Source organism: Ctenopharyngodon idella, chromosome 13 (assembly GCF_019924925.1).
Source record: "Ctenopharyngodon idella isolate HZGC_01 chromosome 13, HZGC01, whole genome shotgun sequence".
NCBI lineage: Eukaryota > Metazoa > Chordata > Actinopteri > Cypriniformes > Xenocyprididae > Ctenopharyngodon > Ctenopharyngodon idella.
In genome coordinates this window covers 26,546,579-26,815,274 of record NC_067232.1, presented here as the reverse complement: position 1 = coordinate 26,815,274, position 268,696 = coordinate 26,546,579, and the positions used below count along the sequence as shown (strand labels likewise).

At 36.1% G+C, this 268,696-nt stretch overlaps 6 protein-coding genes, 1 long non-coding RNA gene and 1 other non-coding gene across 17 annotated transcripts in view; 1 reads left to right on the top strand and 7 right to left on the bottom strand.

Moving 5' to 3' along the window:
• Window positions 1-4,144, bottom strand: part of LOC127524546 (uncharacterized) — a 136,993-nt gene extending 132,849 nt beyond the window's left edge. Inside the window, exon 1 of the long non-coding RNA XR_007933078.1 lies at window positions 3,667-4,144. This is a non-coding gene — a long non-coding RNA (uncharacterized LOC127524546). The remainder of the gene's footprint in view (window positions 1-3,666) is intronic.
• A 218-nt stretch (window positions 4,145-4,362) lies between these two features.
• Window positions 4,363-7,350, bottom strand: tomm20a (translocase of outer mitochondrial membrane 20). Its single transcript, XM_051916135.1, has 5 exons — window positions 7,109-7,350; window positions 6,640-6,686; window positions 5,331-5,412; window positions 5,100-5,242; window positions 4,363-4,854 (listed from the first exon to the last, which is right to left on the bottom strand). The coding sequence occupies exons 1-5, from the start codon at window positions 7,230-7,232 to the stop codon at window positions 4,810-4,812; spliced, it is 441 nt and encodes a 146-aa protein (XP_051772095.1). The 5' UTR covers window positions 7,233-7,350; the 3' UTR covers window positions 4,363-4,809.
• On the bottom strand, window positions 4,926-5,060 carry LOC127525603 (small nucleolar RNA SNORA14). Its single transcript, XR_007933386.1, has one exon. It is a non-coding gene; the product is annotated as a small nucleolar RNA SNORA14 (small nucleolar RNA).
• A 4,017-nt stretch (window positions 7,351-11,367) lies between the features above and the next one.
• On the bottom strand, window positions 11,368-98,593 carry arid4b (AT-rich interaction domain 4B). 3 transcript variants are annotated; one of them, XM_051917134.1, is made up of 24 exons: window positions 98,299-98,593; window positions 89,933-89,992; window positions 67,930-68,040; window positions 61,910-61,975; window positions 60,228-60,318; window positions 57,295-57,374; window positions 56,175-56,269; window positions 51,907-52,048; window positions 45,973-46,052; window positions 43,441-43,517; window positions 41,135-41,283; window positions 40,024-40,096; window positions 37,972-38,066; window positions 37,761-37,858; window positions 36,972-37,191; window positions 34,847-35,055; window positions 29,541-29,723; window positions 24,062-24,146; window positions 23,677-23,881; window positions 21,982-23,142; window positions 18,919-19,029; window positions 15,662-15,850; window positions 15,424-15,570; window positions 11,368-13,864 (listed from the first exon to the last, which is right to left on the bottom strand). In XM_051917134.1, the coding sequence occupies exons 2-24, from the start codon at window positions 89,936-89,938 to the stop codon at window positions 13,728-13,730; spliced, it is 3,810 nt and encodes a 1,269-aa protein (XP_051773094.1). In that variant the 5' UTR covers window positions 89,939-89,992; window positions 98,299-98,593; the 3' UTR covers window positions 11,368-13,727. The 3 variants fall into 3 exon arrangements, with proteins under 3 accessions (XP_051773094.1, XP_051773095.1, XP_051773093.1); XM_051917133.1 differs by having other exon boundaries at window positions 11,369-13,867; window positions 98,299-98,592; XM_051917135.1 differs by lacking the exon at window positions 29,541-29,723 and having other exon boundaries at window positions 11,368-13,867.
• A 1,494-nt stretch (window positions 98,594-100,087) lies between these two features.
• On the top strand, window positions 100,088-129,221 carry ggps1 (geranylgeranyl diphosphate synthase 1). Of its 5 annotated transcripts, none has more exons than XM_051918052.1 (4): window positions 100,090-100,425; window positions 103,136-103,230; window positions 107,990-108,060; window positions 127,461-129,221. In XM_051918052.1, exons 2-4 carry the CDS (start codon window positions 103,158-103,160, stop codon window positions 128,283-128,285), a joined length of 969 nt encoding a protein of 322 aa, XP_051774012.1. In that variant the 5' UTR covers window positions 100,090-100,425; window positions 103,136-103,157; the 3' UTR covers window positions 128,286-129,221. The 5 variants fall into 5 exon arrangements, with proteins under 5 accessions (XP_051774014.1, XP_051774015.1, XP_051774012.1 ...); XM_051918053.1 differs by having other exon boundaries at window positions 103,133-103,230; XM_051918056.1 differs by lacking the exon at window positions 100,090-100,425 and adding an exon at window positions 105,670-105,842 and having other exon boundaries at window positions 103,134-103,230.
• A 6,968-nt stretch (window positions 129,222-136,189) lies between these two features.
• Window positions 136,190-155,866, bottom strand: b3galnt2 (beta-1,3-N-acetylgalactosaminyltransferase 2). Its single transcript, XM_051918051.1, has 12 exons — window positions 155,573-155,866; window positions 154,018-154,144; window positions 151,472-151,572; window positions 147,912-148,105; window positions 143,982-144,077; window positions 142,371-142,481; window positions 142,094-142,172; window positions 139,026-139,209; window positions 138,755-138,880; window positions 138,236-138,395; window positions 137,747-137,803; window positions 136,190-136,713 (listed from the first exon to the last, which is right to left on the bottom strand). The coding sequence occupies exons 1-12, from the start codon at window positions 155,676-155,678 to the stop codon at window positions 136,573-136,575; spliced, it is 1,482 nt and encodes a 493-aa protein (XP_051774011.1). The 5' UTR covers window positions 155,679-155,866; the 3' UTR covers window positions 136,190-136,572.
• Window positions 155,867-156,650: 784 nt separating this feature from the next.
• Window positions 156,651-172,247, bottom strand: LOC127525480 (guanine nucleotide-binding protein G(I)/G(S)/G(O) subunit gamma-4). Its single transcript, XM_051918057.1, has 3 exons — window positions 171,874-172,247; window positions 167,817-167,924; window positions 156,651-160,979 (listed from the first exon to the last, which is right to left on the bottom strand). The coding sequence occupies exons 2-3, from the start codon at window positions 167,913-167,915 to the stop codon at window positions 160,851-160,853; spliced, it is 228 nt and encodes a 75-aa protein (XP_051774017.1). The 5' UTR covers window positions 167,916-167,924; window positions 171,874-172,247; the 3' UTR covers window positions 156,651-160,850.
• A 1,300-nt stretch (window positions 172,248-173,547) lies between these two features.
• Window positions 173,548-267,708, bottom strand: lyst (lysosomal trafficking regulator). Of its 4 annotated transcripts, none has more exons than XM_051918046.1 (55): window positions 267,575-267,708; window positions 266,833-267,071; window positions 246,269-246,360; window positions 238,399-238,585; window positions 235,296-235,386; window positions 232,629-234,714; window positions 231,496-232,492; window positions 231,049-231,210; window positions 228,383-228,539; window positions 226,329-226,555; window positions 225,733-225,799; window positions 225,499-225,608; window positions 222,572-222,938; window positions 221,408-221,561; window positions 220,703-220,876; window positions 220,401-220,561; window positions 217,434-217,624; window positions 215,832-216,080; window positions 213,606-213,779; window positions 211,182-211,331; window positions 210,952-211,089; window positions 210,373-210,571; window positions 209,915-210,043; window positions 208,667-209,276; window positions 206,229-206,409; window positions 204,106-204,275; window positions 202,752-202,982; window positions 201,468-201,634; window positions 201,219-201,371; window positions 199,427-199,588; window positions 198,687-198,878; window positions 198,363-198,556; window positions 197,215-197,424; window positions 195,632-195,808; window positions 195,318-195,394; window positions 195,045-195,233; window positions 194,793-194,938; window positions 193,246-193,339; window positions 193,081-193,142; window positions 192,921-192,976; window positions 192,373-192,525; window positions 189,979-190,223; window positions 189,233-189,299; window positions 188,727-188,883; window positions 187,609-187,749; window positions 187,184-187,401; window positions 186,436-186,666; window positions 185,869-186,058; window positions 185,142-185,278; window positions 182,786-182,884; window positions 179,936-180,075; window positions 178,220-178,317; window positions 177,904-178,060; window positions 177,487-177,558; window positions 173,548-175,546 (listed from the first exon to the last, which is right to left on the bottom strand). In XM_051918046.1, exons 2-55 carry the CDS (start codon window positions 266,911-266,913, stop codon window positions 175,408-175,410), a joined length of 11,658 nt encoding a protein of 3,885 aa, XP_051774006.1. In that variant the 5' UTR covers window positions 266,914-267,071; window positions 267,575-267,708; the 3' UTR covers window positions 173,548-175,407. The 4 variants fall into 4 exon arrangements, with proteins under 4 accessions (XP_051774006.1, XP_051774008.1, XP_051774007.1 ...); XM_051918048.1 differs by lacking the exon at window positions 267,575-267,708 and adding an exon at window positions 250,704-250,776 and having other exon boundaries at window positions 266,833-266,971; XM_051918047.1 differs by lacking the exon at window positions 199,427-199,588.
• Window positions 267,709-268,696: the final 988 nt, after the last annotated feature.

Below are 268,696 nucleotides of genomic sequence, written 5' to 3'. Positions count from 1 at the left end.
CGCTGGGTTAAAACAACCCAATTGCTGGGTTTGTCCATTTTTAACCCAGCGAAGGTACATTTCTCACGTTTCACTAGAAAATATTCAGAAATTAATTCTGATTATAATTCTTGCCGCTATTCATTTGTATACAGACACAGACTAAATAGTGCAAATGACAGAATCAGGATCAGAAAGGGATCAAAAACACCAAATCAAGAATAAATAATCTATTATACCACATTACAACCCAACAAGGAAAAAGGCAGAATTTATTTAACTTTATGGAATTTTTACAAGATGGTGTAAAATTTACAGAAATACGCAAAACCTGTGATTTCAGTCAACTCAATTTAAAAGGTGTTAGTTCACCCAAAAATGAAATTTCTGTCATTAATTACTCACCCTCATGTCGTTCCACACCCTTAAGACCTTCGTTCATCTTCAGAACACAAATGAAGATATTTTTGATGAAATCCGAGAGGTATATGACTCAACAATATCAACACTTTCAAGGTCCAGAAAGGTACTAAAGACATCGTTAAAACAGTCATGTGACTGCAGTGGCTCAACCGTAATGTTATGAAGCGATGAGAATACTTTTTGTGCGCAAAAACAAAACAAAAATAACGACTTTGTTCAACAATATCTTCTTTTCTGTGTCATTCTCGTATGTTGTTTATGTCCAGAGCTTCCAGGTTCTACGTCAGAACGCCGACTCATTGACATGCTCCTGCGTCAGCACCACACGCATGCGTCGTGCTGATCATGTGACCAATACTGAACCCGCGTTCTTATGTAGAACCTGGAAGTACGAAGAACGTAAACAGTGCTTTTGTGGACAAAAAGTATTCTCATCACTTCATAACATTAATGTTGAACCACTGCAGTCACGTCGACTGTTTTAACGATGTCTTTAGTACCTTTATATTGCCGTCTATGGACGAGTCATATACCTCTCGGATTTCATCAAAAATATCTTAATTTGTGTTCCGAAGATGAACGAAGGTCTTACAGGTGTGGAACGACATGAAGGTGAGTAATTAATGACAGAAGTTTCATTTTTGGGTGAACTAAACCTAACCCTTTAATAGACTAATCCCTGGAGTGTTTTGCTTTTGTATGGTAGAAGAACAAAAGACATGGAAGGAAATCCATTCCTTAAACTAGGCTATATTTTACATGCATTAGTCAAAACAAATTGAAATATACAGTTCTGAATGTGTATTTCTAGTTCGTTTGTTACTACAAGCTTTAAAACAAAGAACCGATGCCACTAACCTGATCAACTTCGGCAAATCCAGTAATTATATCCTCTATACGCGCTTATTGTATCATCCGAGTAAACATAATTTTGTTGCTCGATAATATTAGCCTACACCTGCTGATCAAATCCTAGCATATGCAGATTCATTATATTTTACTATTTGAGCATTTTACATGTGCAGCGCACCTGACTCGCTTTATACTTGACGCGTCCGAGAGTTCGCTTGGGTGTGCGCGGCAAAAATGAAGTCATCAAGGCTTCGGCGGAAGCGTTTTTGCGTTCCATTGCACTGCTTTTCCATTGTTTTCCTGTGTAAACAGGCGCTAGACGTACGTGTTCGAACATTGCGCTCGAGCGTTGCATCTTTTGCGCGGGGTTTTAGAAACACGGACCTCAAGCTAAAAGAAGTTAGGCTATTGAAAAATTAAGTAGTAGTAATAATAAGAATAATAATCACATAGAACAAAGAAACTTTTTAATTTAGCAATGTTAAACACCGTCAAATACTGGTAAGGCAAGTATTTGACGGTGGTAAGGCAAAGTACAATTTCAAAATGGTTTTGAAGTTTGAGTGCTTAAGCTTTCGAAATTCTAATACCTAATTTATGATGATGACTAAAATCAGGGAAAAAAGCCAGTAAAAAAAGTTTTTCAGAGACTATTTTGCGGTTTTACAAAGCTCACTCCAGTAAATAGCCTATGTAGACTGACCCAGTTACAAACATCACTTGTGGCATATGCTTACATCACTCAAGGGCGGCATTTGGGATAGAGCCAATGAGTCATTTGTACACAGACAATTTTTTAAGCGCCAATTATGCAAGCAAACAATCACAGTGATGATACAGTACAGATAAATCTGTTTAATCATGCATCAGTCTGAAGGTCCATTTCCTTGACTCAGAGATCTTCCTGCATTTTTGTTGATTTCAATCATTCCCACATGCACTTAATCTCCTTGCTCGGTTCCCTGTATTGATAATGGTATTAATAATGATTTTACGTTTGATGTTGAATGAGTGTGATAAATGCTCACTAAATAGTCAGTCTTCTTCCAGCAGAGCTGAAGCCACTGGCAGTCTCCATTTATAAATCTGACGACCACGTAATTCCTGGAAAATCTGAGCTGAGTTGGATGGAAAGGGCAGAAGGTGGATTTATTTCCAGCGAACAGTTCAGTTATCCACGAGTGCCAGATTCCACGTTGTAGTAATGGCGGTTTCAAACCCAAAACACATAGATCAGCTCACTGGCAGAGAGAAAACACAAACTCCAGCCCATCATAACTTCCACCGGAGCGGAGCTTCTCACCACAGACACGGTGTCGGATTTATGTTCAGTATTTCAGCTGGGAATTAACATGTCCAACCAATTGTGCTTAGAGTAAACCACACAAGAAGTTTACAGTGAGAGAGAATCTACCACATTTCTATTGTATCGTTTTCAAAGCAACTGCATGCATTTAAAAGTTAAAATCTGTGTTTTTTCACATTTATGATTTTACATTTTAATTGCTATAACTGCACTTTTTATCCAAACTGGTATAAGAAAGTCAAACTCCTAGTAAAACAACAGTCAAATAGTAAATCAAGAAAAACATCTGCTTATATTACTTTCGATTCATTAATTTCAAACTGAAATAGGAGTCTAGCGCATTGCATTGTGGGATACTGTATGCTGTTTTATACTGCAACAGTTTGGATAATGTAGTAGTTTATTTGGGTATTCATACAAACATAGCAAACTATGCACATAATGCAGAAATTGCAAGAGTAGTATTACAGTATGCCTTGACAAACAGAGCCTGTGTTGACCAGGTACACTATGTTACTTTTGGCCAAAATCCCTAAGGAAAATCTGTTGACTCGGCGGCCATATTTGCAACGCCTCCGGGCAGCCATTTCGGACATTCGAGACCAATTCCTATCCTACTGAATGGGTAAATCCTGAAATCTCAAAAACTGCTAGGCGAACTCACATTTAAATAACATATTTCAAATCAGCAACAAAATCTGACATGACCCATAAATGTTGTTTCTTATGCTCAAATAGCGTTAAAAAAAGCCTATTTTTCTCAAGCTAGACGAGCCATAATGCGCATGTGCAGTCCTAGGCACGAGTCTCGAACCGGAGCTTCTAACGGCTGCTGCATTGACGTAATTACTTTATCAATCAGCGATTGGCTCTTTTAAGAAAGCGGGACGTATTCCGCCATTTTGCGCGTTGCAGTTTCTCCCACTCATAGCTAATAGAACTGAACCTTCTTTCTTTATCCATACTAGTGTTTGTTTTGGCCCTCTAGTGGTTAAAAAACAAAACTGGATGCATTTTGCGGAAGAACATTTCGGTTGTGCTTCGGCTGTGCGGATGAATATGACCCATAAACTTTACAATGAACTCTGTTCAATAAAACACCTTACCTGTTGAGTAATAAAAACACCATCATCTCCGTGTCGCTTATACAACATTTAAAATCCATCAGTTCTCGCCATCTCCGAAAAGCTAAACCAGTGTTGATTCTGGGTTTATTATGAGTTTTGTCGAGCTCTCTTCGTGCCAACAGACTCTCCTCAGTTCGGTGTTTGTTTGAAACGGGTGATTCCCCGGATGTTGAAGATTTAGCGGCTCAATGTCAGCTTTTCTCGCTCGTTATGACAACTAACCTCTGCCACCCCTGCAACCGGAGCAACTTTCCTCTATTTATGGATATGACGAGACACGCAGAAGCGAGTGACGTATGTACGCAAATTCCCGCGAAAACCATCCCGACAGGTCTAAAATATAAACGCTCATAATAGGCTTACCATAGTGAATCAGGGTAAGACAAAAACACGTTTTGGAATTAAGATTAATTATTTGACTCATTTAAATGTTAATTTTGAACAAAAAAAAGAAGTTATAGTCTACTGTATTTGCCTATTAAACCAGGATAGATGTTTTAAAAATCCTCCTCATGTCTCATCAATTCCCCTCAACTAAAGTTAGTTTATATTGCACTGCCTCCTAGAGGAAGAGCACTGCAATCTTGAACTAATCAGCAGCATTGGAGTGAATGTGCATCAGAAATACAGCAAACACACAAGAATAAATGCATAAATAACGTGAGCGAAAAGACATTCTTGATTAAATTATTTAATGAATACAAAGAAGAATCTATTATTTAAAGTTCAGTGCATACAAATATGCCAAAAAACAACATTCATAAACAAAAACATCTGATTAACATTGCAAATAGATTCATCCTTAATATATGATCAACCACTAAACATAAGAAATATCTAAATGACACGTTAAAGGAACTGAGTGCTTATGAACTTAGCTTGTAATTAAAATAGTATATTCTTAACCTGACGTTTTCATTTGCATTCAAATACGTGATTACGGTAGATCATGTTTAGAATAAAAATACATCCATTTTATATGAACAATGTCAATGCAAACACCAGGAACACACAGTGAGTGCAGTGGTCAGGACAGATGTGCAACAGGAAAAACAAAAGACGAGAGAGATGAAGATCAGAAGGTCCGTTGCTGGTTCGTCACACAGAAAGGAATGTCACGTTTCACTCGACATCATCTTCCTCCAGACTCTGAGAACTTACTATCCGCTGTGAAAAGGTTAACACAAGGTCAGCTCTACTCACAGCATGTGTCGCATAAATGTCAATGACAGATATTTGAATGTTCAAGAGGTGAAATAGCTAAGAGTCACTGCACAGACATTTAGCTTTGGATAGTTCTTGGTTTTTCTCTCGCATTCTTTCTTGTCCCAAAAAGCGACAGGCAGCTTGTGGGGGGTTTTTAAAGAATGCACAGGACGGCACACCTGAGTGCAGAGACGTGTCGCGCTCACCTGGCTGATCGACGGTAGTTTGGTGAGCAGCATCTGGAAGACAGGCTGCGGTAACGTCTGCTGTAGCACCTGCAGGAGCTGCTGTGGTTGGCCGCACACAGCGATGGCGTTGGTCAGGTGATCCACACCCTTCTCGTAGTCTCCTGAGGAAAACATTTGGGCATTTAGTACTTCATGGCAGGCAGTGTATTTAGAAACCCAGTACAGATGATACTGAGACGGACGCCTCACCCTGAGCCAGCAGCTCCTCGCCCAGCTGAATCTCATCCAGGAAAAACTTCTGCACGGCTGCGGCATCTTTAAGATCTGGCAGCTGAAAGATAAAGATGGACAATCTCATGCATATGACCAAACTTTCACCTTCATAAAGCGTTTTCAAACTGGGGTCTGCGACTCTGAGTATGGGGGTCCATGGAAAAATGTAGAGTGAGAGAGAAAAAAATAAATAATAAATAAGACCTAACTACAAAATTTGATTAAATACATAAAAAAATAAAAAAAAAAAAGAATTGAATGAAAAAAATATGATAAATTAAAATAATTAAATAAGATTAAAATAAATTAAAAATAAAATAAAAAAATGCAATAATAAATTAATTAATACCTAACTACAAAATTTGATTAAATAAAAGATTAAATGAAAAAAATTAATTGAATAAAAAAAAATTAAATAAATGAAAATTAAAATAAAAATTGATTAAAATAAATTAAAAAATAATCTGAATAAATAAAAATGAATTTAAAAAAAAGGTAATAAAAATAAGATCTAACTAAATTGGATTACAATAAAGACGGTTAAAATAAAAACCTAAAATAAAATAAAAAAAAATGTAAAAAATAATAAATCTAATAAAATAATTGATTAAAATAAATTAAAAAGATCTGAATAAATTAATAAAAAATAAGAACTAAATTGGATTGCAATAAATAAGACAGTTAAAATAGAATCCTACAATAATAAAAATGATTTAAATAATAAATAACATGCATACATAACTATTATAGTAAAGAGGTCCACTGAAAAACTCAGAGAAAAATAATAAATTAAGACCTAACTACAAAATTTGATTAAAAAAAAAAAAAAAAGATTAAGTGGAAAGATTAAATTGAAAAAGTTATTAAAATAAATGAAAAAGATTATTAAAATAAAAATCGAATAAAACTTTTTTTTAATGATTTAAATAATAAAAAAATAAAAAATAAAATCTAAATAAATTGATTACAATAAATAAAGACGGTTTAAATAGAAACCTAAAATAACATGCATACATAACTATTATAGTTATAGAAAAAATAATAATGATATATATATATATATATATATATATATATATATATATATATATATTTTTATAAGACATTATAACATTTACAAGACAAATAATATTTGTCTTATAAATGTTAGGATGTGGTCCCTCACACATGGATGATCAAAATTTGGGGTCCGAGGCATTTAAAAACCGACTGAAAACTCCTGCTCTAGAGGAACGACAGGATTCACCCTCATAAACATCTAAATGGGATCAGATTTTTGACTTACTTGAGCGAGTCCAGATTTATCTTGAGCGGTTCTTTGCTTCTTCCTCCCTAAAAAAAAAGAAGAAAACAGCACATGAAACTACAGATTTTTACATATAACTGTATTAAGTTGTATTCAGTATATAATTATTATACGACTCTTCCTCATCTGTAACTACACTTACAAAAGGCGATATTTACTCTTGGTAACGCCATTCAATGTTTAAACAGATCGGACAGCATGGAATCACTTTATGACTCACAGGTGAAGCGTTCATACGAGTCATTCAAAGGAACCGACTCAATGAAGCATTACTAAGTGCATCGTGGGTCAAAATAAGTCCATTATCTGAACGTGACTGACCTGCTATTTAAGATCAAGACATGGTGCTATAGTCTAAACACCAGCTTACTGCATAAAAAGTAAAACTAACCAGTTTTACGCAAACAGCGTTCTAGTGTTAACTAGTCTCGTCGATCTCGTGACTCACGTTCACGCAGTTTGGTTTTGAAGTTCGGATCGCTGCGTCGTTTTCTGTCGAAATAGATACAGTACCCGATGAAGAGCGCGCCACAGACGCCTGCGGCGATCGCGCTCGGTTTGCCGCCTATCATCGCGGCGCCGTTAACGGACAGCTTCTGCAGCTACTGCTCCTGGTGCACGTGCTCACAGAGAGCGGCGGAAGGACCCCTCTGAGTGACGGAATCACTGTGGAGGTGTTCGCTGCAAACGCCTGAAAGATTAATATGCACTTTGTGGCTTCGTTGAATATTATAAAGAGGATAAATAAACGTTTATTTTATTAATTTACTTCACCTGATTTCAAATTCATAAATGCAAGTATACTAATAAAAAAAGCATAGACAGTGCTTTTTCAGTTTGTTTAATATTTGCATTTGAACGAAAGTGCATGTATAATGTTAATATCCGAATAAAATAAAAAAACATTCACCACAGTGACCACATTTATTTACAAAAATCATATTTATAGAACTTTTTTAACTAATATAGACTGGAATTGTATATAAAAGCATTTTGTCAGTAACCCTTTAAATTTAACTACTAGCATCAGTAACAACATTACTACATTATTTAATGCTTCTTATTAGTGTAATAATTCAGTCTTCATAAGACTCTCGGCTATAGCTTGTTTTGTTTTTTTTAATCGAAGAACCTATGAACTAAAGAGTTGGGTTCGATTGGGTTCAGATCAGGAGCCACTGAATCACTTTCACCCTGTTCTTCTTCAGAAATGTGTTTAGGATCATTGTCTTGTTGGAAAAGTGCACGACGACCAAGGGCACGGAGTGATGGTAGCAGCTTCTCTTTCAGTATAGAGCAGTACATCTGTGAATTCATGATGCCATCAATGAAATGCAGCCCCACATGAGGACACTGTCAACACCATGTTTCACTGTAGGCATTTTTCTTTGTGTTCCTCACCTTTGTGACGACATACAGTTTTGAAGCCATCAGTTCCAAAAACATTTATCTTGGTCTCATCACTCCAGAGTATAGAGTCCCAGTAGTCTTCATCTTTGTCAGCATGGGCCCTGGCAAACTCTAGACGGGCTTTTTTGTGCCTGGGCTTTAGGAGAGGCTTCTTTCGTGGACGGCACCCATGCACGCCATTCCTCTGCAGTGTACGCCGTATTGTGTCACGGGAAATAGTCACCCCAGTTTGTCTTTCTACTTCTTTAGATAACTGCAGTGAACTTGCATGCCGATTTTCTTCAACCCTTCTCCTCAGAAGACGCTCCTGTCGAGGTGTTAACTTCCGTGGACGACCCGGACGTCTCTGTGAGATGCAGCAGTTCCTTTTTTTAAATTTTTGTACCACTTTTGCTACAGTATTCTGACTGATAAGTAAAGCTTTGCTGATCTTCTTGTAGCCTTCACCTTTCTGGTGTAAAGAAATTATTTTCATTTCTCTTCCATGTGGTGCCATTGCTGACAGCATGAAATGGGAAGGGGTTTTAACACCCTTTTATAGTCAACTGTCTGCTGGACACCTGTGTGATGAATAATTAGACTCACCTGTGGTTGAATCCTTGTTAAATTAGACATTTGTAGTCTAAAATTTAGCTTTGCTCCAGAGACTTTCAGTGGGGTGTACTCATTTTTGCATCACCCTAATTTGAGTAAAACTGAAAATGTTGTTCTCTAAGTTATATTATTAACCTTACTTTCTTTCATGTTATAAGTTAAACAGATGTTATATTAAACATTTTGGAAATTGTTTGTGTTCATTGAGATATTGTTTAAAATGTTACTTTTCAAAGGGGGTGTACTCATTTACACTGAGCACTGTATATGTGTGTGTGTGTAGGGTGTAAAAATACGTATATACCCTTTATAAATATATAAATGGATATTCTTCAGAAGATATTTTACATCACAAACAGGCAAAAATACTATGGAAACTTGTTTCCACCACAGAATAAAAAAGATAATTGTGACTCTTTTGCTATAAACTCAGAATTTTGAGGAAAAAAAAGTCAGAATTGCAATATATAAACCAGTAGTTCTGACTTATTCCTCACAAATCCGAGTTTATAACTGTATTCGCAATTACTGTACTTTTTTTTCCTCACAATTGTGAGATGAGCCTCTTTTACCTTTTTTATTTCGTGGCCGAAACACTAAAAAAATGCTGGGTTGTTTCAACCAAATATGGACAAACCCATAAAATGTTTAAACCCAACAGTTGTGTTTGTCCAAAATTGCATTTAGCATCAATCATCTGTGATACACAGTCAAGTGGACATTAGAGGTCACAAACTATGGCATTTATTTCAAAGGCTTTTCTGCTTACATTTGTACAATAAATTACACACTGTCCATCTTCTGATGAGCTTAATAAATATGATAGAACTTTCCGTTAAGCTTTGTCACTTTCTCTCTCTTTCTCGCGTTACAAACAGTCTGAACATTTTTGTAAAGATCCATAAAACTTTACATTTCATGTACAGATTGGAAAATACCACATTATAAAAAAAAAAAAAAGCCAAGTACAAGCACAGTTGAACAGAAACGCACAGACAAGAAGGAAACGGAAAAGTGAGAAACTGAATCGTAACAAACTCCTACCGAAGTGAAAGAACGAAAAAGAAAATGGACATGCTTTTACCTTCCGAACGCACACAGACGCTACAGTTAAAACAGTAAAACTGTACAGAAAACGTACATGGTATTAACAGTGCAAGATATTAAATAGCTCGACTCAAAACACACTTCTCAATATACAAATGTATAACAAAGGCATACAATTACATACAAGTGCTAAACGGTACAGTCCTTCAGGTTATGATACAACAGGGAGTCTATACAAAGGAAAGATGTCTTCAGCATTGTACACACACACACATGACTTCTCGGTATAAACGCACGTCTTCACCGTCGTAACCCTTTGCCTGGTCAGATGAAGGATGCAGGATGAAAGCACAAATGTTTTGAGAAGTAAAGAGAGCGACGCGCCACCTTTAAACCGAGTCAGTGATGATGATCAGACTACAGATGAAGTCAAATGATGATGTTCCTTGGTTCTCCTTATACTTCACCCAGAAATGAACATTCACTCATCCTCAGGTTATTTTCCCGTGCATCACATGACAAATGTGCTTCTGAATCATATAGATCTGTGTGTGGAACAAGACTGAAATTAATGTCATATGGACGACTATTATTGGTGCTTTTGGAGATGAACTGCTGTTGTATGAAAAAGAAGCGTCTGCTTTTGTGTTGCACAGGAAAATAACATCAAATGAGTTTGGAACGACATGAACGGACTTTCATTTTTATTTTCATTTTATCGCTTTAAAGGATTAGTTCACTTCAGAATTTAAATTCAGATTTACTCACACCCACGTCATCCATGATGTTCATGTCCTTCCTTCTTCAGTTGAAAAGAAATTAAAGCGATAGTTCACCCAAAAATGAAAATTTTGTCATCATTTCCTCATTCTCAAGTTGTTCCAAACCTGTATGAATTTATTTCTTCTGCTGAACACAAAAGAAGACATTTTGGTAACCAAACAGTTGATGGACCCCATTGACTTCTATAGTATTTTTTTCCTACTATGGAAGTTAATGGGGTCCATCAACTGTTTGGTTATCCATATTCTTCAGCAGAAGAAATAAATTCATACAGGGTTGGAACAACTTGAGAAAGAGTAAATGATGACAGAATTTTCATTTTTGGGTGAACTATCACTTTAAGGTTTTTGAGGAAAACATTTCAGGATTTTTCTCCATATAGTGGACTTCAATGGGGACCAACAGGTTGAAGGTCCAAATGTCAGTTTCAAAGAGCTCTACACGATCCCAGACGAGGAATAAGGGTCTTATCTAGAGAAACCATCGGACATTTTCTAAAAAACAAAAAATTGTATATACTTTTTAACCACAAATGCTCATCTTGCACTGCTCTGTGATGCGCCACACATTACGTAATCACGTTGGAAAGGTCACGCGTGACCTTTCCTTTCTCCTCCAACTTCAAAATTGTCCGACATCGTTGTTTTACCCTTTTTGTAAAAGCCGACGGCGTCTGACTTAGTCTTTGCACGTTCGCTTTGTAGACACGCATGACCTTTCCGACATGATTACATAATGCGTGGCGCATCGCAGAGCAGTGCAAGATGAGCATTTGTGGTTAAAAAGTATATACAATTTTTTGTTTTTTAGAAAATGTCCGATGGTTTCTCTAGATAAGACTCTTATTCCTCGTCTGGGATCATGTAGAGCTCTTTGAAGCTGCACTGAAACTGACATTTGGACCTTCAACCCGTTGAACCCCAGTGAAGTCCACTATATGGAGAAAAATCCTGAAATGTTTTCCTCAAAAACCTTCATTTCTTTTCACCTGAAGAAAGAAAGACATGAACATCTCGGATGACATGGGGGTGAGTAAATTATCAGGAAGTTTTAATTCTGAAGTGAACTAATCCTTTAAACTCAACCCAATTAATTCACCTTTCACTACTTAGTATAAGCAACCAAACCAGTGGACTGTTTTCCCACAGTGCTTTATAACTCGACATCCTACATGTATGGCATTGCAAAAGGAGGTGGGAAATGGAAAAAAAGGAAGACACAAACACACAAAGGCTACGTACAGAACAGATGGGCATCTGTCATTGCACACGATTCCAGATGAATCTGCCATTGCACTTCTGAATACTGCCACATTAACCATTAAAACCCCACCCACAGGGTCTGGATAGATTTCAGTAGTAAAATACATTTAGAATCCTGGCTGCCAGAAAAAGTCATCAATTCTCAAATTGTCAACAATCATAATACATTTCACCTCCAGAGATACTGAACGCAAATTCTCCATCGTGAGCGCGCGGCTCGATAGCCCTTGGCCCGACCGGCTCGTGCCTCCTTCGGCTTTCTGTGACGAGACGAACACACTGAATGGATCGAGTGGGTAACGGTGAAGATGAAGGGCTGATATACCTTTCATAAGGCTTTCTGAGATCATAAAAATAAAAAAAAACACTGGACAAATCGGGGGTTTAACATTCATAAGGCGTCATCCGCACCGACACTGTGGGGTAAAACTCAAAACAAGTCGCATTTCACCCCAAAACTTTGTTTTTCAATTGATTTATATATAATTATTTATTAAATACACATTTCTCATTCTCAATGGTGTTTTAATTATATATTTAATAAAATACCTGCTAAAAATAGGTTTCATGATGCAAGATTTTTTTGTGAACTGTTTCATAAGATTTTTTTCACATTGTGAAATTGATTTATATATAATTATTTATTAAATATACAATTCTCTTTATTCTTAATGGTGATTCTCATTACTGTAATACAGTTTTAAAATTATATATTTAATTAAAAACTACTAAATATTTCATATATAATTATATATCAAAAATTCACAATGAAAAAATATCTTGTCATTTTGAAATATTTTTAAAAAAATATATAATTATTATTACCTACTGTAATACAGTATTTGTATTATATAGTTAATACATAATTATATATAAATTACATGGAAAAATATTGTGGGGCCATTAGGATTTTTTTCATTGTGAAATTATTAATATATAATTATTTATTAAATATATAATTCTCATTATTCTCAATGGTGATTATCATTACTGTAATACAGTATTTTTTTAAATTATATATATTTTTTCCTATTCTTAGCGCCATTAATATTTTTTTGCAGTTGTTGTGAAATTATTAAATAAATAATTCTCATTTTCAACAGTGATTCTGAATCTCATTACTGTAATACCGTTTTTTAATTACATATTTAATACATATTTTAATCTTGCATAATGAAACCTATATTTAGGACCATTAAGACTTTTTCATTGTGAAATTTTATAATTATTTATTTAAAAAATAATTCTCATTATTCTCAATGGTGATTCTCATTACCGTAATACAGTAATATATATATATATATTTTTTTCCTCTTTTGATTTTAGGGTGAAATGTGACCTAAGTCATGTTATGATTAAAAATAAATGAGACATTCGGTTTCCTGTGAGTTTGAATCTCACAGCTGAACCCTTCTGGAGGTGTTATGAGACAAGCATCTACCCAGCACTGACCGTTTCCCAGCATTCCTCACGAGTGCCCCGAACGTTAAGGCACTGCAGCGTCGACTGACCGTCACCAGCTGAACGTCTGTCAGTGACTTTCCTTGTTTAACCTCTGCCGCCCATCTCAAACTGCTCCAAATGATCTTCTACGGGTGGAACTGAATGTGTTTTACAGTGACATCACTGTACTGAAATTCATATTCAAAGACAGGATGTCGTCATGGACATCGTGGGGTTGGTTTGTAAAACAAACAAACAGTAAAAGTCTTTGTCCTATCGTCAAACCCGACCCAACTTTCAGAAAAAAGTGCACTTGAGTGCAATTAGCTTGCCAAGGAAACAGTTGTCGATATAAAATAGTGCTTGTTGCTGTATCTGGTGGCTATTGTTTCGTCATATTTGTGCCCCGTTGTTGTGTTTGTCAGTGTCTTTCCGTCCAGTAGTGCAGGGGCAGGAGGCCGGAGCCGGACCGAGGCGGGCCGGGTGCTGGTTAAGTGCTCTGTGCTGCTCGCCGCCGTCCCATTCCTGTCACCTGCACTCCACCGACACCCCAGAGGTTTGTGAAGTGCCTGAAACCGTCGGCTCGGCCAGCGTTAGCATGACAGCCGCTGTCAGAGAGCTCGAGGACGGCGAGGATGAGGACGAGGACGAGGCCGCTGCTGCGCCTGCTGGGACAGAAGAGATTCATGGGTGAGCTGTTTGAGCTGGAAACACGTTAGGGAATCAGATGACTTTTTTAAAGTAAGGTTGTCTTTTCAAACTAGTCTCAAACCTGCAAACTCCAGACTGGAAATAAAGGTGATTCTAAGAAGTTGATAAATAAATTCTTTGAATCAAGACTTCAAATCATTTTGGAATATTAGAATAGAACTACGTTTAATTTTGCAACAACACCAATGTCTATGGTGACATCCTACACGTAAAATGACCATAAAAATGATGATTTAAAGAACTTTAGTTTCAACCAATTAATAATAAATAAATAAATAAAAGATTTTATAAAATAATAAACTCCACATTTTAGCGTAATAAATGATTATATAATTGTTCTGAATTGGTCAGAAAGGCGATGAGTTTGCAGGTATGTAGTCTATTTCTATTGTTTTTCTATTTATTTCATTTATTTACAACAGATGGTGCATTACTTTCCATATAAATTAAAAATGCAACTTGCTACTTTTTGTAATGAATAATGTTTTTCTTAACTATTCCATTGTTTTCAGTGTCTGAAATAAAATAAAATATCTAATATAAATATTAGATAATAAAAAACCTTGAACTTAAAAATCTAACTGAAATAAGTTTGTTATGAATGTAAAAAATTTATAGAATTACTAAAACTGTATTTTTTGCTGTTATTCTTGTTTTGTAATTCATTATAATTATCTCAAATAAAAACTAGAATCACAAAAAATAATTACTACAACTGAAATAAAAAATAGAAATAATTAAAAAATTACAAAAGCTTTACTAAACATTTCTAAAACTTACACTATTTAAAATATTAAATTATAACTAAATTAAATATGAAATACTTATACATAATACATAATTATATATAAAACATTTCACAATGAAAAATATTGTGGGGCCATTAATATTTTTTTCGTTGTGAAAATATTAATATAGATTTATTTACTAAATATATAAGGTGATTATCATTACTGTAATACCGTATTTTTTAAAATTATATTTTAAAAAAATTCACAATTTAAAAAATGTTTGCATAATGAAACATATATTTAGGGCCATTAAAAATTTTGTTGTTGTTGTTGTGAAATTATTAAATAATTCTCATTCTCAACAGTGATTCTCAATCTCATTACTGTAATACAGCTGTTTAATTACATATTTAATACATATTCATAAAAAAAACAAAAAACAATCTTGCATAATGAAACATGTTAGGACCATTAAGACTTTTTCACTGTGAAATTATATAATTACTTATTTAAAAACTATTTCTCATTATTCTCAATGGTGATTCTCATTAACGTAATACAGTAATTATATATATATATATATATATTTTAAGTTCTAAAATCACTAAAATACTGAATTATTTTTTAAAATTAAACAATAATAAAAATGACAAAAGCACATAACAAAATATTCTATAAAATAAAAAGCTAAGCAAAAATATTAATACTATAAAAATATATATAAATAATACTAGAATAACACGTGCTCCCACAAATTCACACATGACCACTAAAGCACTTACTCTCCCTCTCCTTCTTCTTCATGCGCTTCCGTCTCCTGTCGATGGAGGCCACCTCAGATTTGAGCAAGAGGTAGTGATTCCTGATGTCCTGCAGCTTCTCCTGAAGGAATGCTATCCGCTCTAGACTGCTCATCTTTTCCAGGTCCGCTGGATGAACAGGAGCGAAAGAAAGGGAAAACACGTCAGACATTCAAGGCTTATTAAACAGAGCACAAATCCTGCCGCTTCGATCACTTACACATCTGGAACGTCCACTTGGTCCTGCCGTGCTGGTCTCGGCTGTGGGAATGCTCGGGCTCGCCGTGCTTCTGGTACCTGTGGCCTGAGGGGGGCGTCCGGCTGGACTTCAGGTCGCTGCTGCTCTTGGACGAGGGGGATTTGGCAGTGCTGTCGCCGATGGACTGGTCCTCACTGTCACTGCTGTGAGCTGCACACAAACACTGAGCGTTACTGGATTATACGTTTCATACTGGCATTATTAATGAATGATTGAGTCTGATTTAAATAAGTCGTCTTCAGTTTGTCTGTGTGAAAGAAAAGCACTTAAGCTTTCTAAAAACTGGGATTTGTGCTTGTAAGTAGTGTTAATTTCGTTGACGAATAATTTGTGTCATAATTTTCGTCAACAACATTTTTTCACGGACAAAAACGAGACGATGGCTAAATAAAAATGTGTTTTGAATGACTAAAACTATGACTAAAATCTACTCTAATTTTTGTCAACGAATAAAAACGAGATGAAAATGATAGAGAGGGACGATTTGGGAAGATATCCAGTCAGGACTGCTGTCCTGTGTGGAAGATGCGCACGTTTGAAGTGTAACGTGCTGATCTAACCACGGGAAACACGGCGCTGTTGCGCACTCATCCAGCAGCACTTCAGACTGCTTCGCAATTAATGAATAGCTCACATTTATGCCAAGCGAATGCTTATGAGCTAATGTTGATGAATTATGACAATGTTTACTACACAATGTTTATATGGTAGTATGTTTTAGACGGTTGTAAGAATGCATATTTTATCTCCCTCATCTGAACTTAAATGAGCAGCCTGCAGACATTTCAGAATAAGAGTCTGGTTTATAATTATTATTTTTTCCTGGTCGTTATTGTTATTTTGTTTACACAACAAACTGTATTTAATTTAATTGAATTTCTATTTAATTCATAGTAAACTACTGTATCTTCTGTCACAGGAAGGAAAGACTAAGAACATTATTTGACACATTATTCAATATATTTTACAAGTATAAGGGTTATTATATAAAAAAAATCTTCTTTACTTGAAATAAACGTTATTTTATTTCATCTAGTTTCCAAGCTTTGGCTCAACCTGATGTACTAAAATAACTAAAACAGAAATAAAAAACTATAATGACATTTAAAAGCAAAAACTAAAAGACACAAACACAAAAAATTACTAAAACTTTTAACTAAAATTACAATGAAAGCAGAAAAACTAAAAATCAAATCTAATCAAATTTTTAAACAAAAACTATAATAGTACCTCAACGATAAGTGTGTCAATCCCTGACAAGTACTGAATTGAGCTCTCTTTCGTGTCTTTTTGCACTTGAACGGTCAAAAACCGTCTGTTTTGGCAAGTAAAGTACAGCTGGTTGTCTTCAGTGAACATAAACAGTTTGGAGAATATCAGATCAGTGTATTGGATCTGCGTATTCTTAGAGAAATGCTTAATGCATTACAATTTAACTAAATTAGATTTTAGTTGACTAAATCTACTGTAGATTTAGTCGACTAAAACTAGACTAAAACTAAAACAATTTCCGATGACTAAAATATGACTAAAACTAAATCAAAATTTGCTGTCAAAATTAACACTGCTAGCAATTAATTAGTAATTAAAACTATAATAAAAACTCATTAATAGTTAATTTTACATTTTTATGCTTTAAAGAAAGTAAATAATTTTAAAATAAAAACAGTCAAAATTAAACAATGATTCAATATTTTATTCAGTATTTAATATTTTAAAGATTAAATATTTTATTTTATTTTAAAAAAGATTAAATATTTTATTTTACTTTAAAAAAGATTAAATATTTTATTTGTTGTTTTATTTATTGTTAAAATATTGAAATACTAAGTTAAAACCTCAGACCTTCTACCAGTGCAGTGAAAGTGGGAAAAAAAACATCAATTGTACTAATAGTTAATTAATAATTAAAGCTTTAAATAAAGTAATAATAATAAAGTTTTAAATAAAGTAATAATAATAATAATAATAACGTTTTAAATAAAGTAATAATAATAATAATAGCAGCAATAACAACAACAACCATAATTGTGTTAATAATAATAATTTCATTACAACAGATACTTTTAAAATAAAAAGCTAAACTAAACTAAAAACAAAATTAAATATTTTATTTGTTGTAAAATTACTGGAATACTAATTGCTTAATATTAAGGTGGTACTTCAAGTAAATATTTTTGGTCAAACTCAGTGTTCTTCCTTCAGTTTTCAGCCACACCAGACATTATTATTATTACTTAAATTATTTAAAAATATTTAAAATTAATTATTAGCTTCAATTATTCATTAACTATTAGCACAATTGATGTTATTATAATTATATTCTGAATTTTTTTTCTTTTTACAATAGTAATATATTTCTGCAAAAAATTTATGTCTACTGTATACAAATCTTCATAATAACAATAATAATACAATTAACATTATATTACATTACAATAATCTAACCAAGAAAAAAATGCTCAGAATTCACTTTCAGATTCAAAGAAAACTCGACTCTTTTTGGTAACACTTTATATTGACAATCCACTTTAGACATTCAGTTATCTGTAAGTAACTTTGTAACTCCATGTCAACTAGCAGTCATTAGAGTATCAGTAGACTGTCTGCTTAATATCTGCTAACTCTTTATTTTGATGCTCCCAACAGACATTCTGCTGACTATAAGTAACTTTACAACTTCATGTCAACTTACTCTACTAACCTGAACCCTATAACAATCTACTAATACTCTAATGACTGCTAGTTGATTGTAGTTAGCAGAATGTCTAAAGTGGACTATTGAAATAAAGTGTAATCCTCTTCCACACAGTTTATATTTTTCATATCAACTGAAAGTGGTTCTAGTTCATTTCTTTTAAAGAGGACTTAAGTGTAAAAAAACTTGAAGCAGCATCTGTTGTTATTGGCAGAAGAGTGTTAGCAAACCATAACTTCATTCTGGAGACAAAAGCATCACTTAAAGTGAGATAGTGAAGTCACCGAACTCCTACAGCTGTTCATCACAGAAGATTACCACACTGTCTCAATGATAAACACACTCAAGAAATGGATGTGCAGAGACACTTGAGCACGTTCACATCCCTGCAGGAATACAGGACTGACCATCTGAAAGCACTTTCTGTAGAAATCTCGCTGAAGTGCTTGTGCTGAAGCTTAGCAGCGCTCCGTTGACCTCTCTAAAAACATAAAAAGCATGAGATGTTGATTTCTGGTACCTGGTTTGCGGTTCTTCTTGGGATGTAAGCTCAGGTTTTTATGAGTCCGCTTGTGTTTCTTTGATGCTCCGCCGCCTTGGGACTCTTTGTGCCGCTTCTGACTGGATGAGGCTGTGAGACGGGAGAGATCCATTTCTAAATCATTTCTTGGTGCCTTTGACGATATCAAGACGATAATGGGTCGTTTTCACATTAATCTATATTATTATTAGTATTGCTATTATAGTGCTATATTATTATTAAATTAACATTAGGACCTACAATTCATTTTAAATTTTATAACGACATCACCACATAACCTTGCGACTCCGACACGAGCATATGAGGATTGAAGACTCCTCAATGAAAACGTTTTTAAAACATACTACAAAACTACATTCCACATCAAAGTTGAATTGCAAGGCGATCTATTCACAAATTGTCAATAGTGCTTGTTATAAAAGAGACGCATCTTTCTTACACAGTTGTTTAAGCCAAGATGAAAACGGCATTGCTGTTTGCCAGCATTTTTTGTTTCAATAGCATATTCACAAAATATTTAATGACACTAATAACAATACAATTACAAATTATTATTAGTATTAATTATATTATCACTAAAATTATATAGGCTTAGCTAACAGTCTTTAGGTCCGAACACAGCAAATCAGTCATCTGTGAAAATCAAAAGCAGCTTCAAACAACGCATAAAAAACGTATGTTCAGCGAGAAATATCCTATTAAGCCAGTAAACTAAGATATATAATACCGTTATCAGCACTGAGGTGGATTCATCTCATGCGCCTTTAATGCAGCGACAGATGCCAAAAGTTTTGCTTTCACTTTCACTATCCGTTTAAAAGCTAGATTTTTTGCCCCTTACCCCAATTTCTCCCATGTAAACACATTAACTTTCGTTCTTTGGGATCATTGAAGTGCACATGTGATAGACTGTATGACAGTAAAAGCGCATCTCCGCAAACTCTGACTCTTTCTTGAAATGTACAGTTAAAATGCGCGCTGCATAGCCTACGTAACGGCATGACGCATGATTAGTAAATATTAAAATTAACATTAAATTAGACAAATAAATGCTTTAGAAGTATATTTCATTGTTAGTTTATGATAACAAATATAGTTAACTAATGTTAACAAACTATTGTAAAGTGTTACTGGAGTATTTTAGAACTAATGTAATAGAAAATAATTTTTATATTTAAATGTAAAAGAAAATTATTTTTGTGGAAACCGTGACACTTTTTTTCAGGATTCTTTGATTAAAAGAAAGTTCAAAAGCATTAAAGGGTTAGTTCACCCAAAAATGAAAATAATGTCATTAATTACTCACCCTCATGTCGTTCCACACCCGTAAGACCTTCGTTAATCTTCGGAACATAAATTAAGATATTTTTGTTGAAATCCGATGGATCAGTGAGGCCTGCATTGACAGCAATGACATTTCCTCTCTCAAGATCCATTAATGTACTAAAAACATATTTAAATCAGGTCATGTGAGTACAGTGGTGGGACCGTATGAATCTTTTGTGTCGAATCAGCGGTTCGGAGCGCCAAAGTCACGTGATTTCAGCAGTTTGACACGCGATCCGAATCATGATTCGACACGCTGATTCATAACACTCCGAAGTTTAATGAAGCAGTGTTTTGAAATCGGCCATCACTATATAAGTCGTTATTTTGTTTTTTTGGCGCACCAAAAATATTCTCGTTGCTTTATAATATTAATATTGAACCACTGTACTCACATGAACTGATTTAAATATGTTTTTAGTACATTAATGGATCTTGAGAGAGGAAATGTCATTGCTGGCTATGGAGGCCTCACTGAGCCATCGGATTTCATCAAAAATATCTTAATTTGCGTTCTGAAGCTGAACAAAGGTCTTACGGGTGTGGAACGACATGAGGGTGAGTAATAAATGACATTATTTTCATTTTTGGGTGAACTAACCCTTTAATTTGAAATAGAAATCTTGGTTACACTTTATTTTAAGTTACATTGTATTTAAATAGGTATTGAGTAATGTTAATTAACTACATGCACTTACTATAGAGTTACAGTTAGGTTTAGGGTTCCTTGTAATTATGCATAATTTGCTGTTATTACGTACATGTAGTAATGTGTAACTATGTCACCTTAAAGAGTTAGTTCACCCAAAAATGAAATTTCTGTCATTTATTACTCACCCTCATGTCGTTCCACACCTGTAAGACCTTTGTTCAACTTCAGAACACAAATTAAAGATATTTTTGATGAAATCCAAATATCTTATCCCCCATAGAAAGCAATGAAATTACCACATTCAAGGTCCAGAAAAGTATTAAAGACATTAATGTGACTGCAGTGGTTCAACCTTAATGTTATGAAGCGGCGAGAATACTTTTTGTGTGCCAAAACGAAACAAAATAATGACTTTATTCAACAATCTCTTCTCTTCTGTGCCATTCTCATACGTTGTTTACATTCAGAGCTTCCAGGTTCTACATCTGAACGCCGGCTCCTGCGTCAGCATCACAAATGTGCGTTGTGCTGATCACGTGAACAGCGTCAGCCAATTGTGAGCCGGCATTCGGATGTAAGCACGGAAGTGCTGCACTCAGTAAACAGCATAGGAGAAAGACGGAAGAGACGAATTTGTTGAATAAAGTCGTTATTTTTGTTTTGTTTGTGCGCATAAAAAGTATTCTCGTCACTTCATAACATTAAGATTGAACCACTGCAGTCACATGACTGTTTTACCAATGTTTTTAATACCTTTCTGGACCTCAAAAGGTGCAATGATGTTACTGCCTATGTGTAGTTCAGAAACCCTCATTTCATGATTTCATCAAAAATATCTTAATTTGTGTTCTGAAGGTCTTACGGATGTGGAACAACATGAGGTTGAGTAATTAATGACAGAAATTTCATTTTTGGATGAACTAACCCTTTAATTTAAAGTGTTATCGAAATCTTTTGTATTATAAATGTCACTTTTGATCAATTTAATGCATCCTTGCTGAATAGAAGTATTGATTTCTTTCAAACATGTTTTCAATATAATTTCTACAAGGACGCTCTGGTACCTTTGGCTTTCTGCTCGCTCTCCTGCTGGCTGCTGTTGCTGAGCGTCAGGCTGCAGTTGCTGTTACTGTTGCAGGACAGGTTGCCGTCGAAGGCTTTGGAAGGGGAACCTGCCCCCTCCTCCTGATGCATCTCCTGGATCTCTCCACCTAAGCTCTCCACCTCCACTGTGCTGCTGTCGGACTCGCTGCGCCCCCCTGCCCGCTCCTCAATCAGAGGTCCTTCAGGTAAAGAGACGGCTGGAGGACTGGCGGGCAGCTCGGCGGGCGGCGAGGGCGCGCGGATCTCGGCCAGAACCTCGGCGGGTCCTTCGGCCACGGCGGGCGACTCGGGAGTAGTCGGAGGCGTGTTGAGGACTGAGTTGGTGCCGCTGCTGGGATGCTCCTGCAGCTTCTCCTCTGCGATCTCCTCCTCGTCCCGCGCGGGTTCGGTGCATGCGTCGTCCGGAGCGGTTACCGCGGGTGGAGGAGAGTTGGCCGCCTCTGTGTCAGAGTCTGAAAACAACTCTTTCAAAGTCTTCTTGGGCCACTGAACTTGGATGCTGGACCAAACGTCCTTCTGGCCTTTGGTACGACAGCTGGGCGACCTTTCCTCAATCCCTACAGATATTTTGGCTCTTTTCTCTGGGATTTCCCAGAATCCTGAATGTCCGCTTTTATTTTTCTCCTTGACGCCGTTGTATTTCTTCGAAGGCGAGCTCTTGGATTTCGAATGCCCTTTTGGGTCTTCCTTGGGTTGAAGTTCTGTTGCTTCGTCTTCAGAACTGCTTTCGCCTCGATCCTCCACCGGGCTTCGTTCTTCCAACTTTTTCGGCGAACTAGTTGGTAGCCAATCGCCGCCTCTACTGCTTCTAGTTTTGCCTTTCGCTGGGCTTTTCAAGCTGCGTTCGCCTAGAACTTCTGCTTTTTTTCTTCTGCCGCTGGACCCTTCCACGTCCACCTCAAACTGGCCCTTCCTCTTGCCCGATTCTGGGCCGTCCTGAACGGTGGGTTCCTCGTCCACTACTGTGGGAGCTTTGAAGCCTTCAGACGGGCTTCCGCTCTCCCAGTGCTCTGGAGGACCTCCTTTCCGAAGTCTCACTCGTCCTCCTGGATGATCGTCTTCATCATGATCAGCGTCACCATCTTCTTCTCGTTCACTGTCATCTGATGAGCTTTCTGAGCCTATGGGAAACAGAGGTATGGACATCAAACATTAACTCAATGGTAAATTAGACCATAACAACATCCTTGTGGGAACCCTGTTAGAAACAAGTAAGCTTAAAGGTGAAGTGTGCAATTTCCCAGGCACTAGTGCAGGGCTCAACAATGAGGACTGCCCGATGACCCTCTCTTTCCAGAAGAGGGCGGAGCTTTAACAGCTCACGCTTCGGTTGCTCAACAACAACAAAGCTGGAGAACCTCACGCAGCCAAAATGAGGATTGTCAGTAACGGTGTTCAGCCTTACATTGTTCAAACCGGAGTCGACACTGATGGAGAGACTCAGGAAGAAGTTACAACTTTTAGGACGTTTCTGAATGGTTAGTGGATAAATTTATGTAGTTGCTGTGGAGTTGATTCAACTCATCGACTAGCATGACCATAATTTTGGCAGGGCAAGTAAAAATTTTAAAACAAAGCTTTTTTGTATTAAAAAATTGCACACTTCACCTTCAAAAAAATATGACATATTATAAGACTCAAGAATATAAAGGTACCTGGGAGGCCGTTGAGAATGGATGTGATTTCTATGGGCTTGACGGGCGCCTGCTGGTTTCCCTTATCACCACACTCATCCATCTTTGAGAAAACATCACTGCCGGAGTTCGGTTTGGACAATCGATTGATGCGATTTCTGGATGAAGGAAGATCCTCTCTGTCGGTCAGTCTCTCTATTCGGTCTCTTTCTCGCTCTGCTTTATTCTGTCATTAAACAAAGTGGACAAATTAACAGTGTAGCCCCTCTAAATAAGAATATACATGAAGAATACACTATTAAAATGTACATGAAGAATACATGAAGAATACATTCAATTAAAACTGTGATAAATGTGCTGAACTCATTTTCATAAGGGAAAAAACCAGAAAAACTTCAGACTGTACCTTTATTTTTTTGCGGTGCTTTATTTTGGGGACATTCTTATTGGCTGGCCTGACAATCTTATCAGCTTTGATCCACTCGTCATACCTGTTGAGAGAGACAGACGGGTCAACATTTACTAATTAATGTGTCTCCAAAACGAATAAAACTCTGCGTCTTGTTGCAATTATGAAATGCAATGTTCAAATATTGAGAAATTACCTTGTACAAGTCACAATTGCAAGATATAAAGAAGAAACACACTTTGCACAAAAAACAACAGCTGCGTTTACATGGACCCTAATAATCCATTTGTAATTGGACTAGTAGCACAGTCGGAAAAATAAAAAAAAAGTGTCACATGTAACCACGCCAATTGGAATGAATTGTAAGGGGTGGTTTAAACCTTTCCTAATCCGTTCGATAGGACATTTAAACACTTGATCGGATTGAAAACTGTAACTGGAAAGTGCTCCGCATGTGCAGTGATGTAGAAATGGCGTAATGATGTATGACGTGTGGAACAAGCTGTTGTTGTTGTTGAATATTGTGTCATCAATGACTGTCATGTCATTCTAAAATTCTCATTCCACTCATCATCTGTGAAGTGCTGCAGGAGAATGTCGTCCCAGCAGTCTTTTCTTCAGACTCTCATCGTTTTTGCTACTTGATACATGTAAGCAGCACGGCACAAATCTTCATGTGCTCATCGCTTCCTAATCAGGACCCGAAATAGATAAATATTAAGCCCGCTTTTTAAAACAAAGAAAAAAAAGATGACAGGATGATGGTTAGTATGAGCCAACAGCGGGAAACTCTGTATATTCGTGCAGTGTGTGCATGTCAAAACATCAATTTCGATTTCAAGCTTGTGACATAAACGCGAACATCAACCCGATCACTTTATTAAGCGTTCATGTAAACATGTAAAATGTTCAGATTCATCACCTGAAACAAAAAGTGTCCATGTAAATGTAGCTACTGCAAAAGAGAGACAATATACTGACTAGTCTAAGACATCAAAGCTGCGGCAAGATGTTCAGAAGATCCTGCTCTATTTTGTCAGCAACATAGAAATTAGTTTTAATCTCAGCGCTTGTACAAATCGGAAATATCCACACAACACAAATAAACATCTGAGAAGTAAAACTTGAGCATGTCATGATAACAACTGATAACTGATCTCTGTCCTAGCCCTAAGGGTTATTCATACCGACAGCAATTTGCAATGGCAAAACACCCAGAAATCATTCACTTTCAATGAGAGCTGGAAGGAAAAACATATATGGAATTGAGCAAAGATGGCAACATGCAAATTGTGTAGTTTGGTTTCAGATGGCGGCTGAAGAACTGAGATGAACAGATCGACCTCTTGAGATACAACTCCTGATACGGGTCGCTGTAGTCAAGTAAATGGCAGCGTGTATGCACTTTCATGCCTTATTAGTCTCTGATAAACTATCAGGCACAGAAAAGTAGCCAAAATGCGTTAAATATTAAAAAAAGCACACCTGACTTCTTTCTATCAACCAACGTTCTTCCTCTGCCTCATATATACATGATAATAAGGGTCTGTTTTAGTCAATCACTAATCTGAACCGTTTCCACAGGACGATAAGTCTCAGACACACACAACAGATCGCACACAGTCCACCTGATGCATGTTGCACACAAAACTAGAAAGCACTCTGTCAATCTGGCAAGTTCACAAAGTACCAGTTTCATATTACAAGCACTAACTGCTTAAACTACCAAAGTTTCCCAGATTAGTGCATCAAATCCCTGAAAGGTACTCAAAGTTTTGAGGCACTTATTGGTAAACTAGACATCCATGAGCAGAACTGCATCAATTACACGGGGTGTGACGAGACAGTTAGCTCACGAGACAAGACACGAGACTGAGTTCATGAGAACAAGATGAGACGAGATTTTTACAGTATTTTTAAGAAATCCTCAATGATGAAATATGAATTATCATATGCAGTAAAAGACAATACTCAAGCACTGTAAAAGGTTTTGCCACAAACTCAACTGTCTTCTCTCCTTTATGATTTTATATGAGTCTTTTCAGACCTAAGAACTGTACATGAATTATGAGCTTCTACAACTTTTGACCTCCTAACTGAACTCCTTTCCACAAATTGATCATAGAAATAAAAACAGGATAAATAAAAATGAAAAACAGTTTTCTCTTACGGGGCGTTCACACCAGACGTGACTTGAGCGAATAAATCGCGCTACTCGCGCGTAGTTAGACGCTTGAACATTTTGAGTTTACTTGCTTCATTCGTGGTGAAATTCACTTCACAACAGACGTGAATTCTGCCAGGCGGCTCCAGTCTCGTTGCGAAATGGCTGACATGGATTTTGTTGAGAGGGTAGCTGCACTTTATGTGCTATGGAAGTTTGAAATATGGCGAATAAGCTCAATTTGCCGCTTTGGCTAGCTTGTAGTCTCAATATGTATATATATAGCTCAAATTGAGTAAAGACCTCCTCACTCACTTTCTATCGCGTCTTTGTATTGACTTATCATGTAAATCACTTGCGCTTAACGCTTCATTCGCGTCTGGTGTGAACACACCATTAGTCTTAAGTGCAAACAATAAGTGCAACCATAATCAAAGTACTCTTTCAATATTCAAAGTGCAAAAAGAGACGAAATTTCTCTTCAAGCATGAGATACAGAGCTAAGAGATGGTTACAACTACACAGCCCAGCCTAAGACAGCTTTCATATTGGGAGATATTTGCATAAATCAGGGAGCTGCTTTCAAAAAGCAGGGTATTGAAATCGCGTTTGAATGCACGTTCGCGTTTTACTTTCGCTTTCGTGATCATGCGTACTCTGTGAATAGTGAGCGGCGGTGCTGAGAGTGAATTCTACAAGATAAGATATTTATCAGACTCTTAGGCTCTGTTGTGCAACGAATCCTCCGCCATGGTCTTGTCAGTCATCTCGTCACTTGCTCTCATCACGTGATCAGTGAACTCTGATTCCTTCTGCAATATGCAAGACTCTGCTGCTCGTGAGCTGGATAAGATAATTCCGTTATCCAACTGAATTAAATGGTTTTTATTTCTTTAAAAAGCAAAACGACAGTGGACAGCTTTTCATTTCGATGAGAAATCTCATCAGATTTTAATTTCATAAGATCTCGTGGCACGAGATCTCGTCACACCCCTAGGGCAGAAATTTGGATCTACTAATTTGCATCCACTGCATTGTTATTTAAACACATTTCCACATATTAAGTCCAAAAAAGCTGTGGTTGGTCACTTGATGTGTGTGTCAAACTGCTATAGAGAGCTGCAGTGCTACTGTATTTTTGTAGGCCAACCCGTACGTTTGCATCACCCTGGTTCCCTCGACAAATCCCAATAGATTCTGGGTTTTGGATTATAAGAACTGTGACCAACAAAAGTTTATGATTCTTACACATTTTATTCATCATGATAATCTTCACAAATGAAGCCTAAAACAATCAGCAGAAATAAAAAGCTAAACGTAGGCTATGAACGAACTACACCACAGTGACCAACAGTAAAGTGCCCCATTATACTTTTTCGAATATTACCTTTCATGCAATGTGTAATGTAGCCGTCTGTGAATGTAAATGATATGCAAAGTTGTGAAACCAAAAGTGCACCATAAATAAAGTTATTGTCTCTCAAAAGAAAGAATCGACTCTGAACCGCCTAAACAAGTTGTCAGGAATTCAAATCCCACTTCTGTGACGGCCACACGTCACTGGGTAACACATTTGCCTAATGCCCACCTACGCTCTACGTTGTCCGCCCACGAATAACTTGACCCACCCTCAAATGCTGTAGCTGGTTCGTGTTGTTTATATGTTGATAAGACGCTATTTTCTGCTCTGCAAGAGCAAATTCTCTTTGTAAACACTTCCAAATGATGAGGATGTGAAGAGTCAGTGGTTAAAATTACCACAGCAATACAACAGCAGAATAACCTTTTAATGATTGCTTCTCAAATCTCCGTGAGGTCTAAATGGGATTTACAAAATGCTTATGCATTAAAGATGGGACAGTACTCAGAATCACAACCTGTAAGTATGATTAATTATTGATGTACATATTTTCCGGCTAAACTCACATTATTACCCTCTTACTGAAATACTTCTGCTAATCATCTGTGTCCCACTATTACCTAAAACTGTGTCCATTAATGCAGACTGTCTGTTGTTCTTTCTACTCTGAGTCATGATAAAGGATGGAGCAAGATATGTTTAACTTCACTGTTAATGATACAGTTGATAATACAGTTCTCACATGTGCACCGCAATAAATTAGAAATGCACACATCGGTTTGTTGATGGATGTACACTTGTTAATGCTGATGGTGAGAAATTACAGTTGAAACATCTCATAATGTATGTGTATCACTGAGAAATGTCCTGCTCAAGTCGTTCTTGTGATGGAGGATCTGGTTGAATAACTAGTTCTTCCAATATTTCATCATCGGACTCATGCTCGGATTGATATGGTATATGATATGATATGGTGTGTCCAATCGCTGAGCTTTAGGAAGCCTCCAGAGCTGAAGTTAACGAGCGTTTCGTTTCCGACTTGCGCTGTAAGCGGCAGACCAATCACAACAGAACTACAAGATAAGACATTTATCAGACGCTTAGGCTCTGTTGTACAATGAATCCTCCGCCATGGTCTTGTCAGTCATCTCATCACGTGATCAGTGAACTCTGATTCCTGCTGCACTACTTACGACTCTGCAGCTCGTGTTAAATGAGCTGGATGGAATTGAAGTGACTGTTATCCAGCTGAATTAAATGTTTTTTATTTCTATAAAAAGCAAAACGAATGTAAATGTAAATGAAACATCACAACTTGGAAAGCAGGGATTTAGAGAGACTGATTCACCCGACAAATCGTTTGAGAATCACTGAAAAATGTGGTGATGTGCAATGTATATTATGAGAAAATGAAAGTGTTTTTTGACCTTTGATGCATGTAATCCTGTTGGAGACCTCCAAAACAAAATTAAGAACCTTTAAAATAGCATAACAGGGGCACTTTATGCTTCAACAACTCCTTCAGTCTTCATTTAAAAAACATTTATAATAGTTTGCAAGAGTGTGATTATAAACAACGTGTAGTTGAGTCTTTCTGTTCAGCATGATGACGTTTAATGTCCCTGACAGCATCTGTAGTCTCATGTTCGCCTTTTTCAAGACATGTAAAAGCTTAAAACAAAAATTCACAAGTGGGTATGTACTTTATGTCGTGAAAAACCTAGAGCTTGTGTTCACCACAGACCTTATTTCAGGCATTTAACCCATTCAAAAACCCACTGACTTCAGGACGATGGAACGGGAAGTGCGAAAATGCTCGTTTCCAGGTTTTGGCCTACAAAAACTCTATATGCACCAGACTTTCTGACTCCAGGACTATAATCAGCTTGGCGCTACCAAATTGTTGGTAAATGCAAACAAATGAGGCATGAGTTCCCAGGGTCCTGCCTTACCTGTGGTTCCAGCCACAGTAGTGCACCAGGTAGAGCACCTCTCCCCCCTCCAGGTCTGACTCTTTCACAGTGGCATCGTACGTCTTCTGATTGCGGCCTCGCCCATACCTCACCTGCACCTTCATCCCAGGAGGGTAACACTCACACTCCTCCCCTTCCTCCCACTCCTGACTGCTGACATCCCTGCAAGAAAGACAATTCAGTACTTCCTGTTTGCTGACCCTAGGCTTCCCCACAACAGCCCTCCCCAAAAAACCCACGCTGAAAGCTCGCTGTCTCAGCCTAGTGCTTCTGAAATCTAATTATCCTCATCTTTCCCTGTCGGATAAGTCTAACAATCCTCCTTCATTGGAGGAAGACATTATGGGGTCATCAGCCGGCTGTCTGAACCTCAACCTGGAATATATTAAAAAGCTGGTCTAAAACATCTTCCTGATTCGTTTAAAAGGAACATTTTCACCCATAAATGAATCTGTGTCTTCATTTACTCACCCTCACGCTGTTGCACATGAAACCTGTATTTCTTCCATTTGAAGAATCTCAAGCTGTTCTTTCCATATAATGAAAGCATTGGCTGTCAAGCTCCAAAAGGACTGAAATAAATAAACATGCTCTATACGAGTATTCTGAAGCCATACTGTTTTGTATACCAAGTTGTAATCTCTTCACTGCACTCCAACTTGGATGATTCATGATATACGCAAAACTAGTTTCAGAAAACTTGGAATATCAAATACATCTATAATATCTGGATAAAGATAGCTATCCGTCTGCATTGCCATTCAGGTCTGCTGGAAACATGTGACAAATCACTCTAGAGCTTGAGGAAAATGACATCAGTGATTGGACAACGCTGAGCGGACAGCTGATGGCAGTCTCAAACTCTTCACTGCTAACTATCATGAGCTGTAATGTCAAAAACAGCAGACAGAGAAAAATACAGGTCCATTGTAAGGTCTATCAAAAATAATCATGTAATTTATTATATATATATATATATATATATATATACACACATATTTTATATAATGAAATCTGTTAAAAATTATGATAAATTATGTTCATTAAAAAAATATGTACATGTTTTACGAGTATAAAACTATTCACATTTTAAATTATTTTTATCATGTTTTATCATGTATAATATATGAATAATATACAGTATATATTAAAAATAGAAATAAAACGTTAAAAATAAGAAAAAATAATTAACTGAATACTAGTTTATTTTAAATGTATTATATATATATATATATATATATATATATATATATATATATATATATATATATATATATATATATATATGTGTGTGTAAAAATAAATATTTTAGTGAATATATGTTAAAAAAATATGTTAAAAAGTACAAAAATATGTTAAAAATGATGATAACAAATTATGTTAATTAAAAAAACTACATAATGTACATGTTTTACAAGTATAAAACTTATAAATCATTGAATTCTAGTGAATCTACAATAATTTTAAATGTATTATATATATATATATATATATATGTGTAAGAATAATAAATATTTTAGTGAATGTTAAAAATATGTTAAAAATTATAATAAATTGTTAATTATAGTGAATATATGTTAATATGATAAAAAATAAAAAAATATACTAAAAATGATAACAAATTATGTTAAATAAAAAACTACATGTTTTACAAGTATAAAACTTGTAAATCACTGAATACTAGTAAATCTACAATAATTTTAAACGTATTTTATATATATATATATATATATGTATGTATGTATGTATGTATGAATAATATTTTAGTGAATGTTAAAAATGTTAAAAATTATAATTGTTAATTTAAAAAATATATAATGTACATGTCATGTACATGTACATTATCATGCATAATGTGAATAATATACAGTATATATTAAATAGAAATAAAAAGTAAAAAATATAATAAAAAATAAATCATTGAATACTAGTGAATCTATGATCATTTTAAATTTATTATATACAAATATGCAAAAATAGTAAATATTTTAATGAATATATTTGAAAAAATATGTTAAAAAGTACAAAAATATCTTAAATTATGATAAATTATGTTAATTAAAAATATATAATTTTACAAGTATAAAACTTATAAATCATTGAATACTAGTGAATCTACAATAATTTTAAATGTGTATATATATATATATATATATATATATATATGTAAAAATAATATATATATGTATGTAAAAATAATATATATTTTTAGTGAAACATCTACAATAATATAACAAAATATTAGTGACTTGTACGTTGCTTGCAAAACGTTATTTTCACAGAATACACAACCATGTTTAAATGGCAGTGAATGGAGAAAGATGCATTTTGCCTCATTATGGTGTGGTTACGCATTTACCACTGGGGACTAAGCACCAAAGCTAATTAACAAAAACCCGTCCAAAATAGCTACCTTCATGGTCATTTTAATGTTGTTTTTTCATTCTTTTTTGGAGCTTGACAGCCTGTGGTCATTATATGAACATGTATCATGAACATTCTGCTAAACATCTCCTTTAGCGTTTCACTGAAGACATAAAGTCATACAGGTTTAGACCAACATGAGGGCGAGTAATGATTTTTCTCACTTGAGGAAATTTCAAATGTGACTTTGAACATGAGTTCAAGATGTGTGTGTGACAGGGAAAGGGTCAAAGTGCAGCAAGAGGGCACAGCGAAGCTCAGCAAAGGGGCAAATCACAATCACGTTAGAGAGCAGAGAGGAAGCCACGTTAGACAGTTAGCACACTGAACTCTACCGCTCCGCCGAATACTGCTGAAATCACTTCACAGAGTGGATAGTTCAACCGAGAAACAACCCTGGTTAGTTAGCAGCAGACAACTCTCAACTAGTGATGCAACAACTGAGCTGGTACAAGGCAGGACCCTGGTTCCACATAGTTATTTGATTCAATACAGAAAATGAAGGGGAAAAGCATCATTGGAAAACCACCACTGTTGAGCATAAAGAGTCTATAAAAACCAGCTAAATAATCGGATCACAGCTACGTGAGGGAGATTAGTTAGTCAAAAGTTACATGTGCATCCAAATGCTTCAAATTAGAGTCAATGCAACCAGATTTAGAGTAGAGGTGGGAATCGTTTGAAATGTAACAATTCTGATTCCGTTTTAGTTCCGTTCCGTTCCTTGTTGACTTTTAGAATTTTGAGTTGGTTCATTTAGAGTTCAACACCTGTGAGTAAAGTGAGCAATTCCTGAAACAATTCCATAGTTTATAACCAATTATGAACCATTAATAAAGCCAAAGTCATGAAAATTTTTGCTGAACAGAACGGCTTCTCGATTCCCACCCCTAACCAGACACAAAGCTCGACACGATCTCAGCATCGGGGTCTGTTATCATCCACACAACATCTCACAACATCACAGCAGAACACTAGAGGCATGATATGAGAGAGCAGAAAGCGTCGGGAAACACTCTGTACAGCAGTGGTAGAGCTTCACGAGTCAGTCCATCGCTCTACTGTGATTCAAAGTCACACCTGAAGAGTCAAAAACAAAACTTGACACCCAGAAATCACATGTTGGAAGAAAAACGGTGCCGGAATAATTCAAAATTGACTCAGTTGCAGGATGCATTAAATTGTTCAAAAAAATGTATAATGTTACAAAAGATGTCAAATAAATGCTGTTCTTTTAAACTTTCTATTCATTAAAGAATCCTGTACAAAAATATGAAGCAGCGCAACTGTTTTCAACATTGATAATAATTCAAATCAGCATATTAGAATGATTTCTGAAGCATCATGTGACACTGGAGACTGGAGTAATGATGCTGATCACAGGAATAAATTACATTTTAAAACATCACATAGAAAACAGCTATTTTGAATTGTAATATTTCAAAATATTTAATGGTATTTTTTATCAAATAAACTGACCCCAAACTTTTAAACGCTAGCGTATGATGACATAATTGTAAGCTGCTCACAAATATTGTGGCATTTTTATTTACTGTAATTTTAAAGATATCAAAAGAAATGTAACTTAAGCTGCATTCACACGGGGCGTTGGCGTCAACGCTTGACGGAGGGCGTGTCTGAAGCTTGTCATAGTGACAACAGCCAATCACATTACTTTCCGCTGTTGCATGAACGCAAATGACCCTTCGCAAAGACCCGCCCACCATAGTTACTGTTGCTTCGTCTGACAAGCCATGGCGCTGTCATGCTACACGCAGTGTAAAATACATCGCGGAGCAAAGAGGACACTGACAACACGTCGACAGACAAGACAGAGCAGGTTACTTATGATATTAAACAAAGTCCCAACTTTTAAATTTAAAGAAATTTGAACAATAAAAACCGTTTTGTGGCTCTTTAATGTGTCGCGACAGATCGCTGTAGTGCCTCATCTCTTCCTACTAGTTAATTTATAGCATCAAATAAACATGAAGGAACATGAGAAGGAATGTTGTTTCAAACGCGGAAAGACGTAAATACACACCATTTTTCAAGTTCAAGTCCACCGAGGTTAATCTTCTAACTCCTGACTGCTTTGTCGGACAAAATGGCGGATTTGGCATTATGACTGGTTAGTTCGCTTGTCAATCATACTCCCGGCGAAGGGTCTAAGCGAGGGTATTTGCATAAGGCGATCTGACACCTGCGTTGGCACTTGAAAAGTTGAGAAATTTTCAACTTTTGCCACGAGCAATGTGACTAAAGCGACGCAACAGAACCCACAATTCAGTTCGGCAACACATGTCCCATTCAAAGTAAATGAGAAGAGTTAACGCTGACGCCCAGTGTGAATGCACCGTTAGCTTTATTCCATCTCAAGCCTGGCTGTGACAAAACAGTTACTCTCAAATAAAATCCACAGTAATTCACGCATGATATTGACGGAAAAAACAAAAAGTGCAACAAAAATAAGAGCGAATGCCTTTTTTCCTGGAGACACGGGATGGTTCAAGATAAGATGGAAAAAGGGTGAGAGAGAGAGAGAGAGAGAGAGAGAGAGAAAGCAAGCTAAAAACAGCGCACGCTTCGGCCAACATGCAGTTTCAATAAGCGGGTGACTGACATGAGACGCGACCAGAGAGGAACTACTGCAGCATCCGCCATCAAAATCAGTCAGATGTTTCCACAAACATGATCTCACTTTTGACTGTTTCTCATTCAGTCTATTTTTTCTCCATCTCCCAAATTCAATCTCTAAGCACATCTCATTTTTGTCTCTGTTTCTCTCTCTCTCTCCCATGAGAATCTCCTTCAGATCCACAGAGCCATGCACTGAAGCTCAGAGAGGAAGTTGCACCTACCCTGACAGATCTTTGCTGTCGGGTTCCTCGCACGGTTCCTCCTTCACGTTCTCTGTGACGTTACTCTCCGCTGTCGCTCCGCACTCTTTGGCCTCTTCATTTGTGTCATTCTCCTCTTCATCAGCATGGTTATCCTCCTCCTCCTCCTCATTTACGCTGCTGATATCCGCTTTATCTTCACATGGTGCTGTGGTCTCGGTCTTCTCCTCCTGAGAAGAAATAACAAGTCACCTTCACCTTCCAATTAATATGATTTGACCCTAATTAAACTATGATTTAGCTATGGTTGTAAATGCATCATTATTTTCGATTCAGCAGCTTGTGTTCGGGAAAAAAAGCCTGACTTATAAATATACATGAGGTCAGATGATCCTGCTGAGAGACAAAATACACAAAGACAAACAAGATAAAGCTGTTTGTCTGAAGTCTTTCAAATTCAACACTAGTTTACTGCACAGTGTGTGCTGTACACTGCCGAACTGCAGCTTGTGAAAAAGTATTTGGTTACACTATAAATGTTGCTAACAACATGGAGACAATGTTTTAGATAATTATCAAATTAACATACACTACCAGTCAAAAGTTTGGAAACATTACTATTTTTAATGTTTTTGAGCGAAGTCTCTTATGCTCATTAAGGCTGCATTTATTTCATAATAAATACAGAAAAAACAATAATATTGTGAAATATTATTACAATTTAAAATTATGGTTTTCTATTTTAATATACTTTAAAATATAATTTATTTCTGTGATGCAAAGCTGAATTGTCAGCATCATTACTGCAGTCTTCAGTGTCACATGATCCTTCAGAAATCATTCTAATATGATGATTTGATACTCAGTTATTATCAATGTTGAAAACAGTTGTGTTGCTTAATATTATTATATTTATATATTATATTATAATATATAATTTTTTGGAAACTGTGATACTTTTTTCAGGATTCATTGATGAATAAAAGGTTAAAAAGAACAGCATTTATTCAAAATATAAATCTTTTCTAACATTATATATCTTTACTATCACTTTGTATCAATTTAACACATCCGTGCTGAATAAAATTATTAATTTCTTTCAAAAAAAAGAAAGAAAAAAAATTACTGACCCCAAACTTTTGAATGGTAGTGTATATTGTTACAAAAGATTTCTATTTTAAATAAATGCTGATATTTTTTTAACTTTTTATTCATCAATAAATCCTGAAAAAGTATCACAGGTTATAAAATAATATTAAGCAGCACAACTGTTTCCAACATTGATAATAAATCAGCATATTAGAATGATTTCTGAAGGATCATGTGACACTGAAGACTGAGGTAATGATGCTGACAATTCAGCTTTGCATCACAGGAATAAATTATATTTTAAAATATATTAAAATAGAAAACCATAATTTTAAATTGTAATAATATTTCACAATATTACTGTTTTTTCTGTATTTATTATGAAATAAATGCAGCCTTAATGAGCATAAGAGACTTCGTTCAAAAACATTAAAAATAGTAATGTTTCCAAACTTTTGACCAGTAGTGTATATTATAAAAAACAGGAGAATTGATCAGTCAAAAGTTGGGAATGATTACGTTTTTTTATATCTTTGTAAGAAGTCTCTTCTGCTCACCAAGGCTGCATTTATTTGATCAAAAATGCAGTAGAAATTGTAAAATATTATTACAATTTAAAATGGCTGTTTTCTATGTGAATATATAGTAAAATATAATTTATTCCTGTGATCAAAGCTGAATTGTCAGCATCATTACTCCAGTCTTCAGTGTCACATGATCCTTCAGAAATAATTCTAATATGATGATTTGATGCTCAAGAAACATTTATGATTACTTTTGTAACATTATAAATGTCTTTACTGTCACTTTTAATCAGTTTAATGCATCCTTGCTGAATAAAAGTATTAATTTCTTTTTTTTAAAATCTTCCTGACCCCAAACTTTTGGCAGTCTAAACAGCTTAGTTAAGGTGTTAAAATCACAGCTGTTTGAAAATGAAAAGTTGAGATGTGTTGTATATTGTCTACACTTGGTTTAGTAACTGATCTGGGTATTCTGGGTGCATAGTATGAGTAGAATGCCATAGCAGACAAACCCTGAGATGATGCTTTAGTACCTTGACCACATGCTGTGTGTTGGAGGGCTCTGGTTCTTTAAGGACTTTCTGTTCTTCTTCTGTGCTGGATGTGCTTAAAGAGACACTGTTTCCACCGCTGGCTGTTTCCTCAGTGTTCACCTCACTCTTGGAGCCCGTCTTCTCACCCGTCTTATACGGCAGATCCATGCGGAACGTGATTCCCGTGGAAGTGCAGAAGTCCTCAAAGCCATACAGGTACCTGCAGGAGGTTCAGCAACACGACATGTTAGCACTACACAGTTTACAGAACACTACAGCCAATGATCAAAAAGCAAATATTTATGTTTCTTGAGCAGTAATGATGCTGAAAATTCAGCTTTGATCACATGATATAAATGACACTTTACTATATATTTACATAGAAAACAGATATTTTAGATTATAATAATATTTCACAATTTTTGCTGTATTTATGGTCAAATAAATGCAGCCTTGCTGAGCAGAAGAGACTAAAAAACATTTAAAAGTCTTAATTATTCCAAACTTTTGGCCATTAGAGCATTTCAATAATAACTTTTGACCAGCATGGTATTCAGATGATCTGATCCAAACTGAGCAATCTGGTTAAAAAAATTGCCAAAATGAGTATGAACTGCTGGTGGCACTATAGGTTTAGAGATAGGAAGTTTTCAACTGTTCGCCATACGGTTCTGTCATCAACTTGAAAGAATAAGAGAGCTAACAGACAGAACCGGTGCATACAGAGCTTGCTTGTTTGCTGTCACTGTCATCCTGTCACTGTCATCCTGAAAGGAAAGATGCACGTACTTTCTGTAGGCACATTTGACGTTGTAACCGGCTGCGGAGTTGAGCACGGGGATACCCAGATCCTGATACACCTGCTTCCAGACAGATCCGCTCTCAATCTAAAACACAGGGAGGGAACATGTCCTACTCAGTGAGTGAAAGCTAATGTAGACGGAAAAGCAGATTGTGGCAGTGTTTTGCTCCACAGGGAGGGATCAGAAGTAAAACTCACATTGTCAAATCCTCCGAGCTTGTGCACCAGCCGATAGAGTTTGAAAAGATTCAGATTCCTGTATCCCAGCACGGGTCGTTTATTGATAGGCGTTCCTGGAAAACGACAAGAAGCTAGTCAGTGTGAGTTTCAAAGTAAAATATGAACATTAAAGGGGACCTATAATGCCCATTTCACAAGATGTAATATACGTCTCTGGTGTCTCCAGAATGTGTCTGTGAAGTTTCAGCTCAAAATACCCCACAGATCATTTATTATAAATTTGCCCCTATTTGGGAGTGAGCAAAAACACGCCGTTTTTGTGTGTGTCCCTTTAAATGCAAATAAGCTGCTGCTCCCGGCCCCCTTTCCAGAAGAGGGCGGAGCTTTAACAGCTCGTGCTTCGGTTGCTCAACAACAACAAAGCTGGAGAATCTCACGCAGACAAAATGACGACGGTGTTCAGCGTTACATTGTTCAAACCGGAGTCGGACACTGATGGAGAGACTCAGGAAGAAGTTACAACTTTTAGAATGAAACTGGACGTTTCTGAATGGTTAGTGGATAAATTTATGTAGTTGCTGTGGAGTTGATTCAACTCATCGACTAGCATGTGCCGTCATGTTAATCTTTTGTTCAAATCCAGTTGAATTGACCCTCGTTTGTGAAGCAGTCCGGTGTAAAATGACAGCATGTCAACAACACTCTCCTACAACAACTCTTCCTCTTCTCTAAAGCAGCCCAACATGGCCTCACCCCCTTTGTTGTCGTGTTCTCAGGGGCGGGGTTTATGTAAATTTTAGGGTTTGTGATGTCACCAACCCAGGAATAAGCTTGTTGTAGTCCCTACCAGCCGTTTGTTGTAGTCCTTAAAAAGTGATTTCTGTAAAAGAAAATATCTCTCTTTGCATTGAACTTTGAGCGTCGTAACTTTGCAGATGTTGTTTATGCTCAAACAGCAACATTACACACTAACTAAAGTTAAAAAAGTGAAATCATAATCAAGGACCCCTTTAATGGGGAAGGAAATGCTTTCCACATATTTGTTAGACCTTGAGAATGATTGTAAACTTGTTTGTTCACAATTAAACTACACGAAGTAGCTACCTTTTAATTTAGGGCCGCATGAAATCCATTTTATTTTTCCATAAATTCTGTTTTTTTTTTTTTTTTTTTCATTATATTTTTTGGGATTCATTGTTTTATGATTTAATACAAATTTATATAAACTTTAACAATTTTATCAAGCTTTAAATGAAAATTTAAGGATTAATTTACAACAAAACATTGCATTTTTATTTGATATATAAGATGCTGCACAACAGAACTGTATAAATTTAAAACATGGATAAAAAAATATCTTGGTTGTATGATTTTTTTCCTTAGAAATAATAATAATAATATTACTATTATTACTTTGAGAAGTACATTTTAGTATACAGTAGTGATATATTTCTGTCAAAATTTCTTGAAGTTAAACAGAACTTTTATTTTGACAGTTGTGAAAAAAGTTAAACTTTTGTTTTGACAGTCGTGAAGATCCTTCAGTTTTAGTTTCAGTTTCAGTGTGTACTTGACTAGTTTTTCTCAAATAAAATGGTGAAAGGTTTGTGAAGTGACTGTGGAGATGAAGTTCATGTGTTCATATATTGAGCGTTGTGTGTGTGTGTGTTTGTCTATCGGATGAAACCGTGTCGTTCATTCACACAGAGACATGCAGAAATCACTTATTAGCGACATTCACTGACTGGCTGTTGTCGCGTTTATTTCTGCTGTGTGATAGGCTGTTATTTACATAAATTTTAACTCGATCTCAATATGATTTAGTTTATCACCCAGCTCTATATTAGGTTAAAAACCTAAACAAAAACATTGCCTTGGAAGCTAACTGAAATACTTAAGCTTAAAGTTGAAATAATAAATTTACTAAAAAAAAAAAAAATTAAAAAAATTAAAACTATACAGAAATATAAAAATAACAAGAATAAAATATAAAAATGAAAACTGAAAATATAATAATAAAAGCAAAATATTAATAGTATATAAACCACAAAAAACACTAACACTGCTCACCTCTATCCTCCATAAATTTGTAAAGCTGCTGTAGGAAGTTGTCCTTCTCTTCTGGGAACGGCTCCACTTCCTCCTGCATACAGGAAACACAAAACACACACAGAGCTTGGTGTCATTCAGAGGCTTTTGAGAACAACAGCTACACTACAAGCTACTATTTTTATTTTTCAGGATTCATTGATAAATAGAAAGTCATTATATTTATAAATCATTATATTACTTTTTATCAATTGCATGCATCCTTGCTGAATAAAAGTATTAATTTCTGAATAAGAAAAATCCTACAAACACCAGATATTTTGAATGGCAGTGTATAACCAGACATGTGACATTATTCACACAGAAAATTACACTGAATAAAACATCTAAATGTAACTTGACAACAGTGATAAATAACAGAATTTGACAAATTATTTTGATGCACAAAGAAAACATAAAATGGTGAGCATGAGCTCGAATGATTCAGTGTGTCTTTCTTTGAAAAGGTTCACTGAACCGATTCACTAAAACAAATCAGAGCAAGAACGAGGTCAGTTTAGCAAGCATAGATGATTTTTGTTCGTTAAAGAGTTTGAACGTAAAACTGTGCACAATATGAGAAAAAAGTAGACAGTTTGGTCGCTTGTTAGTTTGGGAAAGCCACACTATTATGAAAACAGATCCGAAACGGTCACACTACTGAAAGATGTGGTTAAGTTAGTATTGTCAACTCATGCTTTCTATGGCAGTCTTGTCTGGCTGGGATGTGGTTTTCCTCTGTAATCTGAGTTTATGTAACTCTGACAGACACGTCAGCTGCGGCTCTGACATGGCTTTAATACAGGTCGTAGTTTTCATTCCACACTCACAGTTAAACCTGTCATCATCTCCCACGTTAAAGCCACGCTGCTTTAACTCCAAAGGTGATATTTAGTGGTCAATAAATTAAGGTAAAGGAACCACAGATGACAGCAGCTCGTGCTGTTAGAGTGAAAGCAGCACTATATCACATCGACACAAACATTAGGGCTACGATCAGCGCAGATTCACTGATTCGACACTGATTCAGTGTGAATCTTTGAGTGATGTTTCTCCCCAACACATGGTTTATGATCATGAACGCTGTTGTCACCTCTTCCTCCTCGCCGCTGGCCTCTTCCTCTTGTTCCTCCTCCTCTTCCTCGTCATCATCCTCACTGCTCGAGCTTTCATCCTTCACCTCCGTCCTCCACGTGTTGGGCACAGAGCCGTTACGCTGAAACTCCCACGCTGCATCTAAAGCTGTGAAACACACAAACAGCGACAATTACAATGTGCTCAATGGGAAAATTCGTATTTTTTCACTTTTATAAAACTTTCTCCAGCAGAGTGCAACAGTTGTGATCCACTCGTCCAGCTCCCTAGTATTTTTCCCATAGGGATTATAAAAAAAAAATTCTTCATTTAAAGAGTTATAAGTCATGAACCAAACTAACCAGCTATGAGATGATTCAGAACATTACAAACTTTGATTTGAAGCAAGAAAGTATTTGAAAATGGGACAAATTCTTTTTAGATTTTCTGTTTTGATTTTAGTTAAAGTTTTACTAATTGTGTTGTGTTTTTGTCATTTGTATTCATTTTTTAAAGTCTACATCAGTGGTTCCCAAACTAGGGTATGCGAACAAAATGCTGAGTAGTTCATTTAATTCTACCTTAAAATAATATTAAAACCGAGCATGTTTTTTTTAACTGGCAAAATGCCGTAAATCCAGTACATTTAATCAAATTACCTCATCATTTGCAGTCAAAAATGACTGTATCCACACAAGCAGCATGCATATGATCGATTGTGTGCAGTCTGCTGCCTTAAATCGCGTTAAATCACTGCCGTTCTCGACAATGCACCTTTGTTAAACTGGGGATTTAGCACTTACCTCGCATGAAGAACAAATATAGACACAGATAGTGGATCGATATCGATTTAAGACTCAAACTTTCTCCGATACAAAAACATACCTTGTGTGAGTTCTTGTATTTAATGTTTGTTCCCAAATATCCACATGACTGCAAACGTGACATTATTATACAACAGGTCAAAAAACAAAACATAAATTTTAAACACAGTACTGTCAGTATTTACTCTATTTTGCAATGAAATAATAGTTCTAACGAAAACCACAGCAGAACTACAACACACGTCTTGTGTTTCGCGAAGAATTCTGCGGCTTTGAACGAATCGTGAGAGTCAATGATTCAGTGATTCATTCACAGCCACTTGCTTCATTACTGAATGAATGACTCAATGACTCACTCATAAAAACAGTGACTTGCTGCCACCTACTGGCGGTTTTAGTTTAATATTTAAAAGTTTTACTTAGTTTTACCATCATTGCATATTTCTCTATTGAACATTTTTATTTAAAACATTTTATAAAGTTATTCATAAAGGTAAAACTCCACGCTAAACAGTTTGGGAACCACTGGTCTACATAGTAATTACTGAGTTTTAGTTAAACTAAAATCATAAACTAAACATTTTATCATTTTAGTGAAAACCAGTCATTTTAATTTTAGTTAAAGTTTTACAAATTGTATTGTTTGTTTTTGTCATTTTTATTAGTATTTTTTTTTTGTGTCTACATAGATTTAGTTTACTTCAAGTTAAACTAAATGAAAGCAAGCAATTAGTCTTAGTAATGTTATTTTTAATGTTTATTTTATTTCAAGTAATGAAAATTTTGGTAACCCTTCACAATAGGGTTCCACTTGTTAATATTAGTTAACATGAACTAACAATGAAAAATAGTGACTGTTGATTTCAATATATCCTAATATATTATTAAAATCAAAAGTTGTATTGATTAATAGATAACCTGAATAACTAATGTTAACAAAGATTAATAAATACTGTATCAAATGTATTGCTCATTGTTTGTTAATGCATTAACTAAGGTTAAGTAATGAGATTTAGGGCCCTATCACACACCCGACGTAATGCGATGCCAGGCGTGACGCAAGTGTTTTTTGCTAGTTTCAGCCCGACGCAGTTATCATTTTCACGTCCTGCGCCACATTGTTTAAATAGCAAATGCACTCGCGCCCATCTGTTCGCCCATGGGTGTGCTGGTCTAAAAACGAGGTGTGTTCAGGTGCATTGTTGGCGCGTTACTATTTTAAGGCATATATGAAATAGACTGTGCCGTTGAACAACAAAAACCTGCTCTAAAGTCAATGCCGCAGTATTTTGACTCATTAAGAGACTGGGTACAACCCTTTTGGACCATGCGGTCATTAAACTAGCAAAAGTGGATTGGGACACGCCTAAGTGCACCTGCGCCATGTGCTTCAGACCATGAGCTTAGATCGTTAAAATAGGGCCCCCTAGTGTTACTAATGTTCTTTTAGTTTTAGTTAATGATAATAACCCTGCCCTAAATACATGGCTCTTGCTCTCACCTGGTTTGAGTCCTGCGTCTGCTTTGGGAGCTTTTTCTTCATCCAGCTCTCGAATGTCTTTCCGTAAAACTGTGTAACTGTAAGATAAAATAAAACTTTAAATATGAGAGAAAACATAAAATCTGCATCATTAACACTGGACTTCCATAAGGGTTCGTTAAACTGCACCAAATTTGATGATAAAAGCTTTATCCTGGGAAAAAGGTGAATATGTAATCACACAACATTTCTCAATACCAGAATATTGTGCAGACATGAGGTTTGTGAAACATACTCTCAAAATCTTTTTATTTTTCATTTTACAGTGTAGGAACATGAACCAGGCATGTCCTTTTAAAAGTATTTAGACACCTAAAATGTCTGAGTGTCACTATTGCTCAAATCCTGCAGGATCTTCTCTCAGAACTTTGAATCAGCTGGTGTTTTGGTGATTTTTAGAGGATGTGTGAAGTCAGTTCTCCTCACGTTCACACTGGAGTGTTCAAATACCTTCTGAAGCTGCTTATATTGAGGGAATTAAGAGGTCATTAACGGTTAGAAGACTCGCTTTGTTCATCAATATTTATAAATCTACATGTGGCAGTGATGTCATTACTATCCCAAAGCAGACACTAGAGGGAGCAGTGAAGATGTGCAACACAAGCGCAGACAGAAATCAAGCTCTAATCTTGAATCAGAATAACTTCCCCTCCCTCTTGCAGCGACATCTCTTCTCTTCTCTGATGACGAGGGCGGGGCAACCTGTCACTCACATGAGATCCACCAATAGCAAACCACAACGATCCAATCAACTCCCTATTGACAAAATCAAGCCCCGCCTTCTTGTTCCAGAAGAAGTTAAACTCAGATAGACGTCATAAAAGGGTCAGGACTAAAATAACATTACCTTTCAAAGGATCCTAATGCAGGAATATGGTTATTTATTTTCAACAATGTGAATGTCTCAGTTGAGCTCTATTTATTTGTATTCAGTACATTAAACTGTGGATTCTTTGGTAAATCAGTTGCATTTCGGACTTTTCCGATATGCAACAACATGTCAGTAATTGTGTTAATTCTAATGCCTGATCTGATATTAATGATTCATGTACAGTCAGATGTTCTTTTTCTGTGTGTCAGTAAATCAAACCAGTGACTAAACGCTCAACTTCACATTGTTTCTCTTAGTAGGATGAAAATAATCTGTTATTTAAATGGTGATTAAATCATATATAGAAAGCGATCCAAGAACGCTCCCTTTACAATCGCTGGAGCTGTCAATCAAGTTTATCAGTGACTGAGTTCTGGACTCACACCAAAACTCCTGTTTTATTCAACGAATCTCTTAGCTACATCACATTTGCACTGTTAGTTACGATGAAAGCATTCGTTAGTGTGCAGAAACTGAGTTGCAATGACGAGATCACTGCTTTCATGAGCTCAACAACATGTCTGTGATTGACTACAATGTTCATCACTGCAACCTTTCATGCCACAATTTAAATATAATGCCATAGATCTAAATATAATGCTATAAACAACACTTTTCACGATTAGACAACCTTGAGAGCTGTAATAGTAAAAACGAGCTAAAAATTTTCCAGAGAGTAATACTGAGCTATTTCATATACAAAGACGTCAGCCAATCACAGCAGTGGGCGTTTACACTCACAGCAGACACGCCCCTTAAAATTATTTTCTAAATAATAATTGTAATTTCTAAATTATGACCATTTCTGATGTAAAATGCATACTAACATTATAAGTGCACCTCAGGAAACATTAAATCTTTTTTAATCATTAATTATTTAATTCCTTTAAATAAAAAGATCAATAACCCAATAACATCCTCCCCCGCCCCACGCAAAAACAAACAAACAAAAATCCTTCGGTCCTTCCCAATGTCCAAGACATGGTTACGGCCTTGAGTCATAATAGGTAAGAAAAGACTATCGCAACTTCAGTTTCATGTCGACTTTAAACTTTGGCATGCAACAGAGTCACAGAGACCAGAATATCACAGAGACAGTAACCACCCGAAAAACCAATCAAAACACTTTAGCAACATCCAGGCAATTTAGAGTTTGTTGTCTGTTTACAGAAGCATAACATCAGAAAAAGACAAAAAGAGTTTTGCTCCGGTCTGTATAATCGCGGCACTCACAGGTTTCATTTCCCTGAGGTTTAACACAAATATCTCCATAACCAGACTTTTCTCAGCACAGTGCTTGAATAAGACCAATTCTGTCGTTCCACCTTCAGCAGCGGCAGTATAAATTGGTTTCGGAAGGTTAATCCGAGACGGGCATTTAACTACAATATTCTCCGTCTACCTCACGGAAATATCATTGGCTCCTCCATTACACGATGCCCAGCGGTGGCGTCTTCCCTCATTTTCAGTATTTCTGCCACGTTTAAAGGATGTTTTATAAAATCACAGCTATAAACAGAAACAACAGCACACGTGACGCTTTCATAGCTTGACTTTTTCTGCACTTCGAGAGCTAAAAGTAGAAGCACGGACTGAAATAACTTCATTTGAAAGCTACTCACAATTTCCCATCTTTGAAGGAGCGGACAAAAACGTTGTCTTTTTTCAGCGTCACATCTTCATGGCAGTCTGGAGAGATGACCTTTAGAAAATAAAGAGAAACAGAAGACAGATGAGCACAATGAGAGTTTGGCACAGGAAGCATCACTTGATGTCGTTTTAGTCTTTAAAGCTGCAGCAAGATTTTTTTTCTAAACCTGCAAAAAAGGTTTTACACCTAAGGAAATGACTAGGCAAACAGATTTATTTTTAACTTCAAAATATTTCATGCAATCAAAGTCTACTAATGATTACATGTAAATGCATTACCTTTCCAGTTGTTTGTAATAATTATGTTTGGAAGAATTCATTAATTAATCTACTGCCCACCTTTATTTGATCAAAAAATATAGTAACAAATTTAAAATAACTGTTTTCTGTGTAAATATATAGTAAATGTAATTTATTCCTGTGATCAAATCTGAATTTTTAGCATCATTACTCCAGTCTTCAGTGTCACATGATCCTTTAGAAATCATTCTTACATGCTGATTTGTTGCTCAAGAAACATTTCTGATTATTATCAATGTTGAAAACAGTATTTTTGTGGAAACCGTGATACACAATCGTTCAAAATATTTTCAAATAGTTCTTTTAAATTGTAAAAATACTCACAATATTACGGTTTTACTGTATTTTTGATCAAATACATGCAGCCTTGGTGAGCAGAAGAGACTTTTTAAAAAACATTCATCTTAATTATTCCAAACTTTTGACCTGTATTTTAAAGAGATTGAATCTGAGATTGATAGAAGCTTAATTTGAATATTTTAGAGCTGTGCATTTTATATTTATATATATATATATATATATATATATATATATATATATATATATATATACACACACACACACACACACACAGAGTGCACAGCATAAATGAGTACACCCCCTCTGAACAAATACAAAAGATGTATTTTCTTTGTGATCACTAATACAATTCATGAAAAGATGGCAAAACTAAAATGTATTAAACATATACATTATAAAAACTGAGAAATATATGTCATTAATAGCCATAAAATAAGTAAATTAGCCAATTTTGTTTAAATTAAGGATTGCAAAAATGAGTACACCCTAGATTTAATTCAACAAATGTATAATATTCTAGTACTTAGTATGCCCTCTATTATTTTGAATATACTGCTCTGACCCTTCTTGGCACGGAGTGTACAAATTCATCACATCTGTCCTGTTTAACTCCTGGATGATGAGCTCCTTAAATGTCCTGATCTTTAATGGGGAGTGTTGCTCAACTCGTCTCTACAGAATCCCCCACAGGTGCTCAAGAGTGTTAAGATTGAGTGCAATACATGTCCACAGAAGCTTTTTCACCTTGGGAGAATGCATATCCTCATTGTCATGTTGAAAAAATGCCCAACAATGCAGGGAATAAGGAAAGGGTAACATCTTCTGTTTCAAGTTTGTGCATTAAATTACGCAGTGGTGTGGGAATTCATGACAGCATTGATAAAGCACAACTCCCTCACACCTTCAGCACTCATACATCCCTATATAAGAGCTTTACTACCACTGAACTTTACTGTGGGAACCAGGCACTTCTCACTGTACTCCTCCTCTAGCAACACCATAACATTTTGGATGCTGCTAGATCCAAAATGATTGATTTGGTCTCATGAGACCAGAGTATTGATTCCCAGAATCTATATTTTGTAAATATGGGCTTTGGAAATGGCTAACTGACTTTATTGTGCTTTGGCTACAGTAGGTAGTTCCAGTGAGAACAACAACCATGCATGTCATTTCTGCAGGCTGCATCTTACTCTGTGAGATAAACAGTCACTCTTTTCATAGCTTTTGCTGGCTCTGAGACACTCGCTTGGTATTTCTCCTGCTCTTTGTCTAGCAAAAAAATCCCTCATCACTAAATGAAAGCTTAAAATGAAGGCCTGATTATTTCAGGGGCCTTGTCACAGGTCCATTGTTTTTGAATTTCTGTGTTACTTTTAAAACATTGATTTGGTAATCCTCTTGTACCACTGTCCTCTTTTGTGCTAAGAAATAAGTCTCCTGACAGTTCTCTCCCAAGTGCTTCCATTGTTGTCAGCATTGAGTTTGAGAATGATTCAGTGGGCTATATAACACTTTTAATTGTCAAAAAAATTACTTCTCTTTAAATGTTTTGGTTCAACATACTTACCTGTTGATCAAACACTGCCTTAAACTTACACCAGAAAAAAATTATTGAATAACTTTTAGGAGGGTGTACTAATTTTTGCTACACAACATTTTATCACCTTGATAAGAAAATCTTATTTTCCTGAATAATCATGCTTCTTTGGTAATTGATTAAGCAGACTTGCTGGGACATTATATTTCTAAAGAGCCCTAACATGTCTTCTAAGTAATTGAGTAATTGCTGACTTTCAGAAGTTTCAGAGGGTGTACTCATTTATGCTGTGCACTGTGTATGTGTATATATATATATATATATATATATATATATATATATATATATATATATATATATATATATATACACACACACACACAGGTGCTGGTCATATAATTAGAATATCATCAAAAAGTTCATTTTTTTTATTATAAATTATTTTTAAAAATGAAACTTTCATATATTCTAGATTCCCTACATGTAAAGTAAAACATTTCAAAAGTTTTTTTTTTAAATTTTGATGATTAGAGTGTACAGCTCATGAAAGTCCAAAATCCAGTATTTCAAAATATTAGAATATTTACTAAGATCAATCAAAAAATGGATTTGCAAAACAGAAAAGTTCAAGTTCTTTAAAGTATGTTCTTTTGTGCACTCAATACTTGATCGGCAGGACATATTACAGCAAATGACTTGCTCCTAGCACAAATTACTGCATCAGTGAAGTGTGGCATGGAAGTGATCAGCCTGTGGCACTGCTGAGGCACTACTGAGCCTTCAGATCATCTGTATATTGTTGGATCGACTGTTTCTCATCTTTCTCTTGAAAATATCCCATAGATTCAGGTCAGGCATATTGGCTGGCCAATAAAGCACAGTAATATCATGGTCAGCAAACCACTTGGAAGTGGTTTTTGCACTGTGGGCAGGTGCTAAAGTCCTGCTGGAAAAGGAAATCAGCATCTCCATAAAGCTTGTCAGCAGATGGAAGCATAAAGTGCTCCAAAATCTCCTGGAAGATGGCTGCATTGACTTTGCACTTGATAAAACACAATGGACCAACACCAGCAGACGTCACGGCCCCCCAAATCATTATTGACTTCAGAAACTTCACACTAGACTTCAAGCAGCTTGGATTCTGTGCCTCTCCAGTCTTCCTTCAGACTCTGGGACCATGATTTCAACATGAAATGCATAATTTACTTTTATCTGAAAAGAGGACTTTCGACCACTGTTCACTGTCCAGTTCTTTTTCTCCTTAGCTCAGGTAAGATGCTTCTGACGTTGTCTCTGGTTCAGAAGTGGCTTGGTAGTCCTTTTCCTGAAGATGTCTGAGTGTGGTGACTCTTGATGCGCTGACTCCGGCTTCATTCTACTCATTGTGAAGCTCTCCCAAGTGTTTGAATCGGCTTTACTTGACAGTATTCTCAAGCTTGCGGTCATCCCTGTTGCTTGTGCACCTTTGCCTACCCAATTTCTTCCTTCCAGTCAACTTTGCATTTAATATGCTTTGATACATCACTCTGTAAACAGCCACCCCATTCAGTAATGACCTTCTGTGACTTACTCTCTTTGTGGAGGGTGTCAATGATTGTCTCCTGGACCACTGCCAAGTCAGCAGTCTTCCCCATTAGTGTGGTTTCAAAGAACAAAAGATACCCGGAATTTATACTGTAGGGATGGTCATTTAATGAAACTCAAATGTAAATATTCTAATATTTTGAGATACTGGATTTTGGACTTTCATTAGCTGTACGCTCTAATCAACAAATTTAAAAAAAAAACCTTTTGAAATGTTTTACTTTACATGTAGGGAATCTAGAATATATGAAAGTTTCATTTTTTAAAATAATTTACAATAAAAAAATGAACTTTTTTACGATATTCTAATTATATGACCAGCACCTGTATATATATGTGTGTGTGTGTGTGTGTGTGTGTGTGCGCGTGTGTGTGACCCTGGATCACAAAACCAGTCAGAAGGGTAATTTTTTTTTTTAAATAAATAAGCTTTCCATTAATATATGGTTTGTTAGGATAGGACAATATTTGGCCGAGATACAACTATTTGAAGATCTGGAATCTGAGGGTGCAAAAAAATCAAAATATTGAGAAAATCGCCTTTAAAGTTGTCCAAATGAAGTCCTTAGCAATGCATATCCACTCACAAAAATACATTTTTGATATATTTACGGTAGGAAATTTACAAAATATCCTCATGGAACATGATCTTTACTTAATATCCTAATGATTTTTAGCATAAAAGAAAAATCGATAATTTTGACCCATACAAGGTATTGTTGGCTATTGCTATAAATATACCCGTGCGACTTTATGACTTTATGGTTTTGTTTTTCAGGGTCACATATATATGTAATTTTTAAAATTGTATCTCTTTCCATGACTATGTTGTGAAACAAACAAAAAACGACTTGAACATCCATTAACACAGACAAAATACACATTTTAAGAAAGCCTAAAAGCCTAATTGATACACCCTTTATTTCAAACATGTAACCTCCGACCTGAGGTTACTGTACAACAGAGATCAGATGATCAGCAGGAGCATGTCATGGCTTCAGCCCTTCACGGCTACAAGAAACACCACAGACATTCACTGGCTTTGTTTTCCTCTCTCAATGCTGTCATTCTGCCGAGAGCCGTGAGGAGGGGACAGAGAGCGACGAGACAATACGGCAAGAACAACATCTCCGGCGGAACCAGGAATATTTAAAGGGACAGTGCCTGGTTTGCTGTGACTCTGTGAATCATCAACTACTGCGTGTAAACGAGGGACAGATGTATAAGAAATGAGAGAACGACAGCCTATATCAATGATGTCGCTCAATATATGCAACTTCAGAAAGAAACAAGTGCATTAATACTGGAGGAATACTTTCTTCTGAAACCTGCACCGCATCATGTTTAAAGCTGAAGTGTGTCATTTTCTGGATGTTAAAATAGTGTCTGGTGTGTCAGGTTAGTGTGACTTCCTGAAAAGGGAAACACAGTGACTTAGTGACACTTTCAAAACATTGATCTGTTTGTTTGAGTGGCCTGACATGACAATTACTGCCACTATTAATGCAGTGAGATTTGAGAATTGAGTTTTTAGTTGAAATCTCATTGATACAACAACATTCCTATATATTTATAATATATTTTATTCTAATATACATATATGTAAAAAATTTATATATATTTATATTTATATATATATATATATATATAAAATTTATTTAAATAAAAAATAATAATTATATTCTTTTTAACCACAAATGCTCGTCTTGCACTGCTCTGTGATGCACCACACATTACATAATCATGTTTGAAAGGTCACGCGTGACGTAGGTGGAAGTACTGACCCAGTGTTTACAGAGCAAACGTGCAAAGACTAAGTCAAAAGGCCTTTACAAAAAAAAAAAAAAAGGAAAAACAACAATGTCGGACGATTTTGAAGTTGGAGGAGATGAGATGGAGTTTTTCGCCCTACCACTGTACTTCCGCCTACATGCCTCCACCTACGTTGAATATATGGAGAAAAATCCTGGAATGTTTTCCTCAAAAAGCTTAATTTCTTTTCGACTGAAGAAAGAAAGACATGAACATCTTGGATGACATGGGGGTGAGTAAATCATCAGGAAATTTTAATTCTGACGTGAACTAATCCTTTAAATTAATTTTTTTTTACTTGCACATAATGTAGAATTTTACTTTAGATATTGGCTTAATTTTAGTGCTGTGTCCTGCAGTCGAGACTCACCAGGGCAGGATACCATGTGGTTTTCTTTTTGTCGCTGGTGACGACCCCATCCACACACACCACTTTGCCGTAAAGCTCTTCATTTTGTTGCTGATCGCCCTCCTCTTCCTCACTAGATGATGAAGATGACTCCTCTTCTTGACTGTGGAATGAGATTACGTAAATAAACAACAGACACTGAAAGGTATTCGAGTAACATTAATATCCCAGATTACACAACAATACGTTTAAAATTCAGAGTGACAAATCATAAGCACAATGCAGAGTCTGTTCTTTAAAAGCAATTAAGCAATTAACTAATTAAAAGTATTTTTTAAAAGTGAATTATTCTAACCAAGAGTAGGGACGGATATCGCAAAGAAATCAACCATTTCAGATTCAGATAAACATGATTAAACTGATTCACTTTTTGAAAGATAAGCATCACCTGTATCACAACGGCATACAAGCACAATAGAAGATGCTTTTTCTGGCTTGTTCTGATGAAGATAACAGGTAATTAGGCTCCGTGAGCTGACGAGCTTCTCACTTGCCAATATTCGATATGCAGCGTGACTCAACGGCCGCTCTCAATTAAGAACCGACACTCCAGCTCACCGCCAAGGAGAGCCAATCTTGTTAGTGTTAAATGAGCCAATCAACAGCCTGCATCACGAATAAACATGACCTGATAAGCCACAGGGACTCCTACTCACTCAAACAACAAAACAAGAGTGCTGGAAGAGTGTGGGAACCAGAGACAGAACGACGGGGAAAACTTACTACAGTGCGCAGAGCCGTCCACAAAAGATCACTGTTTGTAGTAGTAGTTTTTCTTACACCATTGGTAACAATGTTTTTTTTTAGTATTTATGTGTTAACCTAAAAAAGGTTAGATTTATAAAAATACATAGTTTATAGTTTCATAAAAAAGCAACATTTTGAGCAAAAAGCTGAGAAAATTGTATTTTTTTTCCCCCAAAGATTACAACATGCATAAGCAATGCTTTTATCGCTTGCTTCTGCTTCTTCGCCTGTGTTTTGATCTGGAGATTCTGTACTCTTTCAGAAGATGCATAATAGCACCCCCTACAGTATAACAGTGAAAACACAGATTGCTGGAGAATTAAGTAAATGGCAGAGAAAGAGGGAAAACAGGAAAAATAAACTTTTACTGCTTCAAGCTGTGTTGTTAACTAAATTTAAAACTATTAAAAATAATTTTCTATGATTGAAAGCTGAAATAAAATAAAACAATTATTACATGAAAACTGAAACATAAACTGAAATAAATCAGTTTAAGTTGAATGACTAAAATTACTAAAACTAAAATAAATTAAAGCATTATGAAAATATTAATAAAATACTATAATAGTATATAAATAATACTAAAAACATTGGCTTTAAGTCAATTTATCTTGATAAAATAATTAGATTTATGCTTCAAATAAATTGACAATTAAGTAGGAAAAATAAAATGTATGCAAATAATACATTTTGCAATTTTGCTTCAAGCTGTGTTGTTATTGTTAACTATTAAAAATAATTTTCAGTAACTGAAATAAGGCTGAAATAAAATAAATTATTACATGAAAAACTTAAACCTAAAAAAATATTAGAACTGAAATAAATAAGTTGAATTATTAAATTACTTACTTAAGTGAAGCTGAAAAAAAATACATTAAAGCATTATGGAAATAAAATCATACTAAAATAACACTGGCATCAAGTCAATTTATCTTCCTTATCTTGATATTTTTACAGAAAAAAAGACAATTATGATAAAAAATATATTTTTGCATCAGTTTACGGCTGAATTGCTAAAATTACTAAAAAACTTTTTTTTTAATTTTTAAAATAAAATAGACAAAAGCACATAACAAAATTACTAAAACTAAAATTAAAAATTAAAAATAAACAATCTTGCTTATCTTGATTATTTCTACTGGAATAAAACTAATATGATAAAAATTATTTTTTTGCATCATGTTCCACAAGCATTTGATGTGCAGAACTAATCCACTAGTTGTCTAGTCAATGCAACCCCTAACATCACGATCAGTTCTGATCCCTCAAATCGACTGTGGTTTAAGTTCGCGCATGGCCAGCCGTGACTGACGGAGTTAACTGTGAGGTCACGCCTCTCACCGAGACACTCAAGAGTCCTATTTGTCATAGCGCCGGCGAGACGCTTCCGGTTCGGGACTGGAGGAAGAACACTGGCTTTTCTCTGATTTGTGTCTAGGGATTGAGAATTCAGGGCAGCGTTCGTCCCAATTGTGCGACTGCTAAAAGAAGAGGTGTAATTTAAAACAGCAAACACTGTGTAATCGGTATTCCCAAAAGGATCCGCCACGTCCCTGGAGCATCAGGACTAAGACCCACACATGCTTCATCCTTCAGGTGAGGATTAGACTTTGAATCAATGTTGATTTTCAGTTTGGTGTCAGACTCGTGGACCCTCCTGTACATCACATGGGTTGTAAATAGTGTTTCATGTTGATGACTTTAAAGTGGCCCAATTATGCTACATTAAAGGTCCCTAATTTTGTTTTGGCGTGTCCTACAATACGTTGACATGCATCCAAGGTCAAAAAACACTTTAATTTTCTCATACACTGCAGCATCAGCTCTTTTCAATAACTTCATTTATCTATACTTTGATCTTTGAAACTTTGCAGAGCTTTTACATTCACAAACAGCTATACTGCACACTACATGAAAAAATAATATAAAAGTGGCACTTTAAGAACTTTTTTGAATGGTCAACTGCCCATCTTTTTAGCTAAAAAAATATGCAACCGACCAATCAAAAAAGTTCTTAAAGTCAAAATAAAAAAGGCCATTTGTAATCCAATTCACTTCTGAAATGTGACAGACGGGAGAGTCCACAGATCTCACATCAACCTGATTGATTTAAAGTCTAATTTAAATGAGGAAATAAAGGACGTGGAGCAAGTTATTTTTTCTTTTAGAATAGCAAAGAAACACACCTTAAAGGATTAGTTCACTTCTGAATTAAAATTTCCTGATAATTTACTCACCCCCATGTCATCCAAGATGTTCATGTCTTTCTTTCTTCAGTCAAAAAGAAATTAATGTTTTTGAGGAAAACATTCCAGGATTTTTCTCCATATAGTGGACTTCACTGGGGTTCAACGGGTTGAAGGTCCAAATGTCAGTTTCAGTGCAGCTTCAAAGAGCTCTACATGATCCCAGACGAGGAATAAGAGTCTTATCTAGAGAAACCATCGGACATTTTCTAAAAAACAAAACATTTTATATACTTTTTAACCACAAATGCTCATCTTGCACTGTTCTGTGATGCGCCACGCATTACGTAATCATGTTGGAAAGGTCACGCGTGACATAGGCGGAAGTACCGCAGTAGGGCGAAAAACTCCATCTCATTTTCTTCTCCAAAATCGCCCCACATCATTGTTTTACCCTTTTTTTTGTAAAGGGCGTTTGATTTAGTCTTTGCACATTCGCTTTGTAAACACTGGATTGGTACTTCCGCCTACGCCTACCTTTCCAACGTGATTACGTAATGTGTGGCACAGAGCAGTGCAAGATGAGCATTTGTGGTTAAAAAGTATATACATTTTTATTTTTTATTTTTATTAGAAAATGTCCAATGGTTTCTCTAGATAAGACTCTTATTCCTCGTCTGGGATCATGTAGAGCTCTTTGAAGCTGCACTGAAACTGACATTTGGACCTTCAACCCGTTGAACCCCAGTGAAGTCCACTATATGGAGAAAAATCCTGGAATGTTTTCCTCAAAAACCTTCATTTCTTTTCGACTGAAGAAAGAAAGACATGAACATCTTGGATGACATGGGGGTGAGTAAATTATCAGGACATTTTAATTCTGAAGTGAACTAAAAGAAAGTGGATAGAGTTGAATTTGATTTCATAATGACGAGATTTAAAATGGACTTAAAAGACAATTCACATTTGAATGCACTGGCACTATCGGAATCTTGAACTGAATTGAGCTGAATAATGACACTATTGTCTTTGGTAGAGCTTTTGAAGTGGTTTCATAATTGATGAACTGCAAAATTGACACTGTTAATGAACTAAAGTGAATCAACATTAAACTAAATATTGACACTATTGTCTTCTGTAGAGCTGGAATTTAAGTAATTTCCTTTTAATTTCCTTTTAATTACTGTAAAGCTACAAAAACAATCCGTATTGCATAAAGGCGTATAGAAATAAAGGCAAATCGACTTTCAACACGCCTCTTCAATTTTTCATGTAACTTCAAGTAATCAAACTCACATGGGATTGGACCGTCGGCCTCCGCGGTTTCCTTTTTTGCCGATGACAGGAGTGCCGAAGTGTTCGGGGTTGGTAAGAGGAAGCCTGTCGAGTGTCTGGAAGAGAATCAGAGATGAGATTTACCAGTTAGCGGCGCAAAGAAGCGTTTCTGAGCGTTATCAGCCCAGAAACAAACTCTACACAAGTATGCTGAGGCGGATGTTTCATTTTAGCTTACAATTCATGATTTTGAATTGTAACAAACCTTAAGAGTTAAAGCTGCAGGATTAATCAAAAAACCAAAATCGTGATATAGCTTAGCGCAATTATCCAGCCACCAACTGTGCAGCCTTACAAACAACCACAACAAACCTGGAGCTTGTTTTAAAATCACAATCGCAGGTATCTGCTATAAACATGCTGACTAACTTTAACTACACAAGAAGATTCTCTTTAAACATGACAATAGTTGACCTGAAACACAAAAGTGACTGTAGAAGATGACATTCTGGAAGACAATGACATATAAACTCTCACTTGTGTACCTAGAAGTGTTTGCTTTCACATACTTGCATAGAATATATGTTTCAGGTCTTAAACAACTGACAGTCTATTTGAAATCATTTACTAGCAAACACTGAGACGTGACACAGTTTCTAATAATCACCTGGGAATTAAACACCTCAGACTCGACACAGTTCTGGATCATTTCTACTACGCAGAAGACTTTCATGTACCCATTATGTCTTAAAATATTGCATTAAATGATAAACTCACGATTTTTAACACAGGAGTTAATTTTATGACTTTAGTTTTGCAATGAAAAACTGGCACTTTATGAAGATTTTTTTTCCCTTTTTTTTTTATCAGAACATTTCAAACAAAACATGTTTTCATTGGAATATTGTTTTAATTTATAATCAATTCATAGTTTTTTCAACATGTTCTCAAGTTCTCTTTCAAAACACTGGATCTGAGTATAAAGTCAGTAGAACTACCCCTCTAAATTACAACAAAAGCAAATTCATTTATAAAATTACAGTGTCCACAACAGGATGTGATGTGAAAGGCAGCGAGTGTCATGACGTAAAGGACTTTACCAGTCATTTAAAACCAACTCAAAAGGAGAAAGAGGACTTGCCTCACTCTCAGCAAAGTGGCGCGCTCCTTTCAGGCAGAGAGACGAGCGCCTGAGGGTCTTCTCATCACCGTCATCAAACACTGCACAGAGAGAGAGATAGAGAGACGAGTTATCAGACACACACACTTAGAACGGTTTTAAACAGGACCTATTATGCCCTCTGTTTTTGGATCTACTAGAACAGGTTTTCATGCTTGAATGTTCACTATTTTCCCCATATTCTCCATTGTTCAGCTCCTCTCTTCCCAGTCTGTCAGTAACGCTCTGTTTAGTTCCTGTCTCTATGAAGCCCCTCCTTCTGAAAAGCACAATGTGCTCTGATTGGTCGGCTGGAGCAATGTGTTGTGATTGGTCAAGCGCTTTGAGCGTGTTTGGGAAATAATAGGTCAGTGTCTGTGCTGCCTTTGTATAAATGGCTAGAGGATCAGGCGAAGTGATTCCATATCATGTGTTTATGAACGCCAAATGAGAATAAAACTTATCACCAGTTGGCTTGAAACTTCATTTAGGAGCTGCAACATATAGTGCAATATGGTTAAAATTAAATTGAAAGAACAACAGTGTCAAATTAGAGACAAACAAACCATCTGCTGGAGAAAACATCTGCTGTGACTCACAGGTCTTCTGCAAAATTTACCATCAGAACTTTATCTAAGACGCACCAAGTTTTTCTCTCCATGTGGCAACACATATGTCGACTAAATTCGCGTTAAACCATCAAAATGAGAAAAAAAACACAATATTTCATGTTTTTGTTAGAGACTCATCTCTTATATGGGGCTGTAAGTGACAAAAACCTGCACTGCTTCTCACCAACATGCAAGAAAAAAAGCTAAACAATTCAATTGTCACTGGTACAGAAATATCACAGTGCTTCCCACACATAGACTTTACTTGGGCGGGCCGACCAGGTATATTAACGGCCGCCCAAGTATATTTGGAGACACATTTTTGCTTTTATTATTTTTATCATCTTATACTTTTTTTATCCGCCCGAGTTAATGAAACCATCCGCGATCGATTAACTAGAGAAAAAAATCTCCCCTCGCCCTACGTGTTACGAAAATTTTTTTTCTTCTGGGCATTTGGTTACACAATAAATTGTATTTATTTTGATATCCATTTAATTCATAGTAAACTATTGTAGTCTCTGGCTGGGATGCTCCACCACAGGAAGAAAAGCCTAAGAACATTATTTGACACATTATTCAATAATATTAGTATTTAATTAAATGTAATAGTAGCCTATGTAATTAAAATGAATTTCAATAAATAAAAATATTGTTAAAAATCACAAATTATTTGTTTGTCACATGTAGTAGACCATTTTTGTGCCGTGGGTAATAGGAGGATTTTTCACCTGGCTACCACCGCAAGTATATTTCAAACCTGTGGGAAGCACTGTATCACTATGTCTTTCTGTGGGTTTTGCAAATATTTAACAAATGAAAAGCATTAAAAAGAGCTAGTGACTAAACCTTGGAACTCCATTGGATCCTCAAACTGTCAGTCAAACCTCATAACTCCACCTACTATTACAGTTTGGACCATCTCTGCTTGTTTGCAATGCAATGGTAAATAAAGAACTGGTTGTTTGAATAAGTACAGTGTTTCTCTTTTCAATAAACCCTATATATTATATATATATATGTGTCTTTTTGTAGCATTTGTCATTGAGTCATAGCCAATACTGTCTTAAAGGGGTCATATCATGAAAATCTGACTTTTTCCGTGTTTAAGTGCTATAATCGGGTCCTCTGTGCATCTACCAACCCAGAAAACATTAAAAAGGACAACCCAGTAACTTTGTTTTGGCAAGTCTTTCTCTGCAAGCATGTGAAAAAATGAGCCGCACAGATTTCACTCCCCTAGTGACGTAGGAAGGGGATCTTATTATAATATTACCGCCCCTTAATCTGCACGTTTCCACCCAAGGCACGGCCATTTTGTTTTCGCAATCGACAACGGTGTACCATTTCTAACGCTATGGCAAAAGTTTGAGCAAAGCATGCTAACTGTTCTGTCATTGGCTGCACAGACGAGCACAGAACACTATTTAGAGTCTCGTTAGCTTGGATAGCCTGAAGTTGACCCTGACAAGCTCGATTGCTAAAAAAGGAGCGTTTCTGTCCAAGCAATATTTTGGAAAAAATATTAGACCATTCACAGCATTTGATAGCAATCATAAACATTAGCCTGGTGTGTATGACTCTGTTTGGCAAACAGGTACACTATGTATAGTGGGCGTCCATATGGGTTTTGCACAAAAGATTAACATGACGGCACATGCTAGTGGATGAGTTGAATCAACTCCACAGCAACTACATAAATTTATCCACTAACCATTCAGAAACATCTAAAAGTTGTAACTTCTTCCTGAGTCTCTCCATCAGTGTCGACTCTGGTTTGAACAATGTAAGGCTGAACACCGTTACTGACAATCCTCATTTTGGCTGCGTGAGATTCTCCAGCTTTGTTGTTTTTGAGCAATCGAAGCACGAGCTGTTAAAGCTCCGCCCTCTTCTGGAAAGGGGGCCGGGGAGCAGCAGCTCATTTGCATTTAAAGGGACACACACAAAAACTGTGTGTTTTTGCTCACACCCAAATAGGGGCGAATTTGACAAGCTATAATAAATGATCTGTGGGGTATTTTGAGCTGAAACTTCACAGACACATTCTGGGGACACCAGAGAAAAGGGGCAGAATAGGTCCCCTTTAAATAGCCTTTATATTTAATGACACATGCAAGTGTCTGACCATACATAAAGCCACAGTTTCAACTTTGACATAATTTCAACTTTTGCTATAAACTAAAGCAAACCATAAAACAAGGACAGAAGCAGCATTTCCATCTCAGTCTCATAGCCAACTATTTGAAAGGATGTGCAGCACTAAACTGCAGTATAGGAAGATAAGAAATGTAATCGACTTACCAACGGTGTACAAACTAGCGTCAGTGAGTTTGTTGATGATGGCCTCCTGGTAGATCCCATCTTGGTTCCTGGCTTCAACCACAGCACCCACCTAACACCCAGAGAAAACACAAACACTCATTCACAGGGTTTCACTGTGTTGCACCACTCACTGGAATTGGATTCGCCGGTCCACAGGGTGTTAAAAGACTGAAGCTGGAGATAAGCAACCGGAATTTATTGCTTTTTCCCATAATCACTGACATTAGTCATGGAGAAACGCCTGTGAGGGTTTATCATGTTCTGTGAGGTAGGAATGTTACCTTTACAATAAAGTACCATGGTAAAATTATGGTATCAGATGTTTCTGAATGATTAACATATTCAAAAAGGGGCAAATTTCACAAAACCTATCAAGAACATGCCAACAAGATAAATAATAATAATAATAATAATAATAATAATTATGATCATGAGAAATTAAAATTAAAATTAAAAAAGGCCATTTTAAGATGATATTTTGTGACATTTTCAGGACAAATTAAATTCGTTATCATTACTGTAATGCAAAAAATATATAATATTATTATATAATAATTATAATACAAATTTATATATTATATACATTTCTATAATATTTACTTATGGTAGTGTCTGTTGTACTGCATTTATGCTGAATCAAATAAAAACTTCTTTTTTTTTTTAAACTGACACAAGAAAATTGCACAATAATTTTATTGTATTTTAAAATATTTGCATTATAATTAATGAAAACACTCAATAACAAGAACTGAATAATAACCAATGAGAAATACAAAGCAATTTATCTTATTTTAACGCAAAATAATCTTAATGTCTTCCATTTTCCAAAATGTGCACATGGTTTTTCTGAGATTCAGTCTCAAAATATATATTAACATTGACACATGTGGAAAAAAAAACAAAGTATGCCATTTTGGGGGGCATTTTATTTCTAGTATACTTCAAGTGTAATGAATCTGACCTGTAAATAACCAATTAATAACTAGCTCTGAGAGTTTAGCTAGTCTGGGCATCAATCCATTCTCGTCCTCAGTGGTTTTCACCTATTCCAGCCCGTCGTGTTCGTGTTTAAGCTGTTAAGACTGCTGCTTGTATTTGTCACTTATTCTCTCTGAAAAAGAATTACTAAGTGCTCAAAGCAAACACTTCTGCCAGACATAAGCGAGATGTTTTCTGATGAGCTGATGGCAGCCGGCGGAGAATAATTACTGCCATATTCATAATCACAGCTACAGATGCAATGGCTGGTTTGCCAGGAGATTTTTAAACAAATGATTGAGCAAAAAAAAAGGAAAGAAAAGGAAAAACAAACAAAGATTTCAATGCAATATAAATATGAAATAGAGGATTGTATGGATGACTGGCATCATCAAACATGAACTCCAGACTGTTTCACTGTGTCCAAATCAGTGTGTCATTATGATGCATTTTGGAAGCGTGACAGATGTGATCACTGCATACTTTCATTGTACGTAAAGAGCAGACTCTTTATTTGATATTTGATATCAAAATGATTAAATTGAAATATGTTCTAAATGGATTTGATTTTGTTGCATCATGCAGGATTTTCGCTTTCAGCATGGACAGACACATCCTCATAAAGCCCAGGATGTGATGAAACACGGCCTGTATTTGTGCTGAGGAGGCAGATTCGCTCTTACCTTCAGAAGTCCTCTGATGTGTTCATCGTGCACCTCCGCAGTGGACGCGTCGGGTTTGAAGGTGACCTGGAAAGAGCCACACACAGTCAGTGAGGATAGTAAACAAGGAAGGGCTTTCCCTAAAGGCCAAGAAGCATTGATCGCTCATATCAGGAAGCCAGATCCTCACCAGAGAGACCCGAACGTCCCTGTGTTGATATCAAACCAAACGCACAGTGTAACCGAATCACTGAGTGTCACAGAACAGAAGATAATTATACTGAAAGTGGGGCGGATAAAACATGCTGTGCGAGAGGATGGGATAAAAATGGAGGAACAAGATGTCATATTTCCACAAATACCCACAACACTGCAAGACGGCACGCATAAGAATTAAGATTTCTCCTTTTCATTTCACGAGCTGAAATTTGAATTAAATGGACCACATTAAGCAGGATGTTGAATTTGAATTAAAGGATTGCGACTTGAAAAAATTCAACAACAATACAGTCCAACACAAGTTTTGTGACTAAACATAAATAATGCATTTCCGAGTGACGCCAAGGTTACAGGTTCGATTCCCAGGAAATGCATGAACTGAACTATATAATTTAATTTCATTGTGGATAAAAACATCTGCCGAATTGCATAAATATATATGAGCAATATCACACTCGTAGCCATGCAATACGGCTGTATATCAGCACGGCTGTGATTTGGACGTAGGTAATCTCGGCGTGCTGATATACAGCCATATCACACGGCTCTACTAGTGTGATATTGTGTTTATACAACAGTTCGACGGCACAAGTGTGTAAATAAATAAGAACAACAGAGTGCCTTTAAAAACGCTCTTTTCAATACCAAATACGGCATATTATTTATATAAAACAATATTTATTGAACAATATTTAAATGAACAACAATAGCCATTATAAAAGACATAAAAACAATCAAATAAATAAAAAATACAAGCAAACAATTCAGTCAGACGTACAAAAGTAGCACTCTGGTACAATTTTAAGTTTTTTAAGGATTTAAGTTAAATATAGCCTAAATATAAAGTTATGAAACTTACTTTTCCACTTAACCCAAATTATTTTGCTCTGGAACAAGTAATAGATTAATAAGACCAAAGATTGACCATTTGATATACCCCAAATTAATTATATCTCATTTAACCACTATCTACATAAGAGTAAGCGGCAAATACGCAAAGGACTGGCCAAGATGAAGCCATTCTCGGCGGGTACACGAGCACTGAGCAGTCGCTGATGGCCTGGAGTTCACATTTGTAGTAAAACAGGTGCTATGAGTCACATATTTAAGGTCTTAACAACTACATTCTCACCTAAAAAACTCTTAAAACTACATTTTGTGACATAACAGTTACATTTATAAAAAATATGGTGGATCAGATTCGAGAACCAGAAATAACTGTTGTATAAGTAAATAAATATTAATTGAAATATTGGCAAAATTTAAATGTATTTATTGTATAATATACATAAGCATACTAATAATAAACAATATAAGAAAGTCCATAGTTGACTCCATTCATTCTCACACTGCCATGACTGTGTTTTATGGTTACACGTGTACTACTCCAGCTGTGTTGTGACCAGTGAGTATCATCAGCGAGACGTGTGTGTGCGTGTCTCGTTGTCACAGGAGATAATAAGTCTGACACTTCAGCATCTCGCCACAGTCACGTCTGATGGAGCTCTGATCGCTCCGCAGCAGGTCACGCAGCCAAAACCTTTAATTACACTCACTGTCAAAACACACGGAGTAGTCCGCAGGCAGAAAACAAGCAAACTTACTTTAAACATCAACTGAATTATATACATGTATATATACACACACACACACACACAGACACACCCACCTACAAACACACACACACACACACACACACACATACAGAAGGAGGCGAACTCTCAGTTTCTCACTTATTCACAGCCACATCACTACGTTTTTATTTTTCACCTTAGTTTGTAATTTTATTTTGGAGTGGGGAGTCCCAGCTTGACTTTATTAGTTGATTTATTTTTTTCCCTTTGTTGCTGGGATCCTCGTCTCTCAATTTGGTTACTTTTGTGAGTAATTTGTGTTGGAATAAATAATTTATTTGGAATACTTAAGCTGTTGTCCATCTATTATGCAGGGTTTTTCCTGGGTCAAAAATGATATTCGGTGGTGGCTGACAGACATGGTCATCGACACAAACAGTAAAAAGTACCCTACCCACGTGATCTGCGAGCCCAGTACTGACAATAATGTACCCGCCACTCTCACTGTCATCCTTTCTTGCCCTCTTTGCAAAAAAAAAATCTGTGATTTTATAGAAGATGCTTCTTTGCTAGACCTGAAAATTATTTTGGTATATATAATAATAATAATAATAATAATAATAATAATAATAATAATTATTATTATTATTATTATTATTATTATTAATAATCAGTATTAAAAAGAAGCATTAAAAAGTTAATTTAATTAATAATCTAATTTTCTACCATATACAACTGAATGCACCTAGCTTTGTTCTGGTTTCACCTCACTCCAGTCTAAACTAACTGATTTTATAGCTAGGCTTAATTACTACACATTGTCATATAAATAACCTGAAAATACTGTGGATAATTAAGGCTAAATCTTACTAAACACTCTTGGGGTAAGCACACTTACGTTCTCATTTCAGAGTTGTTCTGAGTAAATGATTTGTTATAACTGTTACACAGATTCAGACAGTGAGTTCAGTATTGGACAGATCAGTTGTTTTCACGATTTATTAAAATGAATTTGTTCAAATGAGTCATTAGGTCGCGAATCAGACATTAGTGGACGTGGATGCGTTGCGTGCGAATCGCAGCTGTTAGGACATCATAAAAAGATTTGTCAACACATTTTTTTTTTCTTAGTTTATTGAAAGTGTGGTTTATGTCAGCTGCCTGTCAGAGAGGTAATGTTCTTTTGAGCACTATTCACACCCAGCGGTTATACAGGAAAAAAAAATTCTGAATGCGCCACGTGAAACATGGATTCAGTCTTCCGAACTTTTAGCATCGTGCCCGTTTATTTAGATTATTATGTGCGAGGGAGAGAGAGCAAATACAGCGCTTAGTTTGAAGACCGAGAGAGTTCGCGCGTACAAGGGAGGAGCTCTCTGCTCGTTCTCTCCGCCAGTTAACATGCGCCCTATCACAAGCGCAGCAGTCATCTGCATCACTAATAAACATCTCTCAATAACTGATCAAATAAGGCTTTGGCGAGACAAAAATTCGTTTTGTGTCCCTCCTGACTCCTAGACATTTACATCAGGGAGCGTAACATAATTGGGGGCTCGTCCGGGATTTGAATCCGGGACCTCTCGCACCTGAAGCGAGAATCATACCACTAATATATTATATATATATATATATATATATATATTATATATATATATATATATTTATTATACACACACTATTACAGCAAAACTACTTTTGCATCTTTGAAGAAGAGTGCATCACAAGCATTACTAAACGTAAAAATGACAGTTTGCGAAAATTAATAAGAAAAATAGTTTTTTATGACCAGTACTGATACTGATCATTTAAGTTTACATCTCTGATAACCGATATGTAAATGCAATTATTGTTTTACACATTATTTATGCCTTTTGAAAGTGATAAAGTGAATAATCCTTAGACTTAATCAAATATTTTAAATATATAAATAAAACATAATTAATTATTATTGTCATTATCATTAATAATAATAATAATAATAATAATAATAAAATGAAAATTTTATAAAATAACTATAATAATACTAATTTAAAATTAATAATTAAAACCTTATTGTCAGACAGCTAAATAAAGTTATTGTGATGAGATACTTTTATTTATTTTTCATTATTTATATTTATTTGTAAAACATCAATGTTCAAAACATCACATTATTTATCCATTTGGCAGATGCTTTATACTTAATATAAATCAAGGTATACTGTATATTTTGTCAGTTCATGCATGTGATGTTGCTAGTGCCATGCACTACCGTTTCTGAGCTACAGGAAGACAAAAACACAAATGTTTAAATCTGCAAGTCATAAAAACACATGCACATGATCAATGAATAAGATTGTAGAAACGCGAGAACGGAAAAATAGATCCAACACATCAGACAATGCAGAAACCAAAAGACGCCTTAATCACAGAACTAAGATAACTATATACACATCAGGAAGCGTATATAAATCAGATAACATTACATGTGTCACTGTTCAGCCGATGAGATCTGATGCCCTGCTCTTATTTCTCTTAATGTAAAGACTGTTCTTTGACTAATGCATAAAAACCATTCGAGAAAGAGAGAGAGACAGAACAAACAGACACTGCTGTGAAAAGCCTGGGGAGAGAGAGGCAGACACAATGATGTCATCAGTAGTACAACAGCAGGAATATGATTACAACCTTGAACAAGGTCTCTGGTTTGCGAGGAGCAGCTAATCACATTTCAGCGCTATGAGAGAGGAATTATAAAACATCAGAGAGCCATCAGGAGAAAAACATGAGGGGAGAGACAGGACGAGACAGAAAGAGAAAGTCTGATGAGAGAAAGGAGGAAAAGGACCAGAACATTTCATTAGGAATGAGGACGAGCCCTCGGAAGTGACAGCAATGAAAACTCAATTTGCTTTACAACTTCAAAACATTTCACAACAATTGAAGTCCAATAACAACAAATCAAAAATGCACCAAAATGAGGCTCGATTAATTCTTGGTGGTTTGAGCAGATATACTGTTTTCAACATTGATAATAATCAGAAATGTTTCTTGAGCAGCAAATCAGCATATTAGAATGATTTCTGAAGGATCATGTGACACTGAAGACTGGAGTAATGATGCTGAAAATTCAGCTTTGATCACAGGAATACATTACATTTTAAGACATATTCACATAGAAAAAAGTTATTTTAAATTGTAAAAATTTTTGATTGAATAAATGCGGCCTTGGTGAGCAGAAGAGGCTTCTTTCAAGAACATTAAAAACTGAATTAAACTTTTGAACGGTAGTGTACACCATCATAGACCAGCTCAGATATGAAAATTAAGGCAAACTATTGATTCATTGTACTTTAGACGTTCTCAAATTGACTAAACACTAGAGCTGCACGATTCTGGATCAATTGAGAATCAAGATTTTATAGACGATTCTGAGTAGACAACTAAACAAAATAACATGTAATTTACTAAAGGTTCTGACAAAATTATAAAAATTGATGCAATGTATTTTAAAGCGTTTAATTCATTTAAATGAATCATTAAAAAAAAAAAATTTGGTTTGAGTGAATGATTCAATGACTCACTTATAAAGACTTGCAGTGTTTTTGAACAAATCTCCTAAATGAATGATTCAATGACACATACAATACTTTTTTTTTTTTTTTAACACAAATACAACACTCAATTGTCGCCACCTACTGGTATTAAAGATGTAATTGATACAGTCTATATTTGAAGCATCAAATTACTTTCAAAAGATGATTCGCTACTGTAGACATCAGTGTTTATATCTGAACTATAAACGTTTACACCAGTACTTCTGTGATCATTTGAATGATTGTAACACAGAAATAATGATACTGTGTGGTTTAAAAGACTGTTTGTGAAGCTGTTTCATATCTATACATGACAACGGCTCTCTCTGGCTCAGAATGCAGATTTAAATGTTTGCTGTCATCATATGATTTAATAGATATAGCCGAATCATTGTCACTTAAGAATAAGATTGCGCGAGTGTTTTGTGATCATTTAACGATTAATCACGCAGCTCTACTAAACACTTAAGTCTGTTTCAACATTAGACCAGCATTATTCATTGATGAACAATACATCAATTAACCAACAAAATACAGATCTCTCTTATTATCTTTATTTACTCTATGTTCATTTTTTTGATGATCGTACGATCAAACTCAACACCTCAAATTTGCATAATAGTATTTTCTAATCAATGAAATGCAATGATGCATTTCAAATTTAGGGGCTCACCTTTGCCTTGACGAGTCTCTTGGCGGTCTTGATCTTGGCCTCACAGAACGCCCCTCTGTATTTGGCACTCACGTCAGTACCAACGGTCAGGTAAGGGGGCTCCTCCAGTGTCTGAACAACAACAAACATAAAACACACGTCAGTTTCATTGTTGACTAATAGTAAAGTTTTTGGTGTTGTAAGGGAGGATTTTATGGATTTACTAACCCTTTATTAATTAAAAAGCCCGTAAACATTAACATTAGAAAACATTTAAACAACCTGTTAAAAATAAAAGTATTATGCAATCATTTTTGGCAAGAAAGGGTTCTTTAAAAATTAAGTCCATATAGAACATTTTTTTCCTAGTGTTTATTCTAAAGCATGAAACATCAGGCATATGTACTTGAGAAATGAATGAAATGTGTGTTCAGGCCACTAAAACCCAGTTAAATCACCCTCATACCAGCCAACAAACTGAAAGAGCGAAAAACAGGTGCATGACTCCATTCACTTTACATAATAGAACAACGTGTGTTGGATACAAAACATGATAATGTATACTGCTGTAAACCTCGTTTAAATTGAAATGCTTCTAGGAAACAAACGACTACAACTGGTAAATTGAGACAAGTAAGAAAAATTAAGCTTTAAGCAAGTACTAAATATGGAAACTGGCATTAAAATGCATCACTATCAGAGGATTACAGTCAAGTTATCTAAAACGATCAAAGCTATCTGAATACAGATATGGAAAGAATTCTTAAAAATGATCCTAGATTTTTTACAATATTTTTGAAAACACACACACACACATTTAATTTATAAACAATTTAAAGGGGTCATGAATTGAGAAATCAACTTTTCCTTGAGCTTTTGATATATAAGAGGTCGTCGTACTATAAGAATATCCTGTATGTTTCAGAACTGAAATCTTTCTTGTTAGTCCAATAAAAGCTTTTATTGACACCAGGCCCATCGAACAATCCTGGAATGTGCCTATAGATAGGTGAAACTCCGCCTCCGCAGAAGAAATCAACGCCTACTTCATCATTGCAACGTTAGCCCCGCCCACTGGTGTGTTAGTGAGATGAGGAGGAGAGAAGAGCGATACAGGACTAAAATAACATTACCTTCCAAAGGATCCTAATGCAGGAATATGGTTATTTATTTTCAACAATGTGAATGTCTCAGTTGAGCTTTATTTATTTGTATTCGGTACATTTCACTGTGGATTCTTTGGTAAATCAATTGCATTTCGGCGCAGGCTTTGCAAACAGACTTTTACGATATGGACTCGACAGTAATGCAACAACATGCAAGTAACTGTGTTCATTCTAACGCCTGATCTGATATTAATGATTCATGTACAGTCAGATGTTCTTTATGTGTCAGTAAATCAAACCAGTGACTAAACGCTCAACATCACATTGTTTCTCTTAGTAGGATGAAAATAATCTGTTATTTAAATGGTGATTAAATCATATATAGAAAGCGATCCAAGAACGCTCCCTTTACAATCGCTGGAGCTGTCAATCAAACAGTGTGAGTTTATCAGTGACTGAGTTCTGGACTCGCGGCAAAACTCCCGTTTTATTCAACAAATCTCTTAGTTACATCACGTTTGCACTGTTAGTTATGATGAAAGCATTCGTTAGTGTGCAGAAATTGAGTTGCAATGACGAGATCACTGCTTTCATGAGCTCAACAACATGTCTGTGATTGACTACAATGTTCATCACTGCAACCTTTCATGCCACGATCTAAATATAATACTATAATCAACACGTTTCACGATTAGTTAACCTTGAGAGCTGTAATAGTAAAAATGTGCTAAAAGTTTGAGAGAGTAATACTGAGCTATTTCATATGCAAAGATGTCAGCCAATCACAGCAGTGGGCGTTTACACTGAAGTCTCACAGCAGACACGCCCCTTAAAACAGAGAGTTCAAATCAGAGGGTTCAAATCAGGGTAGGAAAAATGTCTTTTATTTCTAAATTATGACAATTTTTGATGTAAAAAGCATATTAATATTATAAGTGCACCCCAGGAAACATTATAAAACAATAAAACAATGCAGTTCATGACCCCTTTAAATATTACATTAATAGGTTCCATTTGTAAACATTAGTTAACTACATTAGTTAACATGAACTAAAGCATATTAATCCTAGTTAATGTTAATTTCAACATTATCTAATATATTAAAATTAAAAGTTGTATATGATGCATTCAGGTATTTAGGCAAACATTCAGAAAGTAAAACAAAAAACAAACAGATATAGAAGACATTTTATAGTAGATTTTGACATCCATTTGAATCACCAAATCACCTTTAATTAATTTCATTTACCTGAGTAAGTTACACTGAACCATCTCACAGATTGTACCATGAGGTTAAGGCCACATATATTCTGTTATACTGAGAAAAATAATTGAAGAGCACGTTAATAATGCAGCAGCGTTCATCTCCATGTGAACACACCATTAACGCTCCAGTTATGGCGGTATCTCTCTCATAATCTGTGATTAAAGTATAATTGCACCTTACATATACTGCACTGACAGCTCTGAGCATACATCACACTTCATTTTTTATTTATCTTAAGATGACAGTAAGAGCAGGAATAGCATGTGTAGGTGGACTGGCTCTGTGTACCTGACCCTGATGACCCATCTCTCTTGTTTGAAGAGTCTGTGCTTTACCAGTGAACGGGCCGAGAGATAACCGACCCACCCACCCACTCACATAACATCTTAACGAACACAGAGACAAGGTTCCCAAGGCTACTGATTGTGTCATTAGACATCTAGACACCCACAAGAACATGAAGACTTCACAGCTTCACAAGCAGGTCGGACCACGTCCCCTAAACGCTCTTTTCAGTCCAGGTTTCCTCATATCCTGAAGCATCAGTGATTGGGACTTTGGGATGATTGGTTTCTGCAAACAACAGCCAGTTGTTCCCTCAAAATCTGGGCTTTTCTTGAGAGCCTAGATTAAATTTTTAACCAAAGAGTCAAAAAACCTTCACCAAGGACAAACACGGGAATATTCATCTTAATGATCTACACTTTTTTTTTTTTTTTATACAGTGTATTATTTTAAATTTCAGCAAATGTGAGTGCATTTTATTTTACCATAGTGCGGTTTTCCCATTAACCCCTCAATAATTGGTTGGTAATGCATTCAATTTCAAGGTTTACAAGATTCCATTAGTTACAACATGAACTAACAATGAAAAATACTTAATATTTATTAATGATGAGTATGTATTTTTGTTAATGTCAACATTTACCAACTTTACTTCCAAAACGTTTTTGTCTTACCCTGATTCACCATGGTAAGCCTATTATAAGTGTTTATTTTAGACCTGCCATCCGTTACTCGCCTTATATACCTCTCGGATTTAATCAAAAATATCTTAATTTGTGTTCTGAAGATGAATGAAGGTCTTACAAGTGTGGAAAGCCATGAGGGTGACTAATAGATGTGCCGATATTCGGTAATACGATATATCATGATAATGAATATGCACAATATTGTTATCGCAAAATACAGTGAATAATTATTTATCACAAATTATTCAAATTTTTATAATCAATTTTAAGAATACTTTCCCTATCAACCGTATAAAATGCACAACACTGCTGTATTCTGTGTCAAAGGGACACGCACTCAGATGTAAACAAGCCCAACACTTTCACTCTCTGACAGCAGAGGGCGCTGATGGAACAGCAGAAATGGAGCGGTTACCCCAGAAACCCAGTAAACAAAGCAGCTGCGCTACTGAACAGTTTTTAAAATGCTTCAAACAGCCATTCATTTTTTTGTATTCGCAATGTTGTTCATCGCAGAACCAAATACTAAATACTTAAAGACTTAATAGGCTATTTATTTTCAAACTTAAACATTTTTATATTTTAATCTGGACTACAACATGCCCTAATGATTAGAAATGTTCTGATTATTTGTTATAGCTCAGTAAAAGTTTGAGACATAAGGCTTCATTAGTTAACATGTTAATTCATTATTACTAAACTGACAATGAAAAATACTTATAAAGCATTTATTAATCTTAGTTCATGTTAATTTCTTAGTTAATGTTTAATAACATTACTAAAATCAAAAGAACTTATTTAATGGACCTGAGATAAGAAACACAACTGATCATTGTTAGTTTTAACTAACATTGACAAAAAAATAATACCTTCTGTAAAAAAATTTAACTATTGCTCAATCTTAGTTAATGCATTAACTAACGTTAAATAATGAGACCTTATTATAAAGTGTTACTAGTTGTTCTTTATTCTTTTGCACTTTAATCTGAAATTTTACTTAAATTTTACTTTATATATATTTTTTTGTTTATTGTCTTATCGTATTTAAACATTCAGAGTTTTTGTTATAAGAAAAAGAGTTCTTAAACCTGTTATACTATGACAACACTTTTTTTGCAACTTATTTCAATATCGTGATAATACGTATATCGTGATAAAAGCTTCAGCAATTATCGCAACATGAAAATTTGATACCGTCACATGCCTAGTTACTAATTAATGACAGAATTTACATTTTTGAGTGAACTAACCCTTTAATGCATTAAATAATGTTAACTAATAGGACCTTATTGTGAAGTGTTGCTAATTAGTTTATTAAATCATTGCTAAAAAAGACTGAGATGCATTGAGAAATGTTTTGCAATCACATTCTGACTCCCTGAACTTTTTTCCTAACTGCGACAAAATGCTCTCAGTCTTTTTGTGCAACTGTTGCACTAACCTTCAGCAGAGAAAGTGAACACCGAAACAGAAAACCCCATCATACTAGCTCTAAAGCGTCAGTAAATTAAACACAGCTGCTACATTTAAATTCCCAGCTTAAACAAACCACCGACTGCCAGATGACAAGTGCCTTAACCAACAGCCAACCACAATAGAGCTGATGTTTCTGATGATCACATGATGAACATTATGATTAAGTACAGGAAAGCATGTGTTTTGTGCTGTTTAACAGATGTAAGAACACTTAGTCAACGACTGCTGCACTAAATGCTCTGGAATGGTCATGGAAGAAAAGAAAGGAAAATCAAAATGGACATTGGTCAAGCTCTTCAATTCTAGTCAACAAAAAGTTTTCCTCAACATAAAATTGGGCAAAGAAAAGTGTAATGGAGAGGTCTGATTCACAGTCTTATCACAGTCGACTAAAACAAGAGAAGCTTCATTGAATACCGATTACAACAAACAGAAGTGTGATGTAGTAATCGTTGGCACTATAAAAAGAACTTAATCAATATGTAAAAGAACAGCATCAGTACACATTATAAGGGCCCCAATGATAGCATTTCGCCATATTGCTGTATAATTTCTGTAAAATTCAGTTTAAAACAGTTTGTAACTTCTTCCTGAGTCTCTCCATCAGTGTCGACTCCGGTTTGAACAATGTAAGGCTGAACACCGTTACTGACAATCCTCATTTTGTCTGCGTGAGATTCTCCAGCTTTGTTGTTGTTGAGCAACCGAAGCGTGAGCCGTTAAAGTTCCGCCCTCTTCTGGAAAGGGGTCTGGGAGCAGCAGCTCATTTGCATTTAAAGGGACACACACAAAAACTGCATGTTTTTGCTCACACCCAAATAGGGGCAAATTTGACAAGCTATAATAAATGATCTGTGGGGTATTTTGAGCTGAAACTTCACAGACACATTCTGGGGACACCAGAGACTTATATTACATCTTGTGAAAGGGGCATTATAGGTCCCCTTTAATGAGATTCACCCACTTAAATGTGAGTTAATGACCTACTGGCAGACTTTCTCAATCCCAATTCTTCATTTGCATATTCAAAATGGCATTAGATGAGAACAAATCTTTGACATTATGGCCCAACAGCTGTGAAGGTAAGATTGGCCAGCAATGTTTTAAAAACTTAATGACTGGTCATTTGGCCACTCTAAAGGCTTCAACACACTGCTGAACTCTGGTGTGGATCCATCTATAAGTCACGCTCACTTTGTGGCGTCTTGATGAGTCCTTTCTGCTATAATCAATACTCGAGTCATGTCCACCCAGGAGCCGAGCATTCATGGGGGAACATCAACGGTCTGGCAGGATCTCTTTGGGGAAGAACAAACCCTGTCGTACTATCGGCCCATGAGCAACGTCAAACTCATCTTCTTTAACTTTACAAATGTTAGCCCTGTGACCAAAGCAGCTCAGTGAAATATGCAAACTTTTAGCACTTCTCCAAAAGCCAAAAATGACTGACCAAAATATGGACCAGAATTATGAATAGAGATGGAAATTGCAAGTTTAATAGTTCTCTTTTTTTTTTTTACAAAAGATGTTAAATGTTAAACTTTTAATGACTTTTCACAGACATGAATGTACAAAGTACCTTTTGATTGGTGTAATTTATATAAACTACATAATACAAAAACAACAAATGTGACATATTTCATTCATAAATTGTGAATTTTAACAACCAGTAAGTAAAGACAGTGATGTTAGTGACATAAGCTTTAAATACAACATAACACAGTAACAGTAACAGTTTTTGGTTCATTTGGATGGCGAAAAGAATAACATAATAATCAGTCAGAATAATTCATTTGGGGTTCGGTCTAGACTTATCACTATACGCTTCACGTTACAGATTCAGTAGCAGTGTTCAATTGAGTATTTTACTCTTTTAGTATGGTGTTTGGAACTAAAATGAACAATTTTGTGCAATAAATGGAACTGAACGGCATAAATATTGGAAACAGTTCTGACTAAGAATAATTCAGTAACTGTTCTGAGTGAGTCAAGTGTTTTTGATTCACTAAACAGAAGTAAATGACTCATAAGAATCATTCATTTGGGGTTCGGTCTACACTGATCGCTAGGCCTATATGTTTCATGTTATAGATCCAGTAGCAGTGTTGGAATGAATAGTATTTTAGTATGGTTTTTGGTAGTAAAATTAACAATTGAGGACCATAGATGTAACTGAATGGCATGAAAGTCACTTAGTTCTGTGTATTGTTTAAAAAAAGTTGGAAGATTTAGCCCTTTTGCCCATTTACAAACAATTTTCTTCTGTAAAATTGAATATTTTTCAATGAATTTTCAGTGAACATGCGTAAAACAGCTGATATTAAGTTATACACACAATTTCCTTAACATTTCTGGCACATATCACTTCTGTTAAGGTTCCCAGCTAGATGGTCACAAACTCTCTCAGTCTCCAATAGAAACAGTGGCGCTGCCAAAGAGTGAAGTACCCAGCCTGCTCTGCTCCGCTGCTCCATCCTGTGGCTCTCAGCCTGACGGGGCATCAGCAGACACGGCACAGATGTTCATTAACATCACACAAACAGCCCTGACAATCTGCTCTTAGATGACTGCCATCAGTCCTCACGCGGTCCAGAGAAACAGAGAAACAACAGTCAGCGGCAACGTGCAGCTCTACGGACGCCGTCACTCTCCAATGAAGCAAGAGATACTGACAGAAAACAACAACAAAACACTTTGAGAACAGGAATTCCTCCTACATTTAAAGATGAAGTGTGTCATTTCCATACTGTGCACAGAATGTGAATTATCTATATGCATGAAATACCCAGATGACCTTCTAACAAGTGCGAAAATGTGCAACCTGAGCACACTGTGCGTAATAGTGCATCCCACAATCCAATGTGTTCAACATGACTTTTTTCATTTTTAAACAATGAAGCTACTTTAATGATACTTGGTTATGTTTATCCTTGCATAATGCATACTACATATGAAGCAAACTAGTACTATTACTATAGCACTAAAAGTACATTAATATTTCATTTCAAACTGTAAAAAAAAATGTTTTGCAAATAAAACAAAGATTATTAGAGCATGTTTTACATGCTTTTCAGTTTTTCTACTTTAAAATTTCAAGTTAAATTCAATTTTATTTTGAGTTTCTTTGAAATGTTTGTGAAATTTACTAGCGATTTCTGAATGAAAATTGTTTCTGCACTCAATTTTTTGCAGTGTTCCGTTTATAAATGGTACAGTTGTCTCAGCATAATAAACTAGCACATGACAATTTAATAATTTAAAATAGGAAAGTGTCAGACCAGGAGCGTTTGATTTAATTTTTGATTTTTTGTTCTTAATAAAGGATGGTGAGAGATACCCAGCTTTAAAAGCCCATTCCAGAAAATTCGGACACAGATGGTGACCAACTGGAGATGTGCGAGATCTGAAGGTCAGGAGGCCTTGAGCAAACATGCTTATTACTTCAGCTTTTGGCTTCGTATATTCAGAGACCTTAAGGTGTTTTCAGCTCATGCGTGATCAGAGCAACCCTCAATTTCATGAAGAGTTTATTTCAGCAGTTTAACTTTCAAAAATCCTTTGAATCCCCTTTAGCGAGGCGTGCAGATAAAATGCATGGGGCTGAGCATCCAAATCTGTGTTTCTATGGACATTATAATCTGCTGAGTTAATGAGCGTTACATAGGCTTTTAGTTTACAGCTTATTATCACTTCAAAAGGGGAACATGAAGATAAATGGATAGTTCACCCAAAAATGAACACCTTCATCCTCATGTCATTACAAACTTGTATGACTTTCGTTACTTTTACTTTCTTTAAACACAAAACAAGAAAAACACCATGAAAGTACTTGATAAGACTTGTGGGCTATATTCTTCTGAAGCCATATGGCCATACAATAGATTTGTGCGAGGAATATTGTGCACAAGTCATATGGATTCCTTTTATTTTGTCCTTTTTGAGGCTTAACAGATCAGTCACTGTATGGAAAACAGCTGCATGAAGTTTTTTCAAAAACAGCATTTGGGATGACTATGTAAAGAAAATGAGGACAATTGTAATTTTTGAATTGACTGTTCCTGCAATATTTTAACAAGGGTAACAAAAAAGTTTGGGAACCCCTGGTCTAGTGCATGTTTACATAGAAAGACAATTGAAAAGCAGCAGTGAATGCACTTATACAGGGCTCCAGACTAACATTTGAGAGCAGTAGCACCAGTGCCACTAAGTTCTACAGATGGTGGCACCAGCACCTGATTTTGTAGCACACAGTGAACTGACCGACAGTTTCAGTGATTATAAAAGGAGGCATTCTTTACTTTACTTTTTTAATTCAGTTGCAATTTGAAAAAAAAAAAAAAAAAAAAAAAAGAGAAAGTTTTTGTTTTTCATGAGATTGTCTCTTTTCCTACTTGAAACTTCAGTACAAAATATGACAATTTTTGACAAAGACTGATTTCTTGATGGTTTGATTTTTAGGGAGTGAAAAAGGCAATGAGTGCTCCTCTGCCGCCATCTACTGGTTATATTGGTTTTTCATGTCTTTTTCTTTTTAAATAAAAGTGTTTGTTTTATGGCCCTATTTTAACAATCTAAGCGCATAAAGCACATGGCGCAGGTGCACTTAGGGCTTGTCCAAATCCTCTTTTGCTAGTTTAACGACGGAAAAAAAAGATCGGTGCGCCAGGCGCATGGTCCAAAAGGGTTGTACCTAGTCTCTTAATGAGTCATGGGTGTGTTTTGGGCGTAACATGCAAAAAACCAATCAGAGTCTCATCTCCCAGTGCTTGCACCATGACGGATTCGCTATTTACATGGCAGAATTTGCAAGCGGAAAGACTGAATGCTTCTCCAGAGAGAAATCCTTTGATTTTTAATATTTAAAAATGTTTGTGTGCTGCTGCACGTCCCTGTGTGTGTACACGCATTGTGTACCCGCCTATAGGCGCATATTACTAACGCACGCTTTAAATAACAAAAAATACTGTGCCATTGACTTTAGACCAGGATTTTGTTGGTCAATGGCAAAATCATTTTCAGTTGCCTCAAAACAGCAATCTGCCAACAATGCGCCTGAACACACCTCGTTTTCAGACTAGCACACCCATGGGCGCGAGTGCTTTTGCTATTTAAACAACATGCCGCTGGATGTGAAAATGATAACTATGTTGGGTTAAAACTAGCAAAAAACATTTGCACCACGCCTGCCGTTGCATTGCGCAGAGTGTACAATAGGGCCCCAAATGTTAGATTTCCTACATCTTGAAACTTTTAAGGTTCACAAATGGGTACAATCTTTGAAGGATGAACAAATAATGTTTTTGGGCATCACATTAAAAACATTTAAACTGGATAATATTTAGAGCTTTGAGGTGCTGGAAAAAACGTGAAGCACTTAAAAAACCTTGAGAAGTGCTTGAATTTCACTTTCAAAAGGTTGTAGGAACCCTGAAAATGAATAATGTTAAAACATTTGACTATTTCTGCCACAATACCATGGTTACAGTTAGCGTTTATACATTAAATCCATGGTGAATGTTGGTGATTTGTGGACTGAAAAGCCTTCTATAACTTGTTTGTCCATCAGCGCTGTTTGTTCTGACATGGATTTAAACAGAATTCTACAGCAGATTTGAATGCTTCTCACCAGATGTCGCGTGAATGAGACTAACCCGCGAGTACCTGTTCTGAGCTCACGCTGCTCTGTCTATTATTGGTCTGAGCTGATAAACATCCATGCTGTGCAGCTCAAATGAGTAGCGCAGTTTCGTATCACTTTTGTTTCAACTGCCATTTCCCATATGCAACAGAAATGGCAGTTGAGCAACATGGAGGTCACACCAATGTGAATCTAACAAAATTTAGTCACACCAGCAGGAAAAAAAAGGTGCTATGCATCCATTTGGTCGCAGTCTGGAGCCTAATATCGTTTTGTGTAAGCCAATTGGTGAAAGCAAAAGACAGAGTATCACATTCAAACTATATTGCATATTGACGTCTTTCCTACAAAGAAGACTGCTGAAACCAACATTAACCAATTGGGTACATGCATTAGGTCATTTCCTACCACACCAACACGTCTGGCTGTGAAACATAAACCCTTCAAAGGAGGCTACTGCAGTGGTGGAAATGTGTCAATCAGTAGTAATTAATGTAACCTGGACTGCAACAGAGTAATAATAATAATTAAAAAAAAAAAAAAAAAGAGACGCGTCCCAAACAAAATGAGGAAGAACTTCTGTTAAGCAATTTGTTAGGCAAAGTGTGAAGTGGAGTTTAGTTGTTTACAACTTGCCATATTAACAGAGAATTTATGTGCCCTCATGGCGATTTCAGAACTAATGTTCCAATCAGAATTTCATGTCAGAACTATCTGTAGCGTTACTTTTCAATGGAGACGCATGAATACTGTAGCTTTGAAGGATTGCATTCAACGTGACACGTCTAAAACAATGAGAGTCATGGAAGAAGCTCTTTAGGTAAGATATGTGGCTTTATTCATGGCAATTAGTCAATACTGGCAGAACAAGTCAGTGGAAGAGGGAGTCGCAGGCACTTCATTCCAACATAAACACCTCATTAGCTCGCAGAGCCGCCTCGCCTGGGAACCGAAGCGGCTGCATAATGTTTACATGATCATCCCTTGGCAATACGAGGCTGTGTTGGAATCTATTCGGCTGTGGTTTCCCGAATCCCTCCCTTGCCTTTTCACACTGCAAAACTGAGGGTAGATATTAAGACATGAGGAAAAGTTTGGGTTTGGCAAGATCTTCAAGACCGGAGTGGCCCAAAAGAGTGATGGATCTATTCTGTTCTGCTACAACAGGGTTGGATTGGTCTGGAACAGAATGTAAGACGACACACAACCTCAAAAACCCTTCTCCTATCCTGATTTAATGAACTCGACTTGTTTTCCTCAATGCCTTGATGTTTTTGAGTGCTTTGGCAAGATATAACTGTAATGTCTTGCCATAACCCATCAAAAAATAAACTATAACAAAGAGTTACTGACTCATTTCCTTCAATTCAATTCTGATGAAACAGAAATACAAAAGAAAGAATGGCACTCGAAAGTACTGTGACGTGAAACCGCTTCTCTGAACCTTCAAATAAACTGACCTCTCAAAATGAAAATCAGATTAGGATGTTGATAATGACAGACTGATATATCCAGCGATTCTGGTCTCTAGACATGATTCAGCATTGCTTCTTTGAATTGCGTCTATGGGCTTTTTTCACCTCTTTGAGCATCTGCCATGCAAAAAGTCTGATGGCTTAACTCTTTCCCCACCAGTGTTTTTTGTAAAAAAAAAAAAAGTTGCCAGCCAGCGCAAGCATTTTAGATCATTTTCACAAAAGTTTAATGGCCTCAGAATATTTTGTTGTATGAATATCTGAACATGCAATACATCAAAAGAAAGAACAAAACGTCTGCTTAAAAATATATTCTAGCTAACATTTTGAACAAAAAGCTGAGAAAAAAAATGTCCGGATTGGATTCAGAGCGACGATCAAAACACAGATGGAGTAGATCGAGTCCATCAACACCCCCAAAGCTTCACAGTCATTTCCCCTTCATGTGTCATTTCATTCAGTAACGTTAGGCAGTTTTGATTTATATGCTGTTTAATGTTTGATGATCGTGTTAGAAACTTTGCTTGCACACATGTAAGCTATTGTTGTTTCTGCTTCTTCGCTTGTTTTTGGATCTGGAAATTCTGTACTCTTTTAGAAGATGCGTAATAGCGCCCCCTACTGTGTAAGAATGAAAACACGGATTGCTGGAAAATTCAGCCAATGGCAGGAAAAGAGTTAAAGGACTAGTTTACTTTAAAATGAAAATTACCCCAAGATTTACTCACCCTCAAGCCATCCTAAGTGTATATGACTTTCTTCCTTCTGATGAACACAATCTGAGTTATATTAATAAATATCCTGACGCATCCAAGCTTTATAATGGCAGTGAACGGGGCCAACGAGTTTGAAACTCAAGAAAGTGCATCCATCCATCATAAACGTACTTCACACGGCTCCAGGGGGTTAATAAAGTCCTTCTGAAGTGAAGCGATGTGTTTGTGTAAGAAACATATCCATATTTAACACGTTATAAAGTAAAATATCTAGCTTCCGCCAGACCGCCTTCTATATTCTACTTACAAAAAAAAAGCGTAACTGACATCACAGCATTTTTTTACTTTATAAATTGTTAAATATGGATATTTTTCTTACACAAACGCATCAGTTCGCTTCAGAAGGCCTTTATTAACCCCCCGGAGCTGTTTATTAACGTTTATGATGGATGGATGCACTTTCTTGAGCTTGGCCCCGTTCTCGTTGGCCCCATTCACTGCCATTATAAAGTTTGGACGCGTCAGGATATTTATTAACATAACTCCGATTGTGTTTATCAGAAAGAAGACAGTCATATACACCTGTGAACTAATCCTTTAATAAAATACAAGCACACTTTCTCTCTCCTAAATACTACAAAATATGCTGTATGATTATGTCCATAGCACAAACAGTGCAAGACGTTAACTCTTCATTAAGATCATTAACTCTTAAAATAACAAAAATACTGATGTAAGACATTACAGCCACTGTTTTTCAAGTACTGATCAATATTAAGGTTTTAGATTTAGATTTTTATGTCTTATTTTCAGACTAGAGGAAAGAAAACATCCAAAATATACATTTAAGTGTTTATTTTATTATACTTTATCTATGTAGATTCAGAAACCTCCACTTCAGCAGCTTTACATACACCAAAGTTTAAAGTTTCATTCCTATCTATTTTCTGAAGGTTTGTTCAAATATCATTTTCCTAATTTATATAACATTTTACTTCTAAAAACATTTTTTTCCCTGTCTATTGACAGTATTTTCTGATTAATGTCACAGCGAGCTCCCAATACCCAAATAGATACCCAAAATCCCCTGTGTAAAAACCTTTAACATGTCAACAAAATGAAACAAGATTTTTGAATCTGGCTCAATCCAATGTTCACATTTCTGTTCTGGAAATGTATGCAAATCAGTGCATATTTAATTAGTCAATACCTCATTTGCATATTTAAACAACATTTCAGAAGTTAATCAACTGGGGAAGTACGGTGATACCTATTAGTTACATTTTTACCCGATTCACCTGGGGTGACTTGCCTTAAAAAAAAAAAAAAAAAAGGTTTACAATGATCCAAAGCAACAATTTCAACTGGCTTTGCTCTCAACAACAACATCAGCACCATCATACTTTCGTGAGTCCCGCATTTGCCGAGCGTGCATCCATTACTCTACAATAGCTAACAAAGAACTGCACTCATGTATTTTCTGGAAAGTGCAGCCAGACTTGCCTCAAAGGCAGCGCCACATGTGCAGGAGAGCGCGATTCCTCTGCGGAGCGATTTGCATTCGGCTGCAGGAACTTTGGCCAGCAGGGTAATGACTTCAAAATCCTGCACTGCATTGCCAACATTATTACAAACTCCACTGAAGTGAAGGTTATATAACCTGCGCTGAAACACCAGAAAAGCTACTGCAATATTGGCGACTTTATGCAAGGGGGAAAACAGTTCCTCGCATTGGCTGTTTTACAGCTTTTCGATTCACCTACCTCTGCTGGGGTGGAAAATTCTTCCCTGCCGTCCACCGCCTGATTAAACACACGTGTTCGGACGGGCAGAGTAGCTGCGAGCGCATTAAGCTGCTCTTTCCTCTGACAATGTGAGCATGTCAACATTTATAGAGTGAAGAGATACTACTAAAATAAAAGACACCATCTACACCAACATCATAATGTAGTAGACAATTAGCCAAAAAAATAAGACTGTCCAAAATGAACGCTCATGAAGTGGAACATGTGAGTGAATAAAACAAGCACTGGCTGGTGTTTTTGTAGGAATTGCAAAATATGCTTTTTTTAAATGATTAAAGGGGGCCTATAATGCCCCTTTTACAAGATGTAATATAAGTCTCTGGTGTCCTCAGAATGTGTCTGTGAAGTTTCAGCTCAAAATACCCCACAGATCATTTATTATAGCTTGACAAATTCACCTCATTTGGGTGTGAGCAAAAACACACCGTTTTTGTGTGTGTCCCTTTAAATGCAAATAAGCTGCTGCTCCCGGCCCCCTTTCCAGAAGAGGGCGGAGCTTTAACAGCTCACGTTCCGGTTGCTCAACAACAACAAAGCTGGAGAATCTCACGCAGCCAAAATGACGACGGTGTTCAGCCTTACATTGTTCAAACCGGAGTCGGACACTGATGGAGAGACTCAGGAAGAAGTTACAACTTTTAGGACGTTTCTGAATGGTTAGTGGATAAATTTATGTAGTTGCTGTGGAGTTGATTCAACTCATCCACTAGCATGTGCCGTCATGTTAATCTTTTGTGCAAATCCAGCTTTGAATTGACCCTCGTTTGTGAAGCAGTCCGGCGTAAAATGACGGAATGACAACAACACTCTATTACAACAACTCTTCCTCTTCTCTAAAGCAGCCCAACATGTCCTCACCCCCTTTGTTGTGTGTTCTCGGGGTCGGGGTTTATGTAAATTTTGGGGTTTGTGATGTCACCAACCCAGGAAGAAGCTCATTGTAGTCCCTACCAGCCGTTTGTTGTAGTCCTTAAACAGCGAGTTCTGTAAAAGAAAATATCTCTCTTTGCATTGAACTTTGAGTGTCGTAACTTTGCAGATGTTGTTTATGATCAAACAGCAACATTACACACTAACAAAAGTTAAAAAAGTGAAATCATAACCAAGAACCCCTTTAACAGTTAGTACTAATAAATAGTTTAATTTAATAACATGTTTAGAATTCAAAAAATATTTGATTCTGTCAATATAGCTCAGTCTAACTGCAGGTTTTCAACTTCACTACAGAATGTGCATTGATCATCATTTTACACTGTCCACAGTTCATCCATCCAGTCTGAACTATTTGTTGTATAAAGTTTAGTTACTAAATTATGGATCTTGAATGTCCTTTTCTAAAGTCAGTAATTCTTGAAAAGAAAAGGAAAAAAAAAAAACCACTTTGTCGTGACTATGCGGGAACAGTGTTGGGTTGGCTCAATAATCCACAGTTGAGTTCGGTTAAGTCTGCCTCTGGCTTCAACATCAAACATGGCGATTAACAAGTACTCAAGGCCAGACAGCTTCCTTTGAACCACAAAATCTGTCAAATATGCCTCCCACCATCACAACCAAACATAAAAATCTGTTCAGTTTTTATGAATCATGACCTCATCTCCCAGGGGACAAAATTACCATCAGAAGCTTTGTAGCAGCGCGACTCCTCTTCACATTCATTCATTGGTGTTTGATAAACAATGCTGGAGGGAACGGTTAGACATTAACCAGGGCTGGCCGCAAAAACACCACCCAAGTGACAAAAATACACCAGGTATTTAAAACATGTGGACAAAAAGAAAATTCCCCTTTTTTATCCGTTATGTAACAGTTAGTATTCAAACAACATTCTGCTCATATTCAGTTGCTCATGCACTATTACTCAATATCTCCATTTTTAACATGATGCCAAATCAATAACTCACTCATGAATCAATCATCTTCACATATTTGTAATGAGAAGCACTTAACAAAAAAGAAGCTTCAAAATAAAAGTTTGATGGATTAATGGTTGAAAATGAAGAAATTAAGCTAGTTATACATTTTAGTACTCTAATTTTAACTTTAGCATTTTCTTAATTTTCTTATTTTACAGTGAAAATTAAGCCTTGATATATGTGTGTGTATATTATATTTTATATATATATTATATATATATATATATATATAGAAGAACTAAAGTGACTAAAACTGAAATAAATATAAATGATATACCAAAATCCATTTGTTTATAGTACAGCTGAAACAAACAAGCACAGAAAACCTGGAATTTCTTTTAAATTGCACTTAAAAATTGCAATTACAATTTTTATCAGGAGAAAAAAGGCTTTAAATAGGATGAATGTAAAGATGCTTTTCCAAGAGGGTTTCATAACTGTCTAACACAGCATGCCAACCAAAGCAATGTATATAAAACTAGAAAAATCAGTAGCACTTTAAAGTCCTGTTCTCCATGTACATACAATGTACAGTAAATATAATAACTGGGTAATAACTAAGTACTAACCCTGAACCTACCCCTAAACCTAACCTTAACCCCTGTAGTTACCTTAAATTACCCAGTACTTTCTTGGGTAAGTACACATACTGTAAAATAAAGTGCAAAAGAAAAATCTAGATAAACTACCTTCACTACTTCTCTGAGGAGAATATTGTCTGAAAAATATATCCTTTGCTCACTGAAAACTGGTTTTGATAGTGTCGTGTAAAAGCACTTCACCAACTTGATTTGAGACGGGTGTCAGACGTGAAAGCAAACAAGGGTTAGGAACAGGTCACTGCCGCCGGTGGAGGGCATCTCTGGCAGTCTTCTGTGTCATACTTTATAAATAGAAACAGCCAAGAGATGTCCGTCTCTCCAGCAACCCTAAATCACCCTCCTCAAAATGGGTCATTTTGATGGATAGAGCCGCGCGTAAGAGACGAGCCGCGACACCGAACACAAAGACTAACCTCGAAAATCACTGCAATTTCAGCCATTCTGAACTGCATTTAGGGACGTAAAAATTCAAAGCAAGAACCAAACAATACTCTTATCTAACCATGACTAGGCTTTTTCGCCAAGCAAAAGGACGTTGAGGGGAATTTAAGGAAGAATTAAGCTTCTCCAAAACCAAACAGTAGAAAACAGCCCGGCGTTTAAGCCTGTCTTTGTTGTGCCGTTCAACACTTTAAACTGGTGAACTAGTCTGTGCTATTGCTGACCTGTCTTACCATGCAATAAAAAGACGTTTATTATTTTAAGACATTTGCTTTCTATTTTATTGCATATTTACATTAAAGGTCAGTTATTGCTCTTCTAAATGATCAGACAATTTGTGACTGGTGATCAATGAACACCGTAACAAAAAATTACAATCCAATTACAAACCAGGAAGTGCAGTTCAGCGTAACCTCTTATTTCTCCTGCAGGCATTCTGCTTAATACATGCACACAAAGAACCTTTTTCATAGTCCTGAGATGTGTTATTTACATCTGCATACCTGAGAGCCAAAAACAGATAAATACACCATTTGCAGTCTTCATTTCTCCACAGCGCTGGCTGCGGTGAGGGAACGTCAGCATTTCTTGCCACAAGGTGAAATGAAACGCTTCTCAGAATGGGGACGTCAGCGCATCCAGACGGATGTTAACACATTCTATGGAGTAGGTCGCCTTGTAAGGGCACTGGGTAGAGTGAGATAAACACCGGTCTCGTCTGCCATTTCTTTTGTATTATCGTTTCAGAGGGTGGGACGTGTCTGTTGTGACCATCTCAAAATTAGCACACACTCCATGGCACTGCAAGTCTTCCTCACAGTGTTCAAATGACTGAGGATGTGATGTAATGCGATATAATTACATGCCTGGACTGCTACAACAACCAGTAGTGCTCACTCAACTGGCCAGAGATCTCATTGAGTTTTGGACAGTCTGCTGTCCACTGATTTCCTACTGCCATTACCTAGTCTGGTGGCACGCCCATAGTCTATCACCAAATATCTGATGCATAGTGGATATAAAAACAGCTTAAACTGCGAGCTATGAAACCTCCAGGAGTCCAGGGATACAACAGTCAGCATAAAAAAAACAAAGGAGTGTTTACAATGTTTACATTTTATCTGAATTATGTCTGTGAATTAATCTGTATATATTAGTGTTGTCAAAAATATTGATTTTCCATGTGTCGATACTGAAATATCTGAAACGATTCCAATACTCCTTTCTGCAGTATCGATACACTGTATGAATATGTCCCTCACTTTACAAAAACACACATAGAGAGTGCACACTATTAGGTTAGACAAGTGCACTGGCGCATTTATAGTGCGTGATATAGTCTATTAAAAATCATTTAGAATGCACCAAATATTCAAGATAAGGAAGCAAAGGTAGCTCTGTATGTCTTTTATATTTATATCATTTAATATAGTTAATCAATATCACATGAAGAGTGCCATTTTTCTCCAAATATCAGCATGATTACAAATGTGATAGAGCCTATTGATTTTATACAACAGTTCAGTAAACAAGAGGTTAATATTTAGTGACTTACATTTTAGACACAATATTGCATGTTTTCGCTCTATTTCGCCAATGAAAATAGTTCCAAACAAAGCCACAGGACTGATTTGTGTCTCTGAGCAGCACACGGCGGTTTGCACACGAAACGTTAGAATGAATGATTCAATGACTCAATCATTAAGGCAGTCAAATGCTTCGTTCCTGAATGAATCAGCCGTTTGAATGAATCGGTTGAAACTACGGCTGGGCGATTTTTTCAATTAATTTGAATTTAATGCTTTGCCTTGATTTTATTATTTTTTAAATTGAGAAATTGCGATTTTGAATAAAAATGTTAGCAAGCGTTACAATTAGACATGTTGACAATACAGCAATGATAACCGTATTAGAAGATGAAAAGTGATCCGACCACATAATGGCGCTCTCATGTGACGCTCTATGAACGTAGAACACATCACTATTCTTAAGCGGCTGTTCATTCAGAAATGCATTATTGCATTATAAAAATGAGACGCAGGCAGTGGAGGAGGCAGTCCCCTCTGAGCTGCATTAAACATTCTGTGTAAATGCATCCAAATGCCACTTCAAATGCAGCTTCTGTTTTTTTCATTGCAAAGATGAATTTTGTTGATACTGATTTAATTTGATTGCTAACAGCCCTACTGTGTCTTATTGATTAAATGTAAGAATTTGACACAAAAGATGAGGCATAAATTTAATTAGGTTACAAAGAAATGGCTTTATAAAAAGGTAAAAATGCCCATAAAAAGGTAAAAATCTATTTAAACTTATTGGAAAAGATCATTTCTGTCACTGCTGCGAACTAAGCACTGCACAAAATATGAAGAATATTCAAAACTTTAGGAGTCAGCTGTCAATGGCAGCCCAAAACCTGCCACACTCAGCAAAATATTGTCTATCGAGAAAATCCCAGAAAATAGAGAAATCATTTTTTGTCTATATCGCACACCCTTATTTTCAAATGGAGCTATTCAAGTCATATGGTGAAATTGTTTTCATTTTGCTATAATATCACAATATCAGTTTTTTTCCCAATATCTTGCAGCCCTATAACAAACCTTTTCATTCAGTTGAGGAAGCTGCCATTTTAAGTGGCATTTGTGCATCCTGTCATCATTAAGGTTCATGATTATTTGTTTGTTCATTTCAATGATGATCGATCCTGGCTAATATTGTAAATTGGCATCCCTGCTCCCCATGTTAATTGATAATTAGGGGAATAGAGTATATAAGTGCTCTGGGTTTTTCATTTGGGTTGTTTGTTATTATTTGTGGTTATTGTTGCATTTGTTAAAAACAATAAAACTATTTGTATTCGTTAAACGCTGGTGTAAGATCCCTCTTTTATGTTGCGGCTTGAAACGAGCTGGCTGTGACACTTAACACAAGAGTTGATGCTGCTAATGCACTCAGACATGTGCATCTGTCTCTAGTGTGTGAGAAACTATGTAAGCAAGACAATTAGACGGCCTTCTTTTTCCAATAACACTAAACCTAAAAGAGCAGTAAAAGCTCACAGTCAACTGAGCAGCTTGATGAACAATGTGAATAAGAGCCTCAGGTTAGTCCTCAAACTCACAGATCAACAGACAGACGTCAGTCAGTCAATGGAGCAGATGGGTAAATCTCATTGTACCACTTATGGTCATTCAAATAACAGATAACAGCAACCACAGCCAACAGAGAATCCGAGTGCCGCCACTAGTGCATGATGGATCTCTGTGATAATCTTCATGCTGTCCACCTCGCTGCTGGGCATGACCATATGTTACAGGGGTGGATGCAAAAAGTGTTGGAGTTTGCTAATGGAGCGTGACTCAGTGCCCACTGCACCTCCACGTCACTGCCATGAATTTTTATCACAGCGTTGTTGAAGACTGAAGCCAGTACCATGCGTAATGCATGCACAGTGGGCTTTTAGGCTCCATTTACAACTGGTATTAACTTATGCTGCATGACGCACTTCAGTGTTGTCAAAAATATCGATACCGAAATATCTGAAACGGTTCCAAGACTCATTTTCCGCAGTCTTGATACACCAATACCAGCTGCGAGTTCATGCACACCCACCTCCTCTTACTCACTCACTCACTCGTTTCATTCGCTCCGGTTATATAGTGTTGCTGTTACAGGGCCTGAATTTAGGCACAGGATTGAGTAGATTCAGCAGGATTTTACTCATTCCCGATGGTTTTGAGCTCACACCCAAAGCGCACACACATAAAGCCGCCTCTCGAACAGCTTGTGAGTACCAAATTCAGTTCTTGTTTGCAGCTTATTGTGCTTAAATGATCAAATACACACAAAAATGTCAAAATGCCCGTCTTAGCGAGTATTCACACAAACACAGTCGGTTATGTCTAGGGATGCACTGATTGCAATTTTCTTGGCCGATTTTTGCCGATTCCGATTTTCTTTCAAAGAACTATAATTGACAGCATATACAAACAAAAACTATGCAAAATGTATTTTCATAAAAAACAAGTAAAAAGACAGTAATAAAGAAAGAACAAATATACAGGTATACAGTATATTCAGGTAAGAAACACTACAGAAATTAAAGTAATCAAATGTAAAATAACACTGAATTGTAAAAATTAAATACAGATTAATGCTTAAAATTAGTTACAAAAGTTATTCAGTCAAGAGCAGAAAGTGATTTTCTATGTCTTTCTTTGACCATTTAAGCGCGGTCATTTTGGTACTCATTCCAGGCAATGAGCATCTTATAGACCTTGTGAAATCAAATTTCAAGCTAGCAGTATTTATCAAAAGTCGACAAAATACAACTTAGCATACATTTATGCATTTGTCTTCCACCTCCAGGAAAACAGACCAAGAATACTAATGACTTAATGCACTTACAAATACAAAAATACAAATTGTCCAGGTAAATGAGAATGTCTCTCCCCAATACAGACTGCAAGAAAATGGCAATAGCAAGTAAAAAAAAAAACATGGTTTTGTCGAGCTGTGATGTAAACCAATGTCTATAGACAATTAAAGTATTTAACTATTCATCTAGCCATTTCATCTTTACACAGTGGCTCTAAAGTTCAAAACAATTACCTTCATCTCCGTCCACGGTGACGGTGATCCTCTTGAGTGAACTCACTTTCAGGTCTTCAGCTGAAAGACATGAAAACATATTTACAATAAGAACAAGAGCAAGACAGTGAAAAGATTGATGTTTGATCTGACATTAAGTAGGACAGTTGATTTGCATGCACCGTGATTTTTCATGGCCGATTTGGATTTTTTTTTTTACAAGCAGATTGGCTGGTCCCGATACCGGTTGCCAATTTTTTTTCTTTGTTTAAGCAAATTCATTTGTTGTTTATTTGCTGTATAACAGGCAAACTGCTTAGCACGTTGGTAATGTACTGTTAAATGTGGCTAAACTTTCTTACTGTATTCTCTGAGACCAGAGCCATGCCGCTATTTTCATTTTTAACCCGAAAACGCTTGCAGTCTATATAATTTGTAAACGCATCTTCATTCTTATTGAATCTCTCCAACAGCGTGTAGCTTTAGCCACGTTAGCCGTGCAGCACACTATCAAACTCATTCAGAATTGAATGTTAGCAAACATCCACAAAATACATGCCATACCTACGTGATCTGATATACTGCATCACGAACAGTTTGTAATGATCCATTTTGAGAGTTATATTTGCTGTGTGAGCTTCTCCTGTATTTTTTAATGCCTCAGTGTATTGGAATCGCAAGCTTGGGGGCGGGGAGCATGAGGTCATTTGCATTTAAAGGTATACACACCAAATCAGTGCATTTTTTTTTCTCACCCAAAAAAATAGGCAGTTAAAACATGGTATAATAAAAAACCCATGGGGTATTTTGAGCTGAAACTTCACAGACACAGTCTGGAGATACCAGAGACTTATATTACATCTTGTGAAAAGGGGAATAATAGGTCACCTTTAAGATTTAAAGCAAAAACAGAATGGTCTTTCTTGTGAAATTATGCTACATAAGACACACAAATTTCCTTGGGTACCGCTGTACACATAGCAGTACTGCGCTTATAAATGCAACTTTTTTATGGAGGTAAGAGGAAAAGAAAAAGCCATTGAAACTTTTCTGAAGACAGACAGTTCACTTCAGAGATACAGTCACAAAAACCTCCACCCCCAATTCAAGAGTTATATTTTTCTTCCTGTATTTCGAGCATTGGGAACAGACAGCTTGCTGTCTGGTACAGTATTTGCTCCACCGGTGCATCTGTGTTCTCTTCTTTACGTCCTGTTTACAGACTTCGTAATATTTCCACACAAATGACATTTAAATGATTGCAATTAGGGCTGCATGACATATCGTTTTAGCATCGCTATCTTGGTGTGTGCATCCGCGATAGTCACATCGCAGGAGTATAAGGATCGTAGTTGATTTGTACAGACCAGGCACCATGGTTCGAAACGCATGCGATTCTCAGATTAATTGCAAAGTTTAACCATCATGGAGCGAAAGTTTATCATTTGCATGTGTTTGAGTCCAAGAAAACGCTAAAGAGAACTCAATTTGGCACTCGTGCTCTGTTTTCTGTGCACCAAACAGCATACAAACACAAATTTTTGTTTTGTTCTGTGTCTATTTGAGCTTGAATGGACACAAACAGGCAAAATTATGTCAAAATGCCCATCTCGGCAAGTATCCTCGTAAACACAGTCGCTTACGTGAACGTAAACAATTGAGAAAGAAAACGGATGCGTATCATTATATTGGATCTGTACGTTAGCTCTTAAAGTGACAGCAGCCTAATAATCCTGCTGCTGTCTGTCATTAATGTTAATCAAACAACAAAATACAAAGGGAAAAATCACTTTTGTAGCTTTAACAAAGATTAATTATATTTAATTTATACAGCGAAGACTATGCAGTGTTATTTTACATTTGATTATTCAATTTCTGTACTCAAATACTGACCTGAAAAAAAAAGCACTGTTTATGTCATTTGTATCCTTGCTCTATTGTATTTATCTATGCTTGTAATTTGTTTATTATTTTCTATGCAGATTCACTTCCCTACAAAATCTATTCTTTCCAAATAGAGCCATTCAAATTATCTGGTGAAAATTTTCATATCGCAGAAAAACAAAATATCGCATTGTCAAATTTTTCCAATATCGTGCAGCCCTAATTGCAATGCAGTTTGTGTGCGAGTCTGGAACAGAGATCGGACAAAATAAAAATAAAAAGGCCACATTTACACTGCAAGTCTTGATGCCCAATTCTGATTTGTTGACCATATCCAATTTTTTTGACAAGCAGCTTACAATTTGTGTGGCCCATATCCGATATCTGCATTTACACTATACACTTGGCGAAACAACCCAAGGTAGACGTACTGACCTGGAAAAGCTTAGGCCAAAAGGGAAGTAAAAAGCCCGCAATTTGCAATGGACGTAGATGAAATGCTAATACAAGTTTTTGCCTTCCGCACCATCATTAAATGTCAGCAAAACATTGGGTTGAGCCTTTTTCCACCATTACGCCATTGAAAAGGGTCATGTGATCTCAGTTGGAGTCCACTTGATTTGACGTCATTCACCACTGTCGCTTTTTCAGTGACGTACAACTCTCACTGACGGGAATATTCGGTCTGCTTACATGGCAGAATATCGGACTCCGTGCGCTTTTTTCCTGCTTACATGTACGTGGGTTATATCCAATTTGTGCCACATGGGAGGAAAAAATATCAGAATTGGGTCACTTGAGCCATGTAATGTAAATGCGGCCTAAAAGTCGACCGGCACATCTCTAAGGACAGTCATAGAAATCTCCTGATATGACGGCACCATTGAGTTGTTAGAAATTACACAGAAAGAAGCAATAACATTTTATCTATAATACTGGGGTTTTGATACTGAGAGATGTGAGTAACTTTACATACACAGAAACACATGTACCCAACAATATTCCTGAGATGGTAATCAAATAGTTGAAACAAGTCCGTTAACTAACCATTGATGAAAACACTTAACATCAGGTTATTTCACAGGGACTGTCACTGTAATAAGAGTATTGCAAGTTATTATAGATAAAAGTCTCAAATAAATGACTAATTATTAATGCAACCAGTTGATTGCAGATAAAAGTTTGTATTTTTGTAATGAAAGCAAACTGTGCTTGTGTGTTGTTAACCGTGAGGCACAGACATCTGCAACTGTAGATATACTTCCTGCTGGTGGTCGAGACCATTAATGCTGTATGTAAGCTGTTTTTAGCACACTTTTATTCAGCCTCGAAATCTAATACATTTGTGATTAACATTTATTTTTTCAGATGTAGTGCACAGACAACATAGACCAACAAGAAACTTACAAGTCTACTGTGCGGCATTATATTTTCAAATCAATTACAAAAATCAATCAGTCATAACGATCATTACTATTAATGTTGTCAAAAGTGCCGGTACTTCGGTACCGAAATTTTGAAAATGTGATGATACCCGCATTTCTGTAGTACCGAGAATCCGGGTATATTCGGTACCCACTGATAGGGCTGTGCCAGTATTTACTTGAATATGACACGAGTGAAGCACAAAACTTTGTTCACAAAAGAAATAATAGGTTAGCAATTAAATTTGACATCGCAGCCATGGAAACATTTTGGTTCATGCCGAATGAGAGAGGTACGTCCATAAATTTAAGCTTTGTATTCTGTTTTGCGAATCACGATCTGGTCACCTGATTATCAGAGATTTTAACAATATTCCATTAGTTATTCCACTGAACATGGAAACTCTGTTTCTCTTCCCAAATCTTCACTCACGAAGGGGATTATAACATTTCTTCCTTTCGTTCGCTTTTAGGCCTATTATAGGCTATTCACATTCTTTACTGTGGTAAAGTAGAAAAAACACTGTAGGACAGAAACCTTTTTGCTTGCACGTCAGTTTCTATTTAACACAGTTTGTGCTTGTTATTAGACTTTATAAGGTGCATCAAGTTTATTTGTATAGCGTGTTTCACACACGCCGGTGATTTTTAGTTTCGCTTTCTCTGGCAGCGCTAAATCAAACATAGCCTGAATGTGTGAAGATAAAACTCGCTCTTCAGACCTTTTACAACAAGTGTCAGTTGCTTGTAACATCAGGAGATAACATGAAGATATTATTAAAGAGAAATGGTCTCTTTCCTGCTCGTGTCCCACATCGTTCTCAAAGAGCAGAGCGGTAGGCTATATGACGCATCTTTGTGTAGAAATAAAAAAACGAATGTTTTTTTTTTTTTTTTAAATAATATTTAACTTTCTTACTATTTAGGTTACCATTATTTACTGATATTTATTTCATAGTTTTACAGGCTGTAGTGTGTCGTTTCATTGACGGAATAGCTAAAATAAACACGCACGTCTGTTACAAAATGGATGTTTGAGCATTTATTTATTTTTTTTATATTTCAAAATTTATTTATATACACACAAAAAACATACACACACGCTCCAAATATTTATATGTATGATTACCATATTTAATATGTTTTTAAAATAGGCTAGTTAAATAAAATAGTAAAATAGTTCCAAATAGTTTTGCTGTGGTACCGAAATTGGTACAGAGAACCGTAAAATTTAAGGTATTGGTACCGACTACTGGAATTTTGGTACCGTGACAACACTAATTACTAAAAAGATCATAGCAATATTGGTAATCTAATTTATATTTTTTTATTGTTAACGCTTTGCAGGAAACCGTTTATTACATATTCAACCCTTCTCATGAACATAAAAAAACTATTTTTATGTGGGGTTTTTTTTCCATATTCTTATTTTTGTTTTCATCACACTTTGTTCTAAATCACCAAATGGAAACACAATAAATCTAAAATGGATAGACACCTTGAATATTCAATCTCTACATGTAAGCGGGAATGAAACGCCCCTTTCCACAGATTGGTCAACCAAACATCAAACCGTGCCATCATCAGTTGTTCCTCAGTTTCTCACAACAGAATAATAGTCGTCCGCTGCTACAGTTATAAGCGTTTATTGCAACTACATTTCATCTCTTTCTTACCAAACAACCAGACTAACTAGCTTAAAGTCCCCCTGTAGTCAATAATTTTATCCCTTAAAACTCATCTTTGATCACTAAAATGACATAGGTTTTTTCCTATGAAAACAATGTCTTCATGCCTTAAAATAGCTTGAATGTAACTCTACACCCTTGCTTAATTTAATATATGCAGATCAATGAATATGCAAATTAGCCCCGCCTCCACTCACTCACGCCAGCTCAGAGATCCACTCGGTCAACTTACTGAGGTAAACGCTGCACAATGGTATCACTCTTTACAACATCAGACACATAATGGTAATAAAGATGATTAGCCTTTTGTGTGACTATGTTATCAAACAGCTAATAATGTGTTGCTAATGTTACACAAACCATGTTCCCGTTCGCCATCTCAGAGTCAGACAGCTGCCTTCTAACAATCAGCATCCTTACAAACGCTTTGAACAACTCAGAATGTCAGTGGAGAAAGGCATATAGTTCATCATAACATTGTACTATACATCATACACCTGCTATATTGCTAAATCTACATGATTTTTCATATCAGCAGAAAAATATACCTGGCTTTTCTCAAGACTCCCCTACTAGTTCACTGTTAATGATATGCTAAAGGTAGTTTGTGACGTCACAGACCAGCGATTACAAACCGCAGGTCTTTTTTTCACTGCAGTTTTAAAGAGAAAATACTCAGCAATGGTGTTGACATATGAATTTGCACGTGGTTTGTCTTAAAGCATATTAAAAACACCACATAGACATATAAACAACATTAAAAACTTGATTTCCACCACAGGGGGACTTTACTTTACTGAGACAACTAATTTGTGAGTTGATTTCATTGAAGAGTGTAAAAACTGTGCATCGTCACAGCAATATTAACTCAACTAATGAATTAGGGCCAGAACTATCCATTTGTCGACCAATAGCTATGTTTCCATCCACCTATTTTTATGCGCATTTTGGGATATCGCAACAGGGATAAAGTTGAGCATAAATTCTAAAAATGCGAACAAAAAACGTATGCGCTCAAATGAGTAGGATACATTTTTATGCGATAAGCACATAAACTACGATGGAAACATTTTTACCGAATTAATTGCTTGATGCACATCAAGAAATTTGGCACGGCATGGCACTCTACCAACCAGCGGACCGATCTCATTGCACAGCATCTGAAATTTACTTTAAACGCAAGTAATTTATTATATACAAAAACTATTATATACAGTGGCTTCTACTGCAGCAACTTCCATTTTTCTTAGTAATATTTAACGCCTGTTTATCAGGAAGTGACGATTTTGTTCTCTTCGACTCACTGGATGGAAACAGTGCTTTATTCGCAAATGTTTTATGCGAAATTCCAAAGTTAAATTTGCAACTTTGGATGGAAACATAGCTAATGACAGACAGGGTAAATGTTCAGTGGAAACCTGTCTGAAAACAGTCCTTGCGTTTGCATTTTCAACAGAATTAAAAAAACAAAAAAACAAACCCTTAGTCCAATTGGTCATTTAAGGTTTCTAACTTCCGCCAGACTTGGTCATTGAATTAACCCAACCCCCATCACTTCAACAACACGCCCTCTTAACAAAGCCCCGCCCTCCACAGACATGCCAGCAATGTCAGCACAAAATGATTGACGGACAAAGCGCGTTTCTGATTGGCTAAGACAAGGACGGACCGCTCCCCTTACTCTTTTTTGCCGTTTACACAGCCTGTGGCTGTCACAGAGACAGTTGTGATTTGTAAAGACACCTATTCAGTGATAACTGTCAGCTAATAGGGACATTTTATTTGTGGCAGTTGCTTACAGCACCCTTAAGCCATAAGTGTTTCAGCCGTTTATGTAATGACCGCGTGTCACTTCGAAATCAACGTGATTTTTTATTTATTTATTTATTTATTTTTACCACAGAAGCGCGAACTCTTTGCTCAGAACGGAGTTGAGGAGTCAGCATTACAATCGAGTAAAACAACTAGAGTTAAACTACTAGAGAAAGTTAAACGAGTGAGGTTAAACTACAGTAGTCTGCGTGCACGGGTTCGCGTAATGTCGACTGCGCTACAGCATTATGACGCCATTTCTGTGCCACACAACTGCAGTCGCTTGACATCGACATTCTTATCATTGCGACGTTCAACCTACAAAACAACGAAATCTGTCGCCCCCACTCTTTATTGCTGCAAGCCATGTTGACTTCATGAAGTGGGACGACAGCGACATTGCTATTTCGAATAAAGCCATATGTGGCGAATAACGCACGCAAACTAGACGGTTAAATCACAAAGAACTGACACGAGACCAGCTTTCGCTGTTTAAATGGAGGCGACAAAGCTCGGCTACAAAATGCTGACGGCTTGTGTGCAACACGATCAACACAATGAAGGCTTTCCGAACAAGGTCAACCCAAACAGGGTTTGTACAACTTGCTGCGATCGGGGAAATCGGACTTATTTTCTTTCGACATCTCCCGTCAACTGAATGGAAAACAAATGCGTCGCCGTGAGCCTGACGACAATGTCACCTCAAACAATAAACTAACGCTCTTCGAACATCCGTGTCGTCGAAATAGAGCCGATTATCTTGGGAAATATAACAACTAACGTTAGCTAGGTTGACAACTAACGTTACCCGACGGTATAAATGAAAATCTGCTTGCTGGAAAACTAGCCTGCTTCGCCAGCCATTTCTGCTCACGCTCAAAAACATCCGTAGAAATCGACGAGGTTGATCCAGAGAAAGACAGAGCTCGTAATAAACACGTAAAATAGGCGATACGGAGATAACTGAACGTCCAGAATCGAAAACTACAACATTGTTGATTCATTCGAAGAGACAATCGTGCGCGAGAGTTGTAAAGAGCAAGTGAAAGATTCAGGCTCGCTATGATCATTGTGCACATAATCCAATTTCACGCATTTGCCCTGTCAAAACTCAAAGATTTCAACGCTTTTTTAGTCTAAATATCTCTTTCGATCGCACAAAGCCTTACGTAAGGGATCCAGCAAGGCAGTGTTCCCCCATCAGCTATTTGATGCCGAGCAGCAAAAAGAAAGTGGTCGAGTCTTTTGGCAAATTCCAACACAACATCTGCTGACGGCGATACAAGTGAAGCCCAAAGTTGCACAGTCTACCACATCTACTAATAACAAACTAATGAAGGCGAACAAAAAGTCCCCCGCTGTTTAGATGCACTATTTACGCCGTAAACCTTTTTGGCTAGTGAGAAAACAAGGTTAACAAAACAGCGACAGCGCTACGTCAAAATAGACGATTCAACTGCAGTCGCGTGAATAATGCTAACAAGTGATAATTTAGTTGAATATTGAAGCTCGACGCAGCGTAGTTTTCTTTCGATCAACGTCTCCATTAAGACTTTATCTGGTCAACATAATGTCCTACCTGATATATCCGACAGATCGCGATGTTCCTCCGTTAAATTAGTAATCCATTGGACAATCGAGGAAAATCATCGACGATCAACGCTGGAAACGTCGTCCGAAAATGTAGGAAAGGTGTCGGGATGCGAATCCGACAAAACAGCTCGGCAATCGCACTCGTTTTCTCTGTGGTAATCCTCTCCGCTTCTGAAACGGACTGAAGGATAGATACACAAACCTCCCACTGTGGATACTGCGCGCGCCCATTGGCTGCCTCGCGCGCACCAACCGCCCCGTTCGTTTTCTATTGGAAGGTAAAATCGGAGGAAAACGTCTCGGCGTTAATTTAATCGCAAAGAAATCGCAAAGATACACGGGACTTGTATGTTTTGAATATGACACCCGCGCTATATCGTCACTGGGACGGTGGAACACACAATGATGACATGAACTACATTTCCCAAAGTTCAACAGTGAGTGGGGGAAATATTCCCAGGCTCCACCCACTTTCACGCGCCTGCTCTTTGCGCACAATTAAATCTGAGGGAAAGTCTAAACGCTTATTTGAATACAAGAAATAACCGATCTTTCATGTTTCAACATTATTCCACACATTCAACATTATTGTTTTTATGTTCTGATTAAATGTTTAGCCATTTTCCTGAAGCACTAGAACACGGCATCGTTTGTTATCCTTAAAATAATTGTACAGAAATTGCAAAGCTAGTTGGCACTTGCATGTTTTTAAAATGACATTCACGAAAATGTAAAAATATTAACAACGATATTCCGTGTCATACACAATCTTACACTACATCTGCACAAAATACTGTAATTAAGAAAAGGTCTCAAGATATCAAACTTTTCTACATATGTATGGATATGACATTTTTTCTTTATATATAAGAAAAAATGTCATATTCATACATATATAGAAGAAAAGTTTGATATTTTGAGACGTTTTCTTTATATATATATATATATATATGTTTAAATATATGTATATATATATATATATGTGTGTGTGTGTGTGTGTGTGGTGTATGTATATATATATACATATGTATATATATATGTATATATATATACATATGTATATATATATATATATATATATATCATTTATACATATTTATATACACACACACACACACACATATATATGTATGTATATATATATATATACACATATATTTACATTTAAACATACATATATATATATATAAATGAGATATATATCTCATTTATACATATACATATATATATATATATCTCATTTATACATATTTATATATACACACACACACACACACATATATATGTATGTATATATATATATATATATATATCATTTATACATATTTATATACACACACACACACACACATATATATGTATGTATATATATATATATACACATATATTTACATTTAAACATACATATATATATATATAAATGAGATATATATCTCATTTATACATATACATATATATATATATCTCATTTATACATATTTATATATACACACACACACACACACATATATATGTATGTATATATATATATATATATATATATATACATACATATATTTACATTTAAACATATATATATATATATATATAAATGAGATATATATCTCATTTATACATATACATATACATATACATATATATATATATATATATATATATATATATATATATAAGTATTTTGTGTATATACTACATCTACCATAGTTCAGTGCTGCGTCAGGGGGGGAAAAAATGAACATTTCTTCAGGCCCCACCCACTTTCTGCGCCTGCTCTCTGTGGTCTCCATGGCGTATTTAAGTGCGAGCAGCAGGGATGAGTGAGCTTCCTGTCAAACCCAGACATGACAGATCAACTGAAGGGTCTCTGGCGCGTCTTAAATATCTATTCTTTTTTCATATGATGGGATATTAGAGTGTTAAAGATGATGAGATGCCGTTTTGATCGCGTTCTAAACGAGTTGTGAACCGAAGTGGAGTTAAATTACCGTCTTTGGCTAACTGGCTAATGCTAGCGAGCTGGCTGAGCCTGAAAAAAAAAATCGAAAGCGGAAGAGTGACGTGCTGGATTACGAAAGCGGAAGTGCTAGAGTGCAGCTTTTTTTTGATCGGAAAGGTGGGTGGGGCATTTATTTTACTTTGTTACCATACTGACTTTACTTAAAGCAAAAAACAAAAAAACAAATAAATAATAATATTATAAATGTACATTAATAATAATAATACTATTTATACAATAATAATAATACATGTTATTGTAACCGTTAATTATAAATGTAGGCTACATTAAATAACAATAAATACATGCTATTTATAATGTTTTTATTTAATTATTATTATTAAATGTGCATTTGTGAATATTTAGCTATGATTATAATATTAAATGAAATTGTTTGGCAAATCACCAGTACATTTAAATCACAATGATTATGATGATCATCCTTTTTTGTGCTAAACTGTTTATTTTGCACATAATACTTGTTATACCATTACTTGGTACAGTAGTGTGTATGTCTATTAATCATAAAGTAAGGCTTTTAGTTAAAAACACACTGTATTGCCAGTGAAAGCTCAAAGAGAAGAGATTGTGTGTGTCTGAGTGATGGGATGCGACTGCAGAAGCATGTCACTGTTGTGTCCATGAAATTGTTTATGAGTCAGTGCTGCACTTCCATGACAGCGACATGCTGTAATAAATTGTTCCTATTGATGCTTAAGCGCTCATGTACTGTTTCGTGTCACTACAATTGCTGAGATGTAACTGACTGAATGTTTATGATGACCCAGTTAAATTTACTCTGAAGAACTGCAATACTAGATCTGATGTGTCAGTGAGTTTTTGAGTTTGTAAATATCGATCAGAATGATTTACAGATAATCCAGCTAAAGCACATATTGGTTGTGACTGTTCTTTGGTGGTCATAAATTGATTTAATAGGCATGACCATTTAAAACCTGATGTTATAAATTGCATCATGTGCACTGTAAACCCGAATAAGTTGGCAAAACTCAAAAGAATTGAGGCAATTTGTTGCCTTAATTTTAAGTTAAGAAATTCAAAGTTTAAGTAAGCAGAACTGGCAGATTTTTATTTTGTACTCATGCATTTTAATTGTTCTTAACTTGAAATGTTTAAATACACTAATTCATACACTTCACTTAAAATTATCATGTAACCTTAAAGTTAACATTTTTATTAGTGTATATTTAGCTAGCTGTAACTAGTTAATTCAGAAAATGCTAATTTGCTAACATGTTAACAATAGTATGGTACAGCACTCGCTAAATGAGTACAGCAATATAAAGCATTTAATATACTTGCTCTCAAACCAAGCCACATGCACCACTTGTCACAATGATGGTAACTGTCCAAAAACCCACATTAACAGAAACTCGTCTAAATTAGCATAAAGTAACATTAATCACTACTAAATCTCCAACTCAACATTAATCTTGCGCAAAAAAAACATTATATAACACTTAATTTGTGCATTTACTCTCCTTTTTGAGTGCTATGGGCAAAGCATGCTGGGAAATAGAAATCCCAGCCCAGTTTTCAGTTCAACTTAAGCTTGTCTAAATTAAAAGAAATAAGTTCATAAAACTTAAATATACCAGTTCTGTGAACTTGAAAGAAAAAAAAATTGCTAAATACTCATAAAAGTTAATTTAAGTTTGTCATACTCAAACCAATTATTTTGAGCATTAGGGATTACAGTAGGGTTTTTCCATTCGAAACGATGAGTAATTAATAAAGCAATAAGCCAATTAATCTGTTACTTTAATTTTAACCATGGTTTAGGAGTGATTTTAGAGCTGAATCATCCTTCATCTTTGTAAAATCACTGTATTGCAGCTTTGAGTGCGTCTTTGACAACAACAGCAATAACTATTTATTGAACATAAGTGTTCAATAAATAGTTACTTTTTTTCAATCATAAAAATAAAAATTGAGCATTTAATTATAAGGCTTTAGGTCAAAATGTTGAACTCCATATGTTTTGTATGTGTGTATGTGCACTATTATTAAACAGTTTGGGGTCTGTTATACTTTTATTAAGCAGGGATATATTAAATTGATCAAAAGTGACAGTAAAGACATTTATAATGTTAAAAAAGGTTCCTGTTTCAAATAAACACTGTTCTTTTGAACTTTATATTCATCAAAGAATTCTGAAAAATAAATTGTATCGCATTTTCCACAAAAATATGAACAGTTTTCAACATTGATAATAATCATAAATGTTTCCTGAGCAGCAAATCAGTATATTAGAATGATTTCTGAAGGATCATGTGACACTGAAGACTGGAGTAATGATGCTGAAAATTCACATTTTAAATTATATTAAAATAGAATACATTTATTTGTAATAATATTTCACAAGATTACTGTTTTTTTTTTTTTTTTTTAAATTAAATAAATGCAGCCTTGGTGAGCAGAAGAGAATGCTTTTCAAAAACATGTTAAAAATTGTAATAATCCCAAGCTTTTTAACAGTAGTAAGGATAATGAAACATTATCATACATTTCTTTCAAAGGTAAATTAGATTGAGCTCCACTAAAATAGGATTGCACATGTTCTGGAACAAATTATGCCCTGCTTACTGTGGGAAAACCCCAAAGTGTCCCAACACCGCATGCATAATGTCAGGAGTTCACCAGGAAGTAAAGCAAATTGAATTAATGACAACTCAGCTGAGAATAATTGGCTGTGTGTCTGGCATTTAGTCAGACCTTCCATAAGAGACGTACTGAGCGATGACTGTATTGTGGAGGCTGTGTTTTTACTCTCGCTCTTTCTCTCTCTCTCTCTCTCTCTCAGCAGGTTTCTTTGTAGAAACGGAGGGATGGATGGAGACAAAAGAGCAACTTCTGAAAGGATTCTTCTGGAACCATACATGTACTTGTTACAGCTGCCAGGTAAGGCATTATACATGTAGTTTATTTTTGTCTGCACGTACAATGGCGCTGAAGGAATAGATCAGAGAAAATAAAATAAAAAATACATTTACTCACCATCATGTCATTCAAAAACTGTGGCTTTCTACTGTGAAAAACTGACAAATCTTCACTTAGCTTTTTTCCATCAACAACATGAAACAGTCAAGCAGTAGCTGAGTGTGATTGAACTTTAGGTTATTTAAAGGTGTGGTTGATTATGATTTCACTGTTTTAACTTTAGTTAGTGTGTAATGTTGCTGTTTGATCATAAACAACATCTGCAAAGTTACGACACTCAAAGTTCAATGCAAAGAGAGATATTTTCTTTACAGAAATCACTTTTTAAGGACTACACTGAGCTTCTTCCCGGGTTGGTGACATCAGAAACCCTGAAATTTACATAAACCCCGCCCCCGAGAACATGCAACAAAGGGGTTGAGGCCATGTTGTGCTGCTTTAGAGAAGAGGAAGAGTTGTTGTAGTAGAGTGTTGTTACCATGGCGTCATTTGTACAAAAGATTAACATGACGGCACATGCTAGTCGATGAGTTGAATCAACTCCACAGCAACTACATAAATTTATCCACTAACCGTTCAGAAATGTCCAGTTTCATTCTAAAAGTTAATGAATGAAAACAAGTCAATTAATTAATGTGTTAAATTGACAGCCCTAAATATAATGTAATATATAATGCAGTCTGATTAAACCTACAAACCTTAATTTTGTGTAAATGAAGATCTTTGGCCAGTGTTGCCAAGTCCACAGTTTTCCCGCTCAATAATTTTTCCTCCCATTTCATATTTTCTTCCATCGCCATGTCCCTTTAGGGACTCCTTTTTTTTCTGCTTTGTGAAACTGAAAAAAAATGACATTTGAATCAGTAAAAGTACAAATATTTCATGAAGTCTTTGAGTAATATGACAGGTCAGATATAGATGGAAAACAGCATGTCACATTGCTGGAAGCTGCTGTCACTGCTTGACATTTCATGTCAATTACCCATTTTGTGGTGTAAGCATCATCATCCTATAGGTCAGAAGAGCTCAGCGCTCATACAGGAAGTCTGCAGTCAGCACAATGCTGAACAACTGACAATATTGTGTCTATTATTAGCATCTCCTGCTCTTGTCTCATGAAGCATCATGTAAGAACCATCAGTACAATAACTATTAGATTCTGTGAAAGTCACATTTGTTGTTGAAGGACAATTTGTGATTGGTTGTCATTCTAAAAAATAATGTTTGCTCATCAAAAAAAATGTATGCAACAGTTTGCATCAATTTTTTTGAGTTGTGACAACTTCGAGTGAATTTACATTCAACCATCAAGCCACATTGAGTTAGAGGAACTTAATAATTTGTAGCATAAACACAAATTTTAAAGTTCATTACTCAAAAAAATTAAGTCGCACCAACTACCAGAGTTGTATCCCTGGAACCAATTAATCTTATCTATTTCTATTTCACATGCTAACATAACTTATTTAACATGTATATTTAATGATATTACTCATCACTGGCAGTCATTGCTTATAGAGTCATTAGTGTTGACCTTCATGTATCTACTCTTCAGCACAAACTTCAACAACAGAAACTCTTTTAAATGTCAAAAATAACATCATTAAACACTAACCGGTCTTTCCCTTCACTAAAATCAAATAAATTAATACTTAATTTCAACATTTATTCTCCTTATCCAGTCCTATGCAAAGCATGCTGGGAACTAGAAATCCACTGCCTAATTTCCGAAATTATCAAGACAATTTTATTAAGTTACTACAACCTAATTTAGTAAAGTCAATTAACGCATAAATTTGAGTTTAAATTACAGAGGATATTAAGATGATCAACATTATTATGTCAACAGAACTCTAGAAAATAATGTTTGCAACTTAAAAGGTTTCATTAAAACAATAAATTCAAATTTTTAACATTTAAGTTGTCAGGTCCCCTGAATTACTTTTTAGCTTTTTAGGGTGGGGTAGCTTATTATTATTTACTATAATGTAGGCTTATATTTCCAATTTGGAAAAGGCTGAATGGTGATAGCTTTGGAAGAATGAGTTCATGTTACCATGTCATTGTTCCTTAAAATGTTGAGTCTGAATGCTTTAATGGAAACCCCATATGCAGCATTTTTATCTTGCAAAATGATGGCTGCATTAATGCTTTTAAAATTCTGTCAATGACGAAAAACTGTTTCCTACCTCTTCTCTCTCTATGCTGGTCTTATGAAGCAAAAGTGTTTTAATTTGATCTGCAGTAAAACCCTGCTGAGTCTGAAAGAGTGTTTCCACCTAATATTCAATTTGTTGAATATTAGAGCGAGCGGGAGGAGAAATACTGCTGCAGCATCAGAACCAGTTCTGTTGTTTTCCTGTCGTCCTCTTGCAATTTTAATGATGTCTTTTGTGACAGTATGCGGAAGCCCTGCGCGGGTGATGCAGAGATGGTCTAGTTTTTGCAGAGGTCAGGGAAGAAATCACTGAGGAACTGAAATTGAACAGAGGTCTCCGCTGGTGAAGGGCAAAGCAAGTTCTTTCAAAAAAGGAAAACAGACACAGATGTGAAGAAATCGAGAAAGACTGCTAGTAGGTCATTAATTTGCATTTAAGAGGGTGAAATCTCATTAAAACGTGTGCAAGTCACATTTCACCTCAGAATCAAGAGGTTTGATTTCTCGTTGATGCAATTAATCCAGACACTTTTACTCTTAGGTAGGGCTGAAACTAACTATTATTGATATTTGATTAATCTGTTGATTATTTTTTTCGATTAATCAACTAATCGGATGAAAATCTAAAAATTATTATACATGAGAATTTTTTTTTTTTTTTAAATTAAAAATTATTTTAATCCATTATTTTAAAGGGTACTTATAATGCCCCTTTTACAAGATGTAATATAAGTCTCTGGTGTCCCCAGAATGTGTCTGTGAAGTTTCAGCTCAAAATACCCCACAGATCATTTATTATAGCTTGACAAATTTGCCCCTATTTGGGTGAGAGCAAAAACACGCCGTTTTTGTGTGTGTCCCTTTAAATGCAAATGAGCTGCTGCTCCCGGCCCCCTTTCCAGAAGAGGGCGGAGCTTTAACAGCTCACGCTTTGGTCGCTCAACAACAACAAAGCTGGAGAATCTCACGCAGCCAAAATGAGGATTGTCAGTAACGGTGTTCAGCCTTACATTGTTCAAACCGGAGTCGACACTGATGGAGAGACTCAGGAAGAAGTTACAACTTTTAGACGTTTCTGAATGGTTAGTGGATAAATTTATGTAGTTGCTGTGGAGTTGATTCATCTCATCGACTAGCATGTGCCGTCATGTTAATCTTTTGTGCAAATCCAGTGTTGAATTGACCCTCGTTTGGCGTAAAATGACGGCATGGCAACAACAACTCTTCCTCTTCTCTAAAGCAGCCCGACATGGCCTCACCCCCTTTGTTGAGTTGTCGGGGTGGGGTTTATGTAAATTTTAGGATTTGTGATGTCACCAACCCAGGAAGAAGCTCGTTGTAGTCCCTACCAGCTGTTTGTTGTAGTCCTTAAACAGAGAATTCTTCAAAAGAAAATATCTCCCTTTGCATTGAACTTTGAGCATCGTAACTATTTCATGAAATTCATCCAACTGTTTCCATTTGTAAAGGGCAAACTGAATTATTTCAAAAAGGGAAACAGTGGCACATGAAGTGAAGGAGTAACACTGTCAGTAAGTTGTTAGATCAGTGCAACCTGCAGTAACTCAGTGAAGGCTTGAGTTACAGGAAGCTGGAGGGGAAAAGGCTCATGAATGGAGATGAAGTGAGATGAATGATATTCATTCCAAGCCTTTGGTTGCTGAAGACAGTTTGCTGAATAATCTGAGCTCTTCAGTCCTCAGCATTCAAGTTTGTGTTTTAAAAGGCAAAAATGGTTCTATTGATTTATGACAGTATTGAGACTTTAGCCACTTGCTTGTTTCGTGTATCGTGATTAAATGATTATCAATCAAATTATCAACCCATCAAATTTATTTACCACTGTACTTGTGATGCTATTATTATTCATGATTAAATAGACAGAATTTGAAAGCTGAGACTTTGTTTCTTATTAGAAGTAACCAAGCACAAAGCTGTTTGTAATTATTGGATGGGAGGCGCATTACAAATAATGTTTGGTGTAGGGAAACCGCAGACCTAGCAACCCTGGCTTAAACTATGGGTGATTCACAGGGTCAAATAAAGCCTGCTTTAACGTCACACTTTTTGAACTGTTAATGTGTTGCCACAGCCCTAAATTCAACATGAGACATTTTCTTCACACACAGTATGAGTTGCAGTCTGAACACGTTTTTCTGCCCCCTTTTGATTGACAGGATATAATCGGCCCTGATCATTGGCTGTTTTTTTAAAGAATCGGCCGATAGTAAAAAATAATTGCTTTTATCGGCCGAAATACCAATTATTGGCCGATATATCGGTGCATTTCTAGTCTGTTTGTCTTGTTGCAAATACATGCATTGCTGTGAGATTTTGTGCTAGACAATAAGAAATGCCTTTGTCAAAATGTTACTTTCTGTTAAAAAAAGTTAAACTAAACAACTCCTTTCACTTTATTGGGGAAGACGGACATCTTTTTGTGAGTTTAGTGTGTTTTTGTGGAAAGTGGTGGGAAACGTCAGCTCTTCTTTTACGTCCATGTTTGCGCTGCAACTAATTCTGATTTCTTGTCATGTCTCCCCCTTTTCTCTGTTTTGATAGGAAAACAAGTCAGAACAAAACTGTCTCAAGCGTTCAACCACTGGCTTAATGTCCCAGAGGATAAACTTCAGGTAAGGGTTCATTTGTGTTTATCAGGAAATGTTTTAGTGTTGCTGGATTGACAATATTGTTTAAATACATTGCGTTCTTTGTATTGACTAGACTATTGTAGTCTGATCAATTAGCAGTTCATGCTGCTTTTGAGGCAGTTGTCTCACACACACAAAAATGACTCCTTGTTACTGGAATGCATCCAATTTTTTTATTTTTTTTTTTATTTTCCATTATTCCCAATGATTCTCATTAGTTTCAAAGCCCTGCTTTAGTTCTGACCCATCATGATGCAGAAAGTTGTATTTATGACACATAGATGAGCTATAGTATTGATTATCAGTGATCAGTCTTAAATTTGGATCTGCTTCTCAAACAAAGCTATTGTTTGACTTTGAAGACTTCAGATAAAATGCACAAGATAAGTTTGTACAATAGCTGTTGTTTTTAAAGCTGCAGTCCGGAAGTTTTGCCTCTTTGTCGCCATCTCTGTTTGAAACCTGCAATTGCAGTTATGTGCAGAATTATTATCGTTACATGCATTGTGCATCGTGCGGGTGAATCTAGTCATCACATCGGTGTGGATACTGTACTTCAGAAACACAGATTCTACATCTTGGAAGTATGACCAAAATAAGAATATTCACCAGAAAATGTCTGAACAAGTTAGTTACAAATCTGCCACTTTTGTTCTGACCAACTGAGGGGAAAAAAGCATTAGGCCTACAATAAATTACACTGCCAATGGTGATTAAATCTAACGATCGCTTGGCTCATATCATGCCAAACTGTGCAAATTATTATCACTGTTATACTTTGTTCTCAAATTATTAATGTTAACAACATCAGCATTGCGTAACTACATGTATTTAGTGTGTATTAGCGTTACCTGTAGATTTCAATTTCTGTAGTCTCTCCGCAGTCCGACGTCTTTTGCTTTTGACTACGGGTGAATCTCCAGTTATCACTGATTGTCATTTGAATCTTTCTGGATTACAATCCGCCATCAAAATGATAAGTTTAATTATTTCAGCTGCTGTGAGAAAAGGCTATAAATGACCCGCTACAAGCAGCATACTCACATGATAAATCTACTAGCTGGGACTCCTTCCTTTCTGTTTACAGACGTGACGTAATGACGCAAAGACGAACTGCTGCATGCTCGAATTTCCCGCGGAAACCCACCAGTACCGCTCTTATTATAAAACATTATTATTACAAGCTTACCGTTCGAGCTAAGGTTAAGTTTTGAACACTGGCTGGTTATCTACTTGTTAAAAATGATTTTGGATCACTTTTAATCATAAAAAGTTACGGACTGCAGCTTTAAGGACTACAATGAGCTTCTTCCCGGTTTGGTGACATCACAAACCCTTAAATTTACATAAACCCCGAGAACACGCAACAAAGGGGGTGAGGCCATGTTGGGCTGCTTTAGAGAAGAGGAAGAGTTGTTGTAATAGAGTGTTGTTGTCATGCTGTCATTTTATGCTGAACTGCTTCACAAACGAGTGTCAATTCAATGCTGGATTTGCACAAAAGATTAACATGACGGCACATGCTAGTGGATGAGTTGAATCAACTCCACAGCAACTACATAAATTTATCCACTAACCATTCAGAAACGTCCTAAAAGTTGTAACTTCTTCCTGAGTCTCTCCATCAGTGTCGACTCCGGTTTGAACAATGTAAGGCTGAACACCGTTACTGACAATCCTCATTTTGGCTGCGTGAGATTCTCCAGCTTTGTTGTTGTTGAGCAACCGAAGCGCGAGCTGTTAAAGTTCCGCCCTCTTCTGGAAAGGGGGCCGGGAGCAGCAGCTCATTTGCATTTAAAGGGACACACACAAAAACGGCGTATTTTGCTCACACCCAAATAGGGGCAAATTTGACAAGCTATAATAAATGATCTGTGGGGTATTTTGAGCTAAAACTTCACAGACACATTCTGGGGACACCAGAGACTTGTGAAAAGGGCGGGTCTACTTTAATGTGATGGAGTTTTTTCATTGTGTTACAGTGTAATATGATGATTTATTTAAAAATGCATAAGCTGTTTATTTTTTGGAAGGGGTGACATGATCTGTGCATGTTGTTGACAGGCTTTGTATCTGTTCCTTGAGGCATTCATGTGTGTGGAAACTTCTCTCTGCCTCAGTCAAAACTGAGTGAGAGTCATCTAAGTTGCCTGTTAAATTTACCGTAATGTGTGTTGATTTTTCATTTAACTTGTGGTTGCTGAGGGCAAAGTTTAAACAGACATAAAGCAGCAGATCTGTTTCACTTCTGTTCTGTTCAAGAACTTGGCAGAAAACCTGCTATCGGTTGCTCTCTGAAAGTCTTTTTAACAACCTACTGTCTTTGTTTGCTAATTAAGAGAACAGTTGTTGTAGCATAACATTGGCTTTTGTCTTAAATCGACAACTCGTCTAAATGTTCCTAACATTTAACATGACTTATGTTGATTCATGATCATTTTCCTTCTCTCTGACCCTTGCCTGTTTCTGAATTGCTGATGCACCTTTAATACTTTTATATGTAAATGGAGTTGGTTATGATGTTTTGTTGGTGGTTAGATGCTTGTGGTGTCATACCCTCAATTTGCATGGCATAATGTTGGTGATTTCTTGTTACTGTGTTTCATCAGATTACACGGCTGCTTTTAAATGTCTGTCAATTGTTGGGGGGTTTTTTGTGCAAACTGGTCATTTCCTGTTTTGTCTTTGTTTTTTTCCCTGCACTGGCGTGGCAGAGACTGAAAATGATCAATGCAAATACATTTTAGCTGATTATCTTCACATCATGCGCCATTTTCAGCATTCTGGCCTTCAAATTGAGTTGATGATGGGGGATAGTGTTACAGCAGAGAGAGAAATAGACACACATGCAGGATCCAAGAAGCTTTTCTTTGATCAGTGATTGATTTTGTCATTTACTTTTGCAGAATAAAGAAAATTAGGCAGTATCAAATATATTTTCTGTATAATTAAAGTATATATTTATTCTTTTTGGTATATTAAACAGGCATATAAATTATTTTTTTTGGTAAATCAGCATAATAAAAGTAATAGTTTATATACCTATGTTAGATTTGTGTGGGGAATAGACTCAAATTAAGTCATTATTGATTGATAATCTTTTGCCACAGCTGTCAAATCTCATTCACATTGGCGTTCAATTAAAAAAATGGTGCTTTAAGACATGCAGCACCTGTTTGTGCCAGGTTTGATATCATCTGCTCCAAATGCCACTGCAACATTAAAGTGCTCCTATTATACTTTTTCAAATATTATCTCTCATGCAATGTGTAATATAGCCGTCTGTGAATGTAAACGATCTCCAAAGTTGTGAAGCCGAAAGTGCACAATCGTCTCTCAAAAGATAGAATCGACTCTGAACCGCCTAAACGAGTCGTCAGGAATACGAATCACACGGCTACCTACGCGTCACTGGGTAACTCATTTGCCTAATACCCGCCTATGGTCTTCATTGGCTGCCCGTGAACAACGTCTACTTTGACCCTCAAACGCAGTAGCTGTTTGTGTTGTATACATGTCGAGAAGACGCTGTTTTCTGCTCTGCAAAAGCAAATTCTCTTTGTAAACACGAGGATGTGAAGAGACAGTGGTTAAAATTACCACAGTGATACAACGGCAGAATAACCTCAAATCTCCTTGAGGTCTAAATGGGATTTACAAAACGCCATTAAAGATGTACCCACTTTATTTGGACCAGCTTGCTCCTCAGAATCACAGCCTGTAAGTACGATAAATTATTGATGTATATATTTTCCACGAGGTGTTCAAAATGCGTAGTTTTGTTTTATATTGTGTAGGTCTAACCGGCTAACTCGCATTATTACCGTCTTACTGAAATACTTCTGCTAATCAGCTCTGTCCACTATTACCTAAAACTGTGTCCATTAATGAAGACTGTCTGTTGTTCTTTCTACTCTGAGTCATGATAAAGGATGGAGCAAGATTTGTTTTACAAACTTTAATGTTACATCAGTCATTCACGTTACTGCTCGGCTGCACTGTTATTGATACTGTTAATAATACAGTTCTCACATGTGCACCGCAATAAATTAGAAATGCACACATCGGTTTGTTGATGGACGTACACTTGTTAATGCTGATGGTGAGAAATTACAGTTGCAACATCTTACAATATATGTGCATCACTGAGAAACGTCCTGCTCAAGTCGTTCTTGTGATGGAGGATCTGGTTGAATAACTAGTTCTTCCAATATTTCATCAGACTCATGCTCGGATTGATATGGTAAAATCGATGCCATCATTATTGTCTTTACAGTTTGTACAATCACTGAGCTTTAGGAAGCCTCCAGAGCTGAATCAGTTATGGTAATGGTCGTTTGTTTTCGACTTGCGCTGTAAGCTGTAGACCAATCACAACAGACTGGGCCATCTGACCAATCAAAGCACAGCAGGCTCTCGGAAAGGAGTGATTTAGAGAGAATGAATCATCAGATGAGTCATTTGAGAATCATGGTGATGTGCAACGTAGCCTAATTATAAGAAAATTAAAGTGGTTTTGATCTTTGATGCATGTAAACCTGTTGGAGACATCCAAAGCAAAATTAAGAACCTTTAAAATGGCATAATAGGGGCACTTTAAGTGTTTTTTTTTTTGTTCCTTCTGACCCATTTGGATTATTAGTAATACAGACCATCATTAGACTATTAGTTTTTACATTTTTGTTAAATGTTACACTGTATTTGGACGCCTGCTGCAGCCATGGTACGACAGCAAATTTCCTTCATTATTACGCCGGAATGAGAGTATAGTTCCTAGCCATATCGGCCTAGAAAACCACAACTTTTCATTTTCCGTCGGTCTTAGTACACGATGTAACTACAGAAGAGTCAAGTTTTAAATAGGAAAAATATCGAAACTCTTTGGTCATTTTTGAGCGAGATGCTAACGGTCTAATCGGATTCAATGAACTATGCTAAGCTATGCTAAAAGTGGTACCGCCAGACCCGGAGATCGGCTGAATGGATTCGAAAACGGTAAAACTCAACTGTTTAACTCTAGGGGAGTTGGAAAATGAGCCTATTTTCAAAAAAAGTGGAGTGTTTCTTTAAGGCAAGACACTACAGGCAAAAACAATTGTTTTGTTTTGTTTTGGTTTTTTTTGTTTTTTCATGCACTGATCAATTTTGAGATTTTTGGACTGTTTGGCTTTCCATAATGTGTTGTTTCAGGCTAGTGGAAAGAAAGCATCCAAAATACACTTTATTTTACTGCACTTTATCCATTTATGTCTAGATTTTAATTATAATTTTCATTTGAAAAAAAAAAAAAAAGTCACATTTCCACTTAAGTCTTGTATACACAAGACTACACATTTTAACAGATTTGTTCATATATCATTTGCCCTACTATACAACATTTTATTCCTAAAAAATACGGTTATTTGTATTCTGGATGTTCACAGTATTTTCTGATTTCAGGAGGGATAAATAGAGAAATTTAAAACTAACTCTAACTCTAATATGTCAACAAAATTCAACAAGAATTTTGAATCGGGCTTGATCTAATGTTCATATTTCTGTTCTGGAAATGTATGCAAATTAGTGCATATTTAACATTTCAGAAAACTTCTTAATGTAGTCACTCAACTGAGAAGTATGATGGTTTTTTTTTTTTTTTTTTTTTTTTTTTTTTTTTTTTTTTTTGAAATAAATGTGGCTGAATGACTTTTTAAATGTAGGTTAGATGATCAGATATGAAATCTCTGTATCTTTTCTCATGTGTTTTTGACCTTTACACACAAACGCACACACACACACATCCTGATAGCAGTGAATATTTCTGGTTGGTTGAGTGTGTAAGTGTAGATTTCCAGTATGTATGAGAAGGCAAAATCTCATTATGTCTGTTAAACCCCTTCATATAGTTACGGCAACAATACACAATGCTCCTAAGCAGTGCTCTACATGCCAGTGCTAAACAATCGAGCAGATTTGCAGGATCTTTTGCTGGCTGGATTTTCTGTGAGTGGAAAAAGAAAAAGAAAATGTAATTCATTTTTTTGGCAGTCTAGCTGTTTTCTCTTTGACTCCAGCATTGCAGATCTGTACTGCAGACTAACCTGAAGACTTCCATTTCATGTATCTATATATGATGTGACTGGAAAGATGTTGTTAATTAGCATTAAACTAGCCATTCTGAAGGCTTTAGTCATAGCGATCATACTGAACTTGTAACTCGTCCGGTGACTAAGCTATGCTAATCTTGTCATTGTGAATCAGCTGATCTCCGTCAGAGCGCTATGTTATCTGCTAAGTCCGTCAGATCACATTCAACAGCTCTCCTTTTATCCTGAATATTTCATTAAAGCTCTTCAGACAGGGGAAAGTCAGCCGATCGTGCCAGTAACGCTGTTTTACGGGGCCTGTCTTCTCCGCTTCCACGTTTATTTGATCTTGTGAACAGAAAACAACTTCCCTTTTGGGTGTGTGTAATGTGGTCGGAGGTGGAGTAGCTCTGGTTGAATTATTATAAGGGTTGTTTATATCAGGTAGGTTACTTCTGCCGTACAGGGTGTGAATTTTTAATGATCCCAGCTATTTTCATGTTCATAATACGGGACATTTTTATACCCATTGTGTTTGCTGTAATGTAGGCAAGAATCTTTTTGAAGATGTCCTTCGGAAGTCATTTGTTTTGTTTCTAATAAAATAGATTATCATTCGATTATTTATTTATTTATTTATTTATTTATTTATTTATTTTTATCATGAAGCTGTAGTAAATGACTGGTTGTGATTACAGCGCTTGCTTTGACAGAAATTCAGTTGAAGTCTGAAACTCAAAGCAGACATTTGAGGCTCATTTACTAAACTGTCACTCATATTTTGACATTGCAGAAACATTTTGATTGATTGAATGATGAATATGCATTCATAGTCTGCAATGTGCTGGTCAATTAAGTAATTAACCTTTTTTATGGAAGTCACTATTTATATTTTAAATAAAGTACACATGCCTTATGGACTACTTACGGTGTGCTTTATGCCATTTTTGTAGCTTTGTAGAATAAAATCACATCCTCTTTTGTTGTGTGAAAAACGAGCTCAGACATTCTGCCTTAGATTTAGGGTTGAACGATCAAAATAAATTTGAGACTGTGATTTGACAAGTCCCCCCAATAATTAGAAATGGCAAAATTGGCCCCCCTTTATTACACGTTGTTAGGATGAGGAAAAAAAAAAAAAGTTCAAAAGTTACGTTTTTAGTCTTGTCTGTCTCGGCGGTCTAATGGTGCGTTCACACCAGACGCGAATGAAGTGTTAAGCATGAGTGATTTACATGTTAAGTCAATGCAAAGACGCGATAGACATCCTGCGGCGCGATTTCCGCGAATTGAGCATTACGGGCGAATATTCGCGCCGCGTTAACCAATCAGGAGCTTGCTCTAGTAGTGACGTGATTACGATGTAGCGAGAGGAGGCAGAAATCCGAAACAACAATGGAGGACAAAATCATCGTCGTTGTATGTGGATACCCGGAGCTGTACGATACATCTTCATACTTTTATAGAAACAGGAATAAAAAGGATCTTGCTTGGAAGAAAGTGAGTGAGGAGGTCGAACAGTCTGGTAAGTTGTAAAAAACGCTCTCCTACTCAATTTGAGCTATATATATATACATATTGAGACTACAAGCTAGCTAAAACCGGCAAATTGAGCTTATTCGCCGTATTTCACAACTACTTTCCCGCTGACGAGTTGATGTGTTTATTCAGAGGAAGTGTGCAGAAAGAAGTGGAAGAGTCTGAGAGACAGAAACCCCTCCCATGACGCGAATTCGCATCTGTTGTGAAGCGAATTTCACGCGCGAATGAAGCGAGTAAACTCAAAATGTTCAAGCGTCCAACTACGCACGATTTATTTGCTCAAGTCACGTCTGGTGTGAGCGCCCCATATCAGCGCTCGTCAGTGTCAAAATGATTGAGGTGGCCAATCAAATCAAAGTAGGCGGGGTTTACTGTTCACAGAAGCAGAACGTGAATTCCAGCGCGACACGTCGGTTTAACGTTGAAAGAAAGTGTGGTAAGATGTAAAAAGCGAAACAGTTAATATGGTACGTTTTGTACTAGAAATGTTAAGACCAGCAGTAACATCCAGTGATGCAAACTACTCGACTTTTTTCTCAAATATGGCCATATACAAATAAAAGTAGCCTACATGTAATGCAAATAGTTCAAAAATGATGATTTTCCCAACTAGAATTAGAGTTGGAATCTCTTTCAGTGTTCTGTTTATTTTTGCTTTATAAAAAATTGGTCCCCCCCAATGTTTAAGACATGGTCACGGCCTTGATATGACTTGGTGTGATTATTAAAACAAAGTCTGTGGTTCATGTACACTGTTAACCTGAATAAGTTGGGCTGACTCAAAAAAATTTGAGGTAATCAGTTAAATCAAATTTTGAGTTATGATGTTCCTAATTTAAGTAAGCAGAACTATCAAGTTTTGAGTTTGTAGTACTCATGCATGTTAATTGCTCCTAACTTGAAGTACTGAGTTAGCTAACGCATACATTTTGATAGCAATTAATATCTTTTTTTTTTTTTTTGACTTCTTGCAAATCAAATGAGTTATTTACTTCACTGTAAAACCTAATAAGAAAATTCATAAAATGTTAACTTGCTAATGTTGACAATAGCATGGTATAGCACTTGCTGAATGAGTAGAGCAACTTAAAGCATGTTACCTACCTGCTCTCAAACCAAACCGCATGCACCACTTGTCACCATGATGGTAACTCTCCAAAAACCCACATTAACAGAAACTCTTCTAAATTAGCATAACAAAACATTAATCACTAATAAATCTCTCTTACCATTAATCTTGCACACAAAAACATTATATAACACTTTATTTTAGCATTTACTCTCCCTTTCGAGTGCCATGGGCAAAGCATGCTGGGAAATAGAAATCCCAGCCCAGTTTCAGTTAAACTTAAGTTGGTCTAAATTAAAAGAAATGAGTTCATAAAACTCAAAACAATGATACATACTTGAAATATGTCAGTGCTGTGAACTTAAAAGAAAAAAAAAGTTCTAAACACTCATAACAGTTAATATAACTGAACTAATTTGTTAAATTTAAGTTAGTCCTACTCAAACCAAATAAGTATTTTGAGTGTTAGGGTTTACGGTGTAAATAAATCTGTGCTGCATGTTTCATTGTAAGCTCTCATTTCAAAATGAAGAACTTAAGACATAAATAGTAGTATTGTAATTTTACAGTTGTACTGTAAAATAAATGACTATTTAACAAAATATTTATTTATTTTACAGTGCGGTAATATTACAATAGTTATTTCAGTCATTTTAATGTTTAATATTTTATTTAATAATAATATTAATAATCATGTTAATAAATTAATATTTTATTTAATTAATAATTTAAATTATTAATAATAATCTTTTTTTTTAAATCAATAGTTGTTTTTTTTGTTGTTGTTTTCAGGGAAAAAAAATCACTTTTTCACCCCAAATCATTGTCAGGAAGAAAATATGCATTTGCAACAATGTCGCAGTAACTGTTTTAATATTTATTTATTTTCCAAACTATTTATTTAAACTTCAGCTAATCACTTGTATATAATAACCAGATGATTGTGTGTTAAAGCAGAGTTGTTCAGCTTTCATGTTCAAGTCTTTCCATTGGTAAGTGCTGACGTCACTGTAATGATCTGAAGCTGTGGCTATTTCTGTGTCCTCACAATAGCTGTTTTTGAATTTATTTTCAAGGGCTTCTTGCTAATCAAGTGATTACTCATATTTCTGATCGGTCTCCTTGAATCTCACCCTCTCTTCCCTGCGGCTGTAAACTCTTCTTGAACCCGTCAGCGTGTCTGGGCGAACGCAACGCCTCCACGCGCCTCACGTCAGACTCCACCGACGGCTGCCAGTCGCTTCTCATTCAGGATTCAGCTCATGTTACACTGAACAGGTTGAAATCTAAAAATATAAATAACCAAATATGAGTGTTATCAGTTCAGGATTCCTTGTGTTCACTGAATAGTGTCACTGTTTCCTCACAAACATTGATTTTCTGACTGAAACCAAATATTGACTGTTTCTTGCTGAGCAGTATTTCTTTAGAGGACTTGTTGCCTCACCCAGTTTCTGGTGTGTGTGTGTGTTTAGAAGGTTCAAAGTAGCAGAAATCCTGTTTTCCTGAGATGTTTTGGGAATGCTGGGTGTTTCTTAAGAGCTTGACCTCAGTTTGTTTAGAAAGCTTTATCTGCCGGATCGATGAGTTCACTGCACTTCAGAGGTCAGAATTTAATCAAACGATTCAATAAAAGTGGGTGAATCTCACAAAAACATGTCCATGTCATTATCCACCCCCCAAAAAATGCAAAAAAAAAATTATATTTTACATAAAAGAAATGCAACCTATTCTTAAAATGTTAATGATGTTGTTGTTTTGCATTGACACTTTCATGAACATTTAAAAACATTTATTACTTTGTAGTGTGTTGTAGTGTAATTGTCATGAAAATAGTGTTTAAATCGCTGTAAGCCGATTTACTAGAAAACTACCAAGGCTGATTAAGATTTTTTTTTTTGCAGGCAGTAAACAAGGATGATGATGTCATCAAAGGATGATGTAATGCTTCTTGAAGGCAGACAAATTCAGTAGTAATCTTATCCCACTGTCTGTACTCCTTCATGCATCAGAATCAACGCTTGTTCTTACAGATGTCACAATGATATACAGCGAATCCGAGGTGTGTGTGTTTTGCATGTGATTATAGAGGCTCTGCAGGGGCATCTGACTAAAAGAAGCATGTTTGCAAGATAAATGTCTGATCGTCTCTGACGCTGGCCACATGCCCAGCATGCTCTCAGACGCTTCCATTACTGACAGTTATAGTTTACAGTAAGCGTGCTTTTAACTTCCGTGCGAGAGCTTTTCAGAGCAGCTCTTGATACGCACTTGTTAAGGTCAACTCTCCGTCTCTGAAATGTTTCACGGCTGTCTTTCTGCTGGCAGTTTTCCTTTCCCTACATTCACCATGTTTGAAGCGGATGCCAGTACTGATGCCCCCTAGTGGTGGTTCTGGTACAGCTGCTTTTGTTGTTTCCATGTTGAGTTTTTGTAGTTCTCTAGTTTTGTTGTTTTTGAAAGTAAAGTTCAAGCCTGTCTTAAAAGAAGGTTACTAAAGTGGGCTGGTGAACTTCATCTAATGCACTTTTGGTCCTGTAAAATTTCTGAAAATCAAGGGCCTGTTTCACAGCAATTAATAACATTCAGAAAGTTAAGAAATATTCATTTAATCTTCAGAATTTAGTTAAATGTGTTATTAATTTGAGTCATGTGTTTGTAATGTGATACCAGTTACTTTTTTTTTTTTGCATTTCTTTCAAAATATAATAATTAAAAATATAATTAATTATAATGAAATTATCATTCATTTAAAAGAAGGTATAAAAGGCAGAACCCCCAACATATCGGTATCGTTATCGGCAGGTATCCCTCTGAATAATCTGCTATCGGTATCAGCAGATATCACTCTGAATAATCTGCTATCGGTATTGTCATTGGCAGATATCACTCTGAATAATCGGCTAACGGTATCGTTATCGGCAGATATCACTGAATAATCGGCTATTGTTATCGGCAGATATCACTTCAAATAATTGGCTATCGTTATCGGCAGATATCACTGAATAATCGGCTATTGTTATCGGCAGATATCACTTCAAATAATTGGCTATCGTTATCGGCAGATATCACTGAATAATCGGCTATTGTTATCGGCAGATATCACTTCAAATAATTGGCTATCGTTATCGGCAGATATCACTGAATAATTGGCTATCGTTATCGGCAGATATCACTCTGAATAATCGGCTATTGTTATCGGCAGATATCACTTCAAATAATTGGCTATCGTTATCGGCAGATATCACTGAATAATTGGCTATCGTTATTGGCAGATATCACTCTGAATAATCGGCTATCGTTATTGGCAGATATCACTCTGAATAATCGGCTATCGTTATTGGCAGATATCACTCTGAATAATCGGCATTGTTGGCAGATATCACTTCAAATAATCGGTTAACGGTATCGTTATTGGCAGATATCACTCTGAATAATCAGCTATCGTTATTGGCAGATATCACTGAATAATTGGCAATCGTTATAGGCAGATATCACTCTGAATAATCGGCTATCGTTATTGGCAGATATCACTGAATAATTGGCCATCGTTATAGGCAGATATCACTCAGAATAATCGGCTATCATTATTGGCAGATTTCACTGAATAATTGGCTATCGTTATTGGCAGATATCACTGAATAATCGGCTATTGTTATTGGCAGATATCACTCTGAATAATCGGCTATCGTTATTGGCAGATATCACTCTGAATAATCGGCTATCGTTATAGGCAGATATCACTCTGAATAATTGGCATTGTTGGCAGATATCACTTCAAATAATCGGCTAACGGTATCGTTATTGGCAGATATCACTGAATAATTGGCAATCGTTATAGGCAGATATCACTCTGAATAATCGGCTATCGTTATTGGCAGATATCACTCTGAATAATCGGCTATCGTTATTGGCAGATATCACTCTGAATAATCGGCTATCGTTATCGGCAGATATCACTCTGAATAATTGGCATTGTTGGCAGATATCACTTCAAATAATCGGCTAACGGTATCGTTATTGGCAGATATCACTGAATAATTGGCAATCGTTATAGGCAGATATCACTCTGAATAATCGGCTATCGTTATTGGCAGATATCACTCTGAATAATCGGCTATCGTTATCGGCAGATATCACTCTGAATAATTGGCATTGTTGGCAGATATCACTTCAAATAATCGGCTAACGGTATCGTTATTGGCAGATATCACTGAATAATTGGCAATCGTTATAGGCAGATATCACTCTGAATAATCGGCTATCGTTATTGGCAGATATCACTCTGAATAATCGGCTATCGTTATTGGCAGATATCACTGAATAATTGGCAGTCGTTATAGGCAGATATCACTCAGAATAATCGGCTATCGTTATTGGCAGATATCACTCTGAATAATCAGCTATCGTTATTGGCAGATATCACTGAATAATTGGCAATCGTTATAGGCAGATATCACTCTGAATAATCGGCTATCGTTATTGGCAGATATCACTGAATAATTGGCAATCGTTATAGTCAGATATCACTCAGAATAATCGGCTATCGTTATTGGCAGATATCACTCTGAATAATCAGCTATCGTTATTGGCAGATATCACTGAATAATTGGCCATCGTTATTGGCAGATATCACTCTGAATAATCGGCTATCGTTATTGGCAGATTTCACTGAATAATTGGCTATCGTTATTGGCAGATATCACTGAATAATCGGCTATTGTTATTGGCAGATATCACTCTGAATAATCGGCTATCGTTATTGGCAGATATCACTCTGAATAATCGGCTATCGTTATAGGCAGATATCACTCTGAATAATCGGCTATCGTTATCGGCAGATATCACTCTGAATAATTGGCTATCATTATCGGCAGATATCACTCTGAATAATCGGCATTGTTGGCAGATATCACTTCAAATAATCGGCTAACGGTATCGTTATTGGCAGATATCACTGAATAATTGGCAATCGTTATAGGCAGATATCACTCTGAATAATCGGCTATCGTTATTGGCAGATATCACTCTGAATAATCGGCTATCGTTATTGGCAGATATCACTGAATAATTGGCAGTCGTTATAGGCAGATATCACTCAGAATAATCGGCTATCGTTATTGGCAGATATCACTCTGAATAATCAGCTATCGTTATTGGCAGATATCACTGAATAATTGGCAATCGTTATAGGCAGATATCACTCTGAATAATCGGCTATCGTTATTGGCAGATATCACTGAATAATTGGCAATCGTTATAGGCAGATATCACTCAGAATAATCGGCTATCGTTATTGGCAGATATCACTCTGAATAATCAGCTATCGTTATTGGCAGATATCACTGAATAATTGGCCATCGTTATTGGCAGATATCACTCTGAATAATCGGCTATCGTTATTGGCAGATATCACTCTGAATAATCGGCTATCGTTATAGGCAGATATCACTCTGAATAATCGGCTATCGTTATAGGCAGATATCACTCTGAATAATCGGCTATCGTTATAGGCAGATATCACTCTGAATAATTGGCATTGTTGGCAGATATCACTTCAAATAATCGGCTAACGGTATCGTTATTGGCAGATATCACTGAATAATTGGCAATCGTTATAGGCAGATATCACTGAATAATCGGCTATCGTTATTGGCAGATATCACTGAATAATTGGCAATCGTTATAGGCAGATATCACTCAGAATAATCGGCTATCGTTATTGGCAGATTTCACTGAATAATTGGCTATCGTTATTGGCAGATATCACTGAATAATCGGCTATTGTTATTGGCAGATATCACTCTGAATAATCGGCTATCGTTATTGGCAGATATCACTCTGAATAATCGGCTATCGTTATAGGCAGATATCACTCTGAATAATCGGCTATCGTTATCGGCAGATATCACTCTGAATAATCGGCATTGTTGGCAGATATCACTTCAAATAATCGGCTAACGGTATCGTTATTGGCAGATATCACTGAATAATTGGCAATCGTTATAGGCAGATATCACTGAATAATCGGCTATCGTTATTGGCAGATATCACTGAATAATTGGCAATCGTTATAGGCAGATATCACTCAGAATAATCGGCTATCGTTATTGGCAGATTTCACTGAATAATTGGCTATCGTTATTGGCAGATATCACTGAATAATCGGCTATTGTTATTGGCAGATATCACTCTGAATAATCGGCTATCGTTATTGGCAGATATCACTCTGAATAATCGGCTATCGTTATCGGCAGATATCACTCTGAATAATTGGCTATCATTATCGGCAGATATCACTCTGAATAATCGGCATTGTTGGCAGATATCACTTCAAATAATCGGCTAACGGTATCGTTATCGGCAGATATCACTCTGAATAATTGGCTATCATTATCGGCAGATATCACTCTGAATAATCGGCATTGTTGGCAGATATCACTTCAAATAATCGGCTAACGGTATCGTTATTGGCAGATATCACTGAATAATTGGCAATCGTTATAGGCAGATATCACTCTGAATAATCGGCTATCGTTATTGGCAGATATCACTCTGAATAATCGGCTATCGTTATAGGCAGATATCACTGAATAATCGGCTATCGTTATTGGCAGATATCACTCTGAATAATCGGCTATCGTTATAGGCAGATATCACTGAATAATCGGCTATCGTTATTGGCAGATATCACTGAATAATTGGCAATCGTTATAGGCAGATATCACTCAGAATAATCGGCTATCGTTATTGGCAGATATCACTCTGAATAATCGGCTATCATTATTGGCAGATATCACTCTGAATAATCGGCTATCGTTATTGGCAGATATCACTCTGAATAATCGGCTATCGTTATTGGCAGATATCACTCTGAATAATTGGCAATCGTTATAGGCAGATATCACTCTGAATAATCGGCTATCGTTATTGGCAGATATCACTCTGAATAATCGGCTATCGTTATAGGCAGATATCACTCTGAATAATCGGCTATCGTTATTGGCAGATATCACTCTGAATAATCGGCTATTGTTATTGGCAGATATCACTCTGAATAATCGGCTATCGTTATAGGCAGATATCACTCTGAATAATCTGCATTGTTTGCAGATATCACTTCAAATAATCGGCTATCGTTATTGGCAGAAATCACTCTGAATAATTGGCTATCGTTATCGGCAGATATCACTCTGAATAATCTGCATTGTTGGCAGATATCACTTCAAATAATCGGCTATCGTTATTGGCAGAAATCACTGACTAATCGGATAACGGTATTGTTGGCAGATATCACTTCAAATAATCGGCTATCGGTATCGTTATTGGCAGATATCACTCTGCATAATCGGCTATCGGTAGCATTATCGGTATCGGCAGATCACTGAATAATCGGCTATCAGTATCGTTATCAGCAGATATCACTATTCAGATATCACTTATCACTACAATAATCATATTTTCAAAATGCATTTATTCAAATTGCTTATCAGCATAAATCTGTTCATCTGTGCAGTAATTAGAATACTTGCTAATTAATTACACCCAACACTGACATCACAATATGTTTATTAGTTTGATAAATCCACTATTGTTTTGTAAAGAGTTATTCTGTAGTCTAATGTATTTAATGCAATTACATCAGAAGTAACTGTAATTAAATGACAGAATATTTGAGTAATCCCTTACTTTAACTTTTTCAAGGGAAAAGTAATTAAATTACAGTGATTAGAATGCTTAGTAATTAATTACACCCAACACTGGCATCACGATACGTTTATCAGTTTGATAAAACTGTAATCAAAACGGATAAAAATTTTATATGCAATTCAAACACATAAATCTTAAATTTAGGCCTAAATATTTTGAGTAAACTCAAGTTGCATGGGTTTATTTTAGCTCGTGTCCTTTTCCAGGTTACAGAAGCACACAGCTGCTGTGATTTACTGCTGGTTTGTTTGGTTAGTCAGTGAAAGCATGTTTGTTTTCCTGTCTGTGTGAATGTATGTGGGGTAACAGGTCAGCTGAGGTCGCGTTCAGACCGCTGACGCAGCACTGCTCGGGTCTCCTCCCACTCGGGACCCCGAGGACTCGACCCGCCTCGGGCTCCGGTGTCATCGCTGATTACTTTAACAAGTGAATACGTTACCCAGACTCCCCTCTGCTCACCATATGTTCCCTATCAGTGCGCTCATGTGTCTGTTTCAGTGCTGGAGCTGCAGATTCACTCATCAAGAACATTAATTAATCTCACTTGCGCTGTATTCCAGACAGAAAACGTAATTATATTCAATTACATAAATTGTACAATTATGACACTTTTATATTAAGTATATCCTCTCTTGTGTTATATTGTAAAAAGAAAATGAATGTAGATGGGTTTAGTGTGTGTGTGTGTGTGTGTGTGTAAAATACAGCAGCACTAATGTATTTTACTTTATATGAATTTAATTACTGATGCATTAAAATAACTTTTAAATTGGTCTACACTGAGATGTTGATATAATTATTTGATTTGATTAAATCTAATGGTATTAAAATTGTTTTAATTATGATTTTAAATTTATTTGCCCAAGTGACAATAATAAATTGTATTTATGAAAATTGCATTATTATATATATTATATTATATTATATTATAAATAGGAAAGCTTGGTTTAGATTTAGTGTGTATGTAAAATACAATGAAGGTATTTCTTTGGTATGAAGTTATGACTTTTTTCATCATATTAATAATAAAATATATATATTTTAATTGGTTGCATATAAATGGTTATTTTTATATTGGCCTATATTTATTTATAGTATGATTTTTTTATATATATATATATATATATATATATATATATATATATATATATATATATATATCTTTTAATTGATAAATTAATAGAATTAATGTGTTTTTTTTTTATGAATTACTAAATTAAATTATAAATTAAAACAATTAATTTCATGAATGATTTAATTTTTTTTAAATAATTTTGGATCACTTGTTTCCTGTAACAATTATTTAAATATTATATATAAATAATAAAATTATTTATAAGTTTATATTCTCGGTTGGCCAAAGAGTATTTGTGTGTAACAAAGTTTCTGCAGTTTTAGATGAGCATCTTTTACCGTACAATAATCAAGCATTTAATGATCAGCGGTGTATTTATGCTCGTTGCTCTCAGATTCACTCCCTTTGAAAGTGTTTTGGCATGATGACCTTCACTGAGTATCCAGGGATGTTAAAGCTGCATTTCAGACACACCCTGATTGTAAACACTCCTCATCTAATATACTGCAGTGTGAGCAGCTGCTGCCCTCTGCTGGCCGTCACCTCCATTACAATTCATATAGATCTGTGCATTTCTCTTTGCACCTGATATTAACGTCCATGTCTGCTGAACTGACCGCAGGTTTTCAACTGAGATGGATTGGTGTTTACATCTGTAACTGCTTTTTCATGATTGCATACACATCACATACTACAGCAGAATGTTGTTGTTTGTTGTTGTTGTTGTTGTTGTAGTTAGTAGTAGTAGTAGTAGTAGTAGTAGTAGTATTTTATTATTTATTTATTTATTAGGGATGTAATGGTACAAAAACATGACGTTTCGATTCGTACCTCGGTTTTGAAGTAATGGTTCGGTACAACAGGGGGGAGAAAACTAAACATAAAATTGCTTTTTTTTTATTAAACAGTTTTTTTTTAAACAAGTGTGTCTCTGTGTTTAAATACATGCATTACAATTCTAATTAATTTTCTTAATGATAAGATTTTTTTTATCTAATAATTTGTTACATTTATATAGCTCTTTTCTGGGAACTCAAAGCGCTTTACATATGGAAATTAAACTATATACAGGGAGCCCTTACTTTCACATTGCTATAATATTAAAGGTTACAATTAACAACGGAGCCCAAACTATTAAATTCAGTTAATATTTATTTTTATATATAATAATCAGCACTCAAATAATAAAAAAAAAAAACATGTAAATTGCACATTTTGCATTAACTTCTAAATCTAATTATATAAAGTTAATTTTCTAATCCATTTTTGAAATGCAATCTTTTATACCGTTACAGTCATAACTTGTTTTCATGACAAATTTATTTAAACATACATTAAATAATCAAGACATTACTATCAGGTAAAGTAAAAATGAGCTAATATAGTTCATATATTTAGTGAAATGCTCTTGTCTAGAGTTTTTCTCTAGTGAACTAACATGCTGTGGACACTAAATGACTTGCCTGAGGTAAATGTAATGCTACGTGAGATTTTATTCTCAGGCTGTTTTATTGATGTCTTTCCACGGCTGAAACACTAGTTGAGAGATTACATGTAAACATGTGCGTAGATCGTCTGTTCTTCTTCTGCGCTTTTTCCTGTTGTGGCAGTTAGCAAACGGCATTGCATTACAGTGTGCACCCCCTTCTGGATTGGAGTGTGGATCGCCTGCGACTGACTGTATTCGTCGTCTTACTGTATGAACCGAAACGTGGCGGTTCAGGATGAATACATGTACCATACACCGCCATATACATATTATTGTCCAGCTCTAATGTGCTAAATGCATGTTTCTCCGAATGCTCCGAATATGGTTTGAGTGATTGGATTATTTCAGACTCTATTTATACATGTAAAACACCTTTAGACTGAATATTGGTGATCTGATTTTCATATCGATCTTCTATTTTTGAATCCCCAGGTCATTATTGAGGTGACAGAGATGCTGCACAATGCCAGTCTGCTGATCGACGATATTGAAGACAGCTCTAAGCTGCGGCGCGGTTTTCCGGTGGCCCACAGCATCTACGGCGTGCCGTCGGTCATCAACTCCGCCAACTACGTCTACTTCCTTGGCCTGGAGAAGGTGTTGATGTTAGAGCACCCCGAGGCCGTGCGCGTCTTCACCCGCCAGCTGCTGGAGCTGCACCGCGGACAGGGCCTGGACATCCACTGGCGGGACACGTACACCTGCCCGACCGAGGCAGAGTACCGGGCCATGGTGCTTCAGAAAACCGGCGGGCTTTTCGGCCTCGCTGTGGGACTCATGCAGCTCTTCTCTGACTGGAAACGAGATCTCAAGCCGCTTTTGGACACTTTGGGCCTTTTCTTCCAGATACGTGATGACTACGCCAACCTGAATTCGAAAGAGTACAGCGCCAACAAGAGCTTCTGCGAAGACCTGACGGAAGGGAAGTTCTCTTTCCCCACCATTCACGCCATCTGGTCCCGTCCCGAGAGCACGCAAGTGCAGAATATCCTGCGCCAGCGCACAGAGAACGTGGATATTAAACGCTACTGCGTCGACTACCTGGAGAAGGTGGGCTCCTTCGCTTACACCCGTCAGACGCTGATGGATCTGGAAGTGGAGGCCTACCGGCTCATCGCAGATCTCGGAGGGAATCCGGAACTGGAGGCTTTAATGGAGCATCTGAGTCGCATGTATAAAGAGCCCGAGGGCGGAGCTTCTGCTGGCCAATCAAAAGAGCTTGGGGGCGGAGCTGCAGCCAGCCAAACAAAACAATGATCCGCGTTAATCTCGTCTGCACACTGTGAACAGACTTCTCAAACTTTTGTCTTTCAACTGTTATTTTGTCTGCACAGCAAATTGCCTTCGGTCCAAATTCTCGTTTTGTCTCATATTTCAAGGAGCTGTAACTGGCGTATGAAGTGTGAAAGAAAAAGTTTACTGGCCTCTTATCAGAATTGCTGCTCGTTTCAGTATGAATGACAACCGCAAACAAACATTTAACGTTTAAATGCTGTCATTTCACCTCAAACACAAAACAAATACATTGTTTTGCTTTAAGAAAATGAAGCCAATTTAAATGGACCTCTACCATTTGTTCATTTTTTTTTTTTTTTGGCATCATCACAATTATTTTCAATAATATAATTTTAATAATAATAATTTTAACTTTATTATTATTGCTACATTTAAACATTTGTTGTACTGCCTCTAATAGAATATCAAAATCAGTAAATAGTATATTTTACTGTAATAAAGTAAAAATTAAGTGAAAACAAATAAGAGCTGACCGCCTTTCCCGAGTGAATAGCGTTAAAAAAACTTGTGCCCTGTAGTTTTGCTGATGTTGTTGTCATGACGATATGCGTGTCATCAGGTTTGTTGTATTCGGTGCTGTGGACCGTAACGAGGCCTTACGTTCACGTGTGAAAGCTTTAACACTCCTTGATAAAGTTTTTGTCTTTTTTTACATTTGAGCAGCTTTTGGTTTTTGTGACTGATGTTGATGACAGTCAGAATTAAAGATGGACCTGTCACTTTCGATGCTCGAGTACCTCTGAAATAGTGTTTTGGGATGATATCTCACAGTGTTTGATGTATGAAAGGTCACTGGTTTTTACATTTAAACATATGTGTGCATTTTATCAGACTCGTATAGCTGAGGTCAATCCTTTTAGGGAACACTCCTTTGAATAAACACTTTGATACACTACAGTCTCTTGCAAGTGTGTATCGTGCTGTTGTTTTTCTCATGAAGTGGAAAGTATTTACTTCTTCCATGTGATTTGAAGAATAATTGTCATCTTGTGTTTAACTTATCGGATATTTATTTTGGTTAAAAAGTTGCTGTTCCTGATGCAATACTAATTTTGCAAGTCAGTTGCATTGTCACTCATCATTTAGATCTTTCCTCTTATAAAAATGACAGAACAGAATCTCAACACTTGGTGGCGCAATAGAGACACAAAAGCAACAGCTAGAATTACACTAGAATAGAGCAAGGCAGTGAGTCATTGCATAAATAAACTTTAATTTCTGCAATAAAATTCACTTTCATTATGGTTATGCTGGTTCTAATGTTCGTGGTCCATCTTTGCTGTGGCATTTTAGCAGGTTTTATAAGTGGGTTGAAACTGGAATGAAAACTATAACTTTAAATGTGAATGTGCTGAAAATGAATTAATGGTATACTTGGTGTTAAAGGTTTGTTCAAGTAATGAACAGTGATACATTTCTCTGTGTGTGTGTGTGTGTGTGTGTGTGTGTGTGTGCACACACTGCAGCATTTGTGCTCCAAAAACGAGTGCTGTTTCTTTACTTGGGATTTTTTTTCTTTAAACCAGAATTGATGAAATGCTATAATTAAATCATAAAAATGAAAATGTAGAAAGAGTGACATTTTTCTTTTTCCATTTGCCCCCCATTTCCAGGGGTATTTTTTTTACACTTATATAGGTTATTTTTTCCAAAGTCTGCATCATCTTTATTGCCTGATTACTGTTTGAATTTGACATGAAAGACTGTTTTATGCAGCTCAGAGGTGGTATGGATGTATTTACACTGCAATTACAACTGCATAAATAATGCTAAGAGATTGTTTAAAATATTACAATTTTGAAAATCCACCTTATTCCTACGCCCCATGACGCTTTGCGCGAATTATGGGTGCAACTTCCGTTAAGCTGTAAACAGTCAGTGAAAGACTCGCTCTATGAACGCAATAATACGTTTTTTGGGTACAATATGAAATTCTACTCACCCTTCAACCAACGAACGTTAAAAGGACATTTAAAAGTGTAAAAGCATCAACAAAGTATTTTCAACAGGCCATGAAAAAGCGTGATTCTTTCCGCAGCAATAACGGACAGGTTAAATATAGTGATGTATATCTGTATTATGTAATATACGTTTCCTTAATAAAAAAAGTTCATAAACTTCAGCATTGCGTGATACTATTTCAAAGTGATTTCCATCATTTTTACAGATAATAAATTGTATTTACCTGTGAAAACAAACCTGGAAAGAGACGTGAGGCTTTGAGAGATTCTTGGGATATATCGTAAATTATATCGGGAGAACAGACCACAAATGTGCAGTATATGTTGTCCTTTTTCATACTATTACAGCGGTATGCAAAGGGACAAAAGAAAATAATCACGAGGATAGAAAGCAGCGACTGAAAAGAGCTCTTGCCACAGATATTGTAACGTGTTACGTTAAAATACCAAGTTACGTTATTCTCATGATGTCTGAAAATAAAACATGAAAGAAAAATAGACAGCTCATTCAGTCAAACTGACGGATAAGCTTTATTTGTAGGGCAACCGCTTATGATTTGAAACGATTCGTTTCAGTCTTTTTAAATGGAAGTTCCCCAAACCGGAAGTGCAACCCATAATTCGAAACGCAGTAGGCTAGTCAGGAATAAGGTGGATAGATATATGTAATGGAGAAAAAAAAAAAAAGAACCTAAAACCGTCAGTAGGTAGGTTAATGAGCGAGTCATTTGAGTCACTCATTAGACGATTCGTTCAAACACGCGGATTCATTCAGTAAAGGCCCGTTCACACCTATTTGTGTTCACACCAATGAACAATAATGGTCTGTTTATTCTAAGCTCACTCGCTGAAGTTTCAAGTGTGTACAGCATGTTTTCGCTGTTTTTGTTGCAATTACACGTCTACCAGCAGATGTCCTCAGCATGCTATGTTTCGTAATCGATCTAATATTTCGCTGACGAAGTCAATTTAGTGGATCAAAAACAACACCTAGACTTTTTCACTGCAACTTCAAAAGAAGCAAGACACAATGTTGTCGAAACTAGCACTGGATACCTGAGGTAATCTTGTGTTACACTGTTTGCTAGCCTGGCATAATGATCTCCTCTGCGTTAATAATTCTCACCATTTATTCCGAGGGTACGACCTATTGTTTTCCATATCTATTTTCTTTAAAGTATCACTGAAAGGGGGGATTTGTCTGGACTTCGGCGATTACTTCTCCGAAACATTGTCCGCCATTTTAAATGCGTGACCCCTTTAATTAAAATGGATTCTGATTGGCTGTCAGTGTTTTATCGTTCAACAGCTGAAAAAAAAAATTCTGAAAGTGATCCCAACAATATCGTTTCTCTATATTGTTATCGTTATAGTTGTGGTGTGGACACTGCTATTATTTTATATTTAGAACGATTTTTAGAACTATCTTTATCTTTGCTCAGAGATGCGCATCGGTTCTTATTTTGTTTATTTAGGCTATAGTTATTTTGCCCAGTAGTTTGAAATTTGAGGACAATGTTTTTTATTATTTTGGCGGCATTTTTGCCGCAAGAAACCATTTTTTTACCCTTAACTAAAGAGTATAAATATATAATATCAAATGAAGCAAAATGTTATATTTACATGCAACATTTACCGGCATGTCATGTGTTCATTAACCAACATCAGAGAACCGTGAACACGCCAAAAAATCGTATTTACCACTGGGAAACTCGGAGATAATTTTGATACCCGTCGGAGTGAGGGAGAGGAGAGAGAGGGAGAACGTTTGCTACTGTGAACTATTATTTATTAGTCTTTTCCCACAACAGCTGCCTTGGCTTGTCGTTAAAGTTGCATATTTACATATATGAATAATCATTTGAAGTCTATTGTGTTTTATACACAGCGAAAATAACCTGTACTTGACCGAAAATCTAGAATCGTGAGCAAGATGACTAGATAGCGTGGTGAATGTTTATTGGGACGGTTTGGCTTTAATAAAATTTTCCCAATAAATACGCAAGAATTATCCTGGTGTCAATCTATGATTCATGTTCTTCCTGATAACAAAGCACTTGAATGCGACGAGCTCGTAATCACAACTCCAGAAGTGGGAAATGGCACGTGAAGGCAGCAACATTTACTGACTTATATATTAAATTTTAAAGTTAACGTCTTTAGAAATACACCTAGGCTAGCAACAACCTACACCCAACAACTGTCTAGCAACCCAGCTAACAAATCTGTATTGTTGTCAGAACATTTTCTCTCAAGGTAATGAGAAAGTTGAAGTAAAAACAACATTGTGAAATATTGATGTTATAAGAAAGTTCTAAAAATGTTATTTAAAGAACCGTTATCTTAAGATTACATGAACAAAAGTGTGAAAGTTTTGAGAACGTTCCCGTTAGCGGGGTAGTGAGGCCTATGCTCAAGTATTAAAGTCCCCCTGTGGTGAAATCAAGTTTCTTTTGTCACAAACCACCTTGTAACCAATCACATCAACATGCGGGCGGGCTTTAGCATATCATTAACTATTGCAGCTCTTAAGATGATGAATGGGAACATGGTTTGTGTAACATTAGCAACATATTATTAGCTGTTTGATAAGGTAGTCAAGCAAAAGGCTAATCAATTAAAGTTATGTGTCTGATGTTGTAAAAAGCGATACTATTGTGCAGTGTTTATGTAAGTAACTTGACCAAGTGGATCTCTGAGCTCGTGCGAATGAGTGGAGGCGGGGCTAATTAGCATATACATAGATCCGCGTGTACTAAATGAAGCAAGGGTGTAGAGTTACATTCAAGCTATATAAAAGGTATTACATTTTTTTTCACAGGAAAAAAAAAAACATTAGATATGTCATTTTGGTGATCAAAGATGAATTTTAAGGGATAAAATTATTGACGACAGGCGATAGGGAAGTCTTTGTCTTTCCTCATATAGTTCTTCATTTTATATTTAATATACTTTAAATGCATTTTAAATGTTAGTATTTTAAAACATCCCAGGATTCGTTTGGAATGAATTATGGGATTATATAATTTTGACTCCAGATGGTGGCATTAAACTGAAATGATCTGCATTAAGAGAACATGTGCTGTCAAACCTGCTCAGAATAGTTTCGGACAAGCTCTTAAGTTCTCATCTCTATCCATTCACTAAAAGCACCGAGAATAACATGCAGAAACAGACGAATGATTTCACTCAGGCAGAGCAGAGAGAAACGGAGGTGATGGACATCTTTTTACTTCACAGATGATTCAGGGAATACCAGAGAAGATATGAAAAAACAACCTGCCATATCTCATTTCAGTTAAGAATAATTTTTGACACCATGTGGAGAGAAACGATGAGAAAGTTTCACATCAAGTGGTAAAAAAAAAAATATCAGCGCACAGTATGAATGAACCCACTGCTGATATTTCTGTGTTTGAGGTAAATCTGGATGCAGTCATGCATTAAATATGAAACAAGCCACATTACAACATTTGATTTTAGCTCTATAACCCCATATTACCTCCTGCTAACAGTGAGTTTTAAAAGCTTAAAGGCAACAGTATAAACACTTGTTCACCAGCGAATCTTACTGGAAAAGCTAGTTAAAGGTGCAATAGGCGATTCGCTACAGAAACATTTTTGTAATGCTGGTTAAAAGTCTCCTCATATCCTGATAGCAATTACTATGTTTAGCAATTACTATGTATAAACATATATCGTCTTTGGAAGGCGTAGGGCCATAAAATGTTCGTTTAATCATTGCATTCAGTCCGAATGAACGTGTTCCTGTCTGTCAATGTGTGCAGCCTGTTCAGGCATTAACATACACTATGCAGACAGAGCCAGAATGGCAGGCAAACAGCAACATTTAGTTTAGTGGTACTGTTACTCACTGTACTGTTAAGTTTTCTTACCAGTAAATGACACACGATGTAATCCTGGTCGTCTTGCTTCTGGTCTGTGCGCGTCCACGAGGCGTGGCTTCGGACGGCGATTGGCAGGAATGCTTTCAATGCTAGCAGGCTAAAGTTAACATTTTCCAGATCACCTATTGCACATTTAAGGTTAGTTAATCTGTTGACATTTTTATTAAGGCTATACGCTACTTAAGTAAAACATTTTTTGTCATGCAGTGGTTAATTTTGGGCTATTTGGCTTTTCATAACGTTGCTTGTGTGTTCATTTTATTGGATATTATATTCGCGAGATATAAATTGCAATCTTTAGAGGCGATGAGTTTGACCAAATGAATGGGAGAAACTGCAACGTGCAATAGAGTACCTCAGGATGACGTGTTTTTGTAGGCAAAACCCGGAAGCGAGTTAGCATTTTAGGACTTCCGGTTCCATCGCCCCCGAAGTCTATGGGTATTTTTGAATGGTTTTTGCTAAATTGCCTGAAATAAGGTCTGTGGTTACAAAGCCTCTAAATATTTTTACGTTTTGATCTATGAGATAAAACACACCAGTTATAACCCGCTTGTGACTTTTTAAATCTTTATTGTGTCTTAAAAACGGCGGCTGCTAACAAATTGCTAAAAGGGACTACTTCCTTTGGCGGGGACTTTAGACGTCATCATGACAAACAGGACATTTGGACAGCATTTCTTATGAAAAAGTGGGTAAGTATTCATACACAGTGCAGATCATAATCAGCGAACATGTTTTTAAATAAAGCTGTTTTCTAAATAAAGTTTGAGGAAGCTTGGTGGTGGTGACGTTGATCCGCGACCATGGTGGGCTGTAGTCCGTTTATAGTCTGTTAGCTTTTTATATCTGACGACTTTATTTAGGCTTCAAAATGTATAAATGTTGTGTTTACTTGTAGAGATTATCTTGATAGACAAAACGTGTAAGTGTCATAACCCTTTGTTAAACACAGAGCTTATTTTTTGCGATTTTCCAAAAGTCTGTGGGAAAAATGCATAGGCTTTCGATCGAGGGAACCCGAGCACCGCTAACTTCTGGGTTGGCCTACAAAAACAGTATAATATATTGTATATTCGCGAGATATCAATTGCAATCTATATCTTTAGAGGCGATGAGTTTGACCAAAGACTATAGATATAAAAAGAAGGTTCACTCCTATTAGTTATAAATGGGAGAAACTGCAACGTGCAATATTGTGGAATAAGTCCCGCCTTCTAAGTAAAAGAGCCAGTCACTGATTGATAAAGTAATTGCGTCACTACAGCAGCCGTGGGGACGACAATCCAACCGTCTCCATTGACTTTGTATTGCGTGAGGCTGCCTCGTCATTTCTGACTTATAACAAAAAACAGAACAATGTCTAAAAGCTGCTATGTGACAAGGTGTACAGAAAATGAGCTAAAAAAACCCCCCAGAACCAAAAACCCAGAAGTTTTTATAAGCTGTCGACCCAAAAAACGAACGTTTAAGGACTAAAAAATTGGATACAGGCGATTGAGACAGAGCGCGACATGTCATATTACTATGAGAACTACGCCCACTGGAGGGTAACGTAATCAGCGACAGGAAATATAATATATAAAACTGACATTTGGATATTTTACTTAACAGTGACAAAAAGTTTACTGCACACGTAGGCTTGCTGAGGCATACTGAGTGTCAGGATCCCAAAATTTACCCATTCTTCCTGCTGATGCTTCACGTCTTATTGCCTGTATCCACTTTTGTCTCCTTAAAGGCTGGCTTTTACGGTTCGTTAGCTTTTTGAAGCTGGCTTTATCCAATGTTCAGATTTCTGTTCTGGAAATGTATGCAAATGAGTGCATGTTTAATTAGATAATGCCTCATTTGCATATTTAAATATAACAAGAAAACTTGTAATACAAAGGTTTGCAATTCTTAATGCAAGTAATCCACTAGGAAAGTATCTATAAGTTAAATTTGTCTTGCCTTGACAAGTTGCTTTATGCCGATTCGTCGTCACAAAAACGGACACAGTTACATCCTGTTTTTATTGTTCATAAATGAACATTTCAGTGTAACAATTTTGGCCTCCAGCTAAGTCAAAAGCAGTGAAAAGGGCTTGTGTATTTGAATACTTGCAGCAATAAAGAACGCAAATGGACAGAAAGACACATGACAAGATAAAGAACAGGAAAGCTGCCCTGACAATTCACAAACCCTGTATTTATGTGACGTCTTGTGGTGGATCTACAAAGCCAGTGTGTGACCAGGCTTATAAAGGACAAGTGAACATTATTAGTGTCTCGTACTGACATGTGGGGAAAATGTCAAGCCTTCTTGAAAACAAGAACAGAAATCTCCAACCCATCAGTCAAGTGCTGATTGTGAAACATGCAGGACGTCTGTCGCGTGTCAGTGTTCACTCCAGGCGCAGCCGCAGGGATCGCCGCACTTCCTCTTCCGGTCCCAAAGCGAGCGTAGCTCCTGAGCTGAATGCTGCGGGGACGACAGCATGTCCACGTAACACTCCTTCTCACACAACCAGCCTGAATCCTGAATAACACACACATTAGAACCAATTCTAAAACTTAACTGCTGCACGAATCAACACATAACAACCGGCAGTGTAATTCTGTGCTGCAGGACTCGCGCTAAACCCCTCGACATCAACAAGCGATTTGTGTTCGGCCCCCTCCAGGCCGTCAGTGATCGTTCAGCGCTCATGTACCTGCAGAGAACAGCTTCATCTCGGCCAGTTCTACGGGAATTTGCCGCTCTTATGTAGATAGTGGTTAAACATGAGGTATAATTCGTTTTAGGTATATCAAACGGGCAATCTTTGGTCTTATTAATCTATTACTTGTTCCAGAGCTAATAAATTTGGCTTAAGGGCTATATTAAGTTTCATAACTTTATTTACATTGAAATTAAATCCTGTACACTGTAGAGCGCTGCTTTTTGCTTTTGACTGAACTGTTTGCTTGTGCTTGTGATGTCCTATTTTACTTCTTATACTGTTATAATGGCTGTTGTTGTTAATTTAAATATTATTGTTCAATAAATAATATTTTATATAAATAAAATGCCGTATTTTTGGTATTGAGAAAGAGTCCGTTAGTGAATTCGACTTCAGTGAAAATTACATTAATACGCCATGAGATGGTGACAAAGACTGTCTTTATGAGTGAGTGAGTCTGCCGCAAAGACTTTTATATTGAAATGGACTGAAACAAGGAAACAAGGAAGTTGTTTTTACTTTAAACATCTTACGAGACGCAACTGACAAATGCATTGACTAGCGCTGTCATGGGAATGTCTTAAATGTTAAAAGGACAAAGACAAAGATAAAGTTTTCCTCAGTGGACATTCAAACTGATTTTGTTATTATGAATATATAAGATTGACGTGAAGAATATCAGCTAGATCAGTTTTATATATATATATATATAACTGATTTTATATAAAATCAAGGCAGTAGATGGTTTTGAAATGATAATAATTAGAGTGTGTGTGTGTATATATCTCATTATATACATATATTGATGTTTATTTTAGGTGTGCAGCTGAAAATGAATGTCTTTTTCACCTGATATTTGCGAGGCCCCACGGCAGCCATCCAAATGCCCATGCTCACATCTTCTCCCTGTAAAAACATGCATTCAGATGCTGAAAAACATTGTAAATATATACTGTATACATAATCTGAATGAATTTAACCACAGATAACTCCTTTTAGCAGCATTTCTCTTGGTTCAGTGGCTTTGTAATAGTGACAAACAGACTAGAGACTCAATGTCCAGAACAAACGTGTGATATTTAGAGCGGATGAAATCGTTACAGACATATCTGCAAGCATTGATTTCAAGAGATCATCACTTATGAACAGGCTGCTAATGCGGTCACGCGTGTCTTTGTCATTATGGATTTCTGTTTCTTTATCATAATGTAGTTGCATGCTGGGTAATTCCAAAAAGCAATCCCTTTGTATTTTGAAGAAGGTCACGAAAACACATCATATTTTGATCTGTAGGAAATCAAGCATCATTTCCAGCACTGCTGAAGAAGAAGACGGCACCTGGTAGGCTTTCAGATGTTCAGCGTTGCTGGCCAACCACTCCACCAGATCCCTGGAAACCACATATCCAGACCCGCAGGCGAAGGCTGGATACGCAGGACTCGCATACTCCAGTTCCTGCCACTTACCGACACGATCGACGGCCCAATTCTGCCTGAAACTGAAGAACACGGTCCATTAGACAACTCATTAATGACACACAAATGAAGAGAGCTTTTGTAACATTATAAATGCATTTGCTGTCAATTTTGATCAATTGAATGCATCCTCGTTAAATAAAAGTATTAATTAGTAAAAGTCTTATTGACCCCAAACTTCTGAACAGCATACACACACACACACACACACACACACACACACACAATCAATTAAAGTGATATCAGTTTAAAGTGTATTTTTTCATCAATTTTATTTCTAAAAAACTTTTAAGACTAATCCATAACTCATTCTGGTCACTCTAATTTCTCTGCATATGAATTACATGGAATCATGTCTCAGAAAGACATCCGCCTCACTCACTTTCCCCACCACAGGCTGCTCTGTGCGAGCCGTTTGCGGTCCGTCTTCAGCAGGACGGCGTCCACGTCGATATAGCAATCATCATCAGTCTTGAGCAGCAGGTTGAAGTCAGCGTTTCCCACCGACCTGTACGCGTGGGGAATTTACGCGCTTCATTAAAAACCCTGAACTCTGCAGCTCTGCTTTTACTCAAGCAGACAAAGACAACAGTCAGATTTACTGTATTTACCCGGAGAACGAGGTCTAGGAGGTGATTGGGTAATGCACTAACCATTTATAAAACTGCAGAAGTTTTAAAGGCACGTTCCTGTACGTGTCCACCACGTCCACAAACACCATGTCTCCGTGTGTGAGGCTCTCGTCCCGCAGGGCCTGGTCCTCCTGTCTCAGCTGGGCGGCACGGCTCCGCTGCCTTCCTGCTCGCCCACGCAATAGCTCAGACAACACCTCCACATCTGAGACAGAGAGAGAGAGAAACATACAGCAATATGGTGAAACACTTCAGACTAGTTGACAGATGGACAGGCTCGGTAAGTTACTCTGAAAAAGTAATTAACTATTAACATCTTCAACAGTGTTGCATTACTCATGACTGATTACTGTCTAAATCCCAGATCAACTTCAACAAGGATAGGCATGAAACTGCTATTTAATTCTTTCAAATAAATATAAAATTGCATAAATTATTCTTCTCCCTATTTAAAGGGAGAAGGTTACATTACATATATATATATATATATATATATTTTTTTTACTTTAAATAACATCTTACGTGACGCAACTGACAAATGCATTGACTTGCGCTGTCATGGGAATGTCTTAAATGTTAAAAAGACAAAGACAAAGATAACGCTTTCCTCAGCGGACATTCAGACTGATTTTGTGATTATGAATATATACAGTGGTGGTCAGAATTATTGCCCCCCTTTGTAAATATGATCAAAGATGACTTTATAAATAAATCTGCATTGTTTATCCTTTTGATCTTTAATTCATAAAATTAGCAAAAATCTAACCTTTCATTGAAGGAAAAGAATTGAAAGTGGAAAAAAAAAAAAAAAAAAAAAAAATCACATTATGAAATAAATGTTTTTCTCCAAAACACGTTGGCCACAATTATTGGCACCCTTTTATTCAATACTTTTTGCAACCTCCTTTTCCCAAGATAACAGCTTTGAGTCTTCACCTATAATGCCTGATGAGTTTGGAGAACACCTGACAAGAGATCAGAGACCATTCCTTCATGCAGAATCTCTACAGATCCTTCAGATTCCCAGCTCTGTGTTGGTGCTTCTTCTCTTCAGTTCACTCCACTCATTTTCTGTAGGGTTCAGGTCAGGGGACGGGGATGGCCATGGCAGAAGCTTCATTTTGTGCTCATTGACACATTTTTGTGTTGGTTTTAATGTTTGTTTTGGATCATTGTCCTGATGGAAGATCCAATCACTGCCCATTATTGGATTTCTAGCAGAAGCGGTCAGGTTTTGATTTTATCTGTTGGTATTTGATAGAATCCATGATGCCATGTATCTGAACAAGATGTCCAGGACCTCCAGCAGAAAAATAGGCCCAAAACATTAAAGATCCAGCAGTATATTTAACCGTGGGCATGGGGTACTTTTTAGCCATGTGTGCACCAAACCCATCTGGTGGGTTTGCTGCCAAAAAGCTTTTTTAGTTTCATCTGACCATAGAAGCCGATCCCGTTTGAAGTTCCAGTCATGTCTGACAACTGAATATGCAGAGGATTTTTCTTGAAACCCTCCTGAACAACTTGTGGGGATGTAGGTGCTGTTTGATCTTTTTTTTTAGACTCAAGACTCAACTAATCTCTGTAATTCTCCAGCTGTGATCCTTGGAGAGTTTTTGGCCACTCAAACTCTCCTCCTCACCACGCATTAGGACGATTTAGACACACATCCTCTTCCAGGCAGATTTGTAACATCTTTAGTTGATTGGAACTTCCTAATTATTGCCCTGATGGTGGAAATGGGGATTTTCAATGCTTTAGCTATTTTCTTACAGCCACTTTCTATTTTATGAAGCTCAACAATCTTTTGCTGCACATCAGAACTATATTCTTTGGTTTTACTCATTGTGATGGATGATTACGGGAATCTGGCCTTTGTGTTTCCTCATGTTTATACTCCTGTGGAACAGGAAGTCATGGCTGGACAATTTCATGCTCATGATCACCCTGGTGTGCTAAAAAAAATTAAATATGAATAGGAATATACTTCAGAGATATTTTACTCATAAAAAAGGAAGGAAGTAGTTCCTCACAAAAGAGGGTTTTTAAAGACAATCCGTTCTTATTTATTTAAACACTCGTGCCGTCGAACTGTTGTATAAACGCAATATCACACTCGTAGCCGTGCGATATGACTGTATATGAGCACGCTGTGATTACCTACGGCCGAATCACTGCCGTGCTGATATACAGCCATATCGCACGGCTACAAGTGTGATATTGCTCATATATATGAATTTATTAACATGAATACCCAATATGACTGTTTTTCTCAATAATTTTAATGTGCTTTTTTATATTGGTGCCTATGAATTTAAATGATTAAATATGATTCCTCACTGTTCATTTACTGAAACACTGTGTAGATATCATGCCTTGATTATTTTAACTAGATTTTTACTGTTTAATTTCTTGCATTAGACATTTACAGTTACACTTACAGTTTAGTTGACATAACTGGTTCCTCTGATTGAAAATAATTCACTCTTTTAAACAATTTCAGAGCAAATGAATATGAAGATATATTAAATATATTCAAAAGGCTGAAAATGCAAAGATGTAATATTTTTATTTAGCTCTTTTAACTAACAGGGAACAAAAAAAACACTACTTTTTTATAGAAATTAAGACTATTATTCGGCAAGGACACATTAAATTGATCAAAAGTGAATGTTAAGACATTTATAATGTTACAATAGATTTCTATTTTTTTCTATGAAGTTTCTATTCATCAAAGTATCCTGGAAAATACAATGTATAACAGTTTCCACACAAAAAAAAAAACTGTTTTCAAGATTGATAATAATCAGAAATGTTTCTTGAGCAGCAAATAATCATATTAGAATGATTTCTGAAGGATCATGTCACTGAAGACTAGAGTAATGATGCTGAAAATTCAGCTTTGATCACAGGAATAAATTACAGTTTACAATATATTAGACACATAGAACACAGTTATTTTAATTTGTAATAATATATCACAATATTACTGTTCACTACATCACAATCCATCCATCCATTTATTGATTATCAATACACAAGGCTGTATGATACAGAACACAAACACAACATAATTCACCTCAACGTACCGTATACTGAAAAAGTGAATCCTCCAGCTAAACCAGGGAAGCCCAAAGCGCTCCTGTGAGGCAACGTGCCCTCTTCAATCTGAAGAAAAACACAAAATAACCTCATACTGATGAAAAGAAAAACTATTAAACTGTGGGATTGAAAGATGGACTCAATATCAGACCACAATATCACAGAGACTATTGATCTGGGCCAAAAAAAAAAAACCCTCCAGAACAGCTTTGCCTCATTTTTCTACTATAGTACGTTCAAATGAAAGGAAGATGTTGCTCTCACAGATCCAAACTTGAGAACCCCTCCGCCATTATTCAGATGCACTGCTGATGTGTTGACAGACATCAGGCCGCTCGAATCCTGAGCCTCCCACAGAAGAGTTCCCTCAAAACCCTGCAGATGAAGACCAGAGAGACTCAAACAACACGTCTTACATTATCAGCACGACAGCAGCAGCACCTGCTAATTACACCACTTGCTTCCAGTAACTTGCTATTCAGAAATGCTTGATTCTGATTGGTCAGTCGCAACATTCCGAGGTCAGTTATTTATCAATAGCAACGCTGTATCCAGGTATTTGAGCCACTTCTTTCATGTCTCTCGTATCACAGCGTGGATGGATGTTTCATTCAAACGCAGCCTCTATTTACTGTAAAATATAACTGGAGGACTTCAGTATTAATAGTAGGCATACGGTAAGACTGTTGAAGTTTCTAGAATGATTGTTTTGTACACTGTAATGGATTATAAGATAAGATTTCAAAATGGTGTCGTTTCAAATCAATATTTCACTGCTTATGTAGTGAAAAGCTGTGTGATAATTTCCCTTAAACTTGTTTGTTCATCTAGGGTCAGCGTTGCTTGCTAGGAACTGTGCATTTAATGAGCTAATTAAATATTTTAAAGGAATCCTTGATTATGATTTCACTTTTTTAACTTTAGTTAGTGTGTAATGTTGCTGTTTGAGCATAAACAACATCTGCAAAGTTACGACGCTCAAAGTTCAATGCAAAGAGAGATATTTTCTTTTACAGAAATCACTTTTTAAGGACTACAACAAATGGTAGGGACTACAACGAGCTTATTCCTGGGTTGGTGACATCACAAACCCCAAAATTTACATAAACCCCGCCCCCGAGAACACACAACAAAGGGGGTGAGGCCATGTTGGGCTGCTTTAGAGAAGAGAAAGAGTTGTTGTTGCCATGCCGTAATTTTACGCCAAACGAGTGTCAATTCAACGCTGGATTTGCACAAAAGATTAACATGACGGCACATGCTAGTCGATGAGTTGAATCAACTCCACAGCAACTACATAAATTTATCCACTAACCATTCAGAAACGTCTAAAAGTTGTAACTTCTTCCTGAGTCTCTCCATCAGTGTCGACTCCGGTTTGAACAATGTAAGGCTGAACACCGTTACTGACAATCCTCATTTTGGCTGTGTGAGATTCTCCAGCTTTGTTGTTGTTGAGCAACCGAAGCACGAGCTGTTAAAGCTCCGCCCTCTTCTGGAAAGGGGGCCGGGAGCAGCAGCTCATTTGCATTTAAAGGGACACACACAAAAACGGCGTGTTTTTGCTCACACCCAAATAGAGGCAAATTTGTCAAGCTATAATAAATGATCTGTGGGGGATTTTGAGCTGAAACTTCACAGACACTTTCTGGGGACACCAGAGACTTATATTACATCTGGTGAAAGGGGCATTATAGGTCCCCTTTAACTAATTATTTACTTTTGTGGCAAGTAGCCATATCATAAGTGGGATAATGTACATCCGGTCAGAAAATATAAGATATTATCTTGCTGGATGTACATTATCCCCTCCTTAGATGTTAACATAGGTGGTTTTCTATGAATGCTGGTGTGAATGATGACTGAATGTGTCACCTTGGGTAGAATGAACTGCTCCACAGGCTTGTAAAACATCCCACCCACACGTGATCCTGGACTCAGTGTGCTGAAGCGAGCGCTCACCACCGCCTCCTGAAAACACACACACACACACACACACACACACACACACACACACACACACACACACACTCCAGTGTAAATGAGTCAAAAGAAACAACACAGACTATATTTGCACAGCTGCAAAGGGCGACACTCTCAGAATAAACAGACACGCACAAGTCAATATGTGATTTCTGCATCCTCACCAGCCTTCAGACGTTTACAACCTTTTTGTCATTTCCATCACACCACACATTATGTATTTAGTTTGAAATTCCATGGCCGTAATGACATTTTAAGATTATAATGGGTTAAGGCTGTATATCCTAAATGCACGTAAATAATACTCTTACATTTTTGCATAATTTGACAACTGATGAACTGAGTGTCTATTTACAATAATAGCGTCCCTTGTTGGTAAACACTATTTACACTAGCTCCGCCCACCAATGTCTGGTTGGACCACTTAAGTTTTAAAAAAGACGGCTGGGATTCAACATCTTCAGTGGCGCAGCAGTAGAGAGTAATGCTTTTAACGTGATCGACACGGGTTCGAATCCACCTTTTGCCGAGCTCGCATTTATTTTCAATAAAAATGAAAATAACGTTATAAAAGTGGAAATAAACTGCGAACGAGTGTTTAATAATATTAAAAGTGTTTATTGGGTAGGGTTAGGGGAAGGTGTAGGGAGGGTTTTTATTCTCCCAATAAGGCAGCATCCATTTAATAATTTTAATAAATATAATCATTAACACTCTATGATATTATTGCATCCTGTTAATGTACAGAAATACTGAGATCTGCCAATATAAAGTATAGATAGCATCTAATTACTATTAACTCTTATAGCAAAGAACTGATACTTTTACATGGTGTAAACAGAATATATCGCTATTTTCACTTAGTGTAAATAGCCACTGCCAAAAAAAAAAAACATTTAAATCAATCAATCAATCAATCATATATATATGTTTCTGATATTTTTACTAATGTGTGCAGGACACTATAGTTCATTTCTGTAAGTGAGGATAGCAAAATAAAGTAAACTGTGACATATTATACCCAAAAATTCTTCATACAGTGGACTACCAGTAAAATTGATACAATTTTGTAACCAAAAATTATTCAGGCACTTTGACCTGACCGTGTTTTGCTTAAGTGTTATCTGACATAATTAAGATTAATTTTTTCTGACACAGTTTAACTCTGAGATCTTGTCATATTTTATTACCATTTTTTAAAACTATAGTGAATAAACTGTATTAATGAATGAAATGTTCAAGGTGTCTGAATACATTTTGGTTTGACTGTATAGTGCAAATCTGAAAATGTTAATACGTATATTGAAATGGTTCATTTCACTCTTTTGTATTTATTTAAGATGATCATGTTACATTTTAAAATAGAATTATACTTTTATGATCAATGTATATATTTTACATTTTTCACATGTTTTTCATGTTCATGTTTTGTCATTTCCATCACATCATGCATTTAAAAATTATGTTTTTTAATCAGTTTTGTATTTTGATTTTATTAATATTGGTACACACTGTATTTATCTATGCTTTTTGTCACTGTTTACACTCATATTTGTGTTTATAATCAAAAAAAAAAAAAAACTGGAAAAAAATATGTAGCAGTATTGACATTTTAGGATTTATTTGTCTTGTTAAGGCTATTTTATACATCCTAAATGCATGCAAATAATATTCATACACTTTTACATAATTTGACAACAGATTTTTTGACAAATAATATATATATTATATATATATATATATATATATATATATATATAATTATCAATGTTAAGAACAGTTGTGTTGCTATATATGTTTTTGGAGCCTGTGATACTTTTTACAGGATTCATTGATAAATAATAGGTTAAAAAGAACAGCATTTATTCAAAATATAAATCTTTTCTAACATTATATATATTTACTATCGCTTTTTATCAATTTAACACATCCGTGCTGAATAAAAGTATTAATTTCTTTTTAAAAAAAGAAAGAAAAAAAATTACTGACCCCAAACTTTTGAACAGTAGTGTATATTGTTACAAAAAATTTCTATTTTAAATAAATGCTGATATTTTTTAACTTTTTATTCATCAAAGAATCCTGAAAAAGTATCACAGGTTATAAAATAATATTAAGCAGCACAACTGTTTCCAACATTGATAATAAATCAGCATATTAGAATGATTTCTGAAGGATCATGTGACACTGAAGACTGCAGTAATGATGCTGACAATTCAGATTTGCATCACAGAAATAAATTATATTTTAAAGTATATTAAAATAGAAAACCATAATTTTAAATTGTAATAATATTTCACAATATTATTGTTTTTTCTGTATTTATTATGAAATAAATGCAGCCTTAATGAGCATAAGAGACTTCGTTCAAAAACATTAAAAATAGTAATGTTTCCAAACTTAACATATATATATATTATATATATATATATGGAAATCTAATAATAATAAATATTGAAATGGTTTATTTCACTTTTAAGAGTGAACATCCGAGTCTTGGATGAGAGACAAAATACAATAAAATAAAAGGCATTTTACATGTAGCAATTGCATAAATGACAAAGACATGATTTAAAAAATATAAAGTTTTAATGTGGCCTTCATATATCTCTCAGTTTTAGTAAAAATAAACCCCTGGACATAATAGTGTCAATAGCTGAAAAACCCACAACTCTTGCTGATCAGTGCTGCAATTTTATATTGAAAATAGAGAATCTGTTAACTGAATTGAATCAAAATATTATTATATGAACACTGAACATTATTAATTATATAAATTAAGGCGAGACACTGCAGGTGAATAGGGTCAAAAAAATTAACTAATAGTTTTCACCATACTTCCCCAGTAGATTGATTACATTTTTTTCTATTACAAGTTCTCTAAAATGTTATGTTTAAATATGCAAATGAGGCATTATTTACTTAAAAATTCACTAATTTGCATACATTTCTAGCACAGAATTCTGAACATGTTCAGATTTTATGTTTCATTTCAACATATGCAACATTATTGGTTATTGGTTGTATTGGTAAAATATAATCATAATACGACTGTTGTTGATTTCTGTCCTTTCATTCATCATCTCTATCACCTCTCGTATGTTAGTCTGTTGACTTCGACAAAGCGTGGAAATGTATTAAATTGTGTTAAATTGCGGCGTGTGATTGCATCACGCAGCTCCGTCGACCTCTGCGCTCATCGAAGATCAGAGAGACTCGACAATCAAAGACATCCAATTCCAGCCGCGCTGATAGAGAAGACTTTATTGAATTTGCTCTCCACGCATTTATCTCTACAGCCTGTCGGAATGAACGATACGTCTTTTGACTTCTGTTGCACGGTACCGTCTCCTTCCCCCATCTCCGTGAGAGTACATCTCTAGTACATTTATCAAATAAATGAGTAATGTCTAGCGGGGATGATGAAAACTCACCTTAAAAAGCCAGCAGGATATTTTAGGTTACTCCAGTGGCAAGAACAAATTGAGTGACTTTACAAAGTGCAATCCGAGAATCTAAAAGAGTGTAATGCAAGATGACTGTTCTATGCATATTTTACAGCATCTGGTGGGTCGAGACCCAAAAATGGGTCACAGGTCTGTTCGGATCAGGTCAGGGAAACATTTAACAGGGAGAAAACATGGCCAGGTTCCTTATAAAACATAAACAACAATAAAAGACAACACGACCTAGAAGACATTACATAAGCGCGCTTGCATTGAGCACAAAACTTTCGAAACTGTACTTTACTTTATTTCAGACACACAGGTTTAGATCAATAAAATAACATCATTGACACACTACAGACTGCGTTTGTCATACCTCTTGGTCCACCTGGAACAGACGCACGGTGATGTTGCCCCTGAAGTCGTGTCGTGGACCGTTGGGAAAGACGCCCAGCTGGGTGATGACCACAGAGTGAAGGACCTTAAAGTCCAGACTGACCGCAGAGACGTCGGACGGCACCAGCTCGGAGCTGTCAGGAACGCTCAATATGGCCATTTCCTGCCCGGCAACTGAAAGCAGAGTTCAGGAATCAGGTCAGCTGAATCATTCACGGGTTCTGCTTAAACACCTGACATTACTTTAACAGGACAATGTCAATTCTTTAGAAAAATAAAATTATTAATAATAATAAAAATAATATTAATAGTAATGATGGTTTTATTTTATATATATATATATATATATATATATATATATGGTGTAATATTTTTATTGTTAAATAAAATAATAAAAATAAAATACATTTTATAAATACAATTTAATAATAAAAATAACTTATTGTTAATCAATTATATTTTAATTTTAATAATTTATCTAATAGTAATAATTATACTATTATTATTAATTTATATTTTAATTTAAATATTATTGCTGTTGTTAATATTAATAATAATAATACATTTTATTATTGTTAATAATAATAATTGATATTAATTATAATAAAAATTGCATTTAAATAAAAGTGTGAAATAGTAAATTAAATTATTTTAAATGAAATAAAAATAACATTTTATAAATACATTTTTAATAATAACCTTTTATTAGTAAATCATATTTTATTTTAAATTATTTCTCTAATAGTAATAATTATACTATTACTATTAATTTATATTTTAATTAAAATGTTATTGTTGTTGTTAATATTAATAATCATTTTATTATTGTTGTTAGTAATAATAATTATTATTATTAATTATAATAAAAATTGCATTTACGTTATTATAAAATATTAATAGTAATAAATTAAATAATGATTTTAAATGAAATAATAAAATAAAATACATTTTATAAATTAAATTAATAGTAACTTATTATTAATCAATTATGTTTTAATTTAAATCATTTCTCTAATAGTAATAATTATACTATTATTATTAATTTATATTTTAAACTGTTATTATTGTTGTTGTTGTTAATATTAAGAAGTTTTATTGTTGTTAATAATAATTGTTATTTATATTCATTATAATAAAAATGGCATTTAAATTTACATATAATAGTAATAATAACAACAATAATTCATATATTATTCAATTATATTTTAATTTAAATAATTCCTCTAATAATACCAATATTATAATTACTATTATTATTATTGTTGTTTGTAATAACAACAAAATATTATTAATTATTTAAATTAAAATATAATTAATAATATTAATTATAATAATATTTTTGTTGTTATTATTATTATGGTTTATATTATTAGTTCATTTTTAATGTGTTGTAGTGAACAGTGATGGAAAAGCATCATCAAATGTTCATCACACGTTTAAAAGCATCCCAGAATGCACCTCATGAAGTGGACCGATGAACGGCCAAACTGAACAAAGCTCTAGGAATCTAGACAAATCATCCGTTCACCTTTTATGCTCACAACATAATTCTCAAACTTTCATTTATTTCATAGTTTTGATTAAATGCGAAAGCACATTCATTTTGTCATGTGACGACACAATCATTAAATAAACAAATGCGTTTATTAACGAAGGGTTAAAGATAAAGGCAGATGTGGACACGCCGCTGCACAATAATCCAAACATCAGCACATAAGAGACTCGTCTGCTCGGCTTAATTAGAAAGCGGCCATTTATTACCCAGGAGATCAATTGGAAGAACACAGTCGTTAATAGAGAAACGGGCCGCTCATTCCAGCTTCTCCGAGCACCAGACTCACCGCTTCCCTCGTCCTTGAGACAAAAGCCAATTAAAGGCGGCGCAGACGAGAGCCAGAAGCGCGCAGATGTGTGTTGAACAGCCATCAGGAAAAGCTTTTAGAGCCACACAGGAGATTCTCACACAGTAAAAGGGCTCATTAGCATAACGCTTCAGCAGTCACCAAAAGAGTCACGCTCTTCAAAAACAAAGTCAAAATTGAGCTGCAGCTTGAAGTTGAAACGGTTTTAACACACCTGTGAGTCCATCTCCTGCCTTCTTACAGCAACTAAATGATAAAATAATCATCTTCACACAAGTCAGAATTCTGACATTATTTATTCTCCATCATCATTTACATCTATGCATTTGGCAGATGCTTTTATCCAAAGTGACTAACATAGCACTGGTTTACATTTATACATGCTCTAATGTTTGAGCTACAGGAATATCATTCCATAGGTTGTTACTTTTAAAATTCTTCAAGAACTGTTCCACAGTGAAAGTTCCGAAAATTCAAACTTATTCTTTCAATTTTGAAAAAAGTTCGAATTTTTGGAATTTTCACTTTCAAATTTGGGGGGAAAATAAGTTTAAATTTTTGTAATTTTCACTTTAAATTTTGGGAAAAAAAAGAAGCTTGAATTTTTGAAATTTTAATTTTCAAATTTGGGGGAAATAAGTTTAAATTTTCAGAATTTTCACATTAAATTTTGAAAAAAAAAAAAAAAAAAAAAAAGCTTGAATTTTTGGAATTTTAATTTTCAAATTTGGGGGGAAAATAAGTTTAAATTTTCGTAATTTTCACTTTCAAATTTGGGGGGAAAATAAGTTTAAATTTTCATAATTTTCACTTTAAATTTTGGGAAAAAAATAAGCTTGAATTTTTGGAATTTTAATTTTCAAATTTGGGGGGAAAATAAGTTAGATTTTTTGGAATTTTCACTTTCAAATTTGGGGGGGGGGATAAGTTAGAATTTTCAGAATTTTCACTTTCAAATTTGAAAAAAGTTAGAATTTCTGAAATTTTCACTTTCAAATTTGGGGGGAAAATAAGTTTAAATTTTCGGAATTTTCACTTTAAATTTTGGAGAAAAAAAAAGCTTGAATTTTTGGAATTTTAATTTTCAAATTTGGGGGGGAAATAAGTTAGATTTTTTGGAATTTTCACTTTCAAATTTGGGGGGAAAATAAGTTTAAATTTTTGTAATTTTCACTTTAAATTTTGGGAAAAAAATAAGCTTGAATTTTTGGAATTTTAATTTTCAAATTTGGAGGGAAAATAAGTTTGATTTTAAGGAATTTTCACTAAAACTCGCCATATTTATATGTTTGTCTGAACAGGAAGACGTGGCTAAATAATAAAAATTCAGAATGGACGTTGGAAGCAAAATGTTATTACAGGATGTTCCAATGAAATCAGCTGGCAGCCAAAACATGCTGACTATTTAGAAGAGCATTAAGAAGTGTACACTATGATTTGGGACCACATACTGCGAGGACTACAGATGTATGAGCAAGTAGGGGGTCTATGAAATGAAAAAGTCCAGTATCAAAGGGAGGAAACGAGGCAGAAAAGCACTTTTTTGAAAACGCAGAATGGTAAAGTACAACTAGAGCAAAGTGACATTACACAAGCCTCACAAAACCGGCTGCTCTGAATTCAGAAACATACCAGGGATTGTGTGTTAATACGAGTGCTGTTTGTAAGAAGAATTCACCTGTCTCAGTGAGGTTCAGAAGAGAGCAGGAATACGGATCTTCACGATCCTCCTCCGGAACAGCACAGCCATGTTCACCGATGATGAATTTCACCATCACCCTTTCAAATCAAATAACAGACAACATCAATACATGATTCTGGAGTAAAATCCCTCATTTTTTGACACTGACTAGCTAGTGCAACACTAGTAAGCGTGTAACGACAAGTGTAATTTAATTGCTCACGGTTGCCAGGCAGCATCACGACCTGCCGCATTAACACAGAACTCCACTGATGTGCATCACAGACGCGTGTGTGTCGGCTAGTTTACTGAGGCTTTTCAGAATTTAGAGTCTGCAGCCGGTGATTTACTTATCCGTCATGTTGAAGAGACCTTTTTTTGAAGGATATTGGTTTACTTATGTCCTTTTTAAGCACTTGAGTGTTTGCAGACATTTAAGAGACTGTTGTGTCGACCTTGATTTATTGCAATATTCAGGTCTTCAGTTTTATTTCAAAGTTAGAAAATAAAAATGTGATCGCTCTTCTCACAAATCAACTGTTTCTTGTGTTTCACAGGCGTGTCTGTTTGGTGTTGAGGACTAGTGCATATTTAAGCCTATATTTAATATGAGTAAAATACTTAAGTACTGTTAAAATCAGATACTTAGACTTTTTGGAGTCATATTGGAGTCATTTTCATCGTATTTCATTTTCAGGTACTATGAAACACCTCTATTTGTTATGAATCATCTGATCTTTTGCATTGATTTTCAAACAAAAAGAGAAAATATTTAAATCAGATTTCCAATTGTGATTTGTGAAGCATTTCATTCACTGACTGGATTAAGCAATAGGCATAAGCGCATGGTTATTAAACATAATTACAAATTAAGTAGCTAAAACATGAATACAATTACCCTATTAAAAACACAAATTATTAAACATGAAAACATTTTTTTCCAGCAAAAGTAACTGTCATGATATATAGTATTTTAAATATAAAGTGGATCATATATCCCTAAGTGTCACCTTTTTAAAAAAGCAATGCATAAAGAGTTTATATTATATATATATATATATATATATATTTATATTATATATATATATACATACATACACACACACACACATATATATGGGTCATTGACAGATAAGGTTTTTAAAAGTTAAAAAACATAATGAAGATTAATTCCTTTTGAAGTTTTATTAAGTGTTAACAATGAGATCATGTGGTTTGTATAATCAATTAACACTGCTTTTGTCATTTTTTACAAAATTTGTCACCAAAAAAGTCATTTGATTTAACCAAAATTACCAAATGACACTTTTGGTTATACCGAATGACGATATTTTCAAACGATGCTAACAGGCTGATATCTAGCTAGCAAAAGGACAATCAAACATTTTATATTTAGTACAAGTTTTTAAAATGTTACAACATTTTCCATGTTTTATAGCGGTTGTACCGAATGACCTGATGTTTCGGGACATGCGTATGATCAAGTGAAAACATGAATTTTTCAGATAGTTAAAAGAGAGTTAGTTACTTTGCTTCACGACCATGTGGTCCTTTGCAGGCGTCTGAATGATGTCACATCCTGTCACATGATATTGACCGCATGACTTGATCCAAAATGGTCCCTTTATATTGGTTACTCCGAATGACATCAATGAAATTCATTTTTCCGGACATTCTTTCTCATAACAAAGCAACGACTTCTACACATAATTTTAATACCATTTTGCAATATGTTGATATATGATGATATAAAATCATGGCAGAATAGAAAATATTATTACATTTTAACTATTTTAATCACAAATGAACGGTTGGACGGTTAAACCGAATAACCTTTTGACACTTCAAAATCTTTAAAATACCTTTATATGTAGCAAAATATAATTAAAACCTTTTGGATTCAATAAAAGAGATCTAGTTGTACTACCTTACATACTTTGGATGTCATATCTATGTTTTTTATTATTATTATTATTAAGGCCTTTGGACAAAAAAAATGACCTGTCACGTCACTGACCCATGTATACATATATATATATATATATATATATAATTATATATAGTACTTTTTTGCTGCAAAAAAAAATTTTTAGTTTTTCCACCATTTTCCACCCACTCTCTGACCCTTGAAAATAAATGTTATGTTCTTTTTGCTCAGTATGCTTTGGCCTTCAAACATCCTACATATAATATTGCAGTTTTTTATGAGCACATGCAGCATACTTTCAAACATCTTCATTTATTCATAATAAAACTGTGCAAAATTGACTAGCAGCAGCGTTTGGCTGCGAGTCGTACATTAAATCATATTTGACCTATTTTAATGCACATTTGCGAGAACGATATTAAAATGTGGAATATTTATAAGGACTTTTATAAGGTTCGATAAAGTTGTAGGCCAAAACAAACACACACAAAAAAAACCCTCAGATCAAGCAGTCAATTATCAAGTCTGATCTTCTACAGTAAATCAATGTGTGAACTGAGAGCTTTGATGAGGCAAAAATCAAAAGATTGACAGAGCGTGTGTCTGCAGTACCGACCGGTTCTGAAAGTGAGGGTGCTGTTTGATGTATCCCAGCCATGTGTCCCTTATGGCCTGCCGGAGGTCATAATGATGCCGTGCCGACAAAACGCCCACCAACACCTCATGCACAGCCTTCTGGTTGTCTAGCAATACAACATTTAACAGAAACACAATAATCAGCACCGCCAGATGATATTCTCCAACACTGCAAATGTTGAAACATGCAAAAAGCATTTTTAAGGCTTTCTGGCAGGTTGAAGCTGAAACACAGAACAGATGATGCAGTGAGATGAAAGTCTCTGGCAGCAGCGGCCCTTTGTATCCCCTAATGGATTGTCACTTGTGTCCTATTTCACCATGTGTGACAAACATCAGAGTAAGTGTGTAATATACATCTGTGCCTTTGTTCAATGAGATCTCAGACACTTTCTACACACATTCTTCTATTGTATACGACCGTCAAATCCGATACTATCTTCAATCCGATCAGCACAGCACACTAATGCCAGTGATGTGCACATCTCAGCCCCCCAGAAATGACCATTAGTGACAGTATAAGTCAACTGATGCAAGCTGTTATGGAACATTAAAGTGATATGCATGGATTATTAATGTTCTTATACACCGATCATTCAAGTTTTACATGCAGTCAACATTAAAGTTCTATATGCATTGGACATGAATGGTCTATATACATTATATTATGCATTAAGCAGTAATCGTTGCGTATTAATTGAGCACTATTTCAGCATCGTTGATTTTTCTATAAGAATTGAGCATTAATCAAAAAGCATGCATTGATCATTCATGTTCTACATGCATTTGGCATTAATGTTCCCTATGCATTAAAACATTAATAATTTATACATTATAGTAGATAGATATGAATATGTATAAACCACTAATGCTCAATGCATATGTAACTTATAATATTATATATATGTAGTAATTGTTCTAAATAAAATGTGCAATACTTTCTATATATACACATCATCTATTGTCTGTAAAAATTGAGCATTAATGCACTAAGCAAATAGTATAAATGTTTTATGCATTGATAATTCATAGAACATGCATTAAAGTTCCATGTGCACTGAACATTAATATTTTATATATTAGATAGATAGATAGATAGAATAATTTATACCATTTATGCTCAATGTATGGAACTTACATATACACACACACACATATAAATATGTATATATATATATATCGTAATTAATCAATATAAACGAGCAAAAGTTAATATATGCAGTTAGCATGTTAGTATGCATTATATTTACACAGTCAGTATTAATGTTCTAAATAAAATGAGCACCAAGTTTTCATATGCATTAATATATCTATACTATATGCATCTATGTGCATCAGTAGCTTCATTAAAGTAGTAACGTTAATTAAGATTTATATGCATTAATTGTTCTATTATCCACTCTATGCATCCAGGATCTGTCGAATGCAGAGGTCACACCAACACACTTTCTATTCAACACAAACTGTCATGCCTAAAAATAACAGACGGAATAGAATAATAGAAAGTAAGAGTCGCGGTAAAAGTTGAGCGGTACCTGCAGAGCCGAAACCCAAAAGGAGCGCAGTTCTGTCCGTCCAGCCGAACCAGTGAAGCAGCACCGCGATAACACACGGAAACAGCGCCGCTGCTGCGCTTCTCATGGACGGACAGCTGGATCCAGACACCGACGCTTAACGGGCTGCGCACAGAACCGAACTGACCGGCGACTCAACGCGCATCGCGGAGTTGTGATGAGTGTCGGACGCGGCCGCGTCATGTCTACTGCACGCTGATGACGACGAGGGTCAGACAACCAATAGGAGTGCAGCGTTTGACGCGCTGTGCCTTCTGGGAAATGTAGTTTTTTTTAATGAACGCTGTAATTCCCGTTGCAATGACGGTTGTCAAGTTAGTGATTGCTTTTTTTGACCAAAAGAATGTTTAACATTCAATGTTTCAGTCTAATTTCTGAATCACGAGCATAACGTTTTTTTTTTCTCGATTGTAAACAACTTTTACATAGTGTCACTGTCAATTTTTTGCATTTATAAGAACAAAATGGTCTGAAATATATCATGTTAATAATTCTCATGAATTTGTTTCCTATAATAACTTGTACAAAAACAACACGAAACTGTACATAAAAACAGTGTAATGCTCTGTTTCACCACTAGGTGTCTCCCTTGACCACAATTTCACCATGTGGCGTAGGCAGCGCTGTCGATTTAAAGGGCCAGTTCTCCTAAAAATGAAAATTCTGTCATCATTTACTCACCCTCAAGTTGTATGGGTTTCTTTGATCTGTTGAACACAAAGGAAGATATTTTGAAGAATATGGGTAACCAAACAGTTGACGGACCCCATTGACTTCCGCAGTATGGAAAAAAGTCAATGGGGACCATGAACTGTTTGGTTACCGACATTCTTCAAAATATCTTTTGAAGAAGAAAGAAATTCATACAGGTTTGGAGCAACTTGAGGGTGAGTAAATGACAGAATTTTCATTTTTGGGTGAACTATCCCTTTAATAAGTACTTATTATACTAAATAATTTGTTATTGTCATCACACAAACATATCAAATCATCAAAAACCATCATTCTTACAATCCAAGCACACTAAATACCGAATGCAGACAGTTTTAAAATGTTTATTGTACAACTGCACAGATCTACACATTCAGACTTCTAAAAGAGAAAAGTGCAGAAAAGCACCAACAAATCCATACATTTAGGCATTGATTCAATTACAAGGTATCTCAAAGTTCTAATATTTAAATAGGGTAATCAGTCCATGCAAGTTATGGTTTTATAATAATAATAATAATAATATTTAAAAGATCATTTACATTTTGGGGTTTATCTGTACTGCAATTATGTAGAAATCTCCATTTCATTGGCTTGGAAACCCAACAAACCCTCATTCTCATTGAACACGTGGAGCATTAGCGGCATTATAAAAGTAAATGTTTAAGCGTTTCGAACACAGCATCATTTTAAATACCAACCCTACATACACACTCTTTGTTTCTCTTAATGTAAAGGCTATCTCATGCAACATTAGCATTTCAAATATACATCTGTGCACTTTGAAGTGGATCTTCTCCAGATAGAAGATGTTGCCAAAAGTTTGGGTGTCAAAAGACCCTGGACCTCCATCCATCCACCGCAGCACACTTTAAAGGGGCTTTAATACAGGTTACACAAGCAACACCTCAATCAGGTGCTGTGCATTAAATATAATAACACTTGGTCTTGTATAAATTAGCAAAGGCTAGGCTAAAATACAGTGATATAAAGAAAAGACATTTGACATTGTGCTTTTTTTTTGTTTGTTTGTTTGTTTTGAATAGGAAAAAGCCTGTGAAATAACAGTGTAGAGGACACGCCATAGTCACAGTACTTGGCACTCAGAAACCAACTCTCTATATGAGCGCGCACACACACACACACACACACACACACACACACACACACACACACATGCAGGCTCTCCGTTTGGCATTTCAGTCAAAGGCCTTGCTGTTTAAATCAGGACAGGCAAAACAACTCAAAAACTATTGTGAAACATGCCCAGCGTTAGTAAGGCCATTCAGAAAGTGTGAAGAAATCATCATCATTAGCAAGAAGGTGATTTGAGGAATGAATCTGCCTGTTTGCATGTGGGAAGCTCAAGTTTTCATTGAATAAAAAGGTCAAATTCAATGAAATGCATTTAAATCTAATTCAGACTGAATTTAAATGCGATGCATGACATTTTTTTAATAATAAATCCTCTTATAAGGTGAAGAGTCACTTACAGTAGTGGCCAAAAGTGATGTCTGGACTAGGAAAATTGACATTGACCCTTTATTAAAACATTATTAAAGGTTTCTGTAATCATATCGCGTACTTTTGCTTAGAGTAGAGCTGCACAATTCTGGATAAATTGAGAATGATGATTTTTTTCAAATAGAGATCACGATTAACTAAACAAAATAACATGTAATTTACTTAGAGGTTCTGATAAAAAAAAATTACTGCAGTCTATTTAAAAATGTTTATTTAATATGAAATAATTATTTTAAAAAAAAACGGTTTGAATGAATGATTCAATGACTCACTTGTAAATACTTCGCTTGTTTCATTACTGGATGAATCAGTGTTATAGAACGAAATCTCTTGAATGAATGATTGAATGACATACATTTTTAAGTCACTTGTCGCCACCTAGTGGCGTAAAAATGCAGATGATATAGCCGTTATTTGAAGCGCCAAGTTACTCTATTTTGATCGCTACAGGAGATATCAGCGATTATATGCACTTATAATATAAGTACTTCTGTGATTATCTGAATATCAGGAACACAGAAATAATGATACTGTGTGGTTGAAAAGACTGTTTGAATGTTTCGGTGTGATTTTATGAAAGGTTTAACAGACAGGCGAACCGTTAGGCTCGATATCAAAGTACCGCGAGAGCGATTCAAAAGCATAAGGAGTCATATGCTCTCGCGGTACTTTGATACGTTCTGCGCTGCGCCAATCTCGAACAAGCTTGTTGTCATTTAGGAACAAAGTCACGTGTGTATTTAAATGGAGATCGCGATCTTTTAACGATTAATCGCTCTAGCTTGGAGTCAGTTGTTTTATTTGTGATAACGCGATGAAACATGCCAAATTTCGCCGAATTATGACGGAAATTATAAACACATGCCAAAACAATAGAGAACCAATGAAATATTAATAACTTATCATGTTGTAGTCAATGAATGCTTTATCCTGTGAACTTTTTGTTTTTCTATGCATTTTTTTATTTTTTTGTATAGGCCTAGTAAAATAAAACCTGTAGCTGAAGTTTGCGCCAAATACATTTTTTTTTTTTCAGATAAATAGCAACCTTAAAGTTTAGTGTTTTGCTCTTTCTCATATTTAAAAATATCTTCCTCATATTTTGATGGTTTAATTGAATCTGTAGTGTCATTAAAAACAAACATCCCCTTTCACGTTTGGCCATTACTGTATAAAATGAGTGATTTGTAGGTTGAACGCGGTGATTTTCCCGTTCGGGAACCCCGTTTGAAATGTTTTGCCGTTCCAAAATGACACACTTTAGCTTTAAATATCAACTGTACGAGTGTGAAGTCTCCAAATAACTTTGTGATAAAGAGGAAAATAATGTGATCTCACAGTTATCGGCACAGATGATATTAGGAACTCTAGTTAATCCGTCCAATCACATGCGAGTTTATATGCGAGATGGGGCCGTTAACATCTGTACGGTCAAACCCTCATCCGGACGCACAGAGCAACATCTCGAGGGCCAGCGGATCCCGGAAAGCAGCAGGAGGACTATCGTCGAATGTTTGAACTCAAACTGCACCGATTCAGAATTAATTTCTCAGGTCTGAAGGGGTAGAAAACTGTATTCACTTTCAGCGTGGTATCCTGTTCTGATTATCACAATGTTACTTGGAAACTGGATAAGATTTGATTTGATTCGCATGAGGTGAAAAAAAAATGCTTGATAGAAAATATCTTAAAAAATGGGAATCATTCTAGTACAGATGCATGACAAGTCAAAAGTTTGGACACATCTGTGCGTTCTTCATTATTTCTTCTGCTCATCAATGCTGAATTTATGTGATCTAAATAGGCTATATTAAAAACAGAAATATTGTAAAATCGTTCTTTATTACGACTATTATTCAAAAACTATGGAGCCCTGCACATGACATGCAGGAAAAAAATAGTAGGCTAAATCTTGCGCACGATTTACTCATTTGTTACCTCGATTTATAAATCGTGTGCATAATTTAGCAAATTGAGAGAATGAAATAATGTCCGCAAGATTTACCAAATCAAGAGAACGAAATAGTAAAACGTCCGCACGATTAAGCAAATCGAGGGAATGAAATAGTAAAACGTCCGCACCATTAGCAAATGGAGAGAATTAAATAGTAAAACTTCCTCACGAATCGAGAGAATGAAATAGTGAAACGTCCGGGAATGAAATAGTAAAACGTCCTCACAGGAATTAAATAGTAAAACGTCCGCACCATTTAGCAAAATGAGGGAATGAATTAGTAAAACGTCTGCACGATTTAGTAAATCGAGGGAACCAAATAGTAAAATGTCCGCACGGTTTACTTTTTTTTCTTGCATGTCATGTGCAAGGCTCCTTAATAAACAGAAAATAGTGAAGTAATGAAACCTATTAAATAACTTGGATTGATGAAGTGATCGAAAACAAAACTCTCTTATATTTGAGCTTCTTTATCGCTCACCCACCAACTTCATCCTGGGACGCTTTGCTTTTATTTCACTATCCACTCCAAAAGTTTGAATGTTTTGATCAAATTTCAGTTTTGTAAACAAATTCATTCATATTCACAATTTATCAACAATTTCAATTATCAATGCACAAGCTTTTTTTGAAGATTCACTTAAGTGTGTCCAAACATTTGACTGGGCAGTGCATATTAAATATAGAATCGTTTTATTTAAAAAAATGTCTAAATAACATTATAAAACGGCCACCCGTCAGGGTTTCACATCCTCTGTGGCACATGAAATGAGGCAAAATGGAACAAATACACACATAAAAATCTCTCTCATCCCATAAGCAGTGAGAAAGGCTGTTCTCTAATTACGAAGCAATAACAAACCTAGTTAACGAGACATGAGATGCTCTGACTGGGTTGCCAAGTTAATTGACTCCCCCCCAAAAACCCCCACAGGCCTCCGGGAGGGGTCGGACCATCAACAGACGCGGCGGCTGCCACTCAAACACAGCTCAACGGCAGCAGCCAGAGACGTGGAAACCTCACGGCAGAACCTGCAGCCCGGCCCGGCCTCAGAGGATGGTGCAGAAGAACTTCTTCTCCCTGAAGGGGTTTTCCGAGGCCGGGACGGGCACGATGAGCGGGTCCTCTCGTATGTGTGCGTCACAGTACGCCATCAGGTCCGCCGCCGCCTTGGACACCTGAGGACACAATCAAGGCAGATTTTTTTTTTTACCATTATAAATGTATTTACTGTCACTTTTGATCAATTCAATGCATCCTTGCTGAATAAAATAATTTTTTTTTTTTTTTTTTAATTCTTGAGCAGCAAATCATCATATTAGAATGATTTCTGAAGGATCATGTGACACTGAAGACTGGAGTAATGATGCTGAAAATTCAGCTTTGATCACATGATATAAATTACACTTTACTATATATTATCATAGAAAACAGCTATTTTAAATCATAATAATATTTCACTTTTTTATAAAATAAATGCAGCATTGGCGAGCAGAAGAGACTTCTTACAAAAACATTAAAACATCTTAAAGATTCCAAACTTTTGACTAGTAGTGTATTCTCAGATGGGACGGAATCCACAAATTTAAAATAGACACTGAGAAAACAGTTAGCTGACTGCCGTACATAAATGTTTAGTCTATGCAAAGACCAAAAAAAAAAAGAAGTTTGAAAGAGGACGATTTTAGTCTGCAAATGTCACGCTGCATAAACATGCCAAAACATGACATTTATCACAGTCCATTATGTTCACTTCTGTTTCTAGGTCCCTCTGTAGAATTTCTGCCTAAAACAACAGACACAAGCACACAGGCTCTTTCTGATCTAAAAGTCTGATAAAACTGTAAACTATTCATTTCTTATTCAATTTATTCATGTTATTCAACACTGTTTGACTTGAAAAAAAACAGCATTCTGAAATGTCCATGAAAATAATTTAGAAAAAAGTTATAATTTAGAAAAAAAAATATTAAATATGCCATTTTCATCTCATTTGCTGGTTGGTCTTATAACGCTGGTTGAACGCTAGGTGGTACTATGGGATCATTTTTCATACACAATAACGAAAACAGCTGGATTTAAAATAAAAAAAACCCGAACCATTTCAGACCACCCGTTTGACCATTAAAAAAGAACCGATTAAAACGAATGATTTACGCGCGAACTTGGCATCGCTAGATCTGATTCTAAACAGCAGAAAACACACACTACATGAAATATCAAGGTAAATTATTTAGCTCAGTATACATCAGTAATACAAAATTGATCAGTAATATTTTACTGGTATTTCACTACAGTAAAGTAGTTCAGTCTAGCGACCCTAGTGTTGGCAAAGTTCTTTTGGCTCTTTGAAGGTCAGTTAATTTGAAACTTTGCAAAAACACTGAACTTAAGTGAAATGAAACTATAACATGGTCAACAAACCTGGAATTGGTCATGCAATGGTAGCCTATACATTTTATTAACTCATTTTGTCAAGTCAAGTAGCGCCAGTGTTGCCAAGTTTCCGGTTTTCCCGCGGAATTGGGCTACTTTAACAGTGTTGTGGCGGGTTGTTCATGTCCGCAGGTTGAAGTGACCCAAATAACGTGATATTTAGCACCTGGAATGCCAGGGGAACCCCGCCAAAAAACTCGGATTTTACCCCGTGGGATGCAATTTTTACCGGGGGACCCCACCGAAACACGACTGGGCTAGTTTTAGGCTAGTTTTGCGTAGCAATTGGGCGGGTTTTGTTGTGAAAACCTGGCAACCCTTTAGCGCTAATACTGATTGTTTCAATGCAGCTTCACAGTAATAAACAGGAAAATAACTGAATCAATGACAATCAAATATAAGACCAATTTAAATCCTGCTTTTAAGCAGCTCTAAAAGACAATAGTGTCATTATTTAGCCCAAGTCTTCAGTGTTGATTCAGTTCAGTTCAATAACTGTAAAGGTAATCAATTATGAAACAAGTTCAATTCAGCTATAAGCATATCTACAGAAGACAATAGTGTCATCAGCCTGAGTCAGTTCAATATTGATTCAGTTCAGTTCAATAACAGTGTCGATGTTGCAAAGTCAATCAAATTCAAATCATTAAGTGTCTTTTAAAACCCCAGGTAAGCAAGCCAAATGAGACAGTGGCAAGGAACCCAAACTCCATCAGGTGACAGAAATGTGTTGTTTATCAGCAGAGCCTGGACGCGTGTGGTCCAGTGAAGAGTTGATTCATGTGAGAGCTGATGATGAGGAGAGACGCAGCTGTCGGAGGGGAAGCAGTGAGTTTCAGCGGTGTGTATGACGCTCACAGCCAGATGGTGCAAAAGTGCCACTGACAAACACACATCACACTGAACAAACAAACTACATTTCCCTTCTTCTCGCTCCTGGAGTGCAGTGGAAAACTAATATCAAAGTACCACAAAGTACCACAGTTTTACTATATGCTTTTGGACATATGTAAATCATTCTGTGGTGCAAGCAATGCCATGGGTCTGCATCCCAGGGAGTGCATGAACCGATAAAAATTTACCTTTGTCGCTTTGGAAAATGTATGTAAAAATGTGTCAAAATACCACTGTATATGTGTAACGGACATAGGCCAGTAAGAGCTGTGTGTGTAAACCTCACTCCCCTGATCTCAAGAGGTGACTGGCACTAGACTGAGGTCTTTAACCTCCTTGTTAGAGGGCCCGCCTCCCATGTGGGGGACCCGGGTTTGAGTCCTGCTTAGAGTGGGCGGTTTGAACAGGAGGGGTTACATATGCATCTAAAACTATCACAGTACTATTATATAAGGCAGGGTTTCCTAAACTCAGGAGGTTTGCCAGTTGATGAAAAGAAAATAATTAAATCATAAATGCATTAAATTGATCAAAAGTGACAGTAAAGATTTCTATTTCAAATAAATTCTGTTCTTGTGAATTTTCTATTCATCAAAAATCTGAAGCATCAGAACTGTTTTCAACATTGATAATAATCAGAAATGTTTCTTGAGCAGCAAATCATCATATTAGAATGATCATGTGACGACTGAAGACTGAAGTAATGATGCTGAAAATTCACATAGAAAACAGCTATTTTACATTGTAATAATATTTCAGAATTTTTACTGTATTTTTGATTACATAAATGCAGCCTTGGTGAGCAGAAGAGACTTCTTTATTCCAAACTTTTGAACGGTAGTTTAAGGGAAACCGCTACATGGTTTAAAAGCGTCATTGATAAGTTTCATGGTAAAGCATGTAAACGTCCGCAGTAAAAGTGTCACGTTGAGCCCTAATGGACTCTTCCAGTACTCACAGAAGGACTTATGAGCTGCGGCCGCTGTGGGTTTACTGTCGAGTCTGTAATTACAGCACATGAGCCACTGATGAACGAGCCACACTAATTAACACATATAACATTCCACTGTGTGATTGAGGAATTAATTAAAGCGACGAACCTCCAATCAAACCGGCCACCGCTCGCTCTCGTCCTTCTGCATTCAACAATACCGTAAAAAATAATATTGTGAAATATTATTACAATTTAAAAGAAGTTTTCTATTGTAGTATATTTTAAAATGTAATTTATTCATGTATTTTCAGCATCATTACTAGTTAAACTAAAAGAATTTAGTTCGCTCTCAAAGTTAATTTCCCACAAAACACAACATCATGGACAGTAATGAAGACGTGGCGCTCCTCTCTGCCTCCTGACACTGACGAAACGCGCAGCAAATCCTATGTGTTTTTGCTTTGCCAAAAAGTGACCTTTGTGTTGCAATAATGGGACGCCGCGAGACACAAGTGCTCGAGCACATGAGACGCCTCGCAGGAGTTAGATGAGAAGAAGCTTTCTATTAATTACGTTGGGAATCTGTATGTTAGTTTTTATGGCATGGGAAAGTGGACAGAAAGAATAAGTCAATTCACACAATCATGACTGTCTTATACAAACTTATAATCACGTGAAATCAAAACAGACTCTGTTTACTTTCTTAATTCACATGCCTGGTGAATGATTCATCAGTGCATGTTATTAAAAAAAAAAAAAAAAAGTTTTTAGAATAACATGCACTGATGAAGCATTCACTATATATATATATATATATATATATATATGGTGAATGTAAATATTTAGGTTTATATACATTTATATACATTTTATATCTTTAGGTTTAGGGGTAGGTTGTATAATAAGTACATATTATGTACATGGAGAACAGGACTGTAAGATAAAGTGCTACCATATCTATAGTATACAGTAGTGGCCAAAAGTGAGATCCAGTCTAAGAAAATTGACATCTTCACCCTTTATTTAAATATTATTAAAAAAATTTATGAATTTTTTCATATTGTGTAGTTGTGCTTGGAGTCAAGTGTTTTATTTGTGATAATATCGCAATGAAACATGACAAATTTTGCCGACATCATTTTTGGCCAGGCTGTCATACAAAGAAATTATGAACACATGCAAAAACAAAAGAGAACCAACAAAATATTAATAACTGATGATGGTGTAGTCAATGTATGCTTTATCCTGTGAACATTTTTTTTTGCATAGTAAAATAAAACCGGCTGTAGTTTGCATTTTTCTGACAAATAATTTTGTCATATCAACACCTTAACCAAGTTTAGTGTTTTATGTTTGTTTTTCCTTCATATATACAATATTTAAAAATATATTCCTCATATTATAAAAATATTTTCCTCATATTTTGATGGTTTAATCAAGCTTGCAGGGTTATCTATCTATCTATCTATCTATCTATCTATCTATTTTACTCACAATTGCGAGTTATAAAGTCAGAATTGCAAGAAAAAAGTCAGAATTGCGAGAAAAAAAGTCAAGATTGCGAGAAAAAAGGTCAAAATTGCGAGTTATAAAGTCAGAATTGCGAGAAAAAAGGTCAAAATTGCGAGATATAAAGTCAGAATTGTGAGAAAAAAGTCAGAATTGCGAGTTATAAAGTCAGAATTGCAAGAAAAAAGTCAGAATTGCGAGAAAAAAAAGTCAAAATTGTGAGAAAAAAGTCAGAATCAGAATCAGACCTTTTTACCTTTTTTATTTTTTTTTTCATGGTGGAAACAAGCTTCCATACTATTTATTTATACAAGCATAAAAAAATAAAAATGATATACTGAAAAAATACATCAATACAAAATGATATATTGAAATGATATGATGTGAAGTACATTAGAAGTAAATACAGGTAGTAAATGTGATTGTAAATATCAAACACAGCAATAAAGATTCTTTTTACATTGACTCAATGGAGAATCTGTCTCCCTAGAGATTGCTTCCCAAAATATATCCCAGTGTTTAAAAGGCAGAAATAAGACAGAGGTCATATCTGATGTCACTCAGAAAATATCTGCCATCTGCAGAATGATGCAAAAGCAGGCGGTGTACGGCGGGCAGATGAGAAAGAAACCTCTGCAGAATTGTCCAATCCATCTTTCTTCCCGACTAAAAGGCCACAGCTGAGCCCGTGCTCCTCTAAACGCTCACTCTGTCTCTGTTGCTATACCCATTTCTCCATCCCTTGGGTTTACAGGCGAGATCCTTCGCCAAACCGCCACCTAACTACAGCTAATAGCCACATTAAGCTTCCTTAAAACGGTTACTAAGTCTTCTGGGCACATTAGTGCAGATAACGAAGCGATTTCACTGCAGGCCGTTTGACAAACATCTCCAGATGCTGCTGTCACCACATGTCATATAAGATGACATATGAAATATAAATTATAAGCAAGCAGGCCATTGATTTGCAGTACAAATCTGCACTTCTAGGGCGTTAACGAAGAGACACTAGATGGGTTAAATGATCTTGTGGTGTGTCAGTTTAATGTGACTGTGACACTTTCAAAACATTGATCTGTTTGTCTGACATGTCAACTTTACAAGTTTGGGGTGGGACTTTCTGTTTGAAAACAATCATTATTTATGGCCAAATGCAAAACTTGCATTCAACATGAAGTGCACTCAAAAATATTTAGGGCTAAATTTAAGATTTAAGTATTGAATTGCATATAAAATGTCTTTGCATTTGGATTACACATAAACAAACTTATTGTGATGCATATTCTTTTTAAGTGCATGACCTGTTTTATTTCTGTATGACTGACAAATGTGCATCACATTAAGTTTATTAGTTTATGTTAAAATTTTGTAATCAAAATGGATGGAAAATTTATATGCAATTCAAACACATAAATCTTAAATTTAGGCCTAAATATTTTTGAGAGTTTTCTTACTTCCTTAATCTGACGTATTTTCAATTGAAACAGGATATTTAACAAAAAAAGTGGAAGAAGAAGAAGATATCCATCAATAAATGATTGGATGTTGAAAATTATGTTTCGATGACATCAGTTTTGCTTTTGTAATGCATTTGTGTGCTTTTTTCACGGATTAATCATTCACAATTTGTTTATTGCCATACCAGCTTCATGACATAAATTAATCAAACATTCAATAATATTCAGCTTATAAAAAACCTAAAGAGAAAAATATCAAAGGGAGATATTTTCTTTTACAGAAATCGCTTTAAGGACTACAACAAACGGCTGGTAGGGACTACAACAAGCTTCTTCCTGGGCTAGTGACATCACAAACCCCAAAATTTACATAAACCCCGAGAACCCAAACGAGGGTCAATTCAACGCTGGATTTGCACAAAAGATTAACATGACTCCGGTTTGAACAATGTAAGGCTGAACACCGTTACTGACAATCCTCATTTTGACTGCGTGAGATTCTCCAGCTTTGTTGTTGTTGAGCGACCGAAGCGCGAGCTGTTAAAGCTCCGCCCTCTTCTGGAAAGGGTTCCGGGAGCAGCAGCTCATTTGCATTTAAAGGGACACACACAAAAACGTTGTGGTTTTGCTCACACCCAAATAGGGGCAAATTTGACAAGCTATAATAAATGATCTGTGGGGTATTTTGAGCTGAAACTTCACAGACACATTCTGGGGTCACCAGAGACTTAAGTTACATCTTGTGTTTTAGATCCCCTTTAAAATAAAGACAAACACACACAGACCTTTATCCTGTCCATGCAGGCCTCCATCTTCAGCTGCTCCACGGCTTTCCGGGCCTGAGAGATGCTGGCGGTGCTGTTATTGGCCATTCCGTCCTTCATGATTGAGTCCTGCACACAGAACACATGACAGCGTGAGAAATGAACACGCTCGTACTTCTGTACTTCTATAGCACGGCTGGCTCATGAAGGTGAAACAGTCACAAACTCCAGAGGTGGACGATCACAACCCCGTCATTATCAACAGCATGGGAAAATGGGATCTTGCATGAGCGAAAAAGTAGGACTGCCTTCCCTATTGTGACGTATGTTCAAGTGAAACGGCTTCTGGGGCAGCTGCATAAACATAACCATTTAAAACTGTGTCTTAAAGGTGTTAATTAACCCAAAAATAAAAATTCTGTCATTAATTACTCACCCTCATGTCGTTCCACACCTGTAAGACCTTCCTTCATCTTCAGAACACAAATTAAGATATTTTTGATGAAATCTGAGAGGTTTATGACTCGTCCATAGACAGCAATATAATCAACACTTTCAAGGACCAGAAAGGTACTAAAGACATCCTTAAAACAGTCATGTGACTGCAGTGGTTCAACCTTAATGTTATGAAGAGACGAGAATATTTTTTGTGCGCAAAAACAAAACAAAAATAACGACTTTATTCAATGATATCTTCTCTTCTGTGTCATTCTCGTACATTGTTCTACGTCAGAACGCCGACTCATTATTCGTCGTGCTGATCACGTGATCAGCTTTGGCCAATACTGAGCCGGCATTCAAGCCTTTACTGTGTTACTGCGTCACCTGCGTAAGGATAATGACAGGGAACAGAAGAGATTGTTGAATAAAGTCGTTATTTTTGTTTTGTTTTTACACACAAAAAGTATTCTCGTCTCTTCATAACATTAAGGTTGAACCGCTGCAGTCACATGACTGTTTTAAGGATGTCTTTAGTACCTTTCTGGACCTTGAAAGTGTTGATTATATTGCTGTCTATGAACGAGTCATAAACCTCTCGGATTTCATCAAAAATATCTTAATTTGTGTTCTGAAGATGAACGAAGGTCTTACAGGTGTGGAACGACATGAGGGTGAGTAATAAATGACAGAATTTTTATTTTTGGGTGAACTAACCCTTTAAGTACTAGTATGATCAACTAGAGATTAGGGGCAATCAGTATCAAATTAGACCAATCTACATTTTTATGTAACTGACTTAAAACAGTTATGAACAGTCTTAAAGAAAAAATGTGATGACTAGTCTTAGCGGTTTGTGCAACCGGCTTCTGGAACAAGAACAAATGTAGGGCGGGGCTTGATTTTGTCCATGGGGAGTTGATTGGATGGTTGTGGTTTGCTATTGGTGGATCTCATGTGAGTGACAGGTTGCCCCGCCCTCGTCATCAGAGAAGAGAAGAGATGAGCTGCAAGAGGGAGGGGAAGTTATTCTGATTCAAGATTATGAGGAACATGAATTTAAATCAATAATGATGTGCACGGATAAATCGTTTATAATAAACACTGCAATATTCTATAAAAAAATGTGAATGGCCATTTTTTGATTTCATGGTGACTTTAATGTAAATGTAAATTAAAAAAGTACTATGGTACTACCATCTGATAGCAGCACTTTACCATGGTATGATCACAGTACTTTACTGTATGAGTCTTCATGTGACTGTATTTATGAAACCATGAGCTGTGACCAGTAAACTTATGAGGAACAACACTTATTCTCTGACCACTGATTCTTTTAATTCCATTCAAAAATGTGTCTTTCCACAAAAATCTGAAGCAGCACAACTGTTTTCAACATTGATAATAATCATAAATGTTTCTTGAGCATCAAATCATCATATTAGAATGATTTCTGAAGGATCATGTGACACTGAAGACTGGAGTAATGATAATACAATTAATTACTCAATATTACAATATTTTTTTTATATAATAATAGAGTATAATAATAATATAAATTAATAATAATTAATAATATAAATATTTAAAATACATTCACATAGAAAACAGTTATTTTAGATGGTACTATTTCACTATATTACAATTTTTACTGTATTTTTAATCAAATAAAAAAGCTCTAATATGACACTATAATATGGGTCATTGACGAATAAGGTTTTTAAAAGTGTAAAAAAAATAGAATGAAGATATAATTAATTTTGAAGTTTTATTAAGTGTTAACAATGAGATTATGTGGTTTTTATCATCAATTAACACTGCTTTTGTCATTTTCTTCTTACAAAATTTGTCACCAAAAAAGTCATTCGGTTTAAACAAAATTTCAGTTTTACCAAATGACGATATTTTCAAACAATGCTAACAGGCTGATATCTAGCTAGCTAGCAAAAGGACAATCAAACATTTTATATTTAGTACAAGTTTTTAAAATATTACAACATTTTCCATGTTTTATAGCGGTTGTACCAAATGACCTGATGTTTCAGGACATGCGTATGATCAAGTGAAAACATGAATTTTTCAAATAGTTAAAAGAGAGTTAGTTACTTTGCTTCATGACCATGTGGTCCTTTGCAGGTGTCAGAATGATGTCACATCCTGTCACATGATATTGGCCGCATGACTTGATCCGAAATGGTCCCTTTATATTGGTTACTCCGAATGACATCAATGAAATTCATTTTTCCGGACATTCTTTCTCATAACAAACCAACGACTTCTACACATAATTTTAACACCATTTTGCACTATGTTGATATATGATGATATAAAATCATGCCAGAATAAAAAATATTATTACATTTTAACTATTTTAGTCACAAATGAACGGTTGGACGGTTAAACCGAATGACCTTTTGACACTTCAAAATCTTTAAAATACCTTTATATGAAGCAAAATATAATTAAAACCTTTTGGATTCAATAAAAGAGATCTAGTTGTACTACCTTACATACTTTGGATGTCATATCTTTGTGTTTTATTATTATTATTAAGGCCTTTGGACAAAAAAATGTGTGTGTGTGTGTGTATATATATATATATATATTCACTATAGACATTTTTAAGGATTTTATTACTTTCCACAAATTCTCCTATAAATCACCATCATTTTACAATTCCCTGATATTTCCAGGCTTCCCATTCTGTGCAACATGTTTTTGCCGGGTTAAACAATCACATTTCTCAAGGCTATGCCAACGCTGTGATATAACAGCTCCAATAACACCTGTCAAAACAGGTCAGAGGAGCAGCTAAGAATTATAGAGATTCATTTTTCAAGTTATTTTTTTTATTATTTTCACACATAAATCACTACACAGCAGCAGTAAAGTGAATCTCAACAGAAAATGAGCTTCACAAGAGCCTTTTAACCCTCAGTGCATCATGTTCATGTACATACATTCAGTGCTGAATAAAGGCCAGGAACAACCATTGCACTGGAACATTTGGCTGAATCTCAATCTAGTCATTCAGAATTATAGAAATAAACCATTATTCACTTATAGCTTTCATATTTAATGCTCGTTATTTGTAGGCGACATGTGACAAAATCTAGAATCAGCAAAAACACACGAGGGTCGTGATTATTATTCCTCCATCCATCCATCCATCCATCCATCCATTCATCCATTCATTCATTCAAGGCCATTCCGTGAATTATCATAGAGCTCGTGAAGCTCTTCACTGAACATCTTTACGATTCTCGCATTTCGATTTTAAGGCGGAATTCCATCCGAAGGAATCAAACGCCCAAGAGACTCGAGCGCGTCCATCTTTCGCTCTCACGCGCTTCTGGTCATTCCAGCAGCAGCATTCCCAAATAACCTGCGGGATCAATCCATCCATCATCCCTCATCCCAAATCTACAGCACGAGCGCGTTTATATTCGACTGCTGCCTCTCGTACTGACCATTAGATAATAAGAGGAGCCGCTGCCCATAAAGACGCGTTCGCGTCAGGAACGCTGGAAATGTTACAAATGTTGCACTCAAACGTTCCAAAAATTACGCAATAGAACATAGAAACTGCGTAACGAGCACAAATACCTGCCGAAGCACAGGAACGCGTGTTAACACCCACCTGAAGTGTGTCAGTGGTCAGACTTCAGTATGTGGCTCGACTCCACCCGAACGCGACGAGGAAAAACCCGCAACACCTCACACGGTCACCGTCCGCTCGCGTGCATCCGCCAAACGCCGTTAAACGTCGAGTATTTCCCCGGTTTCTGCTCTGGTGGTTGATTCGGTGTCGGTTCATGAGATGTGAGGGGAACCTCGATGTGACGCACAAACGCGCGCGAGGAGGATGCAGGTGTCACTGCGCCTTTAAGAAATCGGCGTTCACTCCGGTATCGGTGGACCGTTGTGTATTATCAGATGATGTTTAGTATCGCTGGAGGATCACTAGGGCTCATTCTGCAGGGCGCATCAGAGGCACGTGAGGTTTCCCTGCTTAATGTGACATCACCGGGTCTCCCAGTCACCGAGGTGACGTAACCGACTCCAAAACACTCGCACTGTGACGTAACACAGATGTTGAGCGCTTATTCTCGCAATTAAAGTTTTTTTTAACTAATAAAATAGACACACGTAGTTGGGAACTTGCTCGAACCAGCTTCCTTTTATGAATAGATTATAATACAATAATAGTTTAGAATTTAACTAGCATATAATGGGACATAATAGAACTGGTAAATATAGAACGGAATAATACACAACATAATAGAATAGAATATTGGGATCTAAGGTTCCATGAAGAACCTTTAACATCCATGGAACCTTTAAATTACACAAAAGGTTCTAAATGGTTCTTTTAAAGTCCCCCTGTGGTGAAAATCAAGTTTTTAATGTTGTGTTTTTAATATGAATTTGTATGGTTTGTCAACACACCATTGCGGAGTATTTTCTCCTTAAAACTGCAGTGAAAAAAGACCCGCGGTTTGAAATCGCTGACGTCACAAACTACATTGTAACCAATCACGTCAACGTGCCGGCGGGCTTTGGCATATCATTAACAGAGAACTAGCAGGGGAGTCGGGTTGTTTTTCATGTCCACGGGTTCAAGCGACCCCAAATAACATAATATTTAGCCCCTGGAATGCAAAATTTACCAGGGTAACCCCGCCAAAAACGCGGATTTTACCCCCTGGAATTTGATTACCCCACCCCCCAAAACGCGATTGGGCTGGTTTTGGGCTAGTTTTAAGTAGCAATTGGGCGGGTTTTGTTGTGAAAACCTGGCAACCCTGCTCGAGAGAAGCCTATATTTTTCTGTTGATATGAAAAATTGGGTAGATTTAGCAGCATGGCGGGCGTATGAAGTATATTACGATGTTATGATGAACTATACGCCTTTCTCAACTGACGTTCCAAGCGTTTGTAAGGATGCTGATTGTTAGAAGGCATTAGCAACACACAATTAGCTGTTTGATAACTGTAATTAATATGATTAGCCTTTTGCGTGACTATGTTATGTGTCCGACGTTGTAAAGTGTGATAGCAGCGTTTACCTCAGTAAGTTGACCGAGTGGATCTCTGAGCTGGCATGAGCGAGTGGAGGCGGAGCTAATTTGCATATGCATAGATCCGCGTATATTAAATGAGGCAAGGGTGTAGTGTTACATTCAAGCTATTTTAAGGCACAAAGACATTTTTTTTCACAGGAAAAAACGTTTAAATGTGTCATTTTGGTGATCAAAGATGAGTTTTAAGGGAAACAATTATTGACTTTGGTTCTTTGGGGAACCAAAAATGGTTCTTCTATGACATTGCTGCAAAATCTTTATTTTTAACATTGTACATGAGAAACAAGTGCAACAAAACTGAACCAAAATTTCTTCAATATTTATATTTATATTATATAGGTGACATTTTATTACATATTTCATAAATACAAAATTTTTTTAGAAATGTCCCAGCCAGGCCTTGGTGAACATATCAATCTTAAATTACATAAACCACTGTTAATTCAACAATAAGCCTTTTCGTGATACAAATTCACACATCTTGCTTCACAAACAGTAACATCAATCTCTTTCTGAGGGAATTGCAAACATGACAATACTGTGCACAATAATTAAGAGATATACGTATGTAATGCAAGCATGGAAAACAGATTCAATACATGAACATTCAAATAAACATAAAACAACCACATAACTTAGGAGGGCTCTGTAAACACCAGATGATTCTCCTTAAACTAGTTGACAAAACACCTTCCAGTGAAGTGCTGGCGTTCTCTGGATTTGCATTGACGGTGAATAACTTCTTTCAAACTCTGCGATACATGTGTTTGATGTTTCTGAAAATAATGCAAAACAAAGCTGTAGTGGGGAAAAAGGTGAAAGCATTCCCTTTCTGGTAAACACTAAAATGTAAGACAAGCTAATTATATTAGTTGCAATGTAAGACTCATACAAAGGAGAAAATAACAAACACATAAAGGCAAATAACGCTCTGGATCACGTTTAGATAACGAACGCTCGTTTCCTCCACATTTAAGGCTGGCCGACACTTAAGACTTCAAGAGCATGGGATTCCTGCGAAACTGTGAATGTACGTACAGGAGATTATAATAGCTTTGCATTTGTACAGTAATCAGGATGTTTTTATTGCAACCAAAAGAATTCCAAATTGTAAAAAAAATCATCCATGAATTAGTCAGGATGGTCCTAAAGGTAGATTTGACTAAACTTTCAATTGTTTCTCCGATGTTAGATAATGCTTGAGTGATCACAACATGCAAAACATCTAATTTGTCACACAACTGAATATAGAACAGAAGGAAAGCATGTTTTTAATGAAATAATACGAATTTGATGCACTTATTCACTGGAAACTGGGCCGTTTGGGTTGAGTTGGTGGAATAAAAACAATAAATATTTGCACGGTTTTGACGCACGACCACCTTCGACATTCACTGCACATCGTCATAGGAAGTGCATCTTATAATGAAGAACAAGAAACAGACGTTTAGATGTGGCTTTCATCCTTGTTTGAGAATAAATATATCAATGAGAAGTTTAACGTGGTTTAACAAGGCATTGCGTGCACACATTCATTCTGCCGCCGCACGTCACTCATGCGAGGGTCTGACACGCGAGCATGCCTGCGAAAATATCCTGCATGGATTACGAATGCAGACGGTAGTGTTCGGATTATTTCAGTCTGAAAAAGCACGATTTCTAGTCTCAGGACAGCGGCGGGTGGGCAGATGAGGGACATAACGAAGGAAGGAGAAACAGGCCTTCAAATGTTTAGTCTGGGCGGACCAGACTGTAGCAGCTTTCAAAATCAAACATCATGAAATCACAAACAAACCAGTCAAATGAAACACAAAACAAACAAAGATAACGAAAAGAAATGATAGGGGGAAAAGGCCTGCGTTCGCTCTGCCTCACGACCCCCGAGATCTGCACGCGACATCCGTTCTTTATGATACAGTAACTTGTAGCACAGCATAAAGTGCCGTGCATTCCCATGACGTATCAGGGGGCGGATACTGTGATGGTCATGGGCGGGGCTTTGTGCATGCTGGCTCCTCCTCTTCCTGGGTCAGCGGGGTCGCTCACAGCGTCCGTTCTGTGCGGGTAACGAGGCCGCGTCAGCGCGGGAATCAGCCTGCAGCGTAGCTGCTGAGAAAAGAGTAAAACATGGGCAGCTTCATGCGCTGCTGGTCTCGTCGACACCACGCGATCACGGTGCCCTCGCTGTTGGCCGTGTACAGGTGGTGTCCGTCACACGAGAATGTGAGGCTGAAAGAGAATCAAGGAGGAAATGTTATTAAGCACGTGATCATCAGGATCAGGAAATGCATTTAAATATTTGGACGTGCACTACCAGTCAAAAGTTAATTGTTTTTGAAAGAGTCTCTTCTGCTCACCAAAGCTGCATTTATTTGAGCAAAAATACAGTAAAAATTGTGAAATATTATTACAATTTAAAATAGCAGTTTTCAATGTAAATATATATTAAGATATAATTTATTCCTGTGATCAAAGCTGAATTTTCAGCATCATTACTCCAGTCTTCAGTGTCACATGATCCTTCAGAAATCATTCTAATATGCTGATTTGATGCTCAAGAAACATTTCTTATTATTATGAAAGTTGAAAACAGTTGTGCTGCTTCATATTTTTTTACGATTTTTACGATTCAAAGGTTTGGGGTAAACAGGATTTAAATATGTAAGGAATAATTGACTCCGGGCCGTTGAATTCTTAGAAAATAAAGCACACCAGAGGTGGTAATGCGGACACGACGTGAAGCGGGTGTGCATTATTTTCTAATAATTCAACGGCCCGGAGTCAATTATTCCACTTATACTACGGTATCCACACCTCAAGACACTGTTCCGATGGTGTATTTCAAGACATTTGTCAGGTTTTTGTCCTTAAAACACTCTTGTGTGGGACTAATTTCTTACGCATCTCATCTCAAGCCTCCGTTGCTAATTCCAAAACGTAATTTCAGAACTAGTAACGGAGGCTTGAGCCATTTATAGCAGACTAATAATACAGTTGATACAGTTATTAACACAGTTAATAAGCAGCATATGTGAATTAGCCCACCTGATCTGTGCGTCGATCACGGCAGCAGTGTCTCTACTAATAGCGAAACTACATTTATCTACCTCAAGAACCGCACAGTTTTACCTCGCTGGTGAGAAATGTAATGTAAATGTAATGTCTTTTCTTTTCTATATAAATGCACATTTCTTTTAGAAATTGATAGATTTATATACTTGGAACTCATGCAAACCAAAAATAAGTAGATCCCTATCATTTAATCCCTATTATTCCCTCACCCTCACTGTCATCACACGGAAGAGAAACTATGTTAGACAAAGTTGATTTGTGAATAAAAATATCTATTTCACTTATTAAAGATGCTGAAAAAATTCCACTTGACAAGAGATGTTTAGAAATGAGGTTAATAGAGCAATTTCTGGAGCACTTCCTTCAATAGGTGTCTTCTGTGTGAGGGTGACAGTGGGAAAGAGCGTTTTGAGGGACATTCAAATGTCATTTGACTTAAAAACAGCACATCACTGGCTACCTTAAGACCTGCCCTTATAATTCTCATAGTGCAATATATTGTATTTTTTTCTGAAATTAATTGTTGCCATATCGCAACGCCGTACCATAAAGGGTTAAATTGATCAAAAGTGACATTAAATACATTTATAATGTTACAAAATATTCTATTTCAAATAAATGCTGTTCTTTTGAAATTTCTGTTCATTAAAGAATGCTGAAAAAAAAAAGAGATCATGGTTTGCACAAAAATATTAAGCTGCTTTTTAAGAACCACAATTAACAATGGAGCATCAACAATAATGGTTAATAATTAATAGTTGCAAATTAGCATATTAGAATGATTTCTGAAGGATCATGTGACACTGAAGACTGGAGTAATGATGCTGAAAATTCAGCTTTGATCACAGAAATAAATTATAGTTTACTATATATTAACATAGAAAACAGCTATTTTAAATTGCAATACTATTTTACATTTTTTACTGTATTATTGATCAAATAAATACAGTCTTGGTGAGCAGAAGAGACTTCTTTCAAAAGCATTAAAAAATCTTAATTACTCCAAACTTTTGATTACTTCTGGTAGTGCATGTAACTTTTCTAATCAAGATATAAGAACAAATCTGTGTGACATCACATGAGGTACAAGTGTGTACCTTATGATAGGCCTGTTGGATTTTGGGAAGGTGATCTCTCTGACTGGCTTCAGGTCCCATGTGCTCCACAACCTGAGCGTGAGCGTGGACCAGACAGAAAGAAAGAAGTAGAGAACGAAATATGATGACAGAGAAGAGGAAAGGAAAGCACTGATAAGAGTCTTAAAACACAATACATTCTGCTGTTTTTATGGAACCCATTCAATATGGCTGTGCAATAACAGTAATAGTAAATAAATAATGCACACAGGAAGTAACATCACTTGGACTTTTGCATGTTTTTCCACAAATACTTGTGCTTCATCAAATTCAACTAATCAACATTGCTTTAATTTACAGCATAATAACTATACAACATTTGGTCCCAAATTAGCTAAAACAGTGCAGAGTTTGTGGGGCTTTAGGTCAGTATTTTACCTGACCACACCGTTCTCCAGACCGCCAGCGATCACATTGACCGACACTCCCTCCGGCTGATTGGAGAACGCCACCGAGCAGATGATCTCTCGACAATGAACATGACCGATCAAATCTCCATTAATCGTCCACAGCCTCAAATCACTTCCTCCACCCACTAGACACATTCAGAGAACATGAAATGCAGAATGTCATTCTATACAAATTAATATTTGTTTGCAAAGCTGTTGCTTACAGTGTAACGGGTTCACGGCAAAACTTAACAACAACAAAAAAAGAACTGACTGCCATTTATATTGTGACAGGAAACACCCACCTGAATCACAGACTGTGGCGATATCTCCTGTCGTCTCACTGGCTGACACTGCGTTCACTGGACTCTTATGACCTGTGAGACTCTGGACGTAACACAACCTAACCACAACCAAACACTCATTAGATTCTCATTACTGCATTACAAGAAAGAAAATACTGCAATAAAGTGATTTGTTCTTTTAAGGGGTCATGAACTGCGTTGTTTTATTGTTTTATAATGTTTCCTGGGGTGCACTTATAATGTTAGTATGATTTTTACATCAAAAATTGTCATAATTTATAAATAAAAGGCATTTTTCCTATTCTGATTTGAACGCTCTGTTTTAAGGGGCGTGTCTGCTGTGAGACTTCAGTGTAAACGCCCACAGCTGTGATTGGCTGACATCTTTGTGATATGAAATAGCTCAGTATTGCTCTCTCGAAAACTTTTAGCATGTTTTTACTATTACAGCTCTAAAGGTTTACTAATCATGAAAAATGTTGATTATAGCATTACATTTAGATCTATGGCATTACATTTAGATCGTGGCATGAAAGGTTGCAGTGATGAAGATTGTAGTCGATCACAGACATGTTGTTGAGCGCATGAAAGCAGTGATCTTGTCACTAACGAATGCTTTCATCATAACTAACAGTGCAAACGTGATGTAACTAAGAGATTCGTTGAATAAAACAGGAGTTTTGGCGCGAGTCCAGAACTCAGACACTGATAAACTCACACTGTTTGATTGACAGCTCCAGCGATTGTAAAGGGAGCGTTCTTTGATCGCTTTCTATATATAATATAGAAACAATGTGAAGTTATTTTTGTTTTGTTTTTGCGCACAAGTATTCTCGTTGCTTCATAACATTAAAGGGTTAGTTCACCCAAAAATGAAAATTCTGTCATTAATTACTCACCCTCATGTCGTTCCACACCCGTAAGACCTTCGTTCATCCTTCATATTTTTGATGAAATCCGATGGCTCAGTGAGGCCTGCCATTGACAGCAAGACAATTAACACTTTCAAATGCACAGAAATGTACTAAAGACATATTTAAAACAGTTCATGTGACTACAGTGGTTCAACCTTAATGTTATGAAGTGACGAGAATACTTTTTGTGTGCCAAAAAAAACAAAATAACGACTTATCAACAATATCTAGTGATAGGGCGATTTCAAAACACTGCTTCATGAAGCTTTACGAATCTTTTGTTTCGAATCAGTGGTTCGGAGCATGTATTAAACTGCCACGCCCCCCAGTGGTGAACCACTGAAATTTCGAAACACTTATGATGTAAAGAAATCTGGTTTCCTAAAATCACGTGACTTTGGCAGTTTGATACACTGATTCGAAACAAAAGATTCGTAAAGCAGTGTTTTGAAATCGCCCATTACTAGATATCGTGGAATAAAGTCGTTATTTTGTTATTTCTGGCGCACAAAAAGTATTCTCGTCGCTTCATAACATTAAGGTTGATCCACTGTAGTCACATGAACTGTTTTAAATACGTCTTTAGTACCTTTCTGTGCATTTGAAAGTGTTAATTGTCTTGCTGTCTATGGAGGCCTCACTGAGCCATCGGATTTCATCAAAAATATCTTAATTTGTGTTCCGAAGATGAACGAAGGTCTTACGGGTGTGGAACGACATGAGGGTGAGTAATTAATGACAGAATTTTCATTTTTGGGTGAACTAACCCTTTAAGATGAATGTGATCTCATTTAGCACAAACCTGTTGAGGTCCCACAGGATGCAGGTCCCGTCTCGACTAACACTAATGAGGATGCTGTAGGGTTTACAGACGAACAGGCCCGTGACCTCTGCCGTGTGGCCGTACAGGTGAACCTGAGACTCCACCTCCATCTCTGTGGGCTGAAGGTATAAACAGATTTTACAATCTCACTTCTCAAATGGAGAATGACCGTAATTGCAGATCTCAAGGGTAAGGGTTTGGCTAATGGCCTCATTAGAGCAATGATAATGGGCTGAATAAACAGAAGTGAGCTGAAAGACCCGCTTTAACAGATGATTCTGATCTGGTTTTATGGTCCAGAGTAAACAAACCACCACATGGCTGTATATGTGGTGCATGTAAGAGAATAATCAGAAAAAATCTAGAAACTGGTCATGGATGAAAATACAGTCAAGTAATTGGCTAATATAATAGTTGAGCTTATTAATCATTCGATACTTGTGAATTTTCAGATTATGGTTGTTGGTTGATAAACTGTATCTGTTTTCCCTTTAAAATGAGAACCTTTTTTTTTTTTTTTTACACTTGGTATCTGATTTGAATAAAAACATCTGCTGACACATATATGGGCCATTCTACAGAAATGGTTCAAAGTCAGAGATGGAAACGTCTTATTAAAAAATGTCTTTTTCCACAAATTTTCTATGTATGCAAATTGTATAATATCCAAGATACACATTTCTAGTAATTGTGCAGTTAATTCTCATATTGTATTTTCAGAAGGTTTTGGAATATTTTTCCTCTCCCCAAATTTGTCACTACCGAAACACACTAATAAATAATTTAATAAGAAAGGTTACACTGACCTATTAAGATTTTGTTTACATCTACCTTGTAAATATATTTTTTGCTATTTTTTAAAAAAAGTTTTCACAGGTAAATCAAAAACAATTTAAAGTTTAATTTATGAGATTTTTTTTTTTGTATTTTGAATCCAATCTTTCTTTGTAAAAGTCAAAGTTTATCATACTGATTTCAAAGTGAAGGATTCATTAGTTTGAATAAACATTGAACCAAACACTATAATAACATCTTAGTTGATAATTCAGTATATTTTATTTTTGACAAAACATCCCATGTTTCGGTCGTGACTGCACATTTTCGGTAGTGACAGTAATGTGTTGGTAGCGACTACATCATGTTACATAATTTTAACTCATACTAAAACACTACTAAAACATATTAAAATACTAATGATTTGCATAACTGTACTAAAATTGTTTATTTCCCCCAAATAAATGATTGTGTTCCCTTTTGTCACTACCAAAACAATGATGATGTTTCGGTCGTGACTGTTTCGGTAGTGACAATTTTTGATACTTTTGAGCCTTGCTCAAAGCTGCTAATCAGCACATGGTTAGCTAGCAGTTCTGAACAGTTGTACACAGAAAAAAAACCCCTAAATTTTACCGAATAACACTCAAAAAACAATGTCACAACCAAAACTTCACCACATGTTTCGGTCGTGACAATTTTAGATACTTTTGAGCCTAGTTTAAAGATGCTAATCAGCACATGGTTAGCTAGCACAGTTCTGAACAGTTGTACACACATAAAACTAAATTTTATGGAATAACACCCAAAAAACAATGATGTCGTTTCGGTTGTGACTGTTTCGGTAATGACAATTTTTAATACTTTTGAGCCTTGCTCAAAGATGCTAATCCGCACATGGTTAGCTAGTACAGTTCTGAACAGTTGTACACACATAAAACTACATTTTATGGAATAACACCCAAAAAAGTTTACTTAATTGCAGAAAAGAGGTGTTTGGTAGTGACGTTCCTTAAAAGTTACACAGATTTTCAGACTTTTGAACACATTTAACTCAAAATGATGGACCTATCTACTATGAAAGAGAGGCTATGAGAGGGAGGGACACATGAATATTTCCTGATCAAAAATGTAGAAGTGTGTTAAAATCAGTCTCAGCCAATGGACTAAAACATACACTGTTTCGGTAGTGACGTGAAAATGCGGGGCACTGGTTTTTTTTTTTACATAAAGTTCCATGATTTAAAAATAAAATATAAAATAAATATTTTTTATCTTCACTTTATTTTTTTTAAAAACAACAATGGAAAAAAATTGCAAAAATTATTTCAAAATCATTTTCACAAGTTGAAATTTATGGTTTAGGGATTGGGACAGTCACCTCCCAATTGAAAGTACCCAATAAATGATGATTTTATATATATTAAGCTTACTGATATTTTAAATATTATTGTGGGATTCAATAGATAATAGAAGGATCTTAGTAAACATCTAAAATTTGAATACTTAAATGTTTTTTAAATGTGTTTTTTGGTTGTAGGACAGCAGTTTGCACCAATTTTGTAGAATGGCCCATATAAAAATAGATGCACATGTGAAGCAAATCTGAAATTCATATACACTAAATCACCCCAAAATTTTCTGTATCACTTTTATGGACCTTGAAAAAGAGCAGTGTGGGCATTCTTCAGAATATCTGCTATTGCGGATCATAAAGTCAAACAGGTTTGGAACAACATACAAAAATGATGACAGAACTGAAATACTTCTTCAAATGTCAGAAAGATTCGTTTAAACAAATGAGAGAAACAGAACAGCACCTGCGTTATCAATGAGAGCGTTTGAAAGAGCCGTCTGACGCCCAGACTTCAGCCCACCTGTGGGCCGCAGGAAATGTGTTTCTAGGGCAACCGGGAGATGACTAACAAGGCCACTACAAACACTGAGTGTGTGTGTGTGTGTGTGTGTGTGTAGGTGCTCTACAGGGAGTGATAATGGACGTGGGCGGCTGCGTGGGTGGGGGAGAAGGGGGGGCATGTTGCCATGGTTACGTACCATCGTGGTGGTGAAGCGGTTGCTGTAGGCGGTTATGACTCCACACTTACTGCCTGTAAACAGCTGACAACTGTCCGGCACCCAGGCACAACTAGTCACCTGAGGAGAGACCAGAGAGACAGGGATGAGGACAGAGAGGATGACGGCACGGCAGGAAACACATTAATGAAGCAGAGAACATTTGATGACATGACAATGTAAATAGGCGAAACACAAAACAAAACCCATGCCTGGTGCATATTTCGCCCAAAATAAAAATAAGAAATTATACTATCGTTCAAAGGCTTGGGGGTCAGTAAGATTATTTTAATATTTTTTTAATAGTTTTAATATTTTTTTTTAAAACTAGGGCTGTTGATCGATTAAAATAAAATGATTAATCACACAATTTATCTTTTTCTTCTTCTTAAGACTGAAGTTTGTAATAACAAATATTTAAATGTAAAAATAACAGAATTAATGAAGAATCAACACAAAGAAACTATATTTAAATTCAAAGAATATTTTTTTTAACAGCAACTCTTTTTCAATAGATTTCCAGTAAAACCATCAAGGCCTTCATAACAAACTGACTATCAGAAATAATAATAATAATAATAATAATAAAAAAAACAGGCCTGTATATTAAAGTGCCATTTGAATTTCAAAATGATCAAGGATCAAAATTAACAAAAGTTGTGCTCCATGTTCAAGCGATAGTTGAATTTCAAAATGATCAAGAATCAAAATGAACTCCAAAAGTTGTGTTCCATATTCAACAGTTGAATTTCAAAATGATCAAGGACCAAATTTAACAACAAAAGTTGTGTTCCCTGTTCAAGTGACGGTTGAATTTCAAAAAGGTCCACAATACAATTATAGTGAAACTTTCCGCCTAAGGGTATGTTTACACAACAACGATGTACTAAAAACAGAAACGCTTTTTCCTTTGTGTTTTTCACGTACAGACGTCAACATTGTTAAAACAATCCCCGTTAACATGGATCCGCAAAAACGACTAAAAATGCTGTATTCTGCTGCCAGGCCAGTAGTTGCCAATGTCACTTTGTAAAAAAACACTAAGCGTCTATAAACTGAACATGTAATACACATGCGCATGACTTCACTGCTTTCACAATTTCGTGTTTTTGTAGTTTACACGGAAATGATAATGGTATCGTTTTTAAAAACTTGCACTTTGTTTTCAGTTCCTCAAAACGCTGCTGTCGTGTAAATGAAAGGCCGAAATGCATAAAAAGGTTTTAGTTGAAAATGGTGTCATGTAAACAGCCCCTAAAACTTTGTTCCTTGACTTTATCTATGTTTAGTTAGGATGGTTTGGACGGGCGACGCGTTAACAAGATTTGCGTTAAGTGATTTAAAAAAAAAAAATTATATTTCAAATTAATCACAAAAATGTATGTCTTAATTTCGACAACACTAAATGTTACAAATGATTCAATTTCAAATAAATGCTGTTCTTTTGAACTAGTCATCAAAGAAAAGAAAAATCATGGTTTCCACAAAAATATTAAGCCGTTTTCAACATTGATAATAAAAATAAATGTTTCTTGAGCAGCAAATCAGCATATTAGAATGATTTCTGAAGGATCATGTGATCCTTGCCATCATGGCCTCTGGCTTGCTTAGTTGCTTAGCAGTATTATTTACTTGATTGCACTGACACTATTGGGTGAGAACTGAACTGAGCTGGACGATAACATCAGTGTTTTCTGCAGAACTGCTTTATCAATGAATTCCTTAATTGATGAACTTTACAGTTATTGAACCGAACTGAATCAACACTGAAATGATTACAGCTGAATAATGACGGTTTACTAATGTCTTAATAGTAATAGTAAAGCGCTAGAGAAATAAAGGTGACTTGACGACTGAAGACTGGAGTAATGATGCTGAAAATTCAGCTTTGCATCACAGGAATAAGTTACATTTTAACATATATTACAATAGAAAACGCCTATTTTAAATTGTTATAATATTTACAATATTAATGTTTTTTCTGTATTTATGATCACATATGTGCAGCCTGGTTGATATAAGAGACTTCATACAGTAGTGTATATTTTTCTATTAGTCTATTTTTAGACTATAATTGTGGCATGATGACAACTGAAAACAATTACACAAAATATTATTATTGTGCTCTTTTGATTTAGGGGTGAAATGTGATCTGTACATGTTCTTGTGAGCTATGTTTTGTTTTATTTTCATTTTCAGTAGAGGGTGTTGTACATGTAACAGACGAGTGTACTGCCACATCACAAAATGTGTACAAACTGATATGTGTCAAACACAGATTCAGCTGAAAACTGTCCAAGCGTAGCCCGAGTATGTTAGCGGTGTTTACGACTCTGACCTGGTGCAGCGGTGAGCACTGGATGAAGTTGATGGGCGGCTCGCTCTGTTTGCTCTTCAGACGCAGCATGTTGTCGGTGTAACCCCAGCTCAGTATAGCTGACCACTGTATGTCTGTGCTGTGCATGCTCCTCACACCTGAGAGAGGAGAGGAAAACAGTGATTTTCTATGATGGCACACTCACTCCATTCTCATTTCCTCTAGTACTATGAGAAGTGTGTTCATTTATGTGGATAATTGTGATAAGACACAAATGCAGATGCAATAAATGTACCAGAAACTGGTCATGGACCAAAACACAGAATAGTTGGGCTGATTAATAATTGAATATTTATACATTTTTCAGATTATGGCTGTTAGTTGATAAACCGCCTGCTTTCCCCATTAAAACAGGTCTTGGTTCCCTTTTGTTTTTTATATCATCTTCAGCTGTGGAGGTGGAGGTCAACTCCCATGATTCCACAGTCATTCACGATGTCATCAAGCTACGCCTTTGTTATTGTTTTGAAAAAGCGACCTCTAGTGGCGAAACTTACATACTGTGCCTTTAATGAATAGAAAGTTTCTAAAAAAGGCATTTATTTGAAATAGAATATTTTGTAACATTATAAATGTCACTTTTGATCAATTTAATGTGTCCTTGTTGAATAAGGTATTATTTAAAATAAATAAATAAATATTGGTTTTTATGCATGATGAAGCAGTTTCTTGTGTGTGTCTCCTTCACCTTGCTCCTTGCTGTAGATCATCATGAGGCAGAACTTGCGGGAGAGGCCGCAGATGGCACGTGTGGGCAGTGCCAGCAGGGATCCGAAGCGTTCGCCGTGGGGTTGGCTGAAACAGACCACGGGGTCCGGAGCACTGGGGGAACCCACATACTCGCCCCATTTCAAGCCCTTTATCCACGGCAGAGGACTCTAGAAATGACAGGAGAGGAGTTAAAGGTTTTAAAAGATGATTTAGGATTCAAATAAACTTTAGTATTTATTTTTTGTCCATTACAATGTTATATATCAAGTGCTGAGGAAAAGATGAAATTCATATATGGTAATGGGCATTTTCTTTTTGACCAATCAGAGCAGAGCAGGCTCTCGGAAAGGAAGGGTTTAGGGAGAATGAAACCTTTCTTGAACCATTTCAGAGACTGAGAGAAAAGAGCTGATGCTGCAATGTATATTATGAATATATTAAAGTGTTTTTGACCTTGGATGCATGTAAACCTGTTGTAGTAGATACTTTAACATCATCTTTAAGCTATTTAATGTCAAACTGCAGCACTGTGTGTTTGCCGCACCGGGTAGGTGGCGTCTTTGGGCTGTTCCCGGCTCTCTCTGAAGGCCAGTTGCACCAGGAGGCCCATGGCCGCGGGCAGCTCTGCCTCTGATAGGAGTTTGGTTCCGGCTCGGCTGATGTGGGAGGCGTTAAACAGCTGTCTGGGAGTTTGGCCATACGTCTTGATCATAGTTTCTAGAGCCCGACGCTGCACAGGGTCTTCAACAGCAGATACGTCCATACCAAAATAAGTCTAAAGAGAGAGGGAGGGGAAAAATTGGATTTATTTATGGATACTAGTTAACAGGCTGAAGCGTATGGATATGGATATGGGTTTATCAATATGTGATGGATTAGAGAAAGCGAAAGGGCAAGTGTCAGATCGCCGATACAGTAATGCTGACACATACACTACTGTTCAAAAGTTTTGGGTCAGAAATATAAATATAAATTACAATAGAAAACAGGTATTTTAATAATTTCTCACAATATTACTGTTTTTACTGTATTTTTGATCAAACATGCAGTCAGATATATCAAAAACATTTATATACAATAAAAAAAAAAATAAAAAAAAAATCGCCCAAACTTTTGAATGGTAGTGGTCCTATAAATAAGCTTTGGGGATAATTTTTGGGGACAAAATATATCCTGAACATGTTTTTTTGTTTTTTTACAGGCTTTGATCCACCCATATTTTTTTAAAAGATCAAAATACAGAAAATGTCAGTGTTAAGTGTGATAAAGCTGTATGTAATAAGGAATCGTACTGCAGGATGAAAGACATTGATGGCCTGGACAGCAGCTTTGCCCTTTTGCTTGAGCCCAAACACCAGGTCAATCCACTGGCAGAGCGTCTGGGAGACTTGATCTGATTCCAGAGCCTGTCTGTGGATGAGGATGAAGAGTCGCGGGTCATTCCTGGCCCAGGGCGGCAGATTCACGTGGTTCACCCGCTCGCTGTTCTGCCGCACGCCAAAGTCAAAACCTGCCAGAGGGGAAAGTGGGAAATACCACGCTAACATTAGAAGAGAGAAGTTGTTTTTAATAATATGATTTGACAAGAATGCTTTACATGAATATTCATTGGTTATATCTTGAAGATCTAGGTTACGTAAAGGTTATTTTCTTTTTTGATTGTGACATTTTCTTCGGATGCTAGAAGAAGAAAACCAGGTGTAAAAAGAGTGTCCACCTTCTCTGTTGACCAGAAACTCAGGCAGGTAGAAGAACTCTGGGATGAGCTCTTTGACATCCGTCATGGACTCATAGGACGACAGACGCCACGTGGTGTTCATGGAGTGGAACGTTCGGTCAGGAATATCAAAGCTCTGGTCTGCGAGACACACAAAACCTTTCATTAGTTTCTTGTGTAACCTGATATGGATAAACCAACTGAACTAAAAATAGACAGAGGAAGAAGGAAAGAGGCTGGATGAAAGGCCTGATCATCTTTCTGAGGCTAATGCATGTAGAGTGAGACTTCAGAAAGGCCCTTTTCAATGACAGCCTTTAAAAGCATCACACTGACATGTTTGAAGACCTCGCTGCAAACGCAGGTGCTGTTAAATATTAAAAACGTAGCAATGCAGAATCCTAATTGTAGAGGGTGATGCTGCAAAAACCGAGTTATGAACACACAACAGATGATGCATTTAGTGTTTTTTAAGGGGTGGTTGCATTAGATTTTAAGTATTTGATTTCATGTTGCAGAGCTTTAGTTTTCTTGAATATACAAATCATAAACATTTACATAATAAAGTACAAGGGGACATGTTAAAGGGGACCTTTAACAAGATGTAATATAAGTCTCTGGTGTCTCCAGAATGTGTCTGAAGTTTCAGCTCAAAATACCCCACAGATCATTTATTATAGCTTGTCAAATTTGCCTCTATTTGGGTGTGAGCAAAAACACGCCGTTTTTGTGTGTGTCCCTTTAAATGCAAATGAGCTGCTGCTCCCGGCCCCCTTTCCAGAAGAGGGCGGAGCTTTAACAGCTCACACTTTGGTTGCTCAACAACAACAAAGCTGGAGAATCTCACGCAGCCAAAATGATGACCTTTAAAGGACGATGCAACACAGCAGTGATTTTTCATATATTAAAATGTTTTAGTAAAAATATGCAGATTAATATTGCTATTTATTAATATATATTCTAAGAAATATTAAATATCCTTTGTTGCGTTCATTTAGTGAAAAATAGTGTGGAAACGTTTTTACTCGACTCTTACTGTTGTTTAACATTAAATATTTTGAATCTGCTTGATCAAAAGGCTGAACAATTGTGAAAACTTTTATAAAAGTTGAACTGACCTTGATAGGCCAGAAACATCTTGGTGAAGGGAGGCAGCCTGACAAGGAAGTGAAGGACAGTGCCGCTGTTGGAGTAGTGAGAGCCGTAGTGATAAGGCTGGACAGGTGGCATGGGGTCATCCTCTCTCTTGCCCTTCTTATACTCCTCTTCTAGATACTGTGAAGGAAATCAATGTTAGTTACACTTGCACATGACATCAGCGGTAAACATGTAAGCTCTAGAAGTAATATAAACACAAATGATCAAAGAGTGTAGAATGAAACAGGCTGTGTTCCAAAACCTTGCTGTCTACTACGTCAGAATTTGGCTTATGTATAATGTCTTAGAAGGCAACATAATGTTGCCACCTACTGTTTGGAAAGGCCTTCATTCTGGGAGTGCGCCTGTGAAACCTAAAAATGCTGCCCATGGAGGAAGCTTAGCAGGTTTTGGAACAGAGCCACAGTGTGATTGGTTAACAGTCGCTGGTGTAAACAGGAATTAAAGCCCTGCAGTGCTGCAGTACCCTGTAATTGTCCACATAACGGTCCTCCTTCTCTTTAGACTGCACTGCGATGGGTTTGCTGAGGTTCCTGTTACATCAAAAAGACAAACAGAAAGCAAAACTGAGTGTCTCTCTCTTCATTTGCATATAGAAGTCAAAAGTTTGTAATGTTTTTGAAAGTATCATACATTCCCCAAGGCTGCATTTAACTATTTAACTGTTTTCTATGTGAATATTTAGTAAAATGTAATTCATTTCTGTGATCAAAGCTGAATTTTCAGCATCATTACTCCAGTCTTCAGTGTCACATGATCCTTCAGAAATCATTCTAATATGCTGATTTGCTGCTCAAGAAACATTTATGATTATTATCAATGTTGAAAACAGTTTTGCTGCTTCATATTTTTGTGAAAACAAACTTTTATTCAGCAATGATGCATTAAATTGATCAAAAGTGACAGTATAGACATTTATAATGTTACAGATTTCTATTTCCAATACATGCTGTTCTTTTGAACTTTATATTCATCAAAAAAATCCTAAAAAATAATGTATCACGGTTTCCACAAAAATATAAAGCAGCACAACTGTTTTCAAACTTTATAATTTATATGAGAATTCATAATTATTTTATATTAATGATCAGTATGAAATTTCCCAGTTCTGATGGTGATGCAATCAGCTGTTTTATCAGATACATCAGGCTATCACTAATGAAAAACAGCATTCAAATACAGTAATGATGTTGAAGCAGGGTTGTTTCTGACCTGTAAATGGATGCCTCTTGCAGGTCCAGAGTCTCACTGATGTAGTCTCTCAGGATGAAGGGGAAGACGGGATACTGCATGAGGTCGTTGAAGGAGCGGCCCGCGTGCTTGTTGAGATGGGTGAGGTACTCAAAGTTGGTTATCTGTCCTGAGCTCCACAGGTGCGTGAGGGCGGTAATGTTGCCGTACTCCAGCAGGTTGGGCAGCTCTGACGTCAGGATGTTGTGGTAGACGTCATCACGGAACTGAGATGGAGATGAGAGAGTGGAACAAACAGGAAGTTAGGGTTGGGCAAAATTCTGAATTTTAGAACTGGGTCCCTTTCAATTCATGAGTGGGAATTTGAATTTAGTTTTTTGTTTATGTTAGGACAATATAAAACATACACAATAAAAAGCAAGAAATAGTGCAGGAACAGGCAGAAAACCTGTAAGGGTTTATTTAAATCCTCCCCCTAAACAACAAATAATTTTCACAAAATTATAAAAATAATAATAATAATAAAAAAAAAACATACAGAAATTTTTATAATACAAACAGTACAAACACGACAAAAAGATTGTATGTATTTAAAATAAATAAATAAATAAATAGTCACACAACAGATGAATTACATTAGTCCAAATATATAAATATTAGTGCTGACTAATCACACATTTTTCTGTAATTAATTGCAATTAATCACACCTAACAAAGTTTTTAATATATTTTTATATTGTAATACTTTCACATTGAATATATGTACAAATATTTTTAACATTTAATAGGCTTTAAAATATACAGCAACTTTTAATTTAAGTGAACTTAAAACAATCTTCACATAAACCCATTGTAATAAATGTCAAATTTAGCTTTGTCTTTAATATATCAGGGGTCAACGCTAAGGCCGTGTGTCCACCAAAGCGTTTTTAGTCAGATGAAAATGCTAGGCGCCTAGCTGTGAGCGCTTCGGCATCACAGTGTTTTTCTCAGTTGAGGCGCTTTGTTGTTATGATATGGAATATCTGCAGCACTGTTACTTGTAACTGATTTCGCATAATTTGTTTCAGACTAAAAATGTCGACACAATATTACTTGCTATGTATGTTCGGAGACCAGCGATATTAATTTGTCATCCATTTTGTTCTGTTCTCTGCTTGTTAATGTCGTTGTACAGCAAGAATGTTGTGACAGTTGGTCGGTGTTGTATTTGTCCCACCCCTCCTCCACTTTGATTGGACGGCTGGCTAAAAAGTGACAGTGATGAGCGCAGCGTTTTACTCAAAGTTGAACATTCTTCGGCTCGAGGATACCGGTAAAAAAAACGCACAGCACTCAGTGCCTCGTTACGCTCCTGGTGTTTAAAGAACGCGGCGCTCCCATTGAAAACAATTGAAAAAATACGCTAGCTGCTGGAAAAAACGCTTTGGTGGACACACAGCCTAAGGGTTTTTTCTACAGTCGGGCCGGTTCAGATTCTTACCTGCCCTGCTAAAATACACAAAAAAGTTATTGTTTTTGTTGTTTTTGACCTATGTATGATTTTCAGGTAGATCTAACAGGTAAATATACAGAAATTGAATAATTTCTGTATCTGTGCAGTTAATAAACACTGCACAGTCTTCACTGCATAAATTATAAACTGAATGTAGATTAATCCTTATTAAAGCTACAAACATTATTCAGTCAAGAGCAGTGAGTGATTTTCCCTTTGTCTTTTTATTAGGCTGCTGTCACTTTAAGACTAGACGCGGATTTGACACACATACTATTTTCTTACAACTCTTTACGTTCACTTAACACTTTTTAACTTATTTAAGACTCTGCTTACGAGGATACTCAAAAATAACAAGCATTTTCACACAATTTTGTGTGTTTTTGTCTGTTCAAGTGAGAAAGAGAACTCAATACGTTTGTTCACAGAGGTGCTCTAGTACAGATTTAAGTTCTTTTTTTGTGTCTTATCGAGCTTGAATGGTTAAATAGCACTTGAATGAATGATAGCATGATCATATGTAACACTAGCCAAAGGATGCCAGGACAAAACCGATGCTGCGTTAATTGCGTTAAATATTTAAAATGCGTTAAACTGAAAAAATTCATCGCATGCGTTAACGCGTTCATTTTGACAGCCCTAATAAATATAAATTAAATAGATTTCAAACACTGATTTTTATTTCATATTATATTTATTTATATCATGATTACTAACATCAATGTTTCTAAATATAGCCAATATGTTGTGTGCAGTATAGGCATGGTTATTCTAAAAAATGAGAATACATATTATTTAAAAACTACACTTGCAGCAGTTACATAGCTATGCTTTCTTGTATTCTAGTACCATTACCAGACCTGAACGTCATAAAACTCACACAAGCCCTGTGTAGATCATGTGTTTGACAATGGCATTACCTTGGTGGTATCAAACGCGAGCAGCAGCGTCCTGCCGTTGGTAAGGAAGATCTCCATAGCATTATCTCTGAGCTGCCACCAGCGCTTGTGAACCTCCTTGATCTCCTCATACGTCCAGGAGAAGGAGGCCGGTTCCGTCTCTCCATGAGGACTCTGGTGAAAGGACACATTATGAACCTCTAAAACACACGAACGTCTCATAACATCTATTAGCGGTGGGTGGAATGACCAAACTTTTATATATCATCATAAAAGTAGCATTATTTAGTTGCTGGAAAATACTGAAAATTGGTTTAGATCAGGGTTATTATTGTTAACTAAAACTAATACTCATACTATAATAGACTAGCTTAAATAATAATAATCATAAAAATAATAATACTAAAGGTAAAGCATATTTTTGAATAAATTAGTAAATGAAATACTTTAAAATTTATTTTCTCTTTTTATTTGGAACTTGAAAAAAAAGATCATATTTGTTCATGAAAAACATTTCTACTATTACATAGTACTGGATATACTTCCTGACGTTTAGAAAAAGCACATACTTGATTATCAAGCGTCTCAGCAACATTATCCTCCACAAAGTACATCCCAGATTTTCCTGCAGACCCATAAAACACAACAGATCATTTTAGCGGTCACTTAACAGCCAACACAAGAATCATGTGATGGAGGTTTAGAACAGAGAGGGCGGACGAGTCTTACCCAGCAATAGCTCTCCTGCCGTCTCTCTAGAGGGCGCCACACTTATGCACCTTCTCGTGAACCTAAATCAGAACAGAAAATGTTTTTTTTAAGTATTTGAAATTCTGCACTGTGGCTCTGGGGATCAAACCTCAGTGTGGAGTGAGACGGGTGTTGTGTGAGTACCTGATGGGCTCACTGGTGGCTTTGTCCTTCACTATGGAAGAAGAGGAGTAAGCCTTGTCCTCAAACAGGAAGGCTAGTGGAGCCTTGACGGCTTCTGTGACAGGCAAACCACATGCATGAGATCAATCCATCAGCTGATCAATCATATTACAGGTTTTGGTATATTTTTTTTAGTGTCATACTCATTTGGTCATCTAGAAAAAATGCTCAGGTCACATTTTATCCCAAAGTCCAAAAAAATAATTAATTAATTTATTTATTTTTGACTTATTAATTTACTTATACCTACTTATTTATATACTAATTTTCTTTACTTATTAATTTACTTATATTTGTTTGTTTACTTATTCAATTATTTACTTATTTATTTACTTACTAATTTTACTGATGTACTTATTTAAATATTTATTTATTATTATTATTTATTTACTTATCCTTGTTTGTTTACTTAATAAATTTCTCATGTAATTATACTTATTTATTTACTCATTTTACTGATATACTTATTTACTTATTAATTTACTAATTTACTTACTAATTTAGCTCCCAATTTTACTTGTATACTAATTTTCTTATTTATTTACTTACTTATTAAATTACTTATTTACTTATTATTGTTTACTTATTAATTTACTTACCAATTTAGTTCCCAATTTTACTTATATACTTATTTTCTTATTTATTTACTTACTTATTAAATTATTTATTTACTTGTACTTATTTACTTACTAATTTTACTGATATACTTATTTATTTAATTTACTTACTAATTTAGTCCCAATTTTAATTATATACTAATTTTTTATGTATTTACTTACTTATTATTTACTTATACTTATTTATTTATTTACTTACTAATTGATATACGTATTTACATATTTATTATTATTATTATTATTTACTTACTAATTTAGGTCTCAATTTTACTTATATACTAATTTTCTTATTTACTAACTTATTAAATGACTTATTTATTTACTTACTAATTCTACTGATATACTTATTTACATATTTATTATTATTATTTACTTATTAATTTACTAATTTAGTTCCCAATTTTACTTCTATACTAATTGTCTTATTTATTTACTTATTAAATTATTTATTTACTTGTACTTATTTATTTATTTACTAATTCTATTGATATACTTATTTAAGTATTTATTTATTATTTACTTATTAATTTTCTAATTTAGTTTTCCAAATTTTACTTCTATACTAATTTTCTTATTTATTTACTTACTTATTAAATTATTTATTTACTTATACTTATTTACTTACTAATTCTACTGATATACTTATTTACTTATTAATTTAGTTCCCAATTTTACTTATATACTAATTTTCTTATATATTTATTTACCTACTTATTAAATTTACTTACTTGGGGTGAAAAATGACCTAGACATGTTCATTTGTTTATGCTATGAGTAAATAAACTGCACCATGAAAATACAAAGAAACTTTCTAGGTAATCTATAAAATAATATATTATAAGCTGATGTAAAGTTCTTTCTTCAGCTCCAGTCAGAGGGGAGGAAGCTCACCATCTAGCTTGCGACGGTCTTTGAGCAGATATTTGTTAGGGATGGTCAGGTAGCAGCGCTGGAGGCGTCTCCGCTCTCGGTTGGGTCCCTCGGTGGGATCTAGCTGCCAGGAAGTGGGGTAAGATGACTGATCGTACCACACTGCCCTGTTCAATGGGGGAAAAAAATAACATTGTACATGTTTGGAACAACATGAGGACAAGTAAATGATGACATGAACTATTTTTGTTGTTTCTAGTGAGCGATGCTGACCGGTCGTGAGTGAGCTGCTGCACGAGCTCCTGCCAGTGGCGGCTGGCGCTCAGGTCGGTCTTGTAAAGGCCTCTGATGTGCTGCATGACCTTCTTCCGCTCCATTCCCTGCCTGAGAGACACGTTCTGAGTGATGTCAGCGGCAATTTTCGAGATGTCCTTCGACTTCCCATCCAGCCTCTGCAACAAGCTGAAATGGAGAACAGAAAAACTGCTAAGAAGTGCATGCATATGCATCATTTTGACATTTTTGTGTTTTTCTCAGAGCGCTCACCTCCTCTGCGTGTTGGCCAGCTTTTTTTCCCAGGCTCCTTTGCTGGTTCTTGCCTCTGACTCATATTTCAGTTGCTCCTTGATAAGGAATAGGGAAACAGTACAATCAACCTCAGCAAGTAAAAGCAAAAGACTAAGAAAAGAATACATGAGTTATTATTTGTCCTTGGTGTTTGCTCTGGTTCTACATACATTTACATTTATGCATTTGGAAGATGCTTTTATCCAAAGCGACTAACATTGCATTTGAGGTACACATTTGCTACACTACTGTGTAAACTTATGACCTCGTAGAGTGTGTTTGGACATGCACACCTCTTTGATGGCTTTCAGGAGGTCCGGTTTGGCTGGAGCGCTCGGTGGGATGCATCGGTGGCCACAGAGTTTCAGCGCTGTCATGAAGGTGTTGGCAGCCGCCTGCTCTTCTTTGCTCAGGGCGTCTTTGTGATCGTGTAACAGCTCGTACAGATACAGAGCCAGCTTGGGCCCGTGCTGATAATAAACACAAGCACAACACAAACAGGAATGATTAGAGGAACCTGTCTTTTGAGGAATTATGATTAGTAGTATTAGCACTACATCCATTTACAATATTATCAATATTATTTCGGGTCACCCTCCATTATCGGCTATTAAAAACACATATTGATCAACCAAGCAAAGACCGCTGAAAAGATGGGTCTTGGTCTGCTTCCAAACGAACTCTGGTGCGGTTTGAAAGATATATGAATGCAACACGGACCAAAGACATGTAAACAAACCAAAAACAGGAAGATGCGACCCTAAAAAGGACAGAATCCTCACGCATGTCGGTTATTCATAAATTTCAGCAACTACATAAATTTATCCACTAACCATTCAGAAACAATCGTCATTGTGTCTGCGTGAGATTCTCCAGCTTTGTTGTTTGTTGAGCAACCGAAGCGCGAGCTGTTAAAGCTCCGCCCTCTTCTGGAAAGGGGGCCGGGAGCAGCAGCTCATTTGCATTTAAAGGGACACACACAAAAACTGTGTGTTTTTGCTCACACCCAAATAGGGGCAAATTTGACAAGCTATAATAAATGATCTGTGGGGTATTTTGAGCTGAAACTTCACAGACACATTCTGGAGACACCAGAGACTTATATTACATCTTGTGAAAGGGGCATTATAGGTCACCTTTAAATATAATGTAGTCATTTTAATGCCATTAAAATGCTACACTCAGGAAAATGGTCTCAAATTTATGCACATTCAAATTGTAAGGGCATGTAGAAATAATATGAAAATACTTGCTTTTTAAAAAGACACATTTGTTCCAAAAGTGTTACGAATTGTGTCAGCTGACTGGTGACATTTCAGAACTTTTGTAAGTTGTGGCAGTTATTATACAATTTTTTCCCCACTAAAACTGTTGTGGTAAATTTCTGTTATGTGAAGTTTTTATCCACATTTGCACAAAATTAGGTGTTATTTAAATACTTTATGCAAGATTTGCAATTCTGCTGGGTCTCTGAGGGTTAACGATCTTTTTTTTTTTTTTTTTTTTTTTTGCCAGTCTACAGTATAATGGAGAAAGCAGCAGTGGTGGAGGACTGAATACAGCACTAGTGAGAGGATGGCACTGCTGCTATGGAAACAGTGAAGATGTTTCTGTGGGTTATTTACTGTATGACAGAGGAGAGCTGTGGCAGCGCTGCATGTGCAAAATCAGCCCAGTGAAATGTCACTTTTTTTTTTCCTCCCAATAGAGGAAGTGTGCATGTGTGTTGTCCTTTGATTGGAAACACTAATCTGAAAACTGTCAGCAAATAACCAAAGCAAAATGTCACACAGTCTCTGGTCGGCATGTAAAAACAAAAAGCCATTTCTGTCAACATATCGGCGTGTCAATCTCATGATGTGTTTATTGTCCTCACCTCAAGGCCGGGACTGAGGCTTTCTCTGAGGATCTCAGAGTAGCTCTGCTCGTGGACAAACTCTAGCGCCTCCCTCCTGTCCTCCAGAGGAACCGCGGGGCTGAGCGTGTGCACCAGTATGCGGCCGATCTGAACCCTGAACGTGTCACGACAGGACCAGAGGATTCGCCTCCACTGCTGGCGAGGGGCGCCGCCACGACCGGTGCTGCCCTGAGGAGGTAAACCATCATACAAACTCACAATGTTAGTGAACGCAGGACCAGTGAGAGACAATAGAAAGATATAACACTAACATATAACTATGCATTTATCACATGCACACAAGTCTTTTGAAAAGACCATGTCAACAGACCAGGATTCTAAACTAAACTAAAACTATAAAATTCATTAACTAAAACCATAAAAAACATATTCATTACTTGAAATAAAATAAACATTACCTAAAATAAAATATATATTGCTATATATTAGTAAAGATAAACTAAAAATGTATATCTGTAAATATTGCAGTTTATTAATATTTTTTAAAATATAAATATTATATATATATATATATAGTATAGTTGCACTATACACCGATTAATTAATCACATTAATCATAAATAATTAAATATAACAATATTTAGAAAGAATGGCCTCCATTTATTTATTTAAGCCATGTCAAAAAGGTTATTTTCATGGCAAGTAAACAACAAAATTCATACAATTAACAAAAAAAATTTGGAAGACATTTCAGATTAATACAAGATCGAAATTATAAAATATATTCAGGTGATACTTTTTTTTTTAAATACATCAGTTAAACACATCTCTGAATAAAACCGTTTTCTATTTACATTAAAAACACTGCAGTCCAGTAAAATATGTTATGTTAATAATAAAATATAAAAATATGTTAATATTCATTGTAGTTTGACATGGAAGGCATGATGGTGGTAGAAAGGCCCAAAAATGATAACAATATTTATATAGAAAGGCCCTTAAACGAAGATAATTTAAAGATAATGGTGGTGACCAAAGGCCAATCTAAAATTTCTCTGGAACAATGTGCACTGAATACCAAAAATATAACCAGTAACAAACAAAAAAGGATCATTTGATTTCATGATGACTTTAAGAAACACTGACATCTACTGTAAGTGACTTACCAAGCTGATCTTTATGCCCTCCATCATTAGTTTGAGAATGTCTTTGCTGAAGCTCTTCGTGTTGCCCGGCGGGAGCGGGGTGGAAGGTGTGGAGCCGTTCTCCTCGGACGTCTGTTCGCCAGATAACGGCATGGACATCGAGTGATCAGGAGACTCAGGGAAGTTCAGGAGGTCAAAGAAATCATGGTTGATGTCTGAAGAGTAATGACAAACTGTTATTTATTCAGCCTACATGGACTGTTTCTTGTTATCACTAACAAAAAAGTACCATGGTAATACCGTATTCTTTGAAGTAACTTTCAATGAGCAGATGTTTGTATGTACCTTGATAGATGAGTCTGTTAACGGCCAGAACCACGAGTCTCTGTAGTCGTTGTACCAGCTCCGTCTCGCTGGCTCTGATGGGGTTTTCTTGGCTCATCCTGCGCTGCATCATCTGGGTAAGTTCATCACTGGCTACGGAGCGCATTCGCGTCAGCAACGAGTCCGACTGGGCCAGCGTGAACCGCCTTCGACCTGATCAAAACAAGCATGTAGTGAACAACAACAAAAAAAGAAACTGTGTGAAGAGCAGAGGATCTTAGTATCAGTATCTCACCACCTCATAAATACATAGACAGACAGACAGACAGACAGATGAAGGTATTAAAAACAACCTTGAGTGATGCTAAGAGGTTAGACAAGGCAGGTTGTCATTTACACCTGACATGTAACATGCATCCTAGCTAGAAAGTTCAAAAGATCAGCATTTATTTGAAACAGAAATCTTTTGTAGCATTATAAATGTCTTTACTGTCACTTTTGATCAATTTAATGTATCCTTGCTGAATAAAAGTTTTTTTTTTATCATCCTAGATGGACGTTAATGCCAGGTGTAAATGAGAGAGAATGAGAATGATAAACAGATTGGTTCATTCATGTTAATGCACACACAGGCACCAGTAGTTCAGAACACTGGGCGGATGAGCAGTAGACAAGATTTAATCAGTTCACTGCACACGGCCAACATCCCTGAGAGAGCCAGGATGTTGTCGCCCATTTGTGCGAATGGGGTCGATGGCTACCTGCATCTGAGGGGAACATGTAGGAGTTTGCTCCGGTAGGGGAAGGGAGGGGGGAATCCTGGGACAGGAAGCTGAACGGGGAGGGTAGAGGAATCAGCCCGTATGAGCAGTAGTGCTGCCGGGGAATACGGGGAATTATGGAGTCTTTCAGCCCCATTGAACCTTGGGAGTGTGAGGGGAGGTGATAATACAACAAAAACACATGAACAATCAAGCGTGACATCCAGGGCTGATGGTTAAGACATATGGATATGGAAATTAAAGAAACAGATCACTCAAAAAGAGCAGCATGGATATTTGACAAGATTTTTAAAAAATACAGGGAACAGGGTTATTATCATTAACTAAAACCATCAAAATACATACATTACTTGAAATAAAATAAATGATAACTGAAATAAAGTAAAATATATATATAAAAAAAGTAAACTTATTTTATTTCAGCTACTTTCAAAGGGAACATTTCTCATTTTCATTTAGTTTAACTTAGTTGAACTAAAATAACAAACACTGAAATAAAAACATAATATAATAATATATACAACAAAAAAAAAAACACACAACTAAATTACTAAAATGTAAAATATAAAAACTTTAGTTAATAGTTTATTAATAATACTAAAACAACCATGAGTGAACAATGACAAAAGTTTCATTTTAGGGTAAACTATCACTTTAAATGCAAACCCATACAATCACGTGAACATGAAAAATACTAGGGATGCACCAAAATTTCGGCTCCCGAAATTTTTGGCCGAAACAGCTATTTTCAGTTTTGGAGGGCCGAAATCAGTGACCGAAACAGATGTTTAACCTGTTTAATCCCACATATTTCCCAGACATGAAAATATCCAAATGATGTGTCATTAGTAACCCCTTGAAATAATCAATAATTATGTTTTGAAATTTTTATTGAAAAGTGTGTGAAAAACTATGTTTTATGGTCGGTGGGATAATGTGTATATAGGCTATATCAGCCCAGTTATTAACACATTTTAAACTCTGTTTCATCACATTTTAGGGTTTATATTATACATAAAAACCCTTATACAACACTTATAGGAATACTGAGATAAAAGACAAAAAAATAAATAAAAATACATCTATCAACGAATTTCAAAAATGTTACTTTATTGTAACATTGTTATATTAGTGTAACCAGTATTTAAAACATCAATACTGTCACTTATTTGTAACATTTGACCTTTTAATTTAGTGCAATATTCACTTTGTCATTGCGACATTTTAGTTCAGCCTTCCCTAACAACTGCAATTGGATAGTTCATTCACTGTATTTTGTTGCTATTCTATGACCACACTCGACAAAACGGAATAATTATGAATTCATATATTAATACTAGACATCTTAAAGATAATGTGTACCAAAAATCTTTGTCATATCTTTATGTTAACATGCTTAACCAACCTTTTGTTTTGGAGCTTTGATACAGCCATCATCTACTGATGGTGCAAACAAGAATTAAATGGCTCTGGTCATGTGACCATTTGCACTAACCATGTGAAACTGCACATATTTAATTGAGACCCTTTAAACTGGAGTAGAAACAATTCTGTTCTTAAAAAGTTGATATAAAAACACCTTATGTGCAATTTAAACTCAGTTTTAGCTATCTGAGTGTTGATTATGAAAATAAGTTTGAATAATTAATTGATTATTAATTTATTTGTTTATTTTCAGTTTTCAAGTGCATCCTCAATTTTTGGTTCCGGCCCAGAATTTTCATTTCAGTGCATCCCTAAAAAACACCCTTTCACCTCTAAACTGTCTCACCTGCGATGCTTTTGCGTTTCTGCTGTAGAGCGTGATGTGGCGAGGTGGGGACGTGCACATAGCTGCTGGATTTCTGAGGGTCCTGATTGGCCGTGGTCTTAATGAAATCAATGGCTGCCTGGATCACGCGGAACTGCAGGGCCAGGGCCATTTCTGAAAGATGAAAATACAACAGAGTATTTCCCATTACATTCGAATGACACGTCACATACTGCATCACTGTCAGACAAAAGTAGCTGTTTTCTTTACCCTGTGTGCGCCGAACTTTGCTGGTTTGCATGTAGCCCAACAGGGTGATCAGGTCTTCGATGATGCGGAAGTACTGAGACCCCGAGGAGCTGCAGGAGTGAATGGTGACGGCCACCAACAGCTGCTGAATGTCACACACCACCAGTTTGTAGTCATTCGGAGGAATCCTACAGAGCCAACGACATCAAGAAAGAGTTCACTTAGTTATGCATAATCTTTAATATTAGAGAAGCAGGGTCCAATGAAATCCTTTTGATTGTTTTTTATTTTTGGATTCTGTTTTAATGGTTAAATTAAATCTTAGTAATCAAAAACCATGCCTAATTTATTGAAACCATGAAACTTACAATTTAACAACACTTTATTAAAACTTTAAAGGATTAGTTCACTTCTGAATTAAAATTTCCTGATAATTTACTCACCCCCATGTCATCCAAGATGTTCATGTCTTTCTTTCTTCAGTCGAAAAGAAATTACGGTTTTTGAGGAAAACATTCCAGGATTTTTCTCCATATAGTGGACTTCACTGGGGTTCAACGGGTTGAAGGTCCGAATGTCAGTTTCAGTGCAGCTTCAAAGAGCTCTACATGATCCCAGACAAGGAATAAGGGCCTTATCTAGAGAAACCATCAGTCATTTTCTAAAATAAAAATAAAAATGATATACTTTTTAACCACAAATGCTCGTCTTGCACTGCTCTGCGATGCGCCACGCAAGATGCGCAAGATGAGCATTTGTGGTTAATAAGTATATATATTTATTTATTTATTATTATTATTTTTTAAATAACCGATCGTTTCACTAGATAAGACCCTTATTCCTCGTCTGGGATCGTGTAGAGCTCTTTGAAGCTGCATTGAAATCGACATTTGGACCTTCAACTTGTTTGTCCCTGTTGAAGTCCACTATATGGAGAAAAATCCTGGAATGTTTTTCTCAAAAACCTTAATTTCTTTTCGACTGAAGAAAGAAAGACCAAAACATCTTGGACGACATGGGGGTGAGTCTTTTTGTGCTTTAATATTCACAGAAACTAGTCCATATCGCCATTTGAATAAGTGTACAGCGCTACTTTTGATTTGTTCATCCAAAATTTACAATGAAATTCTATGTTACACTATAAATTCCATTTTTATGACTGGATTCTGTGATTTCGTCCACGTTACTCACATCATAGGGCCCTAGAAAAATATGCTCACGTAGGCTGGGAAACTAGTTTTAAAGAGTTTCCCTAACACTGACACCACTTTAAATTTGGCATCTACTCTGACTCAGGCACATTACCCATTTTCCAGGCCGTTGAGGGTGGACAGTGTGTTAAAGAGCACGTAGAGTAAGCCATGGTCCAGGAGGATGTCGGCCAGCTTTGGGCAGGCGTTGAGGAGCTGCAGCAGCAGACACAGGCCGTTGTGCACCAGCGAGTTCTCATACAGAGAGTTCTCCAGCAGACCCAGCACAGGGATGATACAACGCTTCCTGAACGGGGAGATGTTCTCCATATCCTCCAGATCCAGACTGAGAGAAGAGAGAATAATGGTTGGTATTGACAAGGGCGCTGTTGGGTAAAGTTTCATTTAGAAATCATGCAGGAGTTTCTTGAATATGCTTCCTCCTGCCACATATTGTTTGCAGAGAAAAACCTGAAATTATATATAGCTATCTATAATATTTTTAGCATTATTAATATACTGTTATAGTATTTTTTAATATGTTGAATTTGTTTTTATTTATATATTTTCTTTTTAATTTTAGGTAATGTTTTAATAATGTTGTTTTTTTTAATAGGTCTATTTAGTTTTTATTAATTTTTAATTCAGTTGTAATTTTAGCCATTTTATTGATTCAATTTAAACTCATTTTATTTTAGTAAGTCCCCATGGCAACATTTCTAATTTTCATTTTGGTTATTTTTTTATTTCAATTAACATTTATTTTATTTTTTTTAAATGTAATTTTAAAAAATATTTTTAGTTAATAGCAATATTATGAAAATGAAATATTATATATATATATATATATATATATATATATATATATATATATATATATATATATATATTTTTTTTTTTTGAATAAAATGATTTTAATATATCATATATAATATATTATAATGTAATATAAAGTTTTATAATATTTTTTTTAATATAAATAATAACAATTACTGTTTCGTTGTCAGTAAAATAAATAAACAAAACCTTTACAGCCAATACATGGCAACTAACTGAAATAAAATAAGTTTACGTTTTTTTTTTAATATCATTATTTCAATTAATGTTTATTTTATTTCTTTAAATGTTTAAATGTAATTTTTTTTTTTTTTTTTTTTAGTTAATGACAACACATTAAATATATATGAATATTGTATATATATATATATATATAATGGATTTTAATAATAATATATCACAGCATATATATTATAATATAATATATCATTTTATAATAATATTATTTAATGAAAATTATAAAATGTTTCATTTTCAGTAATAAATAAATAAATAAATAAAAACATGTATAGCCAATAAATTTGGCATGTGTGGCAGTAAGCTAATTTTATACTCTGGAGCTAATAATGAGCCCACAAACCCATCTTAACAGGCTGGTCATGTCTTCAGTTCTAGATTGTTCTCATACTCACTCTTCCTCAAGCCCCACCGGCCGGCCAAACAGCATTTCCAGGAAACACTCCAGCAGGCCCTGTGAACCCTGGTGCAGGAACAGCTGATTGGCCAGCAGTGAGAATCCATGATTCTTCAGGAACTTCTCCTTCTGCTCTTTCTGAGCGCGGCTGAAGTAGGCGTCCAGGAGCTACATGAATAAAAGTACATGTTTATGTATCCATGCATGTATGAGATACATAAAAATAAATAAATTGAAGCCATTGCCCAAGCACTCCTCCATCTTCAGCTCAGAGTGGTCAATAAAAAAGGTGAATCAACTAACCAAATATATTCACATCAGCTTAAATAAACAAGCCACAGCAACAGATGAGATAAACAATATAGCTCTGTAGATAGAGATAGTAAAAGTCAATATTTTCTGTCCTAAAAAATAGTTTATCTTATATTTTCATTATTTGTTTGCACAGCATAATCTTTTCCACAAACATTAAATTTTCTACTCAAATTTCAAGAAAAAAAAAGTGGAAACTGAGTGTGATGGACATCATCGTGAACTGTATGAAATACAAAAAAGTAAGTCAAGTCAAGACAAGTCACAAAAAAGTAACAAACTGTTGATAGAAATACTATTCAAATATATTGCCATCATCTAATTTAGGGGTCTATTTTCTCATCATAAATTGACATATTCCCCTAAAATCTTATATATATAAAAACAAACAAACAAAAAAAACACACTATTTTGTCACAATTACTTGGATTCTGTGGAGTGACTCACAAAATCCATTTTTAAATGGATTACAGAAAATGTTGTGATTAAGAACCTCAAAATTGAACAATTAATAATAATGTGAATTATTTAAATTAAATAATTAATACATTTTTCAAGTTAAAAGGGAGAGTTTAACCAACGTTTCAATCATTTTATAATGCTTATGTGGAAGTACTACCATGTTTATTGATTCAGTCCTGTCCACATTACAGAAAGAGATTTTCAGCTTTAATAAGCATGAATTAAATTAAAGTTTTACTCATTTGTGTGGATGCTGCACATGGGAATCTTTGGCTACAATTAACAACAACTAATTGTTGGCAACAATGAGCCAAACAGTTTAATACCTTGAAATGTATTGCAGTGTGATCTAAATCCACTTTACACGGCATAGTTTATTGTATTATAAGTATTGTGCATGCAGCTATATAAACTGAGACATTTGTATTTTTTAAAATTCACTTGTCACACCAAAATGCATGGAAGCTTGTTTCTGCCATGAAATAAAAAAATAAAAAAAGGTAATTGCGGCTTTTTATCTCACAATTCTGACTTTTTCTCTCAGAATTGCGAGATATAAACACAATTGTGAGTTATAGTCAGAATTGTGAGAAATAAAGTCAGAATTGTGAGATATAAAGTCAGAATTGCGAGTTATAAAGTCAGAATTGTGAGAAATAAAGTCAGAATTGCAAGATATAAAGTCAGAATTGCGAGATACAAAGTCAGAATTGCGAGTTATAAAGTCAGAATTGTGAGATACAAAGTCAGAATTGCGAGTTATAAAGTCAGAATTGAGTTACAAAGTCAGAATTGCGAGATATAAAGTCAGAATTGTGAGATATAAAGTCAGAATTGTGAGATACAAAGTCAGAATTGCGAGTTATAAAGTCAGAATTGAGTTATAAAGTCAGAATTGCGAGATATAAAGTCAGAATTGCAAGTTATAAAGTCAGAATTGCGAGATATAAAGTCAGAATTGCGAGTTATAAAGTCAGAATTGTGAGTTATAAAGTCAGAATTGTGAGTTATAGTCAGAATTGTGAGATACAAAGTCAGAATTGTGAGTTATAAAGTCAGAATTGCGAGATATAAAGTCAGAATTGCAAGTTATAAAGTCAGAATTGCGAGATATAAAGTCAGAATTGCGAGTTATAAAGTCAGAATTGTGAGTTATAAAGTCAGAATTGTGAGTTATAGTCAGAATTGTGAGATACAAAGTCAGAATTGTGAGTTATAAAGTCAGAATTGTGAGATAAAAAGTCAGAATTGTGAGATAAAAAGTCAGAACTGTGAGATAAAAAGTCAGAACTGTGAGATAAAAAGTAATTTGTCAACTACTCAAAGATGAGCTAAACGTGAGCGGACCTTCATGACGCCCTGCTGTATGAGAGGAGAAGAGTGGTTGACCAGGACGAGAAGAGCCTCCGGCTGGATCAGTTTGTCCATCACCTCCTCCAACAGGAGGTCCGGCAGCAGAAGCAGAACCCCTCTCAGCAGATCATACAGACCGCAGCAGATCAGAACCAGACAATCTTCTGCACTGGACCTGAACCAATCAGAAAACACATACAAGAATCATCTCTGTGAAGTGGAGAAACGTCATATCCTCGGCTGTGACTCAGAGCCTGTTAACCAAAACGCTCAGCAAGCAAAACACAAACATATTTTGGTCACAAAAACATTAATAGAAAATTACTCATACTGTTATATAAGACAATAGTCATACTGATGAACAAAAAGGAAAACAGTATTTGACGGGCATCGGCACTAATGACAGCTCTAAGAAAAGCTCATGTGTAATCCAAAATATGGTTTGTGGATTGGATCTCGGAGTTAAAAGTTGTTAGCATTTAATGAGTTGAACTGATTATAGATGGGATATGTGTTTAGTACAGGAACAGCAATGACGAAGACAGGAGGCAATTACCCAGAAAGACATTTTTTGAGCACATTAAAGAGATGATGCAACTTATAAATGAAGGCTGATGTTAGTCATCCATCCCCAAAACTCAGTGGCATAAATTAGCATAATTAAAGAGTGCTATTCATTGCGTGTAATTTAAAAGCACTCCCTGGATATATTACGCACCTCTAGAAGAACTAAACACATCACACAAAATATTTTAAAAAAGGCTAAAGGCTTCAGAAGTGTCTCACTCTGCTCCCTAGATAAGTAGTAAGCACACTAGGACTACCATTTCTAGGGCTGTCCTATTGTCAAAGTTGTTTTTCTTACTGGAGACATGAATATAGTCAAGTCAAGTCATCTTCATTTATATAGCGCTTTTCACAATGCATATTGTTTCAAAGCAGCTTCACAGTGACAATAGGAAAATGAACTGATAGAGATTGTTTTGGATTTACAGCAGCGCTAAAGAGCTAAAGTTCGTTTTTGATTGAATCACTTCCGTTGTAAAAATTGTTAATTATTACATTTAGGGGCCGCTTAAATGACATCTTTCCTACTGAAAACTGAATACCTTTAATGCATTCTTGCCGTTCATTTACTTGTTTAGTCTATAGGTTTGCGTGTTTGAGTGTGTATGTGCGCAGAAGCTTGGTCTTTTTGTTTTTTTAAATTGATATTTGCCAAATTACTTGTCTGGTCCACATAATACAGAAAAATTAGTTGTGTCCGCGGATCTATGCGAACTAGAATGATTTTGATAACGTTTTATCTATACATAGGGAAAGGAAAGAGAAGGAGGCCTTCGCAGGGGATAGTTTAGTTGAAACATCAGGGCTGCGTTATCATCATGTCTACAAAAATATACAAAAAAGTATACCTATTTTGCTATACATTTTGCAGATTTATTAGGGTTTATAAGCATAGCCATTTACATTTATGCATTTGGCAGATGCTTTTATCCAAAGTTATACATCTTATCAGTTCATGCATTCCCTGGGAATCAAACCCATAACCTTAGTGTTCCTTGTGCCATGATCTACTGTTTGAGTTACAGAAATTCATACATAAGATATGCCTATAAATGGCTTTACATGAAATAAATGTGATTTTAGGTATCTTGTTATATAAATCATATTATCAAGGGAATTAATTTGTGAAGCACATCACAAGCACCATATGGCTTCAAATGCCTAATTGCCACAGATAAGCTCATATGAGACATTTAAAAAGCCTAAAAAATAAAATTTCCAGGAATGCCAGTCACTGCAGATTTTTGTTTAATGAGGTCATTATTTATTAAAACTAAAAACATTAAAAATAACTAAAGTAAAAGAAAATATAAAGAAGGAAATATTTCTCATTTTCATTTAGTTTAAATTGAAGTACTAAAATAACTAAAACCAAACAAACAAACAAAAATTAATAAAATCTATATAGACATTTTAAATAAAAATAAAAACAATTTACTAAAACTTTAACTTAAAGTAAAAACAAAAAATAGAAAAATAAAATCTAATTCCAAATATTATCAAAAACTATAATAGTATATCAATGATACTAAAATAACACTGAATTATCACAACAACCATAAATATAAAAAGTAAGAATGACATTTTTTTTTCCAATAAAAATATTAATGATGGCAGTGAAAACGACAGACTTCTTCTGGTGACTTATGCAGGACTTCTTCAATCATTTAGTCTGCTTAAACCCCACCCCTGCCACGCCCACATCTTAACATCCAATCAAAAACTTAAGCATAGAACCAGGTCCAACCCTATTATATCTTTTTCGATATTCCGTCACAATACAAAACAAAAGATCTGTCGCTACTTCTGTTTCATCGAGTTTACACTGCTGGCTACAATTAGTATGTAACAATATAAAGTAATACCTGTCATTACTGGAGTCCGCCTTGCTGTGTCTGTCATAACCGGGTGAGTATGTGTAGCTTTCCCAGTCATCTGGTGGGGCGGCACGGTCAGTTACAGTGGGCCAGCGTGCGATAGTCAGAGAGCCGTTCTGTGCAGGAAAAGCCAAACCCAGACTGGCCAGGTTACTGTGGCTCCTCTGGAAGGACTGGATTCCCTTCAGGCTGTCAGGTCGGCGTGGCGCTTCCTCACTGGTCCAATCGAAATGGTCCTCTGACTCCACCGGGCTGCCTACTGGCCCGTCATGCTCCTCCTCTACACTGATGGAGGGCGTGCGGTTTCCCACGATGCTGCCCTCCTCATCAACGCCTACAATCTGAGAATCGCAAATGGTCTTTGCTGACTCGCAGCTGCTGAGGAGCTGCTCGTCTCCGCCCCGCTTCAGGGTCTCTGTGCTGCCCAGGGCCTGCTGGGTACTTAGGGATGTGCCTTCTTCAGGCTCTGTGCTCCCGGTCACACTCCCATGAGTCAGACGGGGCGTCAGGGCTGGAGAAGAGTGTGGAGAGGGGCCTGTGCTAGGAGGACGCAGAGTCAGATCTTCATCTCCATGCTCAGGGGAGGAAGTGTGGCGTACTGTGGGACAAAAAAAAACACAAAATTTAGTAAGAACTTTGTCTTTTTGTACAACCAATGACATGTTTCTATGAAAGCTCGTTTCCGCCATGATATAAAAAAAAAAAAAAAAAAGATATTTGCGTCTTTTTATCTCACAATTCTGACTTTTTTTCCTCGCAATTGCAAGACATAAAGTCACAACTGCGAGTAAGAATAAAAAGTAAGAATGATATAAAGATATAAAGTCAGAATTGCGAGATATAAAGTCGGAATTGCGCGTTATAAAGTCAGAATTGCATGATATAAAGTCATAATTGCGTGATATAAAGTCAGAATTGCGTGATATAAAGTCAGAATCGCGAAGTGCAATACAAATAAATGTGACTGATTGATTTTGTATTTGTCAAAGGTCATGCGTTTCAAAGCTTAATTTAAGACACAGCAGTGAAATACAGCCAGACAAGGATATTTTCAGTGAATAATGCTTGTAAAGTGCGACAAAACGAGTCTGTGTGTATATTTTTCAGATTCATGAATAAGTGCATTATCATCAGCAAATGGCCAGGAGTTAATGATTATAAGTCTGCTGCTTTAATGTGACTGGAGGTGGTGTTGACCTCTGGTCTTGGGGGAAGTGGGTGGCAGTGATGCGTTACCATCAGCGGGCATTTCGGTGAAGACGGAGGGAGAGAGTGAAACCACAGAGCTGCAGGCTGATTTCCCTCCACTGCTGGAGTGTCGCAGGTACATCATGGACTGAACCTTCTCCTGGTACAGCTTACCATCTGATGCCACAACAAGAAAACATGCATGACCTAAAATGCTCTTGTACTGACTATAATGGAAACAATTTAGTTTTTAGTTTTAATCACTTACATTTAGTTTTATTAAGATTAAGATTACGATTAAGGTTAAAGGGGTGACCGAAAAAATACTTCTGCTATCATTTTCTCATCTAAAACCTGTATCATTTTTCCTTCTTCTGTGAATCACAAAGGCAGAAGCATCTTGAACATTTTGCTAATCATCTTCTTTTGACAGAATGATCTTTTTTTGTGCACATTTTTTCTTTAATAACTCAATCAGATACTGGTTTTTCAAAATGTCTGCTCACCGATATGCAGAGAGAAGTAGAAGCTGGTGGGCGTGTGGCACACGTAAGTGTTGGTGGGGGGGTGAACGGCCAACAGGAAATTATAAACCAGCTGCAGCAGGTCCAGGTCTGGAGGCGACCCCAAAACCTCCTGGATGATTTTGACAAACGAGAGGCAGACCTCTTGTGGGATGGAGGTCAGGTACTCATCCCGATGCTCCTATGAGAATAATAACGATGATGTTACAAAACGACCCACATACTGAACTATGATTGGTCTTCTTTCTCATATCAATTGCATAGTGAATACCGATTGGTTGCTATTTCACCATAGGTTGGTTTTAATGATGCACTGAAATTTAATTGTACAGAAACACAAAGCGTATTGCGATTATTGGATGGTCAAAACTGTTTTGGCTGAAACTGAAAATTCTTTTTCGACCGAATATTTTCGGTTGCCGAAATGTCAGAGCATTACTAGTTGACACTCACAGACAGCCGACAGAAAGCAAGCCTCATGACCACATTTCAAAATTTACAATCTAAACCTACTTGACCTCCATTAACCTCACATGTTTGTCCGTGTTGTAAACATCTCACCTGAAGCACCTGGCAGGCGAGCAGGAAGCGATGAACCACCTGGGCCTTTAGAAGCTGTCGAATGTTGAACATCTGCTGAGGATGACGCACTCGGATGAGGATCTCTAAAGCGGTCAGCAGCGTCTCCCACACGCCACACTATCACAAACACACATACAGCCATTAAAATTAGCTCTATATAAAAACTGCCAAACTCTATGGTATGTTCTCATTTAGATGGAAGTGTGAACCTGAGCTTTGGCCCATATCTTCCAGTCCAGCAGTATTTCAGAAAGCAGTCTGAGATCTTGCACCACCACAGTGGATTCAGCATCCAGATGAAACTGGCCATCTTCTCCAATCGTCAGGATTGACCCGCTACAGCAGCCGTCCAACAATGTCTATCACACCACACGCACACAGATATACACATTTGCGAAAAAAATTCCAGTGATACTCTGTATTTCAGAGGAAAACAAGTATATACTGAGAGTGGGACAAAACAGTCTCACTGTCAGTCTGCATTAACGGAGAAAGCCAGCAGGGTGTGCTGTTCAGTACGACAGCAGCCAAGTACACAGTAATGTGGCACTGGTGTGAGTTTAAGGATTGTTGAACAAGGCGATATAAAGTGCTGCAAGAATGACATATTTTTGGCCAAAACCTGTAAGGTTTTTTTATTAAGTGCGGATTTCCTTGTAGGGGCACTTCTCCAGGAAGAGCACACGCACACATCACCCAGAGCGAGAGCAAGAGCAAGCCCATCAACGCGCTCCGCTTCTTTTTACGGAAGCCATCGGCAGCGCTGCACAGGTCTCACTCGAGAAAGATTTGTCACTTTGTTTTTAGACCACGAAATCAACAATGTCACCAAAGAAGTGTGTTTTTGGTTGTGAGGGAAAGATAACCTTGCTTCCCAAAGAACCCAGCATTAAGAGGTGCTGAGAGATTTGTGCTCACGCATTACATTGATGCGCTCTCGACCTTTGTCATTAAAATAACCATAGAAACTGCCTTAAATTAACTATCATAATAAGGATAAAGTCATCTCTGAAAGTTGCAATCACTTTTTTATTGGTTAAAATGAATGGAGAATATCTCGTGTTTTCCGTGGCTGCTCGAGCCCTAAGGATTGGCGCTTATGTATTTATAAACAAGGCCCAGTTCTACGCTGGATTTACAGATCATTTGAAACTGAAAGATGGAGCGGTCACAGCGATAATGATCCCGGTCATGAGTCGGAACCGCAGGTGGTGCGTAAAACTGCTTCAAATGTCTGTTTTGTTGGCAATCGGCGCGTAAGTGTAAACAACAGGAACGTATAGTGAATCAAAAGTTACCCAGGGATAATGTGATGGTGTATTGTGTGTGTTTAAATACATTTGTTTAGCTAACCATTGATAGCTTCGCTCTTTAGCTTCATCCATGGCCTGAAATAAGGTTGGTGGACAAAACAAGCTCAAGAAATTTTCATGTTTTTTCCCTACAACATTAAATACATCAGTAATACTTCATTGTGATTTTTTTTTTTTTTTTTACAGCTTTTGAAAAAGGTAAACAAGTGACTAAATGGGACTACAGAGGTTTTCAGAAGACATTAAACGTCACCTGAACAAGTAAACTCACTAGTCGCTTTCACAGCTTTGTTGTGTTTATAATAACTCCACAACTTATTGTAATTCAAATCAATGCAAAATTATTCTAATTCAAAATTTTCAGGGAAATTGTTCTATAAATAAAGACCAAAAGATGTTTTGTTGAAGTCGTGCGACCGTGGTGTAGTTCGCTTATAGCCTACATTTTGCTTTTTACTACTGTATTTAAACTTAATTCGTAAAAGTTCAAGATTATTAACAAAATGTGTAACACTGTGTCCTAACCAGACATGATGCCGTGACACACGATAAAAGGTATCTTTTCCATGTTTTGTCCTAACCAGCCGCGATGGCGACACGCGACGATTCTATTTTAGAGACGGTTTCTATTTCTCCGTGATATCGCGGCAACACGAAGTATGGCAATGATAATATCAGGTACTGTTTATGTGCTTTATTTAATGTTAAAAGTGTCTAATGTGAGTTTGAATATCGTTCTGTGTTCCCAGCTTTTTAGCTGTAATGAAAACAACACTGGCTAATTCACCTCAGATCTTGAAAATAAATAAATGGGCACAAGAACGTTCAAACTGTCAACTAAATGTGAACAAACAAGTGTATTTTATTATGACAAGGATTGTTTCAGTCACTCCGTATGTACTTTAAATAATGTTCAAATGGTGTAATATTTATGATATTTACTTTTACTTGCCCATTTCATTGTGTCTGCTGTGCTCTTGCTGAGAGAGCCCACCCACACTCTCTTCTGATTGGCTGTGGTTTTTGATTGATTTTATCGCTTCTCATTGTCGCGTTTAGTGTGGACAGTTAAATTGCTCGCCGCTGGAAACTTATCGCATCGCGTCTGGTTAGGACACGGTGTAAGAATCATAAACTTCTTTTGGCCACGGAGCTTATTTACTGCAATAATCCAAAAGCCAACAGAAAATAGAAAAATTTTGATATTCACAAGTCTGCTTAATTTTACATAAACAACGATTTAATTATGAAAATATTGATCATTATAGAGAGAGATGTTTTTTTTTACTTATTATTTATATCTGATGCACTAAAACTCACCTTTAGAATGTGGTATCCCACAATGCACTTGGGCTTGATGAGAACCTGGTGAATCATAGAATAACCGTGGTAACACTCCATCTCATGGGTGCGATGCTGATTGTTTTTCACCAGAGACAGAAGAAGCTGCAGCGCCAGAGCTTGTGTTTTCTCACAGTTGCTCAACTCCACCACCTACAAGAACCAATGAAAAAAGACAAGAGAAAGAGAGGCAACATAAATGCAATGTGATTGAGATGGTGCAAAAATCACTGTATGCATGAAACACGTCATGTAAGTGAGTTGTGGATGCGTTTTCATGTTGACATTCTGGGTCACAGTGTTATAACACAGAACAGAGGAAGCCTGAGCAAACAACGCTTTCAGTGAGATGATTATTAGTGACGGCTGCTCCAAACTAAACGACCTAAATAAACTAGATCCATCTGCACTCAATTTTTTAATATATTAATAAATATCAGTTATTTGGCATCGTACCAAGATTGAGCATCTGTTGCTATTTTTAATTAGCACTGCTCCTCAATTATTTTTATTTTGGTCTCATTCAGCATGGTTCACCCATCAGGAGTTGTTGTTCAACATATATGATTTAGATAATGTCAAAAATAAACACCATTTATCTGCAGAAATTTAGTAAATATACATGAAATCAGCATTGTAAATATCCCAGTGGTTTTAATGTGATTTTCAAATGAGTATTAAGTTAATATACAATTACATTACACAATATTATTATAATTTCAAATAGCTGTTTTCTATGTGAATATATTGTAAAATGTAATTTATTCCTGTGAATTTTCAGCATCATTACTCCAGTATTCAGTGCCACATGACCCTTCAGAAATCATACTGTGTTCACGGCATGTCATAATAACCATAATTATGAGATGACAACACATGACGTTCTACTCGGAGCTGTTCACATCTTCGGACTCAGAATTATGCATAAAAAAAATTACATTTTGTTTTTTTAAAATTTTTTTATTTCATCGGAACGGTACGAAGCTCGGTAAAGGTTTTGGCACTATGTGAACACACACACACACAGACACACACACACAGACACACACACACACACACACACACACACACACAAAATCATGAACATTATTCAAATGCTTAAATAGTCCTGGGGGAAGAAAATCACACTTGCATTGTTCGCGGTCAAAAATGGAAATGAATGGGAAACAAATTTCATCGAGTGGTAAACGTTTGGTACTGCGCCCCAACAAAAACTTACTGAAAGCTCATTTTTTGAGATATAAAGCTCAAATTTGGAACACAACTTGCTTTGATTTTCCTCACAGTAAAAACATATATCATATACAATTTAAAAATAGTATTTTTGTGCATTTTTCATAATAATAAACTTCCATAACTTTTTTTTAGTTTCACTTTTTTTTTTTCACTTCAACAATAATCTGTGTTATCTTTAAAAAGAGACCAAACTTCAGTTTGTGCTCCAAAGCATTCAAGATTTAAGACAGTAAATTGGAAATTTAATCTATAATCTAATAATTTATAATCTAATATAATCTATGCTCAAAAAGTGGTTAATATGTAATAAATGGATCATAACTATTCCATAAATATAAACTATTACAAAATATTACATTAAAAAAAAAACATTATACATATATAGTACATTCATTAAAAAGAAAAAAATAGGTCAAGACGGTTAACACATACTACCATTCAAAAGTTTGGGGTAAGTATGATTTTTTTTTAGTTTAAAAATAGTAATATTTGCTTCTGTATTCATATTTCTGTTATCATGACAGACTGAATGAGAGAAATAAAAAGCGAGGCTTTGAGGTGTCATTTGAGAGATTTCTGAAGGATAATGTGAGGGAACACAGTGTACAAGAGAACGTCCTGGGCCAGAACATGACAAAAACAAAAATCCAATTTTTCCCTCTGAGAGAGAGAAACAGCGTATTATCAGATTACCAGCAAAAAATGTGCTCTGGAAAATGAAGGAAACCCTGAAGATACCTAATTTTACCTATTAACCACATAAACTTTGAAACTTCAGATGTACTTTAGCCTCTCAAACTGATTGCTTAAATTAAAAAGCACAGCAAACACTTACCAGAGTTTTTGTGAATCAGCAAAAACGACACAAAACAGAAGGTAAACAGAAGTAAACAGAAGCGCAGTGACATAAGAACCCATTCCGTTCGTTCCTGGTCTCTACTGGTGACAAATATGCAAACAAACACGTACCCGTGCAAACAGGAAGACAAAAGAGCCGGTGCCACCGATCTTGTGCAGGGCGCTGTGTAGGCCAAGAGCTTTGCAGGGCATCATGGTCTTGAGAAAAGGAGGCTCTAGGATGGAACTCTGGACCTCTTTGGCACTGAAGGGTCGCTGGGAAACCACCGCTGACTTGGCCTGGCCCTTCAGACGGATCACTGGCTCATATATGGTGTACAGAGACGGCGTGCTGGGGGCATAAACTACAGCTAAACTTTCCTGTAAAAACACAAATGCACACACATGTTGAGATAAAAGCAGATCTACAGGTATACAGTTCCTGAAGACGTCATGGAGAACAGTTTTTTTCTGTATTTTTTTTTAAAATAAAAGCACGTAGTTGTCAGCATGAACAGGCAGTGAGATTTGTTTGATTACATTAATGAAAAATTAAGGGGATATGTTTAATTTTCATAAAAAACAACATCAAAGTGGAAAAAAAATGCTGACTTTCCTAAAACATATACTTCATTTTCTTTATGAAAAAATATTATTAAACCATACTGTATCAAATTTATTACAGGCCTCTAAATGATCAACATGATATTTGCACACAATCTCCTACAGTCCTTCTGTCATCTGATTGATAGACTGGTTTATCAAGTAAAAGTCTTTTAGCATAATTGTACAAACGTCCTCCTTCAGCTCGTGTCTTTCTGCTGTGAAATCTGCACTGATTTTTATCAATTAAATATCAGAATAACTTTGATATTGTTAGTAATATTTCAAGATGAACTTTAGTTTATCCGGACATAATTTTTAGGAAAATCTCAAATATGATCCTCAGGCTTTTGAGGAAGGTTTATTTGTTCATCTCTCAATCATCATTGTATTGCACTGCATTATATGTTTCAAAACTACAGAGCTTTGATAATCAAACTAAGCATTTAAATATCATCTTACTAAGACATATTATTGGCAGATATAGAGTGAAGGCTGATATTTATATCATTTTATGTAAGTATCTGCTATGCTGTTATAAGTATCTCATTGATTTACATTACAAGCATCACAATTTCATCTTACTATGTGTCCATATAAATAGCATCTGCACTAATTTGCATATTTTTGTTCACTTTGGGTCTCTGAATAAAACTGAGCTGTTTTTTCCTTTATATTCTCACTATATCATACTATATGAATCATAAAAGCCTGATATATCAAATTTTGTCTAAAGGTTCAAAAAACTGTTCCAGGCTTTAAACGGTTAATATTTAAAGTTTCATTAGACAAATGTGTACAATACTTTATATTAGCAATAGATGTTGTCAGAGAAGATCTGACAAAAAAAGAAGCTAATTCATCCATGAGGATTAAGTGACTTTCTGATAGCAGTAATTACCATGCATGTAAAGCATTAGCATATGAACACCTGGAACAGCATGTAAAATCACTGGTAATTAAGATGTCAGTGGGAAAAACTGCACAGAAAAAGCTCTTAAGGAGGCAGGAAATGATGTACAAATGGACAAATAATGCTGAGGGAGATAAACTAGCCTGGTCAGATACATCTGCATAAAAGCCTTCTGGTAAAATTTTGACATTCAAAAAACCATGTATTCGTAGGCTTACAATAAGAGGTGTGATGTCAACGTCTGTATTCCTCATGAGGAGTTCCCGTATCTGCTCACACTGAAGACCCTCCTGTGTCACGTACTTGGACAGTGTCTCTTGGGGCTTGCCGTACTTGCAGGGCATGATGGAGGTGAGGTCAGGACCACTGGCATACAGGTAAAAAGCCTCCGCAGTGTCAATTCTGGAGCCTAAAACAAGCAATAACCAGTTTACTTTTTCTTTGCTGAACTCCCAGCATGCATTTTTAATTTAGGTAGAAAGATACAGGCAGGTAAATATCACTGTCTATTAACGTATATTGTTATAGTGGTGCATATAAATTATTAAATATTCTTCTGTATTCTTCTCCATTTTAACACCTATTTGCCACCTGTTTGCCACCTGATGTCACCTGTTGGAGTTTGGGTTCCTTGCCGCTGTTGCCTTTGGCTTGCTTAGTTGGGGACACTTGACATTTGATATTTAACAGTGCTTTGCATCTGCCTACATTGACAGCATTTTGTTTAAGAGCTGCTGTGCAGCCAAAATTATATACCATTTATCACTGTAAAGCTGCTTTGACACAATCTGCATTGTAAAAAGCACTATATAAATAAAGGTGACTTGACTTGACTTGTGTTATTTCATGAAAACATGTCTGGATTAATTTAATATTTTACAAGTCATTTTAGAGCAAATACATAAATATAAAAAAAATGGTAACACTTTACATTAAGATTTAATTTGTTAACATCAGTCGTGATATTGCCATGACGGAGCGCGAGGGTGAAATTAGCATAGAGTATGCCACTGTTATGTTTACATTACGCATCCTCTGTCGTTTTTCTTTTTCATAGAAATAAAAACCATTTAATTCAGTTGGATAACGCTCGCTTCAATCTCATCCAACACGAGCTGCAGAGTAGTACGTATTGCAGCAGGAATCAGAGTTCACCGATCACGTGATGAGAGTAAGTGACGAGATGACTGACAAGACCATGGTGGAGGATTTGTTGCACAACAGAGCCTAAGCGTCTGACAAATGTCTTATCTTGTAAAATTCGTGCTCAACACCGCTGCTCCCTATTCACAGAGTACGCGCGAAAGTAAAACGGGAACGCACATTCAAACGTGATTTTAATACCCTGCAGCTCCCTGATACATGCAAATATCTCTCAATATGAAAGCTGTCTTAGGCTGGGCTGTGTAGTTGTAACCATCTCTTAGCTCTGTATCATGATTGAAGAAAAATTGGGTCTCTATTTGCACTCTGAATATTGAAAAAGTACTTTGATCATGATTGCACTTATTGTTTGCACTTAAGACTAAGAGAAAACTGTTGTTCATTTTTATTTATACTGTTTTTATTTCTATGATCAATTTGTGGAAAGGAGTTCAGTTAGGAGGTCAAAAGTTGTGGAAGCTCATAAATCATGTACAGTAAGGTCTGAAGAGACTCATATGAAATCATACAGGAGAGAAGCCAGTCAGTTGAGTTTGTGGCAAAACTTTTCACAGTGCTTGAGTATTGTTGTCTTTTACTGCTTATGATAATTCATACTCAGAAAGTAGAACTGAAATGACATTCATTACAAGATGAATAGTTAAAACATTTCAAATGCACCTGCAGATTATTTTTCTAGTCATGTATTTCATCATTGAGGATTTCTTAAAAATACTGAGCTAACTGTCTCGTCACACCCCTAGCTGTTAACATTAGTTAATGCACTGTGAACTTACATGAACAAACAACAAACAATTCTATTTCTATTATCTAACAAAATACAAAACATACAAAATAAAATATATTGCTCACTGTTACTCACGTAAGTTAATATATTAACTAATGTTAACAAATGTGACCTTGTAAACTGTAAACTGTTACCCCAAAAAATATATGAATATCATAAAAAAAGTGTTCAGTTTTAAGCTTTATCACCCAAATATAAGTTATGTGAAGCCTCAACTACAAGATACAAAAAAGAAAAATAAGAGAGAGTGTGGTAGATGTGTTTGAAACACAGCCGGTGACCTAAAAACAAATAAAGAAAAAAACATTCAGTGGCCCATCTGACCACATTAGAGCATTTCACAGGTTGGGAGTGGCTGGACTGGGGCCATTCATGACCTATTAGTAGCAACAGAATTGCTATTCTGTTTAAAAAAAGCTTGTTGTGTGTAGAGAATGTGGAGAATTTGTGTCTCACGCACGGAAACTACCAGCAGCAAGAGAATCCCACGTTACCAACAACAATCGCAGACTTTCAAAGTGCAAATTCATAATCTTTCCAACAGCACACATAATGACATCCTCTGTGTTGTTTTATTATTTATATACTATTATAGTTTTTATGGTAACATTTGTTAACCTTAGATAATGCATTACCTAACATAAACTAACAACGAGCAATATATTTATAACAGCATTTACTAATCTTTGTCAGTGTTAGTTAATAAAAATGCAGTTGTTCATTATTTATCCTGTTAGTTCACAGAGCATTAACTAATGTTAACAGATACAACTTTGGTTTTAAAAAATTGATTAGTTAATGCTGAAATTAATGGGACAATACTTCTACAAACATTTATTAATCTAGTTAATACAAACTAATGTACTTAACTAATGTTAATAAATAGATATTTATTGTACAATGTTAAAGTTTTATTAATATTTTTAATTACATTTTATTTTTATATTTTTTAGTAATGTTGTAATGTGCTATTGTCATTTTTATTAATATTATTATTATTTTTATTTCAGTTTTAGTTTTTATTTATTTCCAGTTAGTAATTTTAGTGCTTCAACTTGCCAAGGCAACATAGTTTTTCATCTAATATTTATATTTTATCTCAGCTTTATATCAGTTGACAAAAATTATTTTAACAGTTTTAGTTCATTCTTTAGTAAATATTCCAAACACACCACAACAAGCTTAAAATATTCCAAACAGAATTACTTTTAAAGCAGAAGGACTGGTTTCATACCATTAAAGAGCATCAGCGTGCCCATATCCCAGCGTGCACTTGGACTGGACTGCTCCTCTGAGGGGTGCTGACAGTGTCCAAGCATACAGTAGGTCTTATTACTGTCCGATGACAAACTGGACTTCCTGGGCAGAGTGAAATCTAGCGAGACTTCACACTTCCTGTATGTGGCACAGGAAGGGTTGATTAAAACAGTGTAGCTTTTCTGAATTAACTAAAGTCTGCATCCCTAAATTACAATTGCCATATTTGGCTACTATTCCTTTAAATCATCCACCAACCATTTGCAATCACAGACTCACCTAATGCCGCACACCCAGAGGGTCAGCTGACCGTGAACGCTCTTCTTGCCCTCGGGCTGCTGCGTGTACGTGAAAGCCAAGTGCTGCCACCTGCCTGCTGTCAGCACGCCGTCTCCAGACTCCGCCTGGGCGAGCAGACCCGCCTTCATCTCATCGTTGGGATCAATGCAGGTCCTGAATTCACAAATGAACAGACATTTTTGAAGTTTAGAAACTTGTGTAAAGAAAATGATAAATTTAGTCCTGGTTCGCTTAGCGTTCACGCTGCCATTTTTAACAACAAACCTAAAGATACAAAACAAAACAAAACAAAAAAATGGCTTTTATTATGTATATTTTGCAACAGACCTTACCAAACATCCAAAACAATGCTGTGTGATCGGCTAAATGCGCTCGTTGTATGTGCTTGTACATATTTTTACCAGCTGAGAACTCGTGAAGAGTTTAGAAAATGTGTAAAGGAGTCAAAACAGAGCCAGGAATTCCTCCATTGCACACAAACAAAGAACTGCTGTGAGGAGACAACGTTTCTGACGCCTGGACCAAACTGTAATGGGCAACATTGCGACTTTGACGGGAGGAATCAGGTATGCTTGAGCATTCTGTCCTTTTTAGGGTCGCATCTTGTGACATCACATCTTGTTTTTGGTTCGTTTAGATACAAACATACTTGGTGCAACTTTAAGTTTTTGTCATGCCACTCACCTGAAGGTAAAGGATCCAGTGGAGATGTTCACCCACACCTGAAGCATCAGCGCCTTAGAGCCCATGGAGAGGACATGGAGGAGGCATCTGTCTGCCTGCTGGTCCGTGACATGTGCGGGACCATGTAGGGACTCTACCAGAGACGCCTCCTCTTCTGGAACACACAGCCAAACACACTGATCAAACGATTCTTGGAGTGGGTGGTATTCATTTATCAGTGACTAAAACTAAAACTATTACAAAGTATTTTCAGTAACTGAATTAATGCTGAAATCAAATACTTGAAAAACTTAAACTTAAAATAACCTAAAATTAAAAATGTTGTCTTGGCAAAAAACTGAAATGAATAAGTTTAAGTTGAAGCACTAAGTAGTCGGTACCAACACCAGTGAAATTTTGCAATTCTCTGTACCAATTTCGGTACCAGAGCAAAAACTGTTGAATCAAATGCTTTAAAAATTCTTAATTGTACAATGAATTTCTTATTTACATCATGTTTACACTTTGTTGGTTATAATGAAAGGATTGATGTGCGGCTCATGTTGAACAAAACAAAACCTGTGTTAAGTGTATTCTGACTAACTTAAAGTAATAAAAAGAACAAAAGCACATAAAAACATTACTAAAACTAAAATTAACAATATTTTCGGTAATTGAATTCAAACTGAAATAAAATAAAACAAACATATGAAAAACTTAAAATAAATAAATATGTTGCTTTGGCAACTAACTGAAATAAAAAAAATTAAGCTGAAATATTAAAATTACTAAAACTTAAAAATATATAAATAGAAAAAACTAATAAAAATAACAAAAGCACATAACATTACTAAAACTTAAACTAAAATGAAAATGAAAACTGAAAATATATATTTTCAGTAATTAAATTAAAGCTGAAACAAAACAAAACAAATATTTTGTTAGTTGCCTTTGCAACTAACAGAAATAAGTTTAAAGTACTTCATTTAAACTGAACTTAAACTGAAATAAAAATAAATTAAATAAAAAATAGATATACTCAGAAAAGCTGAAAATATCAAAATAAAATATAATTCAAAATAATAATAAATACTATAGTATATAAATAATACCAATCTGTGTTACAACCTTATACAAAGATAAAAAGAAGAAGAAGAAGAAAAGAATCTAGAATGATCTTCTTACCCTTCTTAGAAAGGCCGTCCTCATCCTTCCCCGCTCGTACCCACAGCGAGGCGCTGAAGCCACTGGCCATGTGAGGCCAGCAGTTCTGTCCCACTAAGGGCAGGTGGAAGGGTGCAGTGTGCCAGGGAGAAGAGCGCAGATGACCAGGCCTGCTCATGTCTGCTTCACCACGTCCTAGGGGTAATTTACCCCTCAAAAGAGAGTTTACTCCACCCTTACCCACAACCGCCCCATGAGGCCTCGTCCCAGGGGAGGAGCTCAAGCCAGGAACCCCTGTGCCAGGGATCACGGGAAAGGACATGAAGTAGAGGGGCTCTGTGTCCGAGTTAGCCTCCACAATCTGGAGCACGCCTCTCAACAAGATCTCCTACAGATGATGAAAGAAAATAAATAATTTCAGTATAATCTGAACAATTCCTGATAGATTCACAAAACAATCCATGCTGGCATAATCCATAATGCAAGCCATTGACAGGTTTCGTGAAATTTACACACCGATGGTGCCCGTCTCTGTTGCCTGGTACAATGAAAGTGAACTAACACTGTCATAAGTCCTGAACAAGAGACTCTCGGTGCGTCCCAATTCACATACTATTCATCCTAAATAGTATTTGAAATCAGAATTAGTGTGTCCCAAATCGTAGTATGTTGAAATGAGTATTCCAAAGACACCCGGATGGTCTACTTTTCCAGTTAGAAGTGCAGATTCGTGCACACTTTAACAGCTAATATTGCGCGTTGGACAAGGATTCAATTAGAACTACAAATGAATAAGAAGTGTTTAAAAACTACAAACATGGCAGATGTGCGAGACAGAGAGTTAAGCAGAAAGTTTAGAGGGGTTTGAGTGATTAATAATCAGTATCTAATCCGACGAAAAGATATTTATTCAATGTTATCCACATTATATTTCATCTGCAACAGCATTGTGAACTTTTATAAAGAGGCATTTGGTCATTAACTTTTAAATGCATCATTATGTAAACATGAGGAGAGTTCTCTGGATGAAAGACCCATGACTGGCAGATCAACGTGCGACTACATTTCTCTCCGAAACGGTAAGAAATTAAATTAAATTGAATGTGGAGGATTTTGACTGTGACAAGATGATTGATAGGGCAGTTTAAAAGGTTACAGGTTGCATGTAACTAAGCGACAGAGTTGTCTGTTAAAGACGCAGTTATGACAAAGCTTGCCTACTCTTCTGCTACACACTTAAAAGTATGTACTTTTTCATCACAAAAACAGTATATACTTTTAGGTCATAGTATAAGTAGGTGAATTGGGATGCAGCAACTGACTCCCTGTGGACCCTCATTAACACGGTGGTGGGAAAAGCGCATTTCACAGGGCAATAAGCAATACTTCATGGAGGGCATACAGTAGCTGCCAGAAAAAGAGGCTGAAAATATAATGACTAGATACAGCAGTTGAGCATAATTAAGAAAATACTCTTTATATTAGGTGGCCTTAACTACTATGCACTTACATTTAAATTAATCATTTAACACAATGCACTTATTGTGTACACATGTACACTTATATTTTAAAAATACCTGCATGTAACTACATCTTTAATTAATTTCTGTAATTACATTTATAATTACACTGTTGACCCATCACTTACACCTTAACCCACCCTTAAACCCACCCATACCACCAAACCTGTCCATTACCTTACCTGTATCCACCTCAAAAGCAGCAAAAGTGTTTTGCAATACAATATGAACACAATAAGTACACTGTACTTATTTTTTTTAATGTAAGTACATAGTTGTTAAGGCCACCTAACATAAAGTGGGACCAAATACAGTATGATAAATGTTGAATATTCAACAGATGCGGACTAGTTTTCCAACAACCAACTAGGTGATTACTGCAATAACTTTTCTGGAACTTTACATCTAGATCTATTATTTTCTTTCTTTCTATTTTAGCGAAGTTTAAAAACTTTAAAAAAAAAATTGTTTAAAAATGGTTTGAACAATGTAAGGCTGAACATCGTTACTGACAATCCTCATTTTGTCTGCGTGAGATTCTCCAGCTTTGTTGTTGTTGAGCAACCGAAGCATGAGCTGTTAAAGCTCCGCCCACTTCTGGAAAGGGGTCCGGGAGCAGCAGCTCATTTGCATTTAAAGGGACACACAAAAACGGTGTGTTTTTGCTCACACCCAAATAGGGGCAAATTTGACAAGCTATAATAAATGATCTGTGGGGGATTTTGAGCTGAAACTTCACAGACACATTCTGGGGACACCAGAGACTTATATTACATCTTGTAAAAGGGGCATTATAGGTCCCCTTTAATAGCTGTCACACAATAAAAGCAGGATGCTCCACTTGTTTACAATTCAAGCATACAATGATGCATTGCTCACAGTGCAGACACAGTGTGACCTTGACAGCAAGGAAAAACAGATTTGAAATTATTCAAGGATTCATTATGATGCACTAGTCATTAGTCAGTCTGACAACCCACTGACCAGCCAATTTTGAAACTATGTAGTTTCGCACATCCTTAGGACACACACACATACATTATTGGAGAGCAGTCCTCAGCAAAGCATCAATGTGAGACAATAGGAAAAGAGGTGCTCAGAAGTAAAGGACTGGCAATCAAAAAAGAAGGTACATAACAAAAAAGTGTGAACAAAGCGCAAGATAATTAATGTAGAACGGCTGATTCATATCAGCATTGACAAACTAAAGGTTGGCATTACTAAAAGCGTATTCTGCATCAGCATGCCCACTTTCTGAGACTGTGTTAAAAATAAACCCGTTTACAGGATGCTTGATCACACTGATCACATTTGCATTGTGTAGTTTATAAGCTTTTCCTTTTCTGTGGAAAAGGGAACTGAAAAGGTTTTGATACAGAGTTGTGTATCAGTTCATTTTGGCCTCATTTAAATGTAAGTTGCACTTACAGTGGGCGGAGTCTTCTCCAGGAAGAGGCGGGTCAACAGGGCGAGTTCCTCCGCTGTGATACTGTCACTCACCATGGCAACGAGCAGCTCCATCAGTATTGTCTGGCTCTCTGAAGGGTACAACAGGCCATGGAGCAATTATAATAATGTTTAAGATTAGAATGATTACCAACAAATAAACTCAAAGGGAATTTGGGGAAATATGCATAGTTGAAGTTTGAAAGAAATATAAACCTTTATAGGAGGCATCTGATTGGCTGAGAATGTTTTGAAATCCAGTGAGAATTGCTTTCACACCACCCTGACAAGAGAAAAAGAGCATGATGGGTCACATTTCTTCATAAATACAGTAAAGATGATTTAATCCAGCTGGTCTGAGTATTCAAACATATCAATATTTTGACAGTGAGTTTCACTCCTCGGAAATTCATTATTGACAATGGGATAAAGTGAAAATAAACTAAATCTCAAATTCTAAATAAATCCTGTAAATATTTCTCCATCATAAATCCTGAAGAATTGTCAAAAAATGTAGCTGCAAAGCTTCTTTTTTTTTTTTTTTACAACCAAAATAACAAAAAAAAAAAAATAAATCTCCAATTGCTAAAAGGTTTGCAAAAGGTCACCTTGTTCCTGCTACATAGGTTCATAGGTGTTGTCTTTGGTTTCAAGTATACTCTTTCAACTAGTTACTTAGAACAAAAAACTTTCTACCAAACAAAGGTAAGTTACTTAGACAAAAGCAGAAGGTCTTCTGGAATAAGATATGTCACTGTGTAACATCAATATCTCGCATACATAAATGAATTAGCATCAGATAAAAGTCTGACCTGCTGGTAGAGCAGCGCTGCATTGTTGTGATGGCCTTTCACGGCTCCTAACAGGCTCTGCAACACATGGCCCAAAACCTCCAGGTCTGGAGAGCCACTGGCTAACAGCTGCAGCTCCATCAAGCAGATCTCCGGAAACAGCAGACGGCCACGGACGGAGCCCTGAGGCACTCCTGCCATTCCCAACGTACATTCCCCCAATGAGACTCCAGCCTCCACCTTTATCCCTGTCACAGCAAGAAAAGACAGAACACTGACTACAAATAACACAGCAATAATAAATAATTGGATATAAAAAATAAATTGGTGGTGGTGCAAGAGTGTTTGTAGCTGAAGAACAAGTACTGTGTGTACCAGAGGCAGCTCACAGCGCACTCAGAGCTCTAGCCCAGTAAAGATGAATTAAGCTGATGGAGGTGCCACGCACTGGAGAACCCGCATGATTTAGCTGTGAACTCCCCTGCAGCTCCTACGCAAGCTCTGGGTGCTTTTTATTAATGAAGTTCTGCCTCAAACACACACACAGAGCACTCCCTCACAGACATTCACACATACATAGATAGACAGATATACAGAAAGACAGAATGAACGACAGACAGACAGACAGACAGATAGATAGATAGATAGATAGATAGATAGATAGATAGATAAAAGGACAGACAACGACAGACGGACAGACATATAGATAGATAGATAGATAGATAGATAGATAGATAAATAGACAAAAGGACAGACAACGACGGATGGACATATATAGATTGATAGATAGATAGATAGATAGATAGATAGATAGATAGATAAAAGGACAGACAACGACAGACGGACAGACATATAGATAGATAGATAGATAAAAGGACAGACAACGACAAAAGGACGGACATATAGATAGATAGATAGATAAAAGGACAGACAACGACAGACAGACAGACAGACAGACAGACAGATAGATAGATAGATAAAAGGACAGACAACGACAGAAGGACGGACATATACGTAGATAGATAGATAGATAGATAGACAGAAAGACAGACAGACAGACAGATAGATAAAACAACAGACAACTACGGACGGACTAACATATAGATGGATAGATAGATAGATAGATAGATAGATAGATAACACGACTAACAACAATGGATGGATGGATGGACAGATTGACAATGACAGATAGACAAACAGACATATACAGATAGACAGAGAGAGAGAGAGAGAGAGAGAGAGAGAGAGATAGAGAGATAAATAGAAAACATAAATAGATACATAGATAAATAAAATGACAGACAACGATGGATGAATGAATGGATGGATGGATGGATATACAGCCAGTCAGATAGATAGATAGATAGATAGATAGATGTCTAAAAGATGTCTTCCTTAACAGAAAAGATGAGAAGCTGAAACCAAACTCAAGTACCTAGACCACATTTAGTTTACTTCCACTTTCACACACACAGTCTGACAACAAACTCACACATTTCAAGCTTTGCCTTCAATTCCCTTCTTTATAAATTATATCAACTACAGGCCCTTGTGGGAAGGTGAGTGAACTTACAAAATCATGCACGGATCTGTGTAATGATCGGTCAAAAGCTGCAGTCACAAGACACAGCTCAACACGGCTTCTTACATCATAGCCGAAGGAAACAATGACACCATTCTCAGGGCGAGAGAGCCAACAACACTACATGTGACTGGGGAACAGGATCACATACCGCTTGACCAGACGTTCACTCAGCCTACCTGATGCTAACCGGCTGAGACCGGCTACCGCATTCCAGATCCTTCGCAAAGAAATTCCTCCTGCTATCAGTGACTAAGGACTTCTCAGCCTTGCTAACTGCGATGTTAACTATTTTTCAAGTTCAAAACATAAAATAATGAGCCTTTACAGCCAACAAAACTACACATGCAAGATACTTTTGGCTCTAGATAATATGTACTTACACTCCTCTCTAGCACATTTACATTTTACATACAAGTGACATCTTGGCAGTTTGACACAAATGACCAGCACAATGCAGACTCTCATGTAAGTATGAAGGGGGCGGTACTACCTTCCTCCTGACGGGTGGAGTCTTCAGGGTTACTTTCACTGTCTGCGTCATAGCCTTCCTCTTCTCCCAAGGGTGGAACGCCACTCACCTGAGCTTCATCCACCTCCTCAGACAGATCACCTGCTGGAGGTGCCGCCTCCCCGATGACCGGAGACTTCTGCACGGAGAGGGAGAAAGATCATTACTAGATGGAGAGATCGATAATATATATATATATATATATATATATATATATATATTCTATAAATTAATTAATTTAGAAATAACTAAAATAGATTCAACATTATTATAAAATATAACATTTTGTTAATATGATTATTAAAATATATGCTATATATAATATATATTATATATACACATATATACTGTATTATATATATATATATATATGATTATTGTAATTACTAGATGGAGAGAATGATAATAATATAAAATAATATAAATTGAAAATAAAAAAATTACAATAAAATAGATGAAACTTAATTATAATATAAAATAAAAAAATATGTTAATATAAATATTAAAATATATACTTCATTATTACTACTAAATGGAGGGATGGATAATAATACAAAAATAGTATAAATATAAATTAATTAATAAATACTTAAATTAAAACAGATTAAACATGATTATATAATATAATAAAATATTTAATAATAAATACAATATGTAATAATTACTAATATTTTATTAATATGATTACACTTTAATATATATATATATATATATATATATATATATAATTTTTAATCAATAGGTAGTGCCAAATTTAGGAACCAAGTATAGTAGGTAACCAAATACATGTGACATTATCAGGTAATTGTGGCATTCAAGTTTTGTGAGGACATTCAAAGCCTTTGCTGAGATACTGCCTGTTTTATCACTTCATTAGCACTTTCAGCATGGTTTTTCTGAAGCACTGTGTGAGGCAGATGACAGAAGAACTGAAGATGGTTTTTGAAACTTTGAAAATTGTACAAAATTTGTACGAGTAGTTAAACACTGTATGCAAATCTGTTCAAAACACTGTATCGCAATGATACCCCTCACGTGTCAAACTAATACTCCAAACCACTGCAAAGACATAATTTAACATTCGGTAATAAAAACTTTAGACATTTAGAAGGCCACTATCTGGTTGGTAAATAAATAAATAAATAAATAAATAAAAGGACCGTGTGTTCAATCATCAAAGTTAGCAAGAAAAGTCCAAAATAACTCTCTCCTACACAAAAACACACAAAGTAACCACTTCTAAATTTTACTGCTTTCATTTCCCTCCAGTGCATCTTTAAATATCAGAAGTTAAAAAACAGTAGTGAAACAGATTAAAGCAAATCAGGCAGCGCAGCAGACTCTTACCTTCTAGAAAATTAGCTCTTTTCAAAATAAAGTAATAAAGTAAACAATCCTTATTGCTTCTGGTGTTGTCTTTGTTAGAGAGACAAAGTTTGTGATTTCAGAAAGCTAGTAAAAAAAAAAAAGAAAAGAAAATATGATTTTGGTCACAGGACCACATCAGCTGACCATTTCCACATAAAATATAGCCCCCATGTGCCCCACGGTGCTCAATCACAAAAAGGCTCCTTATCCGTTTATGTTTGGCCAAGGGTCATTTTATTTCAGAAAGCGGATTTACTTATTAAAAAACTTGAGTGCCAAAACAAATCTTTCTGAAGTCTAAATGATAAAGTTTTACTTGGGAATTACTCGGTGATGTGTTCCACTACAGACAAAACTGTTGAAAAGAAAATCCCTCAATCTTTTTAAGACCATGTAATTGAGAGGATTTACTGAGGCCAATTATATAAATCTTGCAAAAGTTTATGTCATTAAAAACAGAAATCAGAAAAATGGCATTTACAGATTTTGTATTTAGTCAGCAAAAGTAATTTTATGTTAGGGCTATCACTACTTTCATAAGTTACAGACAACAGACAGTGAAAGGAAAAGACTGGGCAATGTGATGAAGGCCAGACTCAAACCTGAGTCACTGAAACAAGCAGCATGGCTGTACAGGATGGGAACACGTATGCTCTTCACCAAGGCATACCTCTGACGGGGACAATACAGATTTATTAAACAATAGGGGTGTGACGAGATCTCGTGCCACGAGATTAAAATGAGACAAGATTTCTCATCGAGGAAAAAGGTGTCTCGCGATATTGCCGTGATGGAGTGTGAGGGTGAAATTAGGATAGAATAGGCAACCGCTATGTTTACATTACACCTCCACGGTTTAATTCAGTCCATTTAATTCAGTTGAATAACGGTCGCTTCAATCCCATCCAGCTCATCCAACACGAGCTGCAGAGTAGTATGTAGTGCAGCAAGAATCAGGGTTCACTGGTCATGTGACGAGAGTAAGTGACGAGATGACTGACAAGACCATGGCAGAGGATTCGTTGCATAACAGAGCCTAAGCGTCTGATAAATGTCTTATCTTGTAGAATGTGCGCTCAGCACCACTGCTCCCTATCCAAGCGATCGCAAAATCGAAAGAGAAAGTAAAACGCGAACGCACATTCAAACGCGATTTCAATACCCCGCATTTTGAAAGCGGCTCCCTGATGCATGCAAATCTCATAATATGAAAGCTGTCTTAGGCTGGGCTGTGAGCTAATTGTCTCATCACAATCCTATTAAACAAGCAACCAAATTACCTTGTCAGGTTTCTCCTCGATGACATCTGGACTGCAGAACATCTCAGCCAGTGCCACACGTAGTAAGGAATCAAACAGAGGAACTGCCAGTTCAGAATTCACAACTCCAGATCGAGAGAGCAGATCCCTGACCTCACACAGGGTCTCATCCACAGACTGCAGCTATGGGATAGAGCACGGAAAAATTACACTCATAGAGAATAAAGATATTGTCACTCACTTAAAAATGTCAATAAATAGCTCTGTTCCAAAACCTAGTTTGCATACGTAGACAGTACCTGTAGATGGAACATCACATTTATAATATCACACTTCTGAAATCAACTGTCGAGTCTCCCAAGCAAGTCGTGCACATATGACACATTCTCAAGTTTAACTGTGTGAACAGCCCCTTATTAGTCAGCTCACTAGGGTTTGAAACAGAGCTAGTATGCACGTCTACTGTACCTGAAAGGAAAGGTCTGGTTCAAGTCTCTGTAGGGCTGAATTGGCACTGTGGAGGCAGATAGCCAAAAGAGCCTCCAGCAGTCGGATACTCTGGAGCGGCCATTCCTCTTCAAGCCTGTGCGTTGGGTCACTTAACTTGCTTTCGACCTGAGAAGGGCTGAGAGTGTCACTTAGTTCATGTTGTTGACTTTCCGCTGTACCTGCAGTTGTCGGTATATTGTCAAATTGCCCTGTAAGAGCTTGAGTGGGAGAGTCTACTTGAGATGGAGTGCTTTTGCCTTTACTCTCCCTCTTTTTCTTAAGTTTGCAGTCTTTGTTTTTAGTTGTGAGTTTCTGGATGACCATCGTCATTAGACGTGAACAGACATCTAGACCTCCTAGTCTGAAGAACTGCCTCTGGAACACTGGACTGGCCATGTACACCCAACGGCATACAGACCAAACATCGGCAGCCCTCCTTACCTGCTCTTTAGAGGGAAGAGCCACATTGTCTGGGGAAAGGCAAGGTAGGCGCCCACCCAATGGTTCACTAGCTGTACTATCATATCCTGAAGTGTCTTCAGAGTCATTCGCAGAGTCTCTGTCGGAGTCTGCCTCCTTGCTCACGCATAGGAAGGCAACGCACAGAAAAAGGTTGATCGTGTTCAAATGTGCCTCACCCCGGTTATGTCCTACTGCAGAAAATGCACCTGTTCCACTTTTGCCCTTTGGGTGAGGGCATGCCTCTTTCAAGCCTTCGTAAAACTTAGTGAGGCTCTGGGGGCCGTCACCAGTCCCACGTGAACTCAGTTCCTCGAAAAGTCCAAGGACAGCTTCCCTCTCCTGAGCTTCTGCTCTTTCTAGCTCATGCACGGCAGATTCTGTGTGATGGTGCCACGCATTCAAGATAAGCGTCTCAAACACTTTTAGCACCCACGGACGAGTGCAGTCCAAGTAGATTAACTCTGTGACCTGGTTCAGCCCATTACAACTCAGGAACAGGTCGCGTACCACCCGGCTGAGTTGGAACACAACATCAGAAGTTATACATTCAGTAAACACATTGGAATCAGTTTATTTTAAAGGCTGATTTAAAGAACAAAAACAACAGTGAATAAGAGGAAGAAAAAGAAATAGAGGAAATACAGCCATACCTTGACTTTAGCAGAGCAGGCAGAGTCTGAAGATAAACCAGCAGTACCTCAACTGGGATGCAATGGGTATGGTAGCTGCAGACCTGGCTGCAAGTAGTTGACACACCAAGTTGCTGGGCATGATGGCTAAGTTCCACACCTCGCTGTAGCACAGGGTTAAAAATATGAGTGTAGAGTTGCCACTGCACTACTGCATTGCCTCGCAAAGTCAGCTGGCATATATGACTGGCAATCTGTTGACTTAAATGCCGGTCTTCCCCAAACACAAGCTCCTGATAGGCCTCTAAAGCATCCCACTTCCATAGCATGTCTTCAGCTCCTCCACTGGGCAGGATACCTTGGAAGCGATAAGATGGAGATGGGGATGTGGATAAGTTTAATTCCTTCCTAGGTCCATAGCCCTGTAGAGTCTCATCTAGCCCAGGTAACAGGCTGCTATCCAAAGTGCAGATGTTGCAGGAGGCAAGCTTGGCCTTTTCAGAGGGCTGACCACCACCAAGCTGTTCTAAGACAAGTCTACTAAGGACACTCAAAACATGGGATTGGTAGCTCCGCAGTCCTGGAGCCTGAAATGCTTGGAGCATGGGTCCTATTACGGACCTTGGATCCATGCAGCAACAAATGCCAACAGCTTGCACTCCTGCCAGCACCTGCAATACGGCAGGACCTGAGGGTGAGAGGCGTTGAAAAAGACGCAAACACTGGTGGGCGCAAGCCGCAAGGCAACAACAGCGTTCAGGGTACCGCACTTCTCCGTCATGACCCTCTGAGTCCTCCTCAAAAGGATTACGTCGGGATGCCTGCTTGAAAGCGGAAACCGGCAGTCCTGAGAGGTCACGATGATGGTGCAAAAAGTGGGAGTATTCGCAGCGACGGTGTCGACGACGTGCACAAAGAGATTGGTGTAGCTGCTCTGACTTGGCCCTCTTGACGGCATTGATTATCTTAAGTACATCGGCTATCAGGCAACGAAGGCGCTCTGATGCCTCATTGCCGACTTCTGAATCTCGAGCTTCTGCTAAGGCCTCAAGGCGCAGAGCTGTTGCCTCGAAGAGCTCCAAGCCACGGTGTTGCACAAACTCATGAACTAATTCAAGAGACTGACTGAAAAAGAAAGGGTTGGAAGCAGAGGCTTGCAAGCAGCCCAGTAGTAGCTGTAGAACACCCTCCAAGAGTTCTGGCAGTAGCAAGGCCCGATGACGGAACCTTGAAAAGGAAAAATCTTCCTGTATCTCTTGCAGAGTCTTCTTTGGCCTTGGAGCAAAAGGGTCGGCTTGCCTTTCTAAACAGGTTCGAATCTTTAAAGTTGCTCTGAGTAGGTCAGTCAAGCTTCGACGCAGATTATCAGGCAGTGTCTCATTTTGACCCACATCTACAAACATCAAGTGCAGAATAGTGCGTAAAAGCATTCTTTGAACAAGTGCAATTGGCTCCTCAGTCCAGCCTCCAGCTAGCTCATCGATCCCACCTCCACCACCGGGACCACAGCAGTCACCAAACTCTGTAAGTATCTCTGTGAGCGTGGGAACAACACTGACTGCCAAGCCTGGGTTATGATTGATGGTCATGTCAAATTTGCAGACCTTTTCCAGAAGGGAAAGCAGAACATGGCAAAGGTCAAAAGGCGAGTTCTCCATTCGGTTGAAGATGGAGAGAGTTGTTGGGTCTGTTAGCATGTTAGGATCCAGTGTGTGAGATCCAAATAGTCTCATGTGAGGTTGGGATGGCTCAATGGTGCTCATGGTATCGGGAGTGGGATGTTGCAATGCTGGTTGTGATGGATTGTTGGACTGGTGAAGCTGGCAACTAACACGAATGGCCGAACTGTGGAATCTGCGATGCTTGCTCCCAGTGTTTGAGGTTTTATCATCCGAGTTGGCTTCAGAATCTGATGTGGAAAGCTGAGATTTGCGTGCATCCCTTACAGAGTATCGCTGAGCTGTTCTGCGTGAACGGCGTGACTTCCAGGAGCTAGATAAACGCTTCCCAGAGTTCTGCACATCACATCTATCTTGCCCCGCCTTCTGAGGGGTGGTCCTTCCCTCTTGGCATAGAAACACCTTCAGTAGTGAAGGCAGGGTGAAATCTAAGATTAAAAAAAAAAAAGCAGAGTATTAAATGAAGAGGTTTAAACTCTGTTTATGATTGACTTAACTAGCATCAACCAGTTATACAACCTGGTTGCATTAGAGCAAGTCATGATGACCTCCAGAGGTCGGTTTACAACACAATTACAGGAACTAATAACTCAACAATGTGGAAAGCAGCTGCTAGAAAAGATTAGCATGCCTGCACTAAATACCTTAGGTCTCAAGCTCAATGAAAAATCCTATCCTTTCCATCATCCTTTAACTGTACTGTTTCATAATTAAAGCCATCTCATGGTTTCACTTGTTGTTCGTGCAAGCAGCTACTTAACAATTCATGGCGTCCTCACAAGATCACTGCCATCATATGCTTTATAAAACAGATCATGTAAAAGTATATCAAATTTCCAAATTAATGCAATGCCAGGATGTCACTTAACCCTCTGGGGTCTGAGGATTTTAACATAATTATTAACATAATTATTTAATTCAAGGTGGGTTACAGTATCCCTCTAGCGCATTCTCAAAATTAAGATAGTTAACATTATGCATTATTAAAGGGCTTTATAGTGACTCTCACCTGGGGCTTTTTCCTCCTGAACGGGAATCTTCCAGACCAAAGGTAGCAGAGACAACAAGAGTGTAAGCAGCTCTTCCCGACAGGTCAACTCCTAAGTAAAAGGTTTGAGAGGTTAATTCTGGATTTAAACAGAATTCTTCACTCTGTCCCTGCAAATCCAATCAAAAACAGTCTCCTAGTGTTGATGGCCACCTAGAAGCAGATTACTTTTCTCACTTCTGCTTCATAGTAACAAGCTTCTCTTGGCAAGCTAGTCTCCAGCGCTGTGCAAATTACAGACAACAAAATCTGTATCTGAAGGTTTTCTTTCGATGGCTTCGGTAAAATACAGGTTTGTTGGACATGAGGTACGACAGCAAGCCTCTAAATACTGGCTCCACCCTCAGCAAGAAAGCATTCCTCACAAGGAGAAGAGAAAGCAGTCTGACACATGTGAATTAAAAGCAAATAAAAGGGGCTGCCTGCCACAGAACTGTGTGACCCCAGGTAAACAGGCATCTGGCAGAATACTCATAAGGTAATTAGCAAAGTGGCTAGGGAGCCATATTGAACCACTACTATGCAAACACACAGGCGATTGATGTTGTGTTGAGAGATAGTTAAGCAGTGCCGAGTTCAGAGAAAAGGCCTGTGTCTTGTGAGTAAGAACCACTCCAGACATGATTCATTAGAACTCTCACTTCAAAGAGAGAGAATGAAGGAGAGGGTGGTGGAGAGGGGCTTGAAGAAAAACATGGGATCAAATATAACTGTCATTTTCTTCGACATAATGCCAAAAATTCTGCTCATAGATTACAGATAATAACTGTGACTCATTCATCAGTTTAAAAAATTTGAAGACAATTTAAATGTTAAGCGCTTAAGCAAAAACAAAAATTTCACATTTCTTAAGAAAACTAGCTCTGTGTAAGTGCATTTTTGCATTTTCTGTAAACTGAGGGATGACTGAGTAGAAATTATTTACTGTGGTAATAAATAGAATATTTATATTAAGAAATGTAATTATTGCACTGTCTCTACATTAGTGTTATTTTAGTATCATTACGACGCTTTTATAGTTTTTTTTATTAACATTTTGATTTAGTTTATATTTTTATATTTTCTGTTTTCATTTTAATAAAAAGTCCCCCTGTAGTCAATAATTTTATCCCTTAAAACTCATCTTTGATCACTAAAATTACATATTTAAACATTTCTTTCCTTGAAAAAAAAAACCCTTCATGCTTTAAAATAGCTTGAATGTAACTCTACACCCTTGCCTCATTTAGTATACGCGGTTCTATGAATATGCAAATTAGCCCCGCCTCCACTCACTCGCACCAGCTCAGAGATCCACATTGACGTGATTGGTTAAAAGGTAGTTTGTGACGTCAGAAACACCAGCGTTTTCAAACCACGTTTTTGAGACGGTCTTTGGTTCACTGCAGTTTTAAGGAAAAAATACTCAGCAATGGTGGTGACTTATGAATTTGCACATGGTTTGTCTTAAAGCATAGACATATAAACAACATTGAAAACTTGATTTTCACCACAGGGGGACTTTAAAGTTTTAGTAGTTTTGATGTGATTTTGTCATTTTTTTTTTTTTTTTTTTTAAATTATGACTATACAGTCTTATAATCTTTATTTCAGTTTTAGTTGCAGTTATTTTAGAATAAGTTGAACTTGCCTTGGCAACTAGCTGAAATATGTTTAAGGTTTTCTTATATTTTATTTTATTTCAGTTAAAGTTTATTTTATTTCAAGTAACGAAAATCATAAACTATAATAACCCTGGTTTACACTGTAATATAAAGCAACAAACACTGCCCATTACAGTAAACAAAGCTGTCTGCATTTCAAGCATGCAAAACAACATTGCTTCTAGTTTTGCTATGTCATAATGTGCTGCTCGCTTGCAGTGTCTCTACAGAGAGATGGATGTCTGTACTTAGGGCTTCACTGCTCAATGATTTTCCAGTAGATTTCCTCGTGTTTGCAAGTAAAGAGCAAGAAAGAAACAGCAAGAATACATTCCCAGGGCCCATTCATTAAGCCTGCAAGCAGGCCATAAAATAGATAGAAAAGATAAAACAGCATGAATGAACACAGTGGTCTAATGTCAAGCTTCATAGACCATCATTTTTGTTATATGAAACATTTATGTATACAGAGGCAAATCAACAAAGCTCAATGAAAGTCTTATGATATAATATACATTTTGAGACATATGTCTTGGTCACTGCAAAATACTATAGTGATTTTTTAAAATGTTTTTGAAAGAAATATCTTCTGCATTTGCTTGATGAAAAATACAGTAAAAACAGTAATATTGTAAAATATTATTACAATTTACAATAACTGTTTCCTATTTGTAAATATTTTAAAATATAATTTATTCCTGAATTTTCAGCATCATTACTCCAGTCTTCAGTGTCACATGATCCTTCAGAAATCATTCTAATATGATGATTTGCTGCTCTAGAAACATTTCTGATTATTATCAATGTTGAAAACAGCTGTGATGCTTCATATTTTTGTGGAAACCGTGATACATTATGATTCAAAAGTTTTGATCTTTTTTAAGGAATAGAAATTCATACTTATATTCAACAAGGATGCATTAAATTGACGGTAATTTGAAAAGTGACAGTAAAGACATTCATAATGTTACAAAAGATTTCTGTTAAATAAATACTGTTCTTTTCTATTTATCAAAGAATCCTGAAATAAACTATCAGAGTTTCCACAAAAAAATATTAAGTAGAAAAAAACATTATTAATAATTGAGCATCAATAATAATTGAGCAGCAAATCAGCATATTAGAATGATTTCTGAAGGATCATGTGACACTGAAAACTGCAGTAATGATGCTGAAAATTCAGCTTTGCATCACAGAAATAAATTACATTTTAGAATATATTAAAATATAAAACAGTTATTTTAATTTGTATTAATAATTCACAATATTACTGTTTTACTGTATTTTGGCTGTATAAATGCAGCCTTGGTGAGCAGAAGAAACTTCTTTCAAAAACATAAAAAAAAAATCTTAATTATACCAAACTTTTGACAGTCAATGTATGAGTAAAAATATATTAAAATGAAGCTTCTCTGACCGACCTGGTCAATGACAGAGTCCAAGGTGCTGAGGAGCAGGAACCCACGTCCACGCACCAGATACTCTCCCAGAGCCACCATGTGACTCTCCTCCTCATCCTCCGCCCGCTGGGCCACCGCACTACACAACTGGTGCACATCCGTAAGGAACTCCCGAGCCAGGGTGTTACTGGCCCCACTCATGTCCGAGCTAATGGAGGAAAGAAAACGAGAGCATGAATGCATGTAAATCACCTGCTCGGGTGCTCAAATAATCTCAGAGCTTTGCTTTAGTTTCAGATATATTACAAAGTTCTCTTTTTTGTATAAATTAACAAGAAATAAACAGTGAGCAGTGAAACTGCTCAGATGGTTTCATGTTCCATAAAGTCATTTTTTTTTTTTAAAAATATAAATGGATTTAGGTACAAGAAAAGTATTATGCAGTCTGTCTGTCAACAGCCCTTGAACGGGAGTGCAGTTAAGATGCTGCCTATGTAGGAAGCTGACTAAGTTTGCTCAATCATATGAATAATCCAGTTAACCATTTAAAACTCGATCAGTGATTTATGGTTTGCACACAGACTATGATAGAGTTTTTCCTGTACTGAAAATATAAGCGTTTTTTATGAAGAGCATCAAAGGTTTCTATTTACAACACGCTTTTGCAGCGTTGAGCTTTGTAGCCAATCACAGACAGCGCGAGTTCGATTAATCCTTTAATCATAACCAACAAAGTATAAACACAATGTCAATAAGAGATTCACTGCACAGCATAGACAGCTTCACTGATCATAACGCAGCTTTGTGTACCTCGCGCTGAAGTAATTGATAGCTTCAGTGATTATAATGGCAGCGAACATTTCTCGCTTTCTGTATATAATATATATTTTTTCATGCTGTTAACTACAAATAGCAAAATTTCTGGATTGCCAAGCGTATTTAAATATACAACTGAATCCGACTGACAGTGATAACCATAGCAATGGAAGGAATTAAATACTGTGTACTGTATCTGAAGTCTTGGAGAGTAAATGCAAAATAACAGACCATTTTTGACCTAGAAAAAACCCTGTACAACTATGTGAGGCCTGACAGGAACTACAGTGATGTTATGCAACAAGATTAGGCTTCATGGACACGGACAGCAGATCCTGTCATCAGACACGGACCCAAGCGTACTGTATCGCATCAACCAGTTATTCCATCCACCACATCAATCGCTGGACAGGATTTCAGTCGTCTCACTTTACCACAGTCAGTAGAACAAACAGTCTCAAGAAGCATAACAATTCCCAAACACTGATTTAACCTCATTATTTTGAAGACATAAAGAGTGATCTCAATAAATATCCATCATATTACACTGCAAAATCAAGAGAATAAATGATATTTGAATATATATATATATATGTATATATAGACTCGTGTTCACAGAAAGATGCGAGCCAGTATCGAGGTCTCTTTCACGCTTGAACAAACAAAAACACACAGAGTTATGACATAAGAGCAGTCTTAAATGAGTTAAATAACATCTTAAATGAACTTAAAGGAGTTGTGAGAAAATTAGATGCGCATCAGATCCGCGTCATGTTCGGCAGCGGTAGCTCTTAAACTCACAGAAGCCTAATAAACCAGTTGCTGTGATGTCTGTCATTAATGTTCATCAAAGAACAAAGGTAACAGAAAATTGTAGCTTTGATAAGGATTAATCTATATTTAATATATCATTTATGCAGTGAAGACTGTAAAGTGTTTGACAACTTTGACAATTTCTGCATATTTCCTACCTGTTAGACAGGTAGGAAGGCCATATGAATATGATATAAATATTATAATGGGTTTATGTGAAGACTGTTCACTTAAATTAAAAGTTGTTTTTTTTTTTTTAAGACTAATACATGTTGAAATTGATAGCTTTTAGTTATACTGTAATGTTGAATGTCTATAACACTGTGAAAACTTACACAGAAAAATGACAGAAAAATGTGTGATTAATTAGTTATATATATATATATATATATATATATATATATATATATATATATATTAGTTTTTTATTAATATATACAGTCAAACGAAACTTTATTCAGACACCTTGAACATTTCATTCATTAACACAGTTTAAAATAGTTAAAAAAAAATGGTAATAAAATATGACAAGATCTCAGAGTTAAACTAAGAGTTAATATTCATCTTAATTATGTCAGATAACACTTAAGCAAAACATGGTCAGGTCAAAGTGTCTGAATAATTTTTGGTTCCAAATTTTTATCAATTTTTTACTGGTAGTCCACTGTATGAAGAATTTTTGGGTATAATATGTCACAGTTTACTTTATTTTGCTATCCTCACTTACTATACTATAGTGTCCTGCACCCACTAGTAATTATATATATATATATATATATATATATATATATATATATATATATATATATATATATATATATATATATATATAAAAAGGGTTTCTACACATTTTCCATTTAAAAATTCCATACTTTTTTCATACTCAAATTTCCAAACCTCTCTGTAGATTTTTCAGACCATATTTAACAAATGAATCATGCAGCATTATATTTGGTATATAGTACAATCACCTAATTATTTTCTCAAGTTTTTTCCCCCATTAGTTTTCTCTAAGTGATAACATGAGCTTACATGATGAGAAGAACCTAAAACACTTTATAACCTGCAAGTATTCACCTCTGACACATCGGTTTGATGCTGTAATTGTGGTTTGATGTTGCACAACCACCAAACAGCAAAGTACAGTCTGAATTAAATAATCATTTGCACCTTTATCTGTTGCTGGTTTGAGTAGCACATGCACATTCATTTGGTGACGTTCAAAAGAGACTTGCTTACAGTAAGGACAAACAGTTTTGCAACAATCACGAAATTATCACAAAACTTTTGCCATGAATTCAATCCATTTGCATGATAAATTTATGCTTAGAAATTCTTAATTTTTTATTTTAGAAAACTGAATAGGGGAAATAGTCTGGAAACAAATATTTTTCCATACACACTTTTTTTCATACTTTTCCAGACCTTATATATACACCACCCACCCCTATAAACACATGCTCTGTTACACAGTACTCAAATACACAATTTTAGCATTTTAAAATGATTTGCATCACAGCGGCTCTACCACACCCACCATAAACACACCCCGATGGTGCATTAAAGACACGCCTCTTTAAATCCACAGTACGCAGAAACACACACAGTATTCTAGCCGACCTACCTCCTATAACCAGCCTGCAGTGGAACTCAAAATCTCCACCATCGTCCACAGCGTTTCAGCCACATATTCCACTCATGGTCGTAGTAAACTAAGCCGCAAGAGTCAAGCCTGCGTCCGCATGCCTCCATGCTTCACTAATGACTGAATTTTCTGTCCTGCTCTGTAAATTCCATTAAATTGGAATTTCTGATGGAAGCTTTCCAGATTTTGAGTTGATCAGTGCATCACATGAAAGCATGTGATGTCACATGGCCGCACAGAGGCAGGCTGGGAAGCAAACTTCTGGTCAAGCCCGGGGGTGACTTCGAGTAATTAGATTTAGTAGTACAGCTTAGATGGTGAACCTGCCATTTGTCAGACGCTAAAACAATCCTATTACTTAACCCTCTCCAATAGAACATAGAAAATGAAAGAAGATATTTTGAAGAATGTTGGGGTTTAAAAGACATTGTATGGACAAAAAAAACAAACAAACACCTGAGACATTTTTCAAAATATCTTTGTTTGCGTTCAACAGAAGAAACCAAGTCATACGGCTTTGGAATAGGTTTGGTATACAATCCCATTAAGATAATGTAACACTTTACAATAAGGTTAATGGTTCACCATTAGGTTAATGCATTAACCAACACTAGCCATGTTCTTTCCATCCACCTATTTTTATGCATATCTAGGTATATCACATAAAGAAAATGCTGGATGTAAACGCCAAGATGCGCATAAATTATAAAAATGTGCATAAAAAAAACTTAAGCGCTCAATTGAGTGATAATTTTAGTATCCGATAAGAAGCATAAACTACAATGGAAACACATTACCAAATAAATCCCTCGAAGCGCAACAAAAAAAACTCAGGTGACTTTGCCTCAGCAGGGGATGTGATTGGATAACTGGACTAACCAATGGATCAGTTTCATTGCACAGCATCTCAAATATTGTTTTCGTTATTCTGAAATGCCGGAGCCAAAGTCTGTCATCACAATGATTTGGTTTAATTTCCTTCCAGAAGCGTCTCACATGATTGCGTTCCCAAACACCAGCATCCGAACGGAAGAAAACACGACGTTAACTGTGTTTCGTCTGCATGCTCTGAGATGCAAGTCATTTATGATTGAGGAAAAGAGAGGCACAGTAGCTTCCCCAATTGCAGCAACTTCCATTTTCATTACTGATATTTTGCGCCAGTTTCCCAGGAAGTGATGGTTTTGTTTTCTGTAGCACATAAGACGGAAACGCTGCTTTATTCGCAAATGTTTTATGGAAAATTCCAATTTTGCGCACAAGTTAAAATCGCAACTTTGGATGGAAACAGTCAAGTCAAGTCATCTTCATTTATATAGCGCTTTTCACAATACATATTGTTTCAAAGCAGCTTCACAGTGACAATAGGAAAATTAATTGACAGAGATTGTTTTGGATTTACAGCAGCGCTAAGAACAAAAAAATTATTATCGAGCTAAAGTTGGTTTTTGATTGAATCAATAATGCTATAGAAAAGCAATAAAAAAAAAATTTAGGAAGAGTGTTTTCAGCTTGTTTTTTATTTTTACATAAAAATATGGCATGCAGTTGCTTCAAACTATGGTATAAAGCTATTCAAAACATCATTCAATGTAACTGTGATTATCGCAATTAATAATCACAATTACAATTTCAAGGGAATAATTGACAATTATGATATTTGTCATAATTGTGCAGCCCTAGTAGGCAGTATATTCATATAATTTATTTGAAGTATTGTTTTTGTTTGTTTGTTTGCAACATATGCTAATACGAACATCTAAGAATTTGATTCTGAAATACATTTTGTGACATGTAAATACACTGCACTACAAACATGAAAATACACCATGCCATGCACAGTATATATGGCACTGCACTCCCATTTCATTATCATTATTATTGCTATGAAAGTTAATAATAAACTCATAACTTGATATGCTGTCCCACTTTACCAGTATCTCCCTGTTCCACTTTGACAATATGCCTTTGGTAAAATGGAGCAGATGAAAAAAAATCTTCTTTATGTATGGAAAATAAGGAAATCAGACAAGTTTAGAGCAACGTAAGAGTGAATAAATCATGCCATTTTTAATTTCTGGGTGAACTATTCCTTTAACAAAGTAATTACTTTATTATCTCACTCAAAGCAAATACAAGTTCTGAAAGGGTCAAAGGGTTTCATATGCAATAATCACATGCTATAAGAGAGGGTTAATGCATTCACATCAAACGGGCTGTAGCTTTGTCCAGTTTCTCTGTCTAAAGTTCCAGAAACCGCACATGATCATGAGATAAAGATTAGGAGCTGAGAAAACACACTTAATTGAGCGCACGGCATGTAGCCACTCGGCCAGACAAAGAAAGCCTTCTTATCGCTCGCCTCAAACGATCAGCTTCTCTCAACACAATGCTAATTAACATGAGCTCTAGATGCTGGTTGCTATAATTCTGAGTTGATTTCGACACAAGGTTCAACGGACTTAGGGCGGATCTGTAATCGGGCATTTAGATAAATTACACAAAACACACTGATCAAGAACTGTGATCTGATTGTACGTAAAATACCTCATAAAGATAAGCTACTGAGAACCTAAAGGAATGTGGTGATCAGGGAAAAACAAAAAAAAAAAAGACATGGCAGGGCTCTACGCTTACATTTCTTTTTAGGAGCACTTTATTAAATGTGTCATATTTTATGTCAAATTCATAAATGTATATTTATAAATTGAGTTAAGAATAAGTTAACAAATCAAAGAAATCACTATCAACAAAATTAATCTTTTCACTGCAGAGGTGACACAGAAGAACAAAAAGGTGGCATTTAGGTATGTTTACAGACAGTTTAATGAGAAGAAATACCAAAATGCTACTCTAAGAATGAAACTAAAACTGCCAGTATTGGGCGGCAAGTCACTGTCTTCACTGAATCATTCATTCAATTGATTCGTTCAAACGGCTGATTCATTCAGGAACAAAGCAAGCGACTGTCTTAATGAATGGATCGTTGAATCATTTACTCACTAGATTCGTTTAAAAATGCAGATCCATTCCAGGGCTAGAAATTAACTTTTTTACTTGGTAGCACTGGTGCTCCCAACTTCAAAAACATTAGGAACACCAGCAAAAATTCACTTGTCTGGAAAAAATAGGATTGTGTTGTAAATATAATTTATTCTAAAGCAATATTCTCATTAGTGTTCAATAAGCTTTGACATTTAAATCTGCATATTTGTGATATTTACCCTGAGGGCATTTTTTTTTTACCTTTATAAAAGGCTTTTTTCTCCTAATCTTATTAAATGTATGCTTCACATTTCATTTTAAATTCTTAAATTTGATCAATAAATTCAGTTAGAATAATAAGACACTATAGGGCTGTTACCAGTCAAATTAAATCATTTACACTAAAAAAAATTACAACTGCATTAAATAATGTTATGAGATTGTTTTATCTTATATGATCTATCTATCATATATATATATATATATATATATATCATTTTTTATTTATTTTTATATATTTTTTTTAATATACAAATAAGAAATGCTGGAAAGAATGATACTTCTAAACATAAAACTAAACCGCCAGTAGGTGGCGGCAGGTGACCGTCTTTATGAGGGAGTCATTGAGTCAATCATTCAAACGATTCATTCAAACAGATGATTCATTCAAGAACAAGGCAGTTGTTTATGAACGGGTCATTGAATCTTTGACTCAACCAAATCATTCGGTAATGAAAACATGATTGTGTTGTCATGAAATGCACTATGGTTCTGCTGTGATCTTTGTTTGAAACTATTTTTTCGCTGCTGAAACAGAACAAAAACTGTCAACATTGCATCTAAAATGTAAGTGATTTAATTTTAACTACTTTTAACAGTTTATTTAACTGTTGTATGAAATCAGTGTTACATTTTCAATCGTGATGTTTTAATTCAGCATATTCAGGAAAACTGTACTCTTGGTCGTGTAATGTTGCTTAACTGTATCATATGTTATAAATATAAAATATGTTATAAATAAAAAAATATGAAATAGAGCAAAATCTGACAACAGTGTTCCAAAAACGTATGTCATGTCACGTATTAACTTGAATTATTTATATCGTGTCTGTACTCTGTTGGTTATAATGAGAAGATTCGCAAGCTTGCATAACTCAGTGCTGAATAAACTCCAGTGTTTTGAGCGGGAGTGGAATTTAACTTAAACGCCTCTGATTGGCCACTGTGTTCAAGAAATCAACAGATATGACTTTGATTGGCTACATTGCCCAACGCTGCAAAAACACGTTCTCTCACAAGCTCTTGTACGTCTTCTTGCTGAAAAACGGCAGCGGAGCAGCACATTCACAATAGCAGCCTGTGATGCTGAAGAGATGCTTTTCTATGGCGAGGAACTTCCATGTTGGCTTTGTTTAGGCGGTGACAAGTCAATGTTTGGTGCCACTTTATAAAGGCAGCTAGTGCCAACCGCTACTCACGCACTTGAACACTGTTTTCTTTTTTCTGCTGATCTCCCGCACCCCACCTGCAGTACCTGTGCGCCCCAATCTATGAGAACCACTGCTTTAAACGTAAGCAGTTTGTCAACTGGAAAGACACTTAAACACATAGTAATGTCATGTAAAAGCTTACCAGAATTTGAGCGCATCCTTTCCTCTCGGGTCACTGAGGTGTTTCACACAGTGAAACGTGCACAGAAAACTCTCCAAGCACTGAAGACTGACCTGAAATCAGAGGAAAACAACAAACATTTCAGTAATGAAAGAGATTGCACTGATGAACTAGATTGTTTTGAGGAAGCACTCATGTTTGTAGCACAGGACGAGTGCAGGACTAGTTTAACACTATTGGTTAGGAGTTTGATCAAACATATATAACTTTGAACAATAGTAATCGCGCTGCTTGAATTGAGCAAGTGCCACAAAAATGGTCTTGCAAGGGAGCTTTGCAATATGAACCTTAGAAGTGCATCAAACACTTGTTTTAAATACAAACCCGATTCCAAAAAAGTTGGGACACTGTACAAATTGTGAATAAAAAAGGAATGCAATGATGTGGAAGTTTCAAATTTCAATATTTTATTCAGAATACAACATAGATGACATATCAAATGTTTAAACTGAGAAAATTTATCATTTTAAGGGAAAAATAAGTTGATTTTAAATTTCATGGCATCAACACATCTCAAAAAAGTTGGGACAAGACCATGTTTACCACTGTGTGGCATCCCCTCTTCTTTTTATAACAGCCTGCAAACGTCTGGGGACTGAGGAGACAAGTTGCTCAAGTTTAGGAATAGGAATGTTGTCCCATTCTTGTCTCATACAGGCTTCTAGCTGCTCAACTGTCTTAGTTCTTCTTTGTTGCATCTTCCTCTTTATGATGCGGCAAATGTTTTCTATGGGTGAAAGATCTGGACTGCAGGCTGGCCATTTCAGTACCCGGATCCTTCTTCTACGCAGCCATGATGTTGTAATTGATGCAGTATGTGGTCTGGCATTGTCATGTTGGAAAATGCAAGGTCTTCCCTGAAAGAGACGACGTCTGGATGGGAGCATATGTTGTTCTAGAACTTGGATATACCTTTCAGCATTGATGGTGCCTTTCCAGATGTGTAAGCTGCCCATGCCACACGCACTCATGCAACCCCATACCATCAGAGATGCAGGCTTCTGAACTGAGCACTGATAACAACTTGGGTTGTCCTTGTCCTATTTAGTCCGGATGACATGGCGTCCCAGTTTTCCAAAAAGAACTTCAAATTTTGATTCGTCTGACCACAGAACAGTTTTCCACTTTGCCACAGTCCATTTTAAATGAGCCTTGGTCCAGAGAAAACGCCTGTGCTTCTGGATCATGTTTAGATATGGCTTCTTTTTTGACCTATAGAGTTTTAGCCAGCAACGGCGAATGGCACGGTGGATTGTGTTCACCGACAATGTTTTCTGGAAGTTTTCCTGAGCCCATGTTGTGATTTCCATTACAGTAGCATTCCTGTATGTGATGCAGTGCCGTCTAAGGGCCTGAAGATCATGGGCATCCAGTATGGTTTTCCGGCCTTGACCCTTACGCACAGAGATTGTTCCAGATTCTCTGACTCTTTGGATGATATTATGCAATGTAGATGATGATAACTTCAAACTCTTTGCAATTTTTCTCTGAGAAACTCCTTTCTGATATTGCTCCACTATTTTTCGCCACAGCATTGGGGGAATTGGTGATCCTCTGCCCATCTTGACTTCTGAGAGACACTGCCACTCTGAGAGGCTCTTTTTATACCCAATCATGTTGCCAATTGACCTAATAAGTTGCAAATTGGTCCTTCAGCTGTTCCTTATCTGTACATTTAACTTTTCCAGCTTCTTATTGCTACCTGTCCCAACTTTTTTGGAATGTGTAGCTCTCATGAAATCCAAAATGAGCCAATATTTGGCATGACATTTCAAAATGTCTCACTTTCAACATTTGATATGTTATCTATATTCTATTGTGAATAAAATATAAGTTTATGAGATTTGTAAATTATTGCATTCCTTTTTTATTCACAATTTGTACAGTGTCCCAACTTTTTTGGAATCGGGTTTGTATGTCCTTTGTAGATATGTTCTACACAAATGTATGAAAATGAGACACACATTGTCTTTGGACAGTTTTTAAATCAATAAAGCCTTCCCCTCCATTCACTCGGCCAGTGAGCATGCAAAAAAATCCAAAGACGTCTCTGTTTCTCCTGCCAGCCTCCATTTACTGGAACAGACACAGAATAATCACATTACATGGAGCAACTTCCACTCACATGAGCGAGTGAGTAAGAGGCCAGACGCAGGGAAATATACTACAGCTGCTAGTGCAACTACATGACTGTGGCTGCATCTCAAATCATAGACTATCTGTCCTAAATGGATGAATCTCGCAAAATCTGTCAAGAACTTGTCAAGGGTTATTTTATAAATTATTTAAATTATAAAATACATATCAAAAATCACAGGCAGACACATTAATTAAACTCAAGGAATGTCTGATCCTCCCAGGATTTCCATCTGCAGACAGCCATCTGACCTTTTTAACTAGTAACCGTGGGGGTTAATGCCGTCACAGGCTCGACGGAAGCTTTGACTGATCCTCCAGCTGTCAGACTCCAAGCACACACGTCACAGAAGCTGCTGCAGCGAGAGTCAGTCGAGTGCCCTTCACTAATCCACAGCTTCTACAAAAGCGTTTGACATGGACAAAACCGGCTTCCAAAAATTTTTTAAAGAACAACAAGCGACAATAGCTGACTGACATGCTTTGCTCTCTTTAGGGTTAATCTTAAAAAAAATAAAAAAAATAAATAAAAATCAGGAACACAACCCAAAAATGAGAAAATGTGCATTAAAAAAAAAAAAAAGTATTTACCTCAGCAATTCTCAAGCAGTCTCAAATGTGCTGTTCTCTGCATTATTCAGGCGATTTTGTAATGGACATGATCAATCATAGATCAAAATTTCTGTAAAATCATGTTTTGAGTTTATGGCAGTGTCTCAATTTCCTTCCTTTTGCGGATTCCTACAGACTAGAGCAGTTTTAACAGCTCTGTACAAACAAATCACTTCCTAGTTTCAGTGTTCAGTCACCTCAAACAACCCCACAATATCATCTTCATCTAAAAAAGCTACATGACTGTGACTGTGTCTCAAATCACATACTACTTGAACTAAATGGATGAATGTCACGAAACTTGTCCAATATGGGTCAGGGTCATTAAAATAAAATAAAATAAAATAAAATAAAATAAAAATAAAATAAATGGATGAATCTCAAAAAAATCTGTCAAGAATTATGGTTTATATTTCAACCATAAATATATAATAAAAATAATAATAATAATAATCATAATTAGGGCTGTCACTAATGATTATTTTGGTAATCGAGTAATGGGTCAATTATTTTGTGGTAATAAAACTAGTCATTTTATGGGTCAGGGTCATAAAAAAATAAAATAAAATAAAATAAAATAATAAAATAAAATACTGGATGAATAAATGGATAAATAAAATAAATAGATGAATCTCAAAAAATCTGTCAATAACTTGTCACGGTTTATATTTCAACCATAAATATATAATGAATATAATAATAATAATAATAATAATAATAGTGGTATTAAAACTAGTCATTTTATGGGTCAGGGTCAATAAAATAAAATAAAATAATCTGTCAATTATTTTGTGGTAATACAAATAGAACTAAGTAAACAATAGCCTTTAAAATTACTTAAAATACATATATAATAACAATGAGGCAATAATATTTGGTTCAAATAAAGTATCATAAGCAAGTAATCATATGGTTTTATTGAACAACACTGTTAAAATATGTAATGTAATATACATAATAAAAACAATCAACTTATGTATGTTACGTATTATAACCAATGCCTTCAGAGGGCGTTAACAGCCTGGTGACTGTTGTTGTTACACGCCATGATTGTGGTTTAATATTGGCTAAACATTTAATTAAAATGTCCACTTAATCTGTAATATTTGGCCACTTCTTTACAATAGAAATGCTACAGCCACTGCAATTTCTTGAACAAGAATATGTGGACATCTAAACACGCAAACTCAGAGCGAGGGTTTAAACTTTTATTTTGAAATCGTGATAAAGAGTTTGCATATTTAGAAAGATATTGATGTATTCTCCTGTGTTGGCAGCAGTTTATAAATGATTTGCGTTACACATTACACTCCCAGATCAACGTTATAAGCAACCCAAACTCGCAGCATATGCAGAAATGGAGTTTGAGACGCTCCACGCATGTAAATGATAACAGTTCATGTGGAGCAGCATTTACGCACGTAACCTACACGCATTTGTAGAAAAACGGTTCCTTTAAAATCTCCTGAAATATCTCAAAATAGCGAGTCACGGCCCAGAAACATCATCCTATTTGAAAAGGTCAAACTCAATCAGCCCTAAAACACACTTTAGTCTCCATACAACTTGTTAGCAATATCAAAGGTTTCAAGGCAGGGTTATTGAAGGTCACAGAGGTCATGACCTTCTACAGGCTTCAGACACTCACCAGAGAATCAGGGTCCCACTATCTGAACATCAGATTGTAGATGATGGTAAGGGGCTCAATGGACAGCGAGGGGCTGGAAACACGGGACACAGGAGAGAAAGAGACTGATGGAATGAGACGAACAGAAGATGAAGATGATGATACACAGAGAGGAAAACAAATAATGAACAGAAGGACAGTGAAACAGGAAGGATAAGGAGGATGTAACTGTAAGTAGTTTGTAGATTTAGAAAGCGAATCCGATCAAGGTTCAATCTGACTGAACAAACAGGTTATGGTATACAAAGTTCTTCTGCGCACAGGGATCTTTCACTGGTAATGCTTTCATCTTTACTCATGGTTACTCTGTTCCACATACAGGTTCTTTCAACCAATCGCCTGAGCCATGAGTGTCATGTGACAAATCACTATGGAGAAGCAGGAAAATGATGTCAACACTGACAACAAAACACAAACAGTCTCAAACAGTTACAAGTCTATAGGTCTTACTTAAATCAAAACAATCACATGACCACATCACATTTAATTCACATTGAGCTGCTTTATATATATATTATATATAATTGAACTCAATCCATAACTTTACACAGTTATTGAACTGAACTGAATCAACACTGAACTGAGTTCTTTGCATCACTGAATCACTGAATCACTGAATCACTGAAACACTGAACAGAATTTAATTCTTTGCATCACTGAATCATTATTTTCCTGTTTATCCCTGTAAAGCTGCTTTGAAACTATCTGTATAGTATAAAACACTATAGAAATTAGGGCTGGTAAAAAAAATATCGATTTCTCGATTTTAATCGATTCTCATTTTTACGAACCGATATTGATTCTTAAATCCCAAGTCTGTTTTCAGTTGATGAATGAACAGAACATGTAGCGCGCCTCCCATCCAATAAATCGCAATAATCTTTGTGCTTTGTTACTTTTGATATGAAGCAAAGTCTCAGATTTCAAATGACGTCCATCTTATTATGAGATTCAAAAAAAAAGTACTGTTTTGGCGCTGTTTAATGTGACGTGACAGATCGCTTTAGCGCCTCAGTTAAAGAGAAGCGGCAGCACGGAGCGCATGTGAACATCCTCTCCTCCGCTTTAATACCAGTTACAGCGCGAAATAAACATGAATGAACATCTGAAGGTATGTTAAAATATACAGTACAACTTACCGAAATCCGTATCATGTCTTGTGTAATCGCTTACTCAGTGTTTCAACCTCGGAAAGACGTCAATAAAACAGCTTGTAAACAATGTCACATAACGTCACATTTACCTCAGAAAAACATATTCAGTGACCATAAACTCATTAGTCAGCTAGAAAAATGAACTCTAGAAAGCAGCATTCTGATAAATATAGATATGCACCATTACATATTCATTATAATGTTCTTCAATATTTAATGCATGTTTGAATAAATCAGTTATGACAGCCACGATTTAAATGTTTATATTTTTAAAAAAACCTAAAAAAAAACACAAAAAAAACAAATTGGAGTAGAAATATGATGCTAAACTTTATTTATTATAAAAAAAAAACATAATTGAGTGTAATTTAAGTGTTTGTATATAAATAAGTAAATTTTAACCTTCAATATTATAGTAAAGTAGTACCAACTGACTCCCATGTGTAGTTTACAGCATTAGTTGAGAGATTTTTTTTCCTCTAGAAAATTTGCCATGTACTGTAACTGATATACTACATCCAAAATAATCAATATCGAATTGAATCAAAATCGTTATCGAATCGAAAGCATGTGAATAGAAATCGAATCGTGAAAATTGTGTCAATACCCAGCCCTAATAGAAATAGGTGACATGACATTGCAGTGATCAAATTTGTTGTAAAAACTGTTGTTTTGCATTTTTATTTATTGGGTAAAAAATATATTTTTGGCAGTCTGATTGAATGAAATGTCAAATCAATTGATTTGTAGGATACTGCATTTCACCTATAGTAGGTCATATATGTATTACATGCATACAGAAAAGTCACATATGGTGCACAACATGTATACTACATACTGAAAAATAAATATGCTACAGTATTCTAAGCATAGCCTGTGACGGCAATAACTCAGACTCTGCTGTTCTTCTCCAGTCTTACTTACAGTCACAGTGTTTTCCAGGTCACAACATAATTTTCCAAAGTTCATGTGACCCAAGAGCTGGATTTCTCAATAAAAACACTGATCCAGTGTCACTGGATACTCAGAGGAAAAAACACTGTTTTACAGGAACAGGTTGTGTTTCCTGTCAGCTCTGTTTGTCACAAAGTCACACGAGTGAACTCCACCAAACATGAATAAAACAGCAGCGCTGATATCAGAGGATTACGATAATGTCAGTGATGACATTAATGGAAACACATTAGATTTTCACAAACACATTAGATTATATTAGATTCTCAAACAACTTTCTCAAGCATCAAAGCACAAAGATTCATTATGAATAATCAAATTTAATTACCGCATACACTTTATGCATATTGCCAGTAAAGTTGTATTTTGAAATAAAGCATGTCAATGGATCCAATTTGCTTCTGTTTGGGTTTGCAAAAACTAGGCAAAAATTGGGCATTAGTAAAACTAGTTTGCTGGTGACTTTTTCAGGAACTGCAACATAAAACATGGTTTTAAAGGATTAATTCACTTCAGAATTAAAATTTCCTGATAACTTACTTACCCCCATGTCATCCAAGACGTTTATGTCTTTCTTTCTTCAGTCGAAAAGAAATTTAGGTTTTTGAGGAAAACATTCCAGTATTTTTCTCCATATAGTGGACTTCACTGGGGTTCAATGGGTTGAAGGTCCAAATGTCAGTTTCAGTGCAGCTTCAAAGAGCTCTACATGATCCCAGACGAGGAATAAGGGTCTTATCTAGAGAAACCATCTGTCATTATCTTAAAAAAAAAAATGTATATACTTTTTAACCACAAATGCTCATCTTGCACTGCTCTGCGATGCTCCACGCATTACGTAATCATGTCGGAAAGGTTACACGTGACGTAGGTGGAAGTACCGCGGTAGGGCGAAAAACTCCATCTCATTTTCTCCTCCAACATCGTTGTTTTACCTTTTTTTGTAAAGGCGGTTTGATTTAGTCTTTGCACGTTCACTGGGTCAGTACTTCCGCCTACGTCACGCGTGACCTTTCTAACGTGATTAGAAAGAGCAGAGCAGTGCAAGATGAGCATTTGTGGTAAAAAAGTATATAATTTTTATTTTTTTTTAGAAAATAACCGATCGTTTCCCTAGATGAGACCCTTATTCCTCGTCTGGGATCGTGTGGAGCTCTTTGAAGCTGCACTGAAACTGACATTTGGACCTTCAACCCGTTGAACCCCAGTGAAGTCCACTATATGGAGAAAAATCCTGGAATGTTTTCCTCAAAAACCTTAATTTCTTTTCGACTGAAGAAAGAAAGACATAAACATCTTGGATGACATGGGGGTGAGTAAATCATCAGGAAATTATAATGAACTAATCCTTTAATCACTGTACAGATGATAATCCCACCACAACTAATGTAAGTGATATTTAAAACTATTCAAAACAAGTTAAATCAAACAAATAACAACATAATTTCAAACTCGAACACCTTCTAGCAACCTTTTTAATCAGTTGAGCATTTACTATTAAGTGAAATTAGGTAATTCAGCTTTATTTAGGATGCATACATTTTATTTTTCACCCCAGAACTGAAGGTCAGGCTATCCTGCAACCAGTGTTATTTTAGTATTATTTATATCCTATTATAGTATTTATTAATATTTAGAATTATCTTTTATTTTCATATTTTCATTTTAAGTAATTTTGCCATGTGCTTTTATATTTTTATTATCTTTTTAATATTTCTATTTATCTAATTTATCTATTTATCTATTTATCTAATGCATCTAATTTTCATACTTTATTTTATTTCAGCTTTACTTCAATTAATTGTTTTTCAATCGTTTTCAATAAAACACCACCTGTAACCAGTAATTTTCACATCTACGCTCCATTGCACATACTGCATTTGATATTCAAGAACGCAAAATCACATTTTTTAAGCACATTTGTTTATTTCTCAGCTCATTCTTTGGGTTTGAGTAATTTTAGCACTAGTTCATTATCAGTCGAGAGACTGCCGTGGATCATACGTTTTCTTGAGCCTGGGAGAAAAACTGAGCAGCATCTAATTAACGCGTTCTCACCCCATTTCCATAGCTCAGACACACATGCTGCACAGGAAGTCACACAGTTAGTGTAGGTACGGTTTAATTGAGTCGGTCGCAGAATACGTTCAGTGGGTTTGCAGAAGTGTCATTTTCCTTCTGCTACTGCAAAGAGGCCAAAAAGCAGTTCTCGTTTTTTGCTTGTAGTGTTTTGTACATTAACTCAGACTGTACCGATCTGATGTTGAGGGTTAGATCAAAAGAAACATTCCGCGTTACGTAATCAGATTACTTTTTCAAGTAACTAGTAAAGTAATGCATTACTTTTAAATTTACAACAAAATATCCGAGATACTATTTCAAATAAGTAAAGCAAGTTACTTTGTTTTCCCATTTATTGACTGACAGCTCTTCTGTCTGAGAAATCAAGAGCAATGTGCAGTGGTGTTGTGTATGCTGTGTAAACATGATGGTTATTGTAGTTCTAGACTAAATGTGAGCATGCATTTACTCATCTCACTTGCACAAAAACTGATTCAGTATTCCTCAATGAATAAAAACAGTGAAATGCAAACCAGCGCCCCAGACTGTGACCAAATGGTTGCATTTTGCAAACTTTTTTCCTGCTGGTGTGACTAAATTTTGATAGAGGTCACATTGGGCTGACCACCACGTTGCCCAACAGATAAGAGCTGCCATTTCTGTTGCATAGGAGAAGCGGTAAATGAAACAAAAGTAGAACGAAACCGCAATACGTGTTTGAGCTGCACAGCATGGACCAATAATAGACAGCGCTGTGCAAGCTCAGAACAGGTACTCACGGGCCAATCTCGATCATACAACACTGTTACTACACAGCGCTGGGAGATCCAATGAGAAAAGCGTTTGAATTCGCCGGAGAATTAATAAGAACACTGCAAAATCTAGTGAGAAGCATTCAAAATCTGGTGCAGAATTCTCTGTTAAAACCATATCAGATCAAACAGCGCTGATGTGGAGAAACATTGTGCCATGAACGAACAAGTTATAGCTTTTCAGTCCACAAATCACCAACATTCTCAAAGGATTTAATGTGTAAAGGCCCGTTCACACCAAGTGAATTATATAAGATAACTATAATGATAACTATATTTGCATCCACACCAACGAACGATAACGGTCTGTTTATTCTAAACTCACACGCTGTGGTTTCAAAGTGTGTACAACATGTTTTTGCTGTTCTTGTTGTATTTGTACTGCTTTGACCAGCAGTTGTCCTCAGCATGCTATGTTTCGAGTGAATAGCAAGTGTAATTGATCTAATCTAACAGTGAATTTAGCTGACGAAGTCAATATAGTGGAACAAAAACAATGCCTAGTCTTTTTCACTGCAACTTCAAAGGAAGCAAGACAATGTCATCGAAACTAGCGCTGGATATCTGAGGTAATTTTATGTTACACTGTTTGCTAGCCTGGCATATATCGTTATATATGTTTTCCATATATCTATTTTCTTTAAAGTATCCTTGAAAAAAGGGGGTTTGACTTGTCAAACAGTGGTGGCTTTTTCTGGACCTCTGCGATTAACTTCTCCGCAATGTCGTCTGCCATTTTAAATACTCGAGCCCTAAAATTATAATGGATTTCGATTGGCTGTCAGTGTTTTATTGTTCAATAGCTAAAAAAAAATATCTTTCTAAAAATGATACCAACAACATCGTTTCTCTATATCATTACCATTATAGCTGTGGTGTGGACAGTGCTATTCTTTTATATTTAGAATGATTTTTAGAACTTTATTGTTATCTTTATTAGTTATCATTTTTAGTGTGAACGGGCCTTAACGCTAATTGTAACCATGGTATTGTGGCGAAAATAAGATTAAATTGAGAATGAAATTCAAGCACTTTTCAAGGACTTTCAAGTGCTTCACTCAACTTTTTCCAGCACTTAAAAGCTCTAAATATTATCTAATTCAAATGTTATATTTAATGTGATGACCAAAACTTTATTTGTTCATTCTTTAAAGATTGTCTACAGAGACCCAGACATGACATGCAGGAAAAAAATAGTAGGCTAAATCGAGGGAACGGATTAGTAAATCGTGCGCACGATTTAATTTTTTTTCTTGCATGTCATGTGCGGGGCTCCGTAATTGTCAACATTTATAAAACTAAAAGTTTCAAGATGCAGGAAGACACTTGGTGGCAAACAAACACTTTTAGGCTATTTAAAATGAAAAACATATGAAATTACCACTATAACCAGTAGATGGCAGCAGAGGAGCACTTATTGGCTTATTAGACATTTCCACTCCCTAATATATACTTTTTCACACGTTTTTCCACACACTTTTGAATTTATATTTAGACATTATGAAATTACTATTATAAAATAAAATATGAAAAGTCACAAAGTGTCATGAAAAACAACTTTTCTTCAAACTGCGACTGAATTACACAGACAGCAAGTAAAGAGCGCTCCTTTTATAATCACTGAAACTGTCAGTCATTTCAGTATGATACTAAATAAGAGTAGAATATTTACATTTTCCCCTATAAAAATTAGGGTTTTTTCATGTTACTGTTGTTAATAAGAGTTAATTTTATCTGCATTTCAACTGTTAACTGTTAAATGTGCATTCCCAAGAAATAAACGTAATATTACTAGTAACTACACTTACTAATTCAAAACAATAGTAATGCTATGATTAAATTACTTTAATGTTAAAAATCTCCCCCACCCCAGTACAGTATTCAGTGATCTGTAAAGTTGGCTAAATTGTCCTTTTGAAGGGGATCTACTTCTCAAGGTCGATACATTTCTAAATCCAGTTCATTTGTGCCGCGTGATGGTGACAGCTAGTTTGCCGTATGACCTCGTTCCAACAGAATATGACCGTTGTGTAATGTTTTTTCCGGTCATAATTGTGACTGATCTAATTTGGTCTTTGCTTTTACGATGAGCTTCATGAGGAGAATTTTGAGTTCTACATTACTCCAGGAACCAGGATGGTAAAATGCAGAAGTAAGAACAACTCAGATGCCTGTCTAACAGACAAGTACATGCACGTTTACATGGAAGGGTTGAGGGTACAGTATAAACAGTGTGGCACAGCGTATTGCAATCGGTTCTTCTGAGTCTGACCACAAGTGAGGTTATGTGACATTACCTTATATAGCAATCTTGTAATGGCCAAATATATTTGCAACTATACATTAAAATAAAGTGAACTCGAATTTGTGTTCAAAAACCTGCTGATGATGTAGACATTTGAATTGACCTGAGTTCATTTGGAGTGTAGAAACTAATCAAGTTACCAGCAAAGGCCGCTGAAGCTGGACACACAGAAAAAAAAAAACTTATATTATATAAAATCTTCCACAGCAATGCCAGCAGAACCATTTTTTCTTAGTGTAAAGAACATTTTAAAAACCTAAAGAACCTTTATTCCATTATTAAAGGCACACTATGAACATTTTGCCGCTAGAGGTCACTTATTCAAAACAAAGGTGTAGCTTGATACCTTGATTTCGTGGAATCATGGGAGGTGTTCACATCTACAGCCTGTGGAAAAGAATTCGACGAGATTCGGGCAGAAATCATGTTCATGGATGAGCTACTGTATTAAAGATTTATTAACATCACTGTAGTATGAAGCAGGGTGTGGAGCAGAACGAGGCCGCTGGAGCGATTGCTGATGTGAGACGAGTGCGACACACGGCTCGAGAGCAGCAGGACTTTTATTATGACACAGTCGCCGCTTCCGCTTCATTCAGGTCAAGCGTATGTGTGGTAACACAGCACTGTTTTATCATGTTAGATACATTTGTGTGTTGAAAGTTGTTATAACGGTACTCTGCGTTCGCTCGGCGGCTACTTTGAGACACTTGTTGCACACTGCAGTAAGCTAGATCGATATTAGGCATGGTAAAACATGGTACTCACGGTAAATCAAGAAAACGAGATTTAAACAATAAGACTTACTGTGTTGAGCTATGTAACATGATTAGTTTTCTGTCGATGTATGTATCCAAACAGTTGCTCACCTGTCTAATAAAACACATCATATATTAAAGCGTCTTTGGTGTTTCCATGGTTTCTACAAAATAAAACCAAGGGTAACGCGCGTATGATGTCATTAATAGGAGACGCACAGACATGGCCCGTGTCCTGGTTAAAATTGCTTATTTCTCCAGATTTAAACATTCTTGGAAACATTTGGAATAATGCAAGTACATAAGTCAACAAAATATAACATTGATCTAGTGTTTTTTTGGACATTTTAATCCAAAAATTGTACATATTGTGCCTTTAAGCGCAATGGAAAGGTTTCATGGACGTTATAGTTTCTTCATGGAACCATCAATACCAATAAAGAACACTATTTTATAAGAGTATATAATAGTGGTTAAACGGATCGTTGTTGATCCGTGATCCGTACGGACCAAGCCCTACGGTTCGGGACGCATGTGATTCGCGGATCAGTTGCAAGTTTAACTGCAATAGAGTGAAAGGTTATCATTTGCACGTGTTTTGTCTTGCTAGTTTACACATTAAATAGATATAAAACCATTCCAGCGCTAGAAGAGGCAAAAGAGATTTAATTCGGTATTGCACGCCACGCTGTTATCGGTGCACACAGACACACATACATACAAGGCTCGCGCGCACACAGAGAGAGAGGCACGCTTCAGATAGCTTGCAAACTCCAAATTGATTTCTCTTTTGCGTCCTCAATGCACTTGGACGGACACGCATTATGTCAGTCAAAATACCCCTCTCGGCAAGTATTCTCTTAAACACATTCGGTTATGTCTTAAGTGAACGAGGTGAGAATTTGGATGTGTATCTATCAGATGTGTGCATGCATGGGGTCTTACTCTTAAAGTGACAGCAACCTATAAATACCAGCTGTTGTCTGTTATGTAAATCAAACAACAAAACACAGCTTTAACAAAGATTAATCTATATTACATTTATACAGTGAACAGTGTCATTTTACATTTAATTATAACATTTCTGTACACAAAAATTAATACTACAGTTAGACCTTATATTTATTTGTAACTTTATGTTGTATTCATCTATTCTTGTAATTAGCGTACAGTATTTGTTCTTTTTACAGTCTGTTCACTTGCCTTTAATAATGTATTAGTTAAGCTAGTAGTTTCTGCTGTGGTATCAGAGTAGTTAAAGTGGGCTAAGTAATAAATGCAAAGTTACCCCCCACCCCCAAATTTATTTATTTTTTTTTGTGCTGATCCGAAAAATGATCCGATAATAACCGTGATATGATCCGAACCGTGAGTTTTGTGATCCGTTGAACCACTAGTATATAAGGTAAACATTGAGCCACCAACAAGCAACGGACTTTTCTAGACAGCTAGTTGACTAGTAAAAATGAGTAATCGTACAACAGTTGCAACGTGCATCTATTACATCACAACCAGTAAGACAGCAGTAGAAACGTGACTCACCAGAGAGAGATTAATTATTCAAGCATTGAGTCAATTAACTAGTCCACTAAGCAAAATGTGCTATCTGGCAGTAAGGGTGGCGTCGGCGTAGAGGATAGACGTTTAGAGTTTACAAAAGCAGAAACACAGTGACCAAAATGATTGCCTAAATGTGATTTAGAAATGCCTGTGGCAGATTTCTGAAGCACTTTTAAGAATGCACTCACATATTTAGCTCTGCAGATGTTTGATTTAAAACATGAGCAGAGCAATACAGCTGCATCAGAGATGCACTACCAGGTTGAGAAAAACTGAATTTATGATTCTCTCAAGTCACAGCCTTAAAACCTTTGGCGCTGTGTCTGAACATTTGACCGGTGCTGTTTCAGAGAAACAGCTGATGAGATCGATCAGTTGATGCAAATATTAAGAACTCATGTTTCTGATTAACTCTGATGAACCGAGATGCTGGTGGAGATTCCCTGCCGGTCACACCACAGGACATGTGAACTTCCCAAAAGTCATGTTAACAAATGTTACCAAATTAAAAGATTTAAAGTATTGGTCAGTCAGAATATCAGATTATCCCTGTAATCTCCACCCATTCATTCCAATCTGGATCATTTTGTGTGTCCTAAAATCACTTTTTGCAACAACATAAGGGTGACAGGGCTCCAGACTGTGACTAAATGGTAGCATTTTGCGACCTTTTTTTTTTTTTTGCTAGTGCGACTAAATTTTGTTAGAGGCCGCATTGGTGCGACCACCACAATGCACAACTGACAAGAGCTGCCATTTCTGTTTCATATGAAAAACATCAAACGGCAAACTAAACAAAACGAAACAACGCTACTCGTTTGAGCTGTGTAATGCGGACCGTTTATCAGCATTAAGCAATAATAGACAACAAACCGAGAGCTCAGCCCATGCCGATCTTGATCACGTGACACTGCTTACTACACACCGCTGGGAGATCCAGTGAGAAACTGCTTGAATTCGCTGTAAAATTAATAACATCACTGCGAGATCTAGTGGGAAGCATTCAAATTAGTCATTTCAGCGCTGAATTCTCTGCTTTAGACCACAGATATCAGATCAAATAGCACTGACGTGGAAACCAGGAGAAACACTGTGCCAGGAACGAACAAGTTAAGGCTCCCAGTCCACAAATCACCATGGATTTAATGTAGTAACGCTTACTGAAACCATAGTATTGTGGCAGAAATACTTGAATGCTTTTACATTATTAATTTTAGGGTTTATGCAAACTTTTGAGAGTGAAATTCAAGCACTTTAAGGACTTCACACTTTTTCCAGCAGTTAAAAGCTCTAAATATTATCCAATTTTTTTTTATTTTATTTTTTATGTGATTTGTAAAACTAAAAGTTTAAAGATGAAGGAAAACTACACTTATAAGCAAACAAAAACTTCTTCAGACTGTGACTGAATTACACAAAGCAAGTAAAGAGTGCTCCTTTTATGATCACTGAAGCTGTCGGTCAGTTCAGTATTAGTCTCGCGTAGCCAGACCTTCAGACTGACGGCAGAAGGTCTGGACTCCATCTCAGCTTTCATTGGCCAAGGACCGCCCAAGAGGACGTTTGACTGACATGTAACGCAACCAATCACAGTTTGTTTTGTTCCACGTCATGTTTAGGGGCGTGAAAAAGTCAATGTCCCTGCAATAACAGACCGACATGCATCTATAAATTATTAATTAAAGAGCGTTGTGCAAGTTTACTGCAACAATGGAACCGCGAACTTCACATACTTTCGAAAATCCAGCGTTTATTTGATCCTGGTAAGTGCTTGTAAACACGACAGCATTCGGTTGTGTCTAGAAGGGATACAGCTACGGCCGGAAGTGATGCAAAATCTCAGGATAAATAACAGTAAATTAAATTTGCTACTTATCAAATTGTGTCTTATTAACATCTACACCTACCCCCAACCCTAAACCTACCCTTACAATACATACAGTTATTAAATAAAATAAATAAATATTAAATGACGCAATATTGATGTGCGCATGTCCAGTGGCCGTAGCTGTATCCCTTCCAGTCTTTACCCCCGGACATCCTTAGGGCCCTATGATTTCCGCGATGCAGAAAAAAAGGATGGAATCGCGGAATCCAGTCATAAACACGGAATTTAGTATATAACGCGGAATGTCACGAAATTTGTCAAATTTTTAATGACTGAATGAATAAAAAGAAGGTCAGTACACAGTACAATAGCGATATAGACTAGTGTCCGTGAATATTAAACCGCAAATAGACTATTTAAATATGAATCCTGCATATCTGTGTGAAATGAATTAAGTGCGGTTTCATTTGAAAAACTATCGTCATAAATACAGAGAAACTCAAAGCTCTCAGCAACCCGTCAAAATAAAAGTTCGATTTAACTTGACAGAAACATATTAGTGTTGTACAGTAGAATTTAGATAAATTAATTTAATAATAAATGATTAAAACTATATTTTTAAGGAATAATCTCAGTTTTTCATTCATGTTTTAATTTTAACAGTAAAGCTCTGTTGTGCAGCACATTGTTTGACAAAAAAAAAAGTTTAATTTCAGATTAAAAGATAAATTAAATGGTATGCGTTCATTTGATTATAAATAAATTATAAATAATGATTATAAATAAATTTTGTTGTTTTTAAGAATTCAATTAATTAGACATGCTTTTTGATTATTAAAATGTAATTAAAACCATTAAAATGGAATCCAGAAAAGTTAAAACAGAAAACAGAATTTGGTAAAAAATAAAACAGAATTTAAGGGGAAAGAATAAAACAATATCATAGGGCCTAAAAAAATGTTAATTTTTTGTTAAACTTTTAATAAATTGTTGGTAAATTGGACAAGATTCATTATTTCAATTAATTAGACATGCTTTTTGATTACTAAAATTTAATTTAACCATTAAAATGGAGTCCAAAAAAAAAAAAAACCTATCAGATGACGACTTCGAAACTCCTGAAGTGTTTCCAGTTAAGTGTGCCATATGCATCAGACGTTCAGCCAAACGTTTGTCTGAGGCTGAGATTAGTTAAGTATGGTACATTTAATAAAAGTAGAATATTTACATTTTTCCTATAAAAATGTTTTTGCATGTTACTGTTGTCAATAAAAGTTAATTTTATCTACATCTAAATTCAAGCTCAGTACTTTACTGTTAAATTTCCAATAAATAAACGTAATATGATTAGTAACTGCACTTATAATTAAAAATTATTAAATTACTTTTATGATTAAAAAAAAGAAAAAACATCGCCATCAAATCAGGTGTTGGTTTCTTCTGTAGCACTTAGCGCCACTGCTCTCAAATGTTAGTCTGGAGTCCTGAACTTTCATTTTTGGTTGAACCGTTTAAAACTCAACGGGAAGAACGTATCTTGATTTCATTTGTTACGACTGATGGACAGACCTCACAGGGAAACCTGATTAAACTACCAGAGACTTCTCAATCACAGCTCGACAAACTCAGCAACTGCATCTGCGCTTGCTACAAGAGAATACAACTATCTCAAGTAATCACAACTTCTATTTCATCAGGAACATTAGATGTTCACATGAAACCGTTGCACCACCACAAATGAGAATGAAACATTTTAAATGACTAACTTACCCACAATCAATCAATTCAGTGTGTAGAGAACAAATCTGAAAAAAACTCTCCTGAAGTGTAAAAACTAATCACTACTAGACACGAAAAGCAACAAGAAGTGAGACCGGCAAGCATCCTGTCAGTGAACAACATCCCCTTATCAAATCTGATCTTAAAAACATCTCACGCAAACCTTAAATGATTTAAAGAAAAACTGAAATGTTGTCTCTTTATCGTTCTTGGTGTGATCAAGCCTTTAGATGTGAACTATGTTGAGTGTGCAGTGAAGATGTGGTTGGTAAAATGTTTGGGTTAAACTGAACGCTGAAGTTCATCCGTTAACTGGATGTGTTACTCTAACCACACGCTATCCCATTGCCCTACTGGCTATCCCAGACTAAAATGCATGTTTTCACACAACTGGGAGAAAAAAAGTCAGAATTGTGAGATTAAAAAGTCGCAATTATCTTTTACATTTTTTTTTTCCCCCCGTGGTGGAAACTAGCTTCCATAAGAGAGACACAGTTTTCACACAATGTTTACTAGTCGTACGGCGTCAGCGTTTAGCCTTGACAAGAACTGTCATCTGGTGAAACCATACAGCAGGAAACTGAAGTGTAAAGAGCACAACCACAAACACACGTAAACAGAAACACACCCACACGCTTACATCAATATCAATACAAGAAGACCCTGTACAGTGGCCTACAGCCTGATGAAGCACAAAAAGTGTTGGGCAGGACTATCTGTTTGTCTGACTAACGGTAGATTGCAGAAATTACACACTTTAAACCTCAAACTAGTTCTTAAGAATACAGACTTTATCTGGCAGGCTCTATCACTGACCAATAACCAAAAACCACCATCAGAACATAACTCATCCTCGGATGCCTCATGTTGAAGTTCAGGGTTCAGTAAGGAAACACCGCCACAGTTCAATCTCAAAAAGCTAAATAAGCCAGTTAACACAAAGTGCATTAGGCCAACAGGCTTTTAACCACTTAATCTACTCCACCCAAACACCCAGAGGGGTTTTGACGGGTCAATATGGCCGCGTTTTAGAATGCAAAACGAATTATATAAAAGCAGTCTAAATGCACTGATGTCACTCAGACTGTCTAGTCTGATCATTGCTTGGGCATCTTATGATAAAAACCACACAAATTCACAGCCAGACTAGCAAAGTACAAGGAGAATCAAACCAACAGTCAACATAATCTGATATAGGCCTGGCCGTCGCTCCATGACAGCTGCTGTCAACAGATACGCATACGGCAAATATGATTAAGAAGGATATCTCTGCAAGTATTGGAAGTTATTATGGAAGTATTTATATCTACATGTTTTCTGCAAATTGTTTCTTGCTGTGTGATGTTAAAAAGCTTATGACGGCACCAACAAATATACACCAAACCATTGTAGTACCATGGGTTTTTTCACTCTCTTGTAAGTTTCTTTGGATAAAAGCTTCTGCTTTTGACTTGTCCATAGACAGCAATATAATCAACACTTTCAAGGTCCAGAAAGGTACTAAAGACATCGTTAAAACAGTCGACGTGACTGCAGTGGTTCAACATTAATTTTATGAAGTGACGAAAATACTTTTTGTGCACAAAAATAACGACTTTATTCAACAATCTCTTCTGTCCCCTGTCATTATCCTTACGCAGGTGATGCAGTAAGCACAGTGAAGGCTTTCGTGTTTACGTCCGAATGCCGGCTCGGTACTAGCCAATCAGCTTTGATCATGTGAGCAGCACGACGCATGCGTGTGATGCTGACGCAGGAGCCGGCCAATAATGAGTCGCCATTCTGACGTAGAACCTGGAAACGCTGAACGTAAACAACGTATGAGAATGACACAGAAGAAAAGATATTGTTGAATAAAGTCGTTATTTTAGTCGACAGTTTTAACGATGTCTTTAGTACCTTTCTGGACCTTGAAAGTGTTAATTATATTGCTGTCTATGGACGAGTCATATACCTCTCGGATTTCATCAAAAATATCTTAATTTGCGTTCCGAAGATGAACGAAGGTTTTACGGGTGTGGAACGACATGAGGGTGAGTACTTAAAGGGTTAGTTCACCCAAAAATGAAAATTCTGTCATATATTACTCACGCTCATGCCGTTCTACACCCGTAAGACCTTCATTAATCTTCGGAACGCAAATTGAGATATTTTTGTTTAAATCCGATGGCTCCGTGAGGCCTACATAGGGAGTAATGACATTTCCTCTCTCAAGATCCATAAAAGTACTAAAAACGTATTTAAATCAGTTCATGTGAGTACAGTGGTTCAATATTAATATTATAATGCGACGAGAATATTTTTGGTGCGCCAAAAAAAACAAAATAACGAATTATTTAGTGATGGCCGATTTCAAAACACTGCTTCAGGAAGCTTCGGAGCATAATGAATCAAAATTTTTTTTTAGAATAATTCAAATAAATAGTACTATAGTTAGTTTAAATGATGTTTGTGGCATCTAAAGTGTGATAACGATAACTATAATGATAGCGATAAAGTTATAAAAATAATTCAAAATATAAAAGAATATCAGAGTCCACACCACAACTATAACGATAATGGCACAGAGAAACAATATCGTTGGAACCCCGTCAGAGTAGGGCTGGACGGTATATCGAGTTCTTACGATATATCGTACGGTATGGAACGAGGCAGTACCATCATAGTCCTTCTTTAAAATGGATAGATGGTCGCTTTCCAAAAAAAAAAAAAAAACTAATTCAAGTATAAAAAATTCCACTGGAAATTTGTCTAGTGCTTTCACATCTCTGTTTAAACTTCAATGCTTTTTTCCCAGCTTTCCAGCAAATCTTTTACAAGCCCACATACAAAGTTTATCATGAACACCGTTCCTCGTCTACTTAGTAACTAGCGCTTACCTGCAGATCTGCGCCCTGTGCACGGCAGTCCATGTAGTTCTCCCAGGCCTGGGACAGATCAGCCAGGTGTGAGCTGGCCATGTCCAGCTGACCGACTCCGGCTCCGGTTCATCCACAGCAGCTGACAGAAGCTTAAAATCCAGCGGTTAAATTTGAACTGCATGCGCGGGAACGCCGCATCATTTCATTAGGGTTCCCTCCGGATTAAGAGATGTAAAGTCCGTTAAATCCGTTACTGCCTACAGAGATGAAATACAACTTTTGAATGTGCGGCTGGCGCGAATTGGGCTCTGCACTGCACCATTCATCTGCAAATTACAGTTGGCAAAAGTATTCCTGTCAGTTTATTCCATCTAGCTGACAGTTGCTGTCAAGTTACAGTGCAAGCAGACCAATTAAGCAGTAATATTAGTGCACTGCTTCCCGTTGAATACAAGTTGAGACTTATATTAGCTTCGGTGTCAACATTAGCGTGAATTAACCAGTAAAAAATGAACAACTAAAGATTCCATGGTTCGTTCCTGCAGACAGGAACTCACGTTTGCGTGTATCTGAATCATTTCACGCATCAACAGACGCAGAATATCCCGCAGCACAGCTTAGGCTAACACTCATTGATTTACTTCTGTCTAATATGAGGTTGCACAATGCCAACCAGCCATTTTAATCACTGTAGACATGTTGTTAATCTAAACGTAACGGTTAAGACATGTACAGTTAAATATAATTACAATTTACGTACCTCTTCTCCGGTCTTCCTTCTAACATATACACAAGCAATTTAGAAGACAAAAAATGACATGCAAAACAGTACAGGAAATAACGCCCACAAAACAGAATCCTAAGTAGTCATTGGTTGAATAGACGCTATTCTCCTGTCAATCAAATCCGCGGCCTCTGCGGACGCTCCCTCTCACCAGTCATTCTGATGACGCCAATCGTGTCCCCCCTGTAAGGGCGGGGCTTAGGTGCTTACGCTCTTGTTCCCGCTGTGGGCGGGGCTGACGTGATGACGCCACTGCGCAGCGGCCCCGGGAGCTCCAGTCACAGTAAAGAATAATGTTCGTTTTTATTTTCCTCTTTATTGTGGGAATAAGAGGATGTTTGCGGGACTGTTTTTAAAGCCCGAAGCAGTAAATTATATTTAAACGGATTTTAAGTCTGATCTCTGATCAGATTTGAGGCCACTGTTCCATGACTGTTCACCATTCTTTTGTACAGATTCATTCATTATTTAAGTGCTTTTTTGTTTTTTAATTTATTTATTTATTCATGCTTGAACAACAATTACAAAATAGAAACAGAAAAAAATGCCAGGGTTAAAGATACAAAAATATAAAATACAATATCAGCCAAATGATGAAGTAAATAAAAACAAAACTAAATAAACCAAATAAACAATAAAAGGTTTTGATATTTCACAAAATTTTAACAGCTTTTTTGTTTGTACTGTCCTTAATAGAAACCATATAATTTTCTAATTCTTTCAATACTACAGAAAAAAGAGGTTTCTGATTATTAAATTATTATTTAAGTGTCTTCTTCATGCATTAAACGTCAAAGTACTACCATAAATTACTCATATTTCATCCTGATCTAACTAATATTCAATAGCACATCAATCGTATTCATATTTTATTCTTGTTTATTATTGTTGCATTTCTGATTGTTTAAAAATTAAGTTTGTTTCAACTTTTAGCAATTATTAGAATTTTCCCTTATATTATAAAACACATTTTAACTATCCATAACATATTATGCATGTATTTAATCATATGTTTGTACAAATTTAAATGCATCACTATTAATTTTTCCATCTCAAAATGTTTTTATTTATCAGACTTTACATTATTAATTCCATGAT

Coding starts and splice junctions, on each gene's coding strand:
- LOC127525480 (XM_051918057.1), bottom strand. CDS start 167,915: ATGAAGGACGGAATGGCCAATAACAGCACCGCCAGCATCTCTCAGGCC. Junction 160,980..167,816: donor CCTGCATGGACAGGATAAAG/GTCTGTGTGTGT, acceptor TTGTGTCCTCAG/GTGTCCAAGGCGGCGGCGGA.
- arid4b (XM_051917133.1), bottom strand. Junction 35,056..36,971: donor ACACACAGCATGTGGTCAAG/GTACTAAAGCAT, acceptor ATTTCTTCTCAG/GAGGAGAAGACCGAGACCAC. Junction 24,147..29,540: donor TACTGTGGCTGGAACCACAG/GTAAGGCAGGAC, acceptor CTCTCTCAACAG/GTATGACGAGTGGATCAAAG.
- ggps1 (XM_051918052.1), top strand. CDS start 103,158: ATGGATGGAGACAAAAGAGCAACTTCTGAAAGGATTCTTCTGGAACCA. Junction 103,231..107,989: donor GTACTTGTTACAGCTGCCAG/GTAAGGCATTAT, acceptor CTGTTTTGATAG/GAAAACAAGTCAGAACAAAA. Junction 108,061..127,460: donor TCCCAGAGGATAAACTTCAG/GTAAGGGTTCAT, acceptor TTGAATCCCCAG/GTCATTATTGAGGTGACAGA.
- tomm20a (XM_051916135.1), bottom strand. CDS start 7,232: ATGATAGGCGGCAAACCGAGCGCGATCGCCGCAGGCGTCTGTGGCGCG. Junction 6,687..7,108: donor CAAAACCAAACTGCGTGAAC/GTGAGTCACGAG, acceptor CTTTTTTTTTAG/GGAGGAAGAAGCAAAGAACC. Junction 5,243..5,330: donor CGAGGAGCTGCTGGCTCAGG/GTGAGGCGTCCG, acceptor TGTTTTCCTCAG/GAGACTACGAGAAGGGTGTG.
- lyst (XM_051918046.1), bottom strand. CDS start 266,913: ATGGCCAGCTCACACCTGGCTGATCTGTCCCAGGCCTGGGAGAACTAC. Junction 220,562..220,702: donor CTCTGGGTGTGCGGCATTAG/GTGAGTCTGTGA, acceptor TGCCACATACAG/GAAGTGTGAAGTCTCGCTAG. Junction 189,300..189,978: donor CAAGAGGCATCCATTTACAG/GTCAGAAACAAC, acceptor TTGATGTAACAG/GAACCTCAGCAAACCCATCG.
- b3galnt2 (XM_051918051.1), bottom strand. CDS start 155,678: ATGAGAAGCGCAGCAGCGGCGCTGTTTCCGTGTGTTATCGCGGTGCTG. Junction 154,145..155,572: donor TTTGGGTTTCGGCTCTGCAG/GTACCGCTCAAC, acceptor TTGTATTGCTAG/ACAACCAGAAGGCTGTGCAT. Junction 142,482..143,981: donor AGCAGTTCATTCTACCCAAG/GTGACACATTCA, acceptor CTTCATCTGCAG/GGTTTTGAGGGAACTCTTCT.